The 288358-nt window shown below is 36.2% G+C and overlaps 2 protein-coding genes and 1 long non-coding RNA gene across 3 annotated transcripts; 2 read left to right on the forward strand and 1 right to left on the reverse strand.

Moving 5' to 3' along the window:
- Positions 1-32273: 32273 nt before the first annotated feature.
- Positions 32274-223025, forward strand: LOC149576822 (uncharacterized). Its single transcript, XM_089820298.1, has 8 exons — positions 32274-33060; positions 35272-35453; positions 105830-105951; positions 115607-115718; positions 132957-133104; positions 166994-167155; positions 190091-190213; positions 222701-223025. The coding sequence occupies exons 1-8, from the start codon at positions 32650-32652 to the stop codon at positions 222887-222889; spliced, it is 1449 nt and encodes a 482-aa protein (XP_089676424.1). The 5' UTR covers positions 32274-32649; the 3' UTR covers positions 222890-223025.
- LOC149576823 (uncharacterized) lies at positions 35738-223886 on the reverse strand. Its single transcript, XR_016362344.1, has 3 exons — positions 223830-223886; positions 74113-74140; positions 35738-36362 (listed from the first exon to the last, which is right to left on the reverse strand). It is a non-coding gene; the product is annotated as an uncharacterized LOC149576823 (long non-coding RNA).
- On the forward strand, positions 97321-98100 carry LOC149576824 (uncharacterized). The gene is made up of 2 exons (XM_089822482.1): positions 97321-97507; positions 97614-98100. The coding sequence occupies exons 1-2, from the start codon at positions 97358-97360 to the stop codon at positions 97995-97997; spliced, it is 534 nt and encodes a 177-aa protein (XP_089678608.1). The 5' UTR covers positions 97321-97357; the 3' UTR covers positions 97998-98100.
- Positions 223887-288358: the final 64472 nt, after the last annotated feature.

The raw sequence follows: 288358 nt of genomic DNA on the forward strand, positions 1-288358 counted from the left end.
ATTCAAATAGTTTTAAATTTTGTTTTATTAATCTTTTTTTACTAGGGGCATTTAAACCCCTAGCATTCCATGTAATGATCTTCATGGGTCCTTGGGAAGGATCTTCCCCTTCCCTATGTTAAAAAGCTAATTGATTTTTTGTTGCTCACGTGCCTGACCATCCGCTGCTCTGAGTTCCTTGAGATATTTTCTTCCTCTTTTGGATTTTGTTTTTCCAAAATTAGGTGATTTAACCCCTTCCTGATTCCTTCTTATGCCCAACTATTCCAAATTCTCTTGTGCTCCTTTTACTATTTCTAATTGATTGCTCTCCATATTCTCCTTTTCTTCATTAACCAACTCTTGCACTATCTGCTCTACAATGCTTTGGTGGTCCAAGGTGAATTTATCCTCAACTTCACATGACCTTCTGGCTACCAAGTCATCTGTTTCTTTATTTGACTTATTTTCTTCTTCAAAGGATAGAAGGTCCCTTCTAAGGTCTTTAAAAGTATAATTATCTCCTCTTAACTATAATACTTGTTGCAAAATTTCTTCATTCTGTGAAATACTGCAATTGTCTTCATTTTCGAAGTCAAATACCTAGATCAATTCCTTTCCTTTCCATAGTTTCCTTATCTTCTTCTTTTAAATCTTCTTCCTCAATTTCTTTATTCTCCTCCAATTCCTTGTTTAAAAAATTATGGAAGCTTAGCACTAGGATATCTTTAGTCCTCTTACCTTTTGAAAAGTTTATCTTGAGACTGTCTTTAGAAGACTCTCTCTTTAAGGAGGGAGTTTGCCAGAATTTGGATAACTACTTCAAAATCTTTTTCTTAGAAGTTGAGAGCACCAAAGATGGTTCTTCAACATGCTACCTTTGTATCTTTGATTTATCTTCAATATGCTTAGTCTTCTCATCACCTAAAGCTCCTCCATATAATGTTGAGTATTCCATTTCCTCAAGATTTTTGAATAAATTCTCTGTGCTCTTTTCATCTACCATAATGTTTCCTGAATCCAAATTCCTCTATTTAATGATTGCCTTTGTAGGATCTTTCCATTCTTTATCTCTCTTTTCTTCCTTTTTATATTTTTTGTTGTTAACTGATAAACTCTGCAATTTAGACTGCTTGTCTGATTTGAGGGACTTCTCTAGATTATGGTTACAGTCGTTCTGCTCCATCACATCTAGTATGTGCACTTTATCTTTACTCTTATCTGTACTTATGGATTTTTCCAGTAGTAGACTCCCTTTGCTGCTCTCTTGTGATATCCTGATACTTTCCTTCTGGTTTCCATTGATTTGGAGTATTTGGTTATTGTTATTTTTTCCTGTGACCTTATTCAATTTTTCTGCCCATTTTTTGCCTAAGTTATTTCTTGTGATTTTTAAGACATCTTCCTTAGTTGAGCACTCCTCTTTCATCATTTTCCGATACCTTATTTTGATCATGGGAAAGGAGGCATTGAGATCTGATGTAGCTTGTTGTATTCTGAAGGAAAGTTTCCTCTCATCATCAAGTCTCATGATTTCTATGATTTTGCCTTCATACCTTTGAAAGTTTAGTTTGTATACCAATATATTGGTGATAATTTTGATTGGTTTGAGAGTTGTATTGTTTGTTTTACATTTGATTAGGAGTTTAATGTTACTACAACACTCAAAGGAAGCATCTAATCCGATCAGATCTCCCATAGTGCATCCTATCCTTTTGATAATACCTATTTGTTTTAATTCCAGAGGGTTAGGGTTTAAAGAAAACCAGGTTGGAATTGAAAAATCTAAGTTGTCTTCATTACAATTGGGTATCCATTCAAAGAATTTAACCGCATGACCTTTGAAAAAACAAACAAAGTTGAAAAGATTTTTTTTTTCACGTCCTCATCACTACAATGCATAAACACTAATCTATCAGTATAATGAGAGATCCCTACTTGATAGTCATAGAAGTCTTCCAACTAGCCAATTAAATTATGTAGCTTAGCTTTAGGACCATTCCAGAAAGTGAAAAAATAGACCTCTTGGCATTCCTGCCAATAGTCTTTGTTGTCTTGGTGGCTGATAATCAAGACCTCATCTCCTTGATCTGATGGAGGGGGTCTACCGGGCTAGGGGGGAAATGTTGAAGGCTGAAAAGAGAGGCCAAAGAGTGGTGGCCTTTGATGAGGAGGAACGTAGGCTTTCAAAGAATTAGGAATAAAGGTTTCCTGAACAAGGGGAGATAGATCAAAAGGAGGTTTAAAGGCAAAACCTATCTACTAGATATAAATAGGGTTAAGGTTGGAACTAGCATATTTAGTTTGGTTAAATAAATAAATCTTCTTATCTAGGCTGAAAGTAGAATGAATCGAAGGAGGATCATTACTCAAAAATTGAAGAAAATGGGGTCTGCCGCACACATTGGTTTCCCAATTAGTGGTGAAATTTTGAGCATCACTTACCTTTGTATCCTGTGTGCAAGCTAAAGTATTGAAAGAATTCAACAACTTTACTATGAAGGTTGGAGTTGTTTGATGATTATCGACCAGAGGATCCAATGCTTGCTTGCTTCTGAGAATGGTGTTTGATCTATTTGCGGGTTGCGAGTCAGGGTAGAATTTCAAAAGCCCTAAATTTTTGGACTTTGCATATGTATGAGTATGTTGGTAATATACTTTTGGGAGATTTTTTTTGTGTTTTTTTCTTTTTTGCTTTTCGCTTTGTTCGCCATTTTTTTCATTGTCAACAAAAGTATATTTTTAAAATTACTAACCCTTGGTTGTAAGCACTACAGGCAAGAAGCCCCACTATTTCACCAAGGGTCAAAGTAAACAACTCTAAATTAAGAACCACAGTAGAGAGAGACCCCGTGGAGACTTGAACCTTGGTTGTAGGCCCTACAAGCAAGAAACCCCACCATTTCACCAAAGGTACAAGCCTAAGGGAGCAATTTCTTTTAATTAAATAGGAAATATTTTATTAAATTAAAAGAGGGTTTTTTCTCTTAATTAATTAAATGTGGATTAATTATTTAATTAAAAGAGAGGTTTTCTTTCAATTAAATAAGAATTAGGATAAAAAGATCAAACCTTAGGAAATGTTGAAATAATTGAATTAATTACAATTTGATCAAAGAAATTGATTTGAATTGATTTAATAAAATATTGCAAACCATTAATTTAGGAAATTTGATAAATTAAATAATGGGGGCCCATAGTCTAGGCGACCATTTTAAGGTGCATACATTTGGCCCTCTTTGACTAATGTGTGATCGATTTGGGAACACATGTAGTCAAAGAAAGAAATTGAAGTGTGAGATCGATTTGGGATCACAAAACAACCCAGATTTGTGGTCGATTCGAGAACACATCAGGACAAAGAATACAAATACATTTTGACTTTAAAAAGTTGAGGATAAAATTGATAAAATTGAATCAAGGATTGAAGTTGATAGGTACTGCCCCCTCATGATCGAAATTGAAATGAAATAGAGGAGAAACAAAAAATTGATAAATTTGATCAAATCAAACAAAAGATAAAGTTCTTGATGTAAGATGAAAGATATAAGAATCACAGAACCAAGGTAGATCATCAAGCATGAAATATTACGCCCCAAAGGTGAATTAGAAGAAAAGAAGTGCGGTGAAAGCGAATGGAAGGTAGAAATTTGGAAGATATGGAAAGAAATAGAAAGAAGAATTTTTTTTTTTTTGTAAGAAATAGAATGCCTCAAAATCAATCAACTGTTTAAGATAGAAATTTTATTGAGATCACGAAAGCAGATAAGGAAATGAAGATCAAAACATGACCACAGTTGATTAAAAGTCCATAGGAAAGATGAAGGGAAAACCCTCACAAACTCATAATGCAACCTAAAAATGCAAACTAACATGAAGTCTAATAATGCAAGCTACATGAAAATTCAAATATGTACTTGCAATAGAGCAACTGTAACATAGGATTTTGTGTTTATCATTCATTAGAGAATATAAAAGAACTTATTTTCATCATTGGGCCATTATTAACAGACATCCGAAAATCACACAATCATCACTAATTACAAGCATAACTATGAAGATATGAGTGTGAATTATATTAGATTGACATGTGGAAATATTCTAACATAAGCATTAAAGACATAAAGCTCAAGATGAATTCAATGTTAGCTTACCCAATTTAATGTAGCAAAACCATGCTCGCATCAAAGCATAGATGCCAGGATGACCATAAGAATGGTTGTACAAAAGCAGTCAAGGATGATGCCTCAAATCTCCTAAGTGTTTCAAGGGGACAACAAGAGACACTCTAGAGTTTCAAGACCACACACACAAGTAGAAAACAAATAAAAACATGCCTCATGCCCCCAAGTCCTTTAGCTATGCATCTTGGAGAGACTTATCAGACAAGGACATTCAATAAAAATCAATAACAATCAGCACACAAAGAAAAGATCATGACATAGGTCAAGCATTAAGTGTTTGCGTTTTAAAAATTTAAGTATGTTAACTGATACTGAGTTCTGAGGATAAGGATCAAATGCTTGCAAGTAGGTAAGATCACATGACAAAATTGGGTAAGACCAGACCGATAAGTGTTGAACAACACTTGATGTCAGGGGTTGTCTTAAAAAATATAGTTGGGTTGGTGCTGAAAGACACCATTTGCGAGGTGTGCTAAAGACTAACACAACCAAGAGACCAAAGCTAACACAATTATGCCCCCTAGACAAAGACAAAGACCAATTCCATACTAACATAGTTATGCCCCCTAGATAAAGACAAAGACCAATTCCATACTAAGGAAACAAGGACAAGGAATGATGGAGAAAGGCTAAGTGTCGAGGACACGTGCTAAGAAACAGGGATGCAAAGCCCTCAAGTAGCGTCCATTTCTAGGTTTTCACCACTTGGATTATTATTATTTTTGGAATATATAATTTTTTTGGAGATACATCAAAGCGCTTATTACTAAGATGATCATTTTTTTAGGACATTTTCCAATTTTTAGAAATTTGATAGTATATCATTTTTTGCATTTTTTTTAGGATCAATAAATATGTACAAAGATGCCCGCAGACAAAATGAGCATCATGGATATAAATTCTTCAAGTATAAGACATTGATAGAATCAAGGAGCTGCTCTCCCTCTGTTGTAGACAGTAAATAGGTACTAGACCCAAAAGTTGCTGTAATAATGTAAGGTCCAAGCCAATTAGGTTCAATTTTCCCTTTTGATCTCTATTCTGTTGATTCTTACGATTTTCACATAGGACAAGATCTCCCACCTGGGATTCTTTAGGGTGAACCTTTTTGTTGAATGCTTTTGACATGCACTTTTGATAGACCCTCGTATGGTCAAATGATGCTTGACGTTTCTCATCTAGAAGTTTTAACTCTTGAAGTCTCATGGCGGGATAGTCTTTGTCTATAACTAGACCTTTGAGGGAAACTCTGAGTGAAGGAATCTTAGCCTCTAAAGTTAACACTACTTCAGCACCATATGTAAGGGCAAAAGGAGTAGCCCTAGTAGGAGTACAAATACTCATTCTATAGGCCCACAAAGTTGGATTTATCTGTAAGTGCCAATCTTTGTCATTCTTATGAATTGTTCTATGTAAGATTTTGAGAATGGTTTTATTTGATGCTTCTACTTGACCATTTCCTTGTGGGAAGTAAATGGAGGACCAATGTTGTTTTATCTAGAATTACTTATGGAGTTGTTTAAGGTCCTTATTTTTAAATTGGCCTCCATTTTTAGTGATAATCTTGGAAGGAACTACATATCTACAGATAATATGATTCAGAATAAACAGAGAAACTGGCTTGCCCGAGGCAACATAAAGTGGGATAGCTTCCACCCATTTAGTGAAGTAATCAGTAGCAGTGATAACAAACTTGTGTCCACATGATGAGTTGGGATGAATCTGCCCAACAAGATCAAGGTCCAATGCTAAAACAACCAATGAGAGATAGAAGGAATGAGTTCCGTGCACGGAGCATGTATCAGGTCACCATGTTTTTGACACTTTTCACATGACTTTGCAAAAGCTACTGCATCAATCTGCATCGTGGGCCAATAGTACCCCATCCTAAGCAACCTTTGAGCCATGTAAAGACCATTGGAATGTCCCTCACATATGTCCTCATGGATGTCAACTAATGCTTGATATGTTCTTCCTCTTCTAAGCATCTAAGAAGTGTTCCATCTAGGCCCGTCCTATACAAATCACCAAAGATAAGGAAATGGAAAATGGCATTTTGAATAAGGTTTTTGCATTCTGATCGATTAAAGGTTTCATGTATAATACCATCATGAAGGTATGAATAAATGGCACCGCAATGAGATGACTCACAACCAACAAGGGTACAAATAACATGACTTTCTTGGGAATCATAAATAGTGTGATGTAGCTCTTCCACCAAGAATTCAAATCTTGATTCATGTTGCTCTAATTGAAGAAGCAAAGTAAGTGTAGCCATAGCATCAACTACTTTATTTTTTGCTCTAGGGATTTGCTGACATAAAACAAATGTGAAGTAGTGTCTCAAGGAATCAACCATTTGCTTGTAAGGTACCAAATTCTCATTTTTTGTTAAATAATTGTCATTGACTTGGTTGATTATCAGTTGTGAATCCTCATAGATGTGTAACTTTGTAATTCTCCATTCTATAGCCATCTTAAGTCCATTTGTTAAAGCTTCATACTCAACAATGTTATTTGTACATGAAAATAATAACTTGTAAGATTTAGGAATCGTGTACCCATGAGGAGAAACAAACAACACACTAGCTCCACAACTATTTTGCATAAAGGATCCATCAAAGAACATCTTTCATGTTCTTTTAGTCATATGCATGAGGTGGTCATTTGGGAAATCAACTTGAATAGGTGCATCATCTTGTAGTAGGAAATTAACCAATTGATTTGCTATGGCTTGCCCCATGGTGGGCACCGAAGAATGTGTGATAAAATGTTGACACACTTCTATGAGTCATTATATCCAAGATTCCTCAAGAATGAGGTCTTGAATGGTGGTTCATAACTCTCTATTCATGGAGTGCAAGGGTTTGTAATGGAGGTCTTCAATTTGACATAGTTTGTGCCCATGCAAGTACACCATAAAACAAGAGATTCAAGGATCAAAATATGAATGCAAATGAAGATGCAAGCTAATCTAAATAATAACAATGCAAAGAAATGCAATAAAGGAAATCTAATCTATGAAAGGAAATAACAATGCAAGATTAATCTATGAAAGCAAATATGGATCTAAGATAATATGAAAATGCAAGAATGGATCATGATAATGGAAGCCATGGATTCATGAGAGAAGAGACAAGAAGATAGAAGTTCTCCACAAAAAGTTTTAATGCTCTCACTCCTCCAAAAATCACTCTCCAAACTTTTAACATAACAATAGCATAATCATGGATGTCAAAAATGAGAAGAGGGCTCTCCCTTATAAAGAATAATGGATGATTAAGATTAAGAGGCAATAAGATTTAATCAAGGGTGGAGAAAGAATTATCTGAGTGAGAAAAAATTCCACCAATGAGAAAAAAGGAGGAAAATTAAATGGAATCCCACTTAGAAATATGTGCATTTAAGTGTAGAGGAAAAAAAATTTATTTAATTTTTATTCATTTAATTTCCTTTTTCAAGTGGGATTTTATTTAATTAAAAGGAAGCAAGTTCTTTTAATTAAATAGGAAATATTTAATTAAATTAAAAGAGGGGTTTTTCTCTTAATTAATTAAATGTGGATTAACTATTTAATTAAAAGAGAGGTTTTCTTTCAATAAAATAAAACTTAGGATAAAATGATCAAACCTTAGGAAATGTTGAAATAATTGAATTAATTAAAATTTGAACAAAGAAATTGATTTGAATTGATTTAATAAAATATTGCAAACCATTGATTCAAATTTTTTTTATAAATTGAATAATGGGGGCCCATAGTCTAGGTGTCCATTTTAGGGTGCATACACCCACAATGTGAGTAATGGGCAAGATGAAATCTCTAACTGCAATTCTATCTAATAGTTAGAAATGGTGATACCAATAAACTCACACCAAATCAAAGGCTAATTGAAAGCATACCAGTTTGGTTCTAAGTCATATTTTAACCTATTCTATAAGAATAAACTCTACCATTGGGGCACAAAGACTTCTATACATAGGGAATTTTGACTATTTTTCATGAATTTGAGATGGTAATATAAGCTATACTTAAAGCTCCTAACCTATTTATCACCACAATCAATCTCAATCAAAGCTTTAGCTCCAATTGCCTCTTAATTCACTATGCTCTATTATTTGAACACACAATAATAACATGAATTAAAGACAATAAGCACAAATTATAGTCAAAGCTTCTAATTTTCTCTATCACTATTGTTTCTAGTCAAAGCTTTGAATCCAATTGCTTCTTTTATTCACTTTTCTCCCAAATTGGTACTACAAATCAAAGTTATGCTTGCACAAGTTTGGCAAAAAAAATTGGCATACAACAAAAGATAATTTTTACAATGAGGGGGCACTCCTTTATATAGTCAAAGGAGTTGAGAAAAAAGGGGAGGAAAAAAAGGGAGCAACTCAACCAACTTTGACCTTTGCTAACTAAATGAGAGAAATTATTGGATTACATGTCATAAGGACATGTAAATCAAATTACATTTAATTCCACAATTTCATACAATACATCCTCTCCAATCTACAAACATGAAAAACACTTAAAGAATATGTCGAGGTTGTTGATTTTGAACGAATCAATCTCCTAGATTATCAATAGAGGCCTTATACTTGGCGATGCTTGTAGGATCAAGGATTCCTATATTCTGTACCACTACATCCTCTTTGATGAGTTTCTAGTTATCATTTGAAAACTTGATGTGATCAAGCTTTTCCTTGTTCGATAGTTATCATGAATTTGCCTTTGTAGATTGGCACATTTTTTGTTTTTTTGAAGTAAAGTTTTTGGTGCATTTCCACACGAACTCGGGTTCTAGGCCAACCATTGGGAAAGTTGATACCAATGAATGTCACCTGTTTGGATCTAGCACATATCTTCTCAACAAGATGTGTTTGATCTTTGAGGAAATTCTGACTTATCTTAAAGAGTGTGTTGCAACATGAAGATGATAACATATTCTTGGGATTGAGTTACAATGACGAATCCATGAGGGATGAGTGTTCAAAGTATGGATTAGATACTTATGGAACACATATGATGGGTGGAAATAAACTTGAAAGCATATGTATTTGGGTGAAAAAGGTCAAAATTAGACTCTCAAGGGTGAAAGATGGGATTTTGTGGGTGTGGCCAAGAATGCAAGTTGGGATGCATATGGATGTGTTCAAATGGTGACTTTGGTGTTCAAAATGATGACCTTCTACAAAATTCAGATTCTTTGGAAGTAATTAAATGTAAAGTGATTTACATGTGATCATGACTTGACGTAATCATGTAATTAGGTTCGAAGGATGAGATTACATGTAAATGCATATGAAGGATGAAATTAAATGTAATTGTGGATGGATAGTGAGATTACATGTAAATGCAGATGAAGAGTAAGATTATATGTAAATACTCTCAATATATAATTGCATATGAAGGAAATGGATGCAATATGCACTTGCATTCTTGGGAAAAAATCTTCAACTTTCTTCCAAAACAAGCAAAACAAAGACATACCCCTTGCTTTTGGACTCAGACATGACAAATACCAAGCTACTTTCTTATGCAAATTCTAAATTTGGAATTTGGAGAAATTAGAAGCACTTAAAAATGAACGTTTTCATCTTATTTAAAGATAATTTTCACTATACATGGCATAAATTTGGACAAATGTGTAATAAAAAGCCATAATATGCTTGAAAATAGAAAAATAAGCATGAATTGATGAGAAAAGTTGAAAATGTCCACTTACTTGGAGATCAAAGAGCCAAAATAGGAAGATTGATAGGTTTGAATGTAAATTCTCCTCCAAATTTGAATCCACAAACAACTAAGTTGACTCTTTCAATCTTGCAAGTGATGGATATTGATGAACATCCAATGGACGTTTTGGCATAAGAATACCCAAAAATATGGTCAAATATTACTTTAACACAAATATTTTTTGCAAAAAATTCCATGTAAAAAAAGGGTTATCTCAAGATACAAAAACATGAATAATATTTTACATGAGAATGCAAAAATGTGATCTCCAATGGCAATAATATGGATTAAAATCCCAAAATGATCCCTTCTTGAGGAAAAATGTGATTAAAAAAAGTCCAAATATGGACATTGTTTGCTGAAATGTGGCTCAAAGGGATCATGAAATACAATATTAATTGCATGAGATTCAATGTTTAGGCATGAGAATTCATGGGAATGCAAAAATACCTCTTATTACTTGGATTTCATGCCATGCAATGAACAAATTAGGAGATTTCTTGGCAAAATGTGTTCTTCAAGGGCACAAGCATGGACATTTTTGCTTTTGGAGGTAGAAATGTGGTCTCAAGATGCAAATGCATGCATAGAGAGTCCAAATGCATTCTCTAGGAGAGTTGACATGTTTTAAAATGCATGTAAGTTAGACTTTTATGCAAAACACATTCTTGGGGTGCCTTTGTATATTTTAAATAACATGGAAGAGGCTAAATACACTCTCGAAGCCTCATTAAATATTTTGAAAACTTTCTTTTGGAGTAGAGATGCAAAATGAAGTCTTGAAGTGCCTTTACATATTTTTAAATTTGTCAAAATGATGAAGTAAAGGGAAATATTTCATAAATTCACTCTTGGGAAGGCATTACATATTTTGAAAATATGCAAATATGCAATATGTAATATGTTTTTTGACAATTTTGACTTTGGAAAGCCAAAATGTGGACCCAAGATAAATTACATGTAAAGTGGATTACATGTAAAGAAGGTTTCTATGCAAAATGGACTCTAGGAAGTCCATTACATGCAATTTAAGTGCAAAATGCACTCTTGGAGGTCCATTACATAAAAACACGTAAATGGGTTGAAAGTTGCCTTTAAATAACTTAAATATAACATGATATTTTAAAATATGCAGTTGCATCTTGAGGTAACACTTTTTGGGCACCTAAATGGTCATATATTTTGACTATCAAACTTGATTAAACCCTAAGATATATCAAATTAAATAAAAAATTGAAAGAAAGGGTTTGAGAAAAACTGAAAGACCAAAAAAAATGAAACACACACTAAAAAGGGAAAAAAAGGACGTTGAAGGCTTCAAGAATCAAGCATAGGCTCACCAAATTGAATAATGAAAAAAGACTTGACAAAAGCCTTCAGTAAAAAGAATCATTATTTCAATTGGGATTAATTGATTGATCAATGTCAACCAATTAAATTATGAATCAACTTAGAGAAAAATGAAACTAAGTTGAAAAGTTTCATACTTTTACCTATAGTTTGTGGTGACAAAATGCAGGACAATAGGTCAACACCAACCTGCGGTGGCAAGTTGCCTGTGTGCTGTACTAGGGATTCAGGATGGAGTCCACCTCCCAAATTTAATTTTTTAAATATACACACACACATACATACATGCATACATATATATAACATAATTTGTGTTTGTAGTTTGATAGAAGAAATAATTTCCAGCAACCAAATTTAAATTTTTTTCATCTGGTTCAATTATCTAATAAGGTGAAATACATGTTTTAAATCTGAGACAAAATAAAACATATTATGGGTTCAAACCACATAGTTTTTCTGCTAAACCCTAATTGGTTTAATAATTTTTTTCCTCCAAATTTTCTTGTTGAATTTTCTAATATTTAAAAAGGATTTTAAATTAATACAACAATCACAGTTTTCTAGTTCCCTAAATTTCAATGTGAATTTTCTATTGATCGCTCATATCTAAGTTTTCTTATGCAAATTTTAGTAGCACAATTTTATTGTTTTCATTTCACATAGTTTTCAACCCACACATGATACAAATTCCATTTCCAAATTTTGACCCATATTGTTCCACAATTTTCAACAATCATATTTTCATCTTTTCTACCTAGAGTGATCATGATTCATGATGTGACATCATGGTACATGAGAAAGATAGGAGAGGTTGGAGATTTTGATTTAAGGGTTGCATATGAAAAGTTATGTGGAAATGATCAGTTGAAGGAAGAACACAAAATTGTTGCCAAGAAAGGGTTGACTCATGCCCTGAATTTTCCAAGGAATTTCAAGATGGAATGGATCAAGGTTTTTTGGAGTCATGTTCATGACATGAAGCTATGGCTAGAGAATGGACCAGTCAAGATCACTAAGAATATAATTCATCATGTCGTAGGATACCTTGTTATAGATAGGGTTAAGACCATTCGATGCCAATGAAGTGAAGTAATTGAAGCTGACACTTTGGTTAAATGGAATAAGCGAGGAATATCTATCTCCGCCATCAAAGATTTTGAGATAGATTTTGCAGTTAGGGTAATGGCTCACAAATTTTATCAATCTAGCAGACCAAGAAGTGTACCTTGTGTTGCAGTGGACTTGGGCTAGAAAATTGTAAAGAAGGATCATAGTAATGACCTAGTTGATCTCCAACTCACCCAACTTGCAAAGAATCTACAGGGCATAAGAAAGGAAATGAACACAATATGTAAGTTTGGCTCACTGTTATTTTGCATTTTCTTTTATGTGCAAAACATGTTTCCAACTATTGGTGATGTAATTTGGGACAAGACTAGGCTAGTCACCCAACAAATCAATGATTTCATAAGCCAGATTTGTGATAATTTTGACACTTTTATGGATGGGTATTTTGAGGATTTTAAGAGGAAAATGAAGAATAGGTCTAGGATACCTTAATCCCTAGTAGACCAATATTATGATGATATATGTTTTTTGGTAGACACTGACTTTACCATATACACAAGCAGTTCTACCTAGGGTTGCATGGTTAAGACTGCTACCTTATGAGGTGAATATTAATGAAGTTACTATACCTATAACAACTTTACTAGCAGAAGAAGTTGATAAGAATGTTAAGCCATTCGCTAGAAATGAATAAACTAAGGTGAAAATAACAGTTCAAATTAATGCACCTAATTTAAACAAGAAAAGGAAAGCAATGATTGAAAATTTGGAAAGAGCTCTAGGATAAGGAGTTGAGCAAGAGATGCCCTTATAGATTATAGAAGGAAAAGAAGAGGATCTAACCAACAATGATGATGATGAAGAAGAAGATGACAAAGGAAAAATTAAGGAGATAGTGGCTCCCGAGCCACATGCTAAGAAAGAAAAACAAATTATTATTGTCAAACCTAGTGTAAAGAAGAATCTCAAGAAAGTGGTAACAAAGGCCACACCTACACCATCTAGGGTCACAATCCAAAGAACAAGGGAAACTACTGAAGTTGTCAAGCCCTAGAAGAAAGGAATAGTGAAGATCATCAAGATTACACCGGTCATAAGTTCAACAAAGAGGAAGTCCACTATTGTGGAAGCTGAGTCGAGCAAACAAGAAAAGAAATCAAGAAGAAGGGTCATTGTACAAATAGATGATGAAGAGGATGAAGCTGAAAGGACAGAGTCAGAGGACCTGAGTCAATTCAAGGTGACAATACACAATAAGCCTCAAAACATTGATGAGGTATGTGATAATCTTAGAAGTACTCCAAGATTATCAGGGTTTCATTACATTAAATATGACAAATTGAGCAAAGAAGATAAGACCAAAGTAGAAGAGGTTGTCATTGATATGATGGTAAATTTCAAGTATACACCTATAGAGATAGGGAAATTGATTCTTGAAGAATTGTACAATAAGATTGATGGTAAGTGGAAGTTTTCTCTAACCACTGAAAGGCAGATGATAGAAGCTATATTGGCTCAGATTATGCTTGAATTAGATAAAAGTCAAATTTGTTTATCTTTAAGAGAATACAAAGATAAGTTTGTACCAAAGAGAAGAGCATATTTGATATTGAAAAGTAAGATAGAAAACATTGTTGAAGAGAGATAAATAGTGTGGAAGAATATTTATGGTCAAATTCTTGCTGATGATGACCAAAAGGATGAGGAAGAAAAGAATGACCAAGAAAATATCGAGTTGGACAATATTGAAGATTTTGATGATGCAAAATCTAATCTTGTTGATACCTTTAATAACTTGGTACAACTTAGTGAAGGGAAGATAGAAATTGTGACTATTGATGATGAACCTAACAACAATCATGGTAAGGAAGTCATAACAAAAATAAAACAACAAAGTGTAAGCCAAGTTTAGACTCAGTTTGTGCAGTTGCTAGTCCATGCAAATTTGATGGAATCTAACCCTGTACTAGTGAAAATTAAGGATTATCCAAAGATTGAGACACAAGAAGAAGCTCAATCGGTTGAACTTTCATCTACCCCTATTGTTATACGAAGCCTAGTTGTTAGTCAATGCAATGTACATGTTAGTGTTACCAAGCAGTACAATGTATTAGCCTTTGTAGGAGAAACCTCATAGACAAATGAAGCCATTAAGGGTAGAGAAGGAGATGAGAAAAAAGATTAGAGCCAAGATGTTCAAGTAGATGAATCTACTACAAATGAAAGACTACTAGCCTCAGGACCTCAGATTGAGGGAAATAAGGAGGCATGTGACTGAGTTCAAAGAGTGAACTCCAAATAGTTGCAATCAAGGACAAACTAGATGAATTTGTACAAAATATAGGTATAATTACAAGTTCAAAAAAGAACAAGACAAAAGATGTGACAAGGACAGTTGGGATGACAACAAAGTCACACAAGATAATTGTGGATGTTACAACATGTAGTTTACCAGTAATTGTGTCGAGCTCTAGCACACCGAACTCCAAGGGTAAGAGGTTGAAAAAGAATATGAAACACTCACCTCAAGCAATAAAAGGAAAACCTATCACACTAGATGAAGTGATTGTGATTCCTAATAACATATGATCAGATGAAGACACTTCAAGAGCTATTAGCAAGAAAGACTAGGCAAGAAGAAATAAGAAGAGAACAACAACAAAAAGTGGTACTATATGAGATCAAAGACATATTACTTAACACAATTGTTGTGGATAACCTGAATGAGAAAGCTCTAATCATTGAACACTTGGTTCAAATAGTGGAGAGATTAAATGATCTAGACATTGACACAAATGAAAGACTTATGAAATGGTTTGAAAGAAAGATTGAGAAAAAGGTGACGACAAAGATTGTAGTAGAGATTATTGTAAGACAGGTGTAACTTTCTCAACTTGCAGATAATTTTGAGAAGTCATTAAAAAATGTAAATATATTATTTAACAAATTGTGTGATGTTTAATTTTTCACATAGGAAGTTTAGGCCAGTATAGATAAACTTGAGGTAGATTTAAAATATAGTACAAATACATTGATCATGGATGCAAGTTCAAGTTCTACACATTTTTCTAAATTGGGATTCATGCAAGGATGGAAAACAAAATTTAATGGTTGAAGATATCAAAATAAGAGCTAGGCTCATTTCAATTCAAGCCATGTTGACAATTCAATTGCAGGTAATGCAGAGACATTTGCAAACTGCTAGAGAGCTAGTCAAGAGTGATCCTAATATTTCTATAGCAGATAATTTGGTTGATCTTTCTGCTAATTTGGAGATTGGAGATTGTGAGAATTTGGCATTTGCAATGATTTTGTAGACTCACAAACTATTTTTGGACAATTCTGGTTTGAACCCTATCCCCCAACAGTAATTGTGATAAAAACAAGGGGGAATGATTGGAGATGTGCATGATCAATGGTATGCCAAGTAGAACAAAGATTTTTTTATTGACATTTTGAAATTTTGTTGTGTTTTGGAGTAATAAGAAGTTAGTAAGTTTGATATTCATAGATAGATTTGTATACAAAAACATTTTTGTAAAAGTTTTTGAAAAAATGCAAGTGTATAAATCTATGTATAGGCCAAGCTATAGTCATGAATTATATCCTAAGGGGAAGTACTTATGTTTAAGTTTTGGAATGTAAAGTTTTTTATCATGAAAAAGTAGTTTTTCCACTAATGCCAAATGGGGAGATTGTTGATCCCTAAGAAAAATTTGTCTATTAGTGTCAAACACTTAGTCATTCACAAGGCACAATTGGTCGGTCATCACTGTAATCGAGCCATCCTATATAGGCTAAGCCATATACAAAAAACTTGTACATATTTCAAATAAGTGTCAAGCAGTAGTTATTGTCGAGCAAGACAGAGGTTGTTGAGTACTCCAATGTTTGCCAATTCTTTAGTAAGAAATATGAGCTGAGTGATATAGAGGTTGAGAAAAATAGTGTATGTTGAGTATAGTTAGGGCTATGTGACAACATGAAGAATTGGCTTGGGTCAAGTGCCAGTAAGGTGTATATGTCAAGTAAGATACTTTGATATATTTGTTTCGAATGACACATAATCTTATGTAAACTATTTTTGTCGAGTTGGAAGCATGTTTTATAGATCAAGGAGCTAATCAAGGAGTTGATTATGCATCCAATAAAGGATCATTAATCCCTATATAAAACAATCCACCAATTAGAAAATTAGAAGGATTAAGCCAAAAAAAAATGAATCTAGATAGTTGATTGGGATCTAGAAGCTTTGATAAATAACTATTTAAGAAGGACTTTAGACCTACTTCACGTGTGTGGAGTGAATGTGATTAAGAGTTTGGATGCATGTGAAGTTGAAGGTGAATCAAGCAGAGTGACTGAGTAGTGTAGTGAATAGTTTTGAGTGAAGTTATTGAAGATCAATCATAGAGAGGTGATATTATATTGGATAGAGGAGATCTAACATCAACATTGAAGTGAAAATCAAGGGATCAAGCATTGATACATTTTAACATGTGTTTAAGGGTTAAAATCTTTTAGCATAGTGGTTATAACAGACCTTTGTAAATGTCCTAGCATAGTACTCACTTAGCTATGATGTAAAATATTTTAATCAAGGTAGACCTAACAATCTTGTAAGCCTTTGATAGGGCAGACCCCTCATAGGGTAGATCATCATAAGTGATCAAACATTGTAGCCTTAACAAGCACACTTTATTGTTGCAATAGTGAAGATTTTGTGGGTGTCATCCCTACCATAGTTTTACCTTCACCTTGGAGGGTTTCTACATTACCAAATCTTTGTTTCAATTGTGTTATGTGTTTGTGAGTTTTATTCATGAAATTAGATGTTAGATATGATATTACATTGTATTGAATGATTGTTAGATACAAGGTTAAGGTTTAAATGAGGGTTTGTGATTGAGACATCAAACATGGTTCATGTTTGAAGTGTTAAAGTTTTATAGATTCGGATTCAACCCCCCCTCTCAGTATCTTACTTTCCCTATTAGATTTCCAACAAGGTTTCTAATCTCTAATTTTACAAAATCTATTCACCTTTTTTTTAATAGGAAGACAAAAAAACTCACTTTATTAAAATATTAAATAATTTAATTCTTCCATGCACTCTTAATGCTCTTTTTAAATTAAAATATTCTTTTCTTTTCTTTTCACTTTATGTATTTGTGTAAAATACTTTTTAAAAACATAATTATTATTTAAACTAATAATAATATTTAAAGCTCACCAATAAATTAAATATTTATGACAAAGCAACATTTAATCTTTAATATCTTAATTACTCTCCTTCCAAATTTTATATTTAGACTTTTAAGTTAAGTCTTTTAAATAAAAAACATATATTTAATTAATCTCTAATTAATTAAATATCACTGTACTTTAATATTTCATTTTTAATTAAATAATATTTAAGAAGTCCAATAACATATGATTAATCGAATACTAGAACCACATCATTTAATAAATAATTTACATCACCCAAACCACATAAATGCCACATACAAAAGATAGACCAAAAACAAAAAATCAAACAATATGCACAAAGATAACTCATGGGTTTGAAAAAGGGTAGGCAATTAGATACATGTCCTCCTTCTTAGGACAACAATTAGGCTTATGTTGAGATTCAAACATGAACATTATTTGCCCATTCTTACCATTCAACTATTGCAATAGGGCACACTCATCTTGGCAATTCAGGGAAGTTGATGTCTGGTAACTAAAAACTTGCATAAAAGATGAGTATGGGGTAAGTACCATTAATGACTCACTTGTAAGTGACTACAACTCTCTCCCACAACCACATTAGGCACATCAAATAAAATTGTAAAATTGACACACCCACCATACACATGCATGATGGGGTAAGTATCATTAATAAATCATGAAAATAAATAACATCATATTATAACATCAATATCTTATCATCATAAATATAACAGTAAACATCATTTGAAGACACATGATATGAAATCATCATGCAAGTAGTTACAATTACCAACTAAGAGTAAATAAGGTATCATCATTACAAAAGTAATCATGATCATAAAATAAACACGTGAAATGTATCAACTATGTAATCTATCCTTACACAAAATCTAATCATTAAGTAGTGTTGTACAACTATAAGTCAATTATCTCTCAAAACTAATACATGCACAAGAACTAGCCTAGTAAGACTTACCAACTAAATATACAATGATGGTAAAATGAATAGTTATTACATCTCATCTAAAGTTGGTTTGGTGTTAATTGGTGGATTTTCAAGGGAGATATTCCCATTTTTGTGAGACTGGGTCTAAAACCCTAGGTTTGACAGGGTTTAAACAATAAAATACTCCTTTATGAGTTTTTACCATCAGAATCCAATAACCATTGGGCAAACACAAGAAGAAGGGATGTACAGGTTAAGTTTCAAAAAATTTCATGTAGCAAACTAAGTGGAGCTAGGAGAGTAATCGAGCCCTAGCCACATATCTCCATGTAATTGGCTATAGAAAATAAATAAAATTATTTGTAAAAGGAGAGGAAACATGGATATGTGTGATTAAAGGGTGGATTAAGTTATTTCAAGTTGTGGCAACACTATTATGAAATCAATGGAGTTGCTTTGTAAATGTTATGATGTGGAGCCTAATTAGACTACGAGGTTTATTCGATGCGGTTTCTCCCCAGATTATTTCTATGGGGGTTTGGGGGCAGCCCCCTTTACAAGGGCCTAGGGTAGCGCCCTAGGTGCACTCCTTGTCACAATATAGGGTGGGGTTGGGGGGCAACACCCCCGCAGGGGTTTTGGGGGGCAGTAGCCCCAAAGCCAAAAATGACCCCACTATTGTAAAGGGCGTCGACTGCTATTTCCTATTGGATGGCTTATTCTAGCCCTAAATTTGTAAGTGGAAAAAGCTTGTATAAGATGGCTTAGGGTTAGGGAGTTCATAATGTATGTTGATATTGTAGCTTCTTGCAGCGATATTGAGCTATGAGGGATTACAGATTGTTACCATGCTAAATATTTGTGTCTTATGTTCTTTTCTATGCGATCTATTATTTTTTGATATTGGTTATATTTGCATGTAATTGTTATTTGTGTCCATGGTTAATCCTAATAGTAAATGCAATAATTAGGTCTATTCGACCTATTCTAAACTAGTACCAATTGACCAAATCAAAGGAGGGACTCATATCCAAAACTCATGAATTCTAAAGTACTTCCAAAAGGGTATCTAAATATATTATTAGTCAATAAGGGTGTTTAGTAGGAATTTGAGTGAGTAACCAAGAGGTGAATTTGGAGGGCTATTTGAATTAGGTCTTTATTAGGCCTAAAGTATAAGATATGCCTTATTGAAAGGGATGGGGTTTGTAACTAGTATAGTTTGGGTCCATTCTAAGAATGATGCTTGACCAAGGGCCTATTCATGCCAAAAATAAATGAAAACATGATTTAGTTGCATAGTTGAGAGAAGAACCAAGAAAAAGAATGGGTCATTGGGACTTTGGTATATAGAGTGACAATTTGATTTAGCACTAATCTGGATGTACCCCAAAATGAGGTGATCTAGACAACCAACAAACAAACACACAATGGAAAATGAACAAGAGGAACAAGAATCATATCCAGAGAGATAATATTTCATATATTTGAAGCAAAAATTTTACATCCAATATGCCTAGATGTACAGACTTCTAGGTTATGACCATTACAAAGAAGAGAACATCTTTCAAAGAAGAATAGATCTCTAGACTCAAATACAAATTTCTACTTCCAAGCTGCTTCCCCTAAGACTCCTCTACCAAAACTTTTCCTTAAGACTCTGCCCAAGATCCCCTACTTATACCAATCTAAGCCACAAGTTGGCCCAGAATGCTAAAACCAAACATTAAATACTTGAAGAGCCACAAGTTGGCCTCCAACATAAATTAAATGTCCAAAAATTGATGCCCGAGAAAAATTGTGATATCTCCTAGCCTCGATTGAATTAGAACTTACACTTAGAACTATAGGTAGTACTTTAGGTCCACTAAAATCCCTTGAATTCACATAGGCTGGTTCACCAAGGATAAGTGTGCATCCATCCTAAAAGTTAAGCACATAAACCTATCGCGCAAAACTACCAAAAATTGATACTCCAGGAGAATTGCCATATCTCCCAACTTATAGTGAATAAGGACATGTGCCTTTGAAAAAAGGTAGTACTCTAGGCCATTTTCAATCCCTAAAATTTTCATCCTCTAACTCATTGCACAAAATTAGTTACACAACCCGCAACAGACACCCATAAACCAGAAAACACATCTCTAGCCACAAGGTAAAATGACTCAAACTTCAACTCAATCCATCCAATATCTATGCAATCATGAGGAAATGTTCTCCAATGTGTCTCCAACACATCCCTAACCATGAAAAGTATAACTCCACCAAAATCCAAGCTTGATTCACCTACATTAGACTCTCTAGGTAAATGGAAAAGTATGCCCATACTTTGATGCCCAAAGAAAGATTTGCAACCAACTTCATCTTTACGAAAGGTTTCCACTTCGTCAAAGAAAATAGATCAAATCTAAAAATCAACCATCTATGCTTCATACATTTAAAAACCAAAATCTCATCCAACCAATCAACATACAAACTCAAATGAAAATCACAATGCTTCATCTACAACTTATCATCAACATCATCTATAACATCATCCTCATAAATGAAAACCAGATCAACAACAATATTCAAACCACAAACTTGATCATCAAAAATATATAAACTTAGATCCATCATAGCAAAAACATATGAATCCATAATCACCAAATCAACAACAAATGAATCCATATCAGGAACATGCAACAATAACCTTATGTCATTCATACATATATACATATATACATATATATATATATGTATATATATATATATATGTATATGTATATATATATATATATGTATATATATATATATATATATATATATATATATATATATATATATATATATATATGTATGTATGTATATGTATATATGTATCTATATATATATATGTATATATGTATATATGTATATATATGTATGTATATGTATGTATGTATGTATGTATGTATATATATATATATATATATATATATATATGTATATATATACATATGTATGTATGTATATATATATATATATATGTATATATACATATATATACATACATACATACATATGTATATATGTATGTATGTATGTATACATACATACATATGTATATATATATACATACATACATACATATATACATATGTATGTATGTATATATATATACATATGTATGTATGTATACATACATACATACATATATACATATGTATGTATGTATACATATATATGTATATATACATATATATATGTATATGTATATGTATATATACATATACATACATACATATGTATATATATATACATATATATATGTATATATACATATATATATATATGTATATATATATAGATATATCTATATATACATATATACATATGTACATACATATGTACATATGTACATACATATATATGTATATATACATATGTACATATGTACATATACATATGTATATATATGTATATATATACATATATATACATATGTACATATGTTATGTATACATATGTACATATGTATATATGTGTGTGTGTCTATATATATATATTCATTCTTCTAGCAACATGTAAATCAACAATGTCATCAAAATCCACATTAGTAGTGACTTCCATATCCTTCAGTATCTGAGCAACAACATATAAGTTCAGATCCATATCAACAACAACATTATGTAAATCTACATCAATAACACCTCTAAAACCCTCAATCATATTACCAACAAGTAAATCCATCTTCTTACCACAAGCAACATCTAGATCAACATCATTCATAACATAATGAACATATAACTCTAGATCAACAACGATAACAACATATAAGTCCTCAATCACATCCATTCCAACATTAACATCATTTTGTATAACAACATCCAATTCCTTACCAACATAAGTGAAACTCTCCTCTTTAGCAATCTCATTGTGCACAACAAGATGCTCTACAATTTCCATGTCAGATTTATCCATCTGCTCATGAAAATACTTTCTCCATTTCATAAAAATCATCATGTACTTCCACAATCTATCTTCTTCTCTTCATAATCTCTTTAACTGGCTAATGAACCTTCTTTCTAATCCTCAGATGCCAACTCCAATCAGACTCTTCTAAATCATCAATCCTTTCATGTAAATCATCCCAAAAAGAATCATACTCATTGCTCTCAACATCATCAAGATGTCTTCCACAGTCTTGCACTAACTCAATAGCTTCTACTTGAGTTGCACTTTTCCTCAACATGTCAAATAATTTTGGATTTGCATCTCTCCTTCCACGAACTATCTTTATACATACAAACAACAATCGAATAGTGAGTCCTCTACAAGTGCAGGCCAAATTCATAGATCTGCAATCCTACACCAAATCACCAACTAGCTAGGACTCCCAAAATCAAAAACCTTCTTTGATAAAATTCACCCAACCAAGCTCCTAGTACAAACTGCCTCACACTTATGAGATCTACTTGCTCACTTAGGAACAACTGGGCTCTGATACCAAATGATGCAACACTAATCTAGATGTACCCCAAAATGAGGTGATCTAGAAAACCAAAAAAAAAACACACAACAGAAAATGAACAAGAGGAACAAGATTTAGATCCAGAGAGATAATATTTCATATATTTGAAGCAAGAAGTTTACATCCGACATGCTCGGTTGTACGGCCTTCTGGGTTATGACCATTACAAAGAAGAATACATCTTTCAAAGAAGACTATATCTCTAGACTCAAATACAAAATTATACCTCCAAGCTACTCCCCCTAAGACTTATCTACCAAAATTTTTCCTTAAGACTCTACCCAAGATCCCCTACTTATACCAATTTAGGCCACAAGTCAGCCCATAATGCTAAAACCAAACATTAAATAGTTGAAGAGCCACAAGTCAGCCTCCAACATAAATTAAATGTCCAAAAATTGATGCTCGAGAAAAATTGCGATATTTCGTAGCCTTGATCGATTTAGAACTTGCGCTTAAAACTATAGGTATTAATTTAGGTCCACTACAACCCCTTAAATTCACAAAGGCTGGTTCACCAAGGATAAGTGCACATCCATCCCAAAAGTTAAGCACAAAAACCTATTGTACAAAACTGCCAGAAATCGATACTTCAGGAGAATTCCATATCTCCCAACTTATGATGAATTAGGATTTATTCCTTTGAGAAAAGGTAGTACTCTAGGCTTTCCTCAATCTCTAAAATTTTCATCCCCTAACTCATTGCAAAAAATTAGTTGCACAACCAGCAAAAAGCACCCATAAACCATAAAACAAATCTCTAGCAAAAAGTAAAACAACTCAAGCTTCAACTCAATCCATTCAATCTCTATGCAATCATGAGGAAAGGTTCTCCAATGTGTCTCCAACACATCCCTAACCATGAAAAGTAGAAGTCCACCAAATTCCAAGCTCGATGCTCCTGCATCACAAGTAGTGGGCATACAGGAGCCTTGGAGTCTGAATAAAGGGTCCCATGAAGTGTTGGGGAATGTGAAGAGAAGTAGGTATCTTTGTGATGTACAAGAAGAGTTTAAGCTAAGTTTTTCTAGGAGTTAGTTAGGGACCTCTTGTGTAAGTTCCCCTATCATCTCCATTGTCTCCTTGTCATTTATTATTAAATCATACTTTAGAAATGGGACATCATATATAGAAATTCATTCGAATAACAAAAAAAACTCTAGTAAGAGGAGGCATACAATTTTTGTTAGTTAGTTTGTGTCATATTTTAATACAGCCCAATGCGACATCATAGAGAGACAACCCCACACAAGATCTACCATCTTCATTTTCTTTATCTTTGTCTTCATTGTGCCTTAGAGATATTACCAAGGTTAATCATGGGAGTTACTTAGAAGAAGAAAATGTTGGCCAACCACCACTACTAATTGAGAAACCTACACACCCTAGAAGGACCACTCAAATGTGATGCCCTAGGGAGGAGGTGAGACATAGGATTGCCTAGTAGTCTAGTTCTACTACAAAATGATATTGAGAAGATTTATATGTGGGAGGTTAGGAGAAAAGGAACACATGGGTCTAGAGGACACCCCAGTAATAGTAACACCCCCAACAACAGTTTTCTAAAACATCCCAAACATTATTAAAAGTCAACTATGATTACACGCAACATACCATGAGCTAAAGGAAGACAAAAACAACATAGTCCTCTATAGAAATAAGAATTAATTCTCTATAAAATGACAAAGCCCAGACATATACAAAGAAGTCTCTATGGATGGTGATAGAAGGACATCGTTCCATGCAAGATAATAATGTGTAGGCATAACCAGAGAATTGTCAACATAAATGCCCATAAAAACCAAAGTCAAAACACAAAATAAGGGCATCTATTAGAAGAAAGAAGACATTTCTTTACAAAGATAGATCTTGTTATAGAAGAAAAATAACAATGACACTAGCTGACCACACCAAACACTACACAAAAGAAGTGAAGCACTTCCACAACACATAGAACCCACCAAACTAAATCTAGAATAAATTTGGAGGAAATGGGGGAATAACCTCTTTGCTCGTGCACAATTGCACTAGTAAAAACCAAACAGTCACATACCTTGAGATGAAAAAATAACCACCCTGACCACACCAAACCATGATGTCTTAGAAAAAAATAGCTATACTACAAGCAAATATCAGAACAAACACAACCAAAAAGCTTAAGCAAGAGTCTTGATCCAATTGCGATCACAAAGAGCCCTCCTACATATACATGTTAAGAAGTTTTGGGGCCTTTGTCTTTATCCAAGCCAACATAAAATGCCACATTAATTTGTATCAACACCATCCTCTCCTACTTTCTCATAATTTAAAATCCCATCCCCGCTCCTATTCCCACTGACAATAGTTATATTCAAATTTATAAATTTTATCTATATCTAAAAATAAAATAAAAATTTAACTTATTATTAAACAATATAGCTTTAAAAATAAATAAATAAATATACATCTTAAAAATTATACATGTATCTTTCATAACACTTTTGTTGCAATTTATATTTGTAACACTTTACCTTTCTAAGAAATCATTTAATAAATAACTTCTTAATAGTATTAGATTTCCACAATCTACATGTTGAGTAAATTCTTTTTCTAGATTCGATTGTGTGTATTTATTTAGCATCAAAATTTCAGATCACAAACAATGATCCATCATTAGGATGAGAGAGAAAGATAGAAAGATATGTAGACTAGCCATATAGAGAGAAATAAAAAAGACAAGGAGAGAGAATGACACACACCACAAGTCAGAGAAAAAAATGAAGAAATAAAAGAGAGAATGGAAAATAAAAAAAATAAAAAATAAAAATCCCAAATGCCTAAATATCTAAATGGAAGAAAGGCATATGCAAAAATAGACACTAAATAATAATAATAAAATACACTAAATAATAAAAAGGTTGCATGCAAAACAACAAAGTTCCTATGAATTGGTACAACTATTTAAATGTGTTATAAGAATTTAAAATTTGAAAATAATAATTGTAACAAAATGATCTTCTTTCAATTCATTTCAAAAAAAAAAAAAAAAAAACTAAACAATTTGAAGTATATTTGTATCTTTAAATGTTTTAACTTTATATTTTTATACAACTATTGACTATTAAACAATGTTCCTTATAATGCATAAATAAAAATACACATTTCTTAGAAACAAAGCATTTTTCCATCAACATTTCATATAATTATTTAAGATAACCATAATATAAATGTTAAGTTTCAGGATTTGCACTCTACTGAACTGGCAATGTTCAATAATCCTTACTTAACATGGGAGTCATTTCATTACGTGAGACTGGATAATGAAATGAAACCTCCAGATTCTAGGCCGGCTCCTATTATATCTTTCAGCGAAACACTCTAAAACTTGATGAAAACTTAGAGGGAAAAGGTAAGCAAGTGCAAAAAATAAACTTAAAACCTAAAACTTAAACTAAGAAAAGAGGTGATACACCAAAAGTTACTATGAAGACGTAACACACGTGTAACAAACAGGATTATAGTTCTATGAAATACAGATGAAGCACATTTTCCTGTAAAGGCCTGCACAAGTGATTTATGATAAGGTTTCAAAAATTGAAACTACAAAAGAGGATAAATTATTATCTCACATTGACTAATTTCAACTATAACACATATCATAACCTGCAAGCAGACTTACTTTTCCACAAAAAGGTGTTGGAATAAGACAAAAAACAAGGAATGATGTAAACATTCACAGGTTAACTTATCAAATCATTCAAAACACACACATAATTTGTAGAAAGGAAAAGGAACTTGACAGTTTACTTCATAGGCATAATCACACTGCTGTCACTGGCATTATTTCTTCAAAATGTTGAATTACAGACTCTGTAACAAAGCTCAGGACTCCAAAGATGTCTCAAAACTCAGTCATGAAATCAGAACTCCCTCTAAATGAGTTGAAAAACTCATTAAGTACAAAACCCAACCCTTGGGTCGTATGCAGAATGATAGCCCCAAAAAGAGGACTTAATCACTTTCATAATGAAGCCCTACCCCTGGAAAAACTCCATTATCTCATAAAGAACCCAATGACTCATTGATAACTGCCCTAAAAACACTCCAACAACTAATAAATCCCCTCCAACTACCAAGGCAAAGTCAAATTCGACCCCAAAGCCTATATTTTCTCCAAAGGTTGCCAACTGATTTTAAAACTTAAAGACCATAACAAGGGAAACAGGATGACTCATTTCCTTTTGCATGACAAATAAGAACTATTTAATGATTTATAAAAGTTATCATTAAAATAGTTTTCCTTTACATTTCAGACTTTAATGCAAAAGGAAAATAAATAAATAAATAAAATAACCTTTTTTTTGTTTTGCATTGAAAATAAATAAAAATATTAAAATGATGAATCACTTTAATATCCTATTTACATGGAACTAAATGCAAAAAAAAAAGCTTTATGTGCATTTTAGCAAGAGGATACTATTAAATGATTTCTTGGTATCATTTAACATCATTATTATTTTCTAAATGCACAAAAAACTTTAAAAGGCATGTTTTATCTACTTCAAATATTTACTAAGGCATTGTATAAACCAAAAAGATGTGAAATCCCACTAAAAGCCACAAACTCCAAATAGAACTACAATGTTGAAAAGGGCATGATATTTTGAATGGCCTAAAATGAATCATTTCCATCTTCATTTGACTTTTGGAGGCTTGGAGGAGTGGAGAAAAATGATGAGGGTTTGCTACAGCCGTCATGATGAATATACTATTTTTTTTCAAGCTTGAATGCTGACCGGCTACAAGAGTTCACTATCTTAAGGAACATGTGTTCCACATCTTTAGGATGAAGAGCAAAAAAAACTTCAAGCTGCCATTCAAAAGGTATTTTTAAGCATTTATTTGCTTAAAATGTTTTTCTGTTTGAGACTTTAAAATGCCACCATAAATGATGCTTTCTGCTGGAATGAATCTGAAGCTTTGCTGAAACTTTTATGTTGTTCAGATTTAATTTTTAAATGTTGTGGAAGACTGGTTAATTCACCATGGAAATATTTGCTGATCTCTTTTAGTTACTACAGCTTGGATGCCATTGAGCTTTGCTTGCTGGAAACTTATTTACTATTTCTACTTGCTGCCATGCATACGTCTGTTAGAGCTTTGACTTTGCTGTTTGGGATTTCTGCTGTATGGGTTTGGGAGTCTTTATGTGATTTTTTATAGGGGCTCGTATGCTGGAACCACGAGCTGATAAAACCCAAATGGGATTTCAAACATATCGCCATGTATTTGGGTACCACTGAAAACTACCTTGTTCTCTTAATGAGTACTGTAGCTTTGAGGAGAGGTAGTTCAAATGTAATAATCTCCTGTAGAAATGATCAGAAGAGCTTCTCATACTCAAATGATTATCAATGCCTTTGTCTATCTCTGATGTTTTATAACAAAAGGAATTGCTTTGTTTCTTTTCTAGTGCTAGACTGTCCATGCACATGTTTTTCTCTTAATCTCCCTTATGAAATTTCATCAGGTTTATCATCTTGGCTTTTTTTTTTTTTTTTTTTTTTCACTATGAAACCCTTTTTGTAGGAAGACCATTTCAATGAATATTCTGCAATCTTACTTGTCCTTTTAAAATAGGTTCATTCAGTACTTGAATTGTTCAAATTCTTGTCTTCGTATTACATCATTTGCTGAAAATGCCATGTATTAGAATGAACAACATCTACATACAAGTCTACATTTCTTTCTTGAGACTCAATCTATCTCACACCAAAGCCAATATATGGAGTTGCAGCCAAGAATAATGCATAGCGACAACAGTTTATGACACACCAGTTATCCTTGTTTTGTCCAGTAGTGATATTCTTGATTTTAAGCATCCAACAAGATTAACTTAGATTCCTCAGCAGTGGTATTTGAGTAGCCCATCAAGTTTGTGATTAATGCCCAGAAACTGAGCCTAAAATGTGCCTCACTAAACAAATACTAGATTGACCACTCTGTTTCATATTGTTGTGGCTAATAAATTAGCAGTATTCAACCTCCTTGATTCATAAGTTCTTAACAAACATCACACAACCTTCTATGTTGACTTTGAGCCTCCATTCCATACTTTGCTTTCACTTTGTAGATGTTGTATCTGTTAAATAGTTCTATGGCTAATAAATTGAATATGAGCCAAAATGCTGATGGAAAGAAGACTTAAAAGAATATCTAACTTTGTGACACAACACATGTAATGATTGCTGTAACTAAAACCATTATAATTATTAGGAGTCGTTGTCTTCATGTGTTGCAATTGTACGTCCCTTTGTTGAATACATTTGTCTTTGAGGCTCCAAAAAAAAAAAAAAAACACACACACACACTTTCTAGCAGCATTTTTGAAAAAATTGCAATGAAACTTTTCGTTATTGCTTGAAGTATTCCTCCTTGATTACCTCTCATACTTTCTTGCAGCAGTACACATGTTTGAAATCTGCGGTGACAATCATTATTTATTGATGCAATCCTGTAGCATAATATTCTATGAGGTTCGAGCACAGGCTCGTGACACTCACAAATAACTTTTCTAGCTTATTTTCTCATAATGAAATGCACTAGCAGATAGAGTATGTGTAGTTATAAAGATAAGTAGTCATTGCTTAGACCCTTCGGGATCTAACATTAGTTGTTTTCATGTTTTTTGGCAGTTGATGAATATCATGGAGCTCGGAGTTGGAGTCTACTGTAACAGCAAAAGAGTGCATAACCAGTCAAAGCAAGGCAATGACTGGTTATCTCTATGCCTATTTCTTTCATGCATATGTATTTGTTCATGTATTTCTTTATGAAAGAAATGTAGTATAGTGAGCTATACTCACGACTTGTGTGAGATCCTTTTCATTCAGCATATTAATTCATTTCATTGTTTGAAAACATCAATGTATATTTGAAAGTAAATAAATACAAAGACATTTCTATTGTTTGAATGAAATGAATGGCACTTTTGTACTTTTATTGAATGTATGCTTAAAATTTTACACATGTACAAAATTTAAGTAACAATAAAATCTTTCCAAAAAATTATAATGTTACATTTAATAAAACTACATACTAAAATACCTTAAATCTTATATTTATAATTTTTAACATCATAAAATATTAAATATATCTAAATTTATATAATAATCTTTTATAATTTTTTAAAATATAAATTTTAATATTAACAAATTTATTCTTATTTAAAAAAAATAATTTAAAAAATTATTATTAATTATTAAATGTCTTTTTATCTCTTAGGGTTTCCTTTTCATTCTAATACAATCAAGCACATAACAAAACCTCCTTTCCCTCTCTTGTCTTTTCTTGTCTTTTCTTCTATGTGAAGGTTCTTCCATGGAGGTGTTGGATTGAGAAGATTTGCATTTCTCAAATCTTAAAAGTTTTTTCAACATATTAGGTTAATAAAATTGCATTTATGCTTTATTTAATATAAATATTTTTGAAACAAATATGATTTCTAATTGGTTAGAACTAAAATATTTACCTTGTTAATTTTTTTTATGCATCAGATAAATTTCATAAAACGTTGAAAGGGTTGTAACTTTGCAAATAATTTTAAAATTTTAAATGACCATTGCAATTAAATTATTATTATATGTTAAATGAGGGTAGATTTGAACCCAAAACCTCCTAGAGAGGCTTGCAAGTTACCGTTAAGGCTTTTGCCTAATTGCACTTTCAATTCTGGAATGTAAACATATTACATTATATTTTAGTTACGACATAGAATATAAATAGAATTATTATAAAATATTAAAAGTAATTCTATATTGATTAATATAATCTAATTTATTGTAAGAAGTTTTTTCAATCATTAGATGCACTATTATACTTTTATTTGAATTAGATGAGAAATTATATTTTAGAATGAAATAGAATATAAATGAAATACAAGTGCAATACAAGTGCCACAAGTGAAAAAATGAATTAATTATAATAATACAAATTAGTATTATTTAATTATATTTCATTCATATTTTAATATTTTATTAATTATTTTTCTTACATGAAACTTTTACAAAATTTAATAAATATATAAAAATTATCATTTTTTTAAAGTACATATATTTAAATATTTGAAAAATGACATTTTTGTAATATAAAAATATAAAAATACTTATAATTTAACAATAATTTCTAATTTATGAAGTTACTATTATAATATGTCTTATATTTTAATATATGTGAGCTTCCTAAAATCCGCCCAAACTTCAAATATATGCACCAATCAAATCAACGTAAAATGATTTTAATGCTTTTAAAAATTATAAGTTTGACATATAAATATAGAAAAAAATGAAAAGTAAAAATAAAAACAAAAATATAATTTAATTAAAAAATATAGTTTGAAATAGTTATAATAAAAAAGTTAATTAAGTAGTTAAAATAAAAAATTTGGATGAATGAAACATGCTAAAAATTAAGATTTTTAAAATAAAAAATAATAGACTATTTTTATAAACATGGATATAAATTGATTTAAATTATACAGTCAATCTTTGTTGTGGAACAATGTGTTGTTAAAAGCACCAATTTATTTAGTGAATGAAATAACTCTAAAGTTAATCACTAGTTTTTTAGGGGATGACACAAGCTTATATTGAATTTGCCTCTCAAGTGGTAGTGAATTTGCTTACTTCACAATTGGTTGAGGATATAGTTGGCAATTGGCTTCAGTTGTTAATCAAACTTTTCTCTTTTGTACTTCTTTAGAGTCTATTAGTATTAGTTACATTCCTCTAGAATGGAATAGAGCTACTGATTGTTTGGCCAGATACACTTCTGAAAATGTCCACGATTTAAATATTGTGAATAGGGGGCAACTACCCTTGGATCTATCTCATGAGTTAGACAACCTTGTTGTTCGAGATAAAGCTCCTTGTTGAACTCTCCTTTTTTCTAATATGAAAAATTATTACAATCGCTCTATATTTATGAACAAGTATTAAAAAGAATTTCCTTTAAATAATTTATTTCCACACAACTTTTATGGTTTACTAATAATTGTATATATAATTTTCTATTTAATGTTTCTATTCTCTTATATAGTTTTAATCCACGAGGGTGATGGTTGATCTGAAATAGGACTCCACAAATTTATAGACATCAATGCATTATTATTACCACTCCACAAATTTTAAAAAAATAATTATAATTTTGTCTTTCAAGAGAACGGTATTCCTTGACTAAAAATATAACAAATCTTTTTTTAGCCTTTTCATCGATTGAATGATTCATTTTTACTCGAATATAATATCAACCTTTCACGAAAAAAGCTGAAGAGTTACTGTGCTAAAATCAAGAGTGCATCTTAAATTACGTATCGGCATTGGGAGTAAATCCAAGCCTCGAGAAGGTTGGCAGAATTTCTCACCTGAATCTGTTTTTAGCGCCCCATTAACTTTGGTTTCGTGGCGAAGCATGTGCTCCAATTAAAAATAAGAGATCACAAAGCCATTGTTCATAAAATACAATGCAGGAAAGGAAACTAAAGGTGAGAGCAGAAAGCAGGGCATTTGTTTTACTTCGAGGGTGGGAGTTCCACTATCATAAAGATGACGAAGATGATGATAAAACATTAAGCAAAACCAGAGAATGGTTATGTAATTCCACCGTCCATGAGTCAATTGCATTGACTCATATTTTATGAATGGGTTCCATGCCTGAAGCACACAGAAGAAGAATCCCAACAAAGAAGCTCAAATCAGAAAACGAGGTTTTTGATAGCTTTGATTCAACAAATATCAAGGGATTTGAACAAAATGAAGTAGATCTTGATGATGGGTCATTCGGGTTTGAAGAGAGCAGATCCAAACAGCCAAGTGCAAGGAGTAGATGGAGGAGGCTGAAGCACACCGTGAGTTTAGTGAATCATATAACTGCCAACATTAAGAGTAATAATGGCGGTGCAGGAGGTGTGGGAGCTGCAACGTTTGAAGGAGTGAGTACAAGATTATCAGGTGGACGGCTTAAGGGCAGAAGAGGCATGGAAGAGCTCGTAGTGAAACAGAACAAGAGCTTCGTCTCTTTGGTCCAGGACTTGTATGTCGCCTGTCTGAAGGTATTTGAGATAATGGCTTTTTTTAAAGCTTTTAAAATATAAGTGTACCCTTTTTTGGCCTTTTGGGCTTTGAGGACACGATGGGGTGATTTGTTTCATCAAGATCACCTGGGGATTGAATCCAGCTTCAATCACACTAACAGGAATTTAATGGTGGTCAATTAGATTAGTTTACTTTTACCTTCTACCGATTTTTTAAACTTTAATTTAATTTCCAACATTTTACATGCACTTGGTGCTAATGCAGATGCATAATTTCCTACCACCCTTTTTCAGTTTCTGGAATTAGCTGTGTTAATGTGGGGTCGATCATCATGGCCTACCTTTCACGAGGAGTTATGCATTATCGATTTAATTTTCATGTTAACGTTTACTCAATTTTCATTGCCCACCTTTCATGAGAAGTTATGCATCATTGATTTCAATTTTCTTTTTAAATTTAAAATTAACAAAATTTCCATGATCCCTTTTTTCGTAGCCTGCTAATAGCCCTTTTCATGACTAGTTATGCATCATTGTGGGAATTGGCTTTTTGTCAATCTTCATAACGCATCTTTCATGAGTATTATTCATCATTATGTAATATCATTTTTGGAGATTAACTGCATGTTGATACACATGTTTCATGCCTAATGGATTACGGAAATCCATCTCAGCTCAGCGGTTCATTTGACATGCGTTACTTATAAGATTGTTCACATGTATTTCCCTAGAGGCCATACATCTCGTTACTGTTCTGCACAAATTATTTCGCTGAGCTTGCTACCACATTACAACTCTTTCAAGGAGTATTGTGCCTTAACAATGGAGTTTGCTACCGAATTGGGTGCACTTAGCCTGCTACCCAACTTGGCGATATCTTCAGGTTTGTGTCGTGCCTTATAAATCATTCGTTATTGACCTTCTTGGGCCTTTGATGAATTTGTAAAAATGCAATGATAAAGATTCGGAGACTTAATTGGGTAATTTGAACATGGGTCACACTCTTAAGAATGACTTCCATTGCTATCATACCACACCCTGAACTGCATTAATGTTGCTCCCACAATCTCTGTGACATTATTATTATTCATTCTATTGAAATGAAACAGAAATAACATTTATTATACTTGGAAAACACATAGAAATTTAAATATTATTCCAAATTACACAATAAAGTTCTTCTAGAAATACTTGGCGATCTGTATATGTTGAAATTAAGCCTGGTTTTCTGTTTTGCATAATTTCTTTTTAGTTGACTACGGATATGTCCGAGGCCTAGCTCAGACATCGCACCCTTCTGAGGATGGGCATTTAATTTCAATGTGCCCATTATTTTATTCCCTACCTCAGGCATAGCATCCTTCGAAGGATGTAATCCAGGGATGTGCATTTAATTTTAACATATCAATGATATTATTAAGCGTATAAACTTAATACCCCATTAATATTCCGTTGAGAGGGAGGCCTCTTTACCACGAAGTAAGATTTTGAACCTTGGTTGCTCACTTTCAAAAGTATCCCATCACCATTTCAGCACAACTCATTAGATCTACTGTGTGTATTCTTAGAAAGTAGAAACAAATAATAAGCTGGTGAAATTGACTAATCAAATTTTTATTGGACCTCTCTCACAGTATTTCATATTTAGTTGGAGAGTTCCGTTTCATTCACTATAACTACTTGAGCGGCGCTCCTTAATCAAATCATCTTTTATTATTCATGGAAAGTCAGTGTAAATATCATCCAATATTGGACAATGAGTCTCACAGAAAAAATCATTACAATTTGTTAGTCTCAAAATTGGGTTTGGTCTATTCTTTGTGTTCTTTGAAGTAATACATCACAAATTGCTGTTGCTGAGTATCAAACCCTAACTGCATCCTCACAAAGTTTATCTTATTTGAGAAGTTTCCTTTGTTATTATTTTTTGGAGAAATATTCCTCTGGTAGTTCATTTATTATGTTTGGGAGACCCAATGAAATGTTATCCTATATTGCATAATTAAGTGTTAGAGATATACATCAGGTTCTGCCTGGATTTCTATGTTGGATATTCTTAGAAAGTAGCAGAGAGCAGAACTGGTGTTATTGCACAATCATATCCTATTGAATCTCTGCAAAATGTTCTATACTGAGTGAGAAGTTTTTTTCCCTTTGCTATTGTTTATAAATATTCCATGAATTTTTGAAGGTTTATAAGATTGATATTTGGATACATTGTGGATGCAGTTGCCCATCCTGCGCTTCTTAATGGGAGTATTTCTAGCTCCAGTTCTGCTTGGCTTGCTTTTCATGCCCTTATACTTTCTGGATATTGATGGACTCAGATTTGATGGAGTCATGGATGAGGTGAAGCATACTGTATCGTCGACACAGCTCTACCTTCGCATTTTAAATGTTTTTCTGTACGCGTAAGTATTCCACCCATTTTGAAAATTATAACTTCTTTCTAGACATCTGTTTGTCCATTCCTCCAAGGATAGAATCTTGAAAGTCAAACAATATTTTCTTATTTTTCAGATTTCTATTGATGCTTTTACTTTCAGAAGTATAAATAATAAACCCAGACATTTTTTTTGTGTTCAAATTAGTCTCGGCTGAATTTCCAAGTTAGTCTAGGGGAAAATACAACAAAGTTGCAAAGTTTGGTGTTTTACAACAAAAAACTATCCTGTTATCAATAAACAACTGCAAGTTCAAGAGGATAACTTATAACTATTCCTATATAGAGAACAGTATTTGCATTAGTAACTGAAATGAGAAAGGCATTGGTCTAAGTTGCCTTTACATGATAAATTGATAAGAAGACATGGAAAAGTATGTACAATCATCTTTCAAGACAGCATATATGCGCAGAAATGGAGTTCAATAGATCTGAGGGGAAGATAAACAATTTATCTTCTGGCAATTCCTAAAGTGATTGCAACAATATTTTTGCCGATGAGCTACATTGAGTTGGTGTCACATTGGACTCTAGTCTGCATTGAAAAATGTTGCCAGAGTGCCGAAACCAATGCCTTTGCTGTGTCTGAATTTTTGGCCTTTCAGGTTGTTTCTCTTTGACCTTGAAATGCAAATAATGAAGACAATGGGCTCTGCTTGGGGCCAGTGTGCCTTGAATTATCATCATGAATAGAATCTCTTGTGTTGAACCACTACATTGATTAAGTTGGTGATTAGAGGCGATAGAACATTTATTCCTGTACTGGCGATTACTGCATGGTTTAGTGTACATATTTCAGAATTGCAGTTAATTTGGAGGATTTATTCACAAGGTATTCCAATAATACTGCCCTCTATGTTCTGTTATCATTTCTGTTCTGTAATTTCATCAAGTGTCACATATGAAGAAAATTAGCCAAGAAAAATTGCATTGTTCTTTTGGAGAAAAAAAGGATGCAGAAATCAATTTGTTGTAGCCTGATAAGAGGTAAAGGAGGAAATTACTTCTGTCTAGGTAATAGATATTCTTCTCAAATTGTTAGGAAAAAATCTTTTTATTTCTATCTTAGATTTCCAGTATATTTTAATTTGGAAGAGCCTACTCTAGCTTATTTTAAACTAGGAAAGCACATTTGAATTCTTTTACCAACTAAATTAATGTAAGTTAATTGTTCCGTTCTTTAGAATGCTGAAAGATGCCCTATTTTAATTTAAATTAGATTCCTAATTCAAGCAGGAATAATTGGAAAATGAAAGCGATATATGATCCAGGTTTAGGTTAACATATAAGGTTGTTCAAAGAATTTTGACAAGATTCTTATCAGAGATTGAGCTTGGATGAATAGACTGAAGGAGAAAATCTACAAGATATCTAGATGAGCTCAAGCTTTTGATCAGTAGGGTAGGGGCAGATTCTGGTAACTGAATCCTAACATACTTATGGTGTTGTTAGCATGTCTTGCACACAGTAAAAAATAAAATGAGAGTATAGATATCAACCAACAAAAAATTGCCAATAGTCAAGAAATACAATGAATAGAACTGTTATGCTAATCTCTTTGTAAACAATGATAGAAATAAAAAGGAAGAAGAGAGAAATGGAAATTCGTGTCATCAGGTTTTAAGATGGTTATTTCAATTGAAGTAGGAAATGTCATATCCCCTGTTTGAAACCCTAATTATATCATTCCCTCTTTTGGAAATAAGATTTAGTGGTAATAAAATTAAAATACTACTAATAATAAAAACAATAATACACTATAGTTACCAAATATATATATATATACTAATTAACAACAATAATAAATAATAAATATAAAAATAAACTAATAGAACTAAGATTAATGTTAGCCGTTTGGGCCTTTAGAAGAAAGTGATATATTGTAATGGATCTCTGTCACCTTCACCTATGCTGTGAATGTTTACAGTGAATTGTGTATATATATAGATATCAAACTCTTTGGACATTTCCTAAGGCTGTTGTAGGTGTGGGTGGAAATGATTACTGAATTCATATAATTTGCCAATGTTCCCGAAAGAAGGGAGACTGTGATCTACATGATGAAATCAGGGAGCTATGTTCGAACAAAGTAAATATTGCAAGACGTATTCAGTGTTCCAAGTGCCAAATGCCATGGAGGATTTATTAGTGCGGCTGGACTAATAAGCAGACCTTGTCTATGACAGAAACCATCAATGGATATAAGAGACATCCTGCAGACATGTATAACGGAAGGAATTATTTGTGCCAAACGAAGCAAGAACAGTAATGTGGACTTCCGTATGAGTTCTCTTTATCTGATGGACCGAATAGAAGCAACAATGATAATGAATCATATAAAATATTGATTAAAGATGGAATACAATGACTTAATCTGTCATACAAACAACTACTATTGACCTTATTGCTGACTCTCAAACTCTTCTCGACTGTTGTGCATGCACCCCCCTTTCCTTCCCCCTTTTATCCACACTGGGTCTGCAATCTTACCACATTTTTCCTTTAGCTATCTCATCCTGATGATGGATCACAGAGTGTGATCCGAAACGTTATGCCAAAAAATTGTAACACAATCTGCCCAGAAAATACAGCAAAGAATAATATATTTATCGTAACTAAGTCTTAATAGACATTGATTTAGGCTGCCACAGGATATGAAGAGTGAGTGGTTAGTCTAGAAGAGGAACTTCATTCGGAGGGGGACATTCTTGACCAAGGATTGTGTTTGTATGATTTGCCTTGAGGCCCATAAAGGCAGGTCCTCATTTGGAAGGAAGAGGAGGAGCAGGGAAGAGAGTCTGTGGTATAAAGTTACGAAAAATAAAATGCAGCAGCTTTAATATTTGATAGGAATAATTTGATTTGTTTACAATTTATTCCATTTATCTTATATAAATGGAATACAATCATATTGACACTTGTCATATTGACACACGACATAGGAATACAATCATAATAATTGTGTATAAGGGAAGACTATCTTGCATATTAATTGGCCATTCCTGATACAACAGAGGTCAAAGTAGTCATTGCATGATTTATCTACAAGATCGACTCATTTAAGCAGCATCAAATTGTCTTAACTAGGGATAGTAAGTGGCATTAACATCAATCATTTACTTTGTATTATTGATTCATGAACTTATAGGGGAATCATGATTGTAGTTCATAATAAGGAGAAAGAACTCAAGTTAGTTGTTTCTTCATTCCAAAATATCCAAACAGGAGATACTACAAGTGGTATCAGAGCATCTTTCCTGCCATCTTAGGAGAGGTAGTTGATGCAAACTAGCCAAAGAGCTCTAAGAGCATTAGAAAGAGAGAAAAGAAAGCGTACTACCGCCTAGAGTGACCAAATGAGTAATGAATTGAGGACCTTTATGGAACATAACCAATCCACTCAAGCTCAGAGGACTAATCAACTCCTCCTTCACCCCATTCAAAGCATGTGTAACAATGGGAGAGATACTAATAGTGGTTCTCCTAGGGTACCAAATCCTAGATAAGCAAGACCATCCCTACTACCTAGAGAGGAACTGATGGAGGAAGAAGAAGAAGAGACAAACACCTCTCCAATGAATAAAATTGATGAAATTGCAGGGGCATACTTTAGAATTGACCCCAAGCTTGGAAAGGATATCTCTTTTAAGGAAGCATTCTCTAACAAGAAAATAATGAAATTGCAAGATATCAACCTAAATGAAAGAGTGACTAAAATAACGCTTCCAAACTTTGAAGGATCAGGGAGAATCGCAGCATGTTCATGGCTTCAAAAGCTAGACACCTATCTCTCACTAAGTGTAATATACTGCCCCTGGTTTGTGTTTTTGAATTGATTTGTTTTTGATTGGCAAAATCATTTTTTTGTTAGCTCTTTTTGGAGTTTTGTTATTTTTTATTTTTATTTTTTGAAAGATGATGGAGGCTAAAGAGATTAAGCTCTGTAATGCAAACAAATTTGAAAAGAAGAATGCATCAACTGAAGAAATAATGTCAAATTCTATTTAAACCCTGATTTGTGACAAATTCTGTATATTGCAGGAAATGGACTCAAAAGACTATACTAGGTAGACACAACAACAATATGCTTGTTTAGAACTGATTAATATTGGCAGCTAGCTTCTATTCTGCTGCTGACACCAATTATAAAGCCTTCTTGAAAGATAAGTGGACAAATCTTGGCACTTCATGCCCAGATCTGTAACCGACCTGATGATGCCTATAGCCAGTGTGTTCCTTATGTACAATTCCTTTAATTCTTCCCTAGATTTCAGATGCCACCCTTGCCTGTATACCCAATCTCTGTACTAGGGTAAAGTTCAACACATTAGAGAATATACAGATCACAAATGCTTCTTCATTAATACCGTCAATGTCTACAATGTATCTCAGTAATGACACCGAAGTACTCTGACAACAATTTCCACAAAGCAAACCATAACAACATGATCTCGCCAATGCAAGTATATATATATATGTATGTATGTATGTATGTCGAGGGGGTGTGAGTGCCAACTGTTGCAACCATTCCTAACTACTTACCCCTCAACCATACTAACAATACTAACAACACTAATTTACTTGAGAATATGTTAGAAACAATGATGATGAGAGAGAAGCAAGAGAGTTGTTTAGAGGGTTGGCAAAAGGCCAACAACTAGTTACACAGGTGCTATAACAACTCACTACTACCATTCAAAGGTTGTCAATATCTACATGACATAATCAATACAAGGATGATTGTGGAAGTGCAGTTGGGATTCCTCGGGCGCGAGCAACTCCTGCAGTTCCATATGACAGGCCTACACGATCCATGTTCTTAAGGAACAAGTTTGAGGTAGGGAGTGTAGGGGAGGAGGTTGGAGATTTTGTTGATGATATGATGACCATGCATGATGAGTGGGAGGCATTGCCTGATAGAGTTACAGATAACTTGCCTTTTGAGAGATATATGACTTAAAGCATGGCAGACCTAGGCAAGAGAGGAGGTAAAGGAATCAAAATCCGGACTTGAAGCATGCTACTAGTAAGCTCACTCTTCCCATGTTTGATGGTAGTCAGATGGTTATTGCTCGAGCTTGGATCAATAAAGTTGATACCTATTTTGACAGTGTGATATCCCTGTCAAAATTAATCCATTTAATTAAGTAATAAATACATAAAATATAATGTTGTTAAATTTGCTATATTCATTGCATAATATATTAATATTAAATATGATAACTAAATATTATTATTTATAATATATAAAGTAAATATATTATGCAATGTATTAAAATAATATGATTCATATTAATAATAATATATATTAATAAGAAATATATTTTATAATATTATTATAATAATATAAATTATGCTATTAATGTAATATGTATAATTAATATAATTGATATAATTAAATTATTGATACAATATAATATTAATGAAAAGACATGATTCTTAATAAATATATAAATATATATAGAGAGAGAGAGATCATCATTCAGAAATGGAGAAATTGAGATATATTGAGAAAATACATATAAAACCATTCTGTAGAAAGTTTGAATGGAGAAATATAAATTAATAAATTAATGTCTTGTTAGGGGAAAATGCAAATGGTATCAGAGCAAAGTTCCTGCCATCTTGTGGGACAAATTAAAATAGATAAATTTATAAACAATACAACAAGACTATACAGATAAAATCATCGGATTTTTCGACCACAAATATATAAAATAATGATATTTTCAATACATAAAATTGTATAATTTTTCTCATTTGTAAATTTCTCAAAATATAAAAAAACATTTTCATTACAGTCAGCATCGATTATCTTTCGAAAAAAACTATTGAAATCTTTTGCAAGGTGTTGGTTCCCAAAACCGGAGATTGGAATCCTAGGAGTCTTGCCAACTCGATGCTGGGATAGCTAACCGGTTATGGCCAACTTGATGGAATTGATCGATGTGATCCAAATCCCCTGCGCTTCTCGCTTTGCAAAACCAAGGCGGATGTACCTAATTCTGAACAAAACACTTAAGCCCAGGATGCTTATAGCAGATCAATTAGAATGCAAATGCGATGAAAGTACTCCTAACGGAAAGGATTACAGAAAACTTCAAATTTGCAAATTATGAATTAAGAATAACGAATGAATATATGAATGTTTTTGAAATAAGGATAAGTATGGATTAATGCAACAAGTGAATATATTAATCTCTCAAAGGAAAGATATGAAATAATTGCTAGCGTATGGATTACGAATTATGAAAAATATAAAGACCAGTGCTGAAGGGCGATAGAGTCAATATTATAAGTTTAAAACGTATAACTTTATAAAATGCTACGCACATCAATTATAAACAATTTAGTAATCAAGATGCGACATATCAAATATATGGATGCAATTTTAAACTAGTCTAAAATGTATTTTAACTCCTGTGGTTCCGAGACAAACAAGACATAGATTTAGAGACAATTAAATATTTTTCAATATCTATGATGTTTGATTTTAAAATACTATAATTGATCCTGTCCACTTATCTATCATATCAATCATTTATAAAATTTAAAATAATAATTATAAAGGATGAAACTATATAATATTTTAACTCTAAAGCTTCATGCAAATAAAATAAATATTTCTTACTGATCATGCCGGAAATAAAATTGCAGTGGAGACACTCCTTACGAATGATCTATCCAATACAATTTGACTCCAAAATCGCACAAGAATTTATTCAATAATCCACAATCCATGGGCTTAGTTCAAAAAATCATTTCTTTACCAATGAAAGAATAAAATATATCAAAGTGCATATATATATATATATATAAAAAACTTGGGTATGTAAATTTTTTAATATGAATACGTATTGTCTTACTTCACATTTTCATCTCATATTTATAAATGATGAAAAGGTGCAAGACTTTCCTTATAACACCGTGACCCTTATAACAAATAACTGATCATATAATTTTAATATAATTTTGATTTAATAATGATCGGTTTTTCATGCTTTCCACTTATTATATGATAGCCATTTCAAATTTAATAATTGTTAGAAGAAACTGAATCGCTGAAGCTTCATATCCACATAGGCTTCATTGCACATCGTAGCTTCTTCGGATGATGACAGGCTTTCCAAGTGTATACTTTTGGACATTTGAGTGCGGGAATACACGGACGGTGTGACTTTTGGAGGCATGTATGTGTCAAACTTGGCTTCTTTGTCACGTGAGGCTTCCTGCCACTTTCCTTCTAATTTGTCATTCATCTGCGAAGACACTCCTCCTGTATCCATACCATCTTGATAATCGTGCATGTTGTTCAATGAATTTATGTTCTCGAGACGAGATATCTGCGCATCCCTTTCTATCCTGATATCTCCAAACCTGCAACGAATGCATAATATTATATAAGATTTTATAAATTTCATGTTTAGGTGAATATCCATCATCGCTTTTAAGGTTGAAGAATAAAATAAAATGGCAAGGGAACTGTTGGGATCATTTGATGGGGCATCGAGTTTGGGTCTTAAAAATACGGATGGTCTTTGATAGATAGATAAATAAAATTTTAACGTCCACGAGGCTAAAAATAGCCTATGGGACAGCAAGACAACTCAAGCAGACTTAAGTAACAATGTTCGTTGCTTGTGTAGGATGATGATGAGTCCACCCAATTGCTCAATGTACTCTTCGTTGAATAGGTTATGCCAAGAACTGTCACATATAGTGTCCGCAAATTTATCTCTACTACTCTTGTAGGCTTCACATTCTAAAATAAAGTGCTGTTCAGTTTCTACTTTCCCAGAATTGTAGAATCTGCAAATTCTCTCTTCCCAAGCCTCCTTTGGCCTCTTCCAACGTCCGGTCTCACAACGAAGTTGGTGAGAGTTGGTTCTCAGCTGAGCAATAAGAATTTTAGCCCTCCAAGAAATGTTGGCTCCTATGTATGCTTTTTGGAGTTGATCACAAGCAGGGTTGAACTCATTTATATAATATAATTTCTTCCTTCCGATCTCGCTTCCCCAATTTCTCTTGTAGAATTTCTCCATGACAAGGACCTTTATTTCTTTATTATTTGTGGGGCACATATTGAATTGAATATTCCATTTACTCATCCATTTGATGTTTTGTTGCATCCATGTCCTTTTTCGCTAACATAGTGTGTCACTAAAGACCACTTTAGGCCATCTATCCTCTTCCATTTTTTCGATTCTTTTTAGATAACTTATAAGGCGAACCATAGCAAGTGCCTCAATAGGAGCAACCCCCATTTCACTTAGCATGATATCATATGGAACAGTGCTTTTGATTTTAAACTTGCTTCTGATCAAGCACTTTTGGATTCCTTCAATTTGTTTCCATTGTGCTATAGTAGTGTTGCTGGCCCATAATTCACACCCGTAAAGAACAACTGGCAACACAAGAAGACCAAACAAGGTTTGAATAGTTTTCCAATCCCACAACTTTGCTTCACGGCACCTATTCTGAAGAGCATAAAACGCCTTCCACCCACCTAATATCCTTTTATACCTGCAGCTAGACCAACTTAGTTTTTTGTTGAAATCGATGCCAAGGTATTTATACTCTGCAACTTCTTCAAGAACACTTCCATTGTAATAAAATTAATGTTGGTGTTGTTTTTTATTATTAGAGAAAATCATAACCTTAGTCTTGCTGATATTGACCTACATCCCCACCATTTCGCAAAAGCGCTCAAGAGAAGATAGATGATCTTGCAAACCATATGTAGATTTGACAATTAAAATGAGATTGTCCGCATATAGGAGCAACTTTATAACAAATTCACCTAGCTGAATGCCTTCACTCTTTTGCATGTTTAACCACTCTTCCAGTTTGTCAATATATAAACCAAACAAAGTAGGAGATAAAGGGCAGCCCTGTTTGACCCCGATATCGCTCCTAAAACATTCTGAAATGCCATTTGAAGTTCTGATTTTAACTTTCACCTCTTCGTACATCCTATGAACAGCAGCTCTGAGATGCATAGGAATCTCCAATTCTTCCATCCTAAACCAAAGCTTGTCTCTCGGAACGGTGTCAAAAGCCTTTTTAAAGTCGACAAAGCAACAAAATACCTCTTCCTTTTTCTCCCATTCTTTTTCAATAATGTGTCTCAAAGTGACACAGTGATCCACTATCGAGTGCTTTGGCCTAAAACCAGTTTGCCCTTTAGCATGTTTATGGTTTTCTTCTGCCCATTTGCTAATCCTAGTTTCTATCATGCTGCCAAAAAGTTTAGCAAAGAGGGGATTGATCATTATAGTCCTGTAGTTGGAGGGATTGTTAACATCACCACTCTTAAAAAGTGGTATTGCAAGGCTGATTGTCCAATCTTTCGGAAACCCTTCTTGGCAAATTTTGTTGAAAATTTCAGTGATGTGCAGTGGAAGAGTTTTCATACCCCACTTCAGATATTCTTCTTGGAGTGCAACAAGGTCTTTTGCTTTACCTCCACCTAACTTCTTAATCCCTGCCTCTATCTCTTGCACAGTGAAAAGATTTGTATTATCATTGACCAAAGGTGGCTGTCCCACTCCACCCTCTTGTTCATAAAGTTTCTTAGCATATTCAAACCATTGGGTGGCAGTAATATTATTATTTTCAGTTTGTTTTCTCCTTGGTTGGAGTTCTTTCCAAAAACGTTTGGGGTTATTTCTGCCCAAGAAAATTAGCTCCTCTTTCCTTATAAACATAAAATCAGTTTTTCTTCTTCTTTAGGATCTGTTTGTAGGCCTTAATGTCAAGGTTAGTTTTATTTGACTCCCTTAGGTTTCTCCTAGCCCTCTTGCATTCCTTATCAAACCAAGCATTGGCTAGAAAACAATTAGTTTCAGATTTTCTATTTTTTGCTCTCTTGCATTTTGAAAGGCCTCATGAATCAGATTTGATAAATCATAACTGTTAACACCATGTTTATACATAGGGTATCCCATACAAAGTTCCTCAAGAGTAGTTCTGAAAGTGTTACTGTTTTCTGAAGTTAACAAAATTCTGCCCTGAGAAGGGGGGTATTGAGGGCCTTGGGTTTTTGCTCTAATCCGCCTATCCTTTGCCCAATACAAATTTACGTACAGCGGTCTATGATCTGATTTGAGATCCCAAATGTGTTCTCCAATTTCAACTTCTTCAATATTTTCATACAAATTCTGCGAACAAATTACATAATCTACCACACTTGCCCCGTTGTATGTGTTGCAAGTGAAAGTGCCTGACTTAGCCCATCTAGCCAAACCATTACAAATTATGAGATCAAATGTGCCACATAGAGTGATCAATTCTTCCCCAAAATGATTGCAGCCTTTAGCATCTTCGGATATTCTTTCCCATTGATGATTTCTTTCTTCTGTGAGCTAAATAGGGTTATCATTTACTTTGGAGCTGAAAATACTTGCTTGCCAATTTGCTGTCCTAGCATTGAAATCTCCAACAAGAAGAACATCCCCATGCTGCGAAAAAATAGCAACATCTTTCTTTAACGCAGCATAGGGGTCATTCTGATCTAAGTCACACTTTTTATAAGTTTTAGATACTTGTGGAGCAAAGTAACAGGCTGCAATCCTGATAAGAGTGTTATTTTCCACAATTTTGAGCCATATAAATTGTTTATTAGAATCAGTCTTTTCCAACTGAATGGCACGACCTTCCCTTTCTTTTACTAGAACCATTATACCTCCATGACCTTTACCATTTCCCACTACCTCATTCGACATTGCCATCTTTCAGTAGCCTTCAAACAATGGGGTCTTACATCCCTCATGCTCATGTGTCTCTATGAGACAAATAATTTCTTTGCCTTCCGCAATAGGTCCTAACCCAGGCCCACGTCTCCATGGATAACCTCTGCAATTCCAACAAACTAAACTTAAGGACGCCTGGGTTAAGTTTGATTGCTATTTGTTTTGATGTGAAAGACTCGAAGTTGAGTTATTATCGCTAAGCGTGATTGCTGATCTTGTTGTATCGTTGCATGCTAATGTGTTTGTTGTCACACCTTTGTTGCCTTCTTGCTGCCCTTCATTGGAGCGGTAGCCAAAATGAGCAATAATTGCTTTTCCCTTGAACATCCAAGCTTTTTTGCCTTCATTTCTAGCTGTTCTGATTTTTTCCATTTCCATTCTTCTTTCTACTTGTTGTCTCATGGTTAAATCCTCCTCTATAACGAAGCGAGAACCCCTCAAGAGCTGTTTTTTGTTAAGTAGATTTTGTTTGTTGCTAATGCTGGGCATGACTACCTTGATTGGCCTATTTCTCTCAGCTTGTGGTTTGCCAACCCTCCAAGCTTGACAGATTTGTCCTTGCCACAACAACACATCTTGTAGGAAATCCCTTGTTAAGTCGAGGGTGTGTTCGCCTTCCCCATAATCTTTTATCCCTTTGATAATTATATTGGATGCCCTATGCTGCCTTTCCTTGACCTCTCCGTCTTGTGTGTTCACACGAATTTTTGCCTCTTCTCTTGCCATATCAAGGTGTTTGCTGTTTTTGTCCCAAGTTTTGGTGACTTCTGAAAAACTTCTCCTCTCCTCTTCAACCCCTGCCTTTCCCAACGAATTAGTCTCTCCTTATAATGAGATGACTCGATATTTGTTGTGACCTTGTTTGTTTCCAATGTAGCATTCAGGTTTTTCCATTCATCCTTCATGTTCTGCCATTCAAGCTTCCCTGCTAAAAGTGTTTCTTGCAGCGTTGAGATTTGAGCTTTTAAAATGTTGTTATTATCTGCAAGAGTTTTATTTGCTGCAATTAACACCTGCATATTACGATAACTTTCTTGTTCCTTAGCCTCTAGGAGTTCCAACCTCCTCTTGGCCCTCAATAGTTCTTGCACATAAAGATCTGGGCACCAAGCGAGAGGTGTGGAGGTAGGGCTGTAAGTGACAAAATCAACAAAGTTGCTGCTACCACGCAAATGACTGTCACCATCTAAGTGTGGAGGGGGGTACATTTTGACAACATCTTTTTGTTTCTTCTCTAGTTTATGCAATCTCTGCCTGTGCTTCTGCTTTTCATGTGACCCTTTCAAGCGAGCAAGTCTACGTTTTAAAATGCCCTTGAACTGTTTAACGTTGACCCAAATATATTTCCCTGTCTTGCCGAGTGATGCCATTTTGACTTGACCTAAATGGTTAGTTTCAAAGTGCACCAGAATTTCTTGACCGTTTTTTACCAATGATATGGTTTGTTTTCCCAATGCTTGCATATCCACCGTTTGTTTTCCCATTGTTTGTGTATCCACAATTTGTTTTTCCATTGATCAAAGGAAAGAAGGACGAAACAAAAGTAACAAGAGCAAATATATAAAACAAAAAAAAAGTCGAAAAGTGCACCTTGAAACCCCTGGCTTAAAAGCCTACCCCTATCTTGCTGTGGGCTGGGCCCGGTCGTCGTTTTTCCCTTGGAAACGAGCCTGTCTGGAATCTGAGCCTGTTTGGTATTGTGTCTGCTGCCTGGTCCCATTGTGATGCTCCGGTGTGATTCCTGGTCCCACTGTGCCGTTATTTGCTTAGTGCCCTGTCTTTTCTGCCCTTATTTTTTTTTTCAAAAAAAAACACTCCAGAAAACCAATTCTCCAAACTGAAATTCTGCAAACCCCTTGTCGTAAATGGTTGAACAAAATGAAATTATGCGAAATCCGGTCTACAGCTGAGTGGACGCCATTGATGGACAGTCTGCAACTCTTGTCTTTTTCTTCGTTTGTGCGCCACCGGATGGAATACCGCTGTTATACGAGGAACAGAGCACATACGGATGGACAGTGAGCAATTCCGCACATGTCTCTAGCGTGCATCTCACATGCCAGGGATAAGGAATGACTCAGAAGTCACATATATCCTCTCGAGAAATATCTCCGGCACTTGAAATCTAGAAGTCACTTCCTTCTTTGTGAAATAAGTTTGGCACATATTGCTGTATATCATTTCTGATAGTAATCCTCTATTACCCTCGAACTATCATCAAATATCTCTCAGCATTGAACACTATCTTTGTTTGCTTTATCTCATCTTCCAAGATTAATTTGCTCTGCTGCCGGCATTAATCATGTGCAATTTGGATCAGACTAATCCATACATATCTCTATACTATTGTAGATTATCCTTTGTTTCTAATCCTCAAACTTCTATACTGCTGCAAAGGACGAGTCACAGTAGTCACTTAGTTATGCCACACGATGGAATATGTGTTGCACATAGTGCATGATTGCCACAGTTGCAGGTATGTTGGACTTCAAATATGGCTAAAATTCCCATGGTGTACTGCTGTAGAAAATACCACTGAATGATCGATCATGTCAATAATAACTAGCTTTTAATATGATAACACCTTTGGCATGCTGACATTGCACGACTTTTACTTAATCTCTGCAACTGATGTTGTACCAAATCTCTGTCAACTCATAGTGAATTCAGGACCTTTTAGTAAATAAGGTGATGTGCTAAGATTGAATGTCATATACTTTCATTGTTCTGAGCATCATGAACCTTAATTTGTTTGCTGATACTGAACACACCATAGTACAATATCTTTATCTTTCCCACTTTTCTTGTACTACATATTTTGTATGATAACTCTGTCTATGCCATGTCATGCATTCTAACTTCATATTTGACCACTTCCTCTTTTGTATACCTGAAGGTCTGACTGACTCATAAATATCATATATATGAATTGTGTGGATTATACACTTGAACTTTTTGCTGTCAGCAGGTAATATAATGACCATTATTTCTGGACACACAGTTTGACCTGGTCTATTGTTGGTAAACAGATTGTTCTTTATGATTTTAACTCTTAGACGCCCTAATTCGTGAACAATAACTGATTACAACAGTTGGAAAGTTGCTTCTGAAAAGGCTAACTTCCCTCTGAATTATTAGCTACAGCTCCCTATTGCAGATTTGCAATGAATTTTGTTTATTTCTAAATCTAAACAGGGTATATTTTTAACCGTAGAACAGGAGAGGTAAACCAAGCTAAACCTATACAAGGTTCAACTCAGGCCAGAAATGATTTAGAAAGTTAATTAAGTCTATGGACTCACACATCTTATGAACTCATAAAACTTAATTATTCAATGGTGCATGCCAACTGATGCCAAACTGAACTTATTAGAAACATAAAATGCAAAGAAACTAAGATTAACTTGAAGGAAAAACACTTAAAGAATCTCTTTGAACCTAAGATGACAATAATTATCACGTTCAGCTCGCTGTCTCAAAACAGGGGAATGAAGCTCTGTTCGCTCCTTGTTTTAATCCAGATAAAAGAGAAAACTAACAATTAATTACTAATAGAATGGAACAAAAAATAATTGATACAAAATACCATTCAATTGACTTTGCAACATCAAGTACTTCACACCAAAAATTAGCTGACCTTTTATTAATCTTTCATTTCAATACATATAGGATTCCGAGATGACCGTTACAATGGAAGTTTAATTGGTTCATCTCCTCAAAAGAATGACAAACGGCAAGGAATCACTTTGTCGTATTACAATGATTATATCAAAATGTGAAAGAGGCGGAATATGAATCACTTCGCCTTCTTTCCTTTTTCTGCTTTTTCTCTATAGGCTTTAGCAATGACAATAATTGGAATTAATTCTTCATGTCTTTGTACATGCACATTAGTATATCTCAAGAGCCATCTAGAATGTTTTGTAGCCAAATCTTTGATGGCATTCAATCTGTCTTGCAATTCCTCCGTGGCCACATGTACACATTTGCCAAGTTTCTAGAGTTCAGAAACTCTGTTTTGGTGCCCTGAAGATATGCTTGTCAGACTATCTATAAAATTAGAGAAATTTGTCTGCATGACAGTTATCCCAATTATTCCTTTTCCTTGCCCACTATTCTGTGAATCTGTATGCAGTGCCATCAAGAGTTCGTAATCTCTGTCTTGATCTTTCTTTACCTTATCTTCAGTCTCCTTTAGGCCTTTATTTGCCGCCAAGATCGTTTCAAACTTGAATTGCATGCTTCGTAGCCACTCGAACAAAGGCTCATCTCCTTTGGGCAGAATTTTAGCTTCATCAGCCTCCTTTGGTTTCATGTGGATGATCATCTTCAATAGAGATACACAATCATCGCTCTTAGTTCTCTCCGTGGCCAGGGTATTTCTATTAGATGAAATGTTATCTTTCTTTGTTTCTAGTCTTAAGATAACATTTCCAATTTGCTCTATAATGGAGAGCCCTTGTGACTTATGCTTGTCACTCCATTCTTTACCAATTTGACCAAAATGCTTATCTTCTTGAAGTTGGGAGATAAGTGCTTGAACATCTGCAGTGGTAGGATTACTAGTCATGGGCATCCCAAAGATACTTGCCAACGGAGTGACCAGTTGTCCGATATACCCATTCAATTCTTGTATCTCCACCTTCATCCTAACCTTTGACAATTTGAGGGTCTCCAGTTGTCCTTCAATTAACTTGTTTGTCGACTTCCACAAGCCAACCTTGGTATCATGTCTGGCTTCCTCGAGATCTACTGAATGCATGGTGAAATCATCCGTAATCATATCCTCAATCCTTCCTTCTTTAGGTTTGGCTATCTCCATTGTTAAATGCCCTGTTTCAGGGTCTTGCCCGAGGATAGACAAGGCCTTTTGCTTCTTGACCTTACTCAATGTAGATCCAGAGCGAACCGCAAGAGATAAGGTATCCTTGTTAGGAGCCCCTTCATCCTTTCTCTTTCTCTTCTTTTTCAGAGTGTCCTCCAACCAAGAATCAGTGCCTATCACTTTGGAAGCTGTCTTGAGAGAATCTGTGCTGAACATCTTCTTGATCGGAGCAGCTGCTCTCGCCATCAAAGAGAAGGGATTCTTCGGAGTTTGTGAAACAAGCTTCAAAGAGTCTTGGCCTTTCTTTGCTTCCACATTCTTTTTGGTTGCTTTGTCTGACTCAGTGGACTCGCTATTGCTACTTCCTCCATCTCCTAAGTCCACTACCTCCACATGGGGGCTATTGGGTAGGAGAAGTGCAACGCTTGCAGATGGAACTAGACTACTATGAGTGAGGGAATTGGAGTAATAGCATTGTCTTTTGGTTCATCCACCTTCTTCTTTGCTTCTGGTTGGGCACCAATCACTGGGAGGGAGCCGTCTTGGCAAGTCTTAGCCAAAGGAATGTTTTTGTCTGGAGGTTGATCACCTCCATCTGATGGTTGAGCTGGTCCTTGAGTTATGGCCAAGATTACACCTGATGTGCCACCTTGGGAGGAAGGAGGAGTTGTTGTTGCTGGAGAAGCTTGAGCGGATGTGCTTTTACTTCGACTTCTTCTTGCTGTGGTCCATTCGACCCACTTCCCAGTCCTTTTGATGATTTTGGCCATCATGACGTCTAGCTCTTCTCCAACATCTTCATAAGGCTCAGACCTGATAGGAGTGCCTCTTAACTTTGTCAGATATGTATTATTGTACATATTTTTCCCATCGTCTTCTACTCCTTCAACATCAATATTAATTTGATACAATTTCACCTGATCCATTGTGAATCTAGCAAAAGCACGGTCTCGGCTCTCAAATTCATCTTTGCAATCTGCCCAGTAGTTTTCAACCGTGGTGATGTGTTTGATCACTCTCCCAATCTGCAACACTTCCCTTGCATACCCATTCGAGTCAAGCATAGGTCTTAAGACTTCATACATCTCCAATTTGTATTTCATCTCGAATGCCTTCAACATGTTCTTTGCATCAAAACGGGACTCACAACTAAAAGCTCCCACCTTCATAGGGAACTCATATCCCTTCTTCTTCAAGCTCCCACTCAGCATGTTCACTTGGATTGCTTGCCTCAAGATCTCGATCAGCACAATCATATTGCTTGGGTATCTTAGCAACTTCAGGGGGAACCTGTCAAAAGCTGCAAGACGCAAATATGAGAAAGATGAGAATTGGATGAAATAGCATCCGAACTGACTAATAGCCGCCATTGCTTCTGGACTGAATCTCCTCTCTGGGCATCCTTGGAGCTCCCTGCAAATTCTCATTGTAGATGCATCATTAACTCTTATATATTCTGCATAACTATTTTCCAGTTGCAAACATGGGTAAAACTCGTAAAACTTTACATCATCAGGGAAATTTTCTACCTTTGGAAGGCCTAGCCACAACTATAGAGAAGATAACATGTAAATGAGAAAGGAGGACATATAGAATGTGTTGTAGAACTTTGCAGCACAAAGGGCATTGGACAGATTCTCGCTTACCTCGTAGGCCCAATCAATTATTGGGTATTAGAACAAATAACTTGCACTAGGAAGAAGTATTGTTCAACAAAATTCAAAGCTTCTACCTCACCTTTCAACTTGTGCAAAAGGACCAATATGTTGACGATCTCAGGCTTGAGATTAGTACCAAATAGAGTCTTAGTGACCTTACTCTTGGTGCCTCGTGGCTTTTGAAACCATGATTGCATGATCTCCTTTCTCCAAGTCATCTTCTTGGTGGAGTATTCAGAAACGTCTCCTCCGACTATTAAATCTGAAAACTCCTCCCGTTCAGGAACTCTGAGGCAATTTACCACAGTTTGCCTATCAATGAAGATCAAAATTGTGTCATTTGGCAATACAATCTGTCTAGTGTCAAGGTTGTAATGATTTATGTATTCATAGATCAATTCCGGGGCTTGGACCGCCACTAGGAAACCGGCTACCTCAACTAGCCCGCATCCTCAGAGCTTCTCAATTATGGGATGAATTGGCTCTAATCTCACTCTCTTCTGAAAATCTTGCATATCATAGAAACAGAGATAGGTGTCTGTGACATTTTGCAACGTAGACTTGATTCCATTCAGCCCATCAAAACCTGCAAATCTGGTTGCCATTCTATTTGGAGATGAATTTCGAATGTAGGAAGCAAAAGGAATAGCAAATGCACAAAAACTAGCTTTTGAAAAACTTGTGCAATTTAACAGAATAATAGTTTAAGAAAGAGCTGTAGTTTTTGTAATTGTTCATGTTTCCATCTATATAGGAACTTCAATTCATCTGTTGATCTTTAGAATTCACGCCACACGAATGAATTGAAGGAGAGATCCATTGAAACAGTAAATGCAAGGTTTTAATGGATATCTCGGTGTCTTTTCATTGTTTCGTTGGTCCAACTGTAACTTCCTATCCTCTCATACTTACTTTCCCGTTTCCCATTAAGTTTCGGGAAATTATGAACAGAGTACTCCGTAAGAAAATATCCACCAAATCGAATTCTGCTTAATAGATCTTTCTCACAATGGTTAGATTGTTTCCATTATCGTCTCAAGATGTTTCGCGTACAATTTGTTGGTCCCATCTGCTTACAGACTTGATTTTCTTTAAAATGTGGAAAATTGTCGTCATGGGTTGAAAACCCGTCGAGGAGAAGTCAATTTCTTTTCTCAAGCTTTCCTTTTAACTTTTCTTTTGACTTATTCATTCCTTTGGGTTCAGAGATGTCCATAAGGGGTGCGGAGCTTCATTAGGGACCCACCTTTTGTTTCCTTTCCTTTAGAATTGCCTTTTGTGGAAAACAGAGTTCATGGGTTGAAAACCCGCCAAGGAGAAGTCAATTTTGAGTTTTCCACATAGGATGATTTTGAGAGCTGTGATGAATCTTTAATACTTCCTGAGGTGGATAATCATAAAGGAAATAGGAATTTATCATAAGGTACCTCATCATCTTCTTATTGTGGCTCGTATGCATCATTTGGTGCTCTTCGCGGGAAATCGCCTTCATGGGTTGAAAACCCGCCGAGGAGAAGGCGAAGTCCGGATTTCTACAAGCTTCTCTTTACATGGAGAAAATGATAGGCCGCAAGCAGATATAACTCTTTTGAATGATCTTTGCATGTTTCGTGAATCTCCATCGGATTAGGTACTAGACTACCCGTAACATCCCTCGACATAAAGGAACAACCATCCGGCTACAAAATGTGGAGAAGGGGAAGATGAAAAATTTGATGAAGACTCCCTCCACTTCAGGGGGTTTAGACTTAGACTAAGACTATACCTAGGACCTCGCTAAAGCACAAATTTCCACTTTACAAATTGATTAGGGGATGAAAAGTGGGGCAACATCTATCAAGATCTTTGCCTCTATATAAATGCTTAACTATTTGCTGTAGATTATTAACAGGCCTGAACAATGACAAATTGAACTTAGTGGTTTTTACTTTTCTCTTATCTATGCCTTCTCTTTATTTGCTATATCTTGGTAGAAACCTGGGCACCAAAATCTGCCTACTCCAGATAGAGGCAACCTTCAAACATTCTCTTGAGGCTGGTATATCAACTCTTGTGATAAGTGTTTGCTCAGTTTCTGATCTTCCTCGTCTATGATAATCTTGACCAAAGATAATAGTTAATACTCCTTTTTAATATAGCAATATTTGAGGAAGATCTTTTTAAATGGATCATGGCTGATTGTTCACGTTCTGCTGCTTAACAACCCTGGCTAGTTATAAATAAATGAGCATAAGATAGTTTCTCTCAGTGGATGCTGCATTACAAATTGTTTTGTGATAACCTTCTTGTAACCTAGGCTGCAATGCTATCTTTCCAGTTTTGCTAGCTCTTCATAGTATAAAATGGAGACTAAAATTAAGGCTCCATCACAAGGTTTGTATATATACATATTGTAACAAATGACCTCTTTTATCAATCTATCGATCAAATGTCTGAGTTTGTCTTCAAGAATCCTCGATCAAAGTGTGAACAAAATATGATGAAGAACAATGTTACCTTTCTGCATATCTATGAACTTTGATGAGGAGAAGTCTTTGAAAGATCCATACCATTTTTGGCCATCTACTGCCCGTGGTGATCATTTATACAGACATATTGATAAATATCTTATGTAGAAATTGCACAAAGGAATTACACACAATTGAGGTCTGCGGCAAAGATTCTGGTTAGGAAAGCCCCTTTAAACAAAAACGACACTTTTGGAGTATATCTATGTTTAAATAATATCTATGTTTAATCCCATTATAACATCTAGGCTAGAAGGGATAGATAGGGATATAGTATGGGAAAAGCCTATATAAATCTAGCCAACAGATCATTTTGAGACAGGTAGAATTGGCGTCCTTATAGCTGCCTTGAGGTTTGACCAAGATGGGATCAAGTTGCCTTGAGGACTTTCCAAGATGGGATCGTGGGCTTGGATCTACAGAAACCTTGAGAAAGATCATTGAGTTTGGTGTCAAAGCGACCTATTGCATCTTAGTGTTTCTTCTAGACTAGAGTCATAATCAGAATAACATGATTTTTTTAAAATTCACATATAGTTTATTACTTACCTATAAAGGGAGCCTTAGGAGACAGAACAAAGGTGTATTCAGGCTGGTCCAACCATTCGGCTATTTTGAGATGGGTAAGGATCAACGTCCCCATAGTTGCCTTGAGGTTTGACCAATATGAGATCAAGTTTTCTTGAGGTCATTCCAAGATGGGGTTGTGTGCTTGGATCCATAGAAACCTTGAGGAAGACTGTTGAGTTTAGTGCCTAAGCAATCTATTTACATCCTAAGTGTTCTTCTCGCCTAAAGAATGATAATAAGTGCAAAACAAAACAAGACCTCATGTGGAATATGGGATTGGCTTGGAATAAATTATCTTGACTTACATTTCCTTTGAAGCTTATATATACATGTGTACTAATGATCACTTGTTGCAGGATTCTATCGAAGAAGTGAGTTTTTTAAATCATTGTCTTAACTCTAGTGAATTGTAAGCCATTAATCAAGAATGCATGTATTATGGGTCTACATCGTGTCTTTTTTGTGTTTTCATGCATTAATCTATCTGCTTCGTGTTTTCATGTGTTTGCTTCATGTTTTCATGCATCCATATGTTTTCTTTGTGCATGCTTTGTGTTTTCATGCATTATGATGTATACTAAATTTTCTTGCATCCAATGATATGCTTCGTGTGATGGTTTTTAAAAAGGTCATTTTTGCTTCAGGACAAGCAAAATTTGAGCGGGGAGGACTGTGATATCCTTGTCATCCATATAATTAAATAATAAATACATAAAATAATAATATAATATAATATTGTTAAATTTGCTATATTCATTGCATTATATATATATATTTTGATAGGTAAGAGGCCGAAGCCAAGATTCATAGTTATTATGTGATGTGATTAATTATTATTTATTAAGCTTGTGTAGAGTCGAATCCAAGACCTCTCTGATAAGAGGCTCACAATTTACCGTTGTGTTGTAGGCTCTTGCCTACATTGCATAATATATTTATATTAAATATGAGAACTAAATATTATTATTTATAATATATAAAAGTAAATATATTATGCAATAGTATTAAAATAATATTATTAATATCAATAATAATATATTTTAATAAGAAATATATTTTATATTATTATTAACATATATATTATGTTATTAATATAATATGTATAATTAATATATTGATATCATTAAATTATTAATATAATATAATATTTATGAAAAGACATGACTCAGTAAAAAAAATATAGAGTTTTAACATTGAGAGATCATCATTCAGAAATGGAGAAATTGAGAAATATCAAAAAAATACATATAAATCTAGTCTGTAGAAAGTTTGAATGGAGAAATTTAAAATTAATAAATTAATGTCCTGGTAGGGGACATTACAGACACTTAGGCCTATGATAGAGGTGGATGCTATAAAATTTGCAGCTTTGCATTTAGATGGAGCAGCACACGAGCAGTGGCATCATGGGATGGTCACCCTTCATCATAGTTTGATTACATCATATCAAGAGTTTGTTGACATGTTGATAGAGCATTTTGATCAGAAGGATCCAAAATCTTATTTCTAGGACCTTGCTTAGCTCAAGTAGACAAGCAGTCTGGAGTCCTTTATTGGTCAGTTTTTGAGACTCTATATCATGGTCCTTGATGTGATAGAGAAATGCCTAGTCATGGTATTTACAGAGGGACTATAGGAGCCACTTAGAGGTTGGCTCAAGGCATTTGATTTGCCTTTTCAGCATAGGACCATCAAAAAGGGTAGGAGCATGAATCTTTCAGCTCTTGAGAGACAAGCACAACCTAAACCCACCACTTTACCTTTAGAAGTGGTACTGTTACATCCCATATTTTGTTTAAAATTAAAATGTTCTATATAGCAGTTGAGATTTTATGTGAATTGGAAATGGTTGGTTAAATTGGTTATTCGCTATGATTTCATATAAATTGGAAATAGTTGGTTAATATGGTTATTTGTTATGATTATATTGATTGCATTAGAATGTTTTGGAAGTGTACTTTCACCATGTCATTTTGCCTTGCAGGTGTGCAACAAAGGGGGGAAAGCATTGAGATAGAGGGAATAGGGCACGAGCACCAACCTGCCACTGAGTTTGTCAGGTATTCATCTAAACCACTTCAGCCAGGAAAAAACAAACTAGGGAGGACTAAATAATACCAAGCGTCCTCTATGAGCTGACTATGTCATTGAAATTATAAAGATATAAATAATAAAAGAAATAATCTTTATTACCTTAAATTGAAATCTGGATGTTCTGCATTGCCTGTTGCTGGACAAATTATATAGATAATACCCATAGTATTTATGTATACTTGTACGTATATACATATATACTTATATTCTTAATATGACGTGTATATATATATTGACAATATATTACGTACAAATATATGCAAGTATTATGAGTAATTTATATAATAGCATGGGTGGAAAATTTAAGTTCCAATCAAATTTAATATTCATTCAGGAAAATGTTCATTGGCCTTTTATAAATCTTTTTATTTTTGGCCTTTCATATTTCTTTCAAAAATTATATGTCCATCGACCAAGATTGTAACCTTCATACGCATGTCTTTGCCATCGTGTTTTCTTTATGCAAACACAACTCCACCTTTTGCCATTTCTTGCCTACGTTGGTCTATCATCCTTCTATATATCTTTCCATTGCAGTTGATCATGCTCTTGCTTTTGCAGCTTATTAAAAATTATATCAATTTGCAATTATATGAGTCCTTGGAATATACATTATCAGCTAGCACAAATGCAGAACTATTTTACCAGTTAAGAGTGCTCATTTGAGTTTTTGGATTGGTGATTTAATCAAGTGATATACATTCCGAAGTCCTTGTATTAGGTCATTTCTTCTTCTTGAATTGATTTATGTTACTTCTTTGATAACAGACAAAAGATTATAGTCATAGCTCCATTAAACAAACCAATTGGACCATGCTTATTTTTTACTATGCGACAACCTGGATTGGGAATGTTATACTACTCGTGCCAAGAGCACCTTAGGCCAATAAAGGCCTCTGCTATACAATGTTTTATTTCTGATAACTTATTTTTCTATGTCAAAGAAATTGGTGGGACATATCGTTTGTACTCTAAAATACAGTGACATTAATGCATATGTCCTTGAGATTATGGAAGATTGCAAATAGTCTTTTCTTTCTTTTTCTTTCTCTGAAATATGAATACAACAAGAACTTACCCTACAAAACTGAATATTTATAAAGCAAGTTGAAAGGAAGGATACACTAGATATCAACAAGGATAGCCAACAATAGCTGTGATGAGTGGTGTAGTCCATGTGATATGGACAACTTGATGAACTTGCAAGTTAGAAAGTTGTATCAGAAATATGAAGAATTTAGGAATAATTGAATTTAGTAAAGCTAGTCAGCTCATAGTGGGAACTGGGTATTAGTTTGGTCTGTCAAGTCGAGTTGTGGGTGATCGGGCACATAGTTTCCTTTGAAAATCCCTACCTAGGGTAGGTTTAGTGGCGAATGATGCTGCCATGATTACTAGAGGTCAAGGTAACTCATAATTGGATGGGTAGTCTGTTGGGAGGTACCAACAATCTAGCGGACTGTGTAATTGATAACTCTAACACTAGGATGCACAGTTGGTAGGATGAGATGGTGTACATGTGCCTTATCTTTTGCAGGGTTGGGCCATTCTCAGTAGAGAGTGAGTGGGGATTACACTAGGTCCGTGGTTGGGAGGTTAAGCTTCCGTCAATGCTTTTCCTCTCCTCCAAATGCCTAGACTTGCATAGAGCAAATCAGTTCCTATTTCTTGACATGGTGTGATCTAAACCTTGATACTATTCTACTATTTGCTTTAGTAGCATCTTATTCAGTTCAGCTGTATACATATCATATGTAATTACTTTCTTGTTTTTGTATGAAATGGTAGTTGGAATCTGCAGTTAGATTTATTTTCCTTATCATGTGTAAAATAGTTAGTTAACTTATTCTAATCATTCTTTCTAGCATATCAAGATAGTTAAATCTTTCAGTTGGTAGTTAAGATCTTCTCACGAAACTATAGTTAATCAGTTAATTTCTGTTATTCCTTTCATGTGAATGGGTAGCTAGCTTATTTCTGTTCGATAAAAGAAAGGTTAGATTAAGTAATTTAATCTTTAGAAAATTGGGTTGTTACAGGTACACCTACCAATTGCTAATTTGAAAAAGAAATCAGTTGTGAAACATGGTGAGGCAACTTGTGAGGATTTGAGGAGGGGACAACTTTTCTATAGGTGCGAAGAGCCTTATGACAAAGATCACTTTTGCCCTTTGAGGCCTAGGGGTAAGGCGAACCATTCTATGTGGGTTTATTATGATGATGATGCGAGCCAAACTTCACATCAATAGATGATTGAAACAATTATTAGGTTTAGAAGGTCTCTTTGGAGTTTGGTCCGGATGATAGATTAACACTGATAGTATTATCCTACCACTTCCATTTCTTTTAGGATGATGGGATTGGTCAATGAACAACATGACATTGCCATGTTAGATACTAGAGCCACACATAATTTATTACATGAGGGGTTTGTTAGCCAGTGCAGTCTTCAAGTGGAACAATTTGCTAGTTTTTGAGTTGTAATGTTCTATTTCCCCTCCAACACTTCCAATTGTGAAATGGTGATCAAGTATTCGTTAGATGCACAAGGGGAAAGGCCGTACGATAGTATTTTGGTAGACAATGCAAACAAGGGAGGTTGTACGGTAGTGTTGGAGTGCAATTAGGAGCCGTACGGTAGTGTTTGGGTGCACTTGGGAGCCGTACGGTAGGATTAGAAGTGGACGTATGGTAGCAAGAGAAGAGGCTGTACGGTACTAGTAGGATGCTGTGTCCATATTGTAGTATGAGGGATGAGATAGTGTGTCTGTATGACAGCAGGAGGATACCATACGATGATGGAGTTGAGCATTCGGTGAGGAGATAAGCGGCCGTGCTTGACAAGGGGTAATTGTAGTGCTTTGTAGTTCTTCAAAATCGCTCAACTAAGCCCTCTAGAATGGATTGAAAACTTCACAAAAATAATACAAAAGACACCAAAGTATATCGAAACAGTCAGATAAATTGTAGAGTAAAATGGTGTTCCAAATTTGCCAGATCCGAAGCAAAGAAGTACAATGGATGGAACAGGTGAGGGTTGATTCCCATTGAAACCGCTAAAGCCAAGTAGGGAAGATCCTTCACCTTCGAAATGACGAACAACAAAGAATCCTAATGGGAATTCGTAGTACAAAGAAGAATAATCCAAATCGCATACCTACTACTACCTACATGTCGTGCTTAAATACCCTTCGGAGAAACTTCCCGACAGTTTACAAAGATAGCCGACAACCATTCCTACGGAAACAATTAAATAAAAATGGGTCCGAGATATACTAAATCAATCGGCCCATTAACAAAGGTTTGATTAAATATTTATTTTATGATGGGAACATTACAGTCCTTCCGTCCCAAAATTTGCTTGTCCTCCAGCAAATGCAAATCCGATTCTTGGAAGCCTTTTGTAATCAATTTCTTTAGTTTCGAGTCAAGTACCAAGTAGATCTCATCGCCGTAGTAAATGATATCATCAATAACTTGGTATCTTTCATCCTGTATATAGCCATCCATCAAATGACATGCAAAAGTGTTTTTGGAGTACTCAACCAATAGATGGGCGCACCAATTATCCAAGGAATGGGGTAAAGTGTTGACTGTCATGTTTTTACTTGGAGTGTCTGGGATCATATCATGTTTAAAAATGGCCTCCATCTTCTTGATTGTGACTTGCCTTGATCCTTAATTTGACATTCCTCTTAGCAACACCTTGCCATCCATCTCGAATGAAAAATTCATCCTCTTGAAACTTTGGGTGCACTGGTCAAGGGTCTCCATCCATTGGATGCCCAATATGATATCAGTATCAACCAAATCTATGACAAAGAAATCATCTGCCAAGGTATAGTTTCCCATGGAAATTTTTAGCCATGGGATCAGCTAAGTGCTGGGTAACAAGGTTCCTCCAACAACCTTAACCTCAAATCCTCCATGCTCCATTGCATGCAAGCCCTTACTAGTGACCAAAGATGAATTGATGAAATTGAGTGTGGCGCCACTATCAATCATGACTGTGACTCGTTTCCCTTGAAGTGTGCCATGAATCCTGAAGATACTACTTCCAGCCATTGTAGTGAGGGTAGCAATGGAACCCCCTTTTTGTATCAGGGCATTTATTTTCTCTTGCTGGTTAATTTCTTCACTAGTCACTGTAGGTACTTGTCCTTCGTCGTCATCAGGAAACACCTCAATGTAATGAATCTTTCTCTTCCCAAGGTAGCAATGACCTAGTCCCCAAGGTTCCTTGCATGTGAAACAGAGCTTTTTCCTCTGGAGCTCTTGTTGAGAGTCTTCATCCAATGGAGTTTTTTTTTGTTTTTGTTTTCTGAATTGGCTCCTTGTCTTTGTCTTCTTGTGGGGACGGTCTTGGCATAGCTATGTGAGTTTTGGAGGAAGATGCGGCCATGTCACACACCTTAATAGCTTCTTGAGTGTGCACGGGTTGAACCCTTTGATCCATCCTCTCAAAGGCTCTCTTAGCCCATCCATGAATAACACGATTCGATGTCTTTCAGAGATATTTGTGACTAGTATTGACAACCTTTGGAACTCAGTGATGTAATTGTCTACCGTACCTGTTTGCTTTAGCTGAGCTAGATCTTTGACATTTAGTTTAGGTTCCTTCCCATTGAAACGGTCCATGAGTCTCTCAGTGAACTCGACATAAGAGGTTACTTGGTTGTGGCTGAGAGTGACCAATCCATGGTGCCACCATTCTTGTGCCACTCCTTCCAGATGGAGTGCTGCGAACTTGATTGCTTCCTCTTTGGGCATCGGGTTGAGTTGGAAATAGGTGTTTGCCTTCAGAACCCATGCATGTGTAGTGATGGCTCCAGATCCATCAAATCATGTTTACTTTTCCGATCTTTCTCTTGATATCATCATTAAAATAACCACAATTTCCCCCATCTGAATATCTCATTCTTAGATCAACATAGTCTCTGTAAGATATATCACCTTCCATATTCACATTCCTCCAACCTTCCCGAAGTTTTTCTTGCATTTCTTGAAAAGTGGGCTCTTTTTCTTTTTGTGGTGCTTCCGTACTTGGAAGGAAGATAGGTATCGAGGGTCGAGAGTGAGAGGGTTGAGTGTCTGTCCTTCCCATAACAAAGTCGTCGCTATGCCCATTTTGTTCTCTTGTTGTCTTTCCCTTGACCAATTTTTGTAGTGTTTCCTACATAAGCCTCCTACATAAGCCTTTGGGTTTCGTTGATTTGTATTTGGTTTTTGCTAGGCTCTCTTAAAAGATTCATGAGTTCTGTCATAGGATCTTGAGGATCTGCCATTCTACCAACAAGGTTATTTCGCCTTCTCCTTCGGGTATAAACTTGCATTCACTTCTACTGGCTGGTAGGATCATTGGCTCTAATACTAATGAAATGTTCCATTTCCCTTCCAACACTTCCAACTATGAAATGGCAATCAAGTATTCATCAGATGCGCTAGGGGAAAGGCCATACTGTAGTATTCTGGTAGACAATGCACACAAGGGAGGCCATATGGCAATGTTGGAGTACAATTGGGAGCCGTACGTGAGTGCACTTGGGAGCCGTACAATAGCAAGCAATAGGTTGTGTGGTGGGATTAGGAGTGGACGTACGGTAGCAATAGAAGAGGTTGTACAATAGCTTTAGAAGGGCCACATGGTACTAGTGGTGTGCTATGTCTATACTGTAGTATGAGGGATGAGATAGTGGGTCCGTACACCAACAGGAGGATACGATACGGTGATGGAGTTGAGTGTTCGGTAAGGAGATAAGTGGCCGTGCTTGACAGTGGGGAAATGCAATGCTTTGTAGTTCTTTAGATTTGCTCAACTAAGCCCTCCAGAATCGATTGAAAACTTTATAGAAATAATACAAAAGACACCAAAGTATATCGAAACAGTCACAGATAGATATAGATATATCCCAGACTAAAATGGTGTTCCGAATTTGCTAGATCCGAAGCAAAGTACAATGGACGGAATAGGGTGCGGGTTGGTTCCCACCGAAACTGTGAGAGCCAACTAGAGAAGATCTTCACTTCCGAAATGGCGAACAACAAAGAATCCCAATGGGAATTCGTAGTACAAAGAAGAATAATCCAAATCACATACCTACTACGGCCTACATGTCATGCTTAAATACCCTTTGGAGAAACTTTCCGACGGTTTACAAAGATAGCCGACGACCATTCCTATGGAAACAATTAAATAAAAATGGGTCCGAGATATACTAAATCAATCGGTCCATTAACAAAGGTTTGATTAAATATTTATTTTATGACAAGAACATTACTCGAGTTAGGGTGGTAGATGGCTACACCCTTACCTATGCCAGATGCTTACCTCATCTCTTGATGTCTATGAGTTACATTCAAATTTTTATGTAGTCAACTTGGGGGAGATAGACATTCTGCTGGGCATGCATTGTTACAAGATATTGAGGAATTTACTCTCAGCTTGTGTTCGATGGAGATGTGGTTTGAGTATCGAGACATGAGATTTGTGTTGAGAGGTATCGTAGAGAGGAGTTTGCGCACCATGTCTCTTAGTAGGGAGGAGAGTAGAAACATATAGAGGCATGAGACAACTCAGGTGGAGCAAATCACACATCATGTCTCCTATAGTTCATGGTTACATATTTCTGATTAGCATACGAGTGTGGTCACTTTATAAACAACCCATTGTTTGATATGGATATTGCATTGTCATATGAAAATTTGTTATTTGACTTTGATTTCGGGGCCCCTCTACTGATGAGTGATGATGATGTTTGGGATCCCATCAATGCACTAGGATTCCAAAGAGGACTTACAAAGGAGTTTTTAGAGGTGTATATGGTGAGGAGTGCATACAACTTTACATTTGATCCTCGTGTATAGGATGTCTTTTGGGTGCACAGTTCGTTAGCGCATGAGCTTGATGATTGGTATGATAGATTATTTTGCGTAGACAAAGGGGTCAAATCTAGTGTTCTTATAGAGTTGAACAATAAACGCAAAGTAACATTCTTATGATGATCATAGCACCTACTGAACTGAATGCAGCTATAACAAAAAATTATATGACCTAACCGTACCCAATGCTTGATGATCTTCTCCATAATTTGATTATATATGCCAATCTCACCTCCTGTAACTTCCAAACTTTAGTGCTGCTAAAATCTCTCCAAAAGTGATGCAGAGCATCTATCAAAACTTAACAAATTCATAGGATCCATGCTGATCCATTAAAAAATCTCATTACTTAGAGGCATCTCATGAGATGAAATAAAACATGTTTCAACATAATTTTCATCAACATTTCTCCATTCACATAGTCTTATTTCTATTTCAGATTATATTAATCATAACTTTCGTTTCTGATAATTGCTTTCCAAACCCTTTGGAGGAAATGTTCCAAACGAGGCCTACTCTAACACATATCCAAATCCGAGATCAATCCAACTAATGGTTTACAATTTATGGTCTCTATATCGAGACGCCTTTTCACTGTCATAAACTAGAAAGGAGACATGCAACCCTGCATATGGTATCCAATATCTTTCACAAACCAAAACCAAATGATCCCAAACCAAAATCATATTAAACCTTTATGAGTCTAGTTTCCAAATATGTAAGCCATTAATTTTTCCAATCCCTAAATCATTGTATGAGCATAAATCGTTTTCTGCAACTCCATTGAAGATATTGAAAAACCAGTTTTCACCAAAATATACATAACTTTCAGATATCTTCATAAAAATGACTTAAACCAAAAGGAAATGAAATATTATTTGCATTTCTTTCCAATGAATCTATTTAGAGGTCATAACTCGTCCATATGTGTCAGTACCAAACACTGCAATATGACTATTGTCAGAGAATCTTAAATCTGCAAACAGACACTTTCACTAAAATACTCATAACTCCCACAAATATGCATGTAATTAATCCAAACCAAAAAGAGAAGGAAGATAGATCATCTTACTATCCAAATATATAAATTATATAGGGTTTCTAGTCCGTAGCTATTTGTACAAGGCCTGGAAACAACATAAAAATAGTGAACACCAATCAAAATAGCTAGGAATGAATGTAGAAACTTATACCAGAATGTTCTCTTTTTCATTCTGATTTGGAATGACCAATAGATGGTATTTATACTATTTCAGGCATTTGGAAACCATCCAAATACCTCTATGACCTTTCATCTTCCTTTTTGCAACATTTTGCAAAAACTTGCAATATTACAACTTTGTAATATTGTACTTTCTTGACAACTTTACATTTTTATTGCCTTTAGGCATTGCCATTCATTCCATTACATGGAATACAACATCCAAACATATGGATTTACATTAATTAATTACAATATCCCTTGGGATCATTTGAAATATCTTGATGTCTAGGTGCTCCTGCACCAAAAAGTTTGCAGCTAGAATCTTCTGATATGAGCTTTAATGGTGATAGAATCCACCACCCAGTTGCTCGAAAAAATCAGATCTCATGTGCTGGAGCTTGCTGGATTGAAACCCACCACACCCTCTGCAATTCCATTCCCCACATTAGATGCAGTAGTGGTGAATTTTAGAAGAGGGCCCTTTCGATACCAAAAAAATGTTGGACCTCGTTGCTACGCAGTCCAAACTCTCAAATTTCTGCTGCCTATGGAACAGAGAGAGGTGTTGCTTCATCTTTCCAAATATCACTTGCTTCTACTTTAGCATACGAGCTACTTATGAATTCCTTCCAGACCAAGGATTCGAATGGATTGAGAAGCACTGCTCACACATAGAGCACAATAAACTATATTTTATCCGAAAATACCAAAAATTCCAACTGACATATGAAGAGAGGCAAGTAGATCAAAATGAAAGAGCATTACACCACATGACAACCTCCAATATAAAACAGCACACCAACAAGTATGATATGTGAATGGTTGAAGACAACGCGAGGAATATAATTGTTGACAACACTGACGAGAAATAACCTCAGATAATTTTCATACGATAATCACCTCAGATTGAGATAGCACGATATTTTTTTTTCAGACCCAATATTGATTATAATATAAAACCAAAGAAAAAATGTGATTGTCTTATTCAAAAACAGAAGACTTGTAATGCACAAAGAAATAATATTCATTTACATAGGCCACTGCCCAAGAGAGGAACTGGTTGAGACTGAACAAAAATAATTATGTGAGCCAATCTAGAGTCACCGCCCAAAGATAGAGATATACAAAATGAATTTTGAAACAATAACACGAATTGCCTGACGTGAAGAGAGTAGTGAGCTTCAATAAGAAACACATTAAGAGTAATAGACAACATTTGAATATGTTATTGAGTTCGAGCTTCAGTCAGATAAGTTCAATTGATAAAATAAAATCATTATATGATCTATTGCACTTATGCAATTAATATCTGTCCTTTCATTGTAATATTGCTATGAATATTATTAATAATTAATGTTTATTGGACTGACAGATATATATACACGTACATGTTATAAACTTTTTTTTTTGATCAGTAAACGACCAAGGCCATGATATTATATTATTACTAATAAAATATTTACAACAGCGTTCCACCGTTCAAACGGGCACTGGTAGGAAAGAACGGGGAAAGAAAACCTCCAGTCGAGCCCAGGACCGCATTCTTATATTTTATTACATTATAGAAGGGGCATACCCTAGTCAGACAATCCTATCTCTTACAATAAAATAATTGATTACATTGATGATCATATACATCACTTTGTGAAGCCATCCTCGCGAGGATTCCAATATTTCCTTTTCTGAAGCATAGTGCTCGAATGTGTTCATCCCTATCTGACTTGTCTTGCAATCAAACTAGTTAGTAATAAATGCTAAGATAAATTCCTATTAAAACAAAAGAATACATAAATCCTAGGAGTTGTAAAAAGGGACCACAGTTGCTGCCATAAGATCTCCTCTATACATCAGGGTCTTAAACTGGAAATGCCTTACCAAGTTGCTCGTGAAAGATTGATAAAAGATCAAAATGAAATCAAGTCACTCGTAAAGCCAATACATGGATTCAAATTCGAATGCTCAACTTTATATAAGAGCTATATCCAATATCATACATATAACAGCTATATCCAATATCATATGCATCATAGAAAAACGAATAATGAATCTATATCATTAACCACCATTCATTATGAATTCCACTATTAACACCAATATGCTAGAGATTTGATAAAAAACCGCCCGCATTACTTCCAAATCATTAAAACAGAATTAAAGGATTCATAAAGACTAAAAGTGCAAACACAGTACTTCTTTAATGAAGTTGATTCAAGCCTTGTACTGGACCTCCCAATGAGCATTGATGGATCACCACCGAAGATAAACAAACCCGCTCTGCATCACCCATCTCAACAAAACCAGGTCTAATCAGATTCTCAGAAGAGCCAATCAGAACTAATGCCCTATTGTCCTCCGATTTTGTTGCAGGTAATAGGGCATCACCCTACACTTCTAAAATCTTAATGTGTATTAGCCCATCTTAATTGAAGCCAAACAAGCTGTGCAGCTATATTAACCATCTATACTATATTGATACACCCACCCATAACCCATCCAAAAAATACCTTCCATTGATCATAACTCAAGAAACCAAAACAAATTAAGGGTTTATCGCTATATATAATTGAAATAGAGCTCCCTGGAAACCCAATCGCAAGTTAAGAGAGAACTTATGTTGTTATTAATCCAGTAAATATTAATTATGTGATAACACCATTGATAAATGAGAACATTCAAATCATATTAAACATCGAATGATTAAATATGGTCGACTGTTTTAGAAGTTGATTACTTGTGATCGAATGTGTTGCCTTTGTTGTTCTAGGCATCTTAGCTAAACACATTATAACCATGTTTTCAACATCTTAGCCGAATGCATAGTTGTTTATAATAGTAATCAGGCTGCCAAAATAAAATGGCATTGCTATGTCTAATTGGGGCATGTCTCTCATAGAGACATGTTCCTATGTGAACCAGATTCACGTAAAGACGTCTCTACATTAGATATGAGTCCTCATAGAATTATATATATTGATCAAAACTGTTTCTTGGAAAAAAGATACAAAATCACATTGAGTGCCATTACAAGTTACACAAGATCAATATATATACTTACAGATCTACATTCTTATCTTCTTGTAAATCTCTGCAAAGAAAGAATTATACCAGATTGAAAAGAGATCAAAACAATGTTAGTTCAGATACATCCTATTGTAAATAATTAAAATACCTCTATCTATAATCTGATCTAAATTTTCTAACATGGTATTAGAGCCCCGTTTAAGAAAAGATCAGATAAATAGAAAATCTAATCACCATGAAAAGGATTAAAATAAGAAAAAATGGTGAGCGGAATTAGATTCAAAGATAGTCTTGAGGGAGCCACAAATTTTGTCTCTTGGAAACTTAGAGTAATGATGGCACTAAGAAAACTAGAGTTGGACTCATCTAGTGGAAAAGGCTATACCTATACCGAATGACGATAATGAGAAAATTCAATGGACAAAGAACAACAGCAAAGCCTTGAAGATTCTAGTAGATGCAGTAAAGGATCATATTGTTACTGTTATATCAAAATTAGACACTGCATATAACTTGTTTACCTTCTTAATAAATTTGTATGAGATAAATAATACCACTAGAGCTCTTGCCTTGAAACAACAACTGCATCATGTAAAAATGAACAGGGTGAAACTATTACATCATACTTTATAAGAATAACCGAGTAAAGGGACCAACTATCCACCATTGGCCATATAATTGACAACAAGGAACTAATGATGTTGGCTCTCAACGGACTTCCCACATCCAGGGAATCATTCATATAAGGAAAAGTGCTTGATCCAAACTTCCAAAATTTGATTGATTAAAAATTGACTATATTCAAGAGACATCAAGATTACCAGAGGGATCGAAGTAAATAATTCGAGTGCAGAGACTTAATTATTAAATACAAATTCTCACAAGAAAGGAAGAAAGGAAACTTCAAATGGAAGAAAGGAAAGGATACCAACAACAAACACTCATTCAAAAGAAAGAAGGACATGTGTAAAGTACAATGCTTTAGATGTGACAAATATGGACACCTTGCTGTAAAATGCCCAAATAGACTCAAAAGTCAAGCTTCAATAGCATAAGTAAGCAATAATAAGGATGCACAAAGAATAATATTCTTTTGAGCACTATTAAGTGAAATATCCACCAATAGAAACACTTGGGTCATTTACAGCGGAGCATCTCGACATATAACAGGATTCAGAGAATTGGATAGTCTAGATGAAAACTCAGATGAAGAAGTCACCATTGGTGATAACTCCACCTACCTTGTAAAAGCAATTGGAACCTGTACAATTCAACTAAAATTTGGAGTTTTGCTTCAACTAACACAAGTACTATTTGTACCTAGCATTAAGCGAAATTTGGTCTCCATATCAGCCCTTGAAGACAAAGGATATCAAATCACCTTCCAAGATGGGAGAGTTCTAACATGGCCTAAGAAGTCAAACATAAAGAAGGCATACACTATAGTGACTTGAGATGGATGTCTATACAAACTATGCATTGTTCAATCTCAAGCCCTAATCCATGATTTCAATAAAGAAATATGTAAGAGGTGTGCTTTAGGTAAGAAAACAAAAAGGACTTTTCAGAGTAGTGGGAGTAAATCAAGTAATATCCTTGAATTTATTCATATTGATTTATGTGGACTAATATCAGTAACTTTGGGGGATTTTTGCACTATGTTATCTTTGTTGATGACTCTTAAAGGAAAACTTGGATTTATATCATGAAATTTAAAGTTTCTAATTAAGTTCTATTAAGATTTAAAGAATTCAAAGCCTTCATTGAAAACATGTCTAGGAAAAGAATCAAAACCCTAAGGTCAGATAATAGGGGAGAATATATCTCTAAAAGTTTTAGAGAATTTTGTAGTACAACTAGATTAAGAGGGAGTACATTGTTCCCTACAACCCACAACAAAATGGGGTAGCTGAAGGAAAAACAAGACCATAGTAGAATCAACTGAAGCCATGTTGCATCATCAAAACCTTCACTCTTCATTTTGGGCCAAAGCCTCTAGCACAACTGTTTACGTACAAAATAGATGCCCTTACTCTTTTTTATAAAATGTCAACCCTGAAGAAGCATTTATTGGAATCAAACCCGATATAAGCCACCTTAGAATATTTGGTTGTCCAGTCTATATTCACATCCCTAAAGAGAAAAGGTCCAAACTACAACCATTAGGGAAGAAAGGGAGATTTGTCAAATATAGTGAATCATCCAAAGCCTACAGAATATACAATTGTTGTCAGAAACTAATTGAGCTCAACAAAGACGTAATTTTTAAAGAAGATATAGCATTCAAAAGATCCAAAGACATAAATGAAGCCGATGATGAGTCTCCACAAAATATAAAAGAGGATATTAGCCCTGACCTTCAGAGGGTGATACTTGTAGAAGATAATGAACCTTTGAACCCTACTCTTGAACCTAGTGATACTACTATCACTCGAAGAAATCTTCCCTGGGCAAGGAAAGTGATTGAAGAAGCATAAAACTACGCAGCCCCAAAGGGTACCTTTAGAAAGTAAGAAACCTAGAGGCTACTCAAATTATGTTTCTCTCATGAGTGAACTTATTAAGTATGAACCTTCTAATGTTAAGGAGGCATTGCAACATCAAGTTTCAAAGGATGCCATGATTGAAAAATATCAACCTCTTCTAAAGAATGATGTTTGGGACATTGTACCTAGACCTAAAGGAAAATCAGTTGTATCATCCAAATGGCTCTTGAAAATTAAGCATGCTGCAATTGGAAGTAACAAAAAACATAAGGCCAGATTTGTTGCTAGAGGGTTCTCATAGAAGGAAGGAATTGATTATGAAGAGACATTTGCCCTAGTTGCTTGTTTAAAAGGGTGGAAAATTCACAAGATGGATGTATAGAATGCATTTCTCAATGGAATCATAGAGGAGGAAGTATACTTATGCCGATCCTAATCTTTACTTCAAGTTGATAAATGGTGATATGTTAATTCTCATTCTTTATGTTGATGATTTACTAATCATAGGAGATCATCTTATGACCAAATGTAAACAAGAACTTGCTTTCAAATTCGACACGAAGGATTTAGGTACCCTACACTATTTTCTTGGCTTAGAAGTATGGTAGGAAGAAATTTGTTAATTCTAAATCAAGGTAAATACACCATTGATGTTTTATACAGATTTGGAATGATCGACTACAAGCCTATGTCTACACCCATGGAGACAAATCTACACAAGCTAAAAGAAGCAGCGTCATAATCAAAAGTTGTTGATCCTACTCTCTAGCGGTAGATAATTGGATCCTTGATGTATTTGGTAAACACTAGACCAGGCAATTTGTTATGCAACAAATGCACTTAGCCAGTTCACTTGTGAATCTAGAAAAGTACACCTTATTGTAGCAAAACATATTATGCGATACTTGCGAGGGACTATTGGATATGGATTAAAATATGATAATATAGATCTAAATCTACATGGATATTCAGACCAATACTAGGTGGGAAATGTTATTGATTGCAAAAGTACCTATAGATGTTGTTTTAGCTTGGGTTCAACCATGATCTCTTGGTTTAGTAGGAAGCAACCCTCAGTTGCACAAAGCTCTATCGAAGCCAAGTACATTACAACACCCATGGGAGCTCGAGAAGTCGTGTGGTTGAGAAATCTATTAGGTTTTTTTTGGATAAACCATGTATCCCATAATTATACACTGTGATAACTAGAGCAGTATAAACTTTTTTGTGAACCTAGTATTTCATGATAGATCCAAGCACATTGAGATTCTCTACCATTATATTAGAGGCATGGTTGAGAAGTACAACTGAGATACATTAACACTGTTGAGAAAATTGTAGATATTCCAACCAAACCTCTCTCTAAGATAAAAGTGGATCACTTTAGAGGTAAGCTTGGTATGGTAAAATTGTAAATTTTATTTGAAGTTGAGTCTTAATAAATCCATTGTACAAATACTTAAATATGTTATATTAACTCTTTTATCATGTTGTGTTATTTCATGATTTTGTAGAAACATTATGAAAGGTGACGATCTTTCATCAATGTTCATTTGTGGTTGATATTGTAAAGTGATGACTTTGTCAATAACTTAACCTACTATCATGATGGATATCATATGGTTGATATCAATACATATATCATGATAGTTCATATCTCTTACTTAATACTAATTGAGTAGTGTGCAACTACAACATGTTATATTACTGAGATATGTCATGGTGGAAGTTATGAGATGTAGCATTTGTGGATATGCCATGATTAGATATCTTCTTCAGTAGGCATCACGAGACTTGTTGGTAGTGTACATACTGGAAAAGATGAGTATGGTAAATATCATATGGTTGATATTCATGTTCATACCATATTCTTGATGATACTGCGAGGTAACATCAATTATGAGGGATGTCCTTTGAACATAGTGTTGACATGATTATAAGCTATTGGTTATCTGGATAAAATCTATCCTCCCTAGCCAAGAGGGAGTGTTATTAATTTATAGCTTTGGTTGGATAAATCCAATCGATAAAATCAAAGCATTAAATGATGTATTGCACTTATGCAATTAATATCTATCCTTTCACTATAATATTGTTATGCATATTATGAATAATTAATGTTTATTTGATTAGCACGCACACACACACACACGCACACACACACACACACACACACACACACACACACACACACACACACACACACACACACACACACGTCATAAACTTGTTACTAATCCAATAAATATCCATTATGTAATAACACCATTGATAAAGGAGAACATTCAAATCATATTAAACACCAAATGATTAAATATGATCAATTTTTTTAGAAGTCGATTGCTCATGATCGAATGTGTTGCCTTTGCTGTTATTGACATCTAGGTCGAACAAATTTTAACTGTGTTTCCCTTGTTATCATCGACATCTTAGCCAAACGCATACTTGTTAATAACAGTAATTGGACTGCCAAAATAAAACAACATTGTTATGTTTAATTGGGGAATGCCTAACATAGACATGACTCCTTATATATCAAAATTGGCTCTTGGAAAACACATACAAAATCACATTGAGTGCCATTACAAGTTATATATATATATATATTTCAGATCTATGAAAATATACTTACATCTGCATTTTTATCTTCCTGTAAATCTCTGCAAAGAAAAAATCATACCAGATTGAAAAGAGATTAAAACAGTGTTAGTTCAGATACATCATATTGGAAATAATTAAAATATCTCTATCTATAATTTGGTCTAATTTTTCTAACAGAATATTTAGTATAACAAAAACTTCTTTTTCATGAAATGACTTGATGGTAAATGGAGACATTGCTGACGTGCAAGAGTGAAGACATGCAGGATATTATGTGGAAGCCACATCCAACAGTAGAAGAAGCAAATATAAATTATAACCAAAAATGATGCCGACAGAGCATAAAGAAATACACAATGGTTTGAAGATAACAAAGAGGCGAAGAGTCATAATCACATAATAGCAATTAAGATAAGGAATCAAACAAGAGCCAGAGACCAATAATACATAGAGAATTACAAGAGCAATAAACTGTTTATGAGAATGCCTCAATAAATCCATGAACATGAACTAGACTAGCAGAAGGAAAACTGGATGAAGATCTGTATCACAACTACTTAATCTAACACATAGAGATTGCCTACAAAATACTCATTGCAACTTGCAACAGATTCATAAAGTAACGAACAAGAGAAATTCCCTTATTTGCTGTCATCTAACTTGGCTCTATTACCATGTTAATGCTTTGCTCAGAAATAAAGACAAACAACAATAAACAAAATGAAGAACAATAAGATATGTACAAACAAACAATTTATACTGGGAAGACCCTTCAATTTGAGAGGAAAAACCCAACCACACCAAATGGCAAAAATATCTCTTTGACTAAATAATAGAGGTTTAAGTACAATGCTTATAATTGAATACCACAGTTATCACACAAAGTAATCATATATGTATTGAATTGAGAGACTTTTTGTATAAGTCTCTTTGTAATGTCCCCTTTTTGGGACATTAGGAATTCCAAAGATGAATTCATAAAATATTAACTTTGGCTTAAGGGAGCTTAATGCAAAATTATTAATGGGTCAAATTTATATTATAAAGTGGGTAAAATGTGACAAGAAGGAAAAAAGATGAAAGGACAGGAGAAGGAAATTGAAGGGGCACTGTTTTGAGCATATAAGAAGGATGATGAGTTCATTTTCAGCATGCTTGGATATTGATTTGGTTTGAGATTTCTCTTTGAGAAATTAGGGAGCCTTCAACATCTTTTCAGAATCTAAGGACACAAACCCTCAGGTTCTTCTTGGTGAATAGGATGTAGCCCCGATTCATCAGCTATGGTGAATTCACGACGGAGTTCACAATTGCATTTCAAGTTCATTTCTAATTTATCCAATCGGACTATCATCATTGTATATATGATTGGATTGTTCTCGTATTGCTGATTTATAATGCAATAATGAATTCTAGAGTATTTGCTGACTATTCACTGGTTAATGTTGTTGGTTATCATTGTGTAAATTCTTGTTTATGATTCTGAGAATTATTTGAGCGAATTTGGAAAGGGATATCCAAGTAGAATATTACAGTGGTATCAGAGCTGGTTTTTCCTACCACCTTGTGAGGTTTTCTCCACAGTCACAATTACGGAAAGGTTTTATTAAAGGAAAACTTAAGAATATTGCAAAAGTAATATTTCTTATTTGAAAGAGAAATTTTCAGAAAATATAATTATTGCTATTGTTTCAAACATGAGACTTTGTTGTAAATTAATATTTCATAAGTCTGAAGTACTCTTTGGACTTGGAAATAATTATCTGAGCCTTGGCATAAGCGAAGTCTTCCTTCAATCGAACGACAATCAAGAAGGATAATTTCAGAAACTATATGTTTGTTCACAAGAGTTGATTCCTCCATGAATGGCGTTGTGGCTAATGTTGAGACTAACCGAGGAATTGAGTGTGTGAATACATTTTGACAAAGATCTTGCTGTAAACTATTGTTATAGACTCAATAAATTGACCACTCTTTGTATTGTGTGGAGGAGATAGTAAGGAAAAATACTGCATAACAATATTGGAAGAATCTAGGTCTCACTTTATTTAGCCAAGTTAGTAAGTGTCGTATACAAAACGACTAATGTTATTTGCATTGGAATATGTAGATGCGTGCAATCACCCTGATTGGAGTTCTTCCGTGAACTATTTCTGTCAAGGAGGAACTCTGTAAGTTGCATCACTTTGCTAAGATATTGAAACAGTTTCTCTGTAGATGACTATTGGGATTATTGGGTTACTAGCTAGCCATAGTTGAATGTGAAGATGCCTAGTTGGGGTTGTGAATTTCTATTTTCAACATTGCCATGAATGTTTGTTGAGACACTTTTGGATAAGATACTTGCTGAAAATTAATTATTTAATATAATCTGCTGCTCAGGCGATATTTTGTGGAGGTAGCTTCTAAGATTTCAAAGAGGTTGTGGTGAAATCATTCCACAGAGACATAAAAAATGTTCACATATGAATGAACACATGACAGTTGCTTGGAAACCATGAATCGTATCCACCCATTCCTCCATAACATAATTGCTGGTCCATCAGGTTAAATGAAGTTTTGCCATCATCGACACTGTGTAAGGCAAACTTAGTTGGGTGAATGAAATCAAACTAAATATACTTGCTAGGCAATGAGTTGTTACAAGAATATTTGGGTGTGAGTTGTTATGAGCGGAGACAATTATCTTTAAATGTTGTAACCATATTCATAAGTTTGTAGTTGTGGATGAATATTTTATGAAATCCTTAATATATTGGTATTTCCGTGAACCATTTTCTTGTTGTCGATTCACCTTCTAGAGAAAAATTCATAAGGAGATTGGAGTAGTAGCCCCATCACGAGGTTCAAAATTGAAACTTTGGCTCTAGTGGGAGCTAAGAAATTAGTTGTGGTTGCTGAATGAAGAGCTAGGAGAATGAATAATATTTGAAGGATAAGACATGAAGTTGTATTAATTTTGACTTGTGTGACAAACTTCTTTTGCTTTGGTGTATCTTCAAATAGAGTACGAGTTCAATGAAAGACTCAGAAAGTGACAAGAGACTATCGTGAAATTTGGAGATGGTTCTAGGTACTATCTAGCTTTTCCAAGAGTATAATTTTTGTAATCTAGAAACTCCTCACAGATAGAAGCGACTATTTGTCAGGAGGGTTTAATAGACCTCTTTTATTTGCAAAAGTATAGTTGAAGAACTCCGGGAGTTAGCAAATGATCATATAAATATACAACTTGATTAAAAGAGTTGTTAGTTTTTGTTGTCGATTTTGGTATTCATTATTGGCAGACAAAATATTTTTTTCGTGGCGTCAATTCCATGTGCAAAGATTGAACAAAAGAGTCAAGACTTGTAACTCTTTCCAATAGATGTAATGTCTTTTGGAAATTTTAATATTTGTTGCTACTTAAGGTTGGACAAAATAAGAAAACACTTCAGCTAAGATTATAGCCTCGTTTACGAGTCTATTGAACAGGATGGAATCTACAATAGCCCGTTAATTTTCAAAACATTGGCAGCAGTAATTGAACCTTTTTAAGTGCTCGACCATTGTAAAATGAAGGATGTTACCATAGCTACTGCCATAGCCAAGTGTTGGGGAATTGAATGATACAATACATGAGATTACGAAGCTGGGAATGAGTATTTAATTTGTATTCGAGGCTCTTCTTTTTGACCAATCATACTATGGAAAATGACACGAGTTCCAAAATTTGTGTTGTGTGAGCTTTGGGAGTTAAAGGTTGAGCGAGAGCATCTATTAAAGGTTGAAGGAAGTCAAAAGCACATCTTGACAAGACTGACCAAGATTTGCTAGAGGCTTATCGCAGAAGGGTAGATTTTAGAGTTGAATTCAACTAACATTAGGAAAAGGTTGGTTTGGGTCACAATTTACATTCTCTATCAATCAGCAATCAATGTTAATATTGATTTTCTTTCAGCTTGGCTCCGATGTGGCTATTCTCCAAATCTGAATTAGAAGAACATTTCAAGCCTTCAGACAACTAGGCATTGGTATCTCAAAAAATAAAATAAAATTTTGGATTGGTATTTGCATGCAAGTTGAAGGCTCTGCAATTAAGAATTCTTATAGGTAAGGCAAACTATTTTACAAAATAATATTTGTTTGCATTAATTGGGTCAGAACTGGGGAAGTTTCTTATAGTGCAAGTGTGTATCAAACTTGGGGAAAACAAATATTGTAATGTTTTGACAAATTTGAAACTGTGCATTTTTAACCTACAAGCAAACTATTTGCTAACATGCTGCAAGGCACCAAGCAAAAATTTGGTACAAATAAGAAATCTTATAGTGACAAATTGGAAACATTGGAAAAAATGAAAAGTAGGCTCTTCTCAAGAGAATATAATAATACATTCAATGGTGCTTAGTTTCAAGACTTGTAGAAAGAAAGGGAAGTGGACAATCAGTTGTATGTGATTGGCTTACAATTGAAGTCCCGAAGTCCTTAGATGGTGCTCTTTCCAAACTAGAATAATTAGATTCACATCTATCAAAAGTTGAACAATCTGATTGTAGACTTCTTTATTGGGCTTTACAGGCTTCAATGATTGCGTTAGTGCAAGCAAGAATGTTGGAGCACCAAATAACGATCTGAGACTTACAATTGCCTCTTGCTTGAGTGAGATTATTAGGATAACAACTCCTGTTGCACCTTATGCTAATAAGATCATGGAGAAAGTCCTACAATTGATAGTGGACAACTTGTGTGGATTATAGGATGACAAAGGGCCTACCTTTTGTAAGAGAGTTAAAATATTGGATATTATGGCAAAGGCTAGATTTTTTATCACCATGTTGGACCTCCGATGTGAACGAATGATACTTCAGATGTTTCATGGTTTCTTAAGTGGATATAGGAAGCATCATCCAGACATTGTGAAGGTCTGCATTAAAACTATCATGTCATTAATCCTTGATAAGAACGATGACATATGTAAGCATTTAAAATCAGATTTTTTGGCTATGTGGAGAAGGGAGAACATAATCTCACCTATGGCTTATGAGCTTGTGGAGGAGCTAATTGAACATAAGTTAGACATGTTCAAATAGTTTATGACTGAACCTGAGTTAATTTCAGCAGTCGTACAGGTTGAAGCATCTCCAGAAATGAGCAAAAATCAAATGAGAAGAGAACAAAATTGTTTCTCATGTAGCAAACTTGGACACCTAGTCACATTTGTGAGGATTATAATGAAGTTAAGGCAAACAAAGAAGTTCAGACCAGCAAGATCAAAATTTCTTAGCTTTGCCACTAGATAAGATAAGATAATTAACACAAGTATTGGTCATACAACTCTCTATATTGGTGACTTAGAGGTGGTTATAGACACATCTAATTGGAGGAGAGAGTGTGTTGGAGATTCCAATGGTGAGAATTTACTTGAAAATGATGACATGATGGGCACTGTGTCATTTCATACAAATCAATCAAACAAGGAGTTTGAAACATATGATGACTCATGTGTTTCTTACATCAGCAACCCACTTATGCATGATTGTGATTCAGAGGACCAAACAAAGATGGAAATTAAGGATAATAGTATTTTGGGTGACCAATCAGAAAATGCTCTTAATAATGACATGGATGAGAAGCAATCCTTGAAGGAGCAGCTGAAAGTTACTAAAGATATGTTTGTTGCGGCCTTAGTATGCTATGATGACGCTCACAGGATTGTTGAGGATCTTCACATGAAGGCACAAATGGAAAAGAAACAAACGGGAATGGAAAGAGATTCTTATATTGCTGATTTGTAGGGTGTTAAAATAGCCTTGGAAACTTTGAAATCAGATTATTTATGCCTACTCCCAGACAAAGATTACATCTTAAAGGTTGCTGAAAATTACGCTGGTCAATTAAGGGAAAAAAGGGAAGAGGTTAATAAGCTCAATAGGGAGCTTAAGGATGCACGGGAAGCCTTGGATAATACACTGGTTGCTCTTCATGAAGTAGAAAATCAGATTGTTGTCACCAAACAATCTAGGGAACAAGAGGATAAAGGAAGGCATGAGTTTTTCCAAGAAGTGATTAAGGAACTTGGTAGCATTCAACAAACTTATGACTTGGATAGCTGCCTTAAGAGATCAAGTAACCAAATTTTCGATCATATTAAGTTAGTAGATAATTTCTTGTTTGAGGTTGATGCTGATTGGACATTTGATAACCCATTTTTTGAATTGGAGGAGGAAGATCCTACCGATTTACATGAAGAGGATGAGATTGATTGCAGGATTTGGGACTCAGTTGCAGTTCCTAGCAGTGAGTTTGGTTCACAAGATTGGTGTGGTGTCCCAATTTTCAGATTTAACACTGTTTCTCATTCTTCGATCAGCTTACATATGGCTTTAGTTTCTAACTTACTGTAATGGATACCTCCAAAATCTGCTTACAAGTATTCACAACTATATGGTAATTTTATCAAACACTTAGCTTGCAGTCTCCATTATATGCTACAACCCTTATGGCTCTAAAAGGTTGTCTGTATCGTATTGTGTTTGGCATGTAACATAAATATAAGAATTGAAAAGACATAACATATATTGCAGAAATAACCAGCACACTATTTATATTGATTTCCAAACTTTAATAACAAGTGCAAAGCTGATTCACGGAATACTCCAACAATAAATTGGAACAAACATTGTTTACATCAAATAGTTGAGGGCGTGGTCAAAGTTTCATTGACCTGTTGCAAACAATATGCAACTGCTATAGTAACTTGCTATAGTAACTCGGCTGCTATAGTAACTTGCTACAATAACTCGACTGCTACAGTGACACGATTGCTATAGTGACACACCGCTATAGTAACAATTGCAACAGTGACGCGCTGTTATAGTGACACAATTGCTACAATGATACAACTACTACAGTGACGTGCTGCTATAGTAACTCCGCAGCGATAGTAACTTGCTACAGGAACTTGGTTGTAGCTGGAAATGCACCCAATTTGCCAGATATAAAATTGATAGCAATGAATTCCAAAGGCCAAACCCCAAGGGAATGATGTCTAGAATGTCATACGAGAGGATAGTCGTCCTCTAATGCCAAGAACAGATCTGCAACTCACACATCCATTTTCTTCTCATATTCAACCTACCTAATGAGGGCCACAAGCTCTCCTTTTTATTTCTACTTCATAGGGTTGACCCACTTTTCACAAGCAATGTGGGATAAAGTGTTCTAAAATAAAATAAAATAAAATAACACCTTATGTCTCCCTTGGGCTTCCCTTTTCCAACACACAACCCAACATGAATAATATTAAAGGAACACTTTATTATTTTCACATTTAATTTAAATGTTACTTTAATAAACTTCAGGCATTAAAATAAAATAGACATTGAGCTTGAGATAATATGAGTGGTAGCTCATCGGAAACTTCTCATCGAGGAGTATCAAACCCAATCACTAATTCTGACATCGCCCATGCCCTACTGACTTACTAAAAATAGTAAGTTTTCCCAACACCATGTAAATCAACTCCGTTCTGGCCTGAACTGGAAATGACTAGGCCAAAACATCTCAGGATCCCACTGACCTCTTCGTTAGCCTTTGGGACCACGCAGAAATAGGCTAACGGTCACACAATTAAACAACTGCTAAAGTGGGGACATTACACTCCGCCTCCTTAAAATTGCTTGTCCTCAAGCGATCTCAGTCCTATTTGCTATAACACTTGCTCACTCTCCCAAGTAGCATCCTCCTTTGGCAGGTCTCTCCATCTGACTAAATATTCTTTAACCACCTTGTTCTGCAGAGTCTTCTCCCTGGTATCTAGAATAGCCTCAAGAACCAATACGAGCTTCCCCTTCTCATCCAATGGTGGCAAATTTGCAGAAGCCACAACTCTTTGACCAATGGCTTTCTTAAGCCTCGATACATGAAACACATGATGCACCTGACTGCCCTCTAGAAGCTCAATCTCGTAGGCAACCTTGCCCACCCTACGAATCACTCTGTAGGGACCATAAAATCCAAGCTTCAACTTCTCTGCTCCGCTCTTCTTGAGTGATGACTATCTGTATGTTGTAGCCTCAAGTAAACCATATCCCCAACCTCAAAGTTGCACTCTATCCGGTGCTGATTAGCATGCAATTTCTGCTGATTCTGGGCCTATTGTATATTCTCCTTGAGCACCCTCAAAATATCCTAACTATCCTGCAAGAAGTCTTTGGCTTTGGGCACTCTACTATCCCTCGAAACTAGATCCATGAAGATAGGTGCTTCATAACCATATAGTGCCATGAATGGAGTCATCTTGATGGACATATGATAAGAGGTGTTATAACAATACTCTCCTATATGCAGCCATTTGAGCCAAGCTCTCTATTGTGCAGTCACATAGTTCCTCAGATATCCTTCCACCCATTTATTCACAATCTTCGTTTGCCGATCTATCTGTAGATGATAACTAGTGCTAGGTGTAAGATCTATGCCACACAACCCAAACAATTCCTGCCAAAAAGCACTCATAATTTTACTATCTCAATCACTGACAATGAAACTAGGTAGCCCATGTAACCTGAATATCTCTCTGAAGAAAAGATCGGCCACTTGTGCTGTTGTGTAGGTGGATGGAATAGCAAAGAAGTGAGAAAATTTCGTCAACCGGTCAACTACCACATAGATGCAATCTCTTCCCTGTACTTGTGGTAACCTAGTGATGAAGTCCATAGAAATACTTTCCCATTTCCTATCCAGAATGGGAAAAGGCTGTAACAACCTTGCAGGATATGTGTGCTCTCCCTTATTCTGCTGACAAACTGCACACTCCCTGACATGCTTCTGAACATCATCCTTGAACCCTTTCCATGTGAACCGCTCATGGATCTGCCTGTAGGTCTTAAAGACCCCTGGATCTCCAGCTATAGGTGCATCATGAAATGCCTTCAGTATAACCTCCCTAAACTATGATGAAGGAATCAAATATATCCTACCCTGGAACTTGATCAATCCATCCATTGTTAAGAATATTAACCAAGATAAACCTACAGGTCTGACAGTGAGACCGTGCTTCCTATTAATAGTAATATATCTCTAATGTTGGCATTTAATGATATATATATATATATATCTCCTATAGGTGCCAAGTTAGGAAGGGTTATGTACCTTGAGGGACATACCCTTTAGAAATGATATATAAGTAGGTTGTAAATGCAGATTATAGGACACAGTGTTACCGCAGTCTGCTCCTATAAGCATTTTATATCCTGCAAATTATATCTGAGATTCTCTATCACAATAAAAGGTTAAATATTCAGTATTATATCTGCATTATAATAAGCACTAATTTCATCAATATTCATACTACTTAGAAGATCATTCTTAGCACATAAGACTGGATTAAAAGTCTGATTAAGAGATAAGGATTTAGCAGAAACTTTACATGGTATCAGAGCTCTGGTAATCAAACCTAGGCTCTGCTAAATTTCAGTAATCAGACTTTGTACACATCAAGCAACAATCTTCTATCTTCTATGGCTTACACAATTAGACCCGAGGATAGGTTTGATGGGAAAGAACACTTTGAAGCCTGGAAGTTCAGAATCATGATGATTCTTGAAGAGAACAATGTAAAACAATTCATTGATGGAGCATCCAAACAACTCCTAGTTGAACCTCACAAATCTATCTGGAGCAGAGGAAATAGAAAAACTATTCAAATCATCTTGGATGGAGTTAAAAATGATATTGTACCTATGCTTACAAAACATCAAACTGCCTTTGATATGATGAATGCATTACGAAATGCCTATGAAGTAAACAATGCAACTAGGGTTCTTGCACTAAAAAGGCAACTGAATAACACTTAGATAAAGAAAGGAGAATCGATAAGTTCTTACTTCTTAAGAGTTGCCGGCATTAGAGATGAACTATCAAGCATGGGAACCATCATTAGTGACACAGAATTAACACTTATGGCTATAGATGGATTGCCAGATTCATGGGAGACATTCGCACAAGGAATAAGTGCCAAAGTTCAGCTCCTAGACTTTAACAGACTCAAGAATGATTGTCTTCAAGAGGAATCCATAAAACTAAAGGAAGGAGGGAAACCAAAAGTAAAAGATGAAGAACCTCACGTTCTTAATACAAACTCCTATAAAGGCAAGAAGAAGCATTTCAAGAAGAAAAAGGGAAATCAAAAGAATGGAAAGCCCAAGAAAGATCTATCTAAAATAAAATGTTTCAAATGTGAAAAATTTGGACACTATAGATCTAATTGTCCTGAAAATTCCAAACAACAGGCAAATTGTACAAATGTCATTAGAGAAGAAGATACTTATGATCCTGAGAACCATGTTTTGTAATCCTCTCTATCAAATGAAACTTCAAATAAAGCATGGGCAATTGACAGTGGATCTTCTAGACATATAATGGGATACAAAGAAACTCTAGATTCTTTATCAAAGAAGGTTAACGGTGAAGTTACCATTGGTGATAACTCAGCACACTTTGTTGAAGGAATTGGAAATTGTACTTTGAAACTAAAATCAGGAAATACTCTTCTTCTTAAAGGTGTACTCTATGTACTAGGGTTTAAAAGAAACCTAATCTCAATTATAGCACTTGAAGATGATGGACACAATGTTGCATTCGTGGATGACAAAGTATTAACTTGGGCTAAGAACTCTTCCATCAAGAAAGCAAAGTTAATTGGTCAAAGAAGGGGATATTTGTATGAATTGAATATAGAATCTAGTCGATCCGTTCAAGCCCTAGTCCACGAAGCTGAAGATTCAAATGAAATATGGCATAGAAGATTAGGGCATCTACATTTTAAAACTTTATCAACTATGGAAAAGATGGTTACTGGATTACCCAAATTAAATAAAGACAACCTTAGGATTTGCAAAGGGTGTGCTCTCGGTAAAAGAACCAAAAGTCCCTTTCATGATAGTACTAGGAAAACAAATAATGTACTAGAATTAATTCATTCAAATTTATGCGGACCTATGTCTGTTTCTTCTCTTGGAGGATTTTGGTATTATATCTTGTTCATAAATGACTTCTCTAGGAAAACATGGATTTACTTTTTAAAATGCAAGGAATCAGAAGAAATCCTACGAAGATTTAAAGAATTCAAAGCATTAACTGAAAGGATTTTGGTATTATATCTTGTTCATAGACGACTTCTCTAGGAAAACATGGATTTACTTTTTAAAATGCAAGGAATCAGAAGAAATCCTACAAAGATTTAAAGAATTCAAAGCATTAACTGAAATAATTTTGGTATTATATCTTGTTCATAGATGACTTCTCTATGAAAATATGGATTTACTTTTTATCATGAAAGGGATCAGAAGAAATCCTACAAAGATTTAAAGAATTCAAAGCATTAATTGAAAGGATTTTGGTATTATATCTTGTTCATAGATGACTTCTCTAGGAAAACATGGATTTACTTTTTAAAATGCAAGGAATCAGAAGAAATCCTACAAAGATTTAAAGAATTCAAAGCATTAATTGAAAGGATTTTGGTATTATATCTTGTTCATAGATGACTTCTCTAGGAAAACATGGATTTACTTTTTAAAATGCAAGGAATTGGAAGAAATCCTACAAAGATTTAAAGAATTCAAAGCATTAACTGAAAAATTTTCAGGACATAAAATTAAAGCCCTTAGAACTGATAACGGAGGAGAATATACCTTTGACTTGTTTAAAAGGTTTTGTAAAGAATCAGGGATTAAGAGGGAGTACACTGTTCCTTATAACCTAGAGCAAAACGAGGTAGCAGAAAGAAAGAATAGGACAATTATAGAAGGTGCTAGGGCTATGATTTTTGACCAAAACCTAGAATATTATCTTTGGGCAGAAGCCTCTTGTATTGCTGTATATATTCAAAACAGAAGTCCTCACTCCTATCTTAAAGATAAAACACCTGAAAAAGTATTTACTAAAGTAAAACCCAATATAAGTCATCTTAGAATTTTTGGATGTCCTATATATATCCATGTTCCAAAAGAAAAGAGAACCAAGTTAGAACCCTCTGGAGGAAAGGTATTTTTGTAGGGTATAGTGAAACTTCTAAAGCATATAAGATTTTCACACCTGGACAGAAAACTATTGAACTTAGCAGAGATGTAATCTTTGAAGAAGATCTTGCATTCAAAAGAGCCATAAGTTCTGATGAACCTTCTCCTTTATCTAGTTCTAAAAGAAATAGTGAATCTGGATCCCAAAGGGAGAACATAGAAGAAATCGAAGATGAAATTCAAAATATGAACCTTGAAGAAAATTCAAAGAAAAAACCACTTTGGGCCATTAAAACAGTTGAAGTAGCTCAAGACTTTGCTGCACCTTCCGGAATGGTCAGAGAAAGCAAAAGACCTAAAAGATTCTTTGGTTATATAGCTAACATAAGTGATTTATCCAAAACAAAGCCAACCAATCTCTCTGATGCTATTAAACATACAACTTGGAAAGAAGCTATGACAGAAGAATATCAATCTATCATGAAAAATGATGTTTGAGAAATTGTTCCAAGACCTAAAGGAAAATCTGTTGTTTCTTCCAAATGGATATTTAAAATAAAGCATGCTGCTGATGGTAGTATTGAGAAGTATAAAGCCAGATTTGTAGCTAGAGGATTTTCTTAGAAAGAAGGGATTGATTATGAAGAAACCTTTGCTCTTGTTGCCAGATATACCTCCGTAAAAGCAGTCTTAGCAATTGCCGCATCAAAGGGATGGAAGGTACATCAGATGGATGTGAAAACAACATTCCTAAATAGAAAGATTTCAGAAGTATATCTGGAGCAACCTAAAGGATTTGAAATTCATGATCCTAACACTTTTGTTTGTAGGCTCAAGAAAGCTCTTTATGGGCTTAAATAGGCTCCCAGGGCCTGGTACAAAAAAGTTGATAAGTATCTCACCAGCTTAGGATTCTTCAAGAATGAAGCTGATCCAAATTTATATTATAAAAGAGATAAAGATGATATAGTAATTCTGATACTGTATGTTGATGATCTACTAATAACAAGTGATGATCATCTCATAGATTAGTGCAAGAAAGATCTAACTAGAGAATTTGAGATGAAAGATTTGGCACTCCTTCATTACTTCCTAGGACTGGAAGTATGGCTAGAGGATTTTCTTAGAAAGAAGGGATTGATTATGAAGAAACCTTTGCTCTTGTTGCCAGATATACCTCCGTAAAAGCAGTCTTAGCAATTGCCGCATCAAAGGGATGGAAGGTACATCAGATAGATGTGAAAACAACATTCCTAAATAGAAAGATTTCAGAAGTATATCTGGAGCAACCTAAAGGATTTGAAACTCATGATCCTAACACTTTTGTTTGTAGGCTCAAGAAAGCTCTTTATGGGCTTAAATAGGCTCCCAGGGCCTGGTACAAAAAAGTTGATAAGTATCTCACCAGCTTAGGATTCTTCAAGAATGAAGCTGATCCAAATTTATATTATAAAAGAGATAAAGATGATATAGTAATTCTGATACTGTATGTTGATGATCTACTAATAACAAGTGATGATCATCTCATAGATTAGTGCAAGAAAGATCTAACTAGAGAATTTGAGATGAAAGATTTGGCACTCCTTCATTACTTCCTAGGACTGGAAGTATGGCATAATTCTGACAGTATCATACTAAATCAAGGGAAGTATACATTAGATATTTTAAAGAAATTTGGAATGTGGAATTGCAAACCTATGTCTTCTCCAATGGAGACTAATCTACATAAACTTAAGGAAGCAGCTGCAGAATCACCATCCATGAATTCTACTCTCTATAGACAGATGATTGGGTCTCTTATGTACTTAGTAAATACAAGACCAGATATTTGCTATGTAGTTAATGCCCTAAGTCAGTTTATGTGTGAACTGAAGGAGATTCACTTAGTCACAGTTAAACACATTATGAGATACTTACAAGACACTTTTAATCGTAGACTCAAATTTGAGAAAGTTGCTTTAGACTCACACGGATTCACTGATTCAGATTGGGGTAGAAGTGTTAAAGACAGGAAAAGTACTTCAGGATGCTATTTCAGTTTGGGATCAACAATGATATCTTGGATATGTAGAAAGCAGTCTTTAGTAGCACAGAGTTCCACAGAAGCCGTATACATTGCAGCAGTGATGGCCTCCCGAGAAGTAGTATGGCTGAGGAAGTTACTTGTGGGATTATTTGGGCAAGCTATGAATCCCACGATTATTCATTGTGATAGTCAAAGTTCCATCAAGCTCTCAGTGAATCCAGTTTTCTATGACAGGTCCAAGCATATTGAAATTCCTTACCATTATGTAAGAGATATGGTAGACAGGAACTCTGTAAAATTGGAATACATTTACACTGCAGATCAGACAACAGATATACTCACCAAACCTCTATCTAGAGTGAAGATATAACACTTCAGGAGGAGACTTGGATGGTTGAGTTGTAATCTATTTGTACTCTCTTGATTATTAATAAAATAATTTTATTTTGTCAGGCTATTGACTGTTATGGGCTCCACCATTTGTATTCATTATTTTAAGAGGTGACAATCTCTGAAAATAATGAACACTTGTATAAAACATTATGAGAGGTGACGATCTCTTAGATAATGTGCTAAACAGTAGAGTTTTGCTGTAAGCTCTAGATGAGTTCGAGATCATATTGTGATGTTGACATTGCTATGTTCATGGGTCACAAATTGGATAAAGGAAGAATCTTAGTATTCTCTGGGTTTATCCTATATTCTGGTAAATCTTAAAACTCAGGATCATGCTGTGATATGGAAATACCAGTTTCTATGAAATCATAACTTGGATAAATGAAGAGATTACTCTTTAGATTTATCCTGTATAATATCACTAGTGGCAGTGATTTGTCATATCACAGGTTTAGTAATATGACTTTGTATCATGTGTTCTATGATACCACATACTAAGAAGAGACAGACAGATATAGAGTATTAATTCTTGCTTATTCATTTGTATTGGTGTTGCTAGATATAATATCTCTCTGTAGGATTATTAGGTTAAGAATATTAACCAAGATAAACCGACAGGTCTGACAATACAGACCGTACTTCCTCTTAATAGTAATATATCTCTAATGTTGTCATTTAATGATATAATATATATATATATCTCCTATAGGTGCCGAGTTAGGAAGGGTTATGTCCCTTGAGGGACATACCCTTTAGAAAGGATATATAAGTAGGTTGTAAATGCAGATTATAGAACACACAATTACAACAATTTGCTCCTATAAGCATTTTATATCCTGCAATTTATATCTGAGATTCTCTATCACAATAAAAGGTTAAATATTTAGTATTGTATCTGCATTATAAGAATGGATTAAAAGTCTGATTAATAGATAAGGATTTAGCAGAAACTTTACATCCATCACCACATAATGATCATCCTATATGGTGCCTGCAATCACTCCAGAAGCTCAAGTGTTCCTCGCATACTCTACTGTAATCTTATTTCTCCAATCTCTTGTAATCTCAGCTAGAGCACAAATATGAGATCTCTCGGATAAAGTATTTGCCACCACATTCTTCTTACCTTTGAAAAACTCAATGTCAAAGTCATAAGCCTGCAACTTCGTAATCCACTTCTGTTGTCTATCATTCAAGTCACGTTGGCTCATGAAGTATCTGATGTTGTTGTGATCAGTCTTGATAACAAAATTCCCCCCAACTAGGTAGGACTGAAACTTGGCCAATGCATGCATAATGGTCAACATCTTTCAGTCATAGATGGAAGAGCTCCTATCCACTCCACGGAGCCTCCTACTCTCAAAAGAAATGGCATGCTTCTCTTGCATTAAGACTGCCCCAATCCCATCACTTGACGCATTACAATGAAGCTCAAATGGCTTTGTGAAGTCCGGTAGAGCTAATACTGGACATGTTGACATCACCTTCTTGAAATGATTGAAGCATCTTTGAGCTGCCCCAGTCCATACGAAGGCCCCTTTACTGGTAAGGTCTGTCAAGGGTGCAGCCATCTGTGAAAATCCCTTAACAAATCTTTTATAAAACCCGCAGAGACCAAAGAACCCCTTAAGCTGTGTGAGGTTTGTAGGAGTAGGCCAATCAACAATAGCTCTAATTTTTTCGGGATCTGCTCGAACTCCATCTGCACTGATGATATGCCCAAGGTATAGTAACTCAGTCAACCCAAACTTGTACTTAGATTCCTTGGCATATAGTGACTCTTTCTCCAAAATGGACAACACCATCTCAAGATGTTGTAAATGCTCCTCCCAAGTCTTACTGAAGATCAAAATGTCATCAAAGAAAATCAGGACAAATCTCCTCAACTGCCCCCTGAATACCTGATTCATGCAACTCTGAAACGTAGCAGGGGCATTGGTTAGTCCAAATGGCATAACCAAAAATGCGAAGTGGCCATAGTGACACCGAAAGGCTGTCTTCTTAATGTCCTCCACCCTCATCCCGATCTAATGATACTGTGATAGTAAATCAATCTTCGTAAAGAAGCATGCACCATGCAACTCATCAATCAACTCATCTATCCGCGGGATGGGATATCTGTTCTTAATGGTCTTCTTATTTAATGCCTTGTAACTGATGCACATGTGTATCGTCACATCCTTCTTTACCAATACTACTACTGAAGCAAAGGGGCTCTTACTAGGCCTGATATGCCCCATCTCCAACAAATCCTTAATCGCCTTCTCTATCTCATCCTTGTGTTTCTTAGGATGACGATAGGGAGTAATCATAACTGGTTTGGCTTCCTCCTCAAGCTTAATAACATGCTCTATCCCTCTGTCAGGAGGAGCCCCATGTGGAATCTCGCCAAAAACTTTAGCATGCCTATCAAGTATATCCTAGATATCTAGTGGATGACTCTTCACCTATGGCTCTTGTGAGGCTGGCATAGTGAAACATTCTATCACCCACTCTGCATCATCATGCTGAAACAATCTTTGCATTCTCCTCAAGGAGATTACTCTGTAACTCCCATCTGAAAGTCCTCTAAGTACAATAGTCTTGCCCTCATGCTGGAATCTCATCTCCAATTTTGCTAGGTTGAGTGTGAACTCAACCAGTGAGGCCATCCATGTCATGTTGAGGATGACATCATAATCTCCCATGTCTACTACATAGAGCTCATCCTCTAACTCATAGCCATCTCCAAACCTTATATGAAGGTTAGATATCTTCCAAGCGCATAATAATTTGTCATCGTTCGCCACCATGACTCTAAACCCAACATGCTCCTCGATCTGTAAACCTCTCTTGGCTACCAATTGTGCATCTATGAAATTATGTGTAGCCCCAGTGTTAATGAGTGAGATCACTTTTTGCCCCTGGATAGTACCCCTAACCTTAAATGTGATTGCCTTCTGAGCCCTCGTTAATCATGCCAATGACTTCTCATCCTCAGAAATGCTGCTCTCCTCTGTAGTGCTACCCTCGTCTGAATCAAAGTGCTGATCCTTCCTTTCTGACTGTGACTCCTCCGCTGAGAAATACTCCACTTGATTTGCCTTAGCCTTGAAAGGACACTTATGAGATAAGTCCCAAGGCTCTCTGCAATGAAAACATAGCTTCTTCCTCCTAAACTCATTCAGGGTGTCATTATCCAACTTATTATCCCTTTTTGGCTAAGCATCCTGGTGAAAATGTTTATTTGTCCTTCTCCTTATCCTTCTTCGTATGTGAATCCCTAAGCTGAAATTTGCTCCTAAAAGAAGAAGGTGCTAAGTCTCGAGCCTTCTTAGTAGCCTCCTGTAATGTAGCTGGGTCATGCCCCTTGATCCAACCCCTCAAGGGATCTGAGAGTCCATCCATAAATACTACTACTAATCTCCTCTCTAAAATATCTGTGACTAATGTTTATTGTACAGGGTAAAAGGATACTTATCGCATGTAGTATAGTAAGATATAACACAGAAAAAATACTTTATTCATATATGCACTCAATGCTTACAATCTGATTACAATGATTCTAATGATGATCCAAAGTCCCTTCCGGATAGTGTACATATACTTTCCCGAAGGGGTGACTCAATCGTCATTCGCCCTTTCGGATACAATTCTACCTGTCAGCTACAATATAGAATTTACCGTTATCATCCCCCCCAAAAAGTAAAGTCATCTCTGGACGACAATTACAAAATATCCGAGACAGATTAACAAAATAGGATACACTAACTGTGACTAACTATAATAGGATAGATCTTTTCCGTCACACCACTTTCATATTCGTCCCGTGCTTGCACCAAATTGGTCTCCAAAAGACATTGCATCTGTAGCCTCTGCTAACACAATACTGTCTCTTTAGCCAAGTTGACCTTGATAGCCACCCGTGTCTCCTTCTCTGCTTCCAACTCTTGGGTACACTGAGCCTAGTGTTGCTCTACTGCCTTCAATTGGATGATCAGCTCCTCCTGAGCTCTCTATGCATCCACCAAGATAGCCTCACATCCAACACTTACTTCGAGTGCCTCAAAGCGTAGCATCCCTCTTGAAAGGCTTGCTCTAGTGCTCTCTCCACCTCTGGCACACAAACACTCTATGCTGGTCACACTTCCCAAGATTGATAACTGAACTGATTGGGGGTTTAGGGGGCAACACCCCCAACGGGGTCGAGGGGCAGAGCCCCAGGCATGCTTGAGGGGCAGCGCCCTTGCCACCAAGACCAAATTAGTACCCTCAAACCCACACAAAAGTCCATGGAACACACCATTTTTTGTGATTTTCTTCTGATCCCATACTCTTTCTGCTAACCACTTATGTTTTCTTCACTACTTGTTTGTCTTTCCCTTTGGCACCATACATTATTCATTATGAACATTTTTGATTTGTCGTCTTTTTTTTTTTTAAAAGAATCTCTTGTCACCCTTTTTTGTATCGTACGGTGGTCGTGTTTCAAGTGTTTCCCTTTCTGTGTATTTATATTATATAACCCTTCTTATGCGATTTCACATTACCGTACGGTTCACATTTGTTCCTCCTATCGTATGGTTTGTGTCTCTCTTCTTGTTCGTACGGTATCCATTTTGCCTCCTCTTGATGTTTCTTATTTGCTGGAGGGTCGCATGACACTCCATGCGGTGCACTTCCACCTGAGTTTTGTCACCCCGTACGGACGTGTGTTACCTCCTCAAGTTTGGTCGTACAATTCTTGTCGCCTTCAATCTAAAGGCGCTCTCTAGTGGCCATACCTTCCTTAGGCTGTACAGTTACCTCAGCTAGTCGCATGACAGATTTTATATCGCCTTCTAATAGCCCCTCTCCCAGGCCGTACAGTCTACTAAACTGGTCGTATGGTGGTTTTTCTGCACTCCCTAACTCTGTGCCATACAAACACTTCTGTTTTACATTTACTAGATGTCTATACAATAGTACAAAATCTTTAAGTGTACGGCTTTGCTTCTCTTCTTGTCTGTACGGTCGTACGGTGTTGTTATGTAGGTCATACGCTTAGTGAACCACTAAGTTGTACAGTCATTTTCTTCTCCTGTACTCAATACATGTGATTTATTGAAGCCGTATGGTACTGTTATCTTCTGCAGACAAGTCTTTTGACCATATGATACATTATATGGCCTTTAGTTTACTCTTTTATCACTGCTCTATTTACAATTTCACGTTATTTATTATTATTATTTACTTTTCCATATATATATTAATAATTACTATTTTTTACAGTCTCTTAGTTGTTCGTCCATGGAGAAGGTGCATTATTTCTTTCATGATAGATCTTCAACTTCGACCCATTCACTGCGTCAGGCACTTCCTTTCCGTCTAGCATCCATAATTTGATTGCTCCATTATCTCCAACTTCTCGTATCTTGTAGGGTCCGACCCATTTAACTTTGAACTTGCTTGGTCTGATCTCATTCCGCCCATTATACTTCAAAACTAATTGGCTTGGTTGAAATTTATTCAACTTTAAATGCTTCTCATGCCATGCCTTATGCTTGTTATGTGTAACCTTTGTGGCCCATTGTGCTTGCAGTCGTCGCTTATCCAATTTATTCAAGTTATATAATCTTTCCCTTAGGATTTCCATGTTGCCCAGTTTGTTCTCGATTGCTATCTTCAAACTCAGTACCATGAACTCTATTGGTACCACTGCCTCCTGTCCATACATTAGCTGAAATGAAGTGTGTCTGATTGTTACCTTACATGAAGCACAATACGCCTATAATGCTGATGGTAGCTTTTCTTCCCAATCTTCTGCAATGTCCCCACTATTAGGGTTAATTTGAGACAAGTAATTCTTGCAAAATAATGGTTAGAATCACAACAATAACAAAACTAACTACATTAGTCTACCCTCTAATTTAACCCCAATCTTAAGGACGTCTACAAGTTGGGCTTTCTAGCTCATAGCTACCTTGCCGTCTTCCCGGAAGCGCGCCCCGTAAGATTCTTCTTTGACGAGCATCCTCTATCCAAGGCTACTCACATATGCATATGTTGACAACTTCAGAATATTTTGGTAGGTCGATTATCGACCATGGCGGACTATGGAGATCTTAAATATCTCACATGCTTTATGCTACGATATCGACACTTGGCCATGGCAGACAATGGAGATCTTAAATATCTCACATGCTCCATGCTACGACAAACATTGGTAACCATGGTATTAACCTCATAGGTTAACACAGTATTATCCACAAGTATGATTCATTGATATAAATAAATTCATAAATATAATTAAACAAATATAATCCATAAACATACCTTTCTTACCTTCTTTTCTTGGTCCACGTGACTCTTTCCTTAGTTGGCCCTTCAATAAATTATTCCTTTTAGACTAAGTTACACGGGTACCCCTCCCCCCCCTCCGAACCTCGAACTGGTTCAAGATTTTGGTCCGGTTCGACCAAGGTTCGCCCAGGGTTCGATTTTCGAATCCTGGTTCGAACTCGGGCGGACCAGGTTGGGAAAATCGAACCAGGTTCAAACCCAGCCAATAACCTGCCCACAGACGAGGAAATAAAGTTATTTATTTGCATTTTAAAATAATTTTTGGGGTCCACGTACTCTAAAAAGGTGTTATGAATTGGTTTTTTGCTCTCTCATAGTCATTGGTTGTTTCTAAATAGGTTGTTTTGCCTTGAAGGAGAGCACATAAGTTTTTGAGCAAGCATCCGGTTGTGCAAGGAGGAGTTTGAAGATTGATTTGTTGGTGTTCTTGAAGTGTTTGTGCATCATTTATACACATTTGCAAACTTGCAATGGCTGGAAAAGGACCAAGAGGTAAGATCTTATTCCATTTACTATTGTTTTGTTCTAGTTTTTCCATTTTTTTTTTCATTTCTCTTTCAATCTTCATATGTTCTAAGTTGTTGAATCTTTTCCATTATTTCAAAATTCGTCATTTTCTTGCATATAGATTATGAACATATATCTAATTAGTAATTTATTGCCATAGGGAAAGGTTCGAAAGTAATGTCATCTACCTCTTCATCAATAGGCAACACCGAACAAAGAATGGAAACCAATTCTGATTCTCCTCTATGGAAGTATGTAGACATTATAAAACCCATTCCAGGAGGTGGTGCATTCCATTGGAGATGTCGAGGATGTGATGTAGAAAGAAATAGTTCTTATTATTGTGTGGTAGGCCATCTATGTGGTTATACTAGAAGAGGAGTCAAGAAATGCCCTGGCAAAAATGGTGTCCCTATACCAAATCACACCGTGTTAAAATATATTGAAGAGCATGAGGCAGCAGAAGAGAGAGGACACAGGGCAATAGAACTCGGTAGTAGTAGCAATAAAAGTAAAAAAGCTAAGGGAATGCAGCCCCCCTCAGATGTTATTGTACAAGACCATCCCTTCTTCAATACTACAATGGACACTGACACTGAATCTGTCCCCATTGTACACAAAAGAAAGGGGCCAATAGAAACTTCTTTTCAAAACAAGGCCTGGGATATTGCTGACATTAAGGTGGGAAGATGCCTCTATGCAAATAGGTTGTCTTTTAATGTTGTCCGCCCTCCGTTTTGGAAGGACATGTTGAGGGGTGCCAATGAAGCTCCAAAAGGGTATTGTGGCCCCGATTATGAGAAAGTGCGCACCACCTTGTTGGATGATGAGGTCCAACGGGTTGAAAATCAATTGAAGCCCATAAGGGACTCATGGGTTGAGACAGGGGTGACAATTGTTTCAGATGGCTGGAAGGATTCTAGGAACCGTCCCTTGATCAATGTCCTTGCGGTGTCCCCTAAAGGGGCAATGTTTCTGAAAGCGGTGGATTGTGAGGGCAAAGTAAAAGATGGGCCATTTATTGCTGATATCTTAATTGAGGCCATTGAACAAGTGGGTGCAAGAAACGTTGTCCAAGTCATAACGGACAACGCAAAGAATTGTAGAGCAGCAGGTTTGTTTGTTGAATCACGATATTCACATATCTTTTGGACACCTTGTGCAGTCCATTCACTCAATCTTATGCTACAAAAGATTGGGAACCAAATTGAGTGGATCAAAATAGTGTATGAAGAGGCTGAGGACATACAAATGTTTGTCACAAACCACCACATGACTCAATCTCTTTTCAGGAACTACTCAAAATTGGAGCTATTGAAGGTAAATGAACTTGAACTCAAATTAGTAATTTAATTTTTAATATTTGACAATTTCTGATTTTTCATATTTTACTTGTGCAATTGCCAATGTGTATACTTTTCTTAGTTTTCTAAAATATGTATCTAATAGTTGTTTTTTGCTCTAATTTATGTCACAGGTTGCTGAGACCCGTTTTGCATCACATATAATCGTCTTAAAACGACTTGTGCAAGTGAAAGATGCACTTCAAGGTATGGTAATCAGCAACAATTGGGGTGTATGGAAGCAAAAGAACACTGAAAGGGCAAACAAAATAAAGGATAGGCTATTGGCTGACTCATGGTGGGAACGAGTGGAATATCTCCTTAAGATCACCGAGCCCATTATGAGCATGCTTAGGTACACTGACATGGATAGGCCTTGCCTTGGAGAGATCTATGATGGCATAGACTCAATGATTGAGAAGATCAGGCAAGTTATTATGAGCAGGAGCAAGATCCGCAAGAGACCTTTTTCAAACAATGCAAAAAATTATTGATGAAAGATGGAACAAAATGACCACTCTATTACATTTGCTTGCCTATGCCTTGACCCCCAAATACTATAGCTCACAATATTGTGATCTACCAGGAAGGTTGCCACCATACAGAGATATGGAAGTGTCTGACAGGTACCGGGCAGCATTTAGAAGAATATTTCCTGATGATGATATAAGAGATGTAATCATGGATGAGTTCATAGCATTTGTCAATGCTACAGGTCTAAGTAATGATGCTCTTCGTCATCGGTTCAAGAAGCATGCTCATGGTTGGTGGTACCTCCATGGCCAAAAATTCCGAACATTGCAGCCCCTTGCAATCAAAGTTATATCACAAGTAAGTTTTATTTTTTTTAAAATTAGCTCACTTTATCTTCAAAAGAATTTTTTAATAAGATTGAATTAATTCCTTTTTAATTGCCTACCCTATGTTGTCTTTATAGGTTGCTAGTTCTTCTGCATCAGAAAGAAATTGGAGCACCTATTCTTTCATCCACTCGGTGAAGCGCAATAGGTTGCAATCAAAAAAAGCCGAGAACCTGGTATTTGTGCATAACAACTTGCGCCTTCTTTCACACAAGAGTCAAGAATACAAAGAAGGGGAGACAAAGAAGTGGGATGTAGATGCAGAGATTGCGGACTTGGATGCTTCCATTGCTGCGCTTACAATTGATGATTTTGATAACTTTGATGCCAATACCATTGTTGATTTTGCTGCTGATCCCATTGGCCTTGGTGCAAGTAATAGCGTAGGCGAAGAAGGAGGAGATGAAGAAGAAGATGAAGAAGAAGAAGATGAATATGAAGAAGATGAAGATGAAGAATGAAGAACTTAGAACTAGAAATTCAGAATTTTAATAGATTTTCATTCTATTAGTTACTGTTAAACATTGAACGTGAAACAATGACACTTGAACTTGATATTTTAAATGTTTTGAATCTTTCATCTTTGATGTTGAAGTTGATTGAATTATGTTACTATATGATGGTATGCTCACCATGATACATTGATATGTTATTGTTTATGCTGTTTTAAAGTTTTAAATGTGTTTATGGTAGTATGCTACATTCTAATTTTAACTCATGCTTCATAAAAATGTATATATATATATATATATATATATATATATATATATATAATTTTTACATGTTTTTGTACAAACGAACCCAAACAAACCCAAACCCCTTTCCAAAATTTCGTCGAACCAGCGAACCGGTTCTCGAACCCGAACCCAAAATCGAACCACGAACCGGCAACTTAGCTTTTAGATTATCTCAACTCTATATTTACTTTCCAAAATTCTTCATTTTCTAATTATAAGGAAAGGACAAAATATACTATTTTGTTTCTCTTTTTCTAAGAGTCACAACCTTTCATAATACAAATCCTTTGAAAAGTCACAACACTTCATCATTATAATCTTTTCGAAAAGTCATGACACTTTATAACTAAAATTCTTTGGAAAAGTCTAAATACTTTATAATCAAAATATTTGCGAAGAGTCACAACTATTCATAATTATGACCCTTTCAAAGATTCACATCCTTTCAATACCATTGATACCATTTTAGAAAGTCACTTCCTTATTTTCTTCATATTACTTTCCTCTTCCATTCTTCTTCTTTGAACTCCTCTCCTTTTCTCTTCCCTTCTTTCTACTCTTTAAAATAAACTCTCCTCCCTTTTATAGCTTAATTTTAAGGAGTCATGTCTATTTGTTAAACATCTCTTGACTTTTTATTAGATTTAGTTAATTATATTATTCTATCTTATATTATATATTTACTTATTTTTATTTATTTTATTTATTATTAAATTCTATTTAAAAAGTTAACATACTTTCTACAATATTGTCTCTTGCATTTAATTTTATTTATTTCTTTACTCATTGAAATTTTATTATTATTTTAATTATTTAAAATATCATACTAAATATTATTCTATTAATAATATAGTTTAAATAATTATTATTCTTTTGTTTTATATTTTAGTATTAGTTTTAATGTAGCTTCATTATTTATTTAATAACATTGTATATCTAATAATTATGAAAATTCTATCTTAAAATGGGGATATGACATCTTCTCCCTCAACTGCACAAGATTTATAAATTACTCCAACTAGGATCTTATTCATGGCTTCTGCTTGTCCGTTGGCTCTCGGGTAGTACGAGCTCGACAGTGAATGATAAATTTTGAATTCGGCGCCAAATGTTTACTATGAAATTCACTAATGTATGTCTCAACTGATCCCCACTGCTTGAGCTGTGCGAACTCTTTAAACTGTAGCTCAGGATCTTTGGTATCAAATCTTTCTATGAGTCTCTTAGTGAAGTCCTCGTAAGATGTGATCTGATTATGCCCCATGGTTACCTTGCCATGGTGCCTCCACTCATGCGCTGGACCATCCAAATGAATAGCTACATACTTGATAGCCTCCTCCTTAGGCATCGGATTCAACTGAAAGTATGTATCTACCTTTTGCACCCAAGCTCATGCAGTCATCTTCCTTGAAGCATCATAATAAGGTAAAGAAAGTTTTCCAACTTTCTTCCTCAGCTCAAAGTTTTGATTCCTCCTTACTGCTCTAGGCATGTGTCTCATCCTTACGTCCATGTAATCTCTAATGGAAATATCTGCTTGAAACTCCGGTCCACTAGCCTCCCAGTCCCTTCTGAATTGATCTTGTAACTCGGTAATCTGCGCTTCGTTTACTGGTTGAACCGGATCTCTGGATGGGAAGGTGGGTAGAAGAGGTCTTGAGCTCGCTGTCCGAGTTGGGCGTGCAACATGTCTAAAATTATCAGCCTCACTCCCATTGTTGCCATGTCCATTATTATTACCATTAATGTTATTCTCAGGACCATTGTTGTTGCCTCGGCCTCCATTATTATCATTGTCCTTATTTTTATCATTTCTCCCATTGTTATTGTTTCCATTGTTGGCATCACCTGGATTAATATTGACGCCTATTTGTCTAGCCATAAGCTGCAACATCATGTCCATTCGCCTATTCCGCTCTTGTTGCATACTTTGCCCCTGCTCTAATGTATCCAGTAACTATCTGAACAGTACCTCCCCACCTTCGCCTAATCCTGTATTTCTATCATCTCGATCACCCATATTGCTGTTCTGATCAAATAATATCTCCTTTGTGTCTGTATGACTGGATTGTATGTACACTTGCACGGATGAACTAGACTATTCGCTCTACAAGTTTGAAATTGTACTTTGTCTTGCTCTGGTATTGCGAAAATTATAAAGCCCTTCTCGCATGCTCAAACATAAATGCTTAGCCTATTTTTTAATTTTTGATTTTAGTATTTTGACATTTTGTCAAACACTTTTCCCTCTATCCGGCTGTTCCAAATTCTCTATAAGACCTCCATAGGATGGCAGGACTTATAGCTCTGATACCACTGTAATGGATACCCCCAAAATCTGCTTACAAGTATTCACAACTATATGGTGATTTTATCAAACACTTAGCTTGCAGTCTTCGTTATATGCTACAATCCTTATGGCTCTAAAAGGTTCTCTGTATCGTATTGTGTTTGGCATGCAACATAAATATAGGAATTGAAAAGGCATAATATATATTGTAGAAATAACCAACACACTATTTCTATTGATTTCCAAAATTTAATAACAAGTGCAAAGCTAACTCATTGAATACTCCAACAATAAATCGGAACAAACATTGTTTACATCAAATAGTTGAGGGCGTGGCCCTTTCATTGACCTACTGCAAACAATGTGCAACTGCTATAGTAACTTGCTACAGTAACTCGGCTGCTACAGTGACACGATTGCTACAGTAACGACTGCTACAGTGACGCGCTGCTACAGTGATATGGCTGCTACAGTGACGCACTACTACAATAGCTTGCTACAGGAACTTGGTTGTAGTTGGAAATGCACCCAATCTGCCGTATATAAAGCTGATAGCAATGAATTCCAAAGGTCAAACCCGAAGGGAATGACATTTAGAAATAGGCTAATGGTCACACAACTAGACAACTGCTAAAGTGGGGACATTACACTTACACATGAGTTGGATAGACTCCTTGCTTCACCAACTGAATAGATCTTGGTTGAAAATTGATGGGAGTTATAATTTGATCATAGGGAATGGATTCATAGTCCTTTCTTTACTCATTATAGTGATGTAGCTAGGGGTATTTCAGACTGATGATGGAATGTATGGCCTATCTGCAACTTCGGTATTTTCAGCTATTGAGCAATTTGATTCTTTCATTAGTAGTTTAGGACGAACAATTATGATGGAGATTAGTATGCATTTCTATGGGAGATCACTTATAGATGGAGAGTTGTTCAATTTTAGTAGCTCCTCGAGACATTTATATCTTCTCATCTCTGATGGTCGTAGTAGTATAATAGTGTGGGATTCTAGTATTGGTATGATTGATGCTTTACTTCAGCAGCGTATGGATGAGTGGCTTCACAATTTTGGACCCATTATCTATATTAGATTGACATAGTGGGATGTTGAAGCATATTTTCCAAGGCTGGTTTGGGATGGATAGGACGAGTGCCTTACCTCTTGAGGATTATGATGAGTTGCTTGGGCTTGGAGCAGTTTTAATCAAAGTAGTGCAACAGATGGGTGAAACAGTAATTTTTAGATTGGGCTACAGGGGTGCTTGCAAGTTTATATGGGATCCTGACACTGCTTGCTTGAGGACAAGCAATCTTGAGGAGGGAGGACTTGTAATGTCCCCTTTTTGGGATATTAGGAATTCCAAAAATGAATTTATAAAATATTAACTTTGGCTTAAGGGAGCTTAATGCAAAATTATTAATGGGTCAAATTAATATTATAAAGTGGCTAAAAAGTGACAAGAAGGAAAAAAGATGAAAGGACAAGAAAATGAAACTGAAGGATCACCATTTTGAGCCTAAAAGAATGATGAGGAGTTCATTTTCGGCATGCTTGGATATTGATTTGGTTGGAGATTTCTCTCAGAGATATTAGGGAGGCTTCAACTTCTTTTCAGATACCGAGGATACAAACTCTCAGGTTCTTGGTGAATTGAACGTAGCCTTGATTCATCAACTGTGGTGAATTCGCGACGAAGTTCACAATTGCATTTCAGGTTCATTTTTGATTAATCCAATCTGATTGTCATCACTGTTTATATGAATGGATTGTTATTGTATTGCTGATTTATAATGCAATAATGAATTTTGGAGTATTTGTTGACTATTCACTAGATAATGTTGTTGGTTATCATTCTGTAAATTCTTGTTTATGATTCTGAGAATTATTTGAGGAAAATTGGAAAGGGATATCCGGGTAGGATATTATACTCTTCATTTTCCACATGCAAGTCTCTTCATATTTCCAAACGCATGTCTTTTCGTATCTTCTTTTCATATTTTTAAACGTGTATATGAAAGAGTACCATGCAAGTAATTAGAATATAGCCTGTAGCTACAAATATCACCAAGTTTAATTAGTAGATTGTGGAAAATAGATATTCGTCATTCATTATTTTATAAGGATATCACTGATTTCATTGCACAAAACATACCATGATAGCATAAAAGATAATTTATTTTTCAAAATATTATATCTAAAATTGAACATCTATAGTTTTGTATTTATTCGGATTATAGTCCACAATTTATTGTTTAAAAAAGGTAAAAAATTGAATTATAACCATTAGAAATATTGTTTGTTAATGAAATTAATGTTTTATAATGTTTTAGAGCTCTTAAACATTATTTCTGAAATCAATTGAATATATTTTGAATTAACATTTTGAACAAGACTCAACTAAAAATATCATAGAAAAGAAATCAAACTCAATGAAAATATCATCAGAAAGAGGAGCTTTTACACTTAATAAACAAAGTCAATTAATCATTGAAAAATTACCAATGTAACACTAGCACTGGGTTATGTCGGGAAGAGTTTCTGGCGCGGGTGGGTGCCGGGGTGGAATGGGCCTCATTTTCGGGATGACGAGGGAAGGCCAGGGGATGGTGGCAAGGGGAGGAAGGGGCAGGGAGGGGTGTTGTATAGTATACATATAGAACTTGAAATGCTTGTTATGAAATGATGTTTTAGTAGAACATACCAAATTAAAATACTTGAACATAGCAAAATTGCAACATGAACTATAACCATTGAACATTCAACATAGTAACATTCAAAAATCAAAATGCAAATAGAAATCCAAGTCCTCATTCCAGCGACAGCATGGTTGTGGAATGATGGAGGTGGGGGTACTTGGGTACTTGAGTACCCGGTGCGAGTATAGGTACCCTAAGGTTTGGGTGGGGGTGGGAGTCCCCGTATAACACTGAAAATTACAGACATTATAAAATATTTTTCTAATATAATTTAAATTTAATCTAAATTTCCAAGCTGGTAGGATTGTAGTTGCATCATATTTGTTGTTTGATTACAAAATAAAAGCAACTGTAGCGTTCTGCTTTTTAAAGAACCAGACAATTTGTGGGAAAAATGTTCTGTTTAATAATAGCAGAGAGTGGGAAAAAAATTGGGATGGGTACATGTTCTGTTTTATAACATGTTGCTATATAATTGGTTGATTTAATATTTTTTCTTACCAAGTTTCATACAGTTTTTATTTCTTCAATTTTTTACCTATAGGTTGTACTTAACCTAAGATCTCAAACTGCAAAATTTCAACTATTCGATACCTATCATTGCTCGCGGCTTATCAGTTCATTAAACTGCTAGTAAGAAAATATCTTATAACTTACATCTACAAGAATAGAGGTTGTGAGGTTGGTAGATAAGAATGGAGGCAGGAAAGACAGATATTGCATATTGCGTAAGAGTTTATTTGGGACAAAAAAAAGTAGAAAAACACCTCTGTTACAACACAAAACAATGTGAAAAATGGCTCTGCAACTTGTGTATGCTACACAACTCTCCAATATGGCTTTGTAACTCCTCTCTACAACTTGTGTATGCAACAAACACCCGCTCACTAAAACCTGTGATGCAAAAAACACGGCTCTGTAATGGAGAATGGCTCGCACAATGACATCTAAAAAGGAAAATAACATTTCTTTTGTGTGGTTTAGGGTTTAATTTGACTCTCATTTTCAACACGCGCGATTAATCAGGATTAACCTGCAATTTCTCCTCCGATTAATCATGATTCGTCATGCATTTTAATTGTTGACCAGTCAATGGCTTTTTGCAGATTTTATTGGGGAATAAACTGTGCCTTGCCTGATCGCCGATTAATTGTGGTTACTCCCGATTGATCGGCGATTTTCAATACACTGGTTGAGATACAGTGACTGGATTGTTCTAAGGACGGAAACCCTTGGTACCTGGAAGATTTGGACAGAAACCCATTCCTTCATTAAGAGTGAATTAATATGAGAGTTCACCTTTGAATTTCAATGTAGAAGTTGCACAAAATAAGCAGAGACTTAGAGCCAGTGGAAGTCCAGATTAAGAGCCAGCTGAAATGTTTATTATGAGGATAATAGTGGCAACACAGGAGTTATTTCATGGATTTGAACTCCATGCACAGTTGTTCATATCTACTAATTACGGGGACATCTGAGCTTTATATGTTCATTGATTCAATTGTAGTGCTTATCATTTTCAACATTCTTAGAAATTACCTAGTGCAGCGTTGAGCAGTAACCAGATCATCATAGGAGTTTGTGTGCCTGGACGGCAGGCAAGGAGTATGCCATGAGTTATTTTGTTGTGTTGTTAGAGGCTCAGCATTTGAAAGAAAGGGACCTTGTGTAGTCAATAAGTCGTGGGTTTGCAATGTGCCAGCTATCAAACTCCCAGGCGTTTACATCAGTCAAACCTTCTGTTGCAGTGTAACCACTAGTTCTGTGTGTTATTATGGTAATGTGATCCTACAATAATAATGCTCTGATCGCTCTGTATGTTATGAAGGCTGCTAAAACCTCAAATTATAATCAGTAAGCAATCTAGTTTGCATACAGTTCTGAACGTATCTTTGTATGCAAAACATTTATTGAAATGCTAATGATGAATCAATGCGGACTTCAAATGCTATAATCAACCATATATTTGTTTTAGTGCCAATTTTTGTATCTGCAATGAGATATAAGCAAGATTTGGCTTGTTACAGTTTTTTTACTGTTCTGTAGCAGCAAGCTGTTTATTTTCTATTTTAAGACAAAGATATATTTCCAGGCTAAGGCTGTATGCAAAGTAATTGATGAAATGCCACTGAGTAATAGATGGATGTTTCTAGATGATATGGTCGTATAAATGTGCGACAAATGAATCTTAAAATGCCTGTGAAATAAAACTGAAAATTTGAAGACTAAATAGATAGGGGATCTTACACTTTGATATATTAAGATTAGCCAAAATGGCAAAATGTTTCTCCCATGTATGAATGGATATTTATTCCAGGTGCCTGTAAGCCCTTTTGTCGCTATGTGAATACAGTGTTTTATATTTGAACTTGGGGTCTGAGAGTGACAGTACTGCGTAATTCAAACTATCATAAACATCCCACAATATCAGTGATGGTATATTAAATTTTTTAAAGGTATGCATATAAAGTTAATCACTCATTTCTGTTGCTTGCACGTGATGTTCTCTCCGTTTATCTTGCCTATGTTAATTTTTTTTTATTAATATGTCTATGCACAGATTATCACTTTCAACAACATTTGGCGGTTCTCCAGTTGTTGCAGTTTCTCCATTTTGCCTCATTGTGGCAAATATCAACACTTTGATGGCACAATTCTTGTTTGTGTTTCTAAGTGGTGCTGGTGAGTAGTGAACATTAGAATTAAATTTCAGTTCTCATCTACAATAATTCCTGAGGAAAAGTAATTTTCCAATGTATTAGTGGGTTTTGTCTGAGTTATTAGATGTCAGTCTCAGATTTTTTTTTGGTGTACATTCTATAATTACCCTTCTATCTGCTGATTTTTTTTTCCAGTTTTATAATTTCTATCAAGTTTTTAGTGTTTCAAAATATGACCATCTTACATTTTGAAAATCAATTTTGGAATGAAAGGTAGCTTAAACTAACCATACAAAATGCCAAAGTCACTGATACAATTGATAGATTGTACTGCTGGAATGGTATAATAAAAGAATAAACTTTTTATATCCATTTTTGCAAATGACAATAAATTGGTCAATGGACTTAAAAAACAATTACCTATGCTATCAGTACTAGCTCCGACATCTTACATAAGTCTATCTGAAAAATGCTGAGAGATATCAGTACAAGATGCTATAGTTATTAATATTCAGACAACTGCCAATGCTTATTAAAATCATAATGGTGTTTGAGAGACTTTGCACCTTATCTTCTAAGGATAACTCCGCATTGGGAGTCATGAGGATGATAGCACAATGAATTGATGATGAAGCTGTAGGATTGATCCTATTGTATTCTCAAAGATGTTGACTTGCTGCTCGTTTATGATCTTAGTGCTGATGCAAATTTATCGCTGATGCATGCTCTGCAATATATGTTGCGACCTCCTTGTTGATTGATACTATTACCACAGATGTATGTCCTAGATGTTTAGGCTGTGGGTATGTTGCCACAAAGGATGTATGATGCTGATTGAAGTATATGACTGATAATTTGCTGCCCAAGGTGCCCAAGATTTTGCTAATGAAGGAAAGGATATCGCAGCAATATGAAAGGATGTTGCGCTATGAATGTGACTGCAGTCTTGGCAAATAGCTGCGATCTGTGTCTGATATGATCACCACAATGTATGCCTGATGTATGCTACTGCAGTCTCTAGTCATAATTCGGACCTGCAAATCAAATCTCTCTCTCTCTCTCTCTCTCTCTCTCTCTCGTTATCGCTGCTCACAACAAATTGAAGCAGTTTGAGTTGCTATTGCTGAACTTCAGAAGCTTTCCTTGGTTCCCTGATCACATGGAAATAGGTATAGCTGGTCCTACAATGTAGTTCCCAATCCTATCAGGAAATTTGGTCTTAAAGAGACTTCACCAAATTAGAATGATAGCAGACTAGGGAGGATGTCTTACCTCCCTAGTTAAGAGTTAGAGTGTTCTCAAGATGGTTAAGATTCCAGTTTATCATGTCCACACCTAATATGTTGAAATTCTCCATCATTATATCTGGCAGCTTACCGAACACTATGTAGCCTGTCTTTTATACCATCCAACCAATCAACAAGTTGCTGACATAATGAGAAGACCACTTAGTCAATTCAAATTTGTAATTTAGGTATAAGTTAGGCATTCTTTCATGTTTTATCATCAAGGGAGGGATGTGATCGCACTATTTCTCTTTTTGTTTGTTTGTTTGTACTGTGAGAGAGCTATATCCACGTTCATTAGCGAAGTCGTAATGTATGTTCATGGTTATGTGTTCAAATTGTTGTAGTGACAAAACCTGTTATGTTTGTCATTAAGGGAGGGTGTTGGTATATTTGTTTAAGTTCACATAGTTTGTTAATATTTTGTGAAATATTACAATATATTAGTTGTATGAAATCGTATATATGTTTTTCAAGTTTTTTAAAACAACTCATATATCTAGAAGATTTGTTTACTCCAAAATAGGATTTGAGTATGTTATAAATATGTAAGTCATTTGATTTAATAATAATATTTTTTTGAGTGCTCTCGAACTTACTGCATTCTACTCAGAAAATTCCTCTTGGTAATTTTGCTTGCATCCTCATTGTTAAAAATTACAAATATATCTGATTAGCTTTTGTGCTCTCATCCTCTAGAAGTATAAGGCTATGACATATGCATACAACTCTGCCATCTTACTGGAATTCTAAGTATTTTCCAAAATTTGCATTTGACTTATCCTCAAAGAACTTGGTAGTACAACCCATTGTTCCTTACTTTGGTGAACCAGTATTTACCTTGAATAGCTCGCTTCTTCATGCATGTGGACTCATTTTCAACATTGTTCCCCCCCTCCTCATCTTTATTGTTTATCACAACCATTGTCATCTACTTGTGCATGTATCACATTGCACTTTCGAACAAGACAGATTTTGAGGAACTTAAAAGAGCCAGAGAATGTCGATAACGCATTAATTAATTTTTTTTATTGAAATTTCATTAGTTGTCAATGGCAGGATCTTCATCAGGCAAGGCACAATTGGATCCAACTTATTCCCTGGTCTCGGTTGCCACATACCCTTTTTTGGTGGCACCATCTTCACAAGAGGACATTACTCTTATCTGTAAAGGGGTAAATGATGCAGCTTATTGAAAAGGAAATGAAAAAAATGAGTTGAGGGAGCTTGCCAACGAGCATGTTATCCTTGGTGATGTCTTTATGCCAATATGCTTGTAGTGTGCTCTAAAGGAGCATTGTTTTTGAGGGCAGTGATGCAAGATGTGACCATATATTTTGGATGATATGTGTATATTCTCTCAACCCAACAATGCAAAAGTTGTGCAGTAGATTGAATAGAGAAAATATATCCGCATATAGGCCAATAAGATCCAAATGTTTGGAACTATTTATATTTTAAAATCCATCTCAAGTTATTACCGAAGCTGGACCACTTTAGGTTGAGTTTTAAATAAGGTACTGTTTTTTTGAATTTTATGGCGGTAAATTTTTTAAACATAATTTTTTTCAAAAAAGTAGATGGTGTTGTAACTTGTACGTTTAATCTTGCTTCTTTATTTTTAAACTCTTTAGCTGAGCGTGACTAGATTACATACTCCTTTATCCAATTACTGAAGCATAACTAGTTAGAAGCCAAAAAGGTAGATGAGTTGGTGTATGTGCATTCCAACTTGGACATCATATTACACAAGCAAATAGAATATTAGGAAAAAGGTGATGAAACATAGATATTTAAAGCCAAAGCATCTTGATGTGGCTTCTTCAATTTCACATCTTGTGTTAGTCAACATTGATGAGTAGGGGAAAGAGGCTTTTGCATAGGAACTGCATGGTGTAGGTAGTGGTATTGAAACTGGTACTAGAGTTACTTGTGGTTATGATATACCAAGTGATGACATTGATGCCATCAATGATTTATAATGAGTTTCCATTTGGACTATGTAGTTTTTTCATACCCCCTTGTTTGAAACCCTAATTATATCATCCACAAATAAGATTTTAATAGTGTAGATTTTTTCTGGATTAGATTGTGTGAATTTTTTATCGCTAACATTTTGAATCATGCTCTAGGTTTCATCATCAGCATGCAAGAGAAAGCAAGAGAATGATGAATCACAGGGTGTTATTCAAAATGTTGGTGATAAAATTTTCTCACAGTAAAATCTGGAAACTTCTACATTATTGTTATGGATTGTGCAAATCAGATAGATTTAATAATAAAATTAAAATATAATAGATAAGATACATTTATTGAATGCCCAACAAGAGACCACAAGTGTCTAAGGGATTGAAAAGCATACGGCAAGACTACCGCCATCAGAGGGAACACCAAACGATGTTTGCAAAAGGAACATAACAGGAAAGCAAACGAACAAAACCAAGAAAAGACTAAATACTCAGCACAGGTGAGAAGTAGTCTAGAACCAAAGGGTATGTTCCTGTGTGAGGGTGTGCCCTAGATTAGCTTGAGGAGCCGCTAGAGGTAGGGTGGTGTTGTTGAGTGTACCCTTTGCGAGGTCTCACAGACCTAGTGTAACCTGAAGCATGGTCAAGAGATTGCTTTGTCACCAGGGCAGGAGACCCAAGAGTGAAGAAGGAGGTGATGAGCTGGTCTGAAGTCTATGTGGACGATTGCTGAAGTTGAAAGTGTGATTATGGAGCCACAAGGCTTCCTAGAGATAAAGGGTGAGACATTGCTGATTAGTGTATTTGAAGAAAGATGAAAGGGATTTGCACTATGTAATGTTCCCATTTGTTGCCAGCATCAGAATTTTAGGGATTAGCCTAATATTGGATCCTCGTAGGCCAATGAGGATGGTTAGAGGGTCTTCTAAGGATTGATTCATCTCCAACATTCAGGGATTTATGGATTTGGCCTTTGTTTGACATCATTTGGACTCCATTTGCCATACTATGTATAGTAAGTCAGGAGTAATAGAGTTCCATTTGCCATACTATGTATAGTAAGTCAGGAGTAATAGAGATGGACTCTTTCTATTTTTAGAAAGTGTATTTGGTCACATGGGGAATTATGAGGAGAGATTCCTATTTCAGATGACATGGCAATCAGACAAGTATTTCAAGAGATATTAAAGCTCAAGTGACTTAAGTGATTTATTTAAATATTTTAATGTTATTATAAAATTATAAAGTAACTTATAATAATAAAGTCACTTTAATATTATAAATTGCAAATATAAAGTGGCTTTATGATTTAAAGTCACTTTATGACAAGAGTAACTTAAGTGACTAAAAGACAAAATTGGCTTTTTATCCCACATTGCCTAGTTGTTTGTGTCTTCCCTCATATTGAGGTTATAAAAGCGTGGAGTTACATGGATATTGACAGCATGAGATATATTAACATATTATTTCAAAAACGTTTGCTTGAATGTGATTAGTCTTTTCTTAAGGACGAAACCCCTTAAGGAGATAAGTGAGGCTGGACGTAAACCCAGTGGCTCATATTTCATTTCCAGATTTGAAATTCGGATTTGCATAGTGGAAATCGATGGGAAGTTGGAGTTTCAATCACAGATAGAAGTGACAGGGATTTGAAGTTAGATCTTGGCATTGGTGACGTACAGGCTAGCAGCAAACAGACTTGAGCATTCACACGGCAGCAACTTTGGCATTATATCCTTCAGCAGTATGGGTACTCACTCCTCCAGTAGAAGGCATACTTCATTGCTAAGACGGGGGTATCCGAGCTAGTGTGCGACTCTGGCAATCAAGGCAGCCATCATTCTGGAAGAGGCACAGATGGTGGCTAGGACAAATAGCAGGTAGTGTGGACTGCTCTCCAACCGCAGCACATACTCATTACCGAAATCAGGATCTGCACATCCATTCCAGGTTCCTTCCGTCATATGTCCTCTCAGCCATATTAAGATGTCCACTTAGGAGATGTAGGAGTTATTTCATTTAAATCACACATTTCCAGTTGGTAGTTTCTTTCAGCACTTGTGATAGGAGTTATATTTATTAATGCAATAATACTGTTCCTCTCAAGCTGCCATTGGTACAAACTACTTTTAGGTGTCCATATATCATTTGTTTTGAACAGTCACACCATAAATGGTAATAACAGTCACAGCAAGAATATCACAGTAATATCAGTACTTTCATCTTTGGGAATGCACACCAACTGTTCGTAAAAATGCCATAGATAAATTCTGAATTCTTTTGCAAATATAATTGATGGGATACTACAATTGTGCACTATATACTGTGATATGTTATGAAAGAAAATCTAAACATATAAACCATAAGAATTCAGAAACAAAAGTTTGCTGAGTGAGGAGGTAGTTTTGTATACTTGTAGCCCTTGTTGCTATTGTTTCTTCTGCTGTTCTGTAACAGAAAAATGTTCAATTTCAAGTTTAGAACAGAGATTTTGTTGTTGCCTTGAGAAGGGATGCAAAGTGTTTGGTAAAATGAATTTCAAAGATAAGTGAATATTTCAGAATGCTATACTCATACAAATGTTTGACAGAATACCTATGCTATGAACTTGAAATTTGTGGTTTAATATTGGCTCAGTTCTAGTAAGGTTTCTTACACACTGTCTGAACAGGCAGTAAAACCTCCTCCTGATCTCATAGAAGATGGGACAATGAAAAACAAAATGGGTCTCCATCTTTGCCTCCCCAAGCGGCTAGAGGCGGACAATCCTGTCCTCTCTATCAAGCTAATGGTCGGTGTGAATATGTAACCGATGAGAACACACTCTGAAAGACCCCAAAGAGATGTAGAGGGCACGAGTCTAGTGGTGAGTGAGGTACCAAGGGTGCACAATAGTCCCATCTTGAATATAATAATATAAAAATTATAAGAATGAATAATGATATTATTAACTGTAACCATAACCATAACCATTACATATATTTATTTGATATGCTATCATACATCTAAGATAAATATTAATTAAATATTAATACATTATAAACCTGAAACATATAATAATATATATTTTTATATTGAAATCATTTACAAATCTTGTGCTCATTCGAGCAACAACATGAGACTTACTATTCAAGCTCCTTACGAGCAACCACACTAGGAACAACAATTGGAAGACCAACAGTCACAACTTAGAATCCACCTTTTACAATGATACAAATACAACCAATAGATGACCAAGAGTCGCAACTTAGAATTCCACAAAGATGACACTCTTGTGATTTGAACTACGGTCTCCATAATGAGAACTCATTGCTTCAACCAAGCTAAACCCCTTGGACCTATACTAATTTATATTAAAAAAATTATATATCATAATATATCCCAAATACTAAATCCAATCTGGAAAGGAAGGTGTGATTAGCATGTAAGTTAATGACTAACTAATGGTGCATTTAGTTAGAGAGGCATCTATTCAAAGGGCAAAAGAGGTGCGATCTCTTCACCTCAAAGATATAAAGGCTTTCAGCATATTCATGTTGAGGGATATAGACTTTTATCATATAACATCAATTTCGGAATATAAGGACAAACAAGAGGTAAGCAATCACATAGTGTGCTGTATTGCATTCAACAACCAAACCAAATTAATACCGTCCCATATCATATTGCGAGGAGATTCTGGAATTTGCACTAGGACTAGCCTCCTTACCATGATCAACATCAAATGCTTGGGAATAGCTGAACTGTAGATTAGAGTTGATGATTATATAAGAATCGAGAGGAAAGGGAAACAGGTAATGTGGAAATTGTTGTATTATCTATTATCTCGTCTACATATTCAGCACTCAAGAGAGGCTTTAACATTAATGTTAGAGGGGGTATCTACTATAAACCATCCTACTGCAAGGACAAATATGCATAAGTAGATAAAAGTATTTCAGACCCAGTGCAATAGAGAATAGCAGAGAGATATATAAACCAAACATGATAGAAGCTGAAAAAAGAAGAATATTCTCAACACAAGAAATAGAGATACGAACACACCATCATCAGTGGTAGTAGCCAGACTAAGGAGAAAGACAGGTATGAATTACTACAATCCTTGTGAAATGGTAATATGCTCTGTGTGACTATTATTGTAATACTTTGTTAACAATTGATAATTGATATCAAAGCATTCTTCTATGGCTGGGACAGTTTCAATCATTATGGTAAGTAAATAAAGACTCAATTATGATTCACATACCAACAGTCATAACTACAATTATCTCTGTCACTCTGGTATCACTGATATGTATATTGAATTTATTATTGTTCTTTGTTATGACTATATTAAATCCCATCATGGGTTAAAGTAATAGGTAATTACATTAGCATTGATTTGTAGAATGGGATATCTGAATTATATTAAGGATAAGAATCTTATATGATCTAATGTTGTTATGTGCGCACACGCGTGCACATGCACACACACATGCACAGATGCGCACGCACACACACTAAATCAGAATTATATATTTATATAAAATAGTCAAAATTATAGGGTTGTCTGTGGCCATTTGGTTGGATTGTGATATATATAGATAATTGCAAATAATAATGATTTCTTGATATTTTTAGGGTAGAAGATCATGCTGTAAAATAATTGTATCAAAGTAATGTAAGTGTTGTCATCTTAATCAGACTCTGGGTATCTCAATTGCAATACATATTTGCATGTGTAAGGTATATTTATCAGTCTGCCATAATTAACCATATTAGAGCAGGTAACATAGATGAGGCACTGCATGTATCTATAACCCAACTGCATTAAGATCATGACCTCACAAGATAAAGTAAGACCTGCAATTGATTTGATTGTGTTTCATCGTACATGGCACTAGGTAAGGCTTTTGGTGGAATGGGCATGGGCTACATCATACAAAAACACTAGGAAAGGCTTGCAGAAGAAGGGGCCTGGGCATCATACAAAAGCACTAGATAAGTTTTGCGGTGGAATTGACATGAGTTGCATCATACAAAGGCACTATCTTGGAAGGGATGATCCACATTGGGGGAGGAAGTTACCATAAAGGAGGAATTGTGAGGCCCACTAGGTGCACCAACCCCATGAAGCATGGGGCCAAAGGGGACAATGTTTTTCCCTTGGGCCTAGGGTTGGGCTAGTGCACCCTTTTGTAATATCTCCATCCACCTTAAGCAAAATTCTACACATTACATGTTATGGGTTGGAACTTTCTTTATCAGGCTATAAATGTATAAGATAGATTATATCATGTTAACAATATATTTAGTTTATGAAGGTATATTTGTGCTCTTGTTTCCTTTTTTGGTGTTGTAGGATCTAAATCAGGATTTACCTTGTTAAAAGGCATTTTAAGTGATAAGATTATATCTTTAACCATCTTAAAATTCTTATTTTGTTGGAATTTGTGATTCTAGGGTAAAATTAGGGCAAGCCCAAAAGAGGACATTACAAGTTTACCATTGGACCACTCAACTCAACAAATGCTATAGAGTTCAAAAAACTATTTTCCTTTATCATATTATCATCCAACAATTGTCTTTTATTGATAGTGTTTTACGGTTGATTTTTTGTTCATTCTATGCATATTATTTTTAAATATATTTATTTGGCAAGAATTTTAATGCTTTTAAAGATTCTTATTTTTCTTGTGCAATCAAATCAAGCGAGACTGAATGTAAGTTTAAAAAAATCTGTTAACTGCCATTCCAATCACCACACACATACCCAAACCTGTTAAAAACTGGAAACCTGATTATATATTATATTAATTTTTTTTCTCATCCTTTTATATATCTGTAGAAAATGTTACTATTTATAAGACAGGAAAAAAGGATTGAAATCTGCATTCCTTTACTATATCTTGCAGTCTTATCAATGGTTTGATTAGAATGCCAGTCTTGATTATATCTTGTAGACTTGTCAATATCCTGATTATAGCTGGCAGTCTTGATTATTTCTTCTAGACTTGTTAATGGTTTGATTAAAATGCCTATGATTAGACTGCTAAGGTTCCAGGGATAAGTAAATGAAAAATCATGGCAAGAGAAATCAGAAAAGGTTGTCTGCTCCCAGCTTGGATGCACCCATGGCTAAAAAGTACAACATGAAGTTATGCATAATGCAATTCTGTGTGATTGTCAATTGTAGCCTTCAGCTAAATTTAAAATGAATGCCTGTGAATTTGTCAAGCATCAGTTTCCAAGTGAAGAATATTGTGAATTTGTTTCTGAAGACACTTGAGCACTAAAATGTCTGATAGTTGCATATTTTGCAACCAGATAATTTCATTTTTACTTCTCTAGAAGAAACTCAAAATCAAAATCTTTTATTTGTAAGCAGTTGTCTTTGTTATCTAAGTATACCTGATTTCATCTTATGTTGCTCATTTTTCTACAGTCTTTGCACGCATGTCACAGCCATCACATCCTATCAGGTGTGCTAAGAAGGCAATAATCAAGATAGATGATGTTACAATCAATCCTGCAGAAGATCTTAATGAAATATTTAGGTATGTGACCTATGTTAAAATCCTTATGGTTTTCCTAGGATTATTTTTCATCACTATGTAAAAATTTTGCTGTTTGGATGATGTGATGGAGGATAGATTAATGCCAATTTAGAATTCACAATAACTGGTATATAAGATTTCTGTAAACTGAGATTTGTCAGATTGATGGACATTTTCATTGCACTGCATGTGGACCCTAAAGCTTTGCTCCTAAAAGAGGAACCGGAGATCCTGTACCCTTAATTCTAATCAACGACTTTAGTAGCCAAAATATCCCATGGTTATATTGGGATGCTTTCCGAATTTCAGGGAAGCAATGCCAATTTATCATACTTGGTTAGCAGCTATAGAACAAAAACAATTAAGTTAGGTGCAACTGCTGTACATGCACATGCATCTATATAAAGATTTGTTATTGCTTCCACCATTGTTCTATATTTCAAACTTTGGCACGTTGGTGATTGTATTGAAGGCTGGATTTTGCTTCATTATAAGTCATTGGTGCATTGTAAGCATTCTATAATCGAAGTCAATACATCTTTTGACCCTTTAGATTTCGTGCAGCATTTTCCATCTTGTTACTGTATGCAATTCTAACATTTTGTGTAAAGTATCTTGCACCCACTTAATTCCTGCTACAGAGGTGAACTACATTATAGACTCATTGAGATCATCATTTGTCAGCTCTTTTGTGTTGATGCTTTTCTAGGTTTCTTCATGTGTGCTAATGTCAGTGATCTTGATCATGGGTTTATTTTAATGAAGACTGTGATGAGCCATATATGCAGCCTTGTAATTTGGATTCGTCAATTTGAGTTTGGTTTATTGTAATAAGATCATTTCTTGTTTGCTTTAATCAATTTTTACCTGTAGATATGTTTCTCTCCAATTACCATCCTCACATATTCCATGATATGATTTCATTACTTTTTGTGTGTTCCATGATCTCATAAAGCATGTGTAATGTTAGATCCCCTCCCACAGCTTCAAAAGTCTGGTAAATGAGTTGGAGTATATGTTCATTCAACAAGTTATGAACATAGGATGGCGATATTTTCTAGTTTATCTGATTTCTTGGCTCTAAAGTTGGTGATTGACATTACCTGAGTCACTTCAATTCAGAGTTGGAGAAAATATTCCTGTCCTGTTTGTGAAGCACCCATGGAAATTGTTGGAGTCCTTCTGTTGTACAGATGGCTGCATTTTTTATTATTTTGTACAATGATTGTTATCTAGAATGCACCTATGGATCAAATGGGTCTGTATTGACTGCAGTGGCAGTTGAAGAGTGTATGGATGCCTTCTGGTGCTGTTTAACAGTGGATAGAATTATCTCGCACCGAAGAATTATATGGTTATAAACAGATAAGTTTACATCTTTGGCGCATTCTTAACTTTGGGATTTTATTATTTTAGGACTATGTTTGGTGAGCTATCATTCATTGTCAAGCCATGTAGTCAATGGTCATGGTCTCTCAAAAAATTGAAGCTGTTTTAAAGGTGCCAAAGGTAGAATCAGTACTGCAATGAATATTCTCTCTATAACTCTTTCAAAAGTGATTATAGATGACCCTAAAGTATGAAAGCCCTAAAATCCTCACTAAAATGCTCCAAAAATAAGGGTTTTTCAATACAACTTACCAATGCTTCCAGACTCAACTGAAGGTTCCTACACCTTGTCCTTGATCATGTGAAACTCCCCCAATCATCAAACTATGGTCTTGTAAAAACAGATCCTCTGTTGCTATAGGCTAGCCACCAAAATCATGCCCTTTCCTTCACCGAAACTATGGGATATCCTTGCAACTTTCAGTATTCTTGCATATATTACATAGTTACACCACCTTGCGGGATGGGGGGATGGGGGGACAAGTTTTCGAGATGGGGGGACAGAGGGGCCTTGATTTGGGGACGGTGGGGGGACGGTGGTGGGAGACAGGGGGGTGGTGGGGGGAGCAGGGGTGTATAAACTATACATATGGTACTTAAAATGCTAGTTATGAAAAGACGTACTACAATTATACAATATAAGATATAAAGATGTAAAAAACTTGAACATTGGACATTGCATTGAAGTTTTGAACTGGAACATCATGATTCATGATCAAATGACAAACAATGAAAATTGAACATCAGCAAATGAAAGAGTGTCAAATTATATAATTTTAAATTTATAATATATGTCGGTCTTCAAACATAGAAATGCAAATGTGAATAAAAATGAAGAATAGAAGGCTTTTCAACAAAGGAGGAAGGAATGGGCCCCACATCCCATTATAACAAACATAGAATCAAAAAAATATTAAAATAATGCCTTATTTTAAAATTTTTTTAATGTCCCCCATCTTGTTGTCTCGAAGGACGTCCCGGCTGTAGAGTGGAAATATCACTCAAGTTCACAGAGATACATGCTAATCATACAGAATAACACAATTGAGATACACAGAAAGTAAAACATAGAATGTACCTTTAATACCACAATACCAATAGGCGAAGAAATGGTTTCTTTATTAATACCAAAAACATCATGAGTACATTGGCAATATTCCAAGTACTTATAGAAGGGTTGGTTGGTTGGGAAAACCAACCGACGCATTCGCTCACCTCCTAACTACCCATCCCAACTAAGCTTTAACAAGTGCTAAACACAATAGTTACTTTATTCCGACTACATCTATTCCCCCCACCCCCCCCCCCCCCCCCCCCCCCCCCCCCCAAAAAAAAAAAAGGAGTCGTCTTCCAGACAACTACTAAACAACAAAAGGAACTTTGACTTCAAGAAGAGGGATGGGAGGACATCCCTGTAGTCGGAGCTCCCCGTAGCCGTTGTAGGTCACGTTTAGTTGTCTTTTGTTTTGTCCAAACACCTTGCAGTACCCTTAGGGCATCCATCTTCTTTGCTTCTACTATTGTGATCTTGCTTTCCAATTTAGCTTTCTCTACCATCTAGGCTTCCTCCATGGCAACTTTTTCTACTTCCCACTAATGTTGAAGATTTTGCCTTTCCAGCCCCCACGCTTTAGCCAAGCTTCTTTTTTCTGCTGAAGTTCCAAGAAGGTCCCTCGAAAGGCAACTTACATAGCTGCAAGGGCCTCCATGAGAGGCGGCGAGTGTTCCTGTCCACTTGAAATGATAGAACTGCTTGTCCATGTAGCGGCCATGTCCTTTGAATATCCACCCTATGCTAATTGTCCCCAATTTGTATGGCAGCCAATTTGCATAAACGCGGCCAATGCTTTCGTTGCTGTTATGATAGCTTCCAAATTAACAACTTTTCCTTGGCTGCAAAAGAGGCCGTGTCCGGAGGTTCCCCACGCTCGCTTTGTATCTCTACCTGTTCCTCAACAACTGCTGGTAGAGGGGAAGACACCATGCCTTCTTTCTCAAGTAATCTGTCAGCCTCCTCCAGGACAGTATCTGCCATAGCCATAGCCATCATACTTTCCTGAGGGTGGATTTCTCCCTACTAGTTATCCACTGCTCTTATTGGCTGTACCATGAGGGCAACTGAATGTACTACTTCTGGGCCTAGAGGTGTTTGCAACCTCACTATATGCGCACACTTTATCTGACATCTCAAATCTATTACTTTAGTATGGGAGTGTTGCTCTGGAGAGATTATTGGTGCCATCCTCGGAAGTGATATTTGGGAAGCCCCCCATGTCGAAATTTGTTGTCTTCCGCCAGCTCCTTTGACTCTTTCCTAATTTGGGTCGGACATATTTGCTGTAGCGGTTCTTTCGAGATCACCAGTCATGTTATGTTAAATCTCTGGAGATTCTGATATTCTAGTTGGAAGTGGCCCCTCCGCAGGTGGTAAGAAAGTAACTTCCTATGGAGTCCCCTGTAGATGACTTAGGCAGATTTCTGCTTCCTGTGAGTCTGAGGAAGATGAATCCATATCACTGGCCTCCTCTTCTGAACTCTCTTCATCGTCTTCATCCTCCTCGAGTATCTCAGCCACAACTACCTGTTTCGGTTTCTTTTTCTTTAGTTCACCACTGTTTTGAGAACCTAAACTCATGGTGTCCATATGGAGCCAGTTGTAGGGTTCCACCCTATTGGCTGGTATCAGTGTCCCTCGATGCTCGCTACTCACCTGAGTGCGTACTCCTAAAAATAAGGCCATGGCATGATGGGGCATGTAAAAAGCCTTGTGTTTCAACTCCATGAATTCCCGAACTCCGTCAAAAAGAAATTGAGCCTAGTTATACACTTGTCCGTTATACAGTCCATTTAATACAGGTAACATCCAAAGGGCAATGTTTGAAGTGCGGCTGCTTGCTGTGAGCTTACTTTTCACCAAATCTACAATACATAGCCATTCATCATTTACAATGAAGATTTTCTTGAGACCCCTACTGTTCTTCAAAATTCCTTCGCATTCCAAATTTGTAAGGTCTTTTTGGCACATTAGTTTCAACCACTTCTTGTCCTCTACTATCATAAGGGTTTTTTCCAGTTCTTGTCCTCTATTGGGAATTCCGAAAACCCTACCTATTTCCTTCGCTGAATAAGAAAATGTCACCTGCTGCTAGAAATACTGCACTATTGATTTATGATGTGATCTCTCATACTCTGTGATTAAATTCCGTAGTATAGGTTCAAACTCCTTCAATTCAAAAATTGGCATGAAAATTATTTTGTCTACCTTTGCTGTGCACAATGCCTTTTTTAGAGGATGATCCGCTTTTGTTTTCTCCCACCAGCTCTTGCACTCACTTCCCATCACACTTTCAAAAGTGATATTCTCAGCCATGATTTTTTGTGCCATTTTACCCTTGCCTTTTGTCATCTTCCTTATCTCTTTCTTTGCTTTCAGTGCCGCAGGCTTCTTCTTTTTGGAATCAATAATGTTCCCTTTGCTCGGGTTTCCTATGCTTAATTTCACCATTGTGTGGTGATGCGTCAAATCCAAAATTTCTTTAACTGTTTGTATCTGCTATTTGTACCAACCGTTCCTGTGATGCGACTACTGGTAACAAACTTCTTCCACAAATGGCAGTGTGGTATGACTTATGTGGGTATATGAATTGCCACCATATGACCCTAAGCTATTTCCTGCCTTGGAGATGGTGAGTACAATTGTTTATTTCCCAATTACCTCCTTTCATATGGACACTTTCATCCAGAGAGACACTTCCTGCCGTACGAACACTTCCTGCCATATGAACGCCTTCCAGATGAACACAACTTGCCGTGATGCCTTCCAGATGGACACTTCCTGCCATATAGATGCCTTCCAGATGGACACTTCCTTTTGTACAGACCCTTGCTTCTGTAAGGACGCCTTCTTTCTCCTTAATACCTTTTGATGTACAGTCACATTCTACAGTACAAATGTTTCTTCCTTTTCCTTTTGTACGAATGGCTCTACCTTTTGTACGGATGTCGCCCCCTTCATCCGTACTTCTCTATTCTTCCGTATGGCTATTGCCTTTGTATGACTATAACCTTCCATATGGCTACCACCCTTCTCTCTCTGTGGATGTCCTTGTATGACCACGCTTTCTTTTGTGTATGCTATAGGGATGTTCGTACGATTGTTCTCTTCTCTTTTGGTGCAGGATGTATGGCTGTTGCTTCCTTTGGTATGACTGCTAAGTTAAGTACCATGACCTCTTTTTATGGACTAGGGTTAACGTTTTCTGGTTCGTCACTTTTTGCTTTTATTACTTGTTCTTTTCCTCCTCCCGTACCTATAAAATATTTGGTTGCCTGTATGTTCCTTTCTTCATATGCTTTTAACTTAGACCCATTTACTAGGTCTCCAATAGGTTTATTATCTAGAATAGATAACTTTATTGCCCTATTCTCTTTATACTCTGTGTACCCCTCCGGGTAGCTTCCTTCTAACTCAAATTCTTGTATTTGCAACATAATTCTGCATGGAAAACTTCATAGTCCCCCATTTGCCAGTGGAATAATCCATTAAAGGAACTTGTGTCGTTCTCTGAGCATTCCCCTAGTCTAAGTACCCCTTCCTCATTTGGTTCCATCCCTTTATAGTTTTCTCCTTCGGAGTCTGATGCCATGTCCTGACTTACTGACTAGTTCCTGAGATCTATGATGTACTTTCTTCCTTTAGACTCAATAGATAGTGTTCCGTTTCCAGTTATGGGTAGCTTTTGCTGCAACCAACCATCCCTTGCCTAATAAAGCATCGTACCCTTTCTTCTCTCAAGTGATAACCACAAAATCTAGAAAAAATTATTGCGTACCCACTATGACTTTTTGTCTCATCAAGGTTCCTATACTCTTGATTCCATGTTGGTTGGCTCCCACTAGTTGAAATGTTGGTGGCCAAATTGTAGGTTTCCCTATTTCCTTCCATGTTTCTTCTGATAAATAATTTACACTGGAACCTCCATCAACAATGGTATTTGAAAGCTTGCACCCTAATATCTCCATCTCTACTACTGTTGGTGTTCTCCCCATTCCTATAGTGAATAGGGTATTTTCTTCTGTCTGTACTTCTCCTTCTCTTTCTTTGAAGTTGTCCCTTTCAGGTTTTCCACCTGAGTTAGCACTATTTGCAATTGGGGTCTTGTTTCTAATAAATCAAAGATTTTTATTGGGATAGTGGTTTCCAGTACTTGCCTCACAATATTTGGTACACCCCTATTGGAAGTAGGTTTTTCTAGCCTTGTCTTTTCTTCCTCTCCCATGTTATCTTGAATGTCCCTCTTTGCTTCCTGAAATCTTTCCGTCTTCGTAGTAGCAACTGGATAGGTTAATTTTCTAGCTTGCATCTTGGTGACTGCAAGAATTTCCCCTTCTGGATCTTCAATGTCTATCATATTTACCCCCTTCTATTTCGAGCAAGTCACATCCTCATGATTGCTTGGCCCACACCATTTACAGAGCATCCCTCCATTTTGTCCTCCTTTGCATTGGCAATCTCATGCAAAATGTCCTCATTCATTGCATCTCCTACATTGGATCATAGGCCTCCCCTTGGAGTCATACTGGATTGGACGTCGGTGTGTGTTGTTAGTGCTATTGTTGTTGCTATTATTATTACTTCCTCTTCTGTTATTTTTGTATCCCCTTGGTGAGGCTTCCGTATCTGTATTCTTCAGAGGGGTGGAGGGTGGTGTAGATTGCTCCCCTTGGGTAAGGAGTACTTGAGCGCTCTGTGTTTTTAAATTGTAGGGACAATCTTTAGTTGCGTGCCCTAGTACTTGACAAATCTCACAAAATGCTTTCTTTGGGCATGCTCCTTTTGTATGGCCTTCTTTTTCGTACTTAGTGCTCTAGAGTTCCCTCCTTTCTTTTCTTCCTTACTCCTTGCCACTTCATCAATTGCCTCAGGTCTTTTCTCAGGGCTTGGATGGTTTTGGATTCTTCTTTGCTTTCGTCGGAACTCTCAGTATGGCCTTCTTTTTCGTAGTTAGTGCTCTAGAGTTCCCTCCTTTCTTTTCTTCCTTACTCCCTGCCACTTCATCAATTGCCTCAGGTCTTTTCTCAGGGCTTGGATGGTTTTGGATTCTCCTTTTCTTTCTTCGGAACTCTCAGTTGTGCTTCCATGCCCTCTTGCTTTGGAAGTTTTGCTTTCGCTTCTATGTCCATCGCGCGAGTACATGCATCCCCAAAGGTTGCCGGTGGAACTATTTTCATTATTTTCCTAAGGGACAGTGTTAATCCTTCAATGAACCATCTTTTCTTTAGTCCATCCACAGGCTTGTTGTCAAGTTTCCCTATTAGCTCTTTTAGCCTTCTAGTATAGGTTTTAACGGATTCACTGTTCGCTTGTCTTGTGTTATAAACCTCCGTTACTGTTTGATCATCATCCCTTAGGAGTCTAAATTCCTCCTCAAAGGCTGTGCGGATATTACTCCATGTGTTTTCCTTTGCTGCCTCTAGATCGGTATACCAGGCAATGGCTATACTCCTTAGTGTGGGAGGGAAAGCTTTTAGCCACTCAACTGGTCATTTTCTCCGTTGGCTTGCCATACTGTTATGCATGTTTTACAGTGGCAGGCGGGGTCCTTCGAGCCATTCTCTGTGAACCTTGGCAATTTTTGTTTGTCTATTGCCATTACGTGGGGCTTTTTCCCTCCTATCGGAACACTTCTTCCGGATGGAGCACCTCCTCTCGATGGAACACCTCCTCCTGACTGGAAGTTCGCTCTCGATGAGGAACCTGATTCTTGATTACTGAAAGTATCTTGTTCTTCTGGACTTTGCTCTTGTTAGAGATCTCTTTGTGCAGGTGTCTTTGGATTTGGATTTCTGTATCCCAACTTCCTTGTTATTCTCTTCGAGATGACCAAATTTGTTATACCTTCGATTGTATGCTCGATCGACCCTTCTTGGATTCTTATGGAATCCCCTTGTCCTCCCCTCAAGTTATGATGTCTCTCGTCCTTCTGCTGGAGACATAGTGTCCTCAAGGTGACTTCTTCCTCAGTTTCTTCTCCTTGTACCCGCCTGGGATATATGTTTGGAATCAGGGGCATGATACGGTTTTATTGTGTGTTTCCCTTTTTGGAATTTTCATGTTCCTCCTTTCAGAAAACTGCTCGAGTTCTTGTTGTCTCTTCCATTCCCTTTTTGTCTCAGCTCTTTCCTCTTCTACTCGTAACAAATTGCATGCTAATAGGCGAGAAATCTCTCCCAAGAGATCGTACACTGCTGGTGGCACCGAAAATTCGTCGCGTACCGTACCTTCAGGGACGGTTCTCTCATGGGCTTCCCTTCATACATACTGATCGACCACAACTTCCTAGGCCATCACCTGATCACGTGTCAACTGATCTTCCTTGGTTTTTTCCTCTTCCCTATCACTATTTGTTACTTGGATGAGCAGTACAAAGGGCCTTCCCATTACTCCATCCTGCAGACCTCTAGGTTCGGACTTAGGAAACGACGCAAAAAACGTAGAGTGGAAATATCACTCAAGTTCACAAAGATATGCTAATCATACAAAATAACACAATTGAGATACATAGAAAGTAAAGCATAGAATGTACCTTTAATACCACAATACCAGTAGGCGAGGAAATGGTTTCTTTATTAATACCAAAAACATCATGAGTACATTGTCCATATTCCAAGTACTTATAGAAGGGTCGATTGGTTGGGAAAACCAACTGAGACATTCCCTCACCTCTTAAAATACCCAGTCCAACTAAGCTTTAACAAGGATTAAACAATAGTTACTTTATTTTGACTACATCGGCATCCTGTTGCACATCCCCCTGCACCCACAGGGGACATGGAGACGTCTCGCCATCTCTGTTGGAGGTGGCGATTTGAGTGGCGCCACCCAAGACTCCAAGACGCTGTCCCCCCGTCTCGAGTGCGTCCCCATCTCAGGTGTGGCTTGGTTTCGGTGGGGAGATGCGTCCCCTTGTTACACTGATGTATTATGTTAAAACATTATAATACATGTTATAATGAGTCTATTCTTGAGAATTAGAGGGCCATTCAAGTTATGGACCAAGTTATTATGATTCCAATCAAAACTATGTCAAGAAAACTCAAAACCCTTACACCTATCAGCACCAAAATGTGAGTATGATTCAAAACTGATCAAACAATCATGTAAGGACTTCAAAGATATTGTAAATGGTATGATCATATAATTTAAACACTCTTTTATAATACAAAATTCAAATAACCATCAAATTTTGCAAGAAAAATTGCCTTTATTGCTTGATTAATGAACAATCCATACAATTTGAATGCCAATCTTCCACCACTACTCATTCCACACCTTGATTAGGCTTATACAAGTATATTTCAGCCTCCCAAACCATTTCCAATTGGTTGGAAATCATTAAACACAAAAACAAACTTAATTTGCTTCCTAATCCTCACTAGACGTTATAGTTCAAAAATTCGAAATTATAACTTACAATTTATTCATTTTTCCTATCTTCTAACCCCTCCACTTAGATATTTTTATTCACTTAGGATTAATACATCATTATTGACTTTCAAAACCTATTCAAATTCCTTAGGGTGCTATTGACCCCCTTTTACAAAGATTTGGTCCTAAGGTCCTGATAGGGTCCTTATCGGACCCTTAGGACGATTAACCATGACGTAATTATTTTTGCCTTCAAATGCCATGATTGGCTTTAACAATTTGCAATTGACTTGATTTGGTCCATATTCTCCCTCATATGCCTTCATTTCCTTCATGGTCCTTATTGCTTGCTTGGGTGTACCTGCACCACATTTGAGGGAGTGTACATATAGTCTTTGAGGGGGTGTGACACAAACCCTCATGACTACAACTATCCAGCCCTCGGTAATTCTAACTACCAACTACATGATTAACATTAACAACAATTAGAAAACACATGATTTTGCTGACAACATGGAGATTAGTCCGACAATGGTAAACCCTTATTCATGGATGCTAGGCATTGGCTGATGAGTTCTTCACACTATCAATACATTATGCTACTAATAGAAGTCTAGCCACTCCAAATGATGAACTAATAACACTATAAAATCAACTCCTTTGACACTACACGGCCTTTGGAAGCAACGATAAAACCCCATGTATTGAAGAGAATGACACACAACCAGCTAACTAATATTCTTTTTAACTGCTGGAATGGTAATGGTTCTCTATGGTCATTACCTTTTCTCTTCCACAATGCGGTGGGGTCCGCTGATATACTTGTCATCATTGAGACTCATGAGAGTTCTGTGCATCCTCTTCCAGGGTTTACAGGTTATTAGTGGTTATTTGTTTATAGAGAGGAGTTTCGTGCTTCTGGTGGGGTCCGTGGGTTTGGTGACATGACTTGTTTGATTAGAGATGATATTTTCAGCTTTACTCTTGTTGTCCATTATGATACGTAGGCCAGATACATGTGAGTCCGTATGGACCTTAAGAGTCACCGTCAGAGAGATTTCTTTATTGTTGTCTGCTCTCCTGCCAGTTTCCTCTCATTATGCTATCCATGGTACCTAGGACGGTGACCCTTATGTTGACCTATGTGAGAGTATCTCTCGGTTCGTTGCTTTGGGGGACATCATCATTTTTGGTGATTTCAATACGAGGACCAGAGAACTCCAGACTCCACTTTATGACCGCTGCTCTGATTCCATTTGCTCTACAGAGATTGATCCGACTACTTTGGGACTTCAGTGTATTTCTAATGATGCTCTTGGGCCGAATTCTTGTTATGGTCACCATCTTCTGTAGCTTTGTGAGTCCTCTGGTCTTGTGATCTTGAATGGTCTTCCATGCTTTCCTACTTCTGAGCTCTTCACTTGTTGGCCTCATTGTGGGGGTGCTAGCGTTGTTGACTATGCCCTCACCTTTCCCTCCTTTATCCCCTTCATTCACACCTTCATCATCTTACGCCTTCCTCTTGCGGACCATGCTCTCCTCAGTATTCGCATTTCTTCTCACTCATCGCCTCCTCTTCAGTCTTCTCACCTCTTTCCTCGCGCTACTCGTCCCTCGGCTTGCTTCTGCTTCCTTGATGGTGACAGTGAGCTCTTTTCCTCTCATCTTTCAAGGCTCCTTAATCGTGTGTGCTTTATTGATTCTGGTGAGACCTCCATGTTTGATTTTCTTGCGTCGGCCATTTGAAAGTCTGTCATCCTTTCCATACCTCACTGCTTTTCGCTCTCCCCTCGAAGCAAACGCCGTAATACATGCCCTATGAACCAATGGTTTGATGTTGACTGCAAAGCTTTCCATTGCTCAGTGCGTTCTACTTTTGATGCTCATCCCTCACTTTTGCTCACCCGCATGTTTCTTACCTCCATTTTCTTCGCGGTAAGAAACGATCCTTTATCGCATTCTAGTGTAAATCCCTATGCTCCACACTTATCCACAATCCCTAGCTTTTTTGCCACACCTTGTTTCCTCGCTCTCACCCTCCGTTCTCCATCTTTGACTTTAGCTCCCTTGCCTCTCACACTATGGCTCTTTATGTAAAGTTTTTGCAAATTCTTCTTGTAAATCAAACTGATGTATAACCTATATAGTGTTGGAGATGGTCTTGATCAATTGCAGACGAATATTAGTCCTTCTTCCTATATGATAATTCTGCAATAAAATATATTTTGTTGCTTATTCGAATGAGGCAGAGAATGCTAATGAACAAACTTCTTTGTATTGTATGTTCATTATCCACATTTCTATCTCATATATATAAGGTGACCAAAGGGCATGCCCCTGGAAGGGACATGACCCTATCTAGGTCGGCCCTATAATATAACTCCCATAATCGGTGGTCAATGAATAATATAATTTACTAAAGACATTAACTAACTATAGTTAAGGTTATCTTTAATAATCACTATCCCTAAAGAGATGCCGATAATGCCTTTATAGGAGGATATATATAATGCTAGATCAGATCTATGTGATCTGTACAATCAGATTAGCATGATTATCGAAGTTATAGTTTTTAACACTTTATGACATTCCTGGGCAGCCTTCTATCCACCCTATTCCACCTCCGTATTGTCATTTGTTCACCCCTTCTAACATTTACGAGGCCATCAGATCCATGAGATGAAGCAGAGTGACATATGAGGAGGGGTTCCAGGCTGAACTCTTCAAGTTTGGTGCCTCAATTCTGGGCCCCTATCTCTCTACACTCTTTAATAGAGTGTTTTGCACTGGTTTTCCAGTTTCTTGGTCAAGGCATTTGATTTATTTGATTCACAAGACCGGTCCTGTCTTTGATCCTGGTAATTATAGGACCATTATGATCTGACACACGTTTGCCAAACTATATGCTACAACCCTGAATGCTATGTTATTGAGTGAGCTTGACAGGACAGATTGTAGAGTTAGAGGACAGGCTTGTTTGCGGGCTAACTATTAGACGATGGATCACATTTCCATTTCACGGGCTATTATTGAGGAGGCTAGACATAGATTGGCAAAAGTATACTGCTGTTTTGTTGATTTTCGCAAGGGTTTTGATTCTGTTCCTAGGATGGTTCTATTTCAAAGGTTTCGTGCGATTGGGATTTTGGCAATGTTACTTACTGCTATCATGAGATTATACGAAACTGGGGCAGGTAGATTTAGGACTCCTGAGGGATTATCAGTTCCAATCCATAGCACCATTGGTGTTAAACAAGGTTGCCCTCTCTCCCGCACTTTGTTCGATTTGTATATTGACGAACTTGAAGACTTCCTTCTAAAGTCCTCGCTCCTAGGGGACGGTTGCTACTTACACCACGTCTTGATCTCCATTCTTCTTTTTGCGGATGATGTGGTTCTTCTTACTTCTTCTCCAGAGAGTTTACACAGGCTTCTTGATGTTTTGGCTTCCTTTTGTGATCAATGCTAGCTTGTGGTTAACCCGGATAAGACTTAGGTTATGGTCTTTAATTGCTTAAAGACCTCTCATCTTCACTTCTTCTTTCAGGGACAAGAGATAGAGATTACTTCTTATGTATCTGGGAGTGAAGTTCTCTGGACGCCGCTTCCGTATGAGATTGATGATACAGTCCAGAGTTAGTAAGGATATGGGTTCTCTTGCTATGCTTGAGAAACAGTGTTTCAGACACCATTTTCAAGATACCTTGTCCAAGTTTTCCCTCTTGGACTCCATTGTTCGGCCGACTATTCTCTATGGCTCTGTGGTTTGGGGGCTCTCTCTTGGTTTTTGATTGGGCCTCGATCAAACGAGTAAAAAATTTGTTTTTACGACGTATCATTAGATGTCACAGGTTCACTCCTCATAGTATCAATCTTGCTGAGTTTGGTGCTTATCCCTTTAGTCTTGCAGCCATTTTTGATATGGTTTGGTTTCTTCATCGCCTTTGTGGTTTTGCGGATTTGGTTGGAGTACGAGATAAATACTCCTACCTGGCGTATTGCTCGTCTGTTGCTATTGCGGGTTCTAATACTTGTTCTTGAGCTCATTGCTGGTATGCGCATGCATTTTCTCTGCTAAGCTCGATTGGGATTGATATTGACCGCCTCCCTCCTTATCAGTTCTTTTTGAATGCCCCTGCTCATCTCCTACCCTCTAGACAAGAGTTAAAAAGAGCATGTTAGACTGGATATCTACAGATAGTATATTATCACCACCTGGACTAACCCTCCTAGTGGGTTATGTCTGAGGATGGCTTTCTATGTTGAGCATTTTATGGAGATCTGTGATGGGATTATTATTCGTCCTAGTTACCTTTCTCGACGGTGGTGTCATGCCCTGCGTTTCTCTTTGGGGTCCTTCAAAGTTGGTTCTCATTGTCTTCAGGCTCAGATTGACCATCATATTGATAGCGGAGAATGGATCTATAAGCTGTGTACTTTAGCGGAGTTCGAGAAAGAGACTCACTTTATTTTCCGTTGCCCTATCTTTTATGAGATCAGAGGGAGATTCTATTGTTTATTCCGAGATTGTTTTTCTCTTTCAACTTTCTTCAGTTACAGTGATCAGCAATGTCTTGCGCTTTATCTTCAAAAGGCCACCCTACTGTGCGAGAGTACTTTATAGTCACTACTTCCTTCCTGACAAACCTCTGATCAGCTCATTACTGCCTTTTTCTCACCCTTATCTCCGTTACATGGTGTGAAAAGGTCGTTCACTTCTACCAGTTCTACCGGTCATTCCAGGTCTGTCAGACTCCGCAACAGTTTCTTATGTTAGCGACACTCTTCTTCCAAGAGCTCACAGAGATAGATCAGGGCTCATGTCCACCCACAGTCTTATCCATCTGTGACTGATTTCTTTTCGCCATTGAAAGACCCCTAGTCTTTGCTTTGGCCTTTCTCTGCACCTTTATTTTCCTCTTCAGGCTTTTTGTTGTTCACTTTCTTGGACACCGTTTGGTGCTCCTGCTGTGGCCTATTGTCTTGTTGTAATGTCTCAGTCCCATAGACCTTTTGTGGTCTTTTGTTGGACATTAATATTATTATCTTATGTTAATTTATCTTATCATCAATTATCATAATCATCTGATTTGCAAAATTCACTAAAACCCTTGCTAATTCTAAAATGAAGCGCATTGTTGACTCTTGAGTGAAGCCAATTTGAAAGGCAAGCCTTCAGAAGATCATTTACAACCTCAGGAATGCAAATCAATGAGAGTTTTGTTCTCGTCAAAGAAGTTCCAAAGCCCTAGTTTTCCTTCTCCAAGAGAGGAGCTCTCCCACCACACAAGAACAAAAAGATGATCTGATGATACCCTTTTTCATTTCTTTTGTGCCTTTTATATTCATCTCCAATTACGTCAATTTATCTTGAGGCCTTTAGACTCATAAAAAATCATTAAATGCTTCTATAATTTCACTTAAGTCATTTAAATGACCACTTAAAAAATAAAGTACTTTATATCATTGTGATGCACTTTTTTAAATGACTTTTAAGTCATTAAGTGGCCCCATTCACGTAAAGTGAAAATACAACTTTATAATTAATTATTAATAAAGTATTACTTTATTAATAATTAAAATAACTTAACTCCAGAAATAATCATTATTTCTTGTTTCTGTTTGAATTTGGAAGTTAACCATTGTATCTAGTATGCATCCAACTGCATTACTAATAACAGTAAGGATCCTTCTCTAACATCCTTTAATTTATTATTAATAGCAAGTCCCTCTAAACAGAACTAGAAACCTTTAAATTTCAATGCATCAGAGCAAATGAAAGATCTGGTGAGATGAACACTTACAACAACCACTTGTAGAGCTCCCAAACTCCCAAACTAGACACTCTAATCCACCATGCTAGCTTACGAGGATAAAAATAATAGGCTAATCCGTTGAACTTTGATGCTCATGAAAATGGGGACATTACAATCTAAATATTGTCGGCCAACTATGTGCAACATACAACCATGAGATTATGATGCACAACCTTGTTTTACATTTTTGTTGGTACCATCAGATGGTCATTGATAGTTGTTTAATTATCAACCAACATCTTTGGTGGCGAAAGACATCCTACAAATGAGCTTTGTTTGTCGTAATTTTATGGAGGTGGCTTGTAGATAATTGTTTATGAGATAAGACAGAATAATTGCTTGTGTGGCACACTAGAAGCATCCATTGGCTGAACCACATTGCTCTTGCTTGTAGAGGGGTTAAGAGAATGAAAAATGGGAATCTTGAGGAACATGGCACTGACTATAATTTCTTAGCAAGATATTTAAGGTGGGTTCAAAGTTTGCACGAACAAGTGGACTCGATTTATATGGGGTCTCGACCTTGTTATTTTAACCTAGCTTTTTAGTTTTCTTGAGCATTTAAGGTTTGTTTTATTCTAAGTGGAACCATTTTTCATCCCTTATTCAAGTTTGGGGTGCATCCTTTTATTTGTGAATGCAATATCAGAATCAAGTTTTAAGTATATTCCTTTTCCATTAGTTAAATCGTTTTCCATCTGCACAAGACATTAAAGTTTTAAGTATTGCCTTTGTTTCAACTTTTATAACTATTTGTTTTATTTCCCTGAATTTTAAATCCCAACCTTTCAAATTGTGAATTCCCATATAAAATTTGTGATTTTGAAAATGCTACAACTAAAAAACATGAATGCAGATTTGCAAAATATCATTAAATTATTTATGATTTTATCTTTTATTGTGTTGATGAATTCTTGTTAAAGTTGCCAGACAAGTAAAAAATGAACACAAAAGGTTTATTTCTTGTTAAATTTACTCAGAAAACAATATCTACCAAAGTTTATGTATTTCATTTATTCAATAAGGGACAATTTGATAGCCATTTTGGCAAGATAATTCCGTTTTAAACCTGAGCGATTGAATTCCATTTGAGCCACTAGTTTTCCATGCCAATGCCAAGTAAATGGATTTCTACTATAGTATATATGAATTATAATAAGATAGAATGAATTATAATAAGATAGAGAAGCTATCCAGTCTTAAAACTATGGCTCTGTGATAAAAGTCAATTCATAGCAAGGATTATTATCAGAAATAATAACGAGACAACTCTCTGATTGAAGCTTAAATTAAATTGTCCATGTTGATATAAATGAAAAATACTATGATCTTTCACAAATTTGATTTTATAATAGTAAATTATCCCTTATAATTTTATAATTAACTGATAAAACTTTAAAAGTTAGGCATACCCCACTGATAGCAATGAGGGATGGCTAAATCATTAATGAATATGCTATTTAGATTATTTGTACTTTTCTATGATGTCAGTTTTGCATAAAGTTTCCTTGACTTATTTGGTGCCTTACAAGGTTTCATATTCATCATACTTGCATTCTTGTAATGTTCATTCTATTAGCATTGCACTCTTATTGTGTGATACAGGGTATTTGCAGTAAGGTTGGTTTTGACTGGGCCAACACCATGTGAGCTTGTTGATGCGAAGATATGCTTGACATTTAGAATATTCAATAAACTCCCAGATGGCTCTACATTTTGTTCCACTCACGATTTGGAGCTAGTTCGCCCAGAGGTACTTTTTATTTTTTGAAATGTCAATTACTTGATTAATATTTTTGGAGACCTTTGTTTCCCAAGCATAAAGATGGTAGTACGGAGAGGAACTTCTTGTCTCTTGAAATCATGGTTTCGCTAAGAATAGTGAACTATGCAACATATCACTTGGCTTGCAACTATTGAGCAAAAGAGCTCATAAGTGAGCAGAATTTGCCATAGAAAATAGTTTAGTCCAATTTTCTGACCATATAGAAATCTTGAATTGTAATTGATGCAAGGACCAGAAATAATTGGTTGTATGACGGTAATGAAAACAATAGTTTTTTGACCAAAAATGTATGGAACCCTAGAAAGATCATTCTAGTCGAGATACATATCTTGATGTTAGATAAAAAACAAAAAATAAATAAATAGAATTTTAAGTAAAATGATTTTCAAAAGTTTGTCTGGTCTCAAATATGATGAAGGGTTCACCATAAAACATGTATGTCAGCATTGTTGAAAAATGTACAATAAGAAACCGTAGGGAACTTGATTGGAACAAGAGAGAGCCACATCAACTAGAGCTGTGAAAGTTTCAGAAATAACAGACTAGAACATTTGAATCCCTAGGTGTGAAATGTATCAGTTTGTTTCTGACTTAGTTTTGTAGTTTTTTATGCATAATGAACATTGCATAAAAATATCTTATCAAATAACAGTTTTACAATCAATGAACTGAATTTTAATATACTTTGGAGTGCAGCTCAGTGAGCACATATTAGTTTACTGGGAAAACAATAAGACTAGTATAATGTCTTGAAGAATTGGTAATGGGAAGTGGACCATAACTAATCAATTAATAGATTCTGTAATTTATTATGCCACATGGATATTATGTAATTGATAATTTCCGTATCATGTGTAACAGTATGGTATTAGGGTTTTTCTACTCCATATACAGTCATACCATTTCAGAATTGCTTGCTTTGGGTGAGTTATTGGAATTTCCTTCGTAAACTTAAGGTGTTATAAATTTATATGCTTCCTAATCCTTGATATCTAAATCATTAACATTCTATGCAAAACATTTCCATAAGACAGTTTTTGTTAAAGTTTGTAGCTGCCATAGAGATCTTTATCTCTCGAAATCTGGACGTTATTACCATCGTTGTCATCTTCAGCCGAAAAGGACACTTAAGATTAATTTGTAATATTAAATGTAAATGACATGTGTCATTCACGTGCATTGAGGCATGAATATTCGAAGAGTTATAATTAATTATAGGAGTTATGAGACTTTCAAGAGACCTTCGGTTATAATGTGAAGAGTCTCTCCTATTGTTATATATTTGCATCAAGCAAAGGATATTGTACACTTGATCATTTCATTATCAACAAAGATATTTTTTGTTGTGTGGCTGGGTTTTTCCCTTCATTCTTGAAGGGTTTTCCCAAGATATTTTTGGCGTTTATTGGTTCAGTTTTTGGCTCCTTATTGCTGTTTATCACCATTGATTTCTGGGCTAAAAACTTAGCATGGTATTAGAGCCAGGTTAGATATCAGCTTATAAGAAGGTTTTCTTGTTCAGATTGTTTTTATATGATGTTGCTTATATTCTCTGTGATTTCTCGGTGTATCTCTTAATTTGGGTGTTATTTATTATTGATCAATGTTTATGTGTAATTGTATCATATTGATGCTATGTCGAGGATCATCTGTTTTCTTGATCTCATTGTGTTTTTGTGTAAGTGCCAACTCTCAAGCCGTGTATGTATTGTATATTCAATGGTGATCTTTGCTATACTCATTCTACTAGTCGAAAAGTGAAGGCCTCTATTTTTTTTGTGGTCTCTTGGTTGCATGGTCTAATTCTCTGAAAATGATCACTGGAGTCTTTTTATGTTGATCTTCTTCTCAAAGTTTTTAAATATCTCCCGTGCCGTTAAAGATTCTCTAGTGGTGTTTGTTCTTGTCATTATGGATGAAGGAGGTTTGAGGAAATGAAGTTAAAGGCGGTACAAAATTGCATGCATTCAACCGCTTGTCAAGCAGTGCACATAGCTCACCATCGCCTTTGTCTTCACCGCATTTGAGGCATGGGAAAAGCAAGAGCAGCCACATGTAGGGTAGAGTTGGGCAACCTCCAAGCGTCCTGACTTTTATGTAGAAATTCATGTGGTGTTTGCTCTATGTGATTCTGCACTGTCAGGGACTATTTTTGTTTGCACCGCTGATTTATATAGTAGGAATGTTTCTTTACATGAGGACAATGTCTTTTGATGTTGGAGAAATCATCAGCCATTATTCTGAGCAGGGGTCTATGTAGAGAAGCTTGCAAGTTTTCAGAAATCTCTGGCCTGCAATACAAGTTGAGGTATTAGTGAGGGAGCAAAGTTGTGGCCTGTTGATAGAAAGATTGGGGTGCGGAAATAGAAGTTGAAATCCTACTAAGGTAATGGAATAGGTCAAAGGATTCATAGAAGAAGCATTCGAATGGTGGAGACATTTCACAGGTAAGTCTTTGCCTCGTCTTTGATTGATTTCACAGAGAAACTTGGATCGACAATTTTGAAGGTAAGATATGCTTATTGTGTGTTTTTTCTTTCATAGCATTTCTCATCTGTTCATTCCCCTAACACATTCACTCTGACAAGTTTTTGCATGAGTTTCGAGTGACAACACCACCTTGGAGATTGTCGAGATTTTCCGAATACATTGGAAATTTGGCATTGAGAACTTTGAGCAGTTACAGTATGCATGATTTGATAGCTCCCTTAAGTCTTTAGTTATGGTATTCGTGTGTCATATTACATGCATGAAGGCATGACAATTTTAATTGGATCATCAATTTTTCTTGATCTTCGTCGATTTATGCGGTCACCACTATTCAAGTTGGTTGCTATAATGATTCATTCCACCATGATTAATATTATTAGTGTTGCGGCTTCGTTCTTTCACAATAGTTGTCTATAGAAGCCAATGGTATTTAAATTGATGATTGTCTACGTCAATTTTCCTAAATAGTCATGACGGGTCTTCAGTGTCAGGACACATTACTAGAGTAGCAGGCAATAGGACCTTCGTCTATCTAAAAAGCTTGGCATGAGATAGTATGTGTATTCATGAATCATGTCAACACTGCTTCTTTTTGTCTAGGAAGGTGTTAATTGAGCACTTGCAAATTTGAGAAGCGTGATTACCTAGCTATTGGAAATTGGATTATGTCTTAGTAACCATTGACTATCATTATCCTTGTATTAGGTTATTTTAAGAAGGCTGGGCATGTCATAACGGTAGGAGCATATCTCATCTAGGAAAAGAAAAGATTGCAAGTATCAACCAAATTAAAGAAAACAATTGTCTATAGTTGGACTCGTATTTGTAGACTTTTGTCATTCTTGGTCCATGTCTGTTTATCTTCGGAATTTATTCTTGTATATTTCGCTGTCTCCTAGTATAGCTTGAATCAATATTATCAGATTTTTAATGTTGAAGTTATAAGGAGGAAAGCACTGTAATGAAAAAAATAAAAGTTTGGCTCTTGAGATGCCAACTATTGTGCCAGAAATGGCTATAGCCATTGTTGGCTGGACTATGGTTTCTCACTAGTATAGAGATAAGTATTTTATTTACTTTGCATAAATCATAAATTCTTAACTGGAAATAGTATGTTTTTAGCATTGATATTTATGATCAATTAATAGTTGATTTTAATAATCTCTCTTGGTTGCAGGATGCAACAAGATAAAGATTATAGTCTAGAGGGAGATGCTGAGCTTTAGAGGGAGATTTTAGCTTCAGAGGGAGGCTTCATAATTAAGAGGGAGTGCTTAAGAAATCTCCTTCATTCTCATTTATGATTGCGATGCTTGTGGTATTTGTAAAATTTGAGACTTAAATGGAACCAAATCTTTCTTTTATTATGCCTATTTCTATTCTTGTATGATAATTCTTTCACTATGCGATAGTGAACATCATGCTAAGAGAGGCCATGATGTCATCACTTTGAGAGATTCCGTGATGGGAGTTGAATGTCATGTTGAGAGATTCCATGACAATTCACGTTGAGAGAGTCTGTGAATAAAGGCTTAGTTGTGAGTCTTGCAAATCTTTTCATGTTGAGTGATTCCATGAATATGACTCATTGTTATAGGTTTTCATGTTGAGTGATTCCATGAATATGATTCATTGTTACAAGTGTTCATGTTGCGTAATTCCATGAATTATGTTTTGAATTCATATGATCAGAATTTATCATTGACATTTTTTTTGCAGCTTTATGTGACTGTTCAGTCAAAGATGTCTCTCTTACTAAGGGGGAGTGTTAAAGTTTGTAGCTGCAATGGAGATCTTTATCTCTCAAAATTTGGACGTTATTACCGTTATTGTTATCTTCAGCTGAAAAGGACACTTAATTTTAATTTGTATTATTAAATGTAAATGACATGTGTCATTCACGTGCATTGAGGCATGAATATTCAAAGAGTTATAATTAATTATAGGAGTTATGAGAATCTCAAGAGACCTTAGGTTATAATGTGAAGAGTCTCTCCTATTGTTAGATGTTCACATCAAGTGAAGGATATTGTACACTTTATCATTTCATTATCAATAAAGATATTTTTTGTCGTGTGGCTGGGTTTTTCCCAGGATATTTCTGGTGTTTATTGGTTCAGTTTTTGGCTCCTTCATATTGCTTTTTATCACCATTGATTTCTGGGCTATAAACTTTACAATTTTTATGTAATTTATTATGCCACATGGATATTATTCAATTGATAATTTCCGTATCATGTGTAATTGTATGATATTGGGGCTTTTCTACTCCATATACAGTCATGACATTACAGAATTGTTTATTTTGGTGAGTTATTGGAATTTCCTTGATAAATTTAAGGTATTATGAATTTATATGCTTCCTGAATCGTAATCCTTGATATCTAAATCTTTAACATTCTATGCAAAACATTTCCAGAAAATAATTTTTATGTAATGATATCCCCTAAGATTATGGGTGAAAGGTCATAGAAAAATTAAATTAATGGCTATTATGCTAAGTTGCCAGTTCGGATGTGGGTTTGAGATTTGGGTTTGAAATTTGTTCAAGATTTTTTTGGGGTTGGTTCGAATTCATCTTGGGTTTGTCCCTACAAAAAACTGTGTGTGTGTGTGTGTGTGTTTAAGTTCATACACCACTATGCTGTGTGTGTGTGTGTGTGTGTGTGTGTGTGTGTTTAAGTTCATACCCCACTATGCTAATAGTAAAGCAACATAGAAAAATATACCACCATATATAATATTAATGTTTTAGTCTCTTTGGCATATGTTTTCTCTTTTTGGCCTTGTTGGTGGTCTATTTCAGGGTTGGAGGGTTGGATTGACTAAGATAGACCAAAAATACTTCAAAAAAGTTAAAAAAATCTATTTTTGGCGAAATTCAGCCTGGGCCCTGCTGCAGATTTGGAAATTTGCCATAAAAACAGAAAAATTTGTGCCAGGTTTGTCTAACAGAATTTGGGTAGACCTTTGCTAGGATATGATAAGGACCAGACTTTTGCAAGGATTTGACCGGACTTCGGACTTGCCAAGGAAGAATTTGGTAACATAGCTATTATGTATGCACGGCAAAGTAGAGACAACAAAGTTTGTAATTATTATCTTATAGAAAGTGTACATATGCAGTTGTTTGGTTTTTCCCATTTTTTTTTTTTTTTTTAATGATATTTTTTGCCATTGCTGCTCAAACAATATGAAAATTGTCAGAAAAAATGAGAAATGAGAAATGTTAATAGGTAAAGTGCTAACATATTTCAGTAAGGAAGGAACTCTTAAATGAAGTACTACAATTCCCCTTGTGATTTTTAATAAAAGGTTTAGGCTCTTATGTTAAGCATAAAGTATTCAATGTGTAGATAGATAAACTATTTGTGTTTTAAAGATAGCAGGTCTCCACAATCCATGATCATGCTAGTATGCTTCTGGGATTGATTGTGTATCATTTTTTCAACGTCAGCGTTTCAGATCATATTCCATTATCCATCATCAGGATGAGAGAGTTTGAAGGATGCAAAAAATTCAGGTTCATATAAGCAGAAAGAAAATAATGTTTTAGAAATCACATTGTTATTCATGGATGGACAGAGGTGTCTAGGAATAACAAAATAAATAAATAAATATATGATAAATTATCAAGGCAGTGCGTCTATCGAATTTGAGATCTAATACAATGTTTGATCCATGAATTAAAATATTGCAGATATCTCTGCAATAAGTTCACTTATCTCGAGAAGATCTGTGGCACCATAAGTTACACAACTTTCTGGTAGGAAAATATCATGGAAATTTTTCGAAGGATCACAGAGAAACTGGCAAAATATCAGCATAACTTGATTTTTTATCATGATAAGTCAGAAACTTTTCTACCACAGATTCATATACACAACAGCCCAAAAAAGAGCAAAACATAATATTTTTGATTGCAAAAACAGGTTTGAAGAGGAGAGAAAGGGTCGACTCTTTTGATATTGTAATTCTATTTGCTTATAGTTTTACTAAGACAATTTTTTATTTTTAGTTTGCTTCAGAGTTTAGACTACCACACTATCTCTACTAGCCATCAACATTCCACATGAGGATGTGATTATATTACCTATTGCATTCATATATATCTAGATCAGCTTGTTAGGTTTGTTTACTCATTAGATGAGTTTCCTTATCTAATTTTGCAAAAAAATGAATTTCTAATTAATTTTAAGCAATGTTTTAAATTCCCAGTATTTTCTCAATAAGTTTCTTACTTATCGTCAATATTTCCTGATATCTTTCTTTTTGCCTACTGTGATAAGTTGCTGACAATGATATGTTGAACTATGGTTTGGTCAATCCAAAAGCAATTATTTATTTTATAATTTTTTTTTGCTTGATAAAATGCATTTGCCATATGTTTTATTAATTTTGAATTTTAAATTTTCATATAGTTACCCTATTCAAAGTGCAAGCACCGGGGAAAAAAGAACAAGGAAGAAAACCTTTGGTTAGCCTTGAACATTGCATCCTATTAACTAGAAAATACATGGATCCCAATTTAATTGGGGATTTTGAGAAGGCATGTCTTCTCGTCACAGTATTTGAGATTCCCTTCAATGGGATACAAAGAATCAATAATGATATTTACATAGCCCTCTTCATATTGAGGGGTTTCAGAAGGCATTCCTTCTTTACAATGTGAGTAATTAAAATACATGTCATTGTTATCCATCCTTTTGGACTTGTATGTCTAGCTCTTACCTACCAATCTTTTTATGTTTTGTAAGAACTCAACATATTTGAATAAGATCTTTGTGAGAAGCTTAATATCCATAATTGTAATCCTTTATAAGCATATTCAAAACTTTTTAAATTTAGTTAGAAGGCATGTTTGTATATTATCAAACTTTATTCTTAAGAAACATTTTCTAGAACATCTTGAGTTGATACTTCTATCAAAATACTTTTAGAAAAGATTTTTTGTAGGGATCAATTCTATTTACCTTCCATAGAGACTTGTCCATGAAAACTGAGATATTAGAACATAGGGTAATATAGCTAACTTAACTAGATTATGCTAATTTTGAATTTCGAGAACATTACATAGAATGATTTTCAACTCCACATACTTTCATACCTTCCTAAATTGAAGCTGAATAGAACTTGCCATATAATAACCAGATAGAGTGAACATTTCCAAAAGATAAAGTATAATCAACAATAACAGTTTAAATCAGAGCATAAGCAACAAAAAATAAACACCATTGAAAGAAATTAGTGTTATGTTTCACAATATTAATGTAGATAAGAATAAATGATACACATACCTACCTTCATTAGCATTTAGAAATATAAGACTAAGCCATTTAGAAGCAGAAGGCCTTACATAAAGAATAACAAGATTCAAAGTAGTATTCATGCTCATAAACAGTAAAAAAGCTACAAGAAACATAAACATGGAAGAAAGCTTTCAAAAAAGCCCAATGGCCAAACCCTAGAAGAGCTTTGGGAAAGGAACCCTATAATCCAAAGAAAAGAAAAGAAAAATCCTCCAAGGACAACCCTGGACACCAAAAAGAGACAAAAGGAAAAAAATGACCCGATGGAGACAAGAAAACCTTAGAGGAGGGATTAACTAACCAACCTAGCCTGAAAGAGTATAGAAGCTAGTCCTAAGAAAGGCCAAAGAAAACCCAAGCAAAGACCATAGAAAATCCAAGCAAGGACCATAGAAAACCCAACCAAATAGGTAAAGGAAATGCCTATGAAACCTACTATATCAGATAGATGAAATCTAAAATGCTTATAGGAGAGCTAACCAAGGAAACAAAAGATACTCATTAAAGAGAGAAAAAGGATGACAAACCCACTTTGAGCCATAAGAGGGAGGAAAATTTTAGTAAGAAAAATGATGTTGGAGTATCTTGGGTCTTTGAGCATTCTTGTATCAACCAAAAATATTTATTGTTTTCTATACCAGTCTGGAGTTCGCAAAGTAGCCATTGCTACTTTTGGGTTCAGGTTGTGTGCAGTTGATATCATGTTGAGGACCTATCCTAGATCTTTGTCCTAAATGTGTGTCTCTTGATGTTTCATATTCGTCAAGTTTAGTGCCGTTCTTTGTGGTCTCTGTTTCCTACAATTTTCATCCAATGAGGCATGCTATTTCCTTTGGTGTAGTTTCCTATATTGGCGTGGCATCTTGCGTAGTTGGGAACTGAATCCTAACTTGTGTTTGGACCTATTCCTAAGAGCGCATGATCTTATGTCATCCTTTGCTTGGGTTTTTAGTTTACTCTTCCAAGACTAGGCTTGTAATGTAATTAAATGCTTGACTAGCCAACTTGTGGCTTGGCTGGCTATATAAGAAGCTATAGGAAATGATCAGTTTAGAGAGAAGAAGATAGAAGATGTAAGCTTGGACTTTGAGTCTGTAACTCTCATTGTATATGGCTGCAACCCGAAAGGCCTCATAGCCGGGCATGTTGCTTTCTTTATATGTGAAGTGAAATAATTACACCTATTGTGATGCTTCATATGGCCTCTTGTTCCTTACTGTTTGTTGAGTAAATCTTCCATGTGTAACTCTTAGCAAGGGTACCTCAGGCTTTCCTCCTTTGGCATCCTGGCCTTGCGTCAAGTGGTATCAAAGCAAAGTTCTTTCTTGTGGCTTAGATCATCGAGAACCTTATTGGATTGGTTGTAGGGTGGCAGATGTGAAATCTGACCTATAACTTGCAAAAGGTTACAATCTTGCAGGAACTATTGTCAAGATGGTTTGTGGTAGAGGAAATGCAGATAATGCCATTATGGATATCTTGAGACAGCCTAGAGAAGAGGTGTACATCTTGAAGATGCTAGTGATGATGAAGAGGCAACACCTAATTCTAATCCTGAACCTAATGTTGAACGAGATGAAGAAAGGCTTTTGAGATTTTGTCTAGGGCTAATTATAGACCCGCTGTTGAAGTTGCTTGCTATGATGTAAGACTTGAGACTAATGCGGTATTGAATTGGATCTCTAAGATGTACAAATACTTTTAAGTATGAAGTTACTGCTGATAATAAGAAGGTTAAGATAATAGTCACAAAGTTGAAGGGTCATGCTTCACTTTGGTGGGATCATTTGCAAACTAAAAGGCAAAAGAGAGGAAAAGAAAAGATCAAAACATGGGTGAAAATGATTGGATAGATGAAGAAGTTTCTTCCTGTGGATTACCAAGTCAATTTGTTGAGGAAAATACAGAATTTGAGACAAAAAGACGTAACTATGAAAGAATATACTGAGGAATTCAAAGAATTGGATATCAGATTTGGACATGTTGATGATGAAGTTGAGAAGGTGGCTAGATACCTGAATGGTTTGAGGATATCAATTCAAGATGAGATCAACTATGTTAAGATGGACAGTGTGGAAGAAGCATATCAATATGCTCTGAAAGTTGAAGAAAGATTGGCGAAGAAACGTGATAAAAAACAAATAGGTAGAGGTGCCAGATTTCAAAGTAGCAGAGGTAGACCCTATGGAGAAAATAGTAGATCTGATGAGGCAATGTAAGATAAAGGAAACACAAAATGGAAAGAACTTGTTGGAAAAAAAAAGTAATTACACTAGAGACAGCGATACTGGTTACTATAGGAATAATAATGGTGGAAAGAGAGGAAAGATCTTGGTTTAAGGGAACTTGTTTCAAGTGTGGAGGACATAGATCTTTTGAATGTACTAACTCTGGAAAGAAGATTGGAGGTAGTAGCAGAAACACTTTGGCTTGTGAAGAAGTTGTTGAAACACCTAATGAACCTGAAATTGATGAGAACCTAATGTTGCAAAGGATCTTTTGGAATGAAGAAGTTAGTGAAGAACTTGTTTTGAGAAGAAGTTTGTTCAAGACCAAATGTAAGATCGCTGGAAAATGTTGCAAAGTAATCATTGATAGTGGAAGTTCTGATAATTTGGCTTTTGAGGAGCTGGTTAACAAATTGCAGTTGCAAAGGTTGAGACATCCTAGACCTTACCATGTTGCTTGGGTCCAAAAGGAGCATAATCTGTTTGTAAGTGAACAATGCCTTATTAAATTCAAAATTGGGTATTATCATTTTGAAGTCTTATGTGATATTATGCCTATGGATTGTTGTCATATTCTTTTGGGTAGACCTTGGCAGTATGATAGACAAGCTTTGCATGATGGTAGATTGAATCAATATACTATTTGGGTTGATGGAAAGAAGAAAGTATTATTACCTTTGGTTGAGAAGCTTGAAGAGAATCACTGTACCACAGTCAGAGTATGCTTGGTTGTTGGAAAACAATTTGCTAAGGATACGAAGAAACAAAATGTTTGTTTTGCCTTAATTCCTAAGAAGACCAAGAAACAAGATGAACTAGAATATGCACCCGAGATTGAATCTTTGTTGACGAAGTTTGAGACATGATTTTTGATAATGTACCTGATGGTTTACCTTTTGTGAGAAGTATTAGTCATATGAATTTGATACCTGGAGCTAGTTAGCCTAATAAAGCACTACATTTGCTTATGCTTGCTAAAAAAGCTGAGTTGCATAGACAAGTGCAAGAATTTCTTGAGAAACGTCTGATTAGAGAAAGTTTGAGTCCTTGTGCAGTACGTGTTGTATTAGCACCTAAGAAGAATGGAGAATGGAGAATGTGCACTGATTTTAGAGCTATTAACAAGATAACATTGAAGTATAGATTTCCTTTGCCTAGGATGGATGACGTAGTATATTGCTTGAGTGGAGCAAAGTATTTTACTAAGATTGATTTGAAAAGTGGCTATCATTAGATCAGAATTTAAGGAGATGAATGGAAAACTGCTCTTAAGACTAATTAGGGTTTGTATGAGTGGTTCTTTATGCCTTTTGGTTTAACTAATGCACCTAGTACTTTTATGAGGTTGATGAATGAAGTACTGAAGAAGTTCTTGGGTAAGCTTGTGATTGTATACCTTATGACATTCTGATATTCAATAAAACTAAAGAAGAACACCTTGAGCATATCAAACAAGTATTGCAGAAATTGAAGGAGGAGAAATTGCTGATTAACTTGAAGAAATGTCAATTCATGAAGGAAGAGATTGTGTACCTTGGTTTTATAATTTTAGTTGATGGTTTGAAGATGAATCATAAAAAGGTAAAATCTATTCTTGATTGGCCTACACCTGAGAATGTTGGAGAAGTTAGACCATTTCATGGATTGACAAGTATTTACAATAAGTTTGTTAGAAATTTCAGTTTTGTTTATAATGCTATGATTGAGACTATGAGAGGGGATATAAGGGATTTCAAGTAGACACATGGATCACAAAAGAGTTTTGAAACATTGAAACAAAAGATTGCAGGATTACCTACACTTGCTTTGCCTGATTTCATTAAAGTTTTTCAAGTTGAATGTGATGCTAGTGGAAGTGCTATTGGAGTTTTTTTGATTCAAGAAGGAAGACCTATAGCTTTCTTTAGTGAGAAGTTGAATGATGCTAAGAGAAAATATTCAGTTTATGATTTGGAGTTCTATGCTATTGTAAGCTTTGAAGAAATGGAGATATTATTTGATGCCTAAAGATATTGTGTTGTACACTGACCATAAAGTTTTGCAGTTTTTGGGAAGTTGGAATAATTAAACCAGAGACACATGAAGTGGGTTAAGTATTTATAGAACCTTTCTTTTTCATTGAAGCATAAGAGTGGACTGTCAAGTAAAGTTGCTGATGCTTTGAGCCGAAGAAGGAATTTGTTGATAGAAATGAGAGTTGAGGTACTTGGTTTTGATGATTTGAAGTACTTATATGAAACTGATCCTGATTTTGCAAAACCTTGGAAAGCTTGTAAAGATCAGATGGTAAGAGATAAGTGGACGGATTATTTCATTCAGGAAGACATGTTATTTAAAGGAATTCAGTTATGCGCACCTAGAGGGTCTATGAGAGATAACATCATCAAGGAGAAGCATAGTGGTGGACTTGCAGGACACTTTGGGATTGATAAAATAGTAAAGTTGATTTCTCATAGGTACTTTTGGCCGCAAATTTATAAGGATGTGCAAAGATTGGTTAAAAGTTGCAAAATTTGTGAAATGGAAAAAGGAACTAGTCAAAAATTGGGATTGTATTCACCATTACATGTACCTGGTAAGCCTTGGGAAGATATCAACATGGACTTTGTTCTTGGTTTACCAAGAACTCAGAGGGGTAATGGTTCTATTTTTGTAGTGGTTGACAGATTTTCAAAGATGGCTTATTTCATACCTTGTAAGAAGACATTTGATGCAGTACATGTGGCTTGATTATTCTTTAAAGAAGTGGTAAGATTGCATGGTTTTCCTAGGACTATTGTTTCAGATAGAGTTACTAATTTTACTAGTTATTTCTAGAGAATACTTTGGAAGAAGCTGAATACAAAGTTGAAATTTAATTCTACATTTCTTCCGCAAACAAATGTACAAACTGAGGTTGTGAACAAAAGTCTGGGTAACTTGTTGAGATGTTTGGTTGGAGATAAGCCCGTTAATTGGGATTTGGTTTTGGCACAAGCAGAGTTCGCATATAATAATTCTGTGAATAGGAGCACTAAGAAGACACCTTTTGAGATTGTTACTGGAATGAACCCTAAGGGAACTAGTGAATTAAGGGAACTGAATACCAAGGTAAAAAGAAGTGCTAAAGCTAAGGGATTTGAAGATTTTATGAAGACTTTGTGTGAGGAAGTGAAAGGGAATTTGGAGAACTGTAATTTGGAGTATAAATAGAGAGCAAACAAAAGGAAGAGAAATCTTTTGAAGTTAGAGATGAGGTTATGATTCATTTGAAGAACAGATTTCTAGTTGGTACCTATAGCAAGTTGAAAATGAAGAAATTTTGTCCTTGTAAGATCTTGAGAAAGTTTGACAATGGAAACACTTTTGAAGTTGAATTACCAGAAGATATGGATATTTCACATGTATTCAATATTGTAGATATCTTTGAGTATTTTTAATCAGATGATGAATTGAAAGATAACCTCGATTATCCTAAGAAGAAGATAGACAACATTGAGAGGATCTTGAATAGCAGAATAAGCAAGAGTACCAGAGTAAAAGACTACATGGAATACCTAGTTCAATGGACAAACAAACTAGTGGAAGATAATTCATGGATTACACAAGCTAAGTTGAATCTTTATGATTCAGGTCAGAATATCAAGAATGCCTAATGTGGACATCAGTTCTTTATTAATCCCAGGTGTTTGATGCAGGAGCATCTTGGGTCTTTGAGCAATCTTGTATCAACCAAAAAATACTTCTTGTTTTCTAAACCAGTTTGTTGTTCGCGAAGTAGCTATTGCTGCTTTTGGTTTCAGGTTGCGAGTAGTTGATATCATGTCGAGGACCTATCCTTGTCCTACGTGTGCATGTCTTGATGTTTCATATTCGTCGAGTTTTTTGTCATTCTTTGCGAGCTATGTTTTGTTCTTTGCGGGCTTTGTTTCCTACAGTTTTCATCCAGTAAGGCACGTTGTTTCCTTTGGCACTGTTACATCCCAATTTTTGTCCTAAATTTTTTTATGCTGAATATAGCCGTTGAACCAAAATGATTTTTCATGTTCAAGTGAAATTAGCCGTTGTTTTATTATGGTAGTTATAGCCGTTGTTTTATTTATTCATGTTCATGTGAAATTGAAGCAGTTATCTTAAGCCATTGCATCGATCTAATTACCATATGAAATTGAGTCAATTAAATTTAGCCGTTGTGTTCATGTGAAGTGAAGACAGTTATAGCCGTTGTACATTTATGATGAATCAGTTAGTATTCTATGATGAAATTTCCTAACGATGTAATCTAACAAATTACGGATCATGAAATTGATGTTTTTGGCGAGAATGTTGTTTTAAAAGGTTGCAGGATGAAGACCGGAGCAAGAGGGGAAGCATTACGAAACAAGGTCATTGGAATGGGACGTTCAACAAGATCCAGTCATCAGGAATGACAGGTTGCCCTAAAAAAAAATCGCCTTGGCAAGTTATTTGGACTTGACAACAAATATCTTGGTGGAATTGCATGAGTTAAAAATTTAAAAACTAAAAATAACATAAACAATAAATATAAATTAAAAAAAAAAATTCTTACCTTAATTAAATTTATTAAATATAATATCATTTAATATCATCTTATTCTCTTAATTAAAATCACAAACATATAAATACAAAATGGCACTTCTACATTAAGAATTATAATATCAATAATGCCACCTTGTACATACATATTGGTAATCTTAACAAAGACAATAAAACAATATGAAATAATATTATTTAAATGACCCTTCATTTTTCCTCAATTCTTTTTCTTTTCCTATTCCCGTATTCTCCTTTCTTTTTAGAAGTCGAAATAAGTCTTGTAATGACAAGAAGCCATAAAGACATTTGAAATATTATATATGCTGGCTCTGTCCTCTATCAGGCATATAGGAATTCCAATTCCATTTAACCTGTATCACGTCTAATACTTTGCAATATGTGTATCCTCTCTGAAAAACGTAATCATCCTTTGCTCAACCATGGTGCAGTATTACCTGATTTCCCACATTCTTTGCATATCACTAGTCTTTGTACCAGCGGAAGTCTGAAGAGGCAACTGTGCAAGAGATCTAAAATCCGATTGAGAAAAAGCCTTAAGTCATGTAAGGATGTGACTTACCTTGTATTTTGAGTTCTTTTTGTTTTATCTTCCAATAGTCAATGCATGTAATGTCTTAACTGAGTCGGTTTGGTCCAACTTTTATATAAATCCACTGCATAAGTTATGAAGATTATCTATAGTTCTGAATGAATGTGACACCTTAGAAAGCTGTAAGCATGACCACTGATGAAGCAGTTGGGGAATTTGCAAAAATGAAAATTGACTATGGAAGTATCAAAGATTCATATGTCTTCTTTTCTTTGCCCAGAATTCCGAATGCCTTGTCATGGAATTAATTAAATATAGATTATGTCTTTAAGCAAACCATGGATGATTTTGACTGCAATTATTATTTAGAAGTGCTTTGTTTTCTTTTCAGATAAATAAAAAAGATCAATTCTGAATGCCAAGGAAACATCTCAGGATGTAAAAGCCATAATCATATAAATAGGTACATGATGTAATGGTTTAGGCACCCAGGAAACACTAGTTTGATGACCTGTTGAATGTGTGAGGTGTAGATGAACCTGGTAAGATAAAAAAACAAGAATGATATCAGAAGTTTATCAAAACATAATTATAACCAATACAATTAGCTCATGCAATCCCACTTTGATAATTAATTGTCAAGCCGAGTGGTGGAGATCGGGTTGTAAAACCCACCTCTGAAAAATCCCTGGCCAAGGTGGTAAAAGGCAGATTTGCCACAACAAATGATCGCGTTGTTGTCTTGATGCTTTAGTTATTCAACCGAATATCTGTTGGGACCTCAACCCACCTGAATACTTCGATGGTTGGACCAATGAACGTCCCAAGCCTGACCTCGGGGTAGGGAGGGCCGTTCTATTAATTTAGAACTTGTGGGGATAAGTGAAAAGGTCTGCGGTTGGGAGGTTAAGCCTATGATAATGCTTCTCCTCTCACCAAAGTCAGAGCTTGGGCAATTAATTGGAAAAGTCTCTCAAGTAAATCAGTATGTATCTTTTACTTTTTAAGCTGGTATCTTTATTTTTTAATTGAAAAATTTCTCTTGAGATAGATGTTATCAAAGATAATTAATTAAATTCCAGTATCTTCTCATTTTTCAATATATATAGATTAGTTTAAAATTTCAGCACTTAGATAGATTTAAATTTAGTAATTAAAATAGATTCAATTTCAATTAACTTCAGTATTTACTCTGTTTTGTTCACATCAATTAGTCAAGATTCAAATTCAGCTGATTATGTAGAAGATTATGAAACAACGTAAACTAATGAATGGTTTCTTATTTATAATGTAATATAAAATCGAATTAGATAAATGAGAAAGTAGATGTAGGAAAATCCAGCTGTTACAGACACAGTTTCATATACTGACGTGGCGTCTTACGCAGTTGGGAACCGACTCCTAACTTGTGTTTGGACCTATTCCTAAGAGTGCATGATTTTATGTCATCCTTCGCTTGGGTTTTTAGTTTACTCTTCCAAGACTGGACCTATAATGTAACTAAATGCTCGACTAGCCGACTTGTGGCTTAGTTGGCTATATAAGAAGCTTGGTTAGATATAGGAAATGATCAGCTTAGAGAGAAGAAGATAGAAGATGCGAGCTTGGACTCTAATTCTGTAAATCTCATTGCATATGGCCACAACTCGGAAGGCCTCATAGCCGGGCATGTTGCTTTCTTTATATGTGAAGTGAAATAATTACACCTATTGTGATACTGCATATGGCCTTTTGTTCCTTATATTGTTTGTTGAGTAAAGCTTTCATGTGTAACTCTTAGCAAGGGTAGTTTAGGCTTGCCTCCTTTGGCATCTTGGCCTTGCGTCACAAAATCATTAGAGTATAATACCTGCTCATATCATCAACGGCTGCTATAATGTATACAATCTTGAAATTCACAAAATGTAAGATGATTAAAGACATGAGTTTATGTCTATATTCTACAGTGATTTAAAGTTTATATCAACTAAGTTGATATTAAGATCCAAAATAAGTCTAATGACTTCAAAAAGATAAGTTTATTTGAACTAAGTTGATGACATACACATTTTAAAGCACAGCCAAAAGCTTTCTTCTGAAACCCGAGCACCTAGTTCCTTGTTAACTAGAAGAAGGACCCCCTGGCCTCTATGTTCGTGTCATCGTTGATATGGTCTACCTAATCTGCTTGTAAAAGCCAGTTAAGGCCTTTCCACTCAGCCTTGGCCCTGACATGCATGATGCTTAGCAGGAACAACTGATTGCACTTGATGGTAGGAAAGCACCTTGCAAATCCTAGATAGTCATTAATAACAAGGATTGGGAAAACAAAAACAAGCCTGTTTACAACACCATACTAAGTGCGTTTTGGGATGCAAAGATTATCATCTATATTGCCCATGACAACATCTAACTCAACTAAAATGAACTTCCTAAGCAATCTCATGCTGAGATCAGAAATGATGGCCTTATCTTTTTCTACATGGATAATCGTTTCTACAAACATGGCTATTACTTCTATATTCGTTTTTGGCCTATCCGGCGAAACTGAAGATTCTTTTCCCACATTTTTTAGCACAACCCTAGTTATCAAACAATGCTTTGCATTATGATCTTCTTTAGCCTCCTCTTGCTAATTTCACCCTAGAATGTTGTTTCTCTTTTTCTTGCCTTCATTTTGATCGGAGTATCCATTTTACAGTTTAACAAAAATGGTTTGTGAGGTACAAAGCCTTCCTTTATAGCTGAACACATCATATCTCAAAAGAAATGCCGCCAAGTATCATCACAACTTAAAGTTGAGTGAGCTGGATTTGCTAAAGATGATGTATTACTTGGCAAGCAAGTAGATACTGATCCCACACTCTGAATTTTGAAATCTTATGAGAGATTGTGCATTAATTAGTACTTATGCCAGAGTTCGGGGCTAAAGGTGTAATCATCATACTCGTAGGCAGGTGGTGTCTTGCAGTCAAGGCTTCAATTTATGCCATATTGTTGGTAATTTTGTGTAGGGGCCTTGCTAATTTAGCCTGAACTATTCCTTCCTAGGAATGGACAATACAACCAATTCGTGCATCTCCAGGATTTCCCCTAGATGCTCCATCAAAGGTCAATTTATACCAGCCATGTTTAGCTTGATCTGCTTTACTTTGAGACCCTCCTTTTTCATACTATGGAAGGATAATTAATCCAAACTATTTTTTTCTATTTATACATGCGAGAAAATTCCTTCTGTATGATTATAGTTTCTAAGGCACAACTCCCACACTATAATAAAGGTGAAATTATCCATATATTCTTGCACATATTATGTGATTGATGTATTGGCCGTTATGGAATAAAGTTATTGGATGTTAGGGAAATGGAGTCAAAAATTTCCAGTTGTACAATTCATGTAGATCTCAAAAGAAAGGTTGAGATTATAAATGCTTCACCTGAACATTTGTTTCTTTTCCTAGATTATTGAAGGTTTTGTTGCAGCCCTCATTGAGGAGAAGCTAAGAACTTACATATCACAAAAAAATGTAGCACTGAAGCCAATCGGAAGAGGCTAAAGCCTTGCAAGGCGTACAAAGACACTAGCAAACATTGCTGAAGGTCAAAATAATCTGGACAGAAAATAAGAAAGGTAACTCAAAAAAGACTAGTCAAAAAGTCACTTAGGGTAGTCAACTAAAAGTTGATCTTTGTTAGCCTAACAATTACTTACCATGGTACCACTATCAACAACACTTCCTCCACATGGTCAGCACAGAAACATCTCCCTTCAGGCTACTATCTTCATAATTCAGAGAATCTTGGACAATCCGTTGTTGTGATAATGGAACAACACTTCAAGAGTGACCTTGGCTCATCATAGAACTGTACAGCAGTCCACCCCAAAGAGAGCGTTTGGAGAAGTGGTTCATAACAACTAATTTACCACCCTTGTTAGTAACTGTCAACACTTTCACCATGAAAGCTAAGTCTGTACAAAACCTCACCAACTCTTTTGCTGATAAACTGTCTGAATTTCATTCCTCAGCGATCAAAGGCACACGAGGGACCCTAGAACTTATTGCAGCACCAACTGAGCTCCCTCTCTCCACAGGTTTCCCAGGCACAAAATCTGGAGGCATAGTGGACACAATCCTCTCAAATGGCCTGCTTGGGTACTATATATTCAACCTTGGCAATTAAATCTTCTGTCAGGGAGTTGCATGAGCAGATAGAGCTGTATTCTCAATTCTATCTGGACAACACAATCTTGACCAGTTTGAGGTAGCAACAGTAACTGTCTTATCTGATGCAACCTCTTCAAAGAAGGGTTGCTTTCTCTACCCACTTCATTTTGTCCATCCACCCTTCTGTAACCGGCCTTGCAAAAGAGAACAAAAGAAAAGGAAACCAAGGAACTAACCAAACTAGCTCCTTTTTGGCTATAAGCAATGAAATGAAACAGGATCAAGGCATGAAATGATGTCATGAAAGGCTGACTGGGAAATTGGCTTCACACTTGCAAGGGGATTTTCATGCCATTTATCATCACAACATTTTATAGAATTGCTTTATTGTTTTTATATTCTAATATGTAAATTTCTAAAGATGATTTGAAGTGCAAAAGACGTCACCCTTTAAGCAGGCTATCTACTCAAAAGAAATGAATGCAGACCAACCCAAGCCTCTAAAAGATTGCTGACCTCCATCACAGCGCGATCCAACCCAATTCCAGAATTGACTATAAAGTATGGCACCTTCTCTCAGTAGAAATGAGAGAAAAAAATATACTCAAACTTCCTACATAGAACCAAATCATCTTCCAGAAGGGATTTGTGCTTCAAAAATGAGTAAACATCTTAGGGAGACCCACAACTATCACCATAAAATCTCCCTCAACATTCAAGATCCTGCAGCCAGACAACCATGTGAAACTGAGGTTGTCAACCATTGCCATCCACTCAGCCTCATTGTTCATCTTGATACCCCAATAGAAAGGCTTGTTTAGCAAACTGCCCTTGTCATTATAGCAAAACACAACCAGCTTCCACAGGCACCAGGTTGCCTCATAAGACAAGAAAGTTAAGCTTTAAAATTCCCTTAGGAGGTTTCAACCAAAGTTGACTACTGGCTTATCAATTAGCCTATCAACTGGGGAACATGAACATAAGTGTGTTATGTAAATCGTATTTTGTATTTATCTGCATTGTTTGACAAGGGTAAACATAGTTTATAATTTATTTTCAAGTAATCTCTGTATTTATTTTCCTTGAGTTTTCTTCTGTTAGTATCCCACATAGAATTTTGTGTTTCTTTGCTTTTAGTAAGAAATGCCTATGTGAATACGTATTAATCTGCAAGTTGGATTCTTTTATATTGTGATATGTTAAATTTAGAGAAAGAAAAATTTGTTTGTTGGCACAAGAAGCTTTTAATGGTATTTGCTTGCATTTCAGAGAGAAAACTTTGAAAACCAAAGTCTAAACATTAAATAGATGAAGGATGCTATAACTTTTTAGAGGTACAAAATTGGGTTTCTGAAAGATGCTACTTGCAGTCCCATATCAGGCAAAGGATTTCATTTTCACTACTCACCAAGCTGGCACAACCTAGCTTTGGTCTCCTAATTTTCAATGAGACTGGCTAGACTCTTTCTGATGGTTTTACCTTGGAAGGATATTTATCATCAGAGTGATGAGAAGAAAGGAGAAGATTTTCTTTTCCTGGGTAGGATGAACTATGTAAAAAGAGGAGACTTTTGGCATCTTTTATGGGAAGGAAAACCGAGAGGAGGATTGGAAGACGAGGAGTCCTTACAGCATCAGGTGAAGAGGAATAAAATTAACCGTGTTCCCCTTTAATGTCTCCTTTTGTTAGATCTAATAAAATAGGGACAACTAACTTGCAAAGATCAGTTGCACGAGGCTTCTTTCCTCAAAGTCTCAAATAATATTATAATACTTAAAATAATATTAATTGAAGTGAGAATAATTGTCTTATGATATCACTTCTTTGACGATTGTTCTTATAATATGTAATTAAAACTTAATATCAATATCACTGCTATCTCTAATTGAGCAATTAGATATATGCAAGATGACTTGATCACCATATTTGCACTTAGTGCAATGTAACAATGTCAAGATTATCTCTGCTGTCTCTGATATGATTAATGACAATTGTGCAAGGATGATCTTAATAATCAATATGCATTTCTGCTAAATAATAATAATAGCCTTCTCTAATATAATAATGTCAATTATGCTATATTACCTTCCTATTGCTTGTAGTGATAAATGCTTTTTCTGATCTGATTTTATAAACTTGTAGGTGTCCTTAATGAGGCTATTGCTGTGTCTGATCTTGACCTTAAAACATATGCAATTATCTTTCAACTATTGCCTTTAGCGATGTGATGATCTGCTGTTTTTGATATGTTGTTATGGATATGCAAATGTATATAATGATATTGCTTATAGTGATATGATGCTATTTCTTATTTGTCTTTATATGCTTGCAACAATGGTGATCTTCCTGATATTGATCTTGATATATATGGAACTGGTTTGACACTAGGTCAATTGCTTAATAGAGGGATCCAATAAGGATATGATATATATATATATATATATATATGATGTTTGATCTCCCTTATGTATCTTGTACAATAAGAAAGGGTGCTTTCCAAGAAATACGACTCTTATTAATTATGCCTCTCCATAAGAAAATCACATCCCTCCATATCAGTTGGTTTGTTTAATTTCTGTTATCATAATCGGTGTTTAGTATCTACTTATTCCAATCATTGTCTTACTAATAATTATGACTAATGATTTGATTAATGAACTTATTTGATAAGTAGGAGATAATTTCCACAGCAAGTCAAATTGTGATGTGAATATCAGGATTTAACTGTGTGATTTTGAGTCAAACTCATTGACCCATGTTTCATGAGTAGTGATTCAACATGAATCCATCTCTCATGAGAATAAATGGAACACTTAGCACTCATTGGATCTAGGTGATGCTCATAGGGGTGAAGCACCGGGACTTCCCGAGAGGTCACCCATCCCAGTACTACTCCAGCCTGAGCGCGCTTAACTACAGAGTTTCCTCCATAGTTAAACCCAAAGCTTGCAACCCCATTTGCAAAACCTTCACCAAGTGTTGTGCCTTATGAACCATTCATTAGAAAGCCCCTTAAGCTCATCAATTGATAAGTAGGAGATAATTTCCACAGCAAGTCAAATTATGATGTGAATATCAAGATTTAACTGTGTGATTTTGAGTCAAACTCATTGACCCATGTTTCATGAGTAGTGATTCAACATGAATCCATCTCTCATGAGAATAAATGGAACACTTAGCACTCATTGGATCTAGGTGATGCTCATAGGGGTGAAGCACCGGGACTTTCCGGGAGGTCACCCATCCCAGTACTACTCCAGCCTGAGCGCGCTTAACTATAGAGTTTCCTCCATAGTTAAACCCAAAGCTTGCAACCCTATTTGTAAAACCTTCACCAAGTGTTGTGCCTTATGAACCATTCATTAGAAAGCCCTTTAAGCTCATCAATTGATAAGTAGGAGATAATTTCCACAGCAAGTCAAATTGTGATGTGAATATCAGGATTTAACTGTGTGATTTTGAGTCAAACTCATTGACCCATATTTCATGAGTAGTGATTCAACATGAATCCATCTCTCATGAGAATAAATGGAACACTTAGCACTCATTGGATCTAGGTGATGCTCATAGGGGTGAAGCACCGAGACTTCCCGAGAAGTCACCCATCCTAGTACTACTCCAGCCTGAGCGCGCTTAACTACAGAGTTTCCTCCATAGTTAAACCCAAAGCTTGCAACCCCATTTGCAAAACCTTCACCAAGTGTTGTGCCTTATGAACCATTCATTAGAAAGCCCCTTAAGCTCATCAATTGATAAGTAGGAGATAATTTCCACAGCAAGTCAAATTGTGATGTGAATATCAGGATTTAACTGTGTGATTTTGAGTCAAACTCATTGACCTATGTTTCATGAGTAGTGATTCAACATGAATCCATCTCTCATGAGAATAAATGGAACACTTAGCACTCATTAGATCTAGGTGATGCTTATAGGGGTGAAGCACCGAGACTTCTTGGGAGGTCACCCATCCCAGTACTACTCCAGCCTGAGCGCGCTTAATTATAGAGTTTCCTCCATAGTTAAACCCAAAGCTTGCAACCCCATTTGCAAAACCTTCACCAAGTGTTGTGCCTTATGAACCATTCATTAGAAAGCCCCTTAAGCTCATCAATTGATAAGTAGGAGATAATTTCCACAGCAAGTCAAATTGTGATGTGAATATCAAGATTTAACTGTGTGATTTTGAGTCAAACTCATTGACCCATGTTTCATGAGTAGTGATTCAACATGAATCCATCTCTCATGAGAATAAATGGAACACTTAGCACTCATTGGATCTAGGTGATGCTCATAGGGGTGAAGCACCGGGACTTCCCGGGAGGTCACCCATCCCAGTACTACTCTAGCCTGAGCGCGCTTAACTACAGAGTTTCCTCCATAGTTAAACCCAAAGCTTGCAACCCCATTTGCAAAACCTTCACCAAGTGTTGTGCCTTATGAACCATTCATTAGAAAGCCCCTTAAGCTCATCAATTGATAAGTAGGAGATAATTTCCACAGCAAGTCAAATTGTGATGTGAATATCAGGATTTAATTGTGTGATTTTGAGTCAAACTCATTGACTCATGTTTCATGAGTAGTGATTCAACATGAATCCATCTCTCATGAGAATAAATGGAACACTTAGCACTCATTGGATCTAGGTGATGCTCATAGGGGTGAAGTGCCGGGACTTCCCGGGAGGTCACCCATCCCAGTACTACTCCAGCCTGAGCGCGCTTAACTACAGAGTTTCCTCCATATTTAAACCCAAAGCTTGCAACCCCATTTGCAAAACCTTCACCAAGTGTTGTGCCTTATGAACCATTCATTAGAAAGCCCCTTAAGCTCATCAATTGATAAGTAGGAGATAATTTCCACAGCAAGTCAAATTATGATGTGAATATCAGGATTTAACTGTGTGATTTTGAGTCAAACTCATTGACCCATGTTTCATGAGTAGTGATTAAACATGAATCCATCTCTCATGAGAATAAATGGAACACTTAGCACTCATTGGATCTAGGTGATGCTCATAGGGGTGAAGCACCGAGACTTCCCGGGAGGTCACCCATCCCAGTACTACTCCAGCCTGAGCGCGCTTAACTACAGAGTTTCCTCCATAGTTAAACCCAAAGCTTGCAACCCTATTTGTAAAACCTTCACCAAGTGTTGTGCCTTATGAACCATTCATTAGAAAGCCCTTTAAGCTCATCAATTGATAAGTAGGAGATAATTTCCACAGCAAGTCAAATTGTGATGTGAATATCAGGATTTAACTGTGTGATTTTGAGTCAAACTCATTGACCCATATTTCATGAGTAATGATTCAACATGAATCCATCTCTCATGAGAATAAATGGAACACTTAGCACTCATTGGATCTAGGTGATGCTCATAGGGGTGAAGCACCGGGACTTCCCGAGAGGTCACCCATCCCAGTACTACTCCAGCCTAAGCGCGCTTAACTACAGAGTTTCCTCCATAGTTAAACCCAAAGCTTGCAACCCCATTTGCAAAACCTTCACCAAGTGTTGTGCCTTATGAACCATTCATTAGAAAGCCCCTTAAGCTCATCAATTGATAAGTAGGAGATAATTTCCATAGCAAGTCAAATTGTGATGTGAATATCATGATTTAACTGTGTGATTTTGAGTCAAACTCATTGACCCATGTTTCATGAGTAGTGATTCAACATGAATCCATCTCTCATGAGAATAAATGGAACACTTAGCACTCATTAGATCTAGGTGATGCTCATAGGGGTGAAGCACCGGGACTTCTTGGGAGGTCACCCATCCCAGTACTACTCCAGCCTGAGCGCGCTTAACTATAGAGTTTCCTCCATAGTTAAACCCAAAGCTTGCAACCCCATTTGCAAAACCTTCACCAAGTGTTGTGCCTTATGAACCATTCATTAGAAAGCCCCTTAAGCTCATCAATTGATAAGTAGGAGATAATTTCCACAGCAAGTCAAATTGTGATGTGAATATCAAGATTTAACTGTGTGATTTTGAGTCAAACTCATTGACCCATGTTTCATGAGTAGTGATTCAACATGAATCCATCTCTCATGAGAATAAATGGAACACTTAGCACTCATTGGATCTAGGTGATGCTCATAGGGGTGAAGCACCGGGACTTCTCGAGAGGTCACCCATCCCAGTACTACTCTAGCCTGAGCGCGCTTAACTACAGAGTTTCCTCCATAGTTAAACCCAAAGCTTGCAACCCCATTTGCAAAACCTTCACCAAGTGTTGTGCCTTATGAACCATTCATTAGAAAGCCCCTTAAGCTCATCAATTGATAAGTAGGAGATAATTTCCACAGCAAGTCAAATTGTGATGTGAATATCAGGAATTAATTGTGTGATTTTGAGTCAAACTCATTGACTCATGTTTCATGAGTAGTGATTCAACATGAATCCATCTCTCATGAGAATAAATGGAACACTTAGCACTCATTGGATCTAGGTGATGCTCATAGGGGTGAAGTGCCGGGACTTCCCGGGAGGTCACCCATCCCAGTACTACTCCAGCCTGAGCGCGTTTAACTACAGAGTTTCCTCCATATTTAAACCCAAAGCTTGCAACCCCATTTGCAAAACCTTCACCAAGTGTTGTGCCTTATGAACCATTCATTAGAAAGCCCCTTAAGCTCATCAATTGATAAGTAGGAGATAATTTCCATAGCAAGTCAAATTGTGATGTGAATATCAGGATTTAACTGTGGGATTTTGAGTCAAACTCATTGACCCATGTTTCATGAGTAGTGATTCAACATGAATCCATCTCTCATGAGAATAAATGGAACACTTAGCACTATGACCTCATTGACCCCTATGAGCATCACTATTACTCCAGAATAACCTGTACTTGAATACTAGGTTGACGTCTAGTATCCCACTTCTTAAGGGATTTCGTCCTCGAACAATCTAGTCACACTTTTAAGTGACCATTAGGATTTGAAGAATTAGCTTATATTCATTTGTTGTGCTTTTCCCAAGACTAAGCTCCTTTTTATAACCTCAAAGTGAGGAAAAAGTGTTGAAATAAGGGTTGTGGGATAAAACACCAATTTCGTCTTCTAGTCACTTAAGTCACTTTATTGAGTGAATGTCTTAATAAAACATAAAGTAACTTTATTTAAAGTACTTTAATACATTAAATGACGAACTTAAGACAAATCTTCCCTTGTGACTGGTAGGCATCCTTTCTGGAAATTTCGTTAATCTATCCGAATGTGGAGATAGATTAGCCAGGTGCCAAAAGAATTAGCGTGAAAGAGGGGATATGACAGTCCTCCCTTCCCAGGATTGCTTGCCCTCAAGCAATCTCAATGCTGGATGCTGTAAAATAGAGTCACCTTCCCAAGTGGCATCTTCATACAGTAAATCTTTCTAGCGGACTAGATATTCTCTGACAGATCTGTTTCGTGGCTTCCTTTCCCTGGTCTCAATCATCTTTGCCGGCTCCAATACAAGTCTACCCTCCTCATCAAGTGGAGGCAAGCCCTCTGACAGTACAACCTGTTGATCAATTGCCTTCTTGAGGCATGAGATGTGAAACACATTGTGGATTCGACTGTCAACAAGTAAATCCAACTTGTAAGCAACCTCACCGACTCTCTTGGTGTTGCATTAAGGTCCATAAAATCTAGGCTTAAGCTTCTCTGACCCACTTTTCTTCAGGGAGCTCTGTCTATATGGCTAGAGACGAAGATAAACCAAGTCACCTATCTCAAAGCTCCTTTCTGTACGATGTCGATTAGCATATAACTTCTATTGGTTCTGTGCTTGCTGAATATTATCTCTAAGGGATCTGAGAATATCTTGTTGATCCTGGACCCAATCTCTGGCTAAGGGAGCCCTGCTGTCCTGTAAAGCCAAATCAATGAAGAGAGAGGTTCGTAGCCATAAAGAGTGTAGAAAGGAGTCAACCGAATAGACATATGATATGTGGAGTTATAAAAATACTCTCCCAAATACAACCATTTAACCCAAGCTCTTTGCTGACCTGCAATGTAGTTTCTCAAATACCCTTCCACCCATTTATTCACTATTTCGGTTTAACCATTCGTCTGCGGGTGATAGCTAGTACTGGGAGTCAACTCTGTACTTGTCAATCTGAAAACCTCCTGCCAAAAGGTATTGAGAAACCTGCTGTCCCTATCACTCAAGATAGTCCTGGGTAATCCATGAAGAAGAAAAACCTCTCGAAAAAACAACTCGGCCACCTGAGAGGTTGACTAGTCCGCTACAATAGCAAAGAAGTGCATGAACTTAGTCAATCTATCTACCACCACAAAAATGCAATCTCTGCCCTGGACCCTTGGCAACCCTATGATAAAATCCATGGAAATACTCTCCCACTTTTGAGCTAGAATAGGGAGAGGCTGAAGTAAACCTGTTGGAAAGCCCTATTCTGACTTCTTGTGCTGACAAGTCTGACACTCTCTAACATGTTGCAATACATAGTCTTTTAGCCCCTTCCATGAGAATCTCTCTCTAATCTGCCTATAGGTTTTGAAAAAACCTGGGTGACCCACTGAAGGTGCATCATGTAGAGTGTGCATAATATCCCTTTTAAGTTTAGATTCTAGTACTAGGTAGATTCTATTCTTATAATGTATAATGTCATTCATTACCTTGTATCGATCATCATGAAGTATACCATCCATAATCTGACATGCGTGAGTATTTTTAGAATACTCAACTAACAGTTGGGATCTCCAATTTGTTGAAATCTTGGAAATGGTACAACACTCTATCACTGGGGGTCTTCGGGAAAGTGCATCAGCAACTATATTATTTTTCCCTTTGACATATTCAATGTCAAAATTGTATGCTTGGACCTTGTTGACCCATTTCTACTGTCTTTCGTTCAACTCCTTTTGTTTTAGGAAGTAACATAAAATTGTTATGATCAGTCTTCACTGAAAATTTACTTCCCACCAAGTATTGTCTAAACTTGGCTAAGGCGTGCATTATGGTCAGCTTCTCTTTATCATATATAGAATATAATAGCTCGCTGCCCCTATGTTTCCTGCTCTCAAAAGCTATGGGATGATGGTCCTGCATCAAAACTGCCCTGATTCTGCTCCCTGAAGCATCACACTCCAAAACCAAAGGGTTTAGAAAAATTAGGAAGTGCCAGAACTGGACATATTCTCATCACCTATTTTTAGTCTATCAAAGATTGCCTCTGGATTCTTTGTCCATCTAAATGCCCCTTTCCGTGTCAGATCAGTAAGGGGGGTTGCTACCTGGGAAAAACCTTTGGCAAATCGCCTGTAATAAGAACAAAGGCCAAGGAAGCCCCGCAACTCAGATACTTTTGTCAGTGGTGGCCAATCAAGGATTGCCTGTATCTTTTCCTGATGTACCTTAACTCCCTCTGCACCAATCATGTGACTCAGATAGAGAATCTCAGTTAATCCAAATTCGCACTTAGACTCCTTTGCGAATAAAGAGTGTTCTTCCATGAGGATAAGGATCTCATCTAGGTGTTGCAAATGTTCCTCCCAAGTCCTGCTAAAGATCAATATGTCATCAAAGAAAACCAACACATTCTTTCGTAGTTGCTTTTTGAAGATGTGGTTCATGCATGATTGAAAAGTAGCTGGTGCGTTAGTGAGCCCAAATGGCATCACCAAAATTCACAGTGTCCATAGTGGCATCTGAAAGATGCCTTATGCACATCCTCCTCTCCGACTCGTATTTGATGGTATCTTGATCGAAGATCTATCTTCGAGAAATAAACAACTCCATAAAGCTCATCCAGTAACTCATCAATGTGGGGAATTAGATACCTGTTTTTAATGGTTCTCTTATTAAGGGCACAATAATCAATACACATCCGAAGGGTTCCATCCTTCTTAACCAACACCACTGAAGAGGCAAAAGGGTTGGAACTGGGTTTGATATGTCCCATATCGAGTAGTTCCTTAATCATCTTCTCTATCTCTTCCTTGTAATGCTTGGGGTAATGATAAGGAGTTGTAATGATGGGTTTGGCGCCCTCCTCTAGCTCAATGATATGCTCAAACCCTCTGTCTGGTGGAATACTTGGGGGTAAATCCTCAAATACCCTTCTGTGCTTGTCAAGCACCATCTGGATGTCACAATGGTATTGCTGTCATGTATCCTGTGTCTCTTTAGAAGAGATGAAACACTGTGTCACCCACTCGATATCATTGTGCCTCAAAATAGCTTCCATCCTGTGAGCTGTTATCAACCTGGGTCCACTATCTGGTATGACCCTTAGGACTATCAACCGATCACCCTGTAAGAATTCCAACTGCATTGTCTCATGATCTAATGTGTACCTGCAGAGAGTCCTTAATCATTGTCTACTTAGAATGGCGTCCAACCCATCCAAATCAACAACATAAAAATCAGTCTATAAAAGATAATCATTAAATTGTATCTAAAGACTGGATACTTTCTCTGTGCAACTCAAAACTTCCCCACCTGCTACCTTCACTTTGAAGTCGGGTATGCCGACTGTCTACAATCCTCTCTTAGATACCATCCATGTGCTAATGAAATTATGGGATGCTCCTGTATCCAAAAGGCAAACAATGCGTTGCCCTCTAACAACACCCTTCACCCTGAAAGGATGACATGCTGGATCACTAGAAAGGGTGGCTATAACAGGAGGTTGTTCGATAGTGGTTTTCTTCTTTTTATCTTTAAGGGGCTGCTCCTCAACCTCTTCCTCCTCGCTGTCCTCAACATCACTACCTTCCTGCTGCTCTCTTTCATCCTCTGAAAGAACCTCAATATAGTGAATCTTCCCTTTACCAAGGCATCTGTGATGAGAAGTCCAAGGTTCCATGTAGGTGAAACACAATTTCTTCTTTTAAGTTAAATATGTGTCTCAATCTGGGAGCATTTGGTTTTTGCTAGATTTTGTTCCCTTGGGATGATATAGACCTTTTATAGGATTTCTTTGGAGGCTGCAATAGCGAAGAAGGTGAATCCAAATCATGGGCGATCTTAATCGCATCATCCAAGGTGCTTGGTTTAAGGACCTTGACCAAACCCTTAAATTTGTCTTGTAACCCCTCTGTGAACAACATCACCTTACGCTGTTCTGTCATATCCAGTACCATCACTGATATCCGTTGAAACCAATCAATGAAGTTATCCAAGGATCCACTCTACTGTAACTGAGCCAAATCCCTGTAATAAACTTCAATATCTTTCTTGTCAAAACGAGTAATCAACTTAGAGTTGAAAATCTCGTATGAAGTTATGAGGCCATGATTTTGGGTGACTAAACCATGATGCCACCAATCATATGATGCTCCCTCAAGGTGCATCATGGCAAATCTAATGGCTTCTGTCTCTGCCATGGGTTTGAGTGTCAATTAGGTATCAAGCTTGTGAATCCAAGCTTTAGCGGACGTCTTACTGCTGCCATCAAAGGTAGGGAGAGTTAACTTGTTCATAGCATGCTTTAGGTCTCTGTTTGGTGCTCTAGGTCTCCTATCCTGTTGCTGTCCATCTGCCTCCCTTTTCTAATTTAGGTACTGGACAAAGGTCATATTTTGTTTAATAGGATCGGGAAACAAATCCCATTCATCATACATTGCCATAACATTGTCCGCCAGTAAATTTGGTATTGTGGGTGGTGCTGCCTCTTCTTTTGCATTAAACACTGGCATTAAAGGCTTGTCAGTGTTATGTGTGGGAGCTCTAATAGCTCGGGGTGATCCAGCTACACTATTTTCTCTACTCTGATGGCTTAGGGCTCTCCTATTAACAGGAGCTAATTGCTACATATTAATGGCAAGTTGTTGAAGTGCATCAGCTATGTTATTCTGCCCATCTCTAATAGCCCGCAATGTTTCCCGTACTTCCCTGTCTTGTTCAATTTCATTATGTGCCATTTGAATTTTGTTTACCTATTCTGCCTGTCCAAAATGATCAACCTATTCAGTTTGTTCACCTGTTCCAAAAATTAATTCCTCATCCACTGAATAACTATCTTCAATCTCAGTATGTTCTAAAGAATTTGCTTGTTCTGGCTGTAGATGACTGAATTTATAATGTCTTTTACTCATTCTCAACTGTCATTTTTGGATATAAATCAGTCTACAAATATACAGTTTTTCCCCACAAGATGGCAGGTCTTGTGGCTCTGATACCACTGTAATATTCTTCCTTAACAACTGAAGAAAAAGAAAACTCCTAACCCAGGAATTTTAACAAATGGTTGGCATGCATAATACTGCTGTTAGTTTAATTGGTTCCATAAATATGGGGGTTTAACACTCTTAATCCCCACTACTCAGCAACTTAGATTTAGTGGTTATAAGAGACATGATATTGATATGTAGGATCATAGAATAAGTTGCATTTAAGATGATGAAATCACAAACTTATGATGACCGAAAATAGAGTCGGCTCACTACATGTATGGACTATCCAAGCATTTAGGAATATATAATTTCAATCTAGTTTTACACTGTAATACATTTTCCTTTCCTTATTTTGGAAAACAAAATACAATATGCAAGAGCGGCAGGAATAAGGAAGTTACAGACCCGTGATGAGAATGCTGATTATGGGAGTCTGGAATGCAATGCAACCCGTCCAATATCCCACTCCAAATGCTATGTCAGATGGCATCTTCCCCTGTACGAATGTAGTATCTCACTGTTGTCCACTACTCATTAGATAGTTGTATGTCTTCATGCAGTTATAACCCAAGTAGCCATCGTGGCCTGGAAATAATAAAACGTTTTTCTCTCCACTATGGCCTGGAAATAATAAAACATTTTTCTCTCAAGTTGGTGCAACCCATGAGCTATCATCTATAACCGACTATCTAGGTGTCACATTACCACTATAGATGCCACTATAGATTGTATTACCCTAGCCTCTTTGACCTGTCCATCTGATGATAACGTCTTCTGCTATTGTTCTCTAACTCCCATGTGCAAATACAAATCTGTGACAATTACTTAGGCCCAATAACCAATGGTGTGTAGTCGCACTGTGCTCAAAACCTGACGAAGTTCACTATCAATCACCAATTAACTGCAGTTTGTTCAGAAAAATGAACTCACTATTACTCCAGAATAACTTGTACTTGAATACTAGGTTGACGTCTACTATCCCACTTCTTAAGGGATTTCGTCCTTAAGAACGATCCAATCACACTTTTAAGCGACCATTAGGATTTGACGAATTAGCTTATATTCATTGGTTGTGCTTTTCCCAAGACTGAGCCTCCTTTTTATAACCTCGAAGTGAGGAAAGAGTGTTGGAATAAGGGATGTGGGATAAAACACCAATTTCGTCTTCTAGTCACTTAAGTCACTTTATAAAGTGAATGTCTTAATAAAACATAAAGTGACTTTATTTAAAGTACTTCAATACATTAAATGACGAACTTAAGACAAATCATCCCTTTTGACTGGCTGGTATCCTTTCTGAAAATGCCGTTAATCTATCCAGATGTGGAGATAAATTAACTAGGCGCCAAAAGAACTAGTGCGAAAGAGGGGATATGACAGATTATGGGTTTAAGATTCATCATTTTGATTGGATAGTAGAATCATGATTTACATGTTGTTTAGGTTCTTGTCCTTAAGATTGTCATTCTTGATAACTAGTGAGCTTGGTAGTGCTTGATGGAGATATCTTTCTCTTTGGCTCATGGCTCCTTTTCATATCACATAATCTGTTGTGCCTCTTGATGTTAAATAGGACAATCATATAAAAGTCCACAATTTTCTGCAAAACTCTTAATGCTTATAATTCAAACTATCTACTCGAACTCTTATTTGCTATATAAAATTTTCTATTACCTCCTAACTATCTTGAGGTGCTCAAGTGTAACCCCTTGACCTCATATGCAATCTAGAGCTGTTGCATTATTAGGACAAATATGGGGACATCCCAGCCGCTACCTTTATATTGGTTGCAACACCCATACGTCTATATTGGACACCTGTAACCAAGCAAGCTGAAGATATGGATGTGACTGGTACAAATGCTTCCCTTTTCTTTATTGAATTCTTGTCCACCCTCCCACCCTTATGTTTATAATAGGGAACCCCAGGGATAGAATCTGTAGAGAGTGTGGGTGGCTTATTGCTCTCCCTCCCAAGCACTATCTCTCCCTCCCACCCACCATAGTGCCTGGGCTTCTATCCATACAAACCAACTATTAATGGAGCCCTAATTTCTAACCTGATGGATAGATGAATATGGAGCCCTACCTTGTGTTACTCCTTCATATAAAGAATTAGATTTGAGCCCTATCCCTATATTATGAGGTTCTATGGGGTCAGTAAGTGTAAACTAATTATAAAAATTAGTGGCAACAGTTTTCAGGAAATTAGTTTTTCTTTACCAGTTTGTAGTGTCATTGCTTGTGGAATTGGTTATGTTATAAGAATTTTAATCCAGGTCCAGTGTAAGCATGTTAAGAATGGTCTTTTAGAATAAATTTGCTTTGTTTCTTCAGTTGCTAGTACTTATGGTGCAAGCGCAATCATATAAATTTTCTGAGCACCTGTTTCATTAATTAATTGCGCATGCATAATGCTATTTACAGTTCACCATGTTTAGTGCTAGTGATATCAACTTTCTTTATAACAGGTTTCATACCTTCGATATGGGCTTATGGTACGTCATGTGATCAACCAAAAAAGTCCAGTCTATGGGCACACTTTGGAAAGTTTGAAGAAAGGGGATGCTTCATTTTCACTCACAGTTATGGGTTTAGAAAGGTCATCGATGCAGCCAGTATTTCATTTGGAGGTATGTCTGAAAGATAATTTACTTACATCTAAATCTTCTTTATAAACGTTCTTTTTAAAAAATACTAAGTGGATTTCTTTTTAAATTTTTCATATCTGCAATTATTTTTAACATGGTTTTTGATTTTGGGAGATGGGAAAAATGTTTTTAGTGGATTACTTCTTTGCGAGTGTTTTCTTTGTGGCATATAGCATTGCTAAGAGTTTGTGATTTATTTTCTTTGTGGAGACATCTTATAGTTTGTCAGTTGCTATTTATTCATCGGGTCTGATGTTTTCCAGTGATGGACATGAAAATACAAAGTTGTTTGTCTCTATGAAGAAATCAACATAAGCATCCTTCCACATGAGCACATGCAACTTAACAAAAGTATAATGATTTTTTAATAATTCAGTAGCATAAGGAAAAATATTGGTGGGCGATCTTTAAGCAGTATTTGAGGATCATAAAATTTGTTTCTAGGATAATATCTATCTAAGAGTCTTTGCAGCCATAAAACCCAAAAATGGGTTGGGGCATTGCTATATATTAAATATTTGGGGACAATATCCATGACATAATGTAAACAGTTGGCTAAACAAACCAAGAAGGAACTAATGTTGTGGTCCACTTAAAAGAACCATGGAGCACATTGTAGTACATTGATGTGAAGTTGTAAGCCGATGTTGTGGAAATGCTAACTTATGATGATATAAAAGAAGAATTTAATAAATTGTGATTGATTTGGTGTGTATTGAGCTAGGGAGCATTTTCAACAGCCAAGGACTGATAACCCGGTTTTTAATGATTTGAATTAAGCAACTAGATTGAAAACCAGTGTAAAGCACCTTGAGGAGAACAATGATAACTCAATTTGAGGGTTGTGTGACAACAGAGTGTATGGACCTCCATGATTTCAATGTAGTCCAGCTTAGATAATAAAGATTCACCCCAAACCAGGTCAGTTGTCTCTGAACCTTAGACTTAATAGCTAAGGTAGTCAATTGACACCCAATGCACACAAGAGAAAATTACTAACATCCAACTTAAAATAAAAGGAAGATTTATGCTTATGCTGTCATGTCCCCTTATTTATAAAATTTAATGATAAGTAAATTAATAATAGAATAAATAATAATAAATTATAATGTAATTTATTATTATATTAATAAATATATTAAAGAGATTAGTAACATATAATATAATATTTTTGAATCAATCATCTATTATTAATATAATAATAAGATGAATATAATAAAAATAAAATATTATATTCTATTATAAATTAATAATTCTAATATTAGAAATGGATATGATCTATATAGTAATATAATTATTATTTATATTACAAACCATTTAAAACATCATGTTAATAATATATTATATTAAATTTTAATAAAGAATTTATATAATATTATAGCCATGCTTGATCGGTTTCATCCTTTCAATTTAAAGATATTTATATAGATGGAACGAAGAAAATCCAGGAAAAAAAGGATCCATTGGGAGAAACTTATACTGTCAGCATTTAATTTGAAATGATAATACATGGAGAATATTCTAGACGAATTGAGAAGATATAAATGGTGAACTCAGCTCTAGGCATAAATTGATCATGAGACTCTCAGTACAGAGATATGAAGAGGAGACAAAATTCACCGTCAAACAAACATTCACCATCAACAAACACAGGAAGGTCATTCATTCATTACTCATTGATAATTTATGATGAAGGGGAATCATAACAAGGAGTCGAAAGCTACTATCCATTCAACACTTTTATATTACAGTTGGCGATAAGAGTTCAGCCACCTTGGGAAAGAACTCCAGTCAGCATTATGAGATAATGATACTTGCAGGGGCATAGAGATTCTGAGTGTCAACGCAAGTTTATTAATGTGATAATACAATAGAGAGGAATATAAAACAACAACCAAGGAGTCAGAAAAATACGTTCCTAGTACAGCAATACAAAGATACCAATGGTGGTAACTAATGGAAGGATATGGGAAAGCGCTGACAATCCAAGTCTATGAAGCAGCTAATAAATATGCAATGGCTGGTAACATTACGATTTTGTGAAGAACGGGTGACAATGACCTCTGCAGGTGAACAAAGATTCAGATGGGGGAATGCATACAATGAGTGATATGTCAACCAGTGACTACTGAATCACATCCTTCAACGAACAGATCCAATTCTGATATGTTTAGGAGATTTGTTTGGTACCATTACCGCAGAAGCCAAAGATTATAATATAGAGTAAATAACTAGTATGAAAATCATTGAATTGTGTCAAAAAGAAAGATTATGAGATACTCATAACAATATGGATTGGGATTTGAAGTGACAGCAGTGAATCGAGATGCATAACCCATATTTGCTAACGTAGATTCAGAACGGATGGAGGGAGCCATACTCTATGATTTAACATACTCAAAACCATATAATTGGAAGATCCACTCTCACGTGTGCCACAAAATCAGACATGCTATCATCTATATCAAGGGGGTCGAACATACAGAGATTCATGATTAGCACCATCCGATAATAATAAATTGGTAGGGAAGAACAATCGAACTTGAGGAAGCAATCAGACACATTAGCGGATAAATCATGATGAAATTAATTGGATTTAAAAGAACAAAAGATGTGTTATCATTGAGTTAATTTCAAATTGAAGAAGACACAACATTTATTAGAGAATGGGTGATAAAATAATCAACATTGTGTCTCCAAGAAGAATGCTAAAGGACTTAGGAGGGAATGGCTAATACATAGTCAATACAATGTTCATTTAGACAATACATTTAGTAAGATAGTAATTAATTATGAGACAAAATATATGATGAAGTCATTTATATTTGGAGCCATACCCATTTAATCTATAGAGCAAGATAATATAGAATATTGTGGATATAAGATGATCTTACAAATTTAGAAGTAAGGGATGAATAGATAGAGAAGAATGAAGTTGTTGGAAAATACTGAAACAAATATATAGACAAATAGGTGAAGGGAAGCATAGGCAATGTGTTAGGGATATTTAGAAGTATGAAAGAGCACTCCCCACATTCATTATCGTAACCATGGTAGTATGGAAGTCCGTATATGCAAAAAAAAATCTAAATTATCCTTTATAAGTAGAAGTTTAGTGGAAGAAATATTTTACAATTGAATCTGAAGAATTTTACGCCAAATTTCATAAGAATGGACATGAGGATATTACATATGTAAGTGCCAATATGCGCCCTTGAGCACAAATTTATGTTTGGCAAAATGTTCCAAAATGCATAAATCCACCACCAAGCTCAATGTATGCCCTAGAGCACAAATCCTCAATTGCTAAGGAAATGTTGCAAAGGTTAAAATATAGAATATTTTAAATATTTTTAGGATCCTATATTTAGCACATTCATCTAGAAACCATATTTAATGGTCATTTAGGCTTTCTTATTTAGTTTGATTATTCAGTTCCTTATTTAGATGTCTTTATTTAGACAATTTTTCTTTTTTTGCTGACACTATTATTAGTGTTTTTAAACTCTTAGTTAAGAGTACAATGTTAATACAATTATCATCCCATTTTTTACAATGTCATGGTATTAGAGCGGGAAATTTTTCTGGAGCGAATTTTCCTTTAGGTTGAAAACTATAATTTTTTAAAAACTTTTCATCAAATTTTGAAGTCTATGCCAAAAACTGATTAGGGTCTTTACTGCAAAATCAGCGGGTATCCAATTTTTGCTTTGATCGTAATTTGTGTTTCCAAACGTGAGAAAAAATTAAAATCTCCAACTCAACGACCTCTACTATCTAGTTAGCAGCCTTTACGTCCGGCAATTTGTTTTTCTTTGCCTATTTCTGTGTTTTTGAACTTTCGGTAGTGGCTTTCTGTCTTGATGTTTTTTGGCAGCCCACAATTCTAATTTCCACCCGCAATTTGGAGTTTTCAGAAAACAATGTATTTTAAGGCAGAAACAAACTTTACCCATATGGAGGTCTTTTTTGTCAAGTCAGTACCTCAAGCTTGCGATTTTGAGCCTTCAATTTGGACAAAAGTCGGGGTCAGCAAGCCTGTGTTCATGTTGTGCAAGTCCCACATTTTTTGGCACTTTCAGGTTTGTTCATTCTTTGGTGGGTCGCTTTAGCTTTTGGCATTTTCTGCAACCACACCACTGCACCCACCAATTTTCCTACACCTAGCCCGTGTATTTTTCTACAATTCGTGACCATTCTAGGTTTCTTCATCGCAACGTACAGTCCATTCCACCTTTGACTAGAGTCTTTTGACAGGAAGGAATCAACAAACTTTTTTTTTCTTTATTGGCCACATCCTTACTCAGTTCCGCATTTTTTGGCCAAGTTTTTTGATTTGGGATCTTTGCCTCCATGTTAACCCCCATTTTTTGGATTATTTTTTCGGCATTTTCTGGGCTGCCTCTGTTTTTTTCTAAAACCTTAGATCTGATTTTTTTCAGATTTTGATTGCTAGGGTTTTCTGATATTTAAGAAAAAATATTTTTTTGGCATTTTCTTTGGCAGGTTTATACAGTCTGTTTTCCTATCCAATTTCTATTTTTCCAATGTTATATCTGCCTCGATTTCCGTGTCTTTACTAGGCTGACCAACAACCTCTATCTTAGTGATGGCTTCTTTGACCAGCATTATGTTAGAAGGGAATTCACACTTGAATGGCTGCAACTACAATACTTGGAAGCAGTGCATGATGACAATAGTTGAATTTCATTTTCTGGATAAGATTGTTTGAGTACAAAACCACGTCCTCTGACATTCACATGGACCAGCAAGAAGCGTCAGGCAGTTTCACTCTCATTTTCTGAAGTTGAATATAGAGGAATAGTTAAGGCAGCTTATGAGGCAGTTTGGCTTTGCTAGATGCTTGCCAACCTGCATTATGCCTCAAGAAGGCCCTACTCCCCTATTCTGTGATAATGAGGGTGTTCAGAGGTTAGCCAAGAATCCAATCTTCGATGCACGGACAAAGCATGTAGACCTTCATTGGCACTACATTTTCCAGCTTGTCGAAGATGGAACCGTGATGTTGCAGGTTGTACGCGTTGAGGACAACAATGCAAGCAACTTGATGTAGTTGATTGATAGAATGACCATTAAGGGAGGTACTAGAAACTTAGTTAATGGTCATTTAGGCTTTCTTATTAAGTTACATTGCTTTTTTCACTTACACTATTATTAATGTTTGAAAACTCTATTTAAGAGTCCATTGTCAATCCAATTATCATCTCGTTTTTAACAATTTCATAAAATCCTCCAAGAGGCCTAACTTGCACCCTTGAGTGCAAATCCTTGGGGGTCAAGGATTGAAGCACAATATGAGAAACCCTTCACAAAGCACAATATTTGCCTTACAAGGCTAGTTCATGTGTGTGATGGACAACATTCAAACTAAAAAATGTCCTTCACATGGCTTCATGTGCAACCTAGAGCATCACTTTCAAAGAGGGGAGGAATTTATTTTTAACACAAAAATCTGTCACCTAGTATATATTGTGCCTGTGGGTGTGAATGTGCCTATGCTAAGGAATTGGTCGAGTGCTTTAAAATCCTTGAAGTGCTTTAAAATCCTTGACTATACTTAATATGCACCCATGGAAAGGATGGAATTTTGGAAATTGTTGCTAAGAGGTCCTAAGAAAGTAGAGATTTCATTGAAGTTGGGTGATAAATTGATGTGTTTTGGAGCTTGCATGGTTTGTTTATTCTCTCACTTAGTCTAGATTTTCTTTCAAGTTGTTAGTTGAATGACATTAATAGTATTGTTGTAGTGAAATCATTTTGCTCATACCCTTTGATATTAGATGATTTATATGTGCAGTTAAGGTTGATCCTAAGCTTTTATGTGGCTGCTAAACTTTTGCTACTGAATGAGCACTATTTCATGACAATGTTCATTTGTGATATGAAAATCTCTCACATAACCTTTGAAGATTGCATCCACTTTGTGTGGTTTTATAATTTGGCGAATCAAAGTGTGGTAGATTTCATTTCAGCAGTACTTGTCTTTCAAGTTCTTAGGAGTAGAATAGATGTCTCAACCTCACTTTCATGTACTTTCTGCATATTTTGTGAAAATCCCAAAGAGTAATCTCATTGCCATATCATTCGAAAGCTCTCAAAACTCGTATTGTTTGAATCATCTTGAGAGAATTACTCAAGTCCCTTTGTCTTACCAACATATCACAACAATTGTTGAGCTTATCCACATATAAAAAGAACCTTGGAATTACTTGTATTATCTTTCGCAATCTTGGCATACACGAGATTTTGTTCAAGAAAGGATAAAATACCGTAGTATTTTATTCTGTGTTGGTGTGGTCACAAAACAGTAACACCCATCAAGACTACTCCATTTGCTTTGACACATTTTAGTCTTAGCAATGCAATGTCTCTTTCATGGCAACTACAACAAAGTTAATAGTTAGCTTGATACCTTGCACATTCATTGAAACCACATGCTATGTGGGTGTCGTAGGGAGTTTTTGATAATTTTGGTTCCTCTTGCATCCATCCATTTTGTACATATCACTATTTGTACTACCCTCTTCATTTTGTAATGCTATTTCCCATTCACTTTTAGGTTCTTTCATTTCATGTGTTTGGTGATTTACAGACTTAGTATATCAATCTTGAGTTGTCTTGTTCATTTTCCTACTAAGCAATCTCTTATACGATGAATTATCTTCATCATTCTCTAGAGGAATGTGGACAATCATAGTATCATTTACAAAAGATATTTCTTCCTTTTTGGAATCGACTACTACATTTCTTTGACAAACCATTTTAGTCCTTCCAGTGCCTAAAGTATTGAAGAACTTGTAATGTCCCCATTTGTTGCCAGCATTAGAATTTCAGGGATTAGCCTATTAGTGTGATCCTCATAGGTTAATGAGGATGGTTAGAGGGTCTTCTGAGGATTGATTCATCTCCACCATTCAGGGATTTATGGATTTGGCCTTCGTTCGATACCATTTGAACTCCATTTGCCATACTTACTATGTATAGTAAGTCAGGAGTAATAGAGATGGACCCTTTCTATTTTTAGAAAGTGTATTTGGTCACATGGGGAATTATGAGGAGAGATTCCTATTTCAGATGGCATGGTAATCAGACAAGTATTTCAAGAGATATTAAAGTTCAAGTGCCTTAAGTGATTTATTTAAATATTTTAATGTTATTATAAAGTTATAAAGTAACTTATAATAATAAAGTCACTTTAATATTATAAAGTGCAAATCTAAAGTGGCTTTATGATTTAAAGTCACTTTATGACAAAAGTAACTTAAGTGACTAAAAGACAAAATTGGCTTTTTATCCCACATTGCCTAGTTGTTTGTGTCTTCCCTCAAATTGAGGTTATAAAAGCGTGGAGCTACATTGGGATTGACACCAGGAATATATGTTATTATTCAAATTCTAATCGGTTGCTTAAATGTGACTGTGCCTTCTTAGGGACGAAAACCCTTAAGAAAGTTGGAGAAGCTGGATGTAACCCCAGCCCTCTTGGAGATTTCAACAGCTGCAAGTAAGGAGATTACAGACTAGTACATTGTCTCAAAAGATCTATGCTGATGCAGGGAGGCGGCATGTATGGTAAGTATGTTTGAATTTCCTTGGTTATACCAGCTGGAGATAGAGTATGATCAGATGGCCATTATACTCGAAGTTGTATGAATAAATGCAACAGAGCAGCAGTAGTCACCTACAGTGATAACCAGATCACATTGGCAGTAGGAAGAACAGGTGATTGAAGGCAGTCAAGGTACTAGCACGTACAGGGTATCATATAACAGATTTGTGCTTGAACGTCAGGCAGAAAGAATAGACACTCCATAGTCAAGGAAGAAGGGGCCACACTGCATTGGAATTCTCTTTGATTCATATCCAAAAGGGAGTAACCTAGTACCGAGCAGACAGCATGTAGTGGGGTTGGGAGAGATACAACCCGGCATTCACTTACACCCTCCAGCAGGCTCATGTCGCTGTAACTCCCTATGCAGCAATAGCAGGCAGACTGCTGGTAAAAGTTAGGCTCAGGCAGAAACCAAGGGTGATTGCGGGAGGAGACTTCCAGGTGGGCTGACGGGGTTTCTCAAATGGTAGCAGCATAAGGGACACCATCCACCAACGACACGGGTTTATAACTCCAAGGAGTACGGGTATTCACATCACCTAATAGCGGCATTATCTATTGCTGTAAATTGATCAGTATGTTGTTTAATCATGAGTGTCATATTTGTTAGTTGATTCGTATGGCTTCAATAGTATGAAGAAGTCTGATTAAAATTCAGACAGTGGAGTAGATATTGCTTGATTGATTTTTATAACTGGGCTGGCACTTTATGTATTTCAATAGGCCAATCAAGTGAACTCTTGCAAATATTGAAATAGTTGTGTTGATCAGTTAACTGTTAATCTGATTATAGTCATGAGCTAATGCTACAGTGACATCTTAGTTAACAGCAGACAATAGTTTACCAACTGTTTCATAAAATTCCTTGGTTAGAGATTTGACTATTTTCTTATAAATTTAAGGGAGACTATTACAGAACTCTTTCATGGCGACCACTTCAAAGTTAATTGTTAGCTTGATAAATCGTATATTTGTTTCTGTTTGCTCCATATGGTGAGTGTAATGTCCCCAATTTTTGGCCATTCCTTGGTGACATGCAGATGAGAAAAGTTTGGCCTGTCATTTGGTTCCCATAGGTTGAAAGAGTGTGGAGGGAAGTAGTACAGGGGCTTAGAGAGCTATGTAGGAGATTTTGAGTCAGTTGACGATAGTCTACTAAAATTCAGGAGAGATCCCTATTTTTTAGGGATTGACTAGTAGTGGTCTAGGAGGCATCCGGGGGCTGTTAGGATCGTTTTGGTGACTTTGAGTGCATTTCCTATTCTTTAGGAGGTACTCCAATTTTTTAGGAGAAACTCTTAGTTCAGTGACAATGGCTCCAGACTTACATATAGCAGAGGAGATTCACAGGTTCTTAATATGGGGTTGACAGGATTACTTCTCTTCATTCGATGAACCTCCCTAGATTTTAGGGGAGAACTACTGTTTGACATAAAAGGCTCAGGCATCATCCACAAGCAAGTAGCTATCATCAGTTTCTTGATTCGAGCTCATTTGAGCATTTTATGAATAAACTAGGAAATATTTTATTTTCCTAAGTGGTGATTAAATAAATTAATGTTCAAGTGATTAAATAATCACTTATTAGTATCAATGTTATAATAGAATAATAATAAAGTGATGATATAAACACCTTACCAAGGAATAAGTTATGATAATAATATATTCCTCTTCTTGCCTTGGCATTGGATATGGGGAGTTATTAAAATAAAGGGGAATGTTATATTATTATTAATAATAATCCTTGCTATGAATTGACTTTTAGCATGGAGCCATAGTTTTAATTAAAACTAATTTGACGGAGGGAAATGACTTTGGGCGGCAAAGTGTAAATTGAGGAAATAAATTGGAAAACAACCTTTCATTCGAACATTCCAGAATTTTTTTTTGAAATTCTTTCTTCATCAACAAGTCTGCCCAGCATTGCCCCTTGGAACCTCCTGTAACCCTGTTTCATCCTAATCATCAGTTCAGGCAATAAAGTAAGCCTTTCCAGGCAAGCTCTGGACACCTGGTATGCTAGTCTTGGCCCTGAATGCTATAAATTATTCAATTCTTAGATTTGGTGTTTTCTGCAATAGAAATCAGAATTCTGAGATTAATTTTCATTCAATTATTAGTTTGTGTTGCATTTTGTATTTCGTCTGGCATTGTCATTCAAACAAGCAAAAACTCTCAAAAATGCATTAAAATTCAAAACTTTGTTGAACCGAAAATTCTATTCCACTGGTTAAATGAAAATTGAAACCAAAACTTCAGATTGGCTCAGATTCTTAGTTGGAATCTTATAGTGAGTGTTCAAAACATTACAAAGCACAAGTACAATGTAACAATACACATATGCACAATGTATAAAGAACTCACAGATATATTCATTGATCACAAAATCACAATGTATCTCCAAAATAGCCATAACAATATCACCATACCAACATTCCACACCTCTCAAAGATAAGTACAATGATATATATAAGGGTCTCGACCGGCTGCAAGTGCCAACCATCGACCAACTGCCAATCCTTGGGAAACAACTAACAACTTCTAATTATCCCAACATCAGCTCCCTAAAAGAAGAAAGTTGTCTTTGGACGACACACAACAGAATGGGGAATACAACTATACACAAAATAAATCAAGGGGTTAGGGGCCCTAGAGAGCATCTCTGATGATGAAGGCACAAGTGGTGTCAATGCTGCTAGTTGCTCCCTCAACTGTTGGACTCACTCAATTTGTTTTTGCAGATTCCTCTCGACTAATAATTATTCGTCCCCGGCAGTCTTGACTCTTGACCATAAACATTGCCTCCATAATCTCCTTGTGCTTCTTACATATCTTCTCTAGTGCTGCAATATGACAAGTCTCCACTATTGCCTACTCAACCTTTTCATGGTCCAACTGCTCCTCCATGGTTGCTACTCAATCCCTCTGCTGAACTAGCTCATCCTCTACCATTCAAAGTTGAGTGGCTAACTCCTGTCAAGCTAAAATAGTTGTCACCCACTCAGCCTCAACCTTGTTGTTGAATGTTGGGTCCTATTGAGCTCATAATACCCATCCTAAAATGCTTGAGCAAGGAGTGGGTGCTACTCTCCCCTACTGGCTCCTGAAGCCTCCAATCCTCCAACATGGTAGACGTCTTCACAACAGACCATCCCTGGAAGTTGAAACATTGCACAAACTCCTCAAAACACGCCATGTAGTAAATGCAAGCAAGCACTCCACTTCCCAATTCACTCTTTTGTAGGCCAGTTCTATACCAAGGCCACCATCCTTTGAGCACCTACTTCCATATCCACCAAAAATTGCTTGACAATGCCCAACTCACCATGAGTATGACACTGCGTGCTGAATGTGCTCAGGAGCCCTACCCTTGGACTCCTTTCCCATTACAACCATGTCACGTGGAGGGTTCAACTCTAACTCTCTCAAATGGTAACTTCCTCTGTCCAAATCAACAATACCAACAAAGTCATGTTGCGGCAACTGCTCTTGCAGTTGTGGTGAAAGAGGTGCAGATCCAGTGGGTGCCATAGGGGTCACTTGGTAGCGGTTCAACCAAGCATCCATGGTTGTGTGCGAGGTCTCCAACTACTTTATCGGAATACTTGTTAGGCTCTCTGACTTAACTGTCGCATCTCTGGCCATCCTGAGTGCCTATTGACTACCCCATGACCTCAACTGTTGGCTCAACGCACTCAAATGCTCTACTCACACTAGTAAGTGTTAGGGTAGGTGGTGTTTGCAACTGCCCAAACCTTGGCATAGATATGGTGACAACAGTCATTGCTATAGTAGTAATAGGTGAAGCCAATTGACTACCAACACGGAGCAGGGTTGGAGTAGACAACTTGCATACCTATTGGTGCAAGTCCACCCAAAGGTGTGACACCCCTTGATGGTGTAGGGGTACCTAATGACACAACACCACTTGATGATGTGGTCCTAACGGTGCGACTCCTACAATACCCTTGACTCCCTCCTATTCATTCAAAACATCTCCCACAGTATGGCCCATCGTCCCCCACTCGGCTCATCATATGGAAAGTATCACTTCCTTCGCTAACCTTGGAAGAGGTATCTCAGATTGCTCTTCGCTATTGTCACCCTCCTCAACTATCTCCATCGCAGTCTTGGATACAACTATGTGGCTCCTATGCTTCTTGCTAGGTTGAGCATCACTGCCAATTGCGAAATTGTCCAAATGTATCTAGTAAAATATGGGTGGCTAGTAAGGTTTTGCATGACTCCGTGGCTATAATTAACCATACTATTTGGGAGGCACATGCGTCTGTAGAACATCTAGAATAAAATGAAATAGCATGATAGTGCATGTAGAAGTTTTATGTTGTAATTTGAGAAACCCATGAATCCTTTTTGATAGAACAAATGCCCAATTGTATATTACATTATATAAATCATTCATCAAAGAGGGCAATGACACTGCGGTATTTGAAGCTTTGCTAGCTTCTGTCAGCTTGCTCTTCATGATGTCTAACAAACATCGCCACTTCTCAGGCGCAATAGATGATTTCTTCAAGCTGCCTCCCTTGCTTGCTTGCACCACACTGTCCCACTCGGAAGGTGTCAGATCACCTCGATAGACCAAATGTAGGAGGTTCTGCTTCTATTCGACAATCATCTTTACGTCTAATTTATCAATCTTTAGGCCTTGTCTTTAATGTCAAACACTCGGGTGAATGCATGGGTTAAAGATGCAACCATGATTGTGTACCACTAGTTCTCAAAGACAAATTCTTAGTTATGTTTATCATATGTAGCAACTGTGGCTCTAAGAGGTATCTCAAACTCCTGGATGTCGGACACTGGCATCTGAAAGGTCATGTGCACTCCTGGGTACTGAAGGTCTTCTTTGACTAGTGGTCGGACATTTTCTCTTGCCACCATGTATGACAGTTGATATCGCTCAAACCCTTAAATGTGATGGTGTCGACTGTCACCTTCTGAGCTTGAACCTTGGTTTGTATTTTCCTTCCATTTTGCCGGCAACACTTATTCTAGATGGCAGTGTTCAACCAATCTTCCCTTTGTCCATCGCAGTAGTTGCAACTCTTATTCCATATGGTAACTATTGTAATCATTTCCACCAGTCCTGTTTCACTTTTCCAGCAGGCTCCATTGATCCTCTTGTTTCCATGCAACGTCATTAAATACAAGGTCAAAGGTACTTTTGTGGGCTGTACAGGTGTCTCCATACGACCAATGTATTGTACTCTTTGTATGGTTGATGTATCTGGTTGTATGGTGAATGCTTGTAGAGTTGTACATTCTATATTCTTTGGTGCATTCGTATAGTAGGTGCATACTTCCAATTGTTGTGAGCAGTGAACAATTGTTAATTCATCCTCTGTAATCATCTCTTTCTCAGAACTGACAAATTTTGCACTTTACCGTCCATTTCAGTTGCTCAAAATCTTTGCAATTATTAATTTACACAATGTTCTCACTGCCTTTACATAGGAAAAACATTGATTGCGTGTCTCTACACTACAATGGCTTTCTTCTCTAGCCCCCACTCTCTGTTCTATCTGTGCCCTTTAATTAATATAATTTTTGCCTGCAAGTGCATAATCCTTCACATGAGTTTTTATTTCCATACGACGGTAATATCCTTTGCCCAATTTGCTATAAATTTTCTGATGTCTTGCCCAAGGAATATTGTCAAACACTTCTGATGCAAACTTCCAGCTTGCTGGTTAGATTGTTTGATTGTTTGAAATGGTTTCATATGCTAATAAATAAACCCTTTTTGACATCCAAACATGAATTGGAAAATGAAATGACAACTAATAGATCCTTACAATGCATTTAGTGGCATCAAGATATTGGCATGTTGTCAAGTAGTTTTCAAACATCCCAAAAGTCAAGACAAGATTAACATTTGCAAGGACAATATACATGTGTCAGCTCAACAAGAATAAGCAAACAGTCCTTATTTCTCTTTTATTCAGATGCCAACATATGAGAATTGAGTTTCAGACCTGAGACATTCCAACAAACAGTTTGCAGCCATACATAATCAAATCTTTCAACAAATAAAGCATTTATAATGCAATAATAAGTCAATAACCTGATAGGAGGAACCTTGACCAAGCTGTTGAATGCTGAGAGGTTGATATCTGTAGTAGTTGTTTTTGAAATCTGCTACCCTTACTGTTCACAATCTGATAAACAGACATCCCATCTTAATTTCTGATTTAACCAATATGCACAAATAATGTACCAAACACTATTGCCGTGCACTGTAGCATTTCACTATTCACGAGTTACTCTAGCGTGGGTATTGTGGCGTCTACTGTAGCGCAGTTACTATAGCAGCAAATGTATCATGAAATGATTGCTTGAGTTCTGATTTTTAATGGCTGCCAAATGAAACTGTAGGTCTGTAATTGATATATATTCGAGAATCTTCAAACCCTAGATGTCTTTCCTTCTCTTTAAAGCCCAAATAGAACTCTCCAATGGAGCCCTCTTGTTGCCACAATTCGGTAGATATTTCACTACCTCAAAGCAGCTCCCAATGAAGAGTTTGCATTCTTTAATGGCTAATTGAAATCAGAAACCTTTGGCTTCTTCTCCCTAGTTCGTATCAAACAAATATTAATTCTCTGGATGCCCAGAATGAGCTCTTAAGTCCCTCTTTATTCTATTCTTATGAGAGCTCAGATACTTCCCTGGCCAATGTGGGATAAAAGACATATTCACACATTATAATATTAAAGTGATCTTATTATTATAAAGTTACTTTATAACTTTATAATAACATTAAAATATTTAAATAAATCACTTAAGTCACTTTTAATTAAATTAATTAAATATAAAGTTACTTTTTAATTTTAATTTATTTAATGACTTTATAAGAAATTAATTTAAAAAAAATTCTCCTTATTTCTCCACTTAGCCTTCGGAGAATGTAAAGGCTAAGAACTCCATTGAGATACTAAAAAGATGGGGACATTACAACGACCATTTATGACATCTCTTCTACATGGGCTTTTATTGTTGTACGATTCGATATGATCTTTCTTGGCTATATTGTGATTGCCCTCGTATGTCGATTTATCTTTTTATTTTATATTTTACAATCATTCATTCCAGTTTGGCCTTCTCAGCCAAATTGGGTTGCCTATTGCCTCCTTTTGTGATATAGCTTCAATTTTGGCCATTCAACGATTCTCAGACAGGGTGACCATCAAAGGTTGATAACATTCTTGCTCCATTTTCTCGGACTTGCTGAATTTTATAAGGACTAAGCCATCAAACATTGAACTTACTCTACTTAACTTTGTTGTGGCCATTATATTTTAAAGTTTAAACACCAACTGTCTTGGGCTGAAATTTATATGCCGAATGTGTTTGTCATGCCACAATTTCTAACGTTGTTTTCTTTATTCTTTGTCCACTAACTCATTATTCTTCACTCATGCAACTTGCCCAATGTGTCCAACCTTTCCTATAAGCTTTCCATATCACCAAGCCGATTTTTGATTGCTAATTACAGACTAGGTACCATTAACTTGGCTGGTATTATTGCTTTCTTGCCATTCATTAGCTTGAAGGGTGTGGCCTATTGGGACCTTATATGTGGTTTGGTAGGCTTGTTGTGTTGGTTCCCAAAACCGCAGATTGGAAATCCAAGAGCTTGCCACTTCTCCGACAGGATTCTGCAATCAGTTCTGGCCAACGAACAAGAATCACCTTGATTCCCCTGCACTTTAGGCTTTGCTACACCTAGGCGGGTAGACCTTCTCCTCAAACCTGATCACTGGGTTCGGAGCTTTTCTAAAGAGAATTCAAGCTTTGAAGAATTCTTTGGCTGGCAAGGTCCTCGAACTCGAACAATATGAAATTATGTTGAATGTTTGAAATGGTTGGATGTTTTGTATAATGTTTGTCAATAATGAATTTGATGCTTATAGGAAGGAATATATAGATTTTCTGAGTTCAATAATAGAAAAACCATTGCCTCTACTCATCTGGGCAATAGAGTCAACTTCAGTGAATTTTCACGTACAACTTTATAAAGTTCTTATGCACTTGAACCGTCAACAATTTAATAATCAAGATGCGACAGACCAAATATTATGCAATCTTAAATTAGTCCAGATTGAATTTTAACTTATCCTTGACACAGATAAGGAAACAATTATGTATTTCACTATATCTCTGATGATTGAATTTAAAATGCTAAATGACCATGTCCACTTATCCGACATTAAAATTGCTTATAATATTTTTTAAAAATGATTATAAAGGACAAACCATCTGTAGTTTAATTCTCAATGCCATTTATTTTTAGAAATAAACAAAAGACATTTTATCTTATTTTTAAAATAAAATAAATGAATTAATATTACAAGTCACATTTAGGCCCTTATTCCTCCATACAAATAAATATAAAATGCTTCTTTTGATTGATGTTTTTCAAATATTGAATGTGTCTTGTGGTTTTATAAAATATCTCATATGTATATCTTTTATTTCGCATCGAAGATTGTCTCTAGAAGAAAGATACATCCCTAAGTTCATGTACCGTCAATAATATTAATTTGTAATTTTAATTGCACCTCTTCATATCATTATTATTAGCACTTTAGTATAATTATCGGGCTTTTAATTCATCATAAACCGTAAACATTCACACGTATATTTCTTAGTTTCACTATACTAATCTCACCATAAATTGTAACTATTCTACTTATGCAGATTCACAACAAAAGAGACAGTCTAGAGAAATCACATCAGACTGTTATGTGGGTCCCTTAGGCTTATGGCCTCGTGGATGTCATTAAAAATCTTTCATTTATTCATTCACGTATATTTCTTAGTTTCACTAGGGGAGAGGACCGAGTAGTTGAGCGCGTTCCAATGGTTGTGATAGGAGTTGTTAACTTAAACACCCACACTTGCTGATTTAATATCCAACATTTTTGACAAGATTGTACCAATAGTTGTGACTTTAAAGTTGTTCTTGCTAATGATGACTACTCATAATTGAATGAAAAGTGTCCCTTTTCCCAAAAAACAACCAATAGTGTGATGCCACATCAGCTGCACAAGTATGGGGGTCTCCAATGTACTATGATTGGTCTCACTTTTTTTTGGGCTGTTTTGGATACCTAGGCTAAAAGCATGCTGATGTGGCATCATATTTGATGATGTGGCTTTGAAACCTTAGTTATAAGTAGGGGACTTGCCAAGTAATCTACTATCAAAAAATGGGAGTGATTTGAAATTTCCACATGGGATTTTGAGAAACACGAAGTTAGGGTTCTCAACTACTGGGTCCTCTCCTCTATACTAATCTCTTCCACTAGCTTCCTTTTAAATTATCCAACTTCACCAAGATTTCAAACATATGCTTTGACCCTTTGAAGATTGAATGTTTAAACGCACAAAATCTCCATTGTTATCTTCAACTCTTCTCACACCTAGCACCTTTGCATAGCATTTGTCGAGCCTTTTTACATATGCATTCTGGGCGTGTCTTTGTTGAATAATTCATTCACTGTCGATATGGGAGTTCGAATTGGCGCCGTTATAATAAGTAGAGGTTGCAGCTCCTTCCAAACTTATGACTCTTGGGCTCTCTGTAAACGCTATGCATTTTAAATACGATACATCTCCATATGAATCTTCAACAATATAAGGTGAATGCTTTATCTCTGCGCTCCCTTTAGATTTCGTTCTGACCTTTCACATGGCTCCTCAATCTTTTCTCTTACCTTACTGTTTGAGAAAATACTTGCATAGGTGGTTGTCGTGCATTTGTTTGGACGGGAACTCGCTTTCCAACATTTTCATTGTGTGACTTATTCAATGGTGTCTTCTGACAATACAGTGTCATTAGTACTTCCGTTGTGGCCTCCAAACATCTGCGACTTTATTTACATTTATAGAAGAAGCCCAAAAAATGAGCGCAACACATTCCTCATCATTGACACATACAATAGAAACCTCACTCAAATTGAATGGTATTTATGGTGGATAGAAATTTATTTTATTTGCCTCTAGCGAGCATCCTCTCCCACCATCCTGTTGATAATATTTGTTGTACTTAGAAATCCAGAGATTATGCCATGGTTCTGCCACATAAATATCCACCACTTAAAATGAAATTCATGGCTACAGGGTGAGCCCAAAGAGTGTTTCTTCTGCAATTATTTTCACATGATAACAATATTTCTCAGGTCCAAATAACTATACAAGACAACTACAGATGTTTATTCATAGATCAAACCATTGCTAATCCATATGCCTTAATCCAAAGGCGAAGTGTGATAGTCAAGATCGTCGACTTAGACTAGTAATCATCTCATATCGTCCAAACACTGTCTGCTGAACCAATTTTGATATGAATGCCCAATAGCTAAGTTATCTCTCTTTCATTGCTAGATATGATAATAGAAATGGTTGCTGTGTATATCTGTTCGTATCAGACACACTCATTCCATCCTGCTGACTGTGCTTTAATATATTATGTTACATGGGTAAATGTGCTCTGAATCTTGGGAGTGAATGAATGATCTCACAGATATGGGAATGATCCTTATATGTTTAGATTATTATTGCTTTGATGAAGAGTCTATTATCCCAGCCTTTGTAGATTTTAATTCTTGCCACAAAATATTTGATAAATTGTAAATGATTTTGCCTTACTTTCTAGACATCAATGATAATCTTTTGAGAATACTCTAACACTATGATATCAGTAAATCGAGTCTCAAATTTACTTCACAAATGGTGGCCTCAAATATGTGAAAATTTGGGCTCCATCGCGTTGTATAGAAGAAAGACTTTTCTCTAAATTCTCCTGTTCAACACCATATGACTCAAATATGACCGAGATGAATATCTTATTCGTGGCTTCTGTTTGCATGTATAATGCTCGAGTATTGGTCAAACTTGGAAAGTGAGAGTAAATAAGACATCATTATATTTACCAAGTTCAGAGTTTTGGCATGAACAAGGCAGGGTGGAATGCATAAAATATAACATTTTAAGTTTTAATACTACAATTATATTTTATGTATATACTATATAGTATATGCTATTAGGATGTTTGAGAGTGGTTTCAAACTCATGGGAGCTATATTGGAGATTCTAGATTTTGGGAGACCCGAAATTTTTTTAGACTCGACCAAATTTCAGTAATCAGTATGCTTTCATCAATGTTCTTTTCTAGGTTAAAACTTCATCTCTTCTTGCTTTGCATCTTCACTCCATCCTTCTACACTTTGGTAAATTCATTTCATCACTAGTGAGCCAAAGTTGATCAAACTCATCTCTTAGATGCAAAGACATGCAAATTGCCATTGAACTAAGACTACTAGGGATAACTACCCCACTGCCAAGCGAAAAGAGGGGGCTCCCCATTGGCATTAATGGTGATGGTGTGAAAAGCTCAAAACACTAAGCAACTTCACATAATCTGAATTATGATTCCTCGATTCAATCTCTACTATATCATTTCCAATGCACGACCCTTGAGATGGTGTAATGTCAAACTCACAATCCTCATGAGTTTATGTACTTAGTCTACTTGTGGTAGAAGAAACACACGATGAGTCAATTGTCTCTATTTCAGTTTCCTTTCCTTGCATTTCTGGCTCCTTGGAATGTTTAGTGACTATTTGATGAATTCCTTGCAGTGCTTGATGTTCATTTCTTGTTTTGGCCTTTCCTTTGGTTTCATGTCTTGCAGTTCTTGAACACCTTGCATTTTTTTCCTTTGGTGTAACCACTATCAAGGCCTCTAATAAAATTTGTTGCAAGGAGTGTATGGGTGAATATCTTCATGCAGCTTTTGGGTCCCAATCATCTATCCTTTTGTGCTTTCCACTTTCTTTTCTTAGGTCAAGGTGATGACTTCTCCATTCCTTAGGTAAGTACTTCATTCCTAGTTTTATGTAGTCCTTGAGAGACATATCCGTTTGTAGACCTCCATTTTTCCAAACTTGTTGGAATTGATCAACCAACTTGGGTTTATTTCCTTTCTGATGTTACACCCTGGATGGGAATCTTGGTACTTTGGGCTTAGAATTTGTTGTACACATAAGCTTTTTTGGAATTTGATTATTGATGGATTCATTTCATTTGCCTCCTTTGTTACCATTATTGTTTACTTGTGTTAGCCTGCTCAACGGAGTCACTCTTTCTTGAGTATTATATTGCCATGGTTGGATTTATATTATCCTTGAGTTTGTAACAATCCTAGAATCACCCTCATCTTCTGCTCTTTTAAAAGTTTTCCTCATAGGATGGGAAGTTAATTAGCTCTGATACCACTTGTAATGTTCCCTTCTCAAATAACTTGTTAAATTGGGAAATTACCTTTCAAAATCAATTGCAAGAGGCTTATTTCCTTCAAATCCCAATTATTACTATGAATTATGGTCTATGATACATCTTATGAATGTTTAAATTATGCAATTGACTAGACATATATACATATATATATATTTATATATATAGATATATAGATAATGATGATATTATTAAAAGAACATTATATAGATTGGATATGGATCACTGTTGTTGATATGACTGATAACAATTATGCAAGTACGATCATGATGTTCAATATGTGTTTCTGCTAAAAGATACTACGTACTAGTCTTTCTGATTCAACTATGGAGAGTATGCTATATTATCTTCCTATCACTTATAGTGATGAGTGCTATTTCTGATCTGTCTTAATAAACCTGCAAGTTTTCTAATTTCACTTAATGTGATGCAATTTCTGTATCTGATTTCATTCCTTATATATATAATGATGATGATGATGATATCGCTTGTAGCATTATGTTGCTGTCTCTGATCACCACTTTCAAATTATGTAATGGTTTTACTCCAACAAGGCTGATGCTCTACAGACAGATCCATTGAAGGATGCAAAAAGAGATTAAGGTTTCCAAAATGATGTTTGATGGAGTGATGATTGATGGCCTTTTTATATCTTACAAATCAATTAGACAAGTTGCCTCTAAGAGACATGTTCACAATTGCCTCTTTATGCAAATTGCCTTGTAATCGTTGCCATTATTAATCTAATAGGGCCTCTTCATAACACAATCCAATCGGTTGTGTACACAAACAGTATTGATTAACAGAATCTGTCTTTATATCTAGTTTCTATCATTATTATGCAGCATACTTAACAAATCCCTTGCTTATCAATCATTATCAATGTTCATGACAAATCATTCGATTATCACTTAAGTCAACATTGCTTAAGAATATAATTAATAGAAGTCACTGTCTTCCAATTGATCGATGCTTGCCCTACTTTGTCAAGATGCTTACAATACTAATCAATGTCAGTTTCTTCCATCAATGATGCCTTAGTTGATCTGCCAATCTGCCTATAATTGATAATGTCTTATCTTTATGTATGATTAGTCCATTGGATGCTTGCTGTCCTTATTCTGATTTCTCATGATTGCTCAATTGTCCACTTCTGGATGGTTGATCTTATTGATTACTTGATTCATTGTTTGTTCTTCATGTGTGATCATTCTTGGATATGAAGTGTTACTTGATCAAATGATTAGATTGTTGGATATCAATGTGAACTTGCTTTTGTATGCTTGTTGGCTATCCATTCTAATTAGTTCATTGACTGGTGCTCCATGATGATGATTACATGATTCTAGTGAGGCTCTCTGCTATTCTCATATCTCAGGGATAATACTTAATGGATGCTCACAATGTCTTGGATATGATATTCTTGTTACCTCCTCGATGATCATGATGATTGCTAACTATCATAACGAAGGTGCCAATGTACGATGATGGTATTGATCGCTTGAATCTTCTCCAAATAAGGTTGATTTACTTAATCCAGTGAAGATGCTTCTGAAAGGGGACTTGTTCTTATGATTTTATGGGCATGTTACTTACTTTGTTCATTTGGTACGATGATTATGGCCTTGATGGTGCTGATGGAGATACCTTCCATCTTGGATTCTGATTCACCTTCATATCTCTTAATGCTACTAAGGGAAAACCATTTTATTTATAAAACTTCACGATTTTCCTTGATAGACTTTATTAATTCTTTATGCAAACCAACTACTTGAACTCTTATTTGTATGTACAATTTTCTATTAATGATCTCCTAACTAACTTGAGGCGCCCAAGATCTGCCACCCTTGACATTAGAAAGCAACTTTGATATGCATTCTAGAAGACAACAATAGAATACCACGAGTCATAACTTAGAAGTCCAAATTAAATATTACATTCATACCAGAAGCCAACAATGGAAGACCAAAAATCACAAATTTAGAATTCCATAATAGAAGCCCCTTTTTGGAATTTGAACTCAGGTCGACAATGAGAAGCCAGCATTTTAGCTAATTGAACTGAACCCTTAAATCATTATGACATTATTTTATAGCTTCTTTATTGTATCATGGCATCTATAATGATGACTTACATAATGGTCTGAAATGTCTGGGATCCAACCCTCACAAGAATTGGACTTGACTAGCTAGTTTAAGAGTTATCTCAATAATTAAAAAATCCACTTAGAGCTTGAGATGAAAAGCTGGAGTGTTGATCTCCCCTTCCAAACAATTGCATTTGGCAGGTCAAGCTCTCTCTTTCTGTTCAATCAATCTCATCAGTCATACCTTTCATGGTCAGCTGAGCGCTCATTTTCCCATTTTTCACTTCTGTTAGAGTCGATAAGTATAAGTAGAACAATTAAAAAATAATTCCCCTTGTCCTTTCTAATTTTAATCGAATCTTGAGATAATGCCTTTATTCCTCACTAATATTTTCCTGCCTCATGCTAGTTCTAAAAAAATTGTATAGTCCATGCTTCACTAATAATATTTTGCAATTTATCACCTCATAGCATTTGCAAATTCAGTTTAGTTGTGGCTCAGAGAACTGCAGATCCACTTGGCACTCCCATTTTACAAATTCAACCCTCATACTTTGGCTTCAATTAATTTGTCTCAACCATTAATGTACTATGTGTGATTTGATTTTATCCACAAATTAACTCTCATATGATTCTTTTACATACTCTCTGTAAAATTAATGTTGTACCAGTTTCAGCATGCCTTCATCTAATTACATTATCATAATGTCTTTGTGTGGCATTTGTTCCGTTCTGAAACATAGATGATTCCTCTGTGTCGGCAATTTGAGCACTATTGAATGATATGACGTTAAATTGCTTCTTTTATGCCATCATTTCAACTGCTTTCTGGAGTTACAAAATGGAACCAATTCATGTTTCTTGTCTTTGGTAGGATTATTTTGTGTCAGATGGCGAGGTGGTTTGGGATGGTGATTACGTTGATTTCATTCACATAAATGGCAAGGGTCAGCGTGTGCTTGATCACACCACTATTGACCTTTTAAAATTGAACAAGGTGAGCCATTCCTTTCTCTACTTCAAAAGGTCCTTTTTAATTCACATTTACTACTCTCTATCCAATATACACATTTGTCCAAGTCTTGTTATGTTTATTTATGTTTCTGATTGTCACATTTATGATGAATTTTTTAAATATAATTTACCATAACTTATATCTAGATGCTAATAACTGTTTTAATCTTATTATTATTTTATTCAATTATCACTGTTATTATTATTACTTGGTAAGTGGCCCCTTTAAGTACAAAAAGACCTTACCTTTGGCTTGTTGAGGGTTTTGTAGATCACACAAAAATCTTCTTTTCCATGAAAGTTACCCAGGACTTGCACCTTACTTAAATATTGAGGGGCACACTGTTGCCAAAAATATATGTAGCATGTTATTCAAATGACATTTTCTCCTGGTATTTTGTGCTCGGAATGTTGTCATTGTAGCCTCATTGATTTACCACTAAAGTTCATCCCAAATAATAAGAAGGTTTAGCATAGAGCTAAGTGGCTGTCAAAGAGAAAATCAAGCTGAGCTTGGGCCCTTAATTAGATGATGTGTACACTGTGTGCATTGCTATAATTTCAACCCCTACCTCCACTAGCTCACATTACTATTTCAAGGTAGCATAGACCCTGTGGGAACTTAAACTTCACTCATGGTATAAAATTCCTTGCTATTCAATACCTGCTTCAACAAGCAAGAAGTTGACGAATATTGATTACCTTCAGCCAACTAAATCTGTGTTTTGATGTAAAAAAAATGGTTTAAAATCTTTTGGTCATTGACAAGTCTTGTTTTGAGAAGTTTTGATGTATTTAAACTGGTTTAAGGTCTTTTGGTCATTGGCAAGTTGTCTTGTTATGAAACAGTAGTTTGAATAAAATATGATGTGTTGCTTTGTTCAGGGACTACTCTATAAAATACAACCTCTTGTTCACCTTATATGGTTCAAACTTGAGATCTTTCAATGTCGTCATGGTAATTCTAATACCACTTTTGAGTTTGACAAATCTCTCTTTTGTTGTCGCCAATAATAGTGATGATCCACTTAGCAATACAAATATTTTCAGAATCTGAAGATCCACGTGACAAGCATTGCCCTTCCTTGCACACCCCATCCCCACACAAGTTCACGGATATTTTGTGCAATAGAATTCATTAAAACATTATATTGCAGTTTCCAAAATTTTCAGGATTTTTTATGAAACATTATATTTTATGTTTCTGGGGGTCCTTAGGAGTGATTTTCAGGATATACAACATTCTTTGTGTAAGGTGATGACTTAGAGAAAAGCAGAAGCTTTCTGTTGCATATACAATTTTTCAAACACTAAGAAAGAAACTACAACCTCACAAAGGTGACCATCCTAAGGGAATTTTGTCCTGAACTATCATATGGACCAAAAGGGTCTATTGACATTTTAGATGCTTGTTCTAGCTGTGGGAGAACTAATATCCATTCATGTTATTAATGGCTTTAATACTCTTGGGTTCATTGTATGTGGGTCCATATTTTATATACTTTATGGGACACAATTAGTTATTCATGTTGTGCGAAGATAAAATAAATTTACATATCATATTGTTCATGTATGCTCACATATTGTTGTCATTGACATAATCACTCTTTTGACTTTTGAGATGTGTATGTTACTTTCAGCCATTAGCAAATACTTAACAATTTGGTCTTCCTACAATTGTTATGATGGCAATGACTCCATGTATCATTTAGATTCAATTTTGGTTGTGTTAAGAGGATAATGAATATAAAAATCACATGTAAGGCATACAACATCGAAAGATGCAGTATAGACATTCATTTGTAAAAACGAGAATATCATAGGATTCTGCAGTTTTTGTCTGAAGTTTGAACTAACAGATCCAATTCTAGGAGGCAATGTTATGTTAGTCATGGGATGTTTCAGTCTTGGTATGTTAGTCATGGGATATTTCAGTCTTGGTCTCTTTCATTCAGTGGATCAGATTCTTACCTCCAACATTCAAGGAAGATTGGCTGGCCTATTGTAAGGTCATGACTCATAGCCTCCTTTGAAATCTCCACCTTATATTTTTGCACTTATTTTGTTGTCCATCCACATAGACATGTTTAGGATTCTTTTTTCTAATTCTTTGCAGAAACCCATCATTGATATATCTCATCATACATCCAAAACTATTAGCACACCTAGAATCAACTTTGAAAGTTTCATGGAAAATTGCATGCAGGTGTAATAAAGGACAAATTGTACCTTAATTCTGATTGATTACAAGTTTCAGGTGTCTAAAATCCTATTCTAGTCTTGCCCTAATCTAAATTCAAATGGTTATTTAGAATTTTAGAGTTGAACTAAAGATAGAAAAATCAAATCCTTCTAATATTGAATCATTTAGGAATCTAAGAGTCCTCTCAAGAACACTCTAAACCTTCATGCTAATGTTGCCATTCAAAATTTTCAAACCTCTCATACCTATATTCCATGGCTGAAATCTGAAATGCCCATTGTTGAATATCCCTGAGTAATATCCACCCTTTCCTTTCAGCATTGGATTCTAATATTATTCCTCAATTCTCTAGGGCTATCCTTTTCCCAAATGCCTCTCTCTCCAAAATTTCCGTAGTTCTCAAATTCATTCCATAAAACCCTGGTTGCAAATTCAATTATTCTTGATCCCTTCTTCCTGGCATATTAGCAACATCCTTATATCCTTTTGTGCCCATTGCACAAGCACACACTGCCTAAGAAATAGGCATCCTCCTATTGTTTATTGGTAGCTGCAATACCTGGCACACACTACAGACACCCCACGTAGGATCATATACATCTGATATTTTCATGGCTGTTGATAGTTGAAACTTAAAACATATCAAATAGAGCATTTATTGATACAGTTTGCCAAACAGTCTAAAATATTTTTCTTGTCCCATAGCATAGAGGGTGAAATATCTAAAGAGCTAGAGCAGTTTCAAGGAAAGTACAGATGGAGCATGAACCAAACGGAGGAAGGATACAAGTAACTAGAAGTTTCAGAGACATAGCAGACAAAGGAGTTTAGAGCTAGACTGCAGGTTTGCCTAGTCTACCATCCAAGCAAGTGAAATTTGTCTTTTTGAGTTGTTTTGGGTTCCATTAATGTCCAACCTTAGTGCTCCATCTACATTATGACTCAGCTCCAGCCCTATTGTCTGCACCAATGCTAGATTGCATTTCTTTTACAATTACACTTAGGTCCTAGCGACTTATCTTGCTCTGGGACTTTAAATTTATGCGGTACTCTCTTCAATCCTTCCTCAACCCTTTTGTCATGTTCAACATTCAAACACTCAAGGGAAGCAACTTCTTATTTCCAATCTATTTGCTTTATACATTTGCATTTACCAGCTCATGCACATAATCTATATGAAATAAAATCTTATATGTGATAGATTGTTGTATATATACTGTTATATTTCAGTTTGTGATCAAATTTAGATAGATTAGTGCCAAAGAATGAAAGTTAATCCTCTATGCTCCATGGAGTTTCATGGATGGGGATGGTGTGGACAGCGGGAGGTGTTTCCAGTACAGGTACTCTTTAGGGCCAATTTTTAGGGGACGGCTATTTAAAAAATAGGGAAACTTTTAGATATAGAGAGAAGTTTCAAATATGCATATCGCAGCCTTCATAAAACCCTCATCATAGACATTTTAGAAGCTTAATTCATAGCATTAGCCTTGAACTGAGATTTCACATATGAATCAATAAGCAAACTAACAAAATTCAAATGCTTTCATTGAAAATATATGGTCTACTACAGAAAAAAAATGCCCAAAGTCTCCAAGTTTCAAGCGTGCAATGACATAAAATTAAAATGTAAATAGTAGACATACTATAACTAAACTACTAAATGGTAAAACAAAACATAGAATGTCCATAATAATCATAATGTCAAGATATAAGAAAATTTATGGCTGTACATAAAAAACACATGGTAAGTTTAGGAATTTAAATCAAAATCAGAACTGGAGTCTAAGTCACTGCCAGGACGAGGGTCTTTCTCAACCAATGGAACTCCAACCAATCCTAGAGGTGTGTCATCCTCCCCAATTCCCAAAACATCTTCAGGATGGACATCCCAACATAAGGCTGGAGCCTAGCAATGCTCAACGGTTTGTCAATCCTTTAACCGCAGTACATTATGAACAACCACTAACTTTTCCGATCATTTAGAAGTAAATTGTTCCTCTTGACTAATTGGATGAAGCTATATGTGGACCAATTCCTCTTTGCAGTAGAGAAACTTGAAACCTATGAAAGAAGACGAACAAGTATTCTCAGCTCTAGTGCATCCCTACCATGCCACATCCACCATCCGATATAATTATTATGAGCTAATGTAGCTCTATCTATCCTCGCCTCTGGTCTATCAAAGGTTGGACTATGAATATTGGTGAATGCAATCCACTAAGCGCAAAATTTAGTAGCATCATCTTCATTGTACGTTTTGAAAGGGCCTTAAAGAAGTCTTCCTTCCCTTGAGCTCAACACGAAAAAACTTTTTAATTAGTGAAGAAATATGAGATCTACTTTGCTATTTAAAATTTAAATTGAAAACTGGAGAATCACCTCTTCATCACTAAATGGAGTCGCTCTTCCAGGTCTCAGTGCATACCATTTGGGATTGAGAGCATAGGCTGTCATATGAAGTAGCGTGTTCATACTTCATAGTGTTCCACCATTGCATCACAATGACCTAAGATGCTTTTCATTAAATCCCAAAGTAGGGTCTCTGCTATGAACAACTTTCTTGATCTACCCAAGCATGCTATCAAAGATCTCATAAATCTCTCCAAGGTTAGGAGAGTCAATATCAACATATCTAATGACCCGCATTATAGGCTCAACGAAGGAGCAAATCTATTTGGAAATGCAAACGAGGTACAAGCTAAAAACATCTTAATTTTTGAAAGTAAATGATAAAACCAAAAACACCAAAATCAGAAATAAACTAATAAAATCAGAAATACTGATTTTCTTACCTCATTGTGGACCACCAATTATCATCTTGAACTTTTTGCTTCATACTTCTTCCCTCCGTTGTGTTTCACTCATGTCATCTACCCCACTCTGCATTGACCACCATGGATTATAGACCCTTCTAGACCTCAAGCATCCTCTTCAACAAAATAAAGTAGATGCCATATCTAGTATCCATTGGCTTGAGTAATTTCGTCTTTGAAATTGTCCTAAATAATGCAAGAGAAGTGTGATGGTTATTGTTGATGCAAAAGTCTGCACCCCTGCTCGACATGTTATCCTTGGGCAACCTTTTGTAACATGGAAACAACCTCCAAGTGTGGAATTTTCTCTTTGAGGTTGAATCTCCAGAGAAGGCCAACTTCCTTACAATCATGATGCATCTAAATTACCATTTTGAGGGAAAAGGGAGAGAATGCATGGAATTAAAATGCTGAAATTAAAGGGGGTGATGCACTAGATTGAAATTTGGTTACAATCTCTGTCCATGAATGTAGTTAACATCAATAAAACACCCAAATACACAAATCTCAACTCAATTCTATCTTCTAAGAACTTGTATATAGGTTAGAACAGATTAGATGCTGAAAGGAAATGGATTTTCACTATACAAAAACTACCAGCAGAATAAACACGAGACACAAACCTCAGAAATAGAAAAGAAACATTCACTACAAGGCATTCAAAATGCACAAGATAGTAGAATGGAAAGAAGAGGTAAAACTGAGAATTTCATTAATGGTAGGCAAAGGAATGCATTTACAGAGCATACTGCTGCTGAAAAAATGCAAATAGAGAAGAACTCAGAAAAATAATTACAAACTATCTTTTAAAGAATTCAACTATAACTCGAATGAAACCATGAAGTTCAAAATCCAACCACTAGAGCTGAGTTACAGAGAACAATAATTGAAAATTAGAAGGAAATTTGATCATGAAATACAACTTGCCCATAGAAGTGACAGGAAAAGCCAAAAGGAATGCATCCAACACATAAGAGGATAAATATGACAGAATCATATCTCTGCAAGTAATAAAAAGGCATGGAGATACCTTAGTGCCATCAAACAAGGCCCCAAAAGTCGCACAACGATAAGGAACCGGCCTTGGAAGAGTGTTGTGGATGCAAATAACCTAAATGCACCGCTGTCAAAAATGTGGGATGTGATAACACGTAGTGTTAACCCACCTGCGTACACGTATAGAGTTGACCTGTGTGGAAAAGATCATATCTTCCCAGAAAATGTGATGACCATCGATGAAGATCCTTCATATTTGAATGAACAACCAAGATGTAGCAAAAGAACACCCAATGAGTGATTAAAACACCACCATTGATGAAGATAAGCTTTAAATCCAACGGTTGGTGCTATTTCGCAAGAGGGAAAAAGGAAGCATTGCGAAATAGAGCAAAGTAGTTAACATATGAAGGTTTTGCTATTTCACAAAGGGTGGAAAAGTGACTTTGTGAAATAGCGAAACATGGATAACATAAAATGTTAACCCTTCAATTTTAGCATGTTAACCCTCTACAAAGAAAACAACCAATTGAAGTTTTCTCAGATCGGTTATATGTGATGGGTTAAATGGGGGCAAAAATAGCCAACAAAAATTCTGCAACCAGCAAAACTACAAAGCTTGCTATCTCGAGGAGGGAATAGCTGTGCTTGTGCACTTCTTGAAAAGTTGGAAAAACCTACTCTACTATGTACAAGTATTTACAATTACAAAAAATTAAACAAAGCCATTAACTGGCTTGTTGAAGTAGAAGCCCTTCCTCACAAGTTGATTTCTTGTTCCATGCATGTGGGCAGTCAAATAGATTAGCAAGTATGACCATACTGCTGCATGGAATACCTCCCCAATGCTGAAAACAATGAAGCTTTCCAGCACTAGGACATTGTCACTTTGAGCAAGACTTACTTGCTCCTTTTTTTGGAACTCACCCTTATGCTTAAAAGTAAGCATGATTGAGGGCAACATGCTGATTTGTTGCAGAGCTAGATGCCTTATGGGGCATCCTCTTGATGGCTCCGGGTTTAAGCAATCAACCTTGACTACGCTAATGTGCTCTGTAATGGTAGCATCCAACTGGTTTGGAAGCGGATCCTCCTTATCTTGTGAAGAAATGATCTCCACATCTTCTTAATGCTGCTTGTGGACCACGTCCTTGGGAGCTACTGGTATGGTGTAAATCTCCACTTGATGCTGTTGCAACTCATTATCTTCAGATGAAGAAGCTAATTGCTTAATGTCCATGGATGAGCAAAACAATTCCAGCTCATCCCAAAAGTTATCTTCATTAGAATCCTTTTGCTCTACTATAGTAAAATGCATAGGTTGAGGGACAACCTCATGCATATTAGCATGTTCTTCCTCAAGAACATAGCTATCCTTGAGGCTCTCTTTTCCATCCTCCACATCATGGAAGTCTGTCTTTTGCAACATTTGATCTTCTTCTTCATCTTCCAGCGGAAAAACCTTATTTTCTTCTAAAGGCTCAAAAGCCATTATTTGTTCTTCCTCAAGAAAAGGAAAAACCTTATTTCTTTTCTCTTCCTCGACAAAAGAGGGAAGCTCTTTAGATAAGAGGATTGGATCCTCTTCCTTTTTCTCAACAGCTACCTCTTTGTCCTCCTCGATAAGCTGCAACAACTCCCATGGTAGTTTTTTGGGCTTTTCTTCACTCTCCCAAAATGACATATCAAGATCATTAGGAGTCCATACAACCGGTCCACCCTCAAAGAGTGAAATGGTAATAGGCATGGAAGACTCATAGGGCCATCTTTTTGCACGGGGAGTGGAGAAGTTACAACAATAGGCACTTGTAATGGAGGGGGCTTCTTGAAGCTAGGAATAACATATCTTGGAGAAGGTGCTGCCTCCACTTCTTTGGTCTGAAAATGAGCTAACTTGAGCCTAATTTCCTCTTCTTTTGCTGCAGAAACTTGCATAGCAAGTTTCTCAAGATGTTTGTATTTCTCCCTCTCTTCTTCTTACTGTTGGAGATAGGCTTGGTATGCCATCTCCTCCTGTTTTCTCTATATCTCCTACCACCTCTCAATCTCATCAAGTTGCCTATCACAGACCAGCAAATGCTCATTTTGTCCATGAAGCCACATGTCCATTCGCCTGCTCTATTCATAAAATTTCATGTCTATCTGCTTTTGGAATTCCAACATCATATCTTCAATCTTCTTATATGGGGATGTTGGTATTGGTGGAGTAGGGGTACTAGGAGAGTAGTAATTTTGAGCATACTAGCTATAACCAACTTGAGGTTGAGATTGGAATTGGTAGTATGAGGGCTGAGGAACAACATTTTCATAATATGGGGGTGAATAATAGTTATTTTTATGAAATGGGTTCATTGTTAGAGCTTCATAAAAATTGCAAATTTATAGAAACTTTGGAAATCACAAAAGATCAAGAATGATCTTTACATACCAGCACTGTTTCTTGTTGAAACCAATAGATTTGCACTATAGTCACCATGGGTGTTTGATGGAATGCCTATGAAGGCTGATTTCACTGAGAAAACACCCAAATTCTCAATGAATGAATTGTTAACTGGCTACCAACAGACTTATGTAGCTGAATTTGTGTCCTACTGGGCGTGCCAAAAAATGTTGACACAAAAGTTTGCACACCTGCCTGACGTGTTATCTTTGGGTGACCTTGTGTAACATGGAAACAACCTCCAAGTGTGGGACTTGCGCTCTGAGGTTGAATCTTCGGAGAAGGCCAACTTCCTTACAAGTGGGATGCATCTAAACTAAGCTTGGGAGGAAAAGGGGGAAGGATACATGAAAGTAAAATGTTGAAGGGGAAGGGGGTGATGCACAAGATTGAACTATGGTTACAATCTCTAACTGCACTACACATCAATAAAACTGTCAAAACATACACAACTCTCAACTCTCTTTTATCTCCTAAAGATTCATATGCAGATTTGAACAAATGAGATGCTACAAGGAATATGATTTCACTTATATAGCGTCCATAAGAAAGTAGATACAACATACAAGCTTGAGAAAATAAGAAAATACAACATTTAGCATAAGGCAAGCAATATGCATAGATACAAAATGGTGAGAATAGGTAAAAAATAGAGAATTATATTATTGTAAGGCATACAGAGCACAAATGCTGCTGCAAAGAACCAAAGAAGAACCCTTAGAAATATTTACAAACTTGCCTTTATAGATTAGGCATAACTCATATTTTTACATGAAGTTTAAACCCCAACTAGACTGGAGTTAAATTACAGAGAAGAGCAATTATAAAATATCAATGTGAATCTGATCAAGTGAACAACTTGCTCATGGAAGTGATAGGAAGAGACCAAAATGAATGTACTCAGCTATTGGAAAGATCAAATCCAAGAGATGTGGTCATTGCAAGTATTAAACAAGCATGGAGATACATTAGCGCCATTGAACAAGGCCCCAAAAGCCGCCCAACAATAAAGAACCGGCCTTGGAAGAGTGTTGTGGGCGCAAGTAACCAAAATGTGTCACTATCAAAAAATGCGAGATGGGATAACATGCAGTATTAACCTCCTCGCATACACCTATAGAGTTGACCCATATGGAAAAGATCAGATCTTCCAAGAAAATGTGATGACCATTGATGAAGATCCTTCATATTGGAATGAATGGCCAAGATGCAACAAAAGAACCCCCAATGCATGATTAAAACACCAACTTTGATGAAGATAAGCTCTTAAATCCAACGGTTGGTGCTATTTTACAAGAAGACAAAGGAAGCATTGTGAAATAGCACAAAGTGGTTAACGCAGGAAGGTTTCGCTATTTTGCAGAGGGCAAAAAAGTGACTTTGCGAAATAGCGAAATGCGGATAACATGAAATGTTAACCTTGCAATTTTAGCGTGTTAACCCTCTGTAAAGAAAACAACCCATTGAAGTTTTCTCAGATCAGTTATATGTGATGGGTTGAATGGGGGTAAAAATAGCCAATAGTTACAAATAAACATTTGCACATCTCTAGTCTCTACACTATTGCCTTCACCCAATCAATTTTCCCAATGTACTTCAAGGTATTGATCAATGCAAACATGCAACATGGGGTCCAAAAGATGTGCTTATAAAGACCATTCACCATCAATCCAACTAATTTACACATTTGGGATGAATCAATGACTACTTGGACAATATTACTGGCCCCAATCTCTTCTTTAGCATCTCTCAAAATTTGAAATCAGAAGGATGCATCCTTCCTTTTTCTCTGAACAATCTATAGCTCTAAGAACATAAGAGTTTGTTGTGCTAGTGAGAATAAGTTTGACGAGTGATCGATGTTTGATACAAGTCCACCCATCCATGATTATCAACCATCCATCCCTTAACAGTGATCATTTCATACCCTCCATTAAAATACTCACTTTGGAATACTCTATCAAGAAGGGTGGTGTGTAGTTTAGTTGCTCCAGATAACACAAATGAGGTACCACCAATGTAGATATTATATTATTTTTGCACATTTGTCTAATATATGATGAACATGAGACATGGAATGGTACAACATAAGGATAAAGACATTTAGCAGACATGATTTAACCACCTCTCATGCTTGCAAATTAACAAATCAGCAACATTTGTTTCTCTCTTAGTCTTCTTTGCCTTCCCTTTACTAGAAGTGGGTGTACCACTTTCTACTCTATGAGAAGAGTCATCCTTTAATTTATAGTCACTGACAAACTAGCTCACACATTCTCTAGTAAAGTTTGTTGTCGGTAAATTCTATATTGTAGCCAACGGGTAGAATAGTATCCGAAAAGGCGTGTGATGGTCGAGTCACCCCTTCGGGAAAGTATATGTACACCATCTGGAAGGGACTTTAGAATCATGTAATCATTGTAATCATCATTGGAAACATTGTAATGAGCATATTGCATATATGAATAAAATATTTGTTCTGTGTTATATCTTACTATACTATATGCGATAAGTATCCTTTTACCCTGTACAGTAAAAATTTGGCAAAGTTGCCAGTTGAACTTGGAACAAAGGAAATGTTATGAAGATTAATGCCGAATTTGCTTAACAAGAATAGGAATAAGATAAAAGATAAGGATGAAATACGTACAACACAAGAAGTTTTAATTTTAGCATAACAGGCGGAACGCAGATAGAAGCTTCAGCAAATTGCCGACAGACACTGAGGGGGTGAAGGGGCACTGACGGAGGGAGTGCGTTCACCTAATAGATCGAGGAGTGCCAAGGAATTGCTAGAAGAGACTCGACAGTGATTAAATTTGGTGGAAGAGACAAGGGAGGAGTTTCTTAACTTGTATATGCCGAGGGTAGAGAATCCAGATGGAAGGGGAAGTAACTTGCATGGCTCAAAGTGCCAAAGGAGCACAAGTGTGAAGTGAACTCTTCGTTCTCGATACAGCCGACGAACGGATACAAGGAGAGAATCAAACAACTTCGCTTGAAGAAGATCTTTTCTCACCAGGTAACGCAGATGTTGGAAGTAGGATGGTTGTTCGAAGTAGCGCGGTTGTGCAGAGCAGTGCGGGTGCTCAGAACAACGTAGGTGCTCAGCAGGTACCTCAAAATTAGAAGAAAGTAGTAATGGCAGGACCAAACGAGAAGTTGCCAAATTTTAATGGTGACAAGATGATACATCCGATCAGACACTGCAAGACATGTGAAACAATATGGCTGGCAAATGGTGTAACGGACGAGGATGATTGGGTTTGATAGTTTTTACAACAACCCTGCGAGGTGTGGCAATTGATTGGTTTACAAATGCGGATCCTCAAAAATTGACTACATGGGTAGATGTCAGAGAGGAGTTCATAGTAGAGTTCTGACTACTATGGGATGATAACAAAATTGTAGCAGAAATATACAACACAAAGCAAGGGAAAAACGAAATGGTCTGTGCCTATGCAAGACGGCTAAAAGAGTTGGTGGGAAAGATGGAGAGCCAACCGGCCGACGGATTGAAGAAATGATGGTTTGTTGAGGGGTTACAACCAACTCTGAAGAAGAAAATGAAGATTGTACCTCCAACATCCTACACAGATGCGTATAATCGAGCGCTGGATCTAGAGAGTGAACAGAAAACAAGCAAGAAGAAGAGCACAAGTAAAGGTGTCATACGGCAGTAAGAGTGACACTTGGCTCAGTGTACCCAGGAGTTGGAAGTAGAGAAGGTGGCACAGGTGGCTAGCAAGGTCAGATTGGCTAAGGAGACAGTATTGTGTTAGCAGAGGCTACAGGTGCAATGTGTTTTTGGAGACCAGTTTGGTGCAGGCACGGGACAAATGTGAAAGTGGTGTGATGGAAAAAGATCTATCCTGTTATAGTTAGTCATAGTTAATGTATTCCATTTTGTTAATCTGTCTCGGATATTTGTAATTATTGTCTAGAGACGACTTTACTTTTTGGGGGAGATGATGTTGTCGGTAAATTCTATACTGTAGCCGACGGGTAGAATAGTATCCAAAAGGGCGCGTGACGGTTGAGTTACCCCTTCGGGAAAGTATATATACACCGTCCGGAAGGGACTTTAGAATCATGTAATCATTGTAATCATCATTGGAAACATTGTAATGAGCATATTGCATATATAAATAAAGTATCTATTCTGTGTTATATCTTACTATACTACATGCGATAAGTATCCTTTTACCTTGTACAGTAAACAAAGTCATTGTTTTTAATGTCTTCCCCTCAACGTGCAATCTAGTTGACTCAAGTTTTCATGCTTGTGTTATTTTCTTGCAACCTTTCGCCCCTTGACCACCTATCCAAAAGAGATGGCAATGGACTCTAGTATATTTGCCTCTGTATTGTTATTTTCTTGCAACCTTTCATCCCTTGACCACCTACCAAGTCTTGTAGCAAATTGTAGGAGACGCTTCTGAGGTTGAATGTGCCTTTTGCAATTTGTTTGAGGGCTTTGGAAAAGCACTCAAATTGGTTAGAGGTTGTGCCCATACTACATTCAGATTGCTTGAAAACCCCCCAATGGCTGCCATAATACTAGGCCTATTCCTATGAGACGTTTCTTCTATTTCAACTTCCACACTTTTAATACTCTCCTCACTCCCACTGCTGCTCATGATTTTATTCTTTTTAAAATGTCAAATAGAGCTGCAACTTCAAAAATAATAATAATAAACTCACAATACTCTCCTTATGTGTTGCAAAATTTGAAAAACTCTAACAGAAAAGCCAAAAACAAATGGAAAATGGAATATATACCTCTACCGAAGACCATTTGATGTCAAAACCTCCTCCTGCAACTGCTGTTCATTCCCTCACAGCTGATTCTCCTTCGCTTCTTACCAAACTACAATAGGCTCATCTTGTTGAAGACCAAACTTAGGGAGCATCAGACAAAACAAGAGAATCTTGTTGGAAACATTGACTGCAACTCTACTTTCTCTCAATGGAGTAAAGGACAATAGTAGTTTGCTTCTTATTCGATGAAGTGATGGGATCTTTGAAGCTTTGTCCTACTAAAGACCAAAACTCGGTAAGCATTTGTCAAAGCTAGAGAACCTTCTTGGAAACATTGATATATTGCCATGAACTTTTTTAGAATGAAGCACATGTGGACTTTAGCTCGGTTGAGTGGTACCAAACTAGATTGCAGGCAATTAGCACTTCAATTATCATACAAAATTCCAGTAGACTTATCCTTGGAACATTGATTGTACCTCTATGCTCTACCTTTGTGGACGAAGGGTAATGGTAGCCTGCTTTTTACTTAACCAACTAATAGGACTTGAACCAAGATGAAAATTGAAGCCTGCATAAGACTTTCAATCACCTTTGTGAAACCCATCAAAATAGGAGATTTGTATCACTCATAACAATCTCTTATGCCAAATTTGCAAGTGCCTCACAAATACCAAAGTATCCCCTTGGCCATTTTTTGATAAGTAGTGAGATTCTTTCTAAAACTGAGATCAAGCCAGCAACAGATGTAAGCTCAGGTCCACTATAAGTATCAAAAGCTCCCAACTAGTTTCCTGAAGTACATTGTTAATTGAGCTTTGACTCTTTTTGACAGGGTTTGATATGCTTTAATGCTCATTTTGTGTTGGAATTTGTTATTTTTCCTAAGCTATATTTAGTTTTTAGATATTTTTTTGCCATGCAAGTAGTAATCATCTAGGGGGATAGACTTATAACTTTTTTCTATACCTCTCCCTAGTTAAGCGAGAGATCTTGTTGTACTCAAATTTTTGGCCCATACTCATATATTGAGCAACTAGATCTTCTAAATCTAGTGGAACTTTCTAACCTGTACTTATCAAGTTTAGTACAAAAATTTGGTTGTAACCAAAATGTCTTACTGTGGAAATTATCTCCTACTTATCAATTGATGAGCTTCAGGGGCTTTCTAATGAATGGTTCATGAGGCACAACACTTGGTGAAGGTTTGCAAATGTGGTTGCAAGCTTTGGGTTTAACCATGGAGGAAACTCCGTAGTTAAGCGCGCTCAGGCTGAAGTAGTACTGGGATGGGTGACCTCTCGGGAAGTCCCAGTGCTTCACCCCTAGGAGCATCACCTAGATCCAATGAGTGTTAAGTGTTCCATTTATTCTCATGAGAGATGGATTCATGATGAATCGCTACTCATGAAACATGGGTCAATGAGTTTGACGCAAAATCACACAGTTAAATTCTGCTAGCAATATCACAATTTGACTTGCTTTGGAAATTATCTCCTACTTATCAATTGATGAGCTTCAAGGGCTTTCTAATGAATGGTTCATAAGGCACAACACTTGGTGAAGGTCTTGCAAATGGGGTTGCAAGCTTTGGGTTTAACCATGGAGGAAACTCCATAGTTAAGCCCGCTCAGGTTGGAGTAGTACTGGGATGGGTAACCTCCTGAGAAGTCCCGATGCTTCACCCCTATGATCATCACCTAGATCCAATGAGTGTTAAGTGTTCCATTTATTCTCATGAGAGATGGATTCATGATGAATCACTACTCATGAAACATGGGTCAATGAGTTTGACTTAGAATCACATAGTTAAATCCTGATAAGATAAGATAAGATAATGATATTAATGTGCATGAAATATTATTGTGATAGCAATATCACAATTTGACTTGTTGTGGAAATTATTATCAACCAAAATGTTTGTTCAGCATAAAGGTAAGCAAATTGTTAATTTGGAAAGAATTTCACTTCTCAATCCATTAAAATATGAGGGATTCAAGAAAAAAGGATGCTTGCAAAGGAGATCCCATTTGGGATTCCATTACTACTTTCTTGTGTCACCATTGTGAGATTGTTATGTTAATAATGCCTTCCATTTTCATTTTGTGTGTTTGTGTTGCATGAGAGGGAAAATATTCAAGTTAATATGCAAGGTTTGATTTGGTTAAACCATGGACAAATTGTGATATTGATATCAAGATTCAACTATGTAGTTTTTTGTGTCGAACTCATTGACCCATGTTTCATGAGTAGTGGTTCACAGGAATCCCTCTCTCATGAGAATGAATGGAACACTTAGCACTCATTGCATCTAGGTGATGCTCATAGAGGTGAAGCACCAGGACTTCAGGAGGTCGCCAAATCGCAGTATTACTCCATTTGGAGTGCACTTAATTATGGAGTTTCTTCCATGGTTAAGCCCACTCTACTTGCAACCCCATAAAACCTTCAGCAAGTGTTGTGTCTTATGAAACATTCGTTAGAAAGTCCTTTAAGCTCATCAATTGGTAAGCCGGAGATATTTTCCATAGAAAATCAAATTGTGATATTGCTATCAAGATTTAACTGTGTAGTTTGTTGAGTCAAATTCATTGACCCATGTTTCGTGTTAGTGGTTCACAAGAACCCATCTTTCTGAGAATGAACGGAATACTTAGCTGGAGTAGTACTAGGACGACTAATCTCCTAGGAAGTCTTGGTGCTTCACCTCTGTCAGCATCACCTAGATGCAAATTGTGCTAAGTGTGTAGGAAACTTGCACTCAAGATGGAGTAGTATTGGAATGGGTGTTTGTTGATGTCAGTTTTGTACCACTACATAACATATAGCAATTGAACACTTGATATGGGATATCAAACACTCAATTCCTTTCTTGAAAAGTTAATACTCATGAAGACATGAGAAAAACTCCAATGTTCCTTACATTTGTGGATACTAACTCAGTTATATCGATGTGATTTGCTAGTAATCACGTAGGCAGCCTTACTTTGTTCATTCAAGGATGACTTCGGTTTTGGGATGATGGTGATGATGGGTTTGTAAAATATACGAGTGCTAGATAATGTTGATGGTGGTGATGTGGGGGTGTGTCTACCAATGATGCTTCTCCTTACTTCCTCAAAGCTCCAAATACTAAACTACTCGCTGCTCTACTCCTACTCCTATGAATGGAAAGATTAGCAAATGGACGGGGATCGAATCTGATGAAAGTTAACCAGTAGCTCTACCTCCATAGATGCAATGATTCAAGGGAAAATGACTAGATTACCATGCAAGGCTTCCTAACAAGCCACTAGGATGCTAGTGGCCTAGTTTGTAGATCCCTATCAAACATCCACTAATATCACCATGCAACTATTCATCTACTCTTACTCTTAGCAACTTTCTCAAAATGAAATCTATTTTAACAACTTCAAAGGAAATCTAACTTTAACTATTGGAAGTAGAAACCATGTAATAACACCAAATATTCTTAATCACCATGCAAGTCATAACAATGATAAAGAGAGGCAATTTTGGTATTATCTTAGCAACAATTTTCTCCGACCCCTTGCAAATGAGAGCAAATGGCCTTATATAGAAGCCAAAATTTACAACCGACGATAGAGATAAAGAGGCAAAACCAACGATCCAGATTGGATCCTAGAAACCCTAATTAGGGTTGCCACCCCATCAGCCAATGAGAAGACGCCACCTCATCAATGGACCAATGAAAAAAAAGAAAAGTGGCAACCAATGAAAAGGCACCAAAATGGCAGCCAATTAGAATCAGACACCTATCCTACCCATGGAAAAGGAGAATTTGCCACTTGGGCTTACATCAAATGATATTCTAATATAGTTCTACCATTTTCTTTCATCTTTTTAGCCAAAGTAATGAACTTGACTAGCTTGTCGTTGACTTCCTTCATGGAAGAGCAAGGTGTATGTTTCATTTTGAGCTCTGCTGAATTCATTATGCTGCTTGCAGTGTCTTCTCATGGTCCTTCTCATATGCTTTTGCATATCCGATAAAGGTATTGAGGGAGGCAAGGGTGCCCAAATGTTTCTTCTTGATGGCAAACTTCCCCAACTCATCCAATCTCGATCCGAAATCTATCTCATTGATGTTCTCCTCTTTGATATCTTCAAAATCAAGTGCAGCCCCAATGTCACTCATCATGGTTGAAATGGAAGTGTCAACACCTGGGCTATGCTGTGCAATCTCACTCTGCACCTCTTCAAATATTCTCAATTTGATAGTCAAGGCAACAAACCAAGACTCCACTGTACTCAATCCTTCTTCATCTACCAACTTGGCTCTTTCGAAATATTTCTCCGGTAGCTCAATGAATGCCTCTAGTTTGGGAATAGCTAAATCCTTGACTAGAAGGAAATCCTTCCATTCACCTTCAAATGTTCTGAATTTATCTCTAATAGCCACTAATGACTTGAATGTCAAGACAAAGGAAGGCAAGAAGTTTCCCTTGTCTTGAATTGTATCATGGATCCAATCCTTGACTTCACGGAGCTGAGCCGATATCTCTTCTATGTTGCTCTAGCTATCTTGAGGAAGGGCTGCCTGGTGCAACTGTTGGATAAGCTGGCAATCTCTTCAATACTTGTTCTCGGTCTCCAACTTTATGATCTTTTCATTTGCCTTCCTCAACCTTTCTCTAATTGACAATATGCCCTCTTGGATCTCCTCACATTCCATGTCATCCGTGTTTCTTCCCAAGTTATGCTCTACTATCTCATATTCCTAAGCTAAAATTTTATCCAATGCCTTGTTAACCGTTGGTATGGCAATTAGAACCTTTGGTGACTATCACTGTCGCTCCTGATTACCTTTGCCATCATTTCTACAATTTGTTTTTGGCTCTCGCTATCACCCTTTTCCATTAATCCTTGGATGTCCTCAACTGTTTGGGCAGTCACTACCTTGCCTCTCGGCATAAGCATTTGCCTTAACCATAGTGGTGTAATGTATCTCCCCAAATCTAGATTTGGTTCGATTAGCCGATCATCACCAACGGCCGTAGGCGCCTGGCTTACTTCCTCAATATTAATTGGCCCATCTTCTCCACTAGTAACTGCCATGTCGTCTCCATGTTGATTCTCTGAGAGAGGAGAGTACTTGGTGCTATTATTGTAACCACTTGATTCTGAATCAGAGCTCACCTCTACTGCGACCCGTTGTTCACTTGTGTTATCTTCTTGACCTCTAGCCTCAATTATACTTTCCCTTGATGGCGCTGCATTCTGTCTCTTTGTTGGAGGTTCCTAATGTTCTTTACCCTTTTCACCCTCCAAACCTCTCTTCTTGCTTCTAACTGTTCCTTGCTACTGGCTACTGCCCTCACCTTTCTGTCCGACTGATTCCGTTGGACCTTCCTTTGGCTTCATCTTCTCATAAGTAAGGTGCACCCTTTGACTTTATAATTTTCTCAACTTCCCATTGTACCACAACTCAGTGTGTAAATCAACTGTTCTTGTAACTACCTCCAAGGAAGGATCTTGATGATCATTCCAATCCATTGGATTCAACTTTGTTCCATCTACTGTACCATAATCTTCTCTCAGCACATTTTCATTATCTTCTAGTTGATCGGGAATATCAAGGCCTCTCCATCTGATTGCCCTCATCATGTTCGCTGACAATCTTGAGAAAGCTAGCTTTCTCACATGAAATTCATCTTGTGCATTGTCCCATAAATCTTCTATAATAGGAACATGTTTGAATGTATTTCCATGAGATGCCTTGATAAGACCATTAAGATCAAATCCTTGCCTTGCTCTATACCATGCTAGATGATACCATTCCAATTCTTTCTCCGCGGGTGTAAAGGCAACATGATTGGGACAACTATGATTGCCAATTCCAAATGAGAAGGTAATGCCTATCTCACCTTTGAGTTTCATCATTCTGTCATAATGCTCAAGTTGCGTAGCCAATTCCATCAAAACTACCTTGTCGGGTGGGTACCTTGGAAGTCTCTTGGGACATATTGTGCTTCCTGCTACTCTAATATAAGTGAATTGTGGAAATTGGATGAACCAACTCCCATACTTCTTGACTTTTGCTTCTACTTCCATGGAGAGTCTCTTAGCAGGTGTCCCTTGCAATATCCTTACCGTTTTCATGGCAAAGACATCACAAAATATCTTATAGTCTTGTTGTTGTGCAAGTGAAGTTGTAGATAGCATTCATGCACCAAACATTGCCCCAACTCATTACCAATTACTCCTAAGGCCTTAAGTCTCGGATTTTCACACAACCTCGCAATCAAATAGAATAGATAGGATGCCATATAGAATTGCTTTTGATTTTGCACGGTCCTAAGTTGCAATTCTAGATTCTCGCTTATGATCCGAGCCCAATCAAATCTTCTTTTTCCTTTTTCAATTTCATCAATAAAGAAGTACATCCAATTTTCGAATTGCATACCTTGAGCTAGGCCTATGATCCGGTTCAGAAGCACAATGAGGTCGCCATACTCCGATTTGAAGTCTGACACGGTGAGCCTTGATGATCTATTAACTCCTTTCTTGCCTTCATGTAGCCAATCCTACTTTAGATGAATGAAATAAACCTCTTGGTTATCCTGAAATAACTTAGCCGCCTGGTCCATCATTACCACTGTCATGCTTTTGTACTGAGGGATGTTAAATGCTTCTTTGATCACTTGTCCGTTGATGTTGGCCAACACTCTCTATTTACCGTATAGGGTAAAAAGATCAACACATGTAGTATAACACGATTCAACGCAGAACGGATACTTTATTCATATATGCACTCAATGTTTACAATTTGAATATAATGACTACAATGATCACAATGATGATTCCAAAGTCCATCTCGGACGTGTACATGTACCCTTCTGAAGGGGTGACTCAAGTGTCATGCGCCCGTTCGGATACTACTCTACCCGTCGGCTACATTATACATTTTACCGACAACATCATTCCCCCCAAAACAAAAGTCGTCTCTAGACGACGATACAACAATACTCAAAATAAACAAAATACATCAGTGCATAAATACTAGACAGAGGGATGCGTCCCAGGCATAGTGGTTGTTTGTGTCCTCAACTCATTTGGCTCCGCCCGTAGCTTGTAGACCTGTTCTTTCCTAATCTTCAGTTCTGCTTCTGCTTCCATCTGAAGCTCTAGGGATGATTGCATCATCTCTCCGACTTCTCCCAACTCTTTTTCTACTGCCAACTAACTTTGTCTGACTAATAGGGCTGTTCTCTCGAATTCCCAGGCTGCCCTGTCAGATTCCCAGGCTGCCCTCTCTAAAGCTAACCTGGCAACTAACTCCTCCCGAGCTCTCTCAGCTACTACCTGATCCGCCTGACTCCTCCGAAGAGTGGAGTACGCCTCCCTGTGTAACTTCACTATCTCATGAGCCAAAGCCTCTACCTGGCTCTCCATACCAGGATCTCTCGTTGTGGCCCAGTCCTACCGCATCTCCGCAGTCTCTACATCTGGCCATCCCCTCTCCTCAAAACAAACTGTAAAGGCAGCTCGACATCCCAACCTCATGAAAGATATGATTTCCTCCAGCTCCTTCACCATTGACTCCAATGCCTAAGTTTCTGTCGAATTTAACACCTGGTGAGCCTGAGATGCTAGAGACACTAGAGCTACTACATCGACAAGAAATGCCTCTCATCTCTATCTCGTGCACTAGAGGATGTTCTTGCTGTGCACCATAGCTTTCTCCACTGCCTTTGCCATACGCTCAACAACGCTATGCAATACTTCCTCGCTTCGTGTCTGCCCAACCTCCTATAATGGGTTCTCCGAAACTACTTCCCGTGTGGGTGTCGACAGGTATGTCACTTGAGGTGCTGGAGTTCATGGAACCATGTACTCAGGAAAGCACTCACCTTCTGGGTTCAGCTCTCTCTGGCTCGCTCAGGTGATGCTAACAGTGTCGTATCTACTGTGACTACTACATCAGAACTTACTACATCTAGTCAGGCACCCAACTCCTCGCCTGCTGATACCTCCATCACCTCTGTCTTTGTGTCCATCTCCATATTAGGTACCAATGTCTCTCTTGTATCTGGTAGAGTCTCACGAGCCGACTCCATGGGTACCTCCGTAGTTGCTATCTTCGTCGGTGACGGATGTGACTCCACTATAGCTCGTGTCTCTACGGTGAGCTGCGTCGTAGCTGAAACTGATGTCATCACCACCAACTGCCTGAACTGTCCAAACCTTGGAATACCATGTATGCCTACAGGAACCAAGTGTATTGTAGCCGAAAGCACAGGCCGCGGAAATCTCAATGGTGTAATCGTGATCACTTCTACCTCTTTGTCCTCTTCCTCTTCCCCCTCAGACCCACTCTCCTCTAAAGATGTCTCCTCTCGGCCACTATCTATGTTTCCACCATCTGGCCTTGGTCACTTTTGTCCTACGGTTTTGGTGCCGAGAGTATCCAAATGCCTCCACTGCATAATAGGTGGTTAGCCAGGCGTGAGTGGTCTCGGTTTTGCCTCCAGTGCATCATTGGGGATCATCCGCGTCGTCGCATCCAAGAACAGACCAATAGCATAATGTGGCATAGAGAACGTTTTGTGCTGCAATGTCATAAACTCTAACACCCGTTCGGCCAGTAATACTGCCCAATCATATACCTTGCCGTGCAAGATTTCGTTCATCATGGCTACATGGGGGAAAGAGATATCTAAAGCGCGGTTCGAACCTGTGAGGCGGCTTTTCACTATGTCCATCAAACAACACCAATGACCCTCTTGAATATTAGATTTCTTTAACCCTCTGCCCTTGGACGTGTCTGAAAGAGCCTCCTGTTCCGCCTGCGAGAGGTCTCCGCACACAAGCTGTATCAACTTCAACTTCACTTCACGGCTCCACTTTTTTGGCTTGCTTTCTATTTTTCTCCCGCCCTAAGCATGACCAGGTATGCCAAATACCCGTGTAAAATCAGCTGGTTTGAATGATACTACTAATTTTTTCAAACGTATTGGTTCGAGAGAACTTGTCATACATTTCGATCATAATGCGCAAAAACCCTTTGTAGTCTTTAATGCAAAATACTGGCATTTGCACTACCCATTCTACCTAAGGTTTCCAGATACTAGCCTTCACTTGGTGGTTGTTTGGAGTCTCCTGCCACCACTTCCGACACTCTACACCATTTAACCCTTTGAATGTAATACTTTGTATTGTAAGAATGTCTCCCGACTACTTCGGTTGCTTTGCTTTCTTCTTACTTGCACCTGCACTAGTCCCTGCATAGGTCCCTCCTGCTACACGAAATCCAGATGGTAGTGTCTTCGCGTTCCTGTTCATGGCAGTGTCTTTGTCTAGTTTCCTCTTCCAAGCCCTCTTTCCAACTGACTGCATAATTGTCACTCCTTTGTCGTTTTGTGAATAAATCAGAAACCGTTAGGGCAGTTGTTTTCCGTACACAACTTCTTTCACAATTTCCTATCTTACTTGGCGTTTGTACTATACGACTTCCTCCAGCTTAGTGAAGTACGGCTACAGTTCTTTCACCTAGTCGGCTCCTCCTAGTACAACTTGGCTTAAACACTGATTAATCTTGATCCTATATTCAATTCGTGTTGTACGGTCTCTTGTGTTAATATGAAATACATCTACTGCTTTCTATCCTTCCTTTCCTGTCGTAATGTATGGCATCCATACTGTTGCGTTTTATAACTGTGCACTCTCCTATCGTATGGTCCTCCTTCACCTACGGTCTTCCTGACTTTGGTTCTGCCGTACGGTCTCAATATGCCGATTGGAGGTGTGTCAAATTGCTTCTGTCTATTCCCGTACGGCCGTACGGTGTTTTAAAACCGACCTACACTTGTATTTCTTTTCTTCAACGCTGTACGATCCATAGTATCTGCTTTTTGATGTCAAACATTCTCCTAGTTTATTCCGTACAGTGTCTTCCCTTCTACTTATGAATGTATTTCTATATGTTGCTCCCTATTGGCTGTACAGTATCATCGTACAATCTATAATATCTGACGTCCTTGGCTGTATGGTCTTCTTGGACTAGCCGTATGGTCTTTGGTATCTGCTGGTCTTTCTGCACTAGATGTACGATCTTCCTATAATGTGTTTTCCACCTAGCCGTAAAGTCTTAATTCTTCTTCCTGCATTCTCTTGCTGTACAGTCTCAAATGTTGTTTTGAAAATGTGACAAATGCCCTTTATCCCCATATGCATGTGGCTTTTAGTGTTCACCCAATAAGTCGTCTTGTCATCTAGGAAGGGCGTACGGTCTTCTAAACTTCTTCAAATACTGAATATTGTTCTATTATATCCTTTCAAGGCCGTATGGTAGGCCGTACGCATCCTTTTTAATACTTTTCCTCACTTTATTATTTTATTATTTTGCTTAAGCTATCTTTTCTTCATACTTCTCCTTTATATCTTATTACTTTAAAACTTAAAGGTTATTATTCGGCACTTTAAAACTATGTTCAACTTCAATATTTTATTCCTTATTATACATATATACATTATTTACAGTCATTTTTTTTCTTCCTCAATTGTTTGTCGGCGGGGGACCAATTCTTTCATGGTATATTTTTAACTTTGATCCATTTATTGCATCTGGTATTTCTTTTCCGTCCAGTGTCCACAACTTAATTGCCCCATTATATCCAACTTCCTGTATCTTGTATGATCTAACTCATTTAACTTTGAACTTTCCAGGTTTGATTTCATTTCATCCGTTATACTTCAATACTAATTGGCCGGGTTGAAAGTTGTTTAATTTTAAGTGCTTGTTGTGCCATGCCTTCCTCTTGTTTTGTGTCACTTTGATGGCCCACTATGCCTGCAGCCATCACTCATCAATTTTGTTCAAATTGTACAGTCTCTCCCGTAAGCTCTCCATGTCGCCTAATTTTTTCTCGATTGCTATCCTTAAACTCGGTACCATGAACTTTGTCGGTACCACTGCCTCCTATCCGTACATCAACTAGAACAGGGTATGTCTTGTAGTTACTTTATATGAAGTACAGTACGCCCATAGAGCGGATGGTAACTTTTCTTCCCAGTCCTCTCCCTCCACTACACAAAATTTTGTTCGTTGCTTTGGCTTTTTAGTTAGCTCTTGGATAGTACGGGCTCGATAATGAATGATAAATCTTGAATTCAGTGGTGAGCACACGGATAACATGGTTAACGTGTCCTCCCTGATCACTTGTCAATTGCAGTGGGATCCTGTACCTTGTAATAATTTGCTCATATATAAATCTTGTTGTGCTTGCTGCTGAATTGTCTGGTAATGCACGTGCCTCCACCCATTTAGTCAGGTACTTCGTCGCTGCCACAATGTATCGACACCTTCTTGTTTTACTCACCTTCAGTGGTCCAATGAAATCCAATCCCCATCTTTCAAAAAATTCTTGCGCTTGGGAGGGATTCAAAGGCATGAAGTCTCTCTTCAATGATTTCCCGACCCACTGGCATGTATCACATGCAACAACCCACTCCCTGGCATCATTGTATACAGTCGGCCACCATAATCCTACCAGAAGTATCTTTTGTACAGTTGTATCCGGCCCCATATGTCCTCCTGCTGGTCCTTCATGTGCTTCTTTTAATACTTTTGGAATTTCCTCCTCTAGGACGCACCGTCTTAGGATCTAATCTAGTCCCATTTTGTACAATAGCCCGTTGATTAACTAAAACATTAGGCTCCTTAGCACCAGTTTTTGTCTCTCATTTGGTGGCATGTCACTCGGAAATTGCCTCGTTGATAGATATTCTCCAATTTGTGTCTACCAAGCTAGTAATACTGTAACATGAAATAGCTGCGCATTTGGAAAATCATCATTAACTCCCTCAGGTGGCTCCCTTGATTTTATTCTCGACAGGTGATCTGCACTCACATGACTCTTCCCTGGCCGTACCACAATCTTGAATGTAAACTCCTGTAATAATAACAACCATCGACTTATTCTTCCTTGAATAATCAGCTTATTTACCAAAAGTATAACAGCGCTTGATGATCTACATAGAATACGAATGGAGTGGCCAACAAGTAATATCTAAACTTTTGCACTGCATATACCATCCCCAATGCCTCTTGCTCCGTGGTACTATAATTTTTCTCTGCCTTCGACAACAATCTACTTGCAAATTACACTGGATGGTCCAACCTGTGGTCACCTGTCTGCGCCAGTGTTGCTCCGATGGCATAATTTGATGCATATACATGAACATGAAATTCTTTATCCCAATTCGGATAGGCCAAAATTGGGGCCGTAGCCAACCTTGTCTTCAATCCCTCAAAGGCTTCATTCTATTCAGCCTCCCATTTGTAAGGTTCACCCTTGCAGGTGAGTTTGTCCAATGGATAAGCAAATTTTGCATACTTTTTAATAAATCTCCGGTAATAATTGATGTGCCCTAAAAATGACTTCACTTCCGACACATCCATTGAGGGTGGCATCTCTAAGATCACGCAGACCTTGTTTGGATCCGTCTTCAATCCTTCTTTACAAACTATGTGTCCGAGCAACTTTCCCTATGACACCAGGAACCTACATTTCTTCGGGTTCAACGCCAATCTTGCTCGTCTGCACCTTTCCATACATTCTCCTAGCACCGTTATGTGTTTGTCCTCTGTGCTAAAAATTGACCAATCATCTAGAAATGCCTTAAAACTTCCAACAAACATTTTATCAAATATATATAAGATAATCCTTTGGAAAGTCGTTGGGGCATTGCACAATCCGAACATCCTGTTGTATGCATATACCCCATCTTCTACAATGAATGTCGTTTTTAATTTATCCTCCTCAACGATGGATATTTGATTATACACTGAGAATCCGTCCATGAATGAATAAATTCCATGCCTTGCTACTTCCTCCAAAATGCTATCTATAAATGGTATTGGGAATGGGTTTTTAATAGTTACGACATTTAGACATTAGAAATCCACACATATTCTTATCTGTGTCGTGTCCTTTTTGAGGGATATCACGATCGGTGATACCCACTCACTTGTCTGCACTTTAAAAATGATTCCTGCCTCCAGCATCTTGTTAATTTCTTCCGTGACCTGCGTTGCATAGTTCTTATTCATTCGGTACAACCCCTTCTGCACAGGTACCGTACCTTCAATTAATGGTATCCAATGGACACATAGCTCTGGTGGTACTCCTTTTAAGTCCTTATATGTCCAAGCAAAAACATCCTTGTACTCCATCAATATTCTAAATGCTATCGCCTTCAACACTGAGTTCCAATCATCTCCTACCAGAATGTTCTTTGGATTTTCCTCATCACCCAAGTTCATTGTTTTCACTATAGGCTCTTCATACTTCATCGGTTTATCTTTACTAAATGTATGGGCTGGTGTTTCATCCACTTGCGCTTCTCCCTCCTTCAGTTCATTGTACTCCTTTGGGAACTCATTGCCTGCTTTTTCTTCCTCGATAGTCAACATGTTGCAGCTCGAAAAGACCTCATAATCTTCCATTTGCCAGTGTAGCAATCCGTTCACCGAATCTAGGTCGTCATCAGTTGACCCTCCTAATCTCAACATCCTTTCTTCATCTAGTTCCATCCTCTTTTTCCCTTCGTCATCATTCTCTCCTTCGCCTTCTGAGTCTAAAGACACTGCTTCTTCCCCTACCATTTGTGTATGCAAATCAATTATAAATCTCCTGCCTTTTTTTTCCATGGACAGGGTGTTCCGTTTCCAATCATGTTTTACCCTTGCTTGCACCAACCACCCCCATCCCAGGATGGCATCGTACCCTCTTCTCTTTAGTGGGATGACCACAAAATTCAGTAAAAATGGTTGTGTCCAAATTGTTAGCGGCTGTGCCATCAAAGTTCCCAACGGCTTTATCCCATGTTGATCTGTTGTAAGTGATTGGAAAGTAGGTGGCCATAGTGTTGGTTGTCCAAGCTTTTTCCAAATATCTTCCGGCAACATGTTCACCCCCAATCCTCCATCTACAATTGTATCTGTCAGCACAGTACCCAAAATGCCCATCTCCACTATTGCTAGGTGTCTTCCTGTCATAAGCGCCAGTAGCATCGGGTCTATTGTTGCCGTTGTTGTTTCCTTACTATCCTTTGCTTCCTCTGCACTCTCGGGGACGGCGTCATATTTATAATAGCCGAATGCAACTGTGGCATCATGAGAAGGTCATTTAGTTTAATCGGCACCTCCGTTTGCATTATCTGTTTCACCATGTTTTGTTCCGCCAAGTTTCTTTTCGAAGTTTCAGCAATGTCCTTTACTTGTGACTTCTCTACTTTTATCTGGTTTTCTATCTCTGTTTGTACTTTTTGTAACCTCTCCTTCTCTTCTTCTGCACTCGGATATTTTGCTTTCTTCGCCTATTCCTGTGTGGTCGCCAGTACCTTCTCATCACACGTTTCAATGCTTAATAGATTTATGCCTTACTTTGGACATTTTGAATCTTCATGGTCCTTAGGACCACATCATTTGCATAGTAGTTGTGGTGTCTCCTGCATAGTACAGTCCCTTGCGAAGTAACCCCAAAGATTGCATGCCCAGTATTGTATCATCGGCCGTCCACTCGCATCATACTATATTCTACTTCGGCCTTCATTGTTATTGTTTTCACCCCTTCCACGTCTGTTATTATTGCGATATCCACCTGAAGTTGCATCATTGCTCGTGTTATTGCTATTGTTGGATGTTTCCTGTGTTAGTAACACCTGCTGGTGTCCTTTTGCTTTCATGTTAAACGGACACTCTTTCAGGGAATGTCCCACCACCTGGCAAATGTCACAAAACTTTTTCTTCGAGCATGAGCCCTTTGTATGGCCATCCTCTTTGCAATTTGTGCACCATAGTTCTCCCTTCATTGTGTCTGGATTCTTTTTCAAATTCTTGAATTCTTTTATCATCCAAAGCATATCTTTCTATAATGCTCACACCTTCTTGTTCGATTCCTCATCGCTACTACTACTTTCCGAGGATGAATCATTTGAATCAGAGGATTTATGTTTTTTCTTCTTACTCGTCTTTTGTTCACTTTCTAAATCCATTGCACGAGTATACGCATCGGTGTATGACATCGGTGGTACTATTTTCATCTTTTTCAAAGCCGGCCGTAGCCCCTCCACAAACCACCATTTTTTCAAACCATTTGTCGGTTGACTTTCCATCTTTTTGACTAGTTCTTTTAGTCGTCTGGCATAGGCTCAGACTGTTTCATTCTTTCCTTGTTTAGTGCTATATATCTCTGCTACTATTTCATTATCGTCCCAATGCAATCTAAACTCTGCTATAAATTCTTTTTTAATGTTCTTCCATGTATTGAGTTTCTGAGGACTGGTGTCGAAAAGCTAATCTATTGCCACACCCCGCAGGGTCGTTAGGAATTGTCTGACCCAATTGTCTTCATCCGTCACGCCATTTGCCGTCCATATGGTTTCACACATTTTACAATGCCGGATAGGGTCTGCTGAACCATAATCGTGAAACTTTGGTAATTTTTCTTTAAGACCTGCCATTGTTACTTTCCTTTGATTCTGAGGCACTTGTGTACCCGCGCTGTTCTGAGCTCATGCGCTGGTTTGAACTCCCATGTTGTTCTAGACTCTCACACTATTCTGTATAATGGTCTTGTTTCCAACAACTGCGTTGTCTGGTGAAAGGTCTTCAAGTGATGTTGATGTTGTTCTATTCTCCGCTTGTATCCGTTCGTTTGGTGTATCGGGAACAAACAGATCACTCCACACTCGTGCTCCCTCGGCACTCTGAGCCGTGCGAGTTGCTTCCCTTCCGTTCGAACACTCTCCCCTCGGCGTATACATGTTAAGGAACTCCTCCCTTGTTTCCTCCACCAAATTTAAGCGTTGTTAAGTCTCCTCCAACAATTCTTCGGCACTCCTCAGCCTACTAGGTGAGTGCACTCCCTCCGTTTGTGCCTCTTCACCCCTTCGGTGCCCCTTAGCAATCTACTGAAGTCTCTGCCTGCGCTTTGCCTACTATGCTAGAATTAAAATTTCTTTTGTTGTACGTAGTTCATCATGATCTTTCACCTTATTCCTATCCTTGTTTGGCAAATTCGACATTAATCTTCATATCATTCCTTCGTTCCAGGTACGTCTGGCAATGGTGCCAAATGTTTACCGTACATGGTAAAAAGATCAACACATGTAGTATAGCATGATTCAATATAGAACGGATACTTTATTCATATATGCACTCAATGATTACAATCCGAATACAATGACTACAATGATCACAATGATAATTTCAAAGTCCATCTTGGACATGTACATATACCCTTCAGAAGGGGTGACTCAAGCATCACGCGCTCACTCGGATACTACTCTACCCGTCGGCTACACTTTACTAACAACACTCTTCTCTTCATAAAAAATGATGGATTTACTAACCAAATCAAACCTAGATGCACATTCCATGACCAATTTTAGACAAGGGAAGGTATGAGGGAAGGCCATCGCGTGTACAATTCCACTTTTGTAAATCTTCTTTGCTATGGGGGATTGTCCTTCCTTCAGTCTATCCTTTAGCTATATCATGTTCACTGTACCGATATTGGTATCAGTCATTTGCCTCATTTTCAAGAAAAAGGTGTTCTTAGGCATCATGTCTTCCTTGTCTTTTTTAGTATTCGTTCTCTTAGGGTTCTTGCTTGCACTAACATCTACCATCTTAAACATTTATTTCTACCCCTTCGTTCTAAGTGATATGGACTACCCTTATCGATCTCCAACCTTCTTTCTATCGATGGATTTTAACTTATTTTTGCCTCGCCAAATCCTATCACTACACTCATCAATCTCCAATCTTCAACCTAAGGGTGGGACTACCACTTATTTCTGCCTCTTTGTTATCTTAGGAAGGACTACACTTTTATCTCTTAACTTCATTCCTAGGGAGGTTTAGCTTATTTCTACCTCGCCAAGTGTCCTATCATGGAATCTACACTTATCTCTCTAAACTTCAACCTATAGATGGGATGATGAAGTGGTGGATGATGAATGCAAGAAGAACATAAGGGAAACAAAACCGAGCAAGAACAAGGAGTGGAATTCACCTTTAAACCAACCATCAGCTCTAAAATGAATTGAATTTTACCTCTACCAATAGCCAGGCTTTCTTTGAATTCGGATCAGACTTTAGGAAATCAAGCCTCTTGCGAATAAAATCTAAACTTTTTACTCCTTGAAACTACCCACACTTTGCCAAAAATCAGACTTTTGATCACATATTCTCCGCCAAATAAAATTACCCAGATTTGGTGCAAAATTCACAGCCTTTCTAGAGAAAATCAGGCCTCCACAAAATTCGCCCAAGCAAGAAAAAAATCTGAATTTGTTCCAAAAAAATCACCTAGGGCAGAAAATATTCAGATCTGCTCTCTTTTGGAAAATCACCAAACACTTGAAATCTGCCCTGAAAATCGCTAAGCACCAAAATCTCTTTGCAAAATCACCAAAGCATAGCAAATCTGCTCCTTTAAGAGAAAATCGCCAAGCGTGGAAGGCTGCTCCAAGGGAAAAAATCACCAAAGAGAAGAAGGTTGTGATGGAATGGAGAAATAAGAGAGGGAGGAGCACTCTTATACCACATTCCACTCACTCCTCCAAGCTGGCTGACTAGCACCTATAGGAGAAGAAAATTAAATTAGTATTTCATTAATGGTCCCAATTAAATGCCAAGCTAAAAGTAAATTTTGCCCATAGTGAAATTTGCACATTTAATTGCCGGTCAGGACCAAAATTGCAAAATAAAATTAAGAAAGCCTTGGAGATGTTAAAATTTTTTTATTTAATAGCGTTTTGATAATCAAGATATCATTAAAATCAGATTTAGCAAGCTAAAATCGATTTTCAACTTTAATTTACCAATCCTTTTTAATATTTTTAAAAATCTTAAAGGCAATTTCAACCAATTTAATGCAAAATTTTGCAATTTAATCCATTTTTTATTTTGCAATGCAATTTTTATTTTTTTTATACAAAAGATAAGCCATTTTCTAGCATTCAAAATCGATTTTTCAAATTTAATTTCACTATCACAAAATTTTCTTTTTCACCAAAAAAAAAAATTAAAAATTTTCCGAAACAATTAAATCTAAAAAATTTCATTTTGAAAATGCTAAAAATTATATAATTACATCCAATTTTCAAAATAAAATCCTCTTAAGTCCAAATTTTTTAAAAAATTGTATTGTTCAAACCATTGAAAAAATGCCGTTTTTGAGTTTTTGAAATTTGTTTGGCCTAAGGATAAAATTGCATGTTCCGGAAAATCAAGTTTCGCACTAGGTGAAAAAATAAATCCAACCACATCCCTTAAGGCGTCCAAGGTGTAAAATTTTCAAATTGAAAACTTTTGGACAACTCCAAAAACTTGCTAAGGCAACCGAAAAAATTCAAAAATCCACGAAAATTACCAAGACTTGCCCGAAAAAGGGGGTCCCCAAAAATTTTGGGGCAATGGTGTGAAAACCTCACAACAGTATCCTCCTCCCAAAAAGTCCTGCTGGTTCACCTCTATGAGCATCACCTAGATGGCGCAATGAGTGCAGAGTACTCCATTCATTCGAATCACTACTCGTAAAACATGGATCAATAAGTTTGACTCAAAACAGTTGAATCTTGATAGCAATATTACAATGTGACTGCCTGTGGAAATTATCTCTTCCTTATCCATGAACATATTTTTAACAAATGGAGAATTTTTGGTAATGATACATTTTTTAAATTTCTCAGAGACAAGAAGAACCTTGCTGATTGCTAGACAAGGGTCGTGCTATTAGACTTCGTTATTTAGTATGTTTGATAAAGGGGGAAAAAAAGAGAGAGAGAGCATTGAAAGGCTAATATGCGGAGTAACACATATCTTGCAAATGTTTTGTGGAAATGAAAAAGAAAGCCCTGGTAAGTTTTAACATCTGAAACAGTTGAAACAACAAATAACCAAGTACATGAGAATATTTTATATCACAAACTCTTTGTAACTCTTGAGTTCATTCTTGATAATGTTGTTATGATTAATGAATATTAACCTAGGTCCATTATCTGGAGCTTGAATAACTTTTATAATCTAGTTTTGATTCAAGTGTCGGACATAATCAGCAATGCTAAAATGACTTGTCAGATATACAATCACAATCCATAATCTTTAACATTAGGTTTTGTTAAGACCATTTATCACCATGTGATGCACACATTTACATCGTGGCCAGCAAAAGAACGAATATTTTAATTTAAAAAGCTATCTGTATAATTACTTCGCAGGTATCTCCGGCAAGCACTCAATCTGTTTCTCAACATGTCAATACTACTCAAAAGAACGCGGAGCCATGTGTACCAAAAAGTATTAGCGGCCAAGGTAGTTTATCTTTCAGAGATTTGTGGGCAAGTGCTATTAATCAACAAAGGTTATTCAAGTGCAAGTCTACATCTTTTACACGCGCTGGTTATTGATTAATTTTGTATTATGTTATGTTTAATTTATTGCTGCGTAGCTACCCTTGATTGTAATTTTTATACCATTCATGTAATCTGCAAAGTTGTCTAATAATGATGTTCAATTGGAATGCTGATTTTAATTTGATCTTTAGTGACCAAGATAAATAAGTGCGCGGCGAAAAATTTGTAAATAACTAATTTAATTTAATGGAGAAGCTTAAATGGTTAAAATGGTATGGCATTTCATGTTTTAGATTTCTCTTGGCTAGTTTGTTGAAGTAGGCAAGATAATTTGCAACATTTTTTTGCAATCTAAACTTGTATTGTTGGGAAAAGTTTAGTAGAATCAAATCATTGTTTTTTTCCATGATGGTGGACACGCATTATAAAGCGTGCTCTTCATGGGTATTGCTGAAATGTGCATACCCATACCACTTCCTATTTAGGTTTGTGTCCCTTGTGGTTGATTATTCTTAATAAAATGAGACATTCACAAGTGACATGCTCTTGTGCTTCACTTGGTTCATGTCCAAATCCCTACCCTATCAATTTTCTTCCACTTGCACTCGTTCCTTCCCATTTTCCACTTATGCCTCTTTATTGCACCCATTCCAGACATAAACATTTCCTTGAGATTATCACTTTGCTACCCAAGTTTATTTCCATGCAACTCAAGTTCATCTTACACACGGATTTGAATTTCAAATTCAAGTGCTAAATCTCTTACGCCTTCCTATCATCTACCATGAGCCAATCGAATACATGTTTTTGCAATATGTGACTATACCATGGTATTTAAATAAAATCAATGTGCCTTAAATTCACAAGGTCGAGTAAGCAAGGACATCAAGGTGAAGATCATTAGAAAATATTTAGATTTTTAAAGCAACCAAGCATCAAATCCACAACAAATATAAGTCATCTATACTATACATGCATATGTTTTTAATATTACCTGTGTTCCACGATGCTTCGGGGGCGAGGACAGGGAGACGAGTTTCGAGGACATTTGTTCAGCCAAAAATAGGGGACGATATTTTTTTAAAATATTTTGTGTCCGTGCTTTGATGCAATTTTTTAAAAGTATATTAAGATATTATAGATAGAGAAGGGAAATTGATTATTAATAAGACAATATGCAAATAAATAAATAACTCACAAGTTACAACAACAACAGAAGAGTATGTGCATGTGTTTGTGAATATATATATATAGAGAGAGAGAGAGAGAGGAGGGGGGGGGGGAGTGTGGGGCGTTAATAATTAATTATTAATAAGACAAATGTAAAAAATTTACAATTCATAAGTTATAACACTGCATTATACGTCATAACCATATAGTCAAACATCTAAACCATGGTCTATTAATATAAATATCAAAATCAAAATGTCTCAAACATTTATCAAAAACTTTCAAACATCAAAATATAACATGCTACAATCACAACCTATGAAACTAAGCATCATTCTAATTATCGAATATCCAAAGGCTCAAAATTGTCTTATTAGCTACCTCTCTCTTGGAAAAATGCATCATCCAACGAATGTTTAAATTGTAAAGTCAATGACCTTAGAGAGAGAGAGAGAGAGAGAGTATTTATTTATTTAATATAAGTTTTTTAATGTATACTTTTTTATATTATAATAAATATTTAAAAACTTAAACTAAATATTAGTTTTACAATATATATATATATATATATATATATATATATATATATATATATATATATATATATAGCATATTTAATAATGAATTTCATTGTCAATTATGTAATCACATATTTTATTGTCTGCAAGCACAAATTTGAGATCACCATTTTTCACATTGTGGCAAATGGATTTTGCTTGAAATTTTAATCTTCTAAATATTTATCACAATAATTTACCCCAACTCTTTAATCTAGATTAGTTTTGTGTTTTACGAAGATATTTATTTATGTAATCCATGTATTTTTATGGCAAAAAATTGGTGAATGTTACAAATCCTATACCTACTAGGGTCTTCCTTAGGGTTTTTAGATATGAATTATTTAATTTTTTGCTCTATTTTTAGATTTTTTTGATTTACCTTTAAAATGAGAATGTAGACTATGACTCATTATAGATTTGGACATTAATGTTAATGTTCTAGTGTCAATTTTATAGTCATATTTGAGGCCTTCAAATTTAATTCTCAAAATATTTATTATGATTGTCAATCTTGATATTCAACTTAAGTTAATTTGTATTTTGTCAATATGTATAATTAAATGAGGTTTATTTATTTGTGCATTTGTTTACATTATTGGTTAACCTAGGATATCGCACAACTATAAGGTTTTCTTTAGGACTTGTATACTTTTAGCTTGAGAGTTTTCAAATCTTGAGTTACTTTTATGATTCTTTATCCTATTTTCAAATTTAAATAGGGTTTATTCTCCTTTACTATCTCCTACAAGTTCATAAATTGACAACCTTTCGAGCTTTGTGCTCTCTATCCATCCTTGATTACACTTGTAGGTTTCATTCTTGAACATTTATTCATCAAACTTTATTGGAATCTATAATTGGAACAATTGTTATGTTGTCATTGATATCAAATCTTGTTAGTAAGACAGTTTTCTATCGAATTTGAGTGTCATATCTAAATGATTGATGAAGATGATTTGAGAGAAGACAACAAAAACACCTAGAGGAAAGGTTGAGTTACGAGGAAACTACAATGGGCACTTGATTAGTTAGACTTTGACAAGATAAGGTGATTGTTTGATCATGCTATAAGTGAAGAAGACAGTTGTATTGAAACCTTGAAGAAGTGATCAAACAATGATTAAATGCATAGGCTTGATCGAGAAAAAGAGTAGAAGATTAAGGAACTTGAAATTTATGTTGAGCGATGCTAGTGTCACTCGAGTGCCAGTATGTGCTGAGTAGAAGTAGTGTCGACCAAGCATCAGTATTGACCGAGCGTCAGTATATGTACCAAACAGAAATGTTAGTAGTGATCGAGTAACTCAATGATGATCGAGCGTCAAAACACAATGCTAGTTGAGGGACAACATTTGACAGTTTATGAGAAAATCGCAATTCCCATACAACACAGTTGATTTCTTGGAATATGTAAAACGTGTGAAGGATAATAATGGATGACGTAGAGCATTTAAATTAAGGGAAAAAGTGTTTGCGCATTTTTATGCAAGGATTTAAGAAGTTTAGAGAAGCTTCTAAAGGAGAACAAAGGAGATGAAATTTTGGAAGGATCCGATGAATCTAACCAAACCCTAAGATCTATGGTAGTGTTTAAGCCAAAAAAGATCAGAATTACCTATTTAAGGAGGTGTAAGGGCTAATTTAAAATGTGGTTGAGGTTAGCAAAGTTGGTGAAGTCCTAATAGGGTTGGAGTAGTTGTTGATGTTATTGATTGGCGAACTTGAGTAAGAAGTTGAGAAGTATTGTGAAGAGTGATTGCTTGAAGGGTTTGCCAAGCGAATTCGAGACAGAGATAACAATGGAGGCCAATCAGTGGATCAACATGTGAGCCAAATTGTGATATGTATTTGCAAAGTGAGTTGTATTAGTCAGATCAAAATTTGATGTTACTTTCTAACCATTGTATCAATATTGAAATCCTTTAATCAAGGTTGACCTAACAGTCATATATAAATTCTTTAATCAAGGTGGTATTCTAATGGAATGTTCTAAAGACCTTTAACAAGGTCACATTTAACAATGTATTTTGTAACCTTTAACATGGTTGGTTCTTAACAGAGCTCATTTTAGAAGAGTGAAAAATTGGTGACATGTTACTTGTGGTTTTTTGCCAAATTTAGTTTCCATGTTAAATCCTAGTGTAAACTTGTGTGGATGTCATTTGAGATGTTTTACTGTTATTGTTTTATATTCTGCAAGTTTGATAGGTATTAGGACAGTGGACTACAAGTTTATGTTACTGATTGTTTACTATAGATATCGAGATATTGGATGCTTAGATCTGGATTAGTTGAGGCGTTTAAATGTTCAATTGCTACATCTGGACCTTGGATAACTGATTCAAAGCACCACCTCCCCCACCCCCCCACACCCGCCGGTTATTCTAAATATTCTAACAAACTTTTCATTTCAATTTTCCTAAGGTCTAGTTCACCTTTGTTCATTATAGCTTATCACTATTTAACTAGGGTTCTACTATGCATAGAAATATCTCGTTTATCACACCCTAGAAAACCTTATTACACCTATGGAATATAATTTTTAAAGCTTTTGCAAGGTTAATTGACAAAATTATTGTTCTCAACAATTTAACATCCTTTCCAAAATAAAGTCAAGGTCATTATGACCATCTAGAAGTCATCTTCAAGAGATGAGAGATTTAATTACCAATTATTTTTTGTTGAATTTATTTATACTGGCCCCTAACTCACTCATATACTATTGATCTAGTTTTAATTGGATTTTTTAGGCATTTTTTGGTTGAAATTGACTAGATGCATACTCAACCATACTTGTGAGTGTGCTTATTAGTAGATCACTAATTACAATTTTTTTTGAATGTCCATATTTTGTTATCTTCATTCATATAGCAAGGGTTATAAGGTCTCAAGTTATAATGACTCCTTTGATCATTGATGATATGACATCCGCCTACTTCTCATGGTACTCATAACATCATTGCACTTAGTTATGCGCTACATAATGATATATTATATTATTATCTTAGATCCCTTGTCTCTGACATAGATGTTGATACTTCATCACCTCCTTGGTCATTGCATCTTAGTTTTGCTCTTTGTCGGGAATTATTACATGATAATTACAATAGTACAAAAATCTTTACATGTATTATCTTCTTCCTTGTTAATTATGAGTAATTGGGGGATGAAATATTGTTATTTAGTGGGTTTAAATTTCATTTGAAGAGAGAGCATTGCAATTGTTTGATTCATCTTGCTTGATTTACACTTTTTATGTGAACTTGGGAAATGCATTTCTTATTGTTCTAAACCTAGTTCCCACAAAGACATGTAAAAATGGTTTTCATCATATATCTTTAGATACTTGTTCTTGTGTTATCCATATGGATTATACTTATGTTAAGCCTATCTTTCATTCTATAACAACCTCTCTTAAACATATACTTTTTTTCATGTTTCTAGTTAACAATTTTTTCACTACAATAATGACTTTGAAATGACTAGCCATAAACGTAGATTTTTTGAGGCATTCTTTTGACTAAAAACGTAGGAAAAATCAAAATTCATAAAGAAAGGAAATAAGTTCCTCTACGTAATCACTAACTATTTTCATGCAAATAAATACAAACATAACAATTTGTTCTTTTTTAAGCTATACAATGGTTATTCAAATCATACCTGACCTAGACCAATAAATCACCATCCAAATAAACCTTATTATATATACTTCAAAATAATTTTGAACATAAGTTAATACAAATGTTCAAACACTTAAAATAGTTATTGCACTACATCATATGAATAATGATAAAAATATATTGCTAGCACACAAACTTTTTAAAAATTCATTTATTTGAATTGTTCAAAATGGTAAAGCCAGTAAATTCACAAATTTCACACCAAAAATATATTTGTTTTTCAACCAATGTCTTAAATTAAGCTGTAAAAAAAAAAAAAACCTTTCATTTACAAGTGGTTGCACATGTATAGATTCTAATTTCAATCAAATTTCCAATTCCTAACCCATCCCATGAATGATAAACAAGATATTGTTCCCCCATAGCACAATGTTTGTTTTCTAATTTCAATTCAAGGAATTTGTGTTACTTCCAATTAGAATTAGAGCAATTGATTACAATTAGAAGGATAAAGTGGAGTTTTGAGCCTTTGGAGACAGAATAGAGCATTGGAACACTTGCGAACCATGGCATTTTAAAAGGAGAATTGGGAAACTTGTTATCTTGCACCAATATCTCCCTATCGTATTAGTATTAGAGTTAAAGTAGGTCCTTAAGGGAAGGTAAGAAGAAGGTAAGTGTTGGATGCTAGCAAGATGACACTTAAGAACCAAATGCAAAGGAGAGTTGAAGAGTTGGAAGAAGTCCTTGAAAGGGAGGAAAGGGAAAAGAGAGACTTAGAGGTTGCAAGATAAGATAAGATAAGATAAAATTATTAATGTCCACGAAAAACCAAAATGATTTATGGGACTGAGCATACAAACAGAAGAGCCAGCAAAGCAAAGGCACCAAATGGTGATTGAAAAGGAACAAAGCAACAAGAAGAAAGAAAGACAAGGCAAGGACTAAGGGTCCTTCAATGTCACAAAGAAATCCGTAATAGAGAGGTACATCCGTGGACAATCCATAGTCTTTGGATGCTGTGAAGAACCCCTATAGGATTGATGTTGCCTGTAGAGACTGGTACAATGTCTGATAGATCTGGAATGTGAAGTAGTGGAAGGCCTTTTCAAACCCCACGGAGGAGACAAGGGAGAGAAAACGGTGGTAATAAGCTTATCAGAAGTTTGTCTCTGATGAAAGGACTGCAGGGTATTCTCTCGAAGATGGGTGGCCTCCTGAAGATAAAGTGTTAAACATCGCTGATCAATATAACTAAAGAACATCGAGAGAGAAGAACAGTCTTTGAAAAGGCAATAGAATCTCCCTCTGATCTCATAGTAATGAGGACAACGAAATATGAAGTGAGTCTCAGTCTCAACCTCCATCAGAGTGCATAACTGGCATAATCGATTAGCTTGATCCATATGGTGATCAGTCCGAGCCTTGAGACAATGAGAACCAACCCTAAAAGAGCCCAAAGAGAACTATAATGCATGATTCCAACGCCGGTAAAGATAGGTAGGGCGAACAACAATACCATCCTGAATAACAAGAAAATGATCAGCATAGAAGGCCATCTTAGGTCGCAAACCACCCAGGGGATGACACCAAGTAGTGGTAATGTATTGCCTATAGATATCCTGTCTGACATGCTCATTCAACTCCTAACGAGAGGGAAGAAGATGAGCTGGGGCATCTAGGGAAAACTGATAGGGAGGAAGACGATCAATCTCAATCCCGATGGAAAGAGGTGGTCTGAGCATACCAGCATCTTAATCTAGCAGAAGTGTTTGATCTCATAATCTCCACCGAAGAACAATATGCCAAAAAAGAGTATCTATGTCGGTCAGCACTAGTCTCCATAAGACCATGAAGTTGATGAAGAAATTAAATCAAGTAAAAAATAACGGCAAGTTTGAGAGGATGAGCACCAAACTCTGCTAAAACAATGTTGTGAGGGGTGAATCTGTGACACCTAATGATACAACACAACAATAGTGTCTGGACCCACTCAATAGAAGCCCAATCAAAAGTAATAAGAGAAGGTCCCCAAACCACATAACCACAGAGGACTGTCAGATGAACCGAGTCAAAAAGGGACAACTTGGACGAAATATCCTAAAAATGATGCCTGAAGCATTGTCTCTCCAGCAAAGCCAGGGAGCCCATACCCTTACTGACTCTTGACTGAATAGCAAGTCTCAAACTAAAACGTGGTCCTAAGGACTTCACACCAAGATACATGTAAGAGGGAGTAATCTCAACCTCCTCCCCCTGAAAGAAGAAATGGAGATGAGAGGTCTTTTAATAGTTAAAGACCATAACCTGTGTCTTAGATAAATTGACCACAAGTTGTCGCTAAGTACAGAAAGAAGCAAGACTATCAAGGAGTCTCTGTAAGCTATCGAGAGAAGAGGCTAAGAGAACAACATCATCAGCAAAGAGGAGAATAGAGATCAAAACTTGATGTAAATAACACCCATCTCCTGGTTGAGAGGATTTCATAAGGAAATTCTCCAACTTATCAATATACAAGCCAAACAGTGTAGGGGAAAGAGGACAACCCTGCTTCATGCCAATGGTGCTCTGAATCAAATCAAGAAAAGCCCTTCGGAGTTCTGAGCCTAGTAGTAACCTTCTCATAAAGTCTCAAAATAGCAGTCTGTAACATATCTAAAATCCCAATCTCCTGAAGCCATTGAAATAAAGCCAACCTAGGAACATAATCAAAAGCCTTACGAAAGTCCACAAAACAACAATAGACCTTCTAAGAGCGGTGTCTAGCCTCCTCAATGATAGCCCGTAGTGTAAAAACATGATCCATAGTCTGGTAGTTTGCACGAAAGCCAACCTGACCTCTCACTCTACATCCCTGTCTATCAAGCTCGTTGGATAACATGGTGTTCAGAGAAGTGGCATAAAGTTTGGCAAAAGTATGACCAATCTTAATAGTTATGTAATTTCCTGGATCAGAAACAGGCCCAGACTTGTGAATAGGGTAAACAACATGTCTAGACCAGGAATCAGGAAACCCAATGCAAACCACTCTATTAAAGAGTGTAGGAAGGTAAGATCCAAGAACTGAAGCACCATGTTTGAAAAGTTATGCCTGAAAACCCTCTTCATCAGCTGCTCTACTGCATCTCAAAGATCTGATGGCCTCCATAATGCTAGAATAGGTGAACAAATGGCAGTGGGGAGGTGGAGTGGAGTAGAGAGGAGGCTACCCAGGAATGTCATAAAGCATCTTGACATGGGAGGTCAGAGAACGATAGTCGAGAGTGGAGGATGGGGGGGAGCAATGAGGGAAAAGGGTACGCCAAAAGATCTGGGGATTTTGGATAAGCGTGGAGCAAAGGGTTCTGCACTGAAAAGAGGCAAAGGAACATTTCTTATGATGAAGAAAACGCAAATAAGAAATACGCAGATGGGTAAAGATAGGAGACTGAGCCTCAAAGGCGACACGAACAGAGTGATGGAAAGCTTTGTAGTCAGCATCAAACCATAAAGGGGATAAGAAGAGTAGAAGGAAAGACTACAAGTTTTGGCAAGGATTGCAACCTTGAAGAAGGAAATAGAACAACCTAGAGTAGAAGAGCATAATGAAGATTTAGGAGCACAAACTAAGGAGTATGAACAAAGGGAAGAACAAATTGAGGAGTATGAACAAAGGGAAGAAGTGGACCCTAAAGAAAGGATGTTTGTGAGATTGATCAAAGCAGTACAAGGCAATGGTATAAGGAGTAATGTAGACCTACCTATGTATCATGGTAGGATGGAGAGTGAGGAGGTTGTAGGGCTAATAGAGGCCCTAGAAAATCACTTTGAATTAAAGGACATAGACTAAGACAAGAAGGTTAAATTGGCAAAGGAAAAGTTGAGAGGGACAACACTCACATGGTGGAGTAGTATGCAATCTAAAAGGTTGGCTAGAGGGTTGAATAAAAGTTTAAGATGGAAGAGGGTGAAAGCAATGTTAAAAAGTTAAAAAAATGATGCAAAACATAAAATAGAGGGATGTGGATGTAATGAGCTATACTAAGTAGTTTCATAAGATAAGCTTAAGAGAAGAAGTGAAATAAAAGGGAAGAGAAAGTGGCCAGGTATCTAAATGGCCTTAGGCATAACCCACAATATCAAATTCGGTTAAGTGTTACACAAACACTAGGAGGGTGGTTTTAGCTTTCTATAAGGGTTGAAGATAGATTGAAAAAGAAACAAGAAAAATAACTAGGGAATAACAAGGGGAGAGGATCTATGAGAGGGAGATGAGGTAGGTCAAATCGTGAATTATAGTGATAAATGATAGAGGAAAGGACAAAGGAAGTAGTTCAAATCATAGAGGAGGTTATATAAGAGAAAGCAGGTTTGGACAAGGAAGGAGAACATTCACAAGTAGATGTTATCATTGCAATGAGGTGGAACACCCTTCTTTTGAATGTCCTAAGTGGGAGCGACCAGACAAGGGCGGAAATAATGACACGAGGGTGAACTTCGTGCAAGAAAAATAAAATGGAGGCAACAAACATAGTGGAATGCACTAGTGAAGTCGAGGAGTACTTGATGTTTAGTAAGGGACCGTGACAAAAAGAAGCCAAGCCAAGCGAAGGGTAGACTATCTTTAGAACTTGTTGCAAAAGCCACGAAAAGGTATGGAAGTTGATCAGTGACACATGCCCCCATGATAATTTGGTCTCATTTGATATGATACACAAATTGAATTGGTAAATTTTTTTCACATCCTAAACCTTAGAATGTTACATGGGTCTATGAATATCATGGTATGCTATTATGGGAGAAAGTGTTTGTTAATTTTTATATTGGAGAATAATATGATAGAGTTTTGTTTGAGGTCATACAAATGACATGTGGGCATATCATTTTGGGAAAGTCTAGAAAACACTTGAGGAAGACCATTCATGATGGTTACACAAACCAATACATTGTGCATAAGGATGGTAAGAAGTTTTTGTGGACACCCCTACTTGTTGGAACATAGAAGGATCACAGTGTTACTAGTTTTGGAAAGAAATGCTCATACTTATATAGGGATCAAAACTAGGGGATACATGTTGGCAGACAAATATAAAGTTATGGCAGAGAGAAGGATGTATGAAAGTCCTAAAGAGAACACTGATTGGAACATACATAGTGTGAAGGTGGGGCATATATATTGTCTTATTATAGTAGAGAAAGGGAGTAATATCAAACCTATGATTTTGTAGGGGATAAAACATGAAGAAGGTGTAAGAAATGGAAAAGAAAAGTAACAGAAAAAACCAGTGAAGCTAAGTCCTTTGCAAGGACACAAAACCATGTTTCTAGGTACTAACTCTTATTATAAATTTAATTAGGATATAGGAAGAAGACCATAACCTTTAGGGAGTTTTTTATTTCAATATATATCACCTTAAAAAATATTTTTTCAAAAACCTTCAAGAAGGATCTAAGGAATTAGGATCATACCAGTTACTCTTAGGACAATAGCTCTTTTTTTGGTGGGGAGTATGGTGTAGGGGCTCCTAGAAGACCAAGCTGGCACACTATGAACCCAGGAGCCAAGGATGGGATTCAAGGACTCAAGTATGAATTTCATGGATGAGACTAAACTAAAGGTGAAAAGTCAAGTTGTGGGTTTGGGAAGTGAATCTTGAGTAGGTTTTGAGAAAGCCCTAGATTTGGTAGCAATTTAGTGAGGGTTTGTTGGTTAACCAACCTAAAGAAGTCATTGGGCCAAACTAATACCAAAATCTTTTGTTTTGTACCAAAACTAAATAGTGTTGAGAGTTTTTAAGTCAAGGGATAAGTATTTTATAGGTTTGCTTTGTAATAGTGACCTAATTAGGCCTAGAATTTGTCTGCAATCCTTTCATCAGATACAGACTTCTGATCAGCTCATTACCACCTTTTTCTCTCCCTTGTCTCCTCTATGGGGTTTGAAAAGGCCTTCCACTACTTCACATTCTAGATCTATTAGACATTGTACCAATCTCTACAAGCAGCATTAGTCCTATAGGGGTTCTTCATGGCATTCGAAGACTATGGATTGTCCACGGATGTACCTCTCTATTACAGATTTCTTTGTGATAATGAAGGACCCTTAGTCCTTTCCTTGTCTTTCTTTCTTCTTGTTGCTTTGTTCCTTTTCAGTCACCATTTGGTGCATTTGCTTGGCTGGCTCTTTTGTTTGTATGCTCAGTCCCATAAACCATTGTGGTTTTACGTGGACATTAATAATTATATCTTATCTTATCTTACTAGCAAGTTCACACCATACAGTTGGTCCAAAACAAGTGCATTTGATTTTGAGATAATTTGAAAAGGGTTCAAAAGGGTATCTAGATCGAGTATTATAAGGTTTGGTGTTTGGGGAAGTTTGGAATAAAACTAAGAAAAATAGTGACTAGAGACCTAATAGGGCTAATAGGCCTAATTGAAGGGTGAAATTGGATTTAATCACCTAATGATTCTTTGGAACTTTAGAACCCATTTATTCACATTAGATTTGGATGAAATAGAGGTTTGGAAACCTTGATATCAATAAATAAGGGAAAAGTGGATATTTGAGCGTTTGGCAGCATAATAGAGCACTGGAACACTTGTGAAACTTGGCATTTCTAAAGAAAACTTGTAAAATTTGTTTTCTTGCACCAATATCTCTCATCTCTTATCATATGTGTGAACCCTATCAAACTAGAAACCAAAAAAGTGGTGAATTCACTAGGGAGAGTTGTAAGAAATATTATTGACATCAAGCTTGAACAAGGATCACTTGCATCGTAAAGAGATCTTGCGTAATTAAGTTTTTCAATTGGAAATTTGCAAAGAAAATTGGAATTCATTATTCAATGTTTGTGTTTGAGCCACTAGGTTTGGTCTTCTTTGAAACCCTAGTTTTTATCTGTGTATTGCCAGTCTAATAAGTATTGTATGTCATTGTCATAGAGAGTTGTGAGAATTTGTAAAAGACGACTTATTATTTCTCAAGTATCTTTTGGGTTACGACTTGTAGGTTGGAACTAGTGCATTTTAAAATTTGTAGAGTTAACACACAATGAGTAAATAGAAGAATACAATATCCATCATGAAGTAACATCCCAAGATTACCTTAGAGGACAAGATTTCAAGAGAAGCTAATAAAATTTGAACTAGGATGGACGTGGAATCTAGAAGTGCTCATACATCATGGAGATCTAAATTTGTAATTATGAGAATTCATTACATCTAGTCCCTGAGAAAGGTGATACTTCGTCTATGAGCTCATAATCTAAAAGTCTAGGATTCTTTGATGACCTATTTAATACTCATACATGGGAGGAAATAACACAACAAGATAAGAAACTAACTCAAGTATAATATAGTGAAAGAAGGAGAGGAAGGAGTAGTAGTTGAGAATGCTATAAATATATTTGATAGGCCTCCTTTGCCTGCCCAATCTAATGAGATTCCTTACATAATATTTGGGGACTGTAGGGATGCAAATTTGATTAACTTAGATGATTCCTCTAGCTCTGATATCACATTGATAAAACATGAGGAATATTTTGGGGATGTAAATTCTCCTAGAAGAGAGCTAAAATAGCACATGGATATAATATAATAGAGGGAAAAGGAAAGAAAAGATGAGGTAGTCAATGCTCTTGTAGAAAGACAAAATCTACTAAAGAGAATAGAAGAATTGAAGGTTATGAATCAAGGATCTAATATGATACCTAAAGGCTTGCACAAAGATATGTTAGGAGATATGAACACGTTGATAAATAAATTCCAAGGGAGAGAATTCCTTTTTCAAGAAGATGAATTTAAGAAAGATGTCCCTATCTTGAGACCAAATCTTAATTGGAATAATGAAAGAGAAACTAGAGATGGTAACCAGAAAATATAAACCAATAACTCAAAAAGATAGAGTTGGTCTAGATAAAAGGAAAAAAGAGAGTTCTTGATGTAAAAATAAATGAGCCTATGAACTTGAGTAAATCTCAAGAATTGTTTAAGGCTAACTTGAAATTGGAAAAGGCCAAGAGAGAAAGAGAAGACATAGTCAAGGATATAGAAAGAATTGAAGTTGAAGTTGATACTATCAAAATGAAGAGTTTATTTATGTAATCTTTTGCATTAAACATTAGATCATACATCATCTCAAGGAGCCACTAGATTGAACCTTAATTAACATAAATATGGGTAGTTTGAGTGGTTTTCAAGGAATCAACCAAGGAGATTCTTGGCAAAATTTGGCACTAGTAATCACAACACTGGAGTAACATTTCAAAGAAAAGATATCTGCCTTAAAAGGCATGGGAAGTTGTTTTTTTATAATAAAAATTTGGTTATCCTAATATGGTATCCAAATGAGATACGAGACGAGACAAGAAAATTTATAAGAAACAATGGTCTTACTAAAGAAGAGCACCTGAGAGCATTCACAAGCGTGTGGAATGATTATGAGGTAGAAGATGAAGATGTGGTAATGAAATTATTTGCACAATCATTGGTTGAAGGTTCTAGAGACTGGTTTAGGGGATTGCTTAATGACAATGTTGGATAATGGGAAGATTTTGAAAAGTGTTTTAAGGATTAATATGGTGATAAAACTAATGTTAGCTTCTTGTTGAACAAATTCAACATTAAGAAATCACCAAATGATGTGATTATAGATTTCAACATAAGGTTCCAAAAGGGTATGATCAAATTGTTCCAAGTTATGAGACTAAATGAGAAAGTTTGTTTGATCCCATATTTTAATGCGTTTGATGGAAGAATGACATACTTATTGAGAAACAAGGGACCTTGTACACTAAAAGATGCATTTAGGGTTTTTGTTAACATTGAAAGTGGAAAGATTTGGAGAAGAGATGATCCCAAATTATTCAAAAAAAAAGGTAATAAGAGGAGTCTAAAAATACCATAGGGTTAGAGAATCAGCAAGAGGAAAAATTGGATAAGCTATTGAATGCCTTGAAAGATTTGAAAGGAAATAGTGCATGATATGATAGGAATGTTGGATCTAACAAGCCAATGGAACCAAGGTTGCGGAATTATCCTTACAACACCCAATGGAAAGATTGGAAACCCATTCAACCTCCTATAAAAAATAACAATGATAAGGTCACCCTAGACCCACTTTAGAGAAATACAATCGATGTGATTGTAGATTCACCATGGTGTGTGGCATGCTATTCACCTCATGCAACACAAAATTTTGGAATTACACAATCTATCTTTGCAACTGAGGAATTGGATGCTAAAACTACAAAACATGAGGACATAAATGATGACCTCAGTTGCAATATGACTAGGTCATATTTTGAATAAATTAGTGGTGCCTCTAACTATGAGCCCCAAGAATTGTATGTAAAAATGCAAAGATAGGGAGGTGAATCCTATTATCAACATTTCTTCTCTGATGAAGATGATGAAAATGATAGATGAGGATGTAATGTTGAACAAGGCAATGATTCTATTGAATGGAGTAGACCCTCCAAAGAAGAAATTTCTAGAATCACTGCTGAGATAGTGGATCAAGTTGAGAGAAAATATAACTTGAGAAGCAAGAAAGTGGGTGGAGAAATGGAAAACCAATTGGAATTTTCATAAAGAGAAGAAGAGAAAGGTTCATATTTTCAGTGGAGGAAAATGTGACATTATTGTGAAAATTAAGGACTTGAAAGACAAGAAAGAAGAACCTAGGAAGGAATTTTTTTTGAAGCTTATGGTTAAAGTGCCTAATGCAAAAGCCAAAGGATTTTAAAACTCTACTACACCTACTTAAGATGGTGTAAATAAGGGAACTTTTGATAATAAAACAAGTGTGGAAATTGACAAGGAGTTACTTGGTATGCAATATGAACTCTCTAATTATGCACTTGTGCATATGTTGCAGCTCCTTTGAATTTTTTTTGCAAAGGTTCCTCCGTTAGAAATGACAAGGATAGAAGAACATAACAATAAGGCTACAAATTAGATAAATAGTGCTTCATCTTGTATAATTAAATGTATAAATCAACCTACTCTAGATTGTGAAGAAAGAGTAAAGAAGAGTAAGGAAATTGAGGGAATTACTTCTCAAATTCTTCATATTTATCTTGAAAACATTGTAGTTCTTATGTAGGTAACATTAACCCATTTTTCGTAGTATTATCATAAATGGAAAATTGTGAAGAAGTGTATGATAGATTTAGGTGCATCCAACATTATGATAATAGTAAAATTATGGCATTCATTTTTTTAAATTTTGATACCATTCAAGGTAGGTTGTGTTCCCTTGATTCAAGAGAATTTCCTATGTTTGGTACTATCAAAGTTGTATCTTACAGTCTGGCTACATTTCCTGAAAATAATCTAACCATGAATGTATTGGTAGTAGACATTCCTACTCATTATGGAATGTTTCTATCAATAAGGTGGAGTGTTGTCATGGGTGGGGGTTTATAGTGTGACTTGTCATTTGCTACACTTCATTTTGATGATAAGTATGTTAGGATTGAGAGAGAACCTAGAGTATCTCATATGATTGAGTAGAATATAGATGATAATATGACATATTTTGTAGATACTGACATTATGCATTTAAGGCTAAAGATTTAGTACTAGATAAAAGAATGAAGATTACACTACTGACAGAAGAAGTTGAAAATGTATCTTCTAATGGTGAGTTGTAGACCATGTATTTTGATGGTGCCAATTCTAAGGAGGGTTCAGGTGTAAGGGTATTGTTAGTTTCGACCAGTAGAAAGACATGTAATTTCTCATTCACTCTGAGTTTCACTTGCACAAACAATGTGGAAGAGTATAAGGCTTTACTATTGGGTCAGAGATTAGTAGAGAAACACAATATCAAAAGTCTCAAAATGATTTGAAACTCTAAGTTAGTGATCTCCCAAATTAGATCAATATATACATAAAAATAAGAGATTGGAGTGACATAGGAATGAAGTATGGGATGAAATTGAAAATCTTGATGCATTTGGGATAAGATTGGATGGACATAAGGAAAAACAAAATGGTAGATCTCAAGTGGCCAATATTAATTTGAGGATAGATGAAATTACCTTTGAAGAGATATCAAAGTTTGAAGTGCAAACTAGACCTTCTATCCCTAAAAATATTGAGAATTGGCAACTTTTTAATGATGATCATTATATTCTCATATTCTTGGATTGTTGAGAGAACTTTGACTAGGAGATTGATTTTAATGTTTTTATTGGGGTTGTTGATGGAAAGGAGATAACCTTTGGTAATGAGGTCATACAATTGAAGACAAAATAAATTATTAAAGGGTTAAGTTGTATTGGAGAGGATTTTTTACAACCAAGATAGAGCACAATCTACTCCTACTACAAAAAAACCTAGTGACTTAGAAGAAATAAATTTGGGATCACAAGGAGCATAAATGAAAATATACATTGGAGAGAAGATGTCCCAAAGGTTAGAAAAATGCTCATTGACATGTTAAGGAAGTGTAGATATGTTTACCATGGTCCTATGATGACCTAAAAGCATACAAAGAGAACTTTTTTTTAGTGTGTTATTCTATTGAAGGAAAATGTTAACCTTTTAGGAAGATGTAGAGGCTCATAAACCTAACTCTTGCACCCAAAACACAAGGGGGATCGATAAAATTTAGGGATGCGAGAATCATCAACCCTATCAAACACTCATCATGGGTTTCTAACTTAGTTTCATTAAGAAATAAGAATAGAGATATCAGACTATGTGGCGATTTAGAAATCTAAGCATCTCCTCATTAATGGATAATTATGGATTCCCCAATATGGAAGCCATGTTGTAGAGGGTAATCGATTCAGAACTCATTTAATGATTGGTGGATTCTTGGATTACAACTAGGTGGTAGTCAAGGAATCAGAGTAATACAAAACTAAATTCACCACACCTTGGAGGACATATATATATGCTAGGATGTCTTTTTGTATAACAAAAATTGGAGCTACTTTCTAGAGAGTAATGGATGTGTCCTTTTATGTGTTCATTAATGATATTATTGTAGTTTATTAGGATGAACTGACTAGTAACTCTAAGAAGGAAGAGCAAGATTGTAGGCTTTTAGAAAAGATATTTGTTGAGGAATTGGAGTATGGTGTATCATTAAACCCAAGGAAATTTGCATTTGGGGTTCATGAGGGAAATTTATAATCGGGACACCTTGTTTTAAAAGAGTGGGTAAGGATATACACTAAAAGAGTAACAACAATTCACAAGATACCACAACCAAGAAATGTGAAGGGTATCAATTCATTATTTGGGAAAGTGAACTTTCTAAGAAAGTTTCTGAAAAATTTTACATAAATTAGCATATCTATATTCAAAATGTTAAAAAAGGGTGTTCAAATTAATTTGGATAGTGAACCTATTGTTTCATTTCATGCCATTAAAAAAGGCCTTTAAGGAAACCCTTTTTTTGAAGGTCCTTAATCATACCAAGTTGGGGAATAATTTCTCCTTTGAATATTTTCACATAATTATTGCAGTATTATTTTTTATTAAGGCAAAAAAAAGTTTTGGAGGGACTCCAAAACCCTTTATAATCTGAAAATAGATAGATTTTCAACTTAGCACATATATATTGAACAACTATAGAGAGAGAATGAAACAACCCTCAAAAAGGACTACAAAACCAAAAGATTGTTGAACTGCCAACAAAATAGACCAACAAAAAAACAATAGAGAAAAATAGACAAGTTGCTTAAGAAGTTGAGCAATGTCCTTCTTTAGGTCCTCGAGCTTCTAGAAATGTTCCTTTAGCTCCATGGTGTTTTCCTTCGTCAAGTTGTCTTTACTAAAATTGCTCAATCCAACAACATTGCTAGTCGAGGGAACAAACTTATTATCCACATTCATCATAGTCTTGTATTTTTAACTTTTCATCCCCACATGCATACTCTTCATATTTGCATAAGGCCTGCATGACTGTATTGTATACCAAAAATCAGGCACACTTCTATAAATCCTTATTCCCAAAGAAATGGGAGACTTGAGAGGCATCTTATAGCTTTCTATTTATGATGTGCAAAGGTGCAAATGGAAGTATGGTGGCTCTCAAATGAGCTGAGATATGTGACCATTGCAAGGTGCACCATAGAATGAGAGATTCAAAGATGAGAGAAAGAGTGCTAACATCTAAGACTTAATATGCAAATGTAAGCTAATGCGAGCTAAACTAACAAGATTAGAGTATTACAAAGTCTTCCTACTTAGACTATGTGAGCTATTTTAAAGCATAAATAAAATCTAAACTACATGCAAATAAGCTATACTAAAAGTGTGAAAATGTAAATGCAAGAATTAGAATTCTCCAAGTCTTCAAAGCTCCAAAGTCACCTAGAAATCATGTAGTAAGAGAATGAGGAGAGAGCCCTCGCTTTTAAAGAAAAATAGATAGTTAATATTAAGAAGCAACCAAGGCATAATCAAGTACAGAGAATGCATCTTTGAGTGATCCATTTGAACAAGCATCTCACATAATCAAGATCAACAGTGGGATTTTAAGAGGCCTATAAAGATTCCTCTCACATATAAAAGTGTGCCTCTCATGTGAGAAAAAAAACCTTTTATTTTATTTTTAAGATAGGAATAATGCTTTATGTGTGCACACTTAGGATAAGGGAATTTTGGGGATTTTATTTAATTAAAAGGGAGAAAGTTCTTTTAGTTAAATAGAAACTTAGGACATAGTGGTCAAACCATAGGTTATAATTGAATATATAGATTATTGAGAATTTGATCAAAGATAAGAAATGGATAATTAAGCAAAAATGCTAGAAAGTGGGCTCATAGTCTAGATGACCATTTTTGGGTGATTAAATTTTTCCCTCTTTGACTAATGTGTGATCGATCTAGGAAAACATTATGTCAAAGAATAAAGATAGAAAGCAAGTAATAGATTGAGAGATCTAACTCCAAAGAATGAAGTGTAGAGAGATAGAAAATCATAAATTTATAGTCAGTTAGCAACAAAAGTAAACATTAGGAGAGAGATAAACAATATCAATACTCAAGATGAGAACCAATATGTCAAGCCAAGTAGCCAAAGGAAGTAAATCAATCAAGAGAAAATAGAAAGGTCAACCGTAGTAGAAAAAGAATTTTTCAATAATGGTAGAATAGCTCTCCCCCCTAGGGATTGAAATCAAAATAAGATAGAAGAGATGCATAAATGAGGTGGATCTAGATCAAATCAAGATTAAAAAAATACCACAAAGGCAAATAAGCAATTAAGACCAAAGAGTGATCACCAAGCAATGAAGAGATCCCAGTCTGACTGAGTTTGACCAAGAAAGATAAAGCATAAGAATTAGGTTAAAGTAAGAAGGAAGATGAAATGAAATGGTGATCCAGGTGGATCTACAAGGCCTAAAATTTTCATAGTCTTAGAATCTTGTGTAATCAACATCAGTTATTAGAGCTTCTTGATACGATCCTGATGCATTTTGAATTGCGTTGAAAGGAGGTTATGGTGAAAAGTTATGCTTGGTCAAAGTTTGGGTCAATCTGGCGAACTAGAGGTTGACTTATAAAGAAAAGGTAGAATTTGATCAGCTCAAAACTAGTCAACAATGAATTTCATATTGAAGAGCTCATTGAGAGCTTTCTAACGTATTTTGAATGAATGAAATCCGAGCTCGTATGCAAAAGTTATGGCCAAACAAAATTTCCAGAAAAATAAAATAAAATGAAGTTGTTAGTGATGATGTCAGCATGATAGTTGTGGGAAATGTGACATAGCAAGCTGGTCAGATTTTAAAATGGTCCTTATGGGAGTTGAACCCCAAACCTCCCAAACATGATAAAGTCTCCTTGACCATTACACCATTCATTCAACTTTGGTATAGACATGCACATTATTTTATTTAAATTGTAATAACTGCTCACTACCATTTGACTACAACCAAGATAGTCGAACATGCATTATCTATTATGCTACCTTGATTTTTGGGATTTCAATGTTTGTTTCTTGAGATGGGTTTTGAAAAATAGTACATGCCATTTTGGGGATCGAACCTCTAACCATCCAACTCCTAAAATTGTGCTCTACCATTACACTATTTGTCACTTCAAATATTTAGTGACATGTCTTATTTAAAAGGATTTAGCCACCAGGCTTATTTAAAATAAGGGTTATTGTTAAAACTAACCTTTATTTATGAGATGGGGATAATTTTTTTTTTGGGAAAGGATAAAAATCACCATGTAAAGGAAGTTACAAGGTTGTTAAGTTGTTGTCACCTAATTTAGCTAATTTTTATGTATTTAAATGGGTGATAGCCCCTTTGTAAAGGCATGGGAGTTTGAAGAATTTTTCTGGGAGAATTATTGTAATTTTGGAGGAGAATTGTTTTTGCAAGAGTTTTATTAGGTGTTATTTTACACCAAAAATTGTAAAAGAAGAAAGCGATTATAAAGGCTCAAAGCTTGGATTCTTTAACAAAGTGTTTTGCTTGGCAGAATTAATAGAACGGTCCCCCGATTGAGAAGCCGACCTGGAGACGTAGTCCTACCCGGATGAACTTTGTATCAAATTATTTGTGTCTCTTTATTCTTTTTCTTATTCTCTCAATTCTTTAAGTTTTTATTGTTATTAAACACATAGTTGATTAATTGTGTTTAAAGCATAAATTTTCTTGTATTTCAATGGTTTAAAATACATACCACGCAATTACTGCCTAGATCAGGGATTAAATCTGTATTTGGATTAAAGTTATAAAACTTGTAAATCCTAGTTTTATAGACCAAGTTTGGTATTAGAGCTTATTTTGTAGAGAAATTGTAGGTGGTGAATGTTAACTAGGTTGAGGTTAAAACAAGGAGAAGGTGAACTTGAAGAGTTCAATCCAGATATTGGGAAAAGAAGAACTTTTTCGCAAGTCATAACATCTGAACAAAATATTTTTGAATTTGATGCAGAAGCCTTTCAGAGAGCTTTTGTAGAGTTGAAAGCTTTGGTGGACATTCTTCTTCAAGTGAGGCATGAACAACAATTGAGAAAGGCGGACAAGGCTACAAAGAAGGAAGAAGCTTAATCTTCATCAAAATATGACAAAGGAAAAGGAGTAGGAGGTGGTAGTGACCCTCCTAAACCTTCATCTCCATCTTCTTCATCTTCTTCATTGTCTTCTTCTTCTCTATCTACTTCTTCTAAAAAGAAACATTCTGTGAAGACACCTTTGTTAAAGCTTTACATGAAGTTTGATTTGCCTATATATAGTGGTGAGTTGGATGTAGAAAAATTGGACAATTGGCTTAAGTAGATTGAAGTGTATTGTAGGGTTCAAAATATTTTGGATGATTCTTCCAAAATCCAGCTAGTTACTCTTAGAATGGGAGGCACTGCATTAGTCTAGTGGGAGACAAAGATCTAGGATGATCTTGCTACACATGGTAAAATCATTTCATCTTGGTATGAATTTACTTCTGCTTTGAAGAAATAGTTTTATCCTTTGGGTCATATGTAACAAGCCATTATGGACTGGAAAAATCTAAGTCAAGGTAAAGGGCAATCTGTACAAGAGTATACACAGGTGTTTAGGAAGAAGGCATTAACTCTTGGAATTCCTCTTTACACACAAGATACTTTATTAAAGTATATAGGTGGAATGCATTCTTATTTGAAACATACAATATTGATGTTTAGTCCTTCTAACTTTGATGAAGTATGTGTTCAAGCAACCCATATTGAAGCAAGTGGAGGAAACACAAGTTCCAGTTCAAAGAAAGAATTGGTTCCTCCTAAAAGTAGCAAGAAGAGCAAGAAAGCAACCATAGTGAATAAAGAGGAAGGTGAAAAGCCTACGTATTCACATTGTCAAAAGAAAGGACATGTAGATATAAAGTGTTGGAAATTGCATCCAGAGTTGAAACCAAAGTGATTTAAGAAGGATAAAAAAGGGAAGCAAAAGTCTACAATTGTTGTTCAGGATCTTGGATTAGATTCTGGTGATGAGGCAACAATATTGGCTGTAGGTTTGAAAGGTAAAGCTTTTGTTGATTCTACCACTAATGTTTCATATGCTTCCACTTCCAAAAGTCATGTTGTTCTTGAAGATAGTAAAAGGTGTGAACTTTTTCATATAAGGGTGATTTCTAAGAATGCTAAAATTGACAAATTGATAGATAGTGGGTCCCAGGTTAATCTGATTTCAAAAGAAGTTGTTAAACAGTTGGGATTGGAAACTAAGCCATATAAAAGACCTTATTTATTAGGTTGGGTGTGCAATGATAACAGATTGCGAGTCACTAAGCAATGTAAGTTAAGATTTGTAATAACATCTAAGTTCCTAGATGAGGTTGAATTTGATGTGGTTCCACTTGACATCTGTGGAATTGTGTTGGGTAGCTCGTACTTATATGATAGGAATGCTATCTTCTATAGGGAACATAATAAGTATCGTTTGTTTAAGGACGCAATTGAATATATTATAAGAGCTCAACATATTAAGAATGAAGGATCAATTGTAAATACAGGGCATTTGAAAATGATTGTAAATGCAAGCAGTAGACTGACACTCATGTCTTCCACAACTAATGAGGATCAAGTGCAAGCAAAATCAAGTCTTCAAGTAGTGATGGTAAAAAAGGATTTGAATGATTCATTTTCTAATGGTGTTCCTGTGCAGGGGATCCAAAAAGTTTATATTTTTTCCATTTTATCAGTTTATTCGATGTTGTTGCTTCTTTTTCTACTAGTTGGTACTGTGTGGATGGTGGATGCATCAATGAATATTGGTGAATGTATGGTTAATTGTATCAACAATGCTATCTCATTTTTGTGTGTTTATGATGAGTCAAATATTCAAAATTCTAGCATGTTGTACAAGTGATACTGGACAAGTGAGGCGAACATGCTCTCACTTTCATTCTATGTAAAAATAGAATTTTGGAGGTCCAAAAGCTTCTTAGTGGGGAGGAAAGATCCAGGTGGATCTACAAGGCCTAAAATTTTCAGTCTTTGAATCTTGTGGAATCAACATCAGTGATTAGAGCTTCTTGATACGATCCTGATGCATTTTGAATCACATTGAAATGAGGTCATGGTGAAAAGTTATGCTTGGTCAAAGTTTGGGTCAATTTGTAAACTAGAGGTTGACTTATAAAAAAAAAGGTAAAATTTGATCAGCTCAGAACTAGTCAACAATGGATTTCAGATTGAAGAGCTCATTGAGAGCTTTCTAATGCATTTTGAATGGATGAAATCCGAGCTTGTATGCAAAAGTTATGGCAAAACGAAATTTCCAGAAAAATAAAATAAAATGAAGTTGTTAGTGATAATTTCAGCATGACAGTTGTGGGAAATGTGACATAGCAATTTGGTCGGATAAAGTCTTCTTGACCATTACACCATTCATTCAACTTTGGTATAGACATGCACGTTATTTTATTTAAAGTGTAATAACTACTCACTACCATTTGGCTACAACCAAGGACAACCGAACATGCATTATTGTAAGGAAACTCAGGTGTGGAAACAGCTTCCTACACTAATCTCATAAGGAAAGTATGATGCAAATCCTATTAAAATCTTCTACACTTACAAATTCAATATCATGTAAACAACAATATTGCAGCCAACCATGCATACAGAAAATAGACAGAGAAAGAAACACATAACACAAAGATTTGCCGATGGGAAAAACCTTTTGGTAAAACAACCCCACCCCTTCAGAACCTGCACAATGTATTATCTTCAACACAAGGTTACAATACACTTGCAATGCAAGTTCAACATCGACAACAGAAGACTCCAGTAGCTACTCACAGTACCAAAAATACACTTTTTTGCATCGCTTCTCTTCGCAACCCTAAAAATGCTTATAACATGCGCTTCACTTTAGGGTTACTCCCAAAGGTAAACCGTATTAGGGTTTTACCATTCCTTGAGAAAATAGGAACCCCAAAAAAAAATTTGGGGTGATGCCTCGAAGCCCACTATTGGGGTAGAGTGTATAGTACTCAAATATCTTAGTTGCCACATGTCTTCACCTGTCATTGAATCTTCCTAACATAGCTCTTACATGTCATAGGAATTCATCATAGCCGTTTTAGCCATGATCTCCTTACATACAATTCAAGATGTCGACACATCAACATTATTTGCAAGAAATACATTTTACAAAACAAATATTAAGAATAGGAATTATACAAGGTTGAGACACCTTATTCCTAACAATTATCTATTATATTGCCTTGTTTTTTGGGATTTCAACATTTGTTTCTTGAGATGGGTTTTCAAAAATAGTACATGTCATTTTGGGGATCGAACCTCTAACCATCCAACTCCTAAAATTACTCTATATCATAACACTATTTTTCACTTCAAATATTAGTTAGTGACAGGTCTTATTTAATAGAATTGAGCTGCTAGGCTTATTTAAAATAAGGGTTATTGTTAAAACTAACCTTTATTTATGAGATGGGGATATTATTTTTTTTGGGAAAGGATAAAAATCTCCATGTAAAGGAAGCTACAAGGTTGTTAAGTTGTTGTCACCTAATTTAACTATTTTTTATGTATTTAAATGGGTGATAACCCCTTTGTAAAGGCATGGTAGTTTGAAGAATTTTTCTTGGAGAATTATCGTAATTTTGGAGGAGAATTGTTTTTGCAAGAGTTTTATAAGGTGTTATTCTACCCCAAAAAATTGTAAAAGAAGAAAGAGATTGTGAAGGCTCGAAGCTTGGATTTTGTAACAAAGTGTTTTGCTTGGCAAAATTAATAGAGCAGTCCCCCAATTGAGTAGCAGACCTGGAGACATAGTCCTACCCAAACGAACTCCATATCAAATTGCTTGTATCTCTTTATTCTCTTTCTTATTCTCTCAATTCTTTAAATTTGTATTGTTATTAAACACATAGTTGATTAATTGTGTTTAAAGCATAAATTTTCTTGTATTTCAACAGTTTAAAATACATACCACGCAATCACTGCCTAGATCAAGGATTAAATTTGTATTTGGATTAAAGTTATAAAACTTGTAAATCCTAGTTGTATAGACCAAATGGTATGAGTAAGAAGAGTGGAAGAGAGTAGAAATGATGAAGACATGAAGAAATAATGAGTGCCCCAACAAGATTCAAAGATTAAGCCTCATAAATTCAGCCAACTGCATAGATGAAGGAAGAATTTTAAAGTGCAATTTTGACCAACAAGATGAACCCAAATTTCAATTTTGATCATGAAAATGGATCCAAGATGTCAAAATTAGGTAGTTGTTCATTTTTTGCACAAATATGAGGAGTTCAAAAATTAGGTCAAAATAGGTCAAAAGGTTATATAAGGGGCCCAAGGGTTCATTTTCAAATCATTTGTCTTATTTGAGTTTTGAGAGCTTAGAGCATAGAGTAGGAGAATGATGGCTTGGAGGAGAGTTTTGACTAAGACACTAATTCGATTGCATTTGGTTACACAACTGGCTTCCATAGTACGGTCCACTAGTAAGTATCTAACATCTGAGCACTTTGTTTGAGTTATTTTGAGCATTTAAGCATGTTCTTCTAGGGTTTTGGTATATTTTCACAAAATATCGTGTGATACTTTAGAAAGTATCATATCATAGTTAGGAACTATATCGCATGATAGTTCTAGTGTACACATTGTATCATATGCATGTTTTAAATTATATTGTATCAGACCCACCCATCTATCATACGATACTGGGTAAAGTATCACACAAGAAGAAAGTATCACATGGATATAATACAAAGTATCATATGATACTTGTTCAACTACTTAATGAATATTGTGTGAAAGTTGCTTTGTTCTTTGGTATTAAGTCTTAATTTCTCGCTCAAGTAGTTGTGTGGAGATGTTTTTAGTTTCATCTTAATTCTAATCTGACATATAAAGATATTTTTCCATGTGTTTTCTATGTTGGAGGTCTTTCTGGCACTATTAATCAAAGCACTTGAGGTAGTGGGGTTGAGAATTTTTTTCCCAGCTAGATGATGTTGAGAGGGACATACTAAGATCCATGTGTTTTAGTGGTTTATTGCATTTGTTCCATATCTAAGAAAAGCATGGATTACTGACAACATTGGCAAAGAGGTGGAATAGTGAGCACAATACCTTCCATCTTCCCATCAAAGAGGCCACCATTACACTAGAGGATGTGTACTGCATCCTTTGAGTGCCATGCCATAGAGACCTGATGAGTTGAGTTGAGCACTTTTTTATTGTCATGTTTACTTACTAGTATGGATATCAATACTGACATAGAGATTTTGTGTCACAACTATACTTTGATTAGTCTCTAGTAGATGAGATGGAAACACTACGAGAGGTATTCAAAGTTGTCGCATTCCTAGACAAGCACATAGGTTGAGAGAAGATGATAGCCCAATAAAAAGACCAATTTCTAATGGCATGTATTGTGTTCTCCCTCATAGCATAGGTACTGACAAGAGTCAGTGAGGATTCCCATGTGGATGGGGATATGGTTATGAATCTCATGGAGAGGCTGAGACAGATAGCATGGGGTATAACTATACTAGCAAACATGTACTATAAGATACATGAGATCGTGTACAGGGAGGGGAGGAGTTGAGAATGTAGACCTATTTTGGCATAGGTATGGGCATGGGAACACATTATAGTGATACAATCAAAACTATAGCCACAAGAGAGGGGGTTACCCTATATTTACAGATACTCATGCTTCATTTCACAGTTGCATAGTGGAGATGTATCTTTCTATAAGAGGATACTAGATGAGTTCTCATCATTCAAGTGGAGCCCATATGTGGGGTGTGAGACTTGGAAGAAGGCATAGGATGAGATGGGATACATATTTTACAACTGACCTTTGTTAGGGAGGCATGTAGGGATTGTGGAGAGGTTCACAATTAGTCGTGTATGGCGACATTTTTGGCGAAGATGGTGAGTTCCTATGGAGATAATGACATATGCCCATTATAGGGAGGAGGACCTAGGGTGATTATCCATGCTAAGTTATACAAAATCTCTAGATAAGACATGGGGGCTACAACAGAGAGTGAGAGTATCTCCTAGCTCAGATAGATGTGGGGCTCTCTCTTGATTACTTGAGAGAGAGATGAGGAGGAGGCCATTCCCACAATTCATTGTACAAGATGCTTTGCCAAGGGACAATGGAAGAGGTGATGACAATAGGGATAGTGGAGATGGAAGCAATAAAGGGAGGAGGAGAGAGAGGTAAAGAAAGGCCTAGTGGATCTAGGGGTCCATTTGGCAATCGGAATAGGTTGAGGAGTAGGGTCAAAGTAGAGGAGGAGGAGAAGGAGGAGGAGGATCCTATAGATGAGAAGAGGTTTATCAGATAGCCTCAAATGGAGAGACAACAAATGAGACAATAATAGAGGTGAGTGCCACCTGTACTAGCTGGGGGAGTGTAACGCCCCGCCAAGGAATCTAAAAGAAATAACCTACCTTAGGCTCATAAAATCACAAATCCAAGAATCATATAAAAATCACCTTAGTCCTATACAAGCAACTGGAAAGCATCATAAAGATAATCATAATAGTCACATCAGTTCTCTACTAGCAACTGCAAAGCATCAAAGATAAATCACAATATTCATCGATTCTCAACGTGCAACTAGAAAGTATCCCAAGATAATATTGATCAACGTCTCAAAATGGATAAGTCAAACATGCCACAACATGACATCACCAGAATCAAAGCAAACACTTTAGTCCCATCGAGGCGACTGGAAAACAACCCCAAATATAACTGATTGATGACTCAAAAATGATTAAGTCAGATATCTCATAAACATACACCTCAACTTCACACAAGAAGACTGGAAAGCAATAACAAACGGTAAAATACAAAATCATCATAGAGCATATCATCACATTACCATGGTTGAGTAAAAATAATCAAGATTGAGATCAAAACATAATAACATCACAATCGCATAACCCCGAGCCTCTGGTAACAACCTAAGACTGGTCAAAGCTAAATCAACCCCCAACACCCCAAAGCATAAATAGTGCATAGAAAACATCATAGTCTCACAGTTGGGTTTGAATGATAATATATTATTGAATTAATGTAAGGTTTTCCATTCCCAATTGAATGTATGTTTTAAATAGATAAAATCCATAATTTACTCTTACAAATAATCCCATTCTTAAATTTAAATAATATTACAATTACCCTATTTGATATAAGTAATTTTTTTCTAAAATAATCAAGGTAAATATTTATTTAAATCGTTAAATAATACATATCGATTTTTAAATAAAATAATTTACAAGTTTATTAAAATTGGTATTATCGATAATTAAATAAATTAAAAACCCCATTGAATAACTTAATTATCAATTAAACTTAATTAATCTACGATTAATTAAATTAATTAATAATTATATGAATATCTATATTAATTTCTCAGTAATTATCAGTCATAATAATTAATAAAATTAACAATAATTTTATTAGTTAAATAACTATATTTAAATGCATTAATATAATAATAAAATCTATCAATAAATTTTATTAAATAATAATAAAGTTTAGATTATAAAACTTATTAATAAAATTATAAATAATATTAAATTTTATATAAAATCATTATTAAATAATTATTATTATTAAAAAATTTATAATTTTTAAAACTTTAAAAAAAACATACATTGCTTATATATTTAAAAGTGGCTTGGCTTAATATAACCATGCGACCATAGACAAGCTGCTGCCACCGGCAGCAGTACTGACTGCTACCATGTGCAACAACTGACTGCGCACGTCGACGTTAACATAAGTCGTAGAGGAGAATGTGGGGTGGGGGGGTGGTGGCCCCCGCCCACCCTTAATTATATATATATATATATATATATATATATATATATATATATATATATATATATATATATATAAAATTATATTTTAATAAATATATATCAATAACATTTTTAAAACGTATTCCCTCTTTTTTTAAAATTAATTTAATTTATATTAATTTCATAATTAATAAAATAAACAACACAATGTATTTATGATATATTTTTTTAATACAAAATTCCAACCTTAATCTGATAGGGGAAATACAACCAGTCGAATTCTTTATTTTAAATTTTCTATTGAGATTTCTTTTTCAAAACAAAACCCTCCCCTATTTAAAACTAATTTCTTTCAATTGTAGAATGAGGTTTTCTAAATAGTTTTTCAATATGAAATCGAATAGTAAAAGATTCATAACGAAGGGTGGCAAGATTCATACAACAAAATTTGAAAAAACAAAATTTCTACAAGCACGAAGTAGATAGAATATACTGAATTACGTAATTCATTTAGTGATCAAAACACAAGACCCTATGTGAGTCTGATGCTAATATGCAAACACCCGAAAATTGTGAGAGAATTCACTTCCATCCAAAAAAGACTTCTCTTTGAAACTTTCCCCAAAAATTCCCCTCTCGAAAATGAACTCCCAAATTGAGATAAAGAGTTCTCTCCTTAAATCAGGGCACTAATTGTGCGTTCACCCGAGAGAACCCTCTGCTTACCAGACTCAACTCCAAATTAACTTTTCTTTTATCTTTTCCATGCACGTTAATTGTATTATTTAATTACTTTATTTAATTTCCACTTGACTTCTATTTTAATTGATTTATTAAATTTTAATCCCATGCACGCTTCATGCAATTAGAATATCTTTATTAAATTCACATGTTTTATCTTTTTAATTAATTTCTTATATTTTCATCTCATACATACATCATGCGAACTTAAAACTTTTTAATAAATTAATGTCTTTTCACTTTTAAATTTATTTTTGAAACTTAATGGATAAAATATTTATTAACTTAAATAATAATAATATTTAACATTTATTTAAAAATGAACTCTAAATATATTATTATTAAATTAAATTAATATTATCACGTTCTAAATTTATTCTTAAAACTTTTATCTTCAAATTTAATTTTCTTTATTTAATTAATTTCGCAATTAATTAAATATTAAAATATCATAATAATTTTCCATTAAATTAAATCATTAATTTAATCTTTTAATTAAACTTAATTAATAGACAATTCACCAAAGACTCATAAAATAAAATACGAAGACCCATCACAGCAAAACACATACAAAATCAAACTGAAGGGTTATAATCACGAACTAACATCATCTGACGCATTCAAAGGGTACTTAACTCAAATACTTGTCCTAATTTTCAATTAGGACAAATAGCTTAAGGGTTTAGGATTTGGACTTAAGAATTATCTCCCCTCTCTTACCATTGAGATAATGCGATAGGCTACGCTCATCCTGGCAATTCAGGAAAATCAATATCTGGTACCTGCAACTTGCATAAAATCCACGCATGTACAAACATAATATTCTAAACTAAATAGGCAATGGCAAGAAGTGGTTCATCATGTAGATTCCAACTAGCAGGTGACTAAGACTCCCTTCCTTAACCACATCAGAAATGCCATACATAAAGAAAAATAAACACACACACACACACACACCATACATATGCAGTATGGGGTAAGTATCCATAAGAAAACACATATGATAATCCATCTAACTAAACATCATCAATAACAGAAAAACACTATAATAATCATCATGCATACATGAAGTATAGAGTACCAAGTAATCTCATCATATAATCAACTAATGTAAAACAACATCTAATAATCTCAAAACAATGGTACTATTGATCAAGCATAAAACTAGCCTAAAAGAGTTTGGCAATGATAACAGAAATGCAAACTAGGGGCAAGCACGACAAGGAGAGGATCCTAGAGATCAAAGGATCAAAGAATTAGAGACTGAGCTCTAGCTAGCATGCACTATCATTGTTGTGTAGGACCAGCAACTCATGGATGAGCATGCTCATAGAGAGGAGTTGAGGAGGGAGCAAGATGTAGTTAGGTGAGAGTCAGAGCACCATGGAGAGAGAACTTCCTACTACTTTGCAACATATAGATTTGGTGTGCTTCTCAGACATGGACTATCAGATTACTCTAAGTGAGTAGGTAGATCAAAGGGAGTCGTATAGCCATCATACAGGACCCAAACACTACCTCTATAGCCACATCCAACTTAGGATGGAGGGAGTTAGTCTTAGGTCTTAGGCGTCCATGTCCTTGAAACAATTTTGATGTATCATTTTTAGAGACAGTTATCCATATTTTCTACTCATTGTGGATGTATACTTGACATTTCACCATTATATATATGAGATGTTGCATTTTGAATTATCACTATGTATTCATCTTTATTATATGCTCATTTGATAGATGTATCTTCTATGTTTCAATACTTATGTTTATGTTTCCATGTGATGTTGATATGTATGCTCATCTTATGTTGATATGCTCTTGGATGTATTGATTTTTTCTCTCTCATATGTTTAGCTCTATGTTATGATATAGATTCATGATTTGAAAGCTTAGCACTTGGATAGATTAGATATGATTATGAGATTAAACCCTTGTGATGACAGGAATTAAAGAAGCATTAAGTTTATAAGACCGAAAGAAGGCATGTTTTATAAGAAGCAAGAGGAGCCAAACACAGTTAGTTGATGTGCCCACAAAAGATAAAGAGGACTCTCTCAACATTGAAAAATACAAAGCTAGACTAAAAATAAACCCTAAAAATGCAAGCTAGTATGCAAAGGTACAATTGCAAGAGTTATAAAAGTAGGTTCTATTTTTTTTTTAAATCTTTGAGCCTTATTAGGGACATCAAAAGATCATACAATCGTTACTAGTATCAACTATGAGGGTATGAATATGATCTATTAGATAGGTATGTGGGAACCCAACCTATGTATCAAAGACGTAAAGGTCAAGATGACAATGTAGTTAGATTCCTTAGGTTTAGTGTAGCAAGATTATGCATGTATCAAGGCATAGATGCTTGGATAACCCCTGAGTGTGGTCTTGTAAAAATAGACAAGGATGATATATTGTTAATCATAAGTGTCAAGTGGGATAAGAAAGACACTTGAGACACCTAATATTGACAAAATATACCCATAGGAAGAAAGAAAAAGAAAACATGCCCCATGCTCCCAATCTTCTAGTCTATGACATCCTAGAGAGACTATTAAGGAGGGAACACTCAACAAAGAAATCCTTATACAAAGAGAAATAAATCCAACAAGTATCAGCCAATTTTACTGTTTATGTGTGTGTGTGTGTGTGTGTGTGTGTGTGTGTGTGTGTGTGTGTGTGTGTGTGTGTGTGTGTGTGTGTGTAAGTCACATGACTCTCTCCTTAGGAATCACGTCTGCCAATGAGAAGTATCAAAACATCCTAGACTATAGTTAAATTATCTGATAAGTGTTAAAAAACATTTGATGATCAAGGTTAAGTGTTGAAAACATTATTGAATGAGATGCCAAAGAAACACTTAACAGAATAAGGAGACCCTGATAAGCATAAATAGTTTATGTCCCCTAGACCTAGATGAAAGCCAGTTCCAAGCTAGGCAAGGAAAAGAAAAATTAAGAGAAAGTTTCATGAGTGCAAAGAAAGATATTGAGAGACATAGGTGGAAGGGTCTCAAGTAGCACCTATTTCCAAGTTTTCACCACTTGGCAGGATTTATTTTTATTACTTTTTTTAGGACTTTTTATGAATTTTTAATTTATTTTTGAGATATTTATTTATTTGGTGACACGTCAAAGCTCATAGTGCTAGGTTTTCACTAAGATGATCATTTTTAAGGATATTTTCTTCTTTTTAGGATTTTTTTAGCATCATATATGATTTTATTGGAATTTTTAAGGATCATAAGATATATACAAGCGTTGAGCAACAAAAGAACTAAGAAATGAACTTCTTGAGGTGAAGTGTGTTAGTGGTCTTAGGGAGGTGTTCTCCATTAGGTATAGAGAAATGGTAAGCACTAGGTCCAAATGCAATAATAAGTATGTAGGGGCCCAACCAATTATGTTCAAACTTACCCTTTTGTTCTCTATGTTTCTAATTTTTTAGATTTTCTATAAGGACAAGATCACCAACTTGAAATTCTCTAGGATAAACCTTCTTATTGTAGTTGGTGTAAATGTGTTTTTTATAGGCCCTCATATGATCAAAATAAACTTTACAACTTTCATCTAGGACCTCAAGTTCAAGTATCCTCATAGGCCTATAATCTTCACTAGTGATTAGCCCTTTCAAGAAGACTCGCAAGGAAGGAATCTCAAGCTCAAGTGGAAGAACAACCTCATAATCATAAACTAGGGAAAAAGGTGTAGCCCCATTGGGTGTATGTATGTTATTTTTAAATTCCCAAAGTATAAGATTAATCTACAGATGCCAATCTCTCCCAGACTTATGCACAATTCTATGTAGTATTTTGAACAATGTTTTGTTTGAAGCCTCAACTTGACCATTCCCTTAAGGGTAGTAAATAGAGGACCAATTTTTTTTTATCTTGAACTTCTTACAAAGTTGTGTAAGGTCCTTATTTTTGAATTTTCCTCCATTATTAGTTACTATGGCAGAGGGAAGGCCATAACAAAAAATGATATGATTCAACCTGAACAAAGAAACATGCTTCCCTATAGCAATACAATGTAAGACAACCTCAACCCACTTAGTGAATTATTCTATAGCCATGATAATAAAATTATGTCCACTTGAAGAGTTAGGATGTATTTTTCACACTAGATCAAAGACCCACTACTAAAAAGGACAATATGTGATAGATGGGATCAATTCACATCTAGGAGCATGAATCAAGTTACTATGTAGTTGACACTTTTAACAAGATTTGGCATAATTTACAACATCTACGTGCATTGTAGACCAATAGAAACCAACCCTAAGTAATTTTTGAGCAAGACAAAGCCCATTCGAGTGAGACCCACAACCGCTGTCAAGGATTTCAATTAATGCTCATTCTAGCTCATCCTTCTCTAAACACCTAAGGAGTGTTTCATCTAGAACCTTTCTATACAAGTCACTAGAGACAAAGGTATAATGGGAGGCATTAAAAATAAGTTGGGATTTTTCATTATGAGTGAGGTTTTTAGGGACAATCTTACCACATAGATATGAGTAAATGGTAGCATAGGGGGAAGAGTCATGACCAATGACAGCACAAATGGCACGGTTGTTAGGTGAATCATAGGTAGGGAAATGTAGTTCTTCCACTAGGAATTCAAAGTGAGATTCATGTTCTTGTAGTTGTAAGATGGATGCTAAGGTAGTCATAGCATCTGTAGCCTTATTTTCAGCTCTATGAATTTGTTGGAAAGTTACAAAGGTGTAGTAGTTCCTTAGAGAATCTATTAACTTCTTGTATGGAATCAAATTGTCATCCTTGGTTTGATAGTCATTATTACTCTAGTTTATGACAAGTTGGGAGTCTTCATATATGTTTAGCTCAACTATCCTCCATTAAATAGCCAATTTTATACCATTTGTAAGAGCCTCATATTCTGCTATATTATTTGTGCATGGAAACAAGAGCTTGTAAGAGATAGGAATGGTATAGCCATGAGGTGTAATGAATAGGATACTAGCACAGGCAACATTTTTAGTATGGGATATGTCAAAGAACATTTTCCAAGTCCTTTCTATGAAATAAATAATTGATGAATATGGGAACTCTATCTACACGGGAACATTATCTTGGAGTGGGAAATCAATGAGCTATTCTTTAATAGCTTTTCTTTTGATGGCTTTTGTTTGACAAACTAAATGTCAAATTTAGATATAATCATCATCCATTCAATAAGTCTATCTGTATACTTAGAAGGTACTTAAGAGGATCAAATTTTGTAACCAACTGTGTAGCATGAGCTATCATGTAATGTCACAGCTTTTGAGAGGAAAATACAAAAGTGAGACAAGCTTTCTCAATGTTATTGTAATTGATCTCATAAGTAAACAATGTCCTACCGATATAGTATAGAGTCCATTCCTTTCCATTCTCATAGTGTTGTGGTACTAATGCCCCTAGGGAAGTAGTTGTAGCTTAAATGTATAAAATCAAGGGCTTCCCAGGAATAAAAGGAAAGCAAATAGGTGATTTGGCCAAATATTCTTTGATTTGAGAAAAGACTCTTTTCACATTCACTATTCCACACACATGTAGATCCCTTATATAGATTCTTATTGAATGGTTAGACCTATCAGCCAACTAAGAAATAAACCTCCTTATGGATTATAGACATCCTTGAAGACTTCTTAATTGGCTTATGTTTTTAGGAGGTGAAATTTCCATTATAGATTGTACTTTCTCAAGATCAATTTCAATGCACTTAGAAAAATACGATATAGCCTAGCAATTTACTAAAGGTAATGCCAAAAGCACATTTTTTAGGATTAAGCCTAAGCTAAAATTGTTCCATATTGTCCAATACCAAACTCAAGTTATCCAAATGTGTATTTCTTTGTTTAGAATTAGCTAAGGTTTCATCTACATAATCCTTCATATTTTTGTGCATCATGTCAAGAAAGATGGCTTTCATAGCTCTTTGATAGGTAGATCCTACAATCTTAAGACCAAAGGTATAAAATTCTAGCAAAAGGTACCCCAAGCACTGTAGACACCTAAATTTGATTACACTATTTTAGTAATCCTATTTAGTTATCTAAAAAGGCATTATTAATTAAATTTCTATTTAATTAATCCTTTGTCATCCCCTAGTTGATTAATTAATTAATCATCTATAGTCCTAATTGATAAATCAAATAATCTACTATTTATCAATTAAATCCTATTCTTCTATCTAATTCCAAAAATCCCCATTTATTAAATAAATCTATTTGATAAATGAAATCCTCAAATTCAAAAAAACCTAACCTATCTCTAATCCTCCATTTAGCCTAATCCACCCCATCCACCCATGCTAACCAAGCTTAGCCACTAACTCACCCACCCTCATTAATGCCATCCACTTGCACATCTCTAACATCCCTAATCTAATCCTAAACCCAAGCCTAATCCACCCCCTAATGTTGTCACATTCCTTAAACAAGTTTAAGACTTTCCTAATCCAAACCAAAGTCTCCCCTCAAAAAAACCCAACCACTAAGTCATGAGTGCTCTTACAAAACATAAAGACTCTTACAAGCCCACTCATGACTCTTACACCCATCTTCCACACTCTTCCCTCTTCCACACTCATTCCTCTTACATCCCTCTTACATACTCAACCCCACTCATCATGACTTTAACCAACCCTTAACCCTACCCTCTCACAACCATCCTCCTTGTGACAAGTGTCACCTTCCCATTGGTGCTAAACAAGCACAATCCATGTGCTCCCCTTTGAGTGCATCTTAGCCCTCCTTAACCATCTCCCCATCCTTGCATCTAAGCCCTCCATCCCTCTACCCCTTGACCTATAAATTGAATCCCATCCCAAGCCATTTCATCAACAATCTTTGAGCTAAAGTTACCATGCTATTTTGAGAACCAAAGCCATCAACCATACCCTTATAATGCCAAATTGAGAGCTCACAAAGCTACCAATTTGCCATTACCCATCTCCATTGAAGCAGCTTTTGAGCATCTTGAGCATACATCCATAGCAAAAGGACACATCTACAGAATCAAGAAAGCATGGAGTGTTTTCTCTTGTGAGGTTTTGCACTTCTTATTTTCTTTCTTAGTCTAAGCATATATGTGAATTTAGTTTTTGGTTTGTGAATGTTTACTTCATTTGTTAATGTTCTTTGCATACTGATTTTGGTTCTACATTTTGGCACGCCCGGTGGGACCCCACTATGGGTCATTTAATCATCTATTTTCATCTATATGTCATTTTTCTAACCATCTAATGTTTGTTGTTGTTTGAGTGTGTTGTGAGGGTTTTTTGCTTGTTTTTGCAGGTTAAAGAACGCACTTAGGAAGAAGAAATACCATCTAAAAAAAAAAAAAAATCGCATTTTCAGCTTTTTTTTGGTGCAGTTTTGGCATCTGCAACCTGTTTTGTCTGCGAAAATCGACTTCTGCGAAAATTCGCGTCTGTGAAAATCGACATCTGCGAAAATCCGCGTCTGTGAAAATTGACATCTGCGAAAATCCGCATCTGCGCAAATCGACATCTGCGAAAATTCGCGTCTGCGAAAATCGACGTCTGTGAAAATCCGCGTCTGCGAAAATCGACATCTCTGTTTTGTCCTCTTCGTATTTTGGCGCCTCTGTAGTTCAGCGTCTTTGTATTTTGGCAGACTGTGTTCTCTGCTTGCTTATGTTCCATTTCTGCTATATTATTTCTGCATTTTAGACCATTTTAAGCATTTAAAGCATTTTTACGCCATTTTAAGCATTTTTACGCGTAGAAAAAACAACAAAAAAAGTTAAATTTTTTTTCCCATAGTTAAGCTCTCATTTTTGAAGATTTTGGCTAACTAACTAAATTGCTTTTTTTGTCTCATTGCAGGTTGGAGCACATATGGAACCATTAACCATGTTTCTTGCAGGTTTTCATGTTGCTAAAAAATGAACTTGAATGTTTAACCATTTGTCTTTGAATGCATGTTGCTCAAAAAAAAAATGAACTTGAATGGTTAAACACATTTTTCATTGAATGAATGTTGCTCAAAAAACACACTTTTGAATGTCATGGATTAAAATCAACTTTCTTTGGAATGCATGCTTAAAACAAAAAAATTCAATCTTGAATGCCAAGGTAAAGTTGGATTTTTGGACATTTAAGAAACTTTGTTAAGTTAAAATACAAATTTACAAAAATCAATTTGAGTAGTTTCTTGGACTCACCTCTTTTCTAATCACCCATCAAATATTAACCATTGGTTGCAATCTCAGCGCCATTTATGGGGATGGGTCTACTTGAAAAAGGTGTTAAATGTTTCACAATCTAACTCACTCACTGGTCTTTGAATGTTTGCTTTAACTTTATCAAAATTCTTAAATGGTCAAAACTCTAGATTAAATCGATCACACTTCAAGTTTGGGTACTAAAATTGAACAACAACTGACGTGGAGAGCCTCCGGGCGCGCGCTTGAAATCGAATCTCACACACTTTTTTTTTGGGCTTAAAACAAACTCACACTCAATCTTGAATGCCTTAAAGAAAATTAATCGATACTTGATGTGGAGGGCCTCCGGGCGCGCGAGTTTGCTTTTGTTGACCCTAACTCTTCTTATTGTTTGCATTCTTCGATCGATTTACTTTTGTTGGCGCTTCAAGTTGGAATTGAACATTGTCTCTTAAACACAAGTGCTTGCAAAGTCTATATTAGCACACATAAGAGTCAGTTGGTAAAAGAACAAGCGTGTTTTTTAGCCCAAGGTCATCCGAGTCTTCTCTCCCCTTGTCGTCTTTCAAGGCCATCTTGGGTGCATAAGATTAGGATCCAAAACCTTGTTTCTTTTTTAGGAGGCCTGCTTGGGGATTTCATCACCCCTTGGACGACCTCAACTCCAGCGTTCCGGCAGAGTATAAGAATCGGGAGGTGAATCGAAAGACACCTCTCTTGGGATCAAGATTTTGTCATTCAGGCTAAGCCTCAAGGAACTTTATACCCTTGAGAAGTGAAAGAGGAGAAGTGGGTTACCGCTCCTCTCGGCTGTGTGACATCCTTTTGGTCTCATCTACGGATTTGGGCCTCACGTACCTTGCGTATATCGAGGACTCCCTAGCTAAACCAATTGTCTGCCTTGGAGAAAACCATCTAGGATGTTAATGTGTTTGGAGTGACTGATCGAAACATTTGTAGAACATACACACTCCTTGGCGCAAGTACCACATTCTGAGAACCACAAACTTCTATCTGGGTGTTCCTATCTATTGCTTGTTTTTATTTTACTTGTTGAAGGAATGTTTGCCAAACTTGGTCAATCCTAGCTTAGGGCACATTTAGCGTAGTCACTGCCTATTTTGGAAGTTGAACAAGTTGAAGCAAAACAACTGAGATTTTTCCCAAAGCCAAGCAGATTCAAGAATTTATGTCGGAACAACCCAAACCCAAACAGAAGTTTCACAAGGTCAAACTCAAGCCATCTCTAGCATACCAAGAACTTTCAGCCAAGAGAAAAGCAATAACACCAAGCCCACGAATTTCCAAACTCCACAAAGCAGAGGACAAAGCTACCGACGAAGCACTTCAAGAGGCCTGGTTAGAGCGCACCATCAAATTTAGCCAACATCCAGGAGTTAATCCTGCTTATGCCTTACCAACTAGGCATGATTTCTATGATTAGACACCCTTGTTTCTCCACATCTTCTTGGATAAGCTTCACTCTAGAGTCATCTTTGTAGAAAATCCAACCATCTTAGGTTATCCCCTTAAGCATTATTAGCTCATCCATCTCATTTAGAATCATACCATCTAGCCAGTAATCAAAATTCTGCATATCTAAGCTTTCAAAATTGTTGTCACCTTGCTAAAAGTTTTCCATTCCTAAAATCTTCCAAATCCACCAATCTCACCAAGGTTATCCCTTTGACATAGCTTTGTCTAGGGTAATCTAGCTTTGTCACTTGTTATCCCTCATCACCTTGAGCTAAAGGTTGGGATTCACAAGTGGTCAATCTCGTGTTCTTCCTAAAGGATCATCAGTCTATCCTTAAGTTGACACAATCACCACCAAGCTTCCACATAGGAAAGCAGACCTTTTGTACTTTGACAACATATCTTTGAAGTTAGAATCCCCAACCCAATCCTCCTTAGGTTTTGTCATATAGCTTTGCCTCAACCTAGGAAATCATTTGCATAGAAAAGCCTTCCCCCTTTTGCATCCATCAGCATTATTGCATCTCATCCCTAGGAGCATTTTTTCATGCCACCCGTCACTCGCTTAGCCAAGAAGAAAGAAACAATGGAGCCCTATCATTTGGATCGAACAGCCTCACCCCCCTTGAGCACTCAGCCGTCCTTCAACCCAGAGCAAGCTATGCCATCACCTACTGACATTGAAGCTTTCATGAACCAACCAGGAAATGCAGTATTGGTAAACGCCATTATAGACAAAAACAAAGAGACAATCATGGCTAATTTTTGAAGGGACAATGTAGGAACCTTTGACTTTGGAAGACCCCCTCCATTATCAGATCCATCTCACCCATTGTTTGGGCAGCTGCCCCCACCCATAGGCTCTTATGATCCAAATTATCCTCAATATATTCCAAAAGAAGAGCCTCCAGCCAATCCATATGACCCAACAGACCCAAACATACCATCATCCACCCAAGTTGAAATCTCCATGCCGCAAGCCAACCCAGCCACCACCACTCCATCCTTGGTTCATACCTCTTCGCTCCAAACCCCCTTTACCCAAAACACCTCACCATTCACCCCCTTCACTATTGCTGCTGCTCCCGAACCTAGCCTTCCCAATCCACCCATCTCCCAAATCAGTGCTAGCATCTTTGGCCAACCTCAGCAATATACAACAGGGATGCCACCCATGGGGCCAAGTAATCAACCTTTCATCGCCCCCAGCTTGTTCACCACAGCCCAAAGCACAATCCCATCATTTCCATTAGGTCTTGGGAGCTCAATACCACCAGCCACAAATCCACAAGCTACCACCTTCACTCCACAAAGCTATCAAAACCCACAAGCTACTGCCAGTCTTCTACCAAGCTCCCAAGTGACCCTAGCTCCCACCACCACTCTACCAAGCTTCCAAATCCAGCCACAAAGCTATCAAACCCCATCAGTTCCATTCCCAAGCTTTCAATTCCCACCACCTCCACCACCAACTAATCCATTACCTCCAATTACCAACTACTTTTCAATGCCACTTCTAGGAGGTAATCCACCACCCCAGCCAACCACCAATTATTTACAGATGCCATCCCAAATGGGGGCACAACCCACATATATTGGTCAAACCCCACAAGCCCTCTGATCCTTTCCCCAAGCCTCACAACCATCTTATACCTTACCTCCACAAAGCAATCTATTTATCCCACAGCCAGCTTATGTTCCTCAATCCCAACCTCAAATCCCATATCAACAGCAAGCCTCGCAGCACATGCAGCAATATGCGCCACCTCCCCCTCAACAACCCGTCATCCACCATGCAGCTGCCCAAACAATGTACAATCCCTATCAGCAAATCCCTCACAGCCATCCATATTCAGTGGCCCCATCCAACACATACCTACCTCAAGGCACTCCTACATTGGGGGCACCCCAACCATCACCTATCAATTCAGAGTGGGAGCAAATGAAGACAGCTCTGAAAGCCATCCAAGAAGGGAATGATCCAAAGACATTCAAGTTTGAGAATGTGTGTCCTTACCCATTTGACAGAGCCATTACCACGACACCATTTCCCAAACACTTTGAGGTACCTAAATTTGACAAGTTTAGAGGAAAAGGAGACCCTGTCACACATATCAAAGAATTTTACATGCATTGCCAGGACGTGGCATACAATGATGTCTTCCTCTTGCGCCTTTTTCCCAAAAGCTTGGCTGGACCAGCTCTTGAATGGTTTTATAGAATCCCCTATGGCACAATTAAAAATTTTGCTGAATTATCTAAGGCATTTGTAGCCCAATATGCCCATCTTGTTGAAACAGAGCTATCAATAGTTGATCTTGTCCACACCAAGCAAAAAGGTGGAGAAAGCCTTGCTGAATACCTGCAAAGATGGCAAACCCTTACCACCCGCATATCCTGCACCTTGCCAGAACGCCATGTGGTGAAAATGTTTATTGATAATGCACATCCCAGCTTGGCTCACCACATGACCATGAACTGTTTGCAGACCTATAAGGATATCAAAGAGAAAGGAATGATCCTTGAGCAAGGACTCATCAAAGATGGTGTGGTAAAGATTTACAAAGAGGCCAACCAAAATCAATCACATTCCAATGAAAAGTCTAGGTATTGGAACAAAAACAAGCATGTTGCAACAGATGGGGTTACTGACACCAGACATGTGAATATCATTGGTCCTTCTCGAAACCAGTCTAACCCACCATATCAAACAAACAACCAACAAGCTACCAATTACCAACAACGAAATAACCAAAGCTATCAAAACCACAATACAAGACCCAACTTTCAAGGGTCTAACAATCAAGCTAATGCCATCAATGTAGTTGCAGGGCAAAAGCCCAGATTCCAACCTGCACCTAGAAACTATACACCCCTTGGTGAGCCATTGGATGTTATTTTTGAGAAATTGGCTAAGGAAAACCTTATCAAATTTCCTCCTACCCAGCAAATTGATCCAAGCCAATCCAAAGCTGCATGGTACAAGGACAATGAGTATTGCAAGTTCCATAGGGTAAATGGTCACACCACCCTCAGATGCATGAAACTGAAAGACTATGTGCAAGACCTCATTGATCAGAAGGAAATCACTGTGGTGCCCAAAACTCTCCCAATGCAGGCTTACAAATTTATCAAAATGCTTTTCCTCCACACAACAACCAAAATCTTGGAAAAGCACCTATCCACAACAACACCAACAACCGCCAGCCAAACCAACAGCATGGGAAGAACAATGACCACACTTCATCCTATATAGACTATGGTAGCCTTATAGGTTGTATATCTGAGAAAGAGCCTTCAGTCAATGTTATCAATAGCCGAGGACCAGACAATGAGTGTGCGGTCACCACTCGAAGAGCGCAATTTAACATCGCAGGCCCACTAGTTTCATCAACACCATCAGCTCCATCAAAAAGCCGGTACAATATCTTGGAACACCTTGGGAACATGCCAGCCCAAATATCCATTTTAGACCTTCTCCGCACTAGTCCTGTGTACAAAGACATCCTTGACAGTGCTCTCATAGAATCCCGTGTCCCTTCTGATATCAATGCTACTGATTTTCATAATCTTGTTGGACACCTTTCATCCTCATGTGCCCTATCTTTCAAACCCACCGACATACCCGCGGTTGAGCCAAATCACACCCTTCCACTTCGCATAGCCATCATGGTATCCAATTTTGCCGTGAAAAGAGTAATGATAGATAATGGATCAGCCTTGAACATTTGCACCCTAAAATTCATAAAACAAGCTAGGTATACTGAGGCAGATATGATCAGTGAGGTTATCACCATCAAAGCTTATGACAACTTGGAAAGGACCACAGAAGGGACTATTTTGCTACCAATCAAGGTTGGGCCAGTCATTCAAGAGACAGTTTTCCATGTTGTTGATCTAAACCTACCATTTAACATCCTCCTCGGTCGCCCATGGATTCATGCTATGAAGGTCGTTCCATCCACCTACCATCAGTGCATCAAATTTCCGCATCAAGGCACTGAGGTAACCATCCATGCCGATCCAGAACCCTTTGCTTACTGCAATGCAGTTGAAGCTTCATATACAAACCATTGCCCTGGAATAGACATCGGCACAGCCATCGCCAGCTCGTCCCACACTTGTAATGACGCAGAAACCATCCTTGCCTCTACCCTATCTACTGTAAAGATCAACAACAAAGGATGTGGAGAATATAGTCTATCAGATGCTTTTGCTGTCGGAGCAATCCCACTTGATCCACATACCCATGGACGGCCAACATATCACAAAGCTAAGGAGATTCCACCTCCTCGATATAAACAGTTTGGCCCAACCACCTTTGTGTCCTCAAAAACCCCTCTTCATGAGGAGCTCACTCCAGATATCAACAATTGGCTACATAAGGATGCACCTCCAAGAAATCAAGCACGCCTTGATCACTTCAGCCAAAAGTATCCCCAACAACATAAGCTCGTCACTGAAAAATGGAACTATCAAGGAGGTGGAATAGGACCATAAGAAAGGGGCATGCAATGTCCCATCGAGGCACATGATTGGGAAATAAAGTCAGGTCTTGGCTTTGGCATACCCACAACTGGGGGCACCAACGAGAATGGTCACGCTTTTTCGAACATCCACCGCGACCTTGTTGAAATCGAAGACATTCCTGAGGAAGTTGAAAAGAGAGCCTACGACGATATCCCAGACCAAATCTTCCTAGGAGACTCTATTCTCCGAGAACTATCCATCCATCTCATTGACCTACCACTTGCTCATCCACAACTCATAGATTGGGACCAACCAAGTGTCATACATATTGATGAGTTCGCATCAGAGGAAGCACTTCTAAGGTTCATGGGAGCTGAAACTCCTCATAAGAAGACAAAGCCAGATTCTGCCTACATCTACAAGCTAGATCCCAAGGGGTATTTTGGAGAAAATCCCCAACCTAGTTTTGATACACCCAAAACTGGAACTAAGGTAAATCTGGGACTAGCTAAGGCAGCGAAGAGAACCCCTCAGCAAGAAAATCCAGAGCCACAAGCAGAACATGAGGATTTAGTATTGCCTCCTCAAGATAATCGACCAGAGGTGTCTTCTATTCTAATAGAGGATACTAGAGAAGTCAACATTGGTTCTTCAGAGATCCCTAGAGTTGTTCACATTGCTGCATCCCTATCACAAGACCAAGCTGACCTCCTCTTTGAGGTTTTACGAGAGAACATTGGCCGATTTGCATGGTCATATCAGGACATGCCAGGACTCGATCCAAAGCTTGTAGTTCATCATCTTGCAGTCGATCCAAAGATCAAGCTCGTCAGACAAAAGCTTAGGAAAATGCACCCCAAGGTGGCATTACTAGTCAAAGCTGAACTAGAAAGAATGTTAGCTGCTAAGGTTATCCGACCTATCGACTACTCAGAATGGATCTCCAACATGGTCCCTGTCACTAAGCCTTCCGGTGACATCAGAATCTGTACTGATTTTAGAGATCTTAACAAAGCTTGTCCAAAGGATGATTTTCCCTTGCCCAACATAGATATGATTGTAGATCTTACAGCTGGACATGAAATCCTGTCCCTTATGGATGGATTTTCTGGGTATAATCAGATCAAGATTGCAGAAGAGGACCAGCATAAGACAGCATTCACTACCCCTTGGGGAACCTTTTGCTACACCATGATGCCTTTTGGCCTAAAGAATGCTGGGGCTACCTATCAAAGAGCTATGACAGCCATTTTCCATGATCTTATCCATAGCATTTTGGAGGATTATGTGGACGATATCCTAGTCAAATCTCACACCTTCATGGATCATCTTGCTGACTTGGAGAAAGTCTTTGATAGGTTGGCCCAATATCATCTCATGCTAAATCCCAAGAAGTGTGTCTTTGGGGTCACATCTGGCAAGCTTCTAGGCTTCATAGTTTCTAAACGAGGTATAGAGATCGACCCCAAAAAGGTCAAGGCTATCTTAAACATGCCTCCTCCCCAGACACTGCGACAGCTTCGCTCTCTTCAGGGAAAACTTCAATCTGTCCGGCGCTTCATCTCCCAACTTGCAGATAAGTGTACATCGTTTTCACACTTGCTAAAGAAGAATGAGAACTTCAAGTGGGATCTTTTATGTCAGCGCAGCTTCGATCAGCTCAAGCAGTATCTCACCAATCCCCCTATCTTGGTTCCACCAGTTCCTAGTCGTCCCTTGATCTTGTATATATCAGCAACACCTACTACTCTAGGGGCACTTTTAGCACAACATGATGATTATAGTAGAGAGAGAGCCATCTACTATATCAGTAGAACCCTAGTTGGTTATGAAATCAATTACACTCCTATGGAAAAAGCTTGTTTGGCAGTTGTTTTCTCAACTCAAAAGCTTCGCCACTACATGCTAAGTCATACCGTCCAACTAGTCTCCAAGATTGACCCTCTCAAGTATATGCTCTCCAGAACAGCACTTACAGGCCGTTTGGCCAAATGGGTTATGCTACTAAGTGAGTTTGACATCCAATATGTGGACAGAAAGGCAATCAAAGGGCAAGCTATAGCAGATCACCTAGCTGATGCACCTCTAGTAGATGCATATCCTTTGCTCACAGAATTTCCAGATGAGCATATCTGCCTAATTGAAGAACAGCCCCCATGGAAGCTTTATTTTGATGGCTCATACACCTCTCATGGTTCAGGGGCAGGAATATTATTAGTTACACCTCAAGGAGATTACATTCCAAAAGCCTTCAAGTTACAATTCCCTAGCACCAACAATATAGCAGAATATGAAGCTCTTGTAGCAGGATTAAAGATAGCTGTAGAATGGAATATCACTGAGTTACAAGTCTTTGGTGATTCCCAACTCATTATCAAACAAGTCTTAAATGAATATCAAACCAAAGATGAAAAGCTATTACCCTACAAAGAGCTAGTTGATCAGCTGACCCAACATTTTACAAAGCTTCAATTTACACAAGTGCCTCGAATGCAGAACAAGGCAGCAGATGCCATGGCCACTATCGGCTCGCTCTTGGAAATTCCCCAAGAAGCTACGCAGTATGAGTTTTTAGTTGAGCAGCTCCTCACACCTGCCTATGCGAATGAGGATTCAAACCGTGTTTGTGTCTTGGTTGGTCCCCAATCCCCTTGGTACCATGAAATTCACGCTTACCTTAACGATGGTATCATATCCCCTCACCTCACACGTACCCAACGCCAGAACCTCATTCGAAAATCATCCCGCTATGTTATCATAGCCAATACCCTATATCGTCGGGGTTATCACGATACTCTCTCTCGATGTTTAGATGAAAATGAGGCCGCGATGGCATTAAAAGAAGTACATTCTGAACTTTGCGGTGCCCACACGAGTGGTATTGTCCTAGCACGACAAATCCTTAGAGCAGGCTACTATTGGCCTACCATTGAAGAAGACTCTCGTGACTTTGTCAGAAAGTGTCTCCCATGTCAGCAGCATGCAAATCTTGTGCACGCTCCAGCACAGGATCTACAGCCTATTGCACCAACTTGGCCTTTCGCTTGTTGGGGCCTTGATCTAGTTGGAACTATCACCCCTCTCTCATCTGATGGACATAAATGGATAATAACAGCTACAGACTATTTCACTAAGTGGGTGGAAGCAGTCCCCCTAGTCTCAGCTACAGGAGTTCAAGTCTCTAAGTTCATCTTGTACCACATTGTTTGCCGCTTCGGCATCCCATCCACCATCTTCACTGACCATGGAGGTAATTTTGAAAATCTCAACATGGAAGAATTATGCACTTCCCTCCGCATCCATCACCGCTTTTCTAGCCCATATTTCCCACAAGGTAACGGCCAGGCAGAGGCAACTAATAAAACCCTCCTCAAAATCCTAAAGAAAGTTGTCAATGATTCCGGCCGTGATTGGTACCTTCAAATAAATCCGGCTCTATGGGCCTATCGAACTTTCTTCCGTACATCCACAGGCACAACTCCATACTCCCTAGTCTATGGTGCCGAAGCGGTATTACCTATAGAAGTTGAACTTCCCTCACTACGCATATCTTTGCGAGGGCAAATCTCAGATGAAGAATACAGAGTAGCTCAACTCACCCAGCTAGATCTCTTAGACGAGAAGAGACAACAAGCCTATGACCATCTCACAGTCTATCAAACTCGTCTCAAAAGGAATTTCAACAAGAAGGTGCTCCCACAACACTTTCAGCCAGGTGATATGGTCCTCAAAGAAAATATGAAAGTCCAAGCAGATCGAGAAAAGAAAGGCAAGTTTGAACCTACATGGCTTGGTCCCTATGTGGTTACTGCCTCCTTTGGCTCTGGAGCCTATCAATTATCTACACCAGAAGGAGAACTCTTGAATGATCCCACTAACATCATTCACCTCAAGAAGTTCTATGCTTGAAGATCCTTGGTATACCCAGCTTTTGAAAAAAAAAAAATACAAAAAAAATAGTAAAGAGAAATAAGCGTCCAATGGTGAAAACTTGGCAATTCAAGCACCTTGGATAGGTACCTTGGTAAAAACCTGGTAATTCAGGCGCCTTGTGTGCTAAAGACTAATCCATTATCTATCACTATCCTATCCCTCATCCATCCACCCACCATCCCATAAAACACCTACTTGTTCCCTTGGTGTTCCAATCAAATATCCAAAATCTGATGGAGCTTGTCAATACCTCCTGTACAGCTTGTAAATCTTGTACCAAAGCTTGTATTATACCTTGTAAATCTTGTACCATACCTTGTATATATCCAAATCTTGTCCAAAGCTTGTACCATATTCCAGCTTGTAAATGATCTTGTATCCTAGCTTGTATCCTATCACATGCACACACAGAATCCCATTTTCCTTAAACTTTTCACAAACCATCTACCTATCCACCTATCAACTATTATAGACACCCCATCCTTCACAAACATTTCCATCTCACAAAAAACCAAAACATGAACAAACTTGTACATTTGTAACATATCTTGGTCTGTCAGCTTGTACATCCTCTTTAGCTTAGTATCATTGTATCTATCCGGCTTTCGTGTTAGTTCATCCTTGGTCAACATCTTGCACACATCGCACACCTTGGTTAGATATTCCAATGCATCCTTTAGCTAGATCTCCTATCACCAAAGTGTTATCCTTCTTAGTTCAGCTTGCCAGACGCATCACTCATCCAGATCCATTAGCTTAGGTGCTCTCTGATAGATTTTTGTAGGATATAGCTTTTCTCATGTCTAATCTTGGTCCATTAGTACCTCGTCCTACCCATCTCGTTGGCAAACAGTTCTCTTTTGGATTTTCACTTTCTTTTGATTTGGGATCTTCCCTTTTGGGTCTCGAAATATCTTTTCCAAGCAATCTCCTTGTTCCCTCCTCAAGGTTGCCATGATCTTCCATATCATGGTATGCTGCGAATGGGGCAATTAGAGTGTAAGGTCTTGATAAGGTCTTTTGCTTGTTTTCTTTTTCTGCTTGTGGGTTACCTAGTGTCGTTTCCACGCTGCTTCCTCTAGGATTCATGTGTGATACTGGGGCAATCCTTGTGTTTTTGTTTTGAGTCAGTTCATCAGTCCTCTGGATAGTTGGTGAAAAGGCCTTGATGTTCTTGGTAACCTTGGCAATTAACCAACAGTCCTATAGCAAATCTAGTGCTCAACTACATGGTGGTACTTCTCTTTGAAGTATCCCCCCGCTCAAAAAGCTTCAATGGATTCCTTTTATAGCACTCCGCTCCTCCATCTCCCCCCCCCCCCAATCTTGGAAAGTCTTAAGCTTGCTTTACTATTGTGCCTCTGATTTCCCTTTATCATTCTCCCATAGTGAGAGTTTGAGCTAATTCAGCCCCTTCTCTTCGCCAACCTGCGTCTTAGCTCGCCTCAAATTCTTGTACTTTTCAAGAAGTCGTCGAGCCTCATTTCTCTCCCCGTCGCCTTCTTGAGGGGGCATCATCTAAGTCTAGTCTCTCCTCTTCTTATCTGAGACTCGGGCAACCTTGTTGCTAAAACATCTTCCTCATGTCGTCTTCATTCAAACTTCTTTGAAATAGTGTTGTCTCAACACTATGTCAAAGAGGGGCAAAATGTAGACACCTAAATTTGATTACACTATTTTAGTAATCCTATTTAGTTATCTAAAAAGACATTATTAATTAAATTTCTATTTAATTAATCCTTTGTCATCCCCTAGTTGATTAATTAATTAATCATCTATAGTCCTAATTGATAAATCAAATAATCTACTATTTATCAATTAAATCCTATTCTTCTATCTAATTTCAAAAATCCCCATTTATTAAATAAATCTATTTGATAAATGAAATCCTCAAATTCAAAAAAACCTAACCTATCTCTAATCCTCCATTTAGCCTAATCCACCCCATCCACCCATGCTAACCAAGCTTAGCCACTAACTCACCCACCCTCATTAATGCCATCCACTTGCACATCTCTAACATCCCTAATCTAATCCTAAACCCAAGCCTAATCCACCCCCTAATGTTGTCACATTCCTTAAACAAGTTTAAGACTTTCCTAATCCAAACCAAAGTCTCCCCTCAAAAAAACCCAACCACTAAGTCATGAGTGCTCTTACAAAACATAAAGACTCTTACAAGCCCACTCATGACTCTTACACCCATCTTCCACACTCTTCCCTCTTCCACACTCATTCCTCTTACATCCCTCTTACATACTCAACCCCACTCATCATGACTTTAACCAACCCTTAACCCTACCCTCTCACACCCATCCTCCTTGTGACAAGTGTCACCTTCCCATTGGTGCTAAACAAGCACAATCCATGTGCTCCCCTTTGAGTGCATCTTAGCCCTCCTTAACCATCTCCCCATCCTTGCATCTAAGCCCTCCATCCCTCTACCCCTTGACCTATAAATTGAATCCCATCCCAAGCCATTTCATCAAAAATCTTTGAGCTAAAGTTACCATGCTATTTTGAGAACCAAAGCAATCAACCATACCCTTATAATGCCAAATTGAGAGCTCACAAAGCTACCAATTTGCCATTACCCATCTCCATTGAAGCAGCTTTTGAGCATCTTGAGCATACATCCATAGAAAAAGGACACATCTACAGAATCAAGAAAGCATGGAGTGTTTTCTCTTGTGAGGTTTTGCACTTCTTATTTTCTTTCTTAGTCTAAGCATATATGTGAATTTAGTTTTTGGTTTGTGAATGTTTACTTCATTTGTTAATGTTCTTTGCATACTGATTCTGGTTCTACAAGCACAAGTGAAAGTTGTCTTCTCTTGATCTTTAAGAGTTATTTTTATCTGATTGCATTCTGAGAATCCATCCATCAAGGAGTACATCTCATAGCCCACACTCATTTCCATTATCAAGTCAATGTTTGGAAGTGGAAATTCATCCTTTCGGAACACTTTGTTTAAATCTCAAAAATCCGTGCAAACTTGAATTGACTTATCATGCTTTCAAATAGGTATAATGTTGGATATCCACTTAGTGTGATCAATAGCTCTAATAAATTTTGCACTTAGGAGCTTTTTGAGCTCAGCTTTCACTAATGAGGCAATGTGCAGATGCATTTTCTTCATTTTTTGCTTGACAGGTTTGACACCATGAGCTATAGAAAGATTATGCATGATTAAATCAGTGCCAAGACTGGGCATGATTGCATATGTCCAAGAAAAATTGATTTTCTTTTCTTGGAATAATTGAGTGAAATGCTCTTTTTCTTTAGTTGATAGCAATTGAGCCAAATATATGATCTTAGGAGACTCTTTTGTACCAAGGTTTATAGGATATGTAGGTTAAATCAAAACTAATGATCTACCTTGGAAATAGCTTAGTATACTACCAAATACTTCATCTTTGTGTGTCTCCAAGAGGTTTTCACCCTTATATACGTCTTCAATTTTACTATATTTTGACTTTGACACCACCACAAAGTGGTTTTTTTCCATTGGAGTTTCTTTTTTCCATTTTTTGTTTTAATTTATGACTAAGGTACTTGATATCCGACTCAATCATGTTAACATTTGGCTTGCCGATGGAAGAGACTATGGGCGTAATAACATTTAAATAGCATGTTGTCTTGTAGTCAGTTTGAAAATATGGTATCCAAGGCCTTTGGTTTTGTATGGACCAATCAATGAGATCATGGTGTATGAGGAACAGTAAAGTGGAAGGTTCCACATTATTAATATGAAAGAAACCATCTCTAGTGACAAGAGATTTATGACCTATAGGGAAATATTCAAAGATATCCAAATTTGGATGGGACCTAGGAGAATCAATGTGGTCCACTAGAGAAAGTTGATAGATCAACTCATCAATCCCTATGAAAGACTCGTCAACTATGTCAGCTTGATTAGTATAGGCATGTACAATATCTACTCTTACTTCATGAGATGTGTCACAAAGGGAATCCCATTCATATTCATTTGAGTCAGTGCTTTGATCACAAGATATAAGGAGATAAATATTTCTTTTGATTCATTCTCTATTAGGGTCTTCTATGTCAGACTCATCAAATTCAAGTTGTCTAGAAGTGGAAGCCTTAGTAGTGTGACAATTAGATAGTTTGTCTTCTCCCCAAAGGATGGAGATGGAAGGAATGAAATCATCTTATGGAACAATAGTAGATATAGGTTGAGTCTCATCATTTGAATCACTAATCATGGGAGATTCTTCATCATAAATAAGAATATTATCATCAACCCTATAGCCCAAGCCAATAGAGTCTTTACTTTTGCATCCTTTAGTATGACTCATAGGTTCAACAAGAGTGTGTTTGTTATCGTTCAAAGGTGCATGCCCAGGGTAACCCATCTTCTTGAGAAACTAATAGCCATTTTCCATACCTCTTGGGAGAAATAGATCTAGCAATTATAACCTCATCAACTGGGTCTTCCTCTCTATATAAACAAACCCTAATAGATTGGTCTTCCTTTTAATCTTCCAATGAGATTGAAGATTGTTCAAATGTATCATAAATAGTCATACTTGAGGATGATGGTTTTAGGCATTTAGATGGTTTCCCATAGGAGTGTGGAGAAACTGGTAATGCACACATTGAATCTAAGGTATATTTCCCACAACAATGCTCATCAATTTTAGCTTTTTCTCATAGTTAGTGAGTGAGGATCTAACTTCATTAGCACCTATTTTATGTAGAACTAGGTATTCAATGATAGTTGACATTTTTATTGACATGGAATTATCTCCAAGAATCAAGACTTCAATACCATCAAAGGAGAACTTAATGCATTAATGAAAATTTGATGGAATAGCTTGCATATCGTATATCCAAGGTTTCCTTAACAAAATATTGTACGTGAATGGAATATTGAGAACCTAGAATACCACATCCTTTTCCAGAGGACCAACTCGAATAGGAAGCACACTAAGACCTTTGGAGGAGCATTCAAAATAATTATAAGCTTTGATTGTAATCTTGTGTCTAGGGTCAATAGAGAATTTTGAGAGGCCCAATTTTTGAACAACATTGAAAGAAATGATATTTAACCCTACACCATTGTCTATTAGCACTCATCTGACTTAGGTGCGATGGATTTGAACCTAAATGTGACATTCAAGGTTGTGAGGGTGACTAAGCACTTCATCTTCTTCTTCCAGAATGTTAAGTAATGTAGAGTAGACATGCGATTAACCATAGCTTGGAACTTATCTACATCAATTTCAATGGGAATACTAGCTACACATAAAGCCTTTTCTAGGATCTTCTTGTAGAAAGGAGATATCTCTAGAAACTCAAAAATAAATTTCTGAGCAAAAGTATGTTTCAATTGGTTTACAAGATCATAGGTGAACATAACACTTTAGGAAGACCCTTATTGTTTAGCATTATCTTGTTTAGGATTATCTACGACCTTAAGAACAAATTTATACTGACCCCTAGTAACAACATTTAGTCTTTCACCATAGCAGGAAGAGGAATCTACAACCCTAAGTGAAACAATAGGTCTATTGTCATCAAATCATTGGTAGGAATCAAGAGTTCTCAAAATCATTTTAGGTATTTTGTCACATGTATCATAGTTAGGTTCCTCATCAAATTTAGGCCCCATCATATAAAGACTCTCCTTAATAGGCTCAAGCATTTTTATGACATCTTCTGTGTTGGTGTATGTATAGTTGATCTTGGCCTCATGATTCTTCTTGTTTTCTTTTGAAATTTTTCCTTGCTCATATTTTGGGATAGGTTCCTTGAAAACTCAATGGCTAGAGTTCTTAACCAACCTGTTAGTGGAAACTTTCCCTTCATCAATGAGATCTTGTATCTCATCTTTGAGCTTAAGGAAATTATCCATGTTATGACCCTTGTTCCTATAGTAGTTGCAAAAATGATCATCTCTTCACGAAGATGGCTTGACATCGGGATCATAGGGTCTTCAATTTTTGGGCAATGCAATGAGCTTGTTGGAAAGAACTGTCTTTAATAATATATTGTATGAATCATCCAATGGAGTGAAGTTATGCTTAGACCTAGAGAACTTTGTGAACTTAGGTTTGTCATAGCTTTGGGACTTGTTGGAGTCATTTATTCTTGTAGCCTCTTATTTTTTGGTAGTAAGTATAGCATTAACTAAGTTGAAAGCGAGTTCTTTGATCTTAGGCACATCAAAAATACCATCATTAACAACGTACTTATTCTTATTCTAAGGTTTTCCTTTGTCCTCAAGATTCCCATTGCCATTTTTATCTATGTTTAGGACAATATCTCCTTTCTTAACTATGACGTCTTCAATACGATAAGAACTCTCAATCATATCATTGAATGTGGTGAATGCTTGTTTCCTAAGATCATAGTATAGCTTGGGTGTAAGAATGATAATGAAGATATCAATCTTCTCATTCTCAAGGATTTTCCAAGGATACCTAGAGTGCAATCTTCTCCACCTAATTCGCAAGTATATAACAAAAGGTTCCCCTTATTTTTGCTTGAAATTGCATAAGTCCAACATGGTAACGTGATGGTGTATTTTTTATGAGTAGTGTTAAGTAAACCTTTGTGCAAGCTCTTCAAATGTCTTAAGAGGATAGGAGAGTTTGGTGAACTACTCCATGGCATGTCCATTCATGCTTCTAGAAAAGAGTCTCATGAGATACGTGTCTTCATGCATAAAATCCTTGCTAAAAGCATCAAAATATCTAACATGATTGTGTGGGTCACCCTTACCATCATATGTATCATATTTAGGAACCTCTATATCCCTTGGAAATGGAATCATGTAAATACTCTTTTTTTTAAAGGAAGAGCACATATGGTCTTAACAAATGAGGTTCTAGGCTTTTCTTTCTCCATTTTGGTTTTCAACTCTTCGACCTCTTTCTTTATGATATCACTTTTCGTTGATTCTATTTTTTAATAATTCTTTGGACATCAAAGTCATGGGGTATTCTCCAACCTCTACTTGTCATGTATGAAAAATATTGGTCCCCATTTTGTTCTAATGCCTTAATCATGAGTCTTTGAAGGCATTCATCTTGTTGAAACTTAATGAGGTCTTCACTATTAATTTAATTGTCCACTTTACTCTCATTATGTGAAGGTTTCCCTTGATGGGAGCATCTACGTGGTGATACATATCCCTCAACATGTGGTCTTGGGGTTCTTGGAGGGGTATTGTTACCATTGTTCCTAAAGCTAGCATGGTTCATAAAGGGGTTTCTATAGGTAGCGTTAGCATTTTGATTCTCAAAAGCATATGTATGATTGGTCCCAAAACCTTGAGTGTTGTTGTTATGAGGGTCATTTTCATCATAGGCATGTGTTTCTCTTATTCAAGTCTCTCTTGTTTTATTCTAGCTTGTTCATCTTGAGAATAATTGTTCCCTCTTTCAATGTCCTCTCTCCTAATATGAAAGAACACATCTAGATAGTGGAGTCTCTCCCCTTGATTCATGGTGAAAGATGCATTGTTTTTAACTCGAGGAGTATCAACTGGGGTACCAAAAGAACTACAAAGTGGCTAAGTGGATCATACCAAGTAGAAAACTTCTCTTCCTCACCCTTGTCAAAAATAGGTTCATTTTCAAGATGTTGCTTATGTGGATGCCTAGTTGGAGAAGCTAATTTCCTAAATAAAAATGAAGGATGACCTCCTTGACCAAATTGTAGCCTAGTTGTAACCAACATGTAGTAGGAATTTTTTATCTTAGTAAGATGATACAAAGCATTTGGAATTTAAAACTTGTAAAGTCAAGATGTTCACTTTTCAAGAAATGTAGCAATGATAATAACTTCTCAAAAGTGTCCAAGAAACTTACAACACTAGTGACTCAAGCTGAAATCATGGAAAGAAGCCCAATAGAAAATAGCCAAAGAGGTAGAATAAATGGGTTTGACAAGTGAACAATCTATGAAATAAATTTTGCATCCAAGAAGCCAAGCTAATAATTTAAGCCTAGTACTTAGCCAAACATGTGAGTTTCAAACCAGGGACACAATAGGATCAAGTATTGACACCCTTATTTAGCTAGAACCTTGTCAAGATCAAGTTTTGCAAGCAACAAATTTAGGTGACTGAATTCAAAAGCCCATACGATACAAGTTCAGCGAAAAAATTTGGACAGCCATTTTTAATATATCCATATGGCAATTTTTCAGCAATGCGACAATTCTTAGGAGGAAGTATGATATAGTTCACAGTAATGTGTGGCAAAGTTTTATATGACAATTTGATATTTTTTATGTCTAAAAGTATCATACAATATTCCTCAAATATGCCATGTGATACAAGTTCAATAGAGACCATTTTGTGACTTCATGCCTAAATGACCTATGTTTGAACCAATTTTCTAATCATTTTGAGAAATTTTACCATTGTAAAAAGGTTTTTCCAATTTATAACAGTAATATAGTGTTTTTAGATAAATTTGTGGCACAAACACACATCTTCAAGCAATTGGACAAGGGACAAAGCAACTTTTCCGATACAAACACTTGTGAGGTTTCAAAGAAAAATCCTATGAAAACTACCATTATGTATATGTTAAATATATTTTCATGGGTCCAAAAAAAATTGAAGACATGCCAAGCAATATCTACCTAAAGGTCACAGTTCATTACTCAATACCTTAGCCCACAATTTGATGCCCCCTTACCTCATACAAAGTGGTTACCCACAATAGTTATTGGATTTGTCATAGAAGTGTTATTAACACAACCAAAGGGACACATATGGTGAGTTTAAATATTGGGGTGATCTAGGTAGTCCACTAGAATCGATCCTTGCACCAAGACATTGAGCGGCTTCCTCTAAATCCTAGAGTGTCTAGTAACGGTCCCATTCATAGCACTCCTCTTGCACCTGATATAGGACATAATAATAAACCTCATGCCCACAACAGTACCTTAAGCATACTCACCTAGTGAACCTCATGGTCCCAATCCCACAAGTAGTCTCACTATGTGATGTCAAGTGTTATGTCCCCCAAGGCTTTGGCCTTTATCAAGGGGTTTGTGATTATAGTGGGTCAGGTTAGTTGGGTTTTTCTTATTCCCACTTTGGGTCATTCCTATTGGTATCTTTCCACCAATAGCAAGCCCTATAAAGGTATGAATCTCACTAGGAGATTAACAAACTAGATCCACACCAAGGAGTTCAAGATTTCTAATTCACCTAAAAGGTGAAGAGCATAATACTCTGCTACTCCCTAATGATTCCCCCAAACACATCGAGTAAATAAATTAAAACCATTAAAGAGTGGACTATCGCACCCAATTTCTTGATTCAATGAAGGGTCAATATTTCTAATTCACCTACAAGGTGAAGAGCATACTCTCCTACCAAAAATGAGCCCTTGTGATTTTTATGTGCTTATGAAATAAACCAACTAATAATATGTTGCATTCAAAAATGAAAAGAAAACACAATGAAAAACATTTTGTTTTTGTTTTTATTTTGGGCAACTCTAGAACAAATTTTAGTAGCCCTTTTGATTTAGAAATGTTTCCTTAGCAAATGAACAAGAAATATCCCTACAAAACAAAAAGAATTAGGGTACAAAAGGATTAGTAAAATATAAAAAATATTATGCAAAACCACTTGTTAGAAGTTGTTAGAAACCCAAAATGAAAAACTTTATAGATGAAAATGTAGACCAAAAACTGAATTAGCTAAGTGAAACACGCTGGCTGATACTTCTAGTTGCAAAAATATTTTATTATACTTCCCTATATTCCTAGGAAACATTTTTGTCTAATGTGTTACTCTGTATCAGACAGTGTGATAGTTTGCAGAACAAGAGTGTGATAGAGTACACAAACTAGTATGATAAAAGAACTAGAAATGTATCGTATCACTACTATAGAAAGTATCATACATACTGGTAAAGTATCACATGATATTTATATCTGTAAAATAAAATAAAAATAGAAACAATAAGTTAAAATAATAACAAAAATGCAAGAAATGAAGCTAGATAAGGTTGTCTGACCCCACGGAGGGTGCTGAAAATGTATTCCAAAAATCAAGCACACTTGTATAAACCCTTATTCCCAAAGAATCCCCTGAAGGGGGAGTCTTGAGAGGTGGCTTATAGTTCTCAATCTATGACATGAAAAGTTGCAAACATAAGTATGGGGACTCTCAAATGAATTGAGCTATGAAACCCTTGCAAGGTGCACCATAGAATGAGAGATTCAAAGATGAAAGCAAGAGTGCTAGAATCCAAGAATCAATATGCAAATGAAAGCTAAATGAGAGATGAAAATGTGAGCTAAACTAACAAGATGAGAGTATTACAAATCCTATCTACTTAGACTATATGAGTTATTCTAAAGCATATAATAAATCTAAACTTTATGCAAGTAAGATATAATGCAACTGTGAGAATGTAAATGCAAGAATGAGAATGCTCCAAGTCTACAAAGCTCCAAAGTCACCTAGAAATCCTATAGCATAACATTATTACAAGAAAATAAAATTGAGAATGAGGAGAGAGCCCTCCCTTTTTACTAAAAATAGATAGTTGAGATTAAGAAGAAAGAGAGGCACAATCAAGGGTGGAGAATGTATCTTGAGTAATCCATGTGCACAAGCATCTCACCTAATCAAGATCAATGACCAAATTTTAAGAGGAAAAATATGTGTGGAGGAGAACAAAGATTCTTTTCACATAGAAAATTGTGCCTCTCATGTGAGACAAAAAGCCTTTTATTTGATTTTTAAAATAGGAATAATGTTTTATGTTTGCACACTTAGGATAAGGGAATCTTGGGGACTTTTTTTTTTAAAGGTGGTAATTTCTTTTAGTTAAATAGAAAACTTAGGATATAGTGGTCAAACCATAGGTTATAATCAAATAAATATATTCTTGAGGATTTGATCAAAGATAAGCAATGGATAATTAAGCGAAAATTCTAGAAAGGGGGCTCATAGTCTAGATGACCATTTTTGGGTGATTACATGTGCATGATAATAGTTTTAAGCATGGTCCTATTACTTTCAATCCTATAATTAAGACTATGCATGTGAGATTGACAACATCCTTGATTTTTTGGTCCATATTGATATTCTCCTGCCCCATAGAACTAGTTCCCTTAGTACCAACACTTATCTACTACTATTGAATATAATCTTTCACTTTTCCCTTACTCTTGGTAATGTTATCCACATTATTAGAAATCTCATGGAAATTTTCATTGAGATTCTTAATCTAAACTACCATCCACTTATCAATCTTGTAAGATAAGATATACCTAGCTTCATCTATTTCAAGAATACCCATGGTGCTATCTATATATGTATTTAAATTCTTTGACCCCAACTATACATAGGACTCCTTCTTAATGTTTCTCCCTTCTTTTGAGATGATATCATCTAGGCATTTATCTTCATAACCCTCATAGGGAGGAGAGGTTTAACCATGGGAGGGTCTTTAACATGATACTTTTTAGAAGTCTCGACATCACTCTGATGACTTCCAATAGCCATATGAGGCTAACCATTCTTCTTGGTGTTCTTTTCCATGGCCTTGTTATCTTGTTTTTCTTCTTTTTTCTTGGTACTCTTCTCTTCCCCAATATTGTGGAGAATTACTACAACCTCTTCTACAAGAGTGATACTTTCTTCATATTCCTTAGAATCCTTTAAATCCATTGTATCGTCAGCCTCTTCCTCAAATTCCTTAAAATCTTTTTTTTTTTTAGACTCCTTACATGGTTCTCAATTTCATATTTTTTACCTTTTTTATGTCAAGGCCTCATTCTTTTTATAATTTTTCTCATACTCAAAAGAGGAAGCCTTAGTTGAATCATATTTTTTGTTATCGTTAGTTTCCATGTCTTCAACTTTATCAAAAATAGGGGTGCTAGACTTGGCTTTCACTTTTTTGTAGTGTTACAGAGCCTTCATTTTGGAACTACCTTCTTAGGGTTAATTCTTCTTCCTTTTCAAATTTTTGATTTTAGATTCCACAAGGCCCTTCCTATTTCCCACTTTATTGTCTCTATTGTATTCATGAATCAAGCTAACAAGGCCTTTGTGCATAACTAATTTAGAAGGATCTTAATGGCTCTTCAAGTTGATGATCAAGGAGCTATGGATGTAAATTGAAAAGAAACCCTAATTTTGTGCCTAAAATTATAAACACAAAATGGATATTGTTAATCCTACTAAACCATCCCTCAATAATCAAATACTCTATAGTCACCTTTAAAACCTTAGCCCATATGGGTTTCATCTAATTCATCTCATAGATGTTAACCTTATCTTTCATAAGAATAGCTCTCTCCTTATCCTTCTTCAAAAAATCCTTCACAACATTCTTGGAAATTTCAATATCCTTGAAGAATTTCATAGTTGTGTTGGGGACACTGGAAATCTCTATAATCAAATCCACTGTGAGCATAATAGTTTTCTCATCAAGAGTAATAGTGCCATTTTTCTAGCTTTATACAAAACTCTTAGCAATACCATTATCAAACCTATATAGTTACTTCAAATATGGAGTCATGCCAGCTCTCTTAAGCTTCTTCCATACTTTCTTTCTTTTTTTCCATTCATAAACACTTGCCTCTTCATGGTTTAGTTCACCTCTAATTTTAATAGATTTTTCATTTCTACAAGAACTCTTGAGAAATAAATAGATCATTTTAGTTTTAATAACCCAAAAATAAAGGGAGAAATAGGGAACAATAATTAAAATGCAAGCCATATTATAGAGGGTGGTACCCATAATAATCACAAAATAACCTATCTCATTTTCATCATTTATCATAATCACCCCTGCTCTATCGCTAGACTTATGAAGGTTATTGAGATTGGTAATTTCCTCATTGATATTATTGTTGGAATATTATTGCAAAAAAAACTCTAAATGATTTGAGCAACCAACTACATTTTTCATAAAATCCTTGCAAGTTGTACTATTGAAATATGAAATAAATGAGAAACAAGCCTATGCAATAGTGAAGGTAGTGAAGATGTTTAGATAGGAGTTATTCTTGCTTCTTATGTGCCTAATGTTGTTTTCAAGGACATATTCACCAAACAAGATGTCTTAGGGAGAAGAAGTGGATGAATCAACAAGGTCCAAGAATTTAATATTGAGATCCAAATTACTAAAATGGTCAAAGCCCAGGGTTGGAAGAACTTATGTTTGAAACAAACCTTGATGCCAACTAGATTAACTAAGTGGAAGAGGAATAAAGATCATATCTCTACAATATGGATGGGTAATATTGGTACAATGATATTATCTTCTACTTGAAAAAATAAAGTGTTCACCAGGAATAGATGAAAGCAAAAGGATAACTTTGAAGCTATATTCTATAAAGTACATTGTTATAATCTGAAAGTTGTGGTCAAAATATATTTATGGGGTTATCCCAAAATGTGTGGATAAAACTCAACCTACAATATTATTGGAACAAATGCATAGTGGAGTCAATGGAGGCCACTAAATGACAAAGAAGATAATTCATAACATCATCAAGGTAGGTTTTTGGTGGCCAATACTTTTCAAGGATGTAAATCGATTGATTAAAAGATGTGACACGTGTCAAAAGTTTTCTAACAAATCAAATATTTCAAGTGAAGTGCCTTTGAAACTAGTTGAAGTGCAAACCCCTTTTTAGTAGCATGGCATGGATTTTGTAGGAGAAATCACAAATAAATCCATTGGAAATCACCCATGGATTCTGATTGCTACTAACTACTTTACCAAATGGATGCAAGAAATCCCAACTAGGAGAGAAAATAGTAAGGCGGTGACAAATTTTTTGTTGAACAATATTGTTACCAAATTTGGATTCCCTACCAAAAAAATTGTTAAACAATAAAATCTATTTTAAATTAAAGGAATACCATAAGTTTTGTAGAAATTTTAACATTCATGTATCATATTCATCACCTTATCACCCATAGGGAAATGAACAAGTTTACTTAAGTAACAAGATCTTGTTGAAGATAATCAAGAAGGTCCTAGATGAAAATAAGAGGGCCCAGGATTCAAAATTATTATTGGTTATTTGAGGCAATCGAGTAACTATGAAGAGGGCTATTGGTTTTGCACCTTTTGATTTGATTTATGGGGTCCATGCTAGACAACCGCATAACAACCTAATGTAAATGTATAAATCCATCCAAGTTTATGATGAAAAAAATGAAGATGGGATGAAATTGAGGATGGATGACCTCATGGATTTAGATGAAAGCATAAGAGAAGCCACTGCTAAAAAGGCCAAACTCGAATTGCAATTTAAGCACTTGTATGACAAGATGACAAATGAGACAAAAATTGGTCTCGATGATACTATACTATAGTGGAATGACATTGGTGAGGATAAAGGGAAATATGAAAAACTCAATCCCATTTGGCTAGGGCCGCCATATGTGATTCATGAGAAAAGGGGTGAAAATTCCTATTTCCTTAGAGAGATGGTAGAGACATTTTGGAATTTCCTATTTGTGGGAAATTCCTGAAGAGATACTTATCCTAAAGTAAATATTTTCCATGGATAATAAGTTTTAGGTCTGTATGGTGTGTTTTTTCCTTTATATAAGATTTTTTGTGTCATTTTTCTAGAATTTGGTTCTCAGTTTGTGTGTTATTCTCGCCAAGCAATCTTGTGGCTCTTGCATCACTCTTGTGTTATGATCATTCCCAAAAAGAGCCATTATTGGTAGAGTTTTTCGTTGTCCAAAATTTTGGTTATGTTTTATAGTTAGCTTCATTTCCCTAGGGTCTTCTATTAAAATTCATGAAAAAACTTGAAAACCCCTAGATTTGGTCATGGTAAACATAAACACAAACATAACAATTTGTTCTTTTTTAAGATATACAATGATTTTTCACTAATGGTAAATATAACTACAATAAATGGGAATAAAAGAGTATGAGGTGTTAATTTTTTCTTCATTTTGCATTCTTCCAAGATTGAAAAGTGTTCTGCAGCTCATGAATGAGATGATGTGATGCTCTATGAGAAGAATTTAGTGAAGAATTAAGCGAAAAGTCATAGGTCTTTTCTATTCTTACAAGCCTTTTATGGTCATTCTGAAGTATTATTTTGGTTTCGTTATGTGGAATTTCTTTGTTTGGTCAAGGGGAAACTATTGTTGTGGTGAATTTGTAGAATTGGGGAGGATTTTTTCTATCAATTCAAATTTTTTTTGTAAAAAATCCTAATTCAAGCTTTTAGTTGGAAAGCCCTAGTTCCCAAAATGTTGCCACCAAGGGGACATTCAAGAAATATAAGTTACCTAAATAGGAATTCCTTTGATGATTTTATAGATCAGTTAAAACCCTTGACCAATGATTAAATAATAGGCCCTAATTTGATAAGAGGTAAGAAGATTGATGAAGGATTATGTGATAGATTTGGGAATGTAGGGGATACTCAGTTCCTAGTGCAGGGATTCAAATTATTTAGAAAATGGTATCGCCAAGAAAATCTTTCAAACCTTGACTCTAATTTGTAGTCATTTGACCTAGAAAAATTAGTCGTCCCAAATATGTGTAGGTATTTAGACCTCCTCCTATTCATTGCAGATATGTATGACCTTGTGATAAGGGTAAATAAAGATAGTCTTAGAGAGGTCTTACTCAACATTAATAGAGAAGAGACCAGGGAAGTGTTTGATACCTATGATTTGACTTTAACAATGGAGGAAGTGGAACTGAAAAGGTTTCTCTCCCAATATAAGAAAACTAAGGCTTTTGTCAGGAGTAAGCTTCTTCTTTCCCATCTAGCAAAGATGGGGTGAATGATGTATTTTATAAGGAAGCACATCAAAGACCCTTTTATCATGAAATTTTTTGTGAAGAATATAAAGGAAACTTATTACTCATTGTGTCAATTATTGGGGAAGGCATGTAGGGAACATTATAATAATAGAATAAATGCATATATCTATTTATATTTGATGTCGCAGTTTTACTACTATGTATGATTACCCTACTTTTATTGTCAAGAAAATTCATGCTAGTTTGATTTCTTTAAAGAAGAGGGAAAATGAAATGTTCTATTGGTAATTAGTTATTATCCACATATTCCTATTTAAGAATGTTGATTATTTTTCCCAATTCATGCCATTAAAAAGGAAATTAGATGGGGAACCTATGCCTGTGTAGACATGCTCAACTATGATATCGAATGATTGGGATGGTTCAATCTATGTATTATTTTATAATAATCTTGTATTAACGCTACATGATAGGTTGATGTTCTCCAAGAATTCCATCTATGATGCTAGATTTCTTAAGACCAAAAAGAAAATACATGATCTAGGTATTGAGCATAATTGGGGAGATGTGATCCCTATACTAGGTTTGTGAAAAAAAAATAGAAGGTAAAGGGAAGGGTACTATATTCCCATACTTTATATTCTTTCATCACTTTTTAGTTACCAAAGGTGGATTGGTATAGTTATTGAAGATTTTGCAACCCTGCCACTTGGGGGTTAGTGTACCTAGGAATAGTAATCTAGAGGGATTTTACAATATGTTTATAAAAAGGATCGAGGTCAAGGAAATGGCCCATGAATTTCTTTTCTCAAAGGATTTCATCATAAATATTTATGATGAGGATGTGTTGGAAGAGAAAAAAGGAAATGACTAGATTTCAAACAAGAGTGGGATGAGATTAAGAAGTTTGAGCCAAACTATGATCCCTTGAATTCATTGACCCATTTTGCAATGAAGATGTCTGATTTTTCTTATTTCCTAGATGATATTTATGCTACATTGGGATAGAAGCATGGTGGGATGAGGGCACTCACTGTGATATGCTATATTACAAAGGATCTAGAACATATTATTAAAGGGGGAAAAAAAGGAATAAAGGCCCACTTTAAGACCCCCATTATATGAAATGGTCTTCCACAACACCATCTATTCATCCTATATAATGCAATATCACTTCTCCTATGTCACTTTCCTAGCCTAGACCCCACCTATGTCATAACTAGTTTGAGTGTGAGCATAAGAGACACAGTAGAGGGAACACCCTAGCTTAGGAGGTTGCAATACATGTTAAAGGTGCATCTTCAAAAATTGTGTTTGTTGTTGCATCTGCATCCATTCTTCCTTCTAACACTACTCCTACTTATATTATTGATCACTTGTCTGCTCCTTTTGTTACTCTCATACTACACAAAAATTAACTACTGAGAATTTTTCCAAAAGATTCCAAGTATTCATCTCCCCCTTATAGGATCCTCTATTTGCCACCTCTCTGCCAGATATTTTTCCCTTCTCAGAACCAATCAATGTTTTGCATATGAAATTCATTCTAATATCCCTCATGTCTATCACATCTTTGTGTCATTTGCACCATCATCTATTAGATAACTGATGGGGAGAGTGAATCAGTTATCCACGATCCCTTTAAATAATTTTAGTACAAAAGAAACTTCACAAACATTATCAGTTTTCACTCAGTGTATTCATTCATCTTGACATTTAACTCATTCAATCACTTTACTCAAAACTTGTCATCCATTGTTCTATTTTAACTGACTAACATTAATAGCACTTAGTTATTACTAACCATGATATTAGTTAATACTGAGTTGTGCTAAAATGAAATAACAT

This window comes from Cupressus sempervirens, chromosome 1, assembly GCF_028749045.1.
Source record: "Cupressus sempervirens isolate cs-2001-9-10 chromosome 1, ASM2874904v1, whole genome shotgun sequence".
NCBI lineage: Eukaryota > Viridiplantae > Streptophyta > Pinopsida > Cupressales > Cupressaceae > Cupressus > Cupressus sempervirens.

Excerpts from the sequence above, each read along its gene's own strand:
- LOC149576824 (XM_089822482.1), top strand. The coding sequence starts at position 97,358 with ATGGATGAGTTCATAGCATTTGTCAATGCTACAGGTCTAAGTAATGAT. Across the intron at positions 97,508-97,613 it reads CAATCAAAGTTATATCACAA|GTTGCTAGTTCTTCTGCATC; the intron begins GTAAGTTTTATT and ends TTGTCTTTATAG.
- LOC149576822 (XM_089820298.1), top strand. The coding sequence starts at position 32,650 with ATGGGTTCCATGCCTGAAGCACACAGAAGAAGAATCCCAACAAAGAAG. Across the intron at positions 33,061-35,271 it reads TGTATGTCGCCTGTCTGAAG|TTGCCCATCCTGCGCTTCTT; the intron begins GTATTTGAGATA and ends TTGTGGATGCAG. Across the intron at positions 115,719-132,956 it reads GATCTTAATGAAATATTTAG|GGTATTTGCAGTAAGGTTGG; the intron begins GTATGTGACCTA and ends TGTGTGATACAG.